This window comes from Lissotriton vulgaris, chromosome 12 (genome assembly GCF_964263255.1).
Source record: "Lissotriton vulgaris chromosome 12, aLisVul1.2, whole genome shotgun sequence".
In the NCBI taxonomy this organism is placed as follows: Eukaryota; Metazoa; Chordata; class Amphibia; order Caudata; family Salamandridae; genus Lissotriton; species Lissotriton vulgaris.
Window position 1 is genome coordinate 716,045,712 of NC_141700.1, and position 288,358 is coordinate 716,334,069.

Below are 288,358 nucleotides of genomic sequence, written 5' to 3' on the forward strand. Positions count from 1 at the left end.
CAGCTGGATGAAAGATAACAAGTTGAAACTCAAACCAGACAAGACTGAGCTGGTGCTCACTGGTCCCCAACATAACCCATGGAATCCCAGCTTCTGGCCGCTCACGCTGGGCGGAGCCCCCTGTCTGGCGAGCTCGGTCAAGAGTCTTGGAGTTACCATCAGTAATGATCTGTCCATGAAACACCAAATTAAATCAGTGATGTCGGCTTGCTTTTTCCACCTGCGCCGCATCAGGAAGATCAGCAGATGTCTTACCCATGATGCCCTGGTCCACATCGTACTGGGCTTAATAGTGTCCCACATTGATTATGCGAATTCCCTCTACATTGTGATCCCCCTCTACCAATCCCACCAACTCCAACTCGCCCAAAACCAGGCCGCCAGACTGATCTTTCGTCAACCTAAGTCCTGCTCTGTGAAACCACTACTGAAAAGCCTGCATTGGCTCCCAGTAGTCCAGCGCAGTCTCTTTAAAGTTGGCTGCACCACGTACCTAGCCCTCGCTAATCAAAGTCCCTCCTTCATAGGTGCTCTGCTCCATCGATATGCCCCCTCTCGAACGCTTCGGTCGGCTGGACTCAATCTTCTCTCCACCTGCACGTTCAAGCGCGAAAGGCTTGGGGGCCTCAGGTTTGCATCACAAGCCCCTCGCCTGTGGAACTAGTTTCCGCCCGACCTACGTCACATTACCTCCTATCTGGTGTTCAGGAGAGCCCTGAAGATGTGACTGTTTGCACAGGCCTTTGATTGAAATCCTCATGCTTTGCTGTTAGTCTCAGTTAGTTCAAAAGCGCCAAGAAACCTCTGGTGTACATGCGCTGTACAAATGCCTTTTTCATTCATTCAACTCTCTATCCTAAGAAGGAATCTAGGACCCAACCCTCGTGGTATGATCACAACTGCTCAATAGCTGCCTCCATATTACAAAAAGCCTTACGAGTAACACCGAGGGATGAGGGCTGTGTACGTTCACTGCGAGCAAGCTATGAGAGAGCCAGAGAGAAAAGAGTAAGATAATTAAATGCCAAGGTGTGGGAAAGTTTGAGATTGGCCCTCCTCAGAAAGGACTAGTATGAGTTCTGGAGAGTTTTGAAGGCCCCCAATTTAAAGCAAGGGGGGGGGCTCCGACCTTAGATTCACACATTGATGAAGAAGGCTGGGTATCCCACTTCTAGAATATATTTAAAAACCATGCTGTAAATAGGAACTCCGGTCCTTTTACAGAGGCTCAACGAGCACCAGATCTAATTTTCCTGGTAAAAAAAATCAATTTAGCTTTGGTCCAAGATGACCTTATTAAAGGCGCCTAGTCCCGATGGCGTCGAGGCTGACATCTTTCTGGAAACCAAAGCGTTCTGGACCCTGTTACTGACCAGTGTTTTTAATGTTGCATCTAAGATTGCCCCCCCACCCCCAGTTCTTGGAAGTAGTTGGTTATTGTCGCTATGTATAAGAAGGGTGACAGGGCATAACTAACACATTTAGACCTATCTCCTTAATTGATAGTACTGCAATATTACTGGGGAGGGTGCTTATAAACAGGATAGAGGACTGGGCTCAAGAGAAAAATATATTAGCCTCGCTGCAGTATGGTTTTAGAAAAGGAAAAGGCACAATTGATCAGTGTCTAAATCGGACCATATTTATTTCTAAATACACCTTAGCTAAGGATGGTCAACTGTATATGACCTTTATGGATTTATCATCCACCTTTGATTGTCTATCGCATAGTAAGTTATGGGCAGTAATGTAAGAAATGGGTGTGGATTCCTCTATTATTGCCCTTATAGGGCAGCTGTACATGAGAGCGACAGCATCTGCCCGGTATGGTAGGAGTGGAGAACAAAGAAGGGCGTTCAACATCGGGAGGGGAGTAAGATTGGGTTGTGTACTGGCTAGAGGAAATTCTGGGCCACTCCACAAAGGATATTTCCTATGAAGAATCATCCCCTTTACTGATACTTCTATATACGAATGATGCCCTGTTACTGGCCAGAACCGACAAGGCGCAACAGAAACTCATACAGGATTATTTGAGTTATATAGCTAGCCTAGACCTGCGTATAAATGTCTTAAAATATTTCGTTTTAATTGCCGGAGCTCGTCCAAAGAATTTATTTAATTTTCATATACAGGACCAGAAGCTGGAGATGGTTGATTAAGTCGCCTGTCTGGGAGTAACACCTCTAATGAGAAAGGTACTTTTAGAAAACATGATTAGAGCTTTGGCTGATCTTTCTACAAAACTAATACACATTTATTCACGAAAAATGCTGTCAAGTGCTACCTATGGGACAGTGGTTTTGGGTACGGAACACCCAGCTCTGCTCCAACTCGTTGAGGACGCCCTTTGTAAAAAATTGCTTATGCTTCCCCAAACTTGTGCAAAATATTTATCACACACAGAACTGGATGAGATTAGACTGGCCCCTCTCCGGCTATGGCTCTCTATTTGACAAGTCAATGCTTACAGCTTAACCAGGTGATCTTCAGGGATTGTTTAAAACTGGATTACATCAAAAGGATCCCGTGATTAAACTATGTTAAGAACAATATGTCTGACTTAGGCTCACCATCTATATGAGTTTCCACAGTGCCCCTCATTACCAAAGGCAAAACTAAAAAAGATCTTCTTGGAAAAAGCTGCAAACGATAGGTGGGAAAGAAACAAACATAAACAAACTATAATTGCATGTAGCCTTCTTCCCACAGCGAAAGTTATATTACATTCACTTCTCTTATTTGTAGGGAACACAATGCATAGATATATTTTAATCAGAATTAGGATGAACTATATTCCATTAATGCTCGGGTTCCCAGCTCACACTTATTCAGTGAACGATTTAGCTCCATGCCCATATAATGAAAATGAAATGAAAACGTTTTATTGTTTCAGTTAATTAAAACCATAACAATACATTTTATAAGATCATCTACTCATTTAAAATTTCCTTTTGTATGGATAAATTCTCTATTAGTTCATTCTAAAACATTCTGAGTCTAGTGCAAGCATTTGTTGTTTAAAAACAATTAAGCAATCCATGTAGTTTATAGTTCCAAGAGTTCTGATATTTATACGTTATTTAGTTCAAAAGAGCCCTCTCACTGCACTACCGCAGTTATGTTGTCCTTGTGTGGGCAGGGTGCCTGGTTGTGTTTTAACACTTCGGCGTGAGCCACAAGGAACTTTAATAATAAACAGTTCAAACGGGTATCTGTTGGGTTCAAAGTTGACATAATCGTCGATCTACACTTTCTTATGCCTCGTTCATTCATTGCCTTTTTTAGGAAGACTAAATGGGAGAGCACCTCAAACAATGCCATATATTCTCTATTCTCTATTTTTGAACACTCTATGGCCCCCAAAAATAATCTCTGTTAGTTCCCATGTTAAGAAATATTATTTCACTCAATATGAGCCTGCACTGCACTTTATACAACAGCTCCCAAATCCCTTTGTATGTTACTCTCTTGCTTCCTATTTGTGGGCAGTGGCTTGCAGAAGAATTGTAACTTTATAATTGCATGTTTAATGGATTCTTTTTTCTGACACTGATGAAGTTATGAATTTATGGACTTATTTTATATTGTTTAAGTTTCATATAGATGTTATTGGAATAATGGCTTTTGAACTTGTTTTATATCTGTGCTTTTTATGCGTTGAACTGATGCAAAATAAACTGACTGACTGAATGGGTAGACACTGAATTATTCCATCCCTCAGTACAAGTAATGCAAAATAAACTGACTGACTGAATGGGTAGACACTGAATTATTCCATCCCCCAGTACAAGTGATTTGTCGTAGAAGAGGCTAAGAATTGAATAGACAATGGCACCCATTTTTCTTCTACCTTAAATTATATTTTTTCGCTGAAGAAATAAGTGAACTTGAACCTGCATGTTGCCTTTCTCCATTCACCACCATCTCCCTATCTTTGCCTATTCTAGACCCATCCTCTCCATTTGATACCTCCTACTCTCTCCAGTCCCCTACTTTCCCACTTTCCTATAGTATTAACTTTCCAAGCAAATATCAAGGTTGGCCAAATACTACTTTTCCATTTTGCGAAAATCATTTCATTCACTAGGCTGCTGTGTTCCTTCCTCTCTAGATACCTCTCCCCCTGCTCTCCTGCCATACATAGCATTTTGAGGCAGCCTTATAGTTGTATGAAAACCTTTGCAAGCAACAACATAACATAACACATGTCTTTGGTGGTTGTCTCCGTGGGTGCTCATCCGTGAGCATGGGTGTCTGCGGTATGCCAGTCTGTTTGGATATGTGCACGTGTGCATCATCTTTGTGAAGGCTTGTTTTATGTAATCTCTCTCAATCAGTTTACTTGTCAGTATGGTGAAATGGGAATGGGGGGCATATTATCAAGGGATTTATCTCCGCTTTTTTGGCTTTAAAAGCCAAGAAAGCGGAGATAAAATTATCTCCCTATCAGCAACAGGGTGCTAACACGCAAAATCGCATGTTAGCACCCTTTTTCTCTACGCTTCCCCTTGCATCTCTAATGAGATGCAAAGGGGGCGTTCCGGAGAAAAATAATAGGGGAAATGTTGTTAAGCGACATTTCTCCTATTATCAAGGATTTCGCTAACCCTGTTAGTGATAAAAAAAGCAGTGCTAACCGCGGTTAGCACTGCTTTTTTTACACCTGGTATTTTCCTGACTTAGCCATGATATCCTATGGAAGGTGGATATCATGGCTAAGTTTGTGAGCCCCTATCATTAAGCTAACGCCAAACTTTGAGAGATTATCGTTGGTTTTTCAGTAATAATCTCTCAATTGGCAGTTAGCGTGAGGATTTTTATCACTTCTGAGATAAACCTTGCTAATAGCAAGTTATCTCTGCGATAATTTCCGGCGATGCTTAGCGTTAAAAAATTTGTTGCTAAGCATCGTTAGCGATAAATATCGCTTAACGTTGGTAATATGCCCCAGTCTCATTTCTGTTGGTGCGTTAGTTCCATCCAAATGAACCTACTCATTGCTCCTATGTCTCTGGCCGCCCCACTCGTTACAGGTCCCAAATAACATTTATTCAAGTGCACATTGCTGCATAGTTGCAAAAAAAGAAAGCACATTTTATGAGAATATCTCTAATCTGCAAATCCTATTTATTAAAGTATTTGACAATCAAAAGCAGATCAACATCAGTGTGCGTGCAGTTTCATACATAACATTGTTTGCTTAGTGATTGGTTGAAAGGGCGCGTGGTCTGCATTCAATTAGAGGCATCACTTTCTCTCAGCGAATCAGTGATGTCCAAGCTTTATTGAGGGACAACAGGGAAAACTCTGGTTTATTCATCTTTTCGGTTCTTCTATGATAGATGTTGAGACAATGTCAATTACAACTCTTTGTTAAATAAAATGCCTGGCTTTCTGTGAGTGCATCATCACGTTGCCTTGGTTCTTTCTCGACGTTTTCGACCTGTTGCAAAAACAATCTTTTTTTTCTTCATTGTTAGCGCATGTAACATTGGTGACCTTTGAACTTCTATTGAAGTGACCCCTGACCAATCTCCAGCTATGGTGCTTCCTGACTGGTCAGATTCTGGAATAGTGTGGGCGTGGCCTCAGAGAGATGCAACTTACTGGCTGGTATTTGGCTGTGGATGGGAGCCTGGAATGATCTTGTGGGTCTCTTAGTTGAAATGTGGGCCAAGTGAGATGCAATTGAGCGGCTAGTTATGTGGCTGTGGATTGAAGTGGTGGAACGTTCATGCTGACTGGCTAGTTACGGTTGGTTATATGGACACGCTGTTCTCAATCTTTTTGGGGTTCAGGTAGACGTACGGGGGAGTAATGGATTGGTTTCTGCTTTCAATCTCGGCTGATATCTGGCTCAGTCGCTCCTGGAAGGCTTTAATGCACCGTCTTGGTTCTTCCTCTGTGAAAAACTCATCCAGAGATGTACCTAAAGGTATCTTTGAAAAAATAAATGAATGAAAATATTAATGTCTCATAATTCAAGAGAGTAGATTGGGGCAAAAACAGACAATTTACAGAGGATTTTGTTTTCCCACAACAAGTCCACATTACCAGTCTTATTATGAAGCCCAAAATGGCAGGGGGAGCATTACACTATCATTTCAGCAAGGTGAGGTCCCTGAAGGCATGACTTGCAGGACACAATAGACAGAATCAGAACTCTCCTGCACCCTCACGAAGTCAGAGATTTGAAGCCCCAACAAGCGGAGGATTGAAGGCGATAAAAAGTGAGTAAAAGTGTTCACTTGCGTGATCTCCTTTGCTTTTGGCTCATAGATGATCCTTGCGCTATCACATTGTTTGAACCTGTTCCCACCTTTGTTTGAGTGGAGCAAATTAACCTTTAAAAATGTCTAAAAGGAGGTGGCAAGGAGGGTGTGTCGGGATCGGAGAAATTACATCCTTTCATTCGAGATGTGAACCCAGTCTAATTCCTGCAGGCCTCACCCATGAGCACTGAGTGTGGACAATGAGTGGATAGATAGAGGTGTGGTGCAGCGGCCAAAGACAAGAGGGAGCCCATATAAATCAGAGATAGCAAGATGTGCTACCATCACCACCAAAAGGGAGCGGTGTGACACAGTGGCCAGAGCGCCTGACTCCGGAGCGCAGGGCTCATGATTCAATCCCTGGCGCCGGGGGCAGCTCAGCATCATGTGACTCTGGGCAATAGCTCACTCAATCTTCCCGACAGCCCCCAGCATCTTGTACACCTTAAGGGGTGACATGTTTGTGCTTTACAAATAGGAATTATTATTATGTGCCATTGAAGGCCTAGACTCAGGTGAGAGCATTAATTGTGGGTTTCTAATGCGCTAGAATCGACTCCCGAAGGAGTATCTCTGTGCAGTAGACCGTTGGGGAACCCATCCTGGCTTTCCCTGTGAGATGGTCCCTACTGGGTATCTCCAAGGTGAAACCAGGCATCCCCGGTGTATGTGGGGGGCCGTTGTGGCGATGAGGCAAGCTAATGCCCAGAGTTGCCGAGTGTGATCCCTGGTTAGAGTAGGCACCGAGGTGAGAATTATCGAGTCCGCTGACCCTGGATCATGCATTTAAATTCAATGGGACGTGAAATCTTTTCAAATTTTACATCCAGAACTATTTAATTCCCAATTTTTTAGTCTTGTCAAGAAAGAAATTCTGACAAGCAGCAGGAAGATTATGTGAAGGGATTACACCAGTAATCCTGAGTCAAATTTCATCTGGCCCATTCTTTTGCTGGTCGTGAATTTGCCTGTAAAGTTTTGATGAAATCCCATAAACTTGTGAGTTGAGTTTGTGTGTATCTACCAGCTTTTGCAAATACACCTGCTGTGGATTGCCCTCAAACCACAACTCTCACTTGAATTACTCACATGGAAATGCTGCCTTGCTGGTGGACATGCTGCATGTTCCATTTACAAATGCTGATTTTACACATTCCTGATTCTGGTAAACAAGGATGGGAATTTACAACTTCAGTATTTGCACAATAAAATGAAAGTTAGTTGTTCACATACTATTGTGAATCTGGCCTTGATAAGCTAAAGAGTACAGTGAAGACTTTCCCCTCTCTCAACTGCTAATGCACAGGGCCTTGCCTACTCAGGCTTCTAAGCCTTTCGCTCAGCGGAAACTGCACTCACCCATTGCCATCTTTATTTACTGTGCTCACCATAATCCTTCGTCTTTTATCCTCATTCTTCTTGATTGCTGGGAACATTTGACACTGTGCATGACCCAGCTTTACTCTCCTCACTCACCAATTGTCCCCTTTATGCCTTTCCAGGTCACTCCTTCTCATTGGTCTGTACTAAGAGAGATCACCACCAATCCCACAACAGCTCTGGGTGTATCAAGATTTCTGCTAAACACACTACTATTGTCTCTATGCTCCAGCTCCCTTTGGAAATCTCTTTTAGCTTCTAAAATCACCAGTCTATTGTGTTACTGTACTGGTGATCATTTTGTTATTGTTTTCTGTCTGTTGGTGCTGTGCATTCTCTTCATTATAAAACAGCTTCTTTGTTCAAAACCCAATCTGGTTTATTTACAGCATCATATGGTATGTTATGTTAATGGGTTTTATAAAGCGCGCAGCTGCCCCAGCAAAGGGGCGTCCCGGCGCTGCAGCGTGAGGGTATTAGCTAAGCACCACAATTTACCACAATTTACCACAATCCACCTTATGTGTGACAGTTCTGGTAAAAATGTCATGCAGCTTATTCCTAAGGAAATATTGCACAAGGAGATTTCTACCAAATGTAGAGGGTCCAGGATTTACTCAGCCGGTCCAAGGGGCATATGTACAAGCCCAAAGCACCAAAATAATGTCACTTTTACGGATGTTGTGGTGGTAATAGGGGCTGCATCTTATGAACAAGGCAGCATTAAGCCACTTAACGTGGCTTAACGCTATCTTGTACATAAGGCTCCCTTTCATGCTAGTTCTAGCGTGAAAGGGGCGTGCAGTGGGTGTTGTGGTGAGCATTCCACCGCAACACCCATTGTATTTGGCGCGGACCCCTATGTACAAGAGTGGCGTACATAGGAGGCAGCACCAAAATTAAGACCAGGAAAAACCTCGTCTTAAGTTGGCGAAACGAGGAGAAATACATTATTTCTCCTCGTGTTGGCTTTTTCCATGTGTGCTGCCTCGTACAGCACATATTGAAAAAGCAAAATGCCATGTTTTTTTATGCACAGGAAGGTGTCCCTTCCTGTACATAAACAAACCTTTAAACAAAATGCAATTCTGTCCCTTTCATGTGTGCTGCATGAAGCAGCACACATGACAGTGAAAGAATGGCATTTTAGGATTGTTTATGTGCATGAAGGGACACCTTCCTACACATTAACAATCCTCTCCTGCAAGCAGACACCCCCTGCGCTGGCGCTAAGTTGCTGAACTTAGCGCCATCGCAGGGGGAAATGCAAGGCTGCACCACATTCTTGTAAATATTGTGCAGCCTTCCATTTCAGCAGTGGCGGAGCGTGTCGCCAAGCCAAGGAGGCAAACAACAAGCTACGCTGCTTCCTTGTACATATACCCCCAGGTTTTTATAGATCCGTTTGAAGACAGACTTGTCTGTGTGGGGATTCAATAATAAACAATGTTATACATTCTCATATTTTAGCCGGTTCTTCCTTGCAGATGCAGAAAGAGTAATTATTATTATTATTGCATTCTTATATAGCGCCCCCCGAAGGGATATCTCCGCGCTTGCCTTGGGAACCCATCCTGGTTTTTCCCTGTGCGATAGCCCCTACAGGGCATCCCCAAGGGGAAAGCCAGGCATCCCACCGCGGGGGGGGGGCGTTGTAGAGATTAAGCAAGCTTAATGCCCAGAGTTGCAGAGTGTGAACCCATGATTAGGTCAGGCACCGAAGCGAGAATTATCGAGTCCATGGACATTTGAGCTCAAGACCCTGCCGCGTCGGGAATTGAACCCTGGTCCCGGGTCTGACCTCTGCTTCAAGGTCTGCCTGCTCTAACCAGTGAGCCACACTTCCCCACAAGACTACCCTGCTGCAGCACAGCAGAATTCTGTAGGGTTCATCAACACTCAAGTATGTCCTCAGTCTAGGTTCAGGTTTGCTGGCCTTCCAGAGCTTTATCAGAGACTGTGGAGGGACGAGAGAATGGCTGATTTCTTGAAAACATTGTTTTAAAGCATTTTTCTCTATTTTCTGTTGTGTTCTGTGTGGGCAGATGCAGATAATTTGCTGCAAATGTTTGCCCTGCTTCTGTTTCTGTACTCGGTGCCCCTTCCCATATAATGAGAGAATAGAACACTTACCCGTTCACCAGGCTCGTCACTCAGGAGCTTGACACTTATCATGGAGAAGGCGGTAACGCCCACATTGGACAGGGTCTCTAGGATGCTCTTCTGCGTTGCTGTGCCTTTGGTCTTGGGGGGAGGTTGGCGCATTGTGGTGGGACTGTTTGGCAACCAGGAGAGAAAATCAAACTACAGTGGCCCAAGCCCGAAAGGAAAGAAAAAGCAACAGGTCAAAGTTGTAATTACTTTTATTATGTAGTTTTATGTATATTGCCAACAGACACAGGCTTGTCAGCGCTTTAAGAAAATCAATTGACTTGAGAAGATAACAGATACTACATCAAGAAATGTTACTGTTAGAAACAAGATACAAAGTGTACAAATATACAAGACCATCTGGGAATCCACTGGAGGGGGAAAACCCTTAGCACCCAAGGTGTTAAGACTGGAAAACCTCCTTTGTAAGGTACCAAGGGCCTCATTTATGAGAAATGACACATCGCTGCGTGAAAGCAGCGATGCGTCAATTCTCAGTGCGCCCTCCTTGCGACATTCCTGATGCGTCATATTTAATGTATGACGCATCATGTCGCAAGGAGTTACAGATACGTCAGTATTTCTGACGGATCTGTAAGCGCAAAAGTGACGCATTGCTGGAGTGTGTCACAAAAGTGACGCAACTCCAGCAATGCGACCTTTCACATGGGGCAAGCCCCATGTGAAAGGGCCTGCGTCAGTCTTACGCCTGCTGTGAGGTAGGCGCAAGATTTTGATGCAACGGCGTCCTAAAAGTGACGCAGTGAAATCTCATAGCTTTCACTGCGTCACTTCTACGACCCTTCCTTGCGTCAATACGCCCCCCTTGCATACATTATACCTGGTGCAGGTGTAATGTGGCGCAGAGGTTTACAAAGTGATGCATCTACTTAGATGCGTAACTTTGTAAATATGGCGCAACAAGGCGCATTTTTCATGCCACTGGTGCGTCACAAAAAGTGACGCACCGGCGGCGTAAAAGTGAAGCACAGCCTCATAAATGAGGCCCCAAGTTCTCATTCGAGATAAGGTTGGAGCAGGGTGCGTTTCAGCTAGGAAGTAGTATGTCAGCTAGACCAAGGTCACATCTAGAATGATAGGAAAGATGAGTGGCTCGCTTGAGGCATCTTATCTCTGCCGATATCACGCTATCTCTCATAGCAGGGTTTAGTTACTGGGGTTCAGTGGAAACATAATCCAGCCCTGTGTCCACCTTGTGTGAAGGCTGCACTGCTTGTCTCCTTTCAGATTTGGGCTCTGACAGTCCGAAGGTGCGTCAGGCTCCTTAGCGAAGATATGTAGTTACATGATAACCTCAAACTCCCACCCAGAGCAGTGCCTTCTGGTGGGAAACATCCTTTACAACGCAATTTTTACCATGCAGTGCCTTTACGACGCAACTTTTACAACGCAAACCATTACAACGCATTGCGCTGGGGGGCGCTCTAGGACAGGGAATAGGTTTAATTTACTGTCCAACACCTTCCCTACTATCCACGGGGACTGGAGTTGGAATAGTAAATTGAACTATTCACTATCCAGCGCCCCAAAGCACTATGCGTTGTAATGGTATGCATTGTCAAACCCACGTTGTAAAAGCATGCGATGTAAAAGCATGCGTTGTAATGTCGTACATCCCTTCTGGTAAGCATCTGGACCTCTTCATGTCATTTCTAAGGTCCCAAATTCACAATGTGACCACCTCACTGACAAATCTAGCCTTCAGGAAGCAGAGAACTGATACCCTGACTTTGTTTATCCTCACTCACACCTTAAGACGTTAAAAGTACAGATGGATTTTCTAGAGCCTTATGTTTCAGTGATTACCATTTGCAGTACTAGAAGCACATTTATAATTACCTGTCCACTGTTAACAGCAGCATGCTGAGCGGAACATGTGAAAATCACCACAGACAAATACTTGACCAGTTCGTCGCGGTTCTGTAGCGAAGATGGCACTCCTGAAAAAAACAACAATATCAGTAACATGTACGACCACTCACAACATGTTTCACTGTGTCAGAACCTGTTTTACATGGGCCATAGATAAGTATCCTTCAGAGGTGTCCCAGGGGAATAATGGTATGCTTGCAAGTGTGTGTTTGCAATGGTGTGCTTGTGGGTTATTTATTTCTGGCAACGTTTCTGAACACACATTTCTCACTAGGGTGCTACAGCCCAATTGCATTCTCGAAGCTGCTGGAAGTGTCTTCCTGAGTTCTAGTGCTCTGAAAAACGGTAGAACGTTATAGGTATGCTAGAGTTCTAAAATATAAATCTTCATGTTATTGCTATGTTTAAACTAACACAGTATACAGGAAAATTATCCTGAATGAGTTTAAATTCCAATGTTATAAAAGTTTAGTTTCTGAACCTTGGATGACACTTCAAGCACAAAAGTTTTTAAAAACTCAGGCTTTCACAATCAAGCTCAATGTCTTGTGGATTGGTGGTCAAGCCACAATCCTTCAGAAGAATGTAAATGGGAATGATGAACAACTGCTTTGCAACAAGCTCTGTCAATCATACCTGAGGATTTCCTCTCCAGGAAGCCTTCTTTGAAGATCTCCGATACCCATGCTTGAAGTTCTGGGTCGGTTTGGATGCTCTCATCACTCTTGTAGTAGTAGTCAACAATATCAGACACATAGCTGAAAGCAAGGGAAAATGGGATAGACTCAATTGATGAAAGGACAAATTAAAACACATCCATGCAAAGGAAAATTAATCTGTCCTCTCTCTACACGAAAAGTAATCATTGTTCATTTATCATTTATAGCTGGAAACTTTCCCTGGTCTATGCATGATAAGCTGCTCCAGTCCACGTCTCTTCTTTGACTTCTGGGACTTGTACTCATGGTTTTATAGTGGATTAAACAAGACTACAAGTTCCAGAATTGAAAATCTGGTCTAGAGCACTTGGTCACGCTTAGACCTGAGAAACCTGGCACAGCTAAACATTAATTTAGCATGGAGATGTAGGGTAGCTGTAGGTTGACTTGGGCTTGAGGCAAGATAGGCCATTATGTTTAATAACATGACCTGTCTCATAGGTCTGGGTAGTCAATGTATTCCTACCTCATACTCCTATGATTCTCCGGGAACGCTGCTTGCCCTTTGCCTTGTGGGGAACCTACCTGATACCAGTCCAGGAGGACGGCAACGCTCATGCTGCCACTGCTGACACAATCCATCGTCCGAGGCCCGGACTATGTTTCCCAGCATCCTTGGCACCTACTACCGGCATCATACCTAAGCGCCAGGAGGCGCTTAAAAACGCTTCGGTCATCCCGCAGCGCGGTACACTCCTGGAACGCTGCTTGCCCTTTGCCTTGTGGGGAACTTACCTGATACCAGTCCGGGAGGACTGCAACGCTCACGCTGCCACTGCTGACACAATCCATTGTCCAAGGCGCTGACTACGTTTCGCAGCATCCTTGGCTAAGGCTTACTACCGGCGTCATACCTAAGCGCCAGGAGGCGCTTAAAAAAGTTTTGGGCATCCCGCAGCGTGGGACGCGCGTGGGTGTGCCCAGGCCAAGCCCGGCCCAAAGGCCGGCTCATCCGCGCCTGTCGAAGCCAGGAGGAGGCAGGGCAGGGCAGGGCAGGGCCATTCCCCTTTCCCTAGTCATCCAGAGTTCCCAAGGACTTTGTCAGTGTTTTTTTTGATCTTTGACATTGATTGTTGACTTTTGTATTGAATTGCTAGCAACTTGTCATGAGTAAGGGCAACCGCAAGGGGGCAGGGGGGTCCAGGGGTCGTGGGAACACTCAACGCATTTCTCCTGCGGGCTGAGTCTGTTCTCATTCACGAAATCAAGCTCACCCAAAGGAGACTCTCTTTTGAACCCCGTCGAGTTTCCATCGCAGTCCGCCTAGTTGGTCCCCTGTTCATCCCAGATCCATCTATTGACTGTACAACGCAAGTAGATCCTATGTCCCCAACACCATTAGATAATGATTCACTGACCTTAGTCAAGGTTCCTAACTTGCCTATCCCCACCCCTTACCCTCCAGGACAGATCCGTACACGTCAGCAACGTATAGTCCAGGCAAAGGAAAGGGAGGGTGCCACTACTTCAAAGAAAAGAAAAGCGGGTGCTTTGCCCCTAGCTCCACACGAGGCCAGTAAAATGGCAAAAACTAGAGGGGTGGCCTGTGGAAACAAAAGCTGTTCCATTTCCATTTCCATTTTATTTCATTTGTATCGCGCATAAATCACCCGAAGGTCTCAGAGCGCTGGCAGGCAGAAAGGATCCTTATGACCAACTGATCCAGGTGGTCGTAGACACAAGCATCTCTAGCTCAACAGGCAATAGTGCACAGGCCCATCCACGTCAGGTGGTTAGTGATTTCGAAGACCGTATACTTGCGAAATTAGAAAAAAGAAGAAAAATTTGCAGCAATGCTTGAGCCTGTACTAACTACGTTGTCAGATATTGACTCAAGACTAAACAAAATTGAGCAACACCTTTTCCTCCAAATATCTAATATATGTAATGAGACCGCTATTGGCTCGAATGAACTTGGGTCGGTAATAGTGCACGCAACACAGACGACCCTTTCTGACGTTGGAGCTAGTACAAATATAGTAGCGCATGCTCCTCTTGTAAATTCCTCTACTTCGCATACCACAACAGTAAAGGCGGGCTCCAAGAGGGAGTTAACCGGGGGTAAAGCTAAAGGAATGACCCGGGGCGGTTTGCTTAGCCCTAAGGATTCCCTTAACTTACCACCCGAAGCCACGCCATACACTATTTTACTTACCAATGTGCCCCCTCTACAACCGGGTTCTGGGGAACACTGGCTATCACTCAGGATTGGAACAAGGCCCTACACTTACTAAACAATAGAACAGGCTGGGTAGCCATTTATTTCAGGAATTTAAAATGATTCGCAGAATTCCATGGATTGGGAAATCTCCAAACTCTAGCAGAAGTGATTGTGTGGTGCTGAACTTTGGGTCTCCCCTAATTGTGAAAACGATCCTAGATAGGGCAGGGGCAAAGTTTTTGAGCAGGGATTGTATTTGTATCTTACCGCTGGGGTTTTTCTATCAAAACACACCTACCCAAACAACCGGAAGGGGCTACTACAGGGACGTGTCTCACGCTCAGAGTCTTTATGACTACAATGTACCTGTTCATAACAGATTTGAGGTCATATCAAATCTGGAAGAAATAGACTGACTGAGTTGTTTACCTGCTCCTGTAAAGATTCTTTCACCAATGGCAGACTTGGGAGAGGGTGATCAAGTAACAGGCCCTACCCCAAGCAATGCTCCACCTTTGCACACTTTTAATGGTTCAACATCGGGCACAAACCTAGGCTCCCCTGGAAGTACTAGGGCATCTAACGGTGGCATGGACCTTTCAGAGAACTGCTTTGGAAAAGAGGTTGATTCCCATGTGCATAGGTGTGGCCTATTCCCCCAGTCAAGCAATAGTGATCCAAATAGTGACATTACCGGCCCAAAACTAGCTTCCTGGAATATCGCTGGGCTTGTAAGCACAACAGCTTCCACCGAATGGTCTACATTCATTGAGGAGCATGATATTGTCTTTTTTCAGGAGACATGGGCCATGGATCAGGTATTTCGCCCAGGATATCTAAAGTTTTCCAAAGCTGCCGAAGAGGGTCAGCGGGGCAGACCCAAAGGGGGCTTGATAACCTGGGTTAGGCAGTGTCATCAATATAAGCTCAAGGAGACCCATATCGACTGTAGGGACATTCCTATCATTTGGTTATATCAGGGAAGTCTTCCAGAAATGCTACTTATCAATGTTTATTCCAAGGGCTTGCAATGAGGCAAAGCCTCAAACACGGTAGCGCTTTTAGATGCCTTTTTAATTAATCAGAGAGGCCAGAATAATATATTAATAGCTGGCAATTTATTTTAATTGCACTTTCGAACCCCTGGATTTACAGGATATGAATATTAGTGTAGAAGAGGATGAGCAGTGGTCTATCCCTCTGCGGGATCTTCCCGTAATAAAGAAGTGGTCCAGTGCAGCACTTCAATTAAAAGTATTATGCCTAGAACATGGGGTGAGAGCAGCCAAAAGGCGTACTAGATCAGACTAACATGGGATGCCAACTTGTATTAGTGGGCAACGTTCTAGTCGTTTGGACTTTTTTATGCTCAGCAAGGAGAAATGGCCCAGCCTACTGGACATGGTGGTCTGTGATCGACCAGAAAGTGACCACAAACCCCTGCTACTCTCCCTACAATACCTGAATCCAAGTTACGGAGAAGGGTCGGCAGTATACTTAGACTTTGTAGAGGCCCAATTAACAAGCAATCTTAAATGGGCTGAAGTGGCCAACAAAGTAGAGCAAGTGAACCAATTGAGAGGGCTGGTAGCCAATGCCATAGACATCTTACAGGAAGATGCTGCACAGGAAGAAAACAGTAATAGAGCTGTTCAAGTCCACGAGCACTTTTTTACTGAACTTAAAAACTTTTTTATTATTATAAACAAAAAACTAATCAAACCCTCATGCCACAAGGCAGCTGTTTGGTATAATTTATCCTGCTGCACTGCATATAGAACCCTTGCAGAAGCAATCAGGACTAATGATAGGGTAACAATAAGTAAGAGCAGGTCTGCATATAAGGCAGCATAATCCCAGGCCAAAAGGGATTGGCATGAAGAACATTGGGCTGATCTTCTGAATGCTTGCTCTAGGAGAAATATGACGGCTTTCTGGCACATGGTGAAGTGGGGGAGTGGATCCCCTAACAAAGTACCCACGAATCATGTGGAGCCAGAACAGTGGGTTTCCCATTATAAAGGCCAATTTGCATGTTGATTAGAAGCTAGTGATATTTTTGTTATGCCGTCTGCCATCCCAATCTTACACATAACAAAGCAAGAAGTGGTAAATGCTCTACTCTTGGTCCCTAAAGGCAGAGCTCCTGGGCCCGATTGCATCCCTGCTGATCTGTTCCTCCAAGATACAGATATCTGGGCTTTATACATCCAGATCCTAGTAAATGCCATCGCCAGAGGAGCATCTATGCCCAGTACTTGGGCAGGAGCAGTAATACTTACCATCTTTAAAAAAGGGGATAGCTCTATACCGGGAAACTACAGGCCCATAAGCCGAATAGACTGCATCCAAAAGGTCACTGCGGTGCTTGGCAGAATCCAGGCTTGGCTGGGGGAATATGACATTCTTTCTGACCTCCAGGTGGGGTTCCAGCCAAGCACCAGTACAGTGGACCAGGTTTTGAGGTTCATGCTCATTTACTGGAGCACTGTAATCCTAGGGAAAGGTACCATCTATGCAGCCTTCGTGGACCTCAAGTCCGCATTTGACTTGGTCCAGCGCATCAAGATGTGGTGTACTCTCTTAAAGCTAGGCATGCTGTTGGATATTCTGGCATTTGCCGTTAAATTATACACTGACAATTATGCTCAGGTTAGTTGGGATGCGGGGGGCAGTACCACAGAAAAGTTTCCGGTTGAGAAGGGGTTGAGACAGGGGTGCGTTCTAGCCCCCACCCTTTTCTCAACATATATCAACGGGGTAGTGCAATAATTCGAGGATTTCCCTACAGACGCTCCATCTTTAGCAGGAATTAAGATCCCACTACTAATGTTTGCGGATGACACTCTTATTCTTTCGAAGACCAGACAGGGCCTCCAACGTGCCCTTACAAGATTTGAGGAATTCTGTATGGACTACGATCTTATTGTCAATGTTGATAAAACAAATGAATGAATGAAGGTGTTTTGGAACAAACAGATATCTTTTCCTACTTGGGTGTAACAATAGATAGCAAACTAAGTTAGAAGCCACAAATAGACTGCCTTGGAGTCAGGCATGCTCAACTTACGGGTGCTTTGCTTAAGTAGCATAGATTTTCATTTACAAAATCCATAGCCCCTACGCTTCAGCTCTACAATGCCAAAATTGGTGCCTCAATATTGCATGGGACAGAGGTATGGGGATATGCGAATTTGGATTCCTTAGTGGTGGCCCAGAACAAATTCCTAAGGTCCATAATCAGTCTCCTCCAGTCTACCCCATCAGTACCTCACTATCTGGATCTGGGGTGTCATTTAATTAGGGATGTGGCACACTATAGGCCAGTAGCTTATAGGAGGAGAATCTGGGTGACTCCTGAACTCACACACTATGCCCTGGCTCTCTTAGAAGTCAGGGATTTAGATGTAAACAGGAAAATTGTGTGGTTCAGGTGTGTCAGAAATATACTTCTGAGATGGGGTTGAGCCGTTTGTGGACCTCCCCAGCCGGAAGTATATTTCCATCTAAAATCGAGTTCAAAGCTGCTTACTGAGACATGGTAAATACGAAGTGTTTTGTGGCTTCCTCTAGCTCCATTCTGTCCAAAGCCTTTCTTGACTTCAAGCAGGAACCCAAATATGAGGGGTACTGGGACATAATTTCATCAACACGAGACAGGAAACTATTTCATCAGTTTAGGGTGGGAACATTACCTACTAATGCTTTCACTGCTAAATGGTGTAACTCAAATACCAGCAACTGCCCCTTCTGTCTGGACATGACTGAAACACTGGGTCATATCTTCTTTGCTTGTCCAGCATATTGTAAACCCAGATGGTTGAAACCCACATGTGCTAACCTGGGCACCAGGTCCAGCAGTGAGGCTCTTAGAATCCTCAAAACAACAGTGGATGGACCAGTTGTGGTTTCTACAGCAAAGTGCATAGGTTGGGTGTGGGTGATCCGATGGAATAAGAAAAGGCATAGGTAATTGTCTATCTTATGTCCGGTTCCCCTGCCTTCTGAAACTAGCATTACGCACTTTCTTGTACTGACATGACGCTTCCATCGTAAACTTAAAGTCCAAAGTAGATCCCCAATTTAGGCTGCCCAGCATGGATATGTTTTAAAGTTTTTTAACGTATTTATTGTTTTACAATGAATATACAGGGTGCTCGCTCTTAAACTGAATTAATTCACAATTGTTCTGTTTTAAAAACACGTTGGATTGTCCCACTCGACCTTTATGTATATGCTGTTTTAACTTTTGTAATTTTCACAAAATCAAAATAAAGTTTATGAACTTGAACTTGAACATACCCCTACTCTGGAATCAATGTTGTTGACTTGTACATCAGAATGGGAAGATCCCTTCCTTCTTGGTCCACACAACCTGCTTTCTCTCTGCTGGACCTGTCAGCCATTTTGCTGTTTTGTTTCACTATTTGCCTATCCGTTTTTGTTGGCCTTAGGACTCTGGGCAATTTACCACTGCCTACCAGTGCAAAGTGCATGTGCCTAGTCCCCTAAACATGGTTGTATTGGTGTATTCACAATTGGCATATTCGATTTACTTATAAGACCCTAATAAAGTGCACTGTATATGACAAGGGACTGAATGCGAGAAAAACAAGGACCCCCTGGGTATCAATACAGACTCCTAGGGCAGGGTAAACACCTATGTGGGTAAAAATCCTAGGACATCAGCAAAGTAAATGACCAATTATTCCAGAACCAGTAGTGTGAAGAAGGAACGAAAATGGACTGTATGCAAATATATATTTAATAAGTATAAATAAAAATCATATAGAAAAACAAGCTATATGATGGGGTAAAAGTATAGTTCATTAAAAACAGACACAAGTGTTATAAATCAGTATATATCCTATAAATCATACACTTTACAGAAAACAATACAATCACATAGGTTAATGGCATATAAAGTACTAGAAATGTAATCATTAAAAAACTCATGATTAAATTTCTAGTACTTTATATGCCATTAACCTATGTGATTGTATTGTTTTCTGTAAGTAAAGTGTATGATTTATAGGATATATACTGATTGTATAGCTTGTTTTTCTATATGATTTTTATTTATACTTATTAAATATATATTTGCATACAGTCCATTTTCGTTCCTTCTTCACACTACTGGTTCTGGAATAATTGGTCATTTACTTTGCTGATGTCCTAGGATTTTTACCCACATATACGACAAGGGACTGTACATTGAATGCAAATAGTAGGGCTGGAGCACTGATTGTGCCACTTACTTAAAGTAGCCCTCTAAACATATCTCAGGCATGCCACTGCAGCTCCTGTATGTGCTGTTTGACTTCCATGTCAACTTGGCATTTAAAACCACTTGCCAAGCCTAAAACTCCCCTTTTATTAGACATGTCACCCCTAAGGTAGGTACTGGGTAGCCTTATGGCAGGGTGCTTTGTAAGGGAAATGCAAGAACCTGTACTTTTTAGTTTTACATGTCCTGGTAGTGAAAAACTCCACAATGAGTTACTCACTACTGTGAGGCTTACCCCTCTCAAAGCTTAACATTGGGGATTCCTTAATGCATTTAGTGTAATTCCTAATTGAGAAGAAGTAGAACATTAATTTTTTGTGCCTATGGACTTTAAAGGTAAAGTTGGATTTATGAGTACAAGTTTGAAAATGCCACTTTTAGAGAGTACAAATGCAAAAAGAACAATTGATGGACAGAATGCAGAACAATGGCATACATTCACCCCAGTACAATCAATCAATCAATCCATCATGACATTTGTATAGCGCGCTACTCACCCGGAAGGGTCTCAAGGCGCTGGGGGGAGAGGGGTCCATTACTGCTCGAAGAGCCAGGTCTTGAGTTGCTTCCTGAAGGAGAGATGGTCCTGGGTTAGCCGAAGGTGGATGGGGAGGGAGTTCCATGCCTTGGCCGCCAGGTAGGAGAAGGATCTTCCTCCGGCGGTGGCTCTGCGGATGCGTGGAACGGCGGCGAGGTCGAGGCTGGTCGACCGCAGCTGGCGGGTGGGTGTCTAAAAGGTCAGGCGGTTGTTGAGGTACTCGGGGCCCAGGTCGTCGAGAGCCTTGTGTGCGTGGGTGAGGAGTCTGAACGTGATCCTCTTACTGAAGGGGAGCCAGTGCAGGTCTCTCAGGTGGCCGGAGCTGTGGCTGTGTCGGGGGATGTCCAGGACGAGTCGTGCGGAGGCGTTCTGGATTGGTTGGAATCTTTTCTGAAGTTTGGCTGTGGTTCCGGCGTAGAGGGTGTTTCCGTAGTCCAGTCGGCTGGTGACGAGTGCCTGGGTGACCGTCTTCCTGGTTTCGGTGGGGATCCATCGGAAGATCTTTCGGAGCATGCGCATGGCGTTGAAGCACGATGATGAGACGGCGTTGACTTGTCTGGTCATCGAGAGGGAGGAGTCCAGGATGAAGCCCAGGTTTCGTGCATGGTCCGTTGGCTTGGGAGTGGTGCCAGGGCAAGGGGCCACCAGGAGTCGGTCCAGGCGGAGTGTGATGACCCCAGGATGAGGACTTCCGTCTTGTCTGAGTTCAGTTTCAGGCGGCTGTTCCTCATCCACTCGGCGATGTCTTTCATTCCTTCGTGTAGACTGGTTCTGGCAGTGGCTGGGTCGTTGGTGAGGGGGAGGATCAGCTGAGTGTCGTCGGCGTAGGAGATGATGTTGAGGTTGTGTTGGCGTGCAATGGCTGCGAGGAGGCTCATGCAGATGTTGAAGAGGGTGGGGCTGAGCGATGATCCTTGTGGTACGCCGCAGATGACTTCGGTGGCCTCGGATCTGAACAGGTGGAGGCGGACTCTCTGGGTTCTTCCGTACAGAGATCCATTGATTTTTTGCTCACCATGCCATTCCAGCTTGGACCCAGCCGTATGCAAATAAGTCTTAACCCTGCACCCAATGGGAACAGTCTAGCCCTAACTGCCAGGCCAGGTCCTCCCTGGACTGGAATCAAGCATCCTAAGACCGGTATCAGGCTTTCAGCCCTCATCAGCCAGGATAGCTTGACTCCAGTGGCATGGAGAGCACGGGACTCACGTCTGAGCATGCCCGTCCCACTCAGGTGACAAAGCAAAAAGAACAATTGAAGGACAGAATGCAGAACAATGTCATACATTCACCCCAGTACAGATATCTGGGCCTAAATCCATCGTTTTTTGCTAACCATGCCATTCTATCTTGGACCCAGTCATATGCAAATCAATCTTGACCCTGCCCCAATGGGAACAGTCCAGCCCGAACTGCCAGGCCAGGTCCTCCCTGGTCTGTAAACAAGCATATAAGGATGGTTTTCAGGTTTCAGCCCTCATCAGCCAGGATAGCTTGACTCCAGTAGCAAGGAGAGCACAGGACTCACGCCTGAGCATACCGTGTCACTCGATGGACAGAATGCAGAACAATGTTATACAATTCACCCCAGTACTGGTTTGCATATGGCCATGTCTGAGCTAGGGTGGCTGAGTGAGCTAAAGAATGATGATGGATTAAACCCAGATCAGTTGACTGGGGGTGAGTGCTTGCATTGGTCAATACTCCATCCATCATCCCCTTTTGTTTTGTTTTATTTGCCCTGGCAGGGTATGCCCAGACATAGGTCCCTTGCTCACTTTGCCACTGGATTCAGGCTAGCCTGGCTGATGATGGCTGATAAGTCAGAAACCGGTCCTAGGATGCTTGTTTACGGTCCAGGGAAGAAATGGCTTGGCAGTTTGGACTGAACTGTTCCTATGAGGCACATGGTCAGACTGATTTGCATATGGCCATGTCTGAACTTGGGTGGCGGAGTGAGATAAAGATTGATGATGGATTAAACCCAGATCAGTTGACTGGGGGTGAGTGCTTGCATTGTTCAACACTCCGTCCATCATCCCCTTTGGGTTTACTTTCAGAAAGTAGGTATTTTTCTGCTCTTAAGCCCTTTGTGCTTCTGCCTGTCACCAATACATGTCTGCGTTGGGTGACAGCAGGGCTTTGTGCAACTTCTACAAACAGGCACACACAAAGGGAACTTAGGTGTGCCTCATGAGACATTAACATCTTGATGGATCATCCTGAGCAGGATGGGAGGGAGGAGCTGGCACCTGAATAGGGCTGTGTCTGTCTCCACACAAAGAGCTGCATATCCCCTGTAGTGTATCTGGAGCCAGGGCAGGAAAGGGAGGAACTGTGTGCACTTCAAATCCCTTATTGGAAGTCTCCCCACTTCAAAGGCACCACTGGGTATACGTACTGGTCTTCTGACCCTACCAAATCAGTTTACCTCTGGACCTGTGGATACCCTGTGAGAAAGACGGCTGTTCTGCTGAAGGACTGCCACACTACTGGACTACTGCTCTGGAGGAACTGCTTTTCTGCTGTATTGACCTGCCTGCTGCCCTCTCTGCCTGGGTGAGAATGACTGGATCTACACCACTTGAAACCGAAGTGATACTAGGGCTTATCTGCTTTTGTCCTGTTCTGTAGTCTCAGGGGCATCATAGACTGCCTGCAACTCTCCAATCAGCAACTGGACTCTTCAATTTGTGAGCCCTACCCTGCCAAATTGTGTCAATCCTATCTTGGGGCTTTGGAAGTGGGTATTATGTGCTGCAGCTTCAAAATCCACACAGTGCCTGCTTTGCGCTGGTTAAAACCGAAGCATTCTTTGTGAAGTTGGCTGATCGGCTCGACAGTGTATTAGCGCCATCTCCAATGGTTCAACGGCAATGCATAACACAACTGTGCGACTCAAAACCAACACATTACCTACAACCCAACAGATTACCAATGCATTGCCTCCGACGGCTCCTCGTAGTTGCTCCTCCACATCGACGCTTCCTTCATGAAAGTACTGTTTTCAGCAGGCACTTTGTGACCCTTGTAGCCACCCTGCCCTCCATCACGATCAACTTGACTTTTCAGATATTGCCTGGTCCAGCATGACCATATAGTCCCTGTTGGTGCTTCAGGCTTTCAAGCACTATATTTGGAAGTATTCTTTAAAAGATATATCACAGTTTAATATTTATTGGATTGTTATTGTTTTGTTCAATAAATAAGCTCTACTTCTGCAAACAGGTTTGGATTATTTTGAGCAGTATTTTCACTGTTGTACTGCAATAAGTGTTGCACAATTACTTTACACATTGCCTCTTAAGTTAAACCTGTTTGTTCTGTGCCACTCTACTAGAGGGTGAGCACAGGTTAACTTAGGGTGTGTACCTGACTTACCAGGACTAGATGTGTGGTCCCTATCTGGGCAGGGTGCATACATCTGCCAATTAGACAATCTCCTAAAGGCTCCCCCTGCATCCAGTGGGATACATCAAACCGTGATCCTCTCAAGAGATCCACCATGTTGAAAGCTAATGCACACTGCAACATGCTTTCCCTTTTTAGGCAACATGATTGAAAATCATTGTTTCAATCTCAGCTCATATGCTTTGTGCCCTTTAATGTTTGCACATAATGCCAGTACAACTAGGGCTGCATTGCACAGATAAATCAGACTGACACACTTTGCTCATGAGAAATGGCTTTTGTTATTCAAGTGCTTGCTGGAACTTTCTGTTCAAGGAGCAGCAATGAAATCAACCACTTCCTGTGCGGCTACTCCCTATATATGTATAGGCATGCAGCTGTGCACCAAGGACCCAACGTAGGAAACACTGCTTGCAAAGAACCGCACTGGTCACAGTTAGTGATCAGGTTTTTTTGTGACCAGTAAACAAAATTTGATTGTTTGGATCAGCAGACCATGATGTCTGTGATTGCCTTTACATAGAGAAAAAATGTTTGTTAAATGCAGCTCATTTTTCTGAAAGGAAAATGGGATACATTTAAATATGACTTTCATACATTTACAATTACTCCATCTGCCCCTCCGGTGGGTAAAAAGACTGAAATAATTAAATGTGCTATGGCGTACAAGCCCTTTCCCAGGGGGACAATCCAATCCTTAGTGCTTAGTGGGTGGTTCCCTCCTTGCTCTCCGGTGGCTATTCCCAGGCAGAGATCCACTGAGCAGATGTAGCATGGATTCTTCCCTTTCTAGGATTACTTTTTTTCAAAAGAACCAGTGCTTATTGGGCAGGGATATGTCCCCAAGCACTGATTTAATGAAAGTAAATAGGCCCATTGGTTCCTTTTACTTTCACTTTGCTGTAATGATATTAGTGCTTCTTGCGTCATTACAGAACAAAAAACCATGTGGCTCGGGAAGCTCTTACCAAGCCGCCATATCTAAGAAAAAAACATTACCTCCCTTTTTTGCAGAGCACCAAAATGACGTTTAAATCTCTCTGAAGTGTTGTATAGCGTTTTAGGACCCTAGTGTAATTTTCCAGATTCATGCCCTTATATAGGTATAAACCACCATATCCTTATATAGGCATAGAAATCATACCCTTATTTAGACATAGCTCATGCAGTCCAAATACGGCATGCCTACTTCCACTAGTTCCGAAAATCCACAACGATTTCTTGGAAAACGGCTTCAGCAGTTAGGGACTTCCCCTTGCTTGAATATTGATTTGTCCAAGAACTCATGAAGTTTTCAAAGAACTGAGACCATTTGATGACGTTATTATGTCCAACTTTACGTCAAACTCGGTACCTTCAAGGTATAAATATGCCCACACTTGCCATAGCAAACACACAGTGGTTTGGAGCAGTTCGACTATCTACTTGCCCGACGCAGATCGCTACAGCAAGTGCCGAAGGAAGCCGAACCTCCAGCAGATGCACTGAGAGAGACACTGTCTTTTCTCTCGCGGAGAAATCCAGCTCCAGTGTTTCCAAGCAACCCTTGCGGGTTGTTGGGAAATCGAGTCCTGAGACAAAGAGATACCAGGCCTCCTTAATTTTAAACCAAGGTACGGAGCTGATTAGAGTGTTGTTTTTTGCAATTTTCACCACGGAGCTGATTAGACCCTAAGAGAAATCTTGGATAGATTCTTGGCAAATAGAATACTAGATTTATGCTACACCTCACTTACTCCTTCCCTCGTACCAGACTTAGGTTAGCCACACCGGGGTAGGCGTATTTTGGAAGCACCAGTTGAGTACTTTTTAACCTTCTGTTATTTATGTATGTATTCTATGGCTTAAAAACCATACCATGCTTTTACAGTATTATTTTATAATACTCTTCTTGCTGTACGCACTATACTTTCCAGCCAGTATATAGATTGTAGCAGTTCATTTCTTCTGCACGAGAAAGAAGACTGTTCAATAAACCCTTTTTATTGAAAACGCCCGTCTGCCTATTTCTCTGCACCTCTGGTGAAACGAAGCATGCCCGAATGACTGAGGAAAATATCTATCTATTTTTTCGACGACTCTGAAGATCAGTCTTATCTTGGGGAAACAAAGTTGTCATGTTTATGCGGTTGTCAGAAACAAATCCCTCTTGTTCTTTCGAGAAAGTTTCTAGTGACCTCTGAGCTAGCTGGCACTCACAATTAAGTCTAGTATATTCGATAGAGACCTAGTAGACCTCAGTCCTACGTCTAATCTATAGGCTATATTATTCCAATGCGCAGAGCCTATTGGGAATATTGGAACTACACTACAGTAGTGTTGGCCATGCACTGGGGAGGTATTGTAGGGTCGCCCATTACCTGGCACCTGCATTTAAACGGTTAAGTCTCAATCCACCACAGGAGTGTGCTTCTAAAGTAACATAGGACCTATGGGGTGGCACTTAGAGACTCAAAAGGGTGTCAGACAGAGGCAGAGTTCACTTTAGGTCCAGATGCCAAAGGTCAGCTAGATACTTCTAGGAAGAGGCCTCTTGCAGCTTGTTGTCTTTTTGTAGCCACAAAGGAGGTCAGCCAACTGGTCCTTGGAGTCCACTTCTTTGTCCTGGGTAGAAAGACCAGCTCCGGTCCTTCAAGGCTCATCTCAGGACACACGCTGCAGGTTCAATCCTCTTCTGTTCTTCCAAAGGTCCAGAAAGCATTCTGAAGAGGGTTAGTGATGTCACATTTATACATGAAATTAGCTACCGGGTGGTGGTGACTATTAGATCCTCCATAACCAATGAGGTAAATGTACCCAGACACTGACCTACCCACTTTTTTGGTATTTCTAGGTTCTCCTACTACAAAAACGCCTAAAATGGTATGTGTCAGGATATTTTCAAGATTTTTAAAATCCTTGGGCACACTAAACTTTGGCTCTAAGGTCTTGGTGTGATCTGTGTGGAGCATGTACTATTGTTCTCCTAGTGCCCTCCCACTTCTAACATTAAAACCTCTTTTGCAGTAGGCATTGTACCCACCACAAGTTAGAAGACAGAAGTCTGGTAGGACAAAGGCAGGGTACTATAATGCATATAATACATAGACAGGGGATATACAGATTTGGCTCAAACGGACCTGGGAGGAAGGATTTCAAATTGTGGTTTCAAAATGATTCCTACAGCCTTATTCTAAAAATTCTGCAGAGCTTAGAGGAATAATTCCCATTCATTTAGTACACCGTATTATATATCCTAAGATGAATTTCACCTTTCCTGCACACCTCATTCAAGGATGAGTACAGGGGGGCAGTTAGCTAAGGTTAAAGATAACTTACATTCTAAAAGAGCAGGTGGGTAAATAATAAATATCTAACATTTACTTTTCCATATTATTTGTTAAGTATCTGACTTCACCATTGAAATTTGCTAGCTGGCCCCTTTCTTGAGTTAGCAGTATCAGTATTTTAATCTGTACACAGGTTTTCTACATTGGAAACATTAGTATTATTTTTCTACACGCCTTATGTTTAAATACCATGCAGCCTGCCTTGTGGGATAGAAGACCTATGTGGGGGCAACATAATTTATTTTAAAAGGGAGGTGTTTACCTGTCAGAAAGGGTTGTGTTAATGGGTTTCACTGCACATATAAGTAGCAGCAGTCAGGATACAATTGTAAGCCTGAAACCTTGCTTTCCTTGTTACTCTAATGGGTGGTACTTTAAGTGCTGAAGTTCAACTTTCCATGTCATGGGTGTAGTTTCTACACCACATACTACAGCCTTCTAAGATAATTAAATAAACTAATCAAGGATTAGCTTATTGAACCTGTTTTAGGGGTTGAAGCAAATACACTGGCCACTGGACAGTTTTGCCCCACTGTGCATAGTTTAAAGTCCTGCAATAAAAATCAGGGGTGAATACATAAAAAGGGCACTTTCTCACAGAGTAATGTGTAAATGCTATTACAATGGCTGATAAATCAGTCAAAGCCAGAGCTCAGCTCTGATTAGAGGTATGCTTGCATGCCGAAATGTTGAATGGTCTTCAGGAAAGCTGCAGTACTGAGACTCCCACAGGGTGGCACGCATTGAATGAGCAGTGGCCTTCTGATAGTGGTAGCAATGCGGCGTGAGCCAACTTGTTGCTCCTGAGTTATTATTCACCAACTCATTACCAGTGTTGGGAAGAAGAAGGCTCCATGTAAAATAATATAAGAACTGTTTATTCTGTAAGTTAATTTTTAATAGCATTAGGAGCAACTGGTACATCACAGGACAGATGATCTGCTACCCCTTAACCACAAGAGCATCCCAGTAGTCTCTATTCAAATCTTTCTCATTTCTCACACAGTATTCCATTTCACTTCCAACACATCACAATATGACCTATTGCCATTCCATATATTACTCCAATTTGAAGCAAAGCTTCCAAGTGCCTTTCTGGAAATTACTCAGCCAAATTTCCACAGTCTGAACACTAGCTGTATATAAACACTGGGTTCAAGACTAGTACTTGGTTAGGAAAACAAGCACCAAAGACCTCACTACAAAACGGAAGGGCGCTTTTGGAAAAGAACTTGACTCCCAATAGTCAGAGCTCCGCTGCCCATTCCGATAGGCAGCCTGCCTTACCTGACAGAAGGACTCAGGTTCGGACTGGGAACCAAAAGCAATCCTAGCTGAAATGTTCAAGTATGTTTTTTTCTTTCTTCTTTCTCTCCCCGTGCTCTCTTCCTTTCTCCCTCCCATTTGTTTCTCAACCGACTGCGCCTGCTGGGACCAGGAGAGTTTTTTCTCAAGGCCCCCAAAAAACAGTTTCTAATGGCCAACAACGTGTGGAAATGGTTGATGGGCTAAGTATTGGGCCCTGTGAACCCTTTGAAGAAGGAAGATCTGAAATGAGTCTGTCTTTTTATTTTTCTTAAGGCTTTGAATTTTGTCAAAACTGTATGTTGACACGTGGGAAGAGGTGAAATACCTGGTCCTCCTCGCTGTCCCGTTCCAGGGTGCTTCTAGTGTTGATCTTAGTGGGTGGGGTGCATTTTATTCAAAGACGAGGTCCCGAGTGACTAACTCAAAGCAGTGATCTGCCTTTGATTATACATTTCCTGCATTTCTCAGTCACATGTGCCACACCCAATCCCCTTTCCATCATGATCTAATTGGAAATGTGATCCAGGAGCAGGCTGAGATGAGTGGGAGAAGGAAAGAGTATGGGGAGAAAGATAAACAGCTGGAAAATGGAGCGTGAAAAATTATGGATAGCCAGAAAGTATCAACATGTGCCAGCAACCTGGAACAAGTAAAATTATTCAAGCAGTTCGCTCTGTGCCCCTCTAAATCCATACGCCTCTTTAGGTTTAAGCACCCCTTACCTGGATCTAGGTCGCCCATGTACAAAACAGGTCCTGGTAATTGTTATCTGTCTACCAACACCCGAAAACACGCTAATCTAATCTGTTTAGGTTCAACAGTACTACATCACCTTCAACAACTCCACAGTTTTGACACATCTTGCGACCTACAGTATTGACTGACCTGGGCAAAGAAAATTATTCATAGCACATGCCTGCTCCAAAGAGAAATTTCTGTTTGAAAACATTTCCATAGCAACAAGTTCTCATGTGGGGAAAGCCAGGTTGTTTTTGGGACGCACTGATATTACTGGGGGACTACAAGCCTCATACGCCTAAGCGCCAGGGAAAGGCCGCTGCATCTGCGTGAAGGGGGTATATCAGAGTGAAAACCCCCAGCGCCGACACATCACCCATTGTACGTGATGTACTGTTGCCTCCAGAGGACTACAAGCCCCATAAACCTAGGCACCAGGGAGGTGCAATCGCATCTGTGAGAAGTGGAGGAAGAGATTGAAAACCCTCTATAAAGCAATGACATATCACCCCCTACCTGAGACACACTGCTTCTACCAGGGGCTCTAAACCCCATAAACCTAAGTGGCAGGGAGGCGCTGTCACACCTGTGAGAAGTGAAAATCACCTGCGCTACAGGGGCGTAACACAGGTCCCTGCTGCCCCAGGCTCCAGGGGCCCCCTCAGCACAGCACTCTGGCTGCAGAGCTCCTGATTGAGCCTGGAGGGGGGCCCTCCACTTGTCTTGCAAGGAGGCCCCCTCAAGTTTTGTTACACCAGTGCTGCGCTATAAAGCATGACATATCACCCGCTGTGCAGGATGTGCTGCTGCTACCAGGGGACTCCAAGCCCCAGAAACCTAAGCACCAGGGCGACGCCACCACACCTGTGAGAAGGGGGAGAAGGAGATTGAAAACTCCCTGTGCACAAAAACGCAGACAGATTACCTGCTGCGGGACACGCCTGGGCAAAGCCTGGGCCATGGACAGGCCCACCCTTGCCTGTCACTGCCCAGCAGAGTTTGCGCTGGGCCACCCCTCCTGTTTCCTATTTTCAGGACTCCTGGTGTTAACCAAGTATTATTTTCTCGGAAAACATTTTTGACTGGTATCTTCATCTTTCTTCTTCGCTATGGCATAGTATACTGTTGCAAACAATGATATGTAATATGCACTCCTTATTTAAACAAGTTTATATCCCTTCCTTTCAATATTTAAAACCGGTGCTTACCCATATCTTGACTAGCCCCAGTCAAGTTGGTACAAAATGGACACAATTCACAGAAAACCTGTGTTATGGGAAGCACTATTCACTAGCTCACTACACGTGATAATTTCTTCTTTCTTCTTCATACATTAATAATCAAATCTCAACATATGAAATCTGTCACAAAGCAAATTCATGCGAATCTTTTGTCCGCAGTCTCAAAAATCAGACTGCTGATGTAACATCATACAAAACATACAAAGCAAAGTATGAAATAAAATGTGAATGACTCTCATCAAACCAATGGTTGTATTTCTTTCCTTCAAGATTGCTTTTATTCTTCTTAATTGTCAGAAGAAATGCTAATCAGAATTCTTCAATCAACTCTCCATCATTACACAAGTGAAGTCATATCCCAATGCATTTCGGTATGCACCTTCATCAGGGGAATGCACTACAAATAACAAAGAATTCATCAAATCATAACCACAAAATACATTTCTATTTACAATCACAATTGTGTTTGATTAAAGTGATAAACAGAAACCAGAAGATCTCCTGGTGTTTAAAACACATTCTGTGCGTGATTGAACCTCATGCTCGCATTAGTTCATCAAATATTCTCCATTAGCCTTGTAATCCAAACAAAAAACCGAGTGAGCAACCCCATGTGACCTGCACCTCTTGCTACGTGCCTGCATGCAAACCCAAACCATCAAAATGTACCTAATCTACCTCATATCAAAGAATGCCATGCCCATGTCCGCTTACCTTCATAAACTACAATAGAGGCAGCATTAGTCAAAGTTCGTGTTCTCCTTTTCTGTAACAACATGTAAACCAAACACTGAACTTGCTGCTATGGTGGAAAAATCAATAGAGCAAGATTTATCTCAACATAACTCCACTTACTTATTTATATCTCCTGGTCCCCCTCTCAACATGAAGCCACTTTTACGCTGTTAATACGTCTGTAAAACGAAAGAGGAAAACCTCCTCAGTATTCTCGTGTTTGAAAATGCCCACATTATTCTAATTACAAGACATTCTTTCCTACCTCGCTCGAACTTGCTAAACGCTTCTTCAACCGTGTCTTGCTCTCCCGCTCTATCGCTAGACCGGCTCGTTTACACGGTGCCGGTATATGGCGTCTGACGTCAGCGTTAGTTGAACATAAAGGACGGACCTCTGACCCGCGCATACCTATCCAAGATGGCGGGCGTAAATGTACCGGTAGATCACCAAATGTGCAAATAAACTCGCGTTAAATAATGCTTGCCCACATTTAAAAAGGAAAATAACATATTTTACCCAATGAGTGTGATTTACACAAAATTACACGTTGAGAATAAACAAAAATTCTTCTAATGTAATATTCAAGATTATTTCATGAGATTTTGGGAGCATGAATATCATTAGCACTTACTTGCTATGTAACCATTAAAATACAATACCAATGCCATTCGTGTCAATTTAACCAAAATTTCTTATAGGAAGCACATCATTTCAATCTTATCATTAAGACCATAGGGGGTCAGTGTCTTGAGGGACTTTATCCAGTAAGTTTCCCTTTGTGCTAGCAATCTAGCTGTGTCAACATGTGATTTTTCCACCAATCTCTCTAGCACAGTGAATTTGAGTTGAGGTATTGTATGCCCTCTTTCATGCCAGTGTACAGCCAAACAAGATTTCATATTCTTAGTTCGAATCATACTCTTATGTTCGGTCATACGAACTTTCACCTTTCTTGTAGTGCGCCCAACATATACAAGTCCACATGGACATTTTATTGCATAGATTAGAAAACTTGAATTACAGTCTGATGTGTGTCTCAAGGTTATGTGTTTACCTGTCTGGGGATGGGCAAATGAATTACCCACTAATACATTGCCACAGTGGCCACAGTTTTGACATTTCATCATTCCTTTCTTGCCCAAATCTATATTCTCATGTCTGCGACCTTTCAATATCTCCTTAATATTTCTTGATCTGGAATGAGCAAATAGAGGTTTGTCTATAAATACCTGTTGAAAATCTGGTTCCTGCTCAATAATTTCCCATCTTTTCTTTATGCATTTTTTTATAGCCGATGCGGCTGTAGAGAATTTTAGTACATAAACCTCCCTCCTGTTTTCACTCCTTGCTCTTTTTTCCAACAAAGATTGTCTGGGCATGACTTTTACTCTGTTCTCAGCTTGGTCTAGAACTGTATCAGGGTACCCCCTCACTTTATATTCTTTTCGCATTCTCTCAATAGTCTCAAACCCTTTTGCTTCATCTGAACATATTCTCCTTGCCCTGATGAATTGTGACAATGGTAGATGTCTTTTTAATGAGTCTGCATGAAAACTATCAAAATGTAAGGCATTATTTCTGTCTGTTTCCTTTTTAAATACACTCGTCACCAGTGTATTCCTGTCTTTAACAATCAAAATGTCAAGGTAGTTTATTTGTTCTGTACTCATAGTGTATGTGAATTTGATGTAAGCATGACAATTATTCAACTCATAAAGTTGCATTCGTAACATTTCTTCTGACCCTCTCCACACCATTAGTATATCATCGATATACCTCAGGTATAGCGCCAAGTGTGTTTGCCATATTTCTTTTTGTAGTATGTGCTGATCTTTGAATCTGGACATGAACATATTAGCATAGGTAGGTGCCCCAGTAAACCCCATAGAGGTGCCCGTCTTTTGAAGGAAAAAACAATCTTGCCACTGAAAATAACCATGATACAGACAAAATTGAAGAAGTTCGAGCAGAAAAATATTATGACTCTCCTCATAATCATGTTTCAGTAACATCCACTCTGCTGCCTCAAGACCTTCCATATGTGGGATCGAGGTGTACAGGGCTGAAACATCAACCGTGCACAACCACAATTCCTCATTCTCATTAATTGGCACATTTAGTAATTTCCTTAAGCAGTCTGTGGTGTCTTGTACAAAAGTCGACCATTGTTGTACCAGGGGTTGCAAAAAATGGTCTAAGTATCTACCTAATGGTTCATGTAACGACCCGCATCCCGCTACAATGGGTCGGAATGGTGGGTCTTTCGGATCTTTATGCATCTTAGGCAACATATATATATATGGCCTACTGGGATGTTCTGTAGTCAAATACCTGCTTGTTTGCTCATCGATCCTGCCTAACTCAATGGCTCTTTTCAAGATGTCAGTCAAAATCCTCTGGAACTCCATAGTGGGATCCATCTCTAACTGTATGTAAGTGTTGGTGTCCTTCACATGCTGATCAACCTTCAGGTGATAATAGGCGGAATTGAGCACCACTAGTGCTCCGCCTTTATCCGCAGAAACTATGGTTATTGATTCATTGGAAGCCAATTCATTAAGTGCCACAGTCTCTTGTCTCGTCAAATTCCTACTCATTTTTCCATGATGTTTTATGTCTGAAAAGTCCTTTTTTACCAGTGTCTCAAACAGATCTAGAGCCTTATGTGTCATTGGTGACATGAATGTGCTTTTAGGTTTAAACACTTTGGTTGTTGTAGTGTCTGCCATGGGTTCCGGATTCTCTGTATTTATTTGATGAAAAAACCATCTCAGTCTCAACTTCCTCATAAATTTAAAGAAAGAGACTTCAGTCTCAAGATCGTTGCTCTGATATGTAGGTACAAACGACATTCCTTTGCTCAAGACTGCTGTTTGTGTGGATGTCAATACAGTATCTGAGATGTTCATGATTAATTCCTCTTTGGGTTGCGTCTTAAGTCTTGCTTTTTTACCTTGTCCCCTCCTTGTTCGTTTGTTTTGCCTAATGTGTGTTGTACCTGTGTGTCCGGAGGATGATTGGAACTGTGGCCCCCTTCTAAAAAAGGCTGTTGGCTCTGATTGCTTGTTACGCTTTCAGCACATGCACCTTGTGCTGTTGTCTCTACAGAAGGACGTGTGGGTAACGTATCTTGATCTGTGGCCAAGCTTTCTTCAGAGGTATTTTCAGTCGGTTTTCTAAAAGCCCTTCTCTGTGCATATTTATCAGCCCAGCTGTATACCTCATCCAGTTTATAATCTAACGTGTCACGCTTAAATTTTCGCAACTTTCTTTCATGGACTTCTTTGGTATGTTCATCTAATTTGTCGTTAATTTCTTGTAAAGTTTTATCCATTTCCTCGGCAGACATGCGGGTGGATAATTCAGTTTTCATGTCAATAATTTCTGCCTCTAGTTCCTTCAAAACGTTCGACAATTCTTCAACTATGAGCAGTACTAGATCAAGCGAACATTTATTCAATATCGCGAACCATCTTGCTAAAAATGGTTTATTAAATTTGAATAGCATTGGTCTTAATGATATTCGCAGTCCCCTAGGAATACGTTTCACCCTATGATACTGTATCAAAGTGGTGGCATGAAGCCTCTGGTTAATTTCCTTGCGCAAAGTGTATTGTAACTGTTTTATTAATTGTGCGGTGTTACCTGGTTTTGTTTTGAGATCTTTGGTTTCCTTGATGAGAGTATAGATATTCTCCGCTTCCTCAGCTGTGTAACCCTTTACCTCTGCTTGGTTTTTTGTCATTTGGGCTATATCATGGAAATCCATCTTAACAGGTGGGTGCAATTTACAAATGGAGCTAAATCAGTACACTATGCAAACAATGATATGTAATATGCACTCCTTATTTAAACAAGTTTATATCCCTTCCTTTCAATATTTAAAACCGGTGCTTACCCATATCTTGACTAGCCCCAGTCAAGTTGGTACAAAATGGACACAATTCACAGAAAACCTGTGTTATGGGAAGCACTATTCACTAGCTCACTACACGTGATAATTTCTTCTTTCTTCTTCATACATTAATAATCAAATCTCAACATATGAAATCTGTCACAAAGCAAATTCATGCGAATCTTTTGTCCGCAGTCTCATAAATCAGACTGCTGATGTAACCATCATACAAAACATACAAAGCAAAGTATGAAATAAAATGTGAATGACTCTCATCAAACCGATGGTTGTATTTCTTTCCTTCAAGATTGCTTTTATTCTTCTTAATTGTCAGAAGAAATGCTAATCAGAATTCTTCAATCAACTCTCCATCATCACACAAGTGAAGTCATATCCCAATGCATTTCGGTATGCACCTTCATCAGGGGAATGCACTACAAATAACAAAGAATTCATCAAATCATAACCACAAAATACATTTCTATTTACAATCACAATTGTGTTTGATTAAAGTGATAAACAGAAACCAGAAGATCTCCTGGTGTTTAAAACACATTCTGTGCGTGATTGAACCTCATGCTCGCAAAAGTTCATCAAATATTCTCCATTAGCCTTGTAATCCAAACAAAAAACCGAGTGAGCAACCCCATGTGACCTGCACCTCTTGCTACGTGCCTGCATGCAAACCCAAACCATCAAAATGTACCTAATCTACCTCATATCAAAGAATGCCATGCCCATGTCCGCTTACCTTCATAAGCTACAATAGAGGCAGCATTAGTCAAAGTTCGTGTTCTCCTTTTCTGTAACAACATGTAAACCAAACACTGAACTTGCTGCTATGGTGGAAAAATCAATAGAGCAAGATTTATCTCAACATAACTCCACTTACTTATTTATATCTCCTGGTCCCCCTCTCAACACGAAGCCACTTTTACGCTGTTAATACGTCTGTAAAACGAAAGAGGAAAACCTCCTCAGTATTCTCGTGTTTGAAAATGCCCACATTATTCTATTTACTAGAGATTCTTTCCTACCTCGCTCGAACTTGCTAAACGCTTCTTCAACCGTGTCTTGCTCTCCCGCTCTATCGCTAGACCGGCTCGTTTACACGGTGCCGGTATATGGCGTCTGACGTCAGCGTTAGTTGAACATAAAGGACGGACGTCTGACCCGCGCATACCTATCCAAGATGGCGGGCGTAAATGTACCGGTAGATCACCAAATGTGCAAATAAACTCGCGTTATTAACAGCGTAAAAGTGGCTTCGTGTTGAGAGGGGGACCAGGAGATATAAATAAGTCTCTTTCTTTAAATTTATGAGGAAGTTGAGACTGAGATGGTTTTTTCATCAAATAAATACAGAGAATCCGGAACCCATGGCAGACACTACAACAACCAAAGTGTTTAAACCTAAAAGGACATTCATGTCACCAATGACACATAAGGCTCTAGATCTGTTTGAGACACTGGTAAAAAAGGACTTTTCAGCCATAAAACATCATGGAAAAATGAGTAGGAATTTGACGAGACAAGAGACTGTGGCACTTACTGAGTTGGCTTCCAATGAATCAATAACCATAGTTTCTGCGGATAAAGGCGGAGCACTAGTGGTGCTCAATTCCGCCTATTATCACCTGAAGGTTGATCAGCATGTGAAGGACACCAACACTTACATACAGTTAGAGATGGATCCCACTATGGAGTTCCAGAGGATTTTGACTGACATCTTGAAAAGAGCCATTGAGTTAGGCAGGATCGATGAGCAAACAAGCAGGTATTTGACTACAGAACATCCCAGTAGGCCATATATATATATGTTGCCTAAGATGAATAAAGATCCGAAAGACCCACCATTCCGACCCATTGTAGCGGGATGCGGGTCGTTACATGAACCATTAGGTAGATACTTAGACCATTTTTTGCAACCCCTGGTACAACAATGGTCGACTTTTGTACAAGACACCACAGACTGCTTAAGGAAATTACTAAATGTGCCAATTAATGAGAATGAGGAATTGTGGTTGTGCACGGTTGATGTTTCAGCCCTGTACACCTCGATCCCACATATGGAAGGTCTTGAGGCAACAGAGTGGATGTTACTGAAACATGATTATGAGGAGAGTCATAATATTTTTCTGCTCGAACTTCTTCAATTTTGTCTGTATCATGGTTATTTTCAGTGGCAAGATTGTTTTTTCCTACAAAAGACGGGCACCTCTATGGGGTTTACTGGGGCACCTACCTATGCTAATATGTTCATGTCCAGATTCAAAGATCAGCACATACTACAAAAAGAAATATGGCAAACACACTTGGCGCTATACCTGAGGTATATCGATGATATACTAATGGTGTGGAGAGGGTCAGAAGAAATGTTACGAATGCAACTTTATGAGTTGAATAATTGTCATGCTTCCATCAAATTCACAAACACTATGAGTACAGAACAAATAAACTACCTTGACATTTTGATTGTTAAAGACAGGAATACACTGGTGACGAGTGTATTTAAAAAGGAAACAGACAGAAATAATGCCTTACATTTTGATAGTTTTCATGCAGACTCATTAAAAAGACATCTACCATTGTCACAATTCATCAGGGCAAGGAGAATATGTTCAGATGAAGCAAAAGGGTTTGAGACTATTGAGAGAATGCGAAAAGAATATAAAGTGAGGGGGTACCCTGATACAGTTCTAGACCAAGCCGAGAACAGAGTAAAAGTCATGCCCAGACAATCTTTGTTGGAAAAAAGAGCAAGGAGTGAAAACAGGAGGGAGGTTTATGTACTAAAATTCTCTACAGCCGCATCGGCTATAAAAAAATGCATAAAGAAAAGATGGGAAATTATTGAGCAGGAACCAGATTTTCAACAGGTATTTTTAGACAAACCTCTATTTGCTCATTCCAGATCAAGAAATATTAAGGAGATATCGAAAGGTCGCAGACATGAGAATATAGATTTGGGCAAGAAAGGAATGATGAAATGTCAAAACTGTGGCCACTGTGGCAATGTATTAGTGGGTAATTCATTTGCCCATCCCCAGACAGGTAAACACATAACCTTGAGACACACATCAGACTGTTATTCAAGTTTTCTAATCTATGCAATAAAATGTCCATGTGGACTTGTATATGTTGGACGCACTACAAGAAAGGTGAAAGTTCGTATGACCGAACATAAGAGTATGATTCGAACTAAGAATATGAAATCTTGTTTGGCTGTACACTGGCATGAAAGAGGGCATACAATACCTCAACTCAAATTCACTGTGCTAGAGAGATTGGTGGAAAAATCACATGTTGACACAGCTAGATTGCTAGCACAAAGTGAAACTTACTGGATAAAGTCCCTCAGGACACTGACCCCCTATGGTCTTAATGATAAGATTGAAATGATGTGCTTCCTATAAGAAATTTTGGTTAAATTGACACGAATGGCATTGGTATTGTATTTTAATGGTTACATAGCATGTAAGTGCTAGTGATATTCATGCTCCCAAAATCTCATGAAATAATCTTGAATATTACATTAGTAGTATTTTTGTTTATTCTCAACGTATAATTTTGTGTAAATCACACTCATTGGGTAAAATATGTTATTTTCCTTTTTAAATGTGGGCAAGCATTATTTAACGCGAGTTTATTTGCACATTTGGTGATCTACCGGTACATTTACGCCCGCCATCTTGGATAGGTATGCGCGGGTCAGAGGTCCGTCCTTTATGTTCAACTAACGCTGACGTCAGATGCCATATACCGGCACCGTGTAAACGAGCCGGTCTAGCGATAGAGCGGGAGAGCAAGACACGGTTGAAGAAGCGTTTAGCAAGTTCGAGCGAGGTAGGAAAGAATCTCTAGTAAATAGAATAATGTGGGCATTTTCAAACACGAGAATACTGAGGAGGTTTTCCTCTTTCGTTTTACAGACGTATTAACAGCGTAAAAGTGGCTTCGTGTTGAGAGGGGGACCAGGAGATATAAATAAGTAAGTGGAGTTATGTTGAGATAAATCTTGCTCTATTGATTTTTCCACCATAGCAGCAAGTTCAGTGTTTGGTTTACATGTTGTTACAGAAAAGGAGAACACGAACTTTGACTAATGCTGCCTCTATTGTAGTTTATGAAGGTAAGCGGACATGGGCATGGCATTTTTGATATGAGGTAGATTAGGTACATTTTGATGGTTTGGGTTTGCATGCAGGCACGTAGCAAGAGGTGCAGGTCACATGGGGTTGCTCACTCGGTTTTTTGTTTGGATTACAAGGCTAATGGAGAATATTTGATGAACTTTTGCGAGCATGAGGTTCAATCACGCACAGAATGTGTTTTAAACACCAGGAGATCTTCTGGTTTCTGTTTATCACTTTAATCAAACACAATTGTGATTGTAAATAGAAATGTATTTTGTGGTTATGATTTGATGAATTCTTTGTTATTTGTAGTGCATTCCCCTGATGAAGGTGCATACCGAAATGCATTGGGATATGACTTCACTTGTGTAATGATGGAGAGTTTATTGAAGAATTCTGATTAGCATTTCTTCTGACAATTAAGAAGAATAAAAGCAATCTTGAAGGAAAGAAATACAACCATCGGTTTGATGAGAGTCATTCACATTTTATTTCATACTTTGCTTTGTATGTTTTGTATGATGTTACATCAGCAGTCTGATTTTTGAGACTGCGGACAAAAGATTCGCATGAATTTGCTTTGTGACAGATTTCATATGTTAAGATTTGATTATTAATGTATGAAGAAGAAAGAAGAAATTATCACGTGTAGTGAGCTAGTGAATAGTGCTTCCCATAACACAGGTTTTCTGTGAATTGTGTCCATAGTATACTGTTGGCAAGAAATATCTAGATCCAGGTAAAATTCTTTTTGAATATCATAGCTTCAATAGCTTTGTTGAGGTCCATTTGAGGGAATTACTGGTAGCAGATTGATAATAATTAAAATGGTGAAGTAGAAGGTGGTAGAGCTACCACCTGGAAGAGGAAACACCCCAAAAACCAGGAAGAGCATTAGGAATAATTGCACTATGTCAGAAACTGCTGACCTAATTGAAGTGGTAGAGACAATACTAGGTGATAATAGAAAAGTAGTTTTGTCGCCTCCAAAATAAAACTTAAAACAAAAAAGTAGTGTTGCCCATCTACCAACTCCTAGTATGGAAGCCATCCGTAGTACCTCTATTGAGGGACAGGGAGATGAACATTGTTTGGATGAGGCCCCTAATATATGAATTTCTGATACTATGCATGGATGTGGGCTGTATTCAGGGACAAGGCATCTTTCAATGGCTCAGTTACTACTGGAGTAGTGGATGTATCCCCAGCAAATGCCTGTACTAAGAGGTTTTTGCCCCTGGCTTCACTTGAATTGCCAGAGGCAATTGAAGTATGTCCCCAAGCTGATAATGTTATGAATTCAATCACCAGCCGTGCCCTTGTGCCATCTGAGGACCCCACGAATAACCACACGAATGACGTTGCTGTAATTCCTAACAAGTCATTGAAAACTCAGTGTGAGGTAGTGATCAAGGAAATTCATTTTAAAATAGATTCTCTTATGAAGAAGTGGTGGACTTAAAAGGACTGGTTGAAATTCTACTGGCAAATAATGAAGCTCAAAGGGAGGGCTTGAGTAGCTATTTACAGGGGAAGAGTGCTATGTTAGAGGAAGCAAATAAAAGAGATAAGCTACAGATGCAAGACATACAAGCACCCACTCCACCTATTCGACAATCTAGACCTCTGTGTCCCCCCCCTAACCCCACGAGAAACCACCCTTTCACATTGGCACCTGGGTTGAAAAAGAGTAGTTCCGCAAGTGCTGTTGGTTTACTTAAAGAACAAATACCTCATCCTAAGGTAGTAGCTTACTTTGGAGGCTTTGGCGTTCCTTCACAAAATATTTCATCCCAATATCCCTTCTATGAAGTACCTAATGAGAGATTACATCGTAAAATGTGCTTTAACAAATGGATACCTCATTTTAGATCCCATCATCATAATGAACCTAGGTTCACAAAGGAATATGGGTTATAGAATATACATGACCAATGTCCCTAAATTTAGAAATCATACCAGAGGACTCATTAAACAACAGGATTACTCATTGGATTAGGCAGGAACGACAATCTGTATCGGTTGTGTGATCAGACATAGTTAGGGTGGAGCACATCATTAGTATTGGAGGCTAGTTTGACAACATTTGCTTTTTTGTCAGTTCTGAAGACATAGTGGATGGTCTGATCTCTAAGGAGCTTAGATCTTTTATACTGATCAGTTCAGCAAAAAGGTTTAAGCTAAACATTAAACAATACCTTTCTTTTGTATACACCATCGTTCAGGTAACATGGTACCTTTATCCAATGTTCCATCTAGAAGACATACCTCAGGAAACCTGGAGGCAGTCAACTTTTCTTTATGGGAAGAGTCATCTTTTTGTTATGACGACCCTCTGCTTCAGGAACCTTTAAATCATTTGATCAAAAATTCAATTTCTCGCAACATAGCAGACCAAAATTAGATAGCACAGAAACAGGAGGAGGATGTTCATCTTCAAGGTTCTAATACAAAGACAGCAGTAGCCTTCTCTGGTTCTTGGCTTAGTGAAAACAAGCGCACTGAGTCTGTTCATTTAGTGTCTTGGAACATAGCTGGGTTCCTAGATTAACTGATAAATTCAGTTTGAGAAGAGCATATTGAGCAGTTCCATTTTTGCCTGTTCCAGGAAACCTAGCTTCTTGATCCACCATACAAGTCAGGGTATAACACATTTTATGTTAATGCTACACCCTTCTCTCGAGGTAAACCAAGGGGACTTGTCCTTTGGACGAAAATGTCACTAAATGTCCACATTGATATCTCAAGGTTTGTTTCTCTAGACATTTTAGGATTAAGAATGAGTAGACAAAAGGTCTCCAACTATACCGCCTTAACATTTATCTTCAACCAAGGAAGAGTAATGTATAGTCCCCTTTTATAGAGTTATTAGTTATCTTTTTTAATTGGCTAAGTCCTAAAGTTATAATTATCCCAAAAGGGGACCTTAACTGCACGTTCAAACCTATTATTAGCCTGAACTTGGTGATGAAGGAGGAGGATATGATCTGCAGTATTACGTGTCTTGATAGTGGTGTCTCAGTTCCATGCAATGTGTCCACCATGCAAATAGTGCACTTTACAAAAGAACACAGATTGTGGGCCTGCAATGGAAGGCCTAATTCTGCTAATCTCATCTCTTTCATATTTAAATGAGAGACTCACTCAAAGATTGATTTTGTACTTATTATTGTTGCCCTTTGGGCTAGAATGCTGGATTTTAAGGTATATGCAAGAGAAGACAGCAATAATTTTCCATTCAATTTAGTAATGTCCAGGGGCAGCTGGTGAACGTTGAAAGTGGTAGGGCATAAGGGCAATCATGAGTTTGTCTGCACATTCAAGCAAGAAGATGAAGCATGGCTATTGCAAAGTAGGTTTGGATGGTCCACCACCTTTGAATTAAAAAACAAAATGTGGTAAAATGGTGAATTTGTCACACCTATTGCCATTCTAAACATAAGTGTTATTGTGAGGGCATTTAAACAATCCAAATAATCATTTTTTTAGTATAGATGTAAAAACATTCTTCACGTGGATAAAAGGTTTTCATATGAAAAAAAATATTTTGTAGTCTTTTTCACTCTAATGGTAAAAAAACAGTTTTTCTGCTCAGTGCACATCCACACTCAGAGTTGGAGCTGAAGAAAGGCACATGCCAAGACACAATGTCTTTCAGGTTTGTGAATCATAAAACAATTAGCAAAGCTGGAAAATGAACTAATGTTTTGTGAATTACCCACTCAGTATTCATTGGTTCTAATCAGTGTGCAGCACTTTGGTCAACATCTTAATCAATATAGTGATGCAAAAATGAACACCTGAATTCAAGGTCCCTTGAAATACAAACTATATAATGTATGCAAAGTTCTAATGTTTGTGAAGCTCAGTAGACCTTAAAGGACACAACATCAAAATTATTATTGTTTGGCATAGTTATAAGTCTACATAACAGCAAAAATGTTCAAATGGGGGAGTATACCACCCCATCCCCTCCAAAGTGCTTGCCTATTAGACCCAGACAGCCATCATACAACTGGCATGGTAGCCCTGTACTTGCAGACACACTCTGGGGCCATTGGCAACAGGAGTGACTGACTTGGTGATGATTAGTTATGTTATTAAATAGTCAATCGCCTGCTATGCTGAATATTATCGATAACTACAGGGAGTTTGCTTCCCACAGCTCAAGGGCCCAAGCGCTGGGGGTAGGATGACAATGGTGACAAGTACCTAGGCCATTCGTAATACTCCACCAGAGGGTTTGATTGGAAAAATGATTAAAGACCCCAGCTTTCATTGACATGGGACCATCCTCTCTGTTTTAATGGAATCATTGGGCTCGCAAATGGATGCTAATGTGGCCTAGAGTAGGAAACTGGATGGCTGTTTTTCAGATTAATAAAGACTGTGCACCTCAGATGGAAACTTTGGGGTTGATTAGGATGGCAGGTGTATTGCCACCGCCGGCCCGATCCTTCATAGGAACAGTTTGTTATGTACGAGGAAGAAATCAACTATAAACAGATATAAAAACTTCACACCGTATCCGTAAAAGCTCCACCGTTTGAGCAAGAAAGGTAAGTGCTCTTATGCCATTGAATTCCTTTTGCACGATATAAATACTGGATATATTTTGCTGACTGATCTTGTGTAAAATTCATTGAAATTTTGGAAAACTTAAAGATAAATTACCTTTGGCATTAATCTCAGTGGGTCAACCAAGTTTTTTATTTACTTATCCTGAAGATGGTCTAGCGGACGACAGCGTGACAGACCAAAAGGTCAACGACGACACCTATCTCCTGCTCAAAGGATAGTTTAGACGATTTTGTTTTGTATAAATTAATCAGATTGCATTCTTTGTATACATTTGAGAAAAAGGTGTTCACAATTGCAACTGAAAAATGTATGAAATGTATATACAACTATAACTTCCTGCTGCATTGTGTATATGATGATTGTGTACCCTTTTTTGGTATCTTTTGAAATGAGATAAATTACATTATTTGAATATATACACCTGTGTCTTTGATATATTTTTATATCTCAAAGTGAATGAAAAAGCAGTTTCCTTGATTATATTCATGCAGAAATTGATGATACTATAACTCATTAGAAGAAATCATTCTGCAAGTAATATACTTAAAAATTGTCTTGAATTTAGAAAAATAACTCAATTCCAAATAGTTTATATCAAATAAAACCCTTTGTATAATTTACTCGATTATATACCATATCGCCCAAGCCTCCAATGGGTATATTGGGTTTCCCATTGTTGCTTAAACAGATCTACACTCTAGTAGAAATTACAAACCTTACCTTTGCCTAAAAGAGGCCATCCTGGCCATTGACACCATAAGTGCTGGAAAGGCCCCAGCCCAGACAAGATTCCTGGTGATTTATTGAGGTAGGATACATCTTTTTGAGCACCTTACTGACTCACGGACGGTCACAAAGCATTAATTTGTTACCATCACTTCAAGGGAGGTGGTAATGATACGCAAATGGGATGGGATCCCCTTTGTAAATGATGAAACAAATATTTTTTAAGATCAGGCCATAGTATAATGAAATGGGATGAATTTAAAAATATATATATTTTTTTATTAATAAGCAATGACAGACATGGTGTTCTGCTGACCTCAGCAGTCCACCATCTATCTGATGGCTGCAATTCCTAATAAGTAGTAAACTGTAACCTTCCTCATTAATATCTATGAGGTAGATCTATTTGTGACCCCATTAGAAATCTCTATCTGAAGTTTGTAAGCTTTATTATATTAGGAATTGCTAATTCCTAATTGAGATTCGATAAAAATCACAATTAGGAAATAACAATACCTATTTTCTGTACATATGACCCTTAATCCCATTTTGCACTGGACCTTGGAAACTTTCAATGCAAAAACTCCAGACTGCCAGTAGAAACAACTTGCTTCTGATATTCAGAATTTGAGTTCATGGCGGGAGCTACAGTTTCAGCAGCGATCAGCACATGGTCTTCCAGCACTGGGGCAACAGTTTCAGGAGAACTTGGTAGAACTCATATGTTGTGCAGCACTGATTGCAAACTCATGAGCTTCTTGCAACCTTGTGGCAAGAGGATTATATCTTCCAAACAATTAGCAGAAGAAATATATGCAACATTGAGTACAAGTCCGTCAGATGCTTCTGTGGACTTCCGCCAGAGAATCAATGTCATCCATGGCACATAGCGGAAGAAATTCCCCTCTTAACAACAACAGCAAGTTATTTTTTCTGTGCTCATTCTTAGCACACTTTCTCACAGAGTCTCTATATTGCTGCAGATAGTGCCCTGCTCGCCATCACCGCAATGTATTGACTAGTAAAAAAATAATGAAAAATGCATATATTGTAGGTCTGTTGAAAGACAGAACCTTTTGTTTTTTCAAAATATATATTCTTCCTATAGTCGATAAACATTTAAGAACAAACATAAATAAAAATTACTATATAAACAAATAAATTCATATGCAAATAATTTAAACTATATATTATACTAAAAAAAGAAAACATAAGTTAGCGTTTACCAAACACGGACTCAATTGATAAAAATACATTTAAACTACACTTAACCAACCAATAAAATAACTATACACAACTTTAACCAATAAAATCAAACAATAAACCAACAATATAAAAAGCATATTAATTAAAAAACGAAATACTCCAAAAATGACAAACACTGCAAGAGGCGGACATTTTGCCAGATTCTCACAACAAACGATTACAAGTGTAATTATATATCCCAAAAACTGCATAATCAATTAAGAAATACGTATATTGAAACTAAATATTTCCTCTGATCAAACTACAAATATAATTTAGGAAATGCATTCTAACATACTCTGTAACTTTGATCTCTTTACATAGACTACTTAAAAAATATAACTTGCAAACCAACAAACTGTCAGGAAATATCAACTATAACAAAGCACCATGAACATATAAAAAGGTATGTATGCATACATAATAAAGTATAAACTCTCCCAAAAAGAGACAAAAAATAAACCTAGAGAAAAGCAATAAAATACCATTTTTAATTATTCTAACTTTTTTCTCTTTAAACAAAAAAAGCACCTGCTCCATGTAAAACAAGCTCAAAAGAGAAGCTGTAAAACAATGTAAAACATCTCAAGAAAACATCCATCCAATAAAACAAATTACGAGTAACTGCATCTTTTAACATATTAATAGCAAAAGTTAAATTGCAATATATATTTGAACTAGCTACTAATTAGAGATACAGTGTCTGAAGCCGCCAAATCAATCACTTCACAGAAAGGAAAGCAATTATTAATTCACATGGGCTACACCTAAAACCAAGAAAGTGCATCCACAGAAACTATAAACTGGAAATGTACTGAATAAAAGAACACAACCACTCCCCAAATTAAACAAAAATAGAAGTTAGGGAAATCTTACAAAATATAAGTGAGGCAAGCACTAGCTCCCATGAACCCACAAATAAAATACTCAAAGCCATACTACCCAAAGTCCCCAAAGACATAACAGGCCGGCAGACGGATCACCAAACTTTGAATCAGGACCTAAGTGTAGAATACTTCACTGACAGCCGATTCACTTTGGAAATTAAAAAAATGAGAGTAATAGCCTATTTTCCTGTCACAGAAGTAGCCAACCACTACTATAAAAAGCTCTTTCTACCTACAAAGCGAAAACAAACTTAGGGCCCGCCATCGTAAGCATGTGTATCGCCCGCTTAAAGAGCCAGTCAACGCGTCGGAAGCAGCCATAATCACTGCCTGCCAAGCATCGCCATAAGGATTATGATGTCCCTCCCTTCAGCCATTTCATGGCGGTTTACCCACCATGAAAAGGCCATTGGAAAGGGACATTGGGGGGTCCCTAGCAGGCCCACCACCCCCTGGCCCTTACTTTTGGGTGTCTACCATATAGTGTAGGTATGTGTAATGGATGCCCTTTTTGCATTGTGCCGGGTGCTGCAGCCAGCAGCACCCAACACAATGCAAAAGATAGGCATTGCGACCGCCGTGGTCACATCACAATGCCTATGTTGGGACTGCTGACAGCCTGTAAGCTTGTCCCGCTTTCAAAATAGGGTGGTGGGCGGACATAATACCATCTGCCATCCTAATCAGCCCCCTAGTCCCCTAATGGATTATCTCGAAGTCACTTGGATTGGCAGACTACATCAATCAGGACACAGACTCCAAGCCACATTTCAGATACCTTACTGGAATGTCTATGACAGCACCTTTGCATAGGAGGCCAAAACAAACAAAGGAGTGGAAGGATGGCACAATACCCTCCAATCCACACTAGACAGAACTCAACCTACATTACACATATTTATTGAAGAATTGCAAAAAGAGAAATGCTACCAAGAACTAAGAATAGAGCAATCTGATATAAAAGAATCTAGAATTTAAAGTCAAACTCTTCCTAAATAACAAAGGACGATATTACTTAGAAAGGATAGCAAAAGCATATTTTACATTAAATATCAATATACCAAGAACCTCAATAACACAACAAACTCTAAACCAACAATCAAACCCTTTTAAAAAATAATAATACAAATATATATATTTAATATTAAATGATTATACCAATAATCAACCTGCCAATTAAAAAACATTCAATAAATCACATCGAATAAATACAACACATATTCCAAACAATTCCACATAATAATAACATACACATAACATAAACAATGTATCACATTTCCCACCCACAAAAAGTAGGAAATAAAACTTACTGTTTTGTAGCTGAAGATCTTTCTCCAATTAACAAAAAAGATGAAGGAAATGAATCTTAAAAGTTCACCCCCCAAAATTAAAAAATATAAACAGGGCAATAAAAATCCCTCAAAGCAATCTAAAGTATGTTGGTTCCATAAAAAAAAAGAGTTTTAAAAAAACACCCGGTCCGGCAAACCCAGAAAAAAAACCTGAGTAAAAACCATTGGTTTCTTATAAACCAAAACTGATTTCCTTTAAAAAGAATCATAAATTCCAAATTCTCATTGAAAGTGTTTGTAAACAAAACCCTGTAATATTAAACACACACCCACACATACATTACCATCCCAAAAATACACATACATAACATTTATTCATCAAAACATAAATAACACCACTTAATTTAACATGAAACATCCATGCATTCATATAACAACGTAAAAAAATGCAAAGCAACAAAATAGTGCAAAACATGTAAATATAACAATAATTCACAAACATCACTATATCAAAGTTTAAAACATCCATCCTATCCTTAAAACCCTTAACAAATCCTAAAAAGAGGACTTGTCTGTGCCGACGAGCAGCATCCTCTAACTGGAGTATGTAAAAATTACCCAAAATAACACCAATAGACTACAAAATAAAAGTTAGCATTAAAAAAAATAGCTGCCACATGAAACTAAAAATAGACTATCCCCATAGAAATGAAAACTTAATAAATGTAAACAAAGATTTAGAAAATTATTCAAAATGTAAAACGTTTTGAAACAATTGTAAAGTATAAATTAAATAATAGTATAACATATTTGCAATCAGTTAACATATAGTAATTGACAATATGTTAAAATAATGTTAAAAGAATTAATTTTAAAAAGATTAAACATATTTAAATATTGTTATCAATGACAAATTGCACTTAAAAATGTACATTATAAAAATATATATAACATCTGATTTATTCTTTGATTTACAAATAAAAAGTAAGATAAACTTGTGTAAGCATGGGCGGATTTCGCGGATCCACGATCCGCGAATTTGCGGATCCACAAAATCCGCAAATTTGCGGATTCGTGGATTTTGCGGATTTTTTTAATGGGGGGGTCTTCTGTGTGAGTTCAAGTGCCTCTTGTGTGTATAAATGGTAAGAGACCGATCAGAGCAGCAGATGAAGAGAAATAAGCTCCTGGTCACAGGAACAGCACGAGGATTGCGCTCGTGAAAGTCAAGGATACAAAGGCCTCTATCCAGCATCACAGCTGATTTTCGATGGTAGATTTGGGAGGAAGGCATACCTGCCCAGCCTCGACGATGCTCAGGATTGTTTTTGGGCTGATTAATGAGTCACTGAATTTGAGCTTCAACTAGTTCCAGCAGCCATGTGTGTGGTACTATGCAATCGCACCGATGTGCGCAGGGGTCCCTTGCATGACCTGTCCATCCATCATCTTCCTGTAACTATTTTAGGATGGCGCCAGCAAGCTGCCAGCGCCATCCTAAAATAGTTACTAAATTAGCTTCACTAATAGATAAAATAAAGCAGGTGCTCGAGCACCTGCTTTATTTGATCTATTAGTGCTTCCTGTGCTTCCTGTTGAAGCTAACTTTGTAACTATTTTAGGATGGCGCTGGCAGTTTGCCGGCGCCATCCTAAAATAGTTACAACAACAACTTCAAGCTTGAAGGCTTGAACTTTTGCCCCCAGAATCCGCCGCTCGCGGATTCGCGGATTTTCAGTAAATTCGCAGGAATTCGCGGATTGCGGATTTACCAAAAATCAGCGAAATCCGCGAGCGGAACAGATTTTGCGCTCACGCTTAAACATGTCTTTAATTCACTTTATAAGTCCTCAAAATATATTTTTGTTAAAATGTAAAACTATACAATACATACAAATTGTAAAAAAATAAAACTTACAAAATATTTCTGATGTCTTTTAATAACAGTAAATTTGGAGATAATCTTGGACACTAAAAGGGTGACATGTACTATTCCCACCCCAAACTAAATGAACTTGGATGAAGGTGTTGGACACTAAAGGGGTGACATTTACTATTCCCATTTCAATCTAAACCAACTTGGGGAAGGTGTTAAGACATTATAGAGGTGACATTTGCTATTCCCACTCCAGGTCTGGCATCTTGATTGTGTCTAACAATTTCCTAAATATAATGTAATATTTTTTATTTTAAAATGATAATACATTCAAGTATGCTACTTTGTGAAAATAAAAAACATACTTTTTTTTGAAAATATTAATTTTTAATTTTTTAGAAAATGTAAAAGTATGTGTAATTTTACATAACATTTAAAACATTCAAAACAATACAAAATAATATAATAAATACATTTGAAAATTCAAAACAATTAATTTACACATCTTCAAAATTATTAACCTAAAATGTAAAATTAAAATACCTAATTTTCAAAAATCTCCCCACTCATACCATAATAACCGTACATCCCGCAACTATAAAAATCAATAATTAATTTAAAACATTAAGAAAAAGGAATAAATAAAAAAGATCAAAATTAAACACAAAATAAAACAGTTATAAACACATAAGATAAAATAATACAATATATTACATACTAATTAACACTAAAAAAATGTTATATGCAACAATATTTGCTACTTCAATATTTTTGACAATGAAATTCAAAACAACACTTGTCCACAATATATTTGTAGTTCCAATATTCTTGACACAATATTTCTGTAGCACAATATTTTGTATTCGATATTTTATCCAAACACTGCACCCTTCAGCATTTTTTATAATGCTTGAGTGACTATTTTAGATCTGGAACGTTCTATCAATGATCCCTTTCTGTATCATTCAATAAGGATACACCAGGCATGCACTTAATTCATAATGCAATCTTTTCTGTATTTTCTGTACTGTAGCACTCTTTTTACTGATGCTTTTGTAGGCGCTCTCAAGAGTGCACCTCAGCAGACCAAGCTCTTATGGAGTCTAAACAGGACAGGTGAATTTTGTGTGTTCACATCTAGTTTGTTGGCTCAATAGGCCCTTTTTGCCTATCGCTGGTAAAGGTGAATGCTCACTTGCCAATCCATCTGGTTTTCTTGTAGCCTAACGTGTATTTGTAAAGCACACGTTCACCGCGAAGGGTATCTTGTAGGACTACCAGGGCCTACCACAGTGAAAATTGATTTGGGAGCTTTTCACTGCTGTAACACGGTAACATTACATTTCTACGTGTCCCATCTTTAAATACCATACACTATACCTTGAATGTTACAAGACCTATACAAGGGTGACTTATTAAAAATTAAATGGAGGGTTTTTCCCCTGTCAAAACAGTTGTTTTGACAGGTGTGGGTGCAGATTTCAAATATAGCAGTCAGGCTACACCAGTAGGCCTGATGCTGTCTTTTCCCTGTTACACTAGTGGATCGCACGATAAGTGCACAGTAAGGGGTCCATTAGGATGGCGGGCGGACAAAGTTGTAAGGGTGGGGGTCCCGTGGGGGGTATTAGGATGCGCCAGCCACTGTGGTGGGCGCATCCTGCATTGTTAGCATTGTGGTGGGCGGTGCTCTCAGCACCGCCCGCCACAATGCTAACAATGCAAGAATGCATTTGCATTAATAATAGACACCGCCACCATGTTAGACCATGTTAGACCTTTCTTGCCACCGGGGCGGAAAAGCGGCGGACGGTCTTTCCGTCCGCCGCAGTCCCCTGGCCATACTAATATGGCGAGGGGGCATTTCTGTGAGGATGGCGGGCGGATTGCTCCCGCCAAACCAGCGTGGGCTACCACCAGCATGGTGGGGGCAATCCGCCCGCCATCCTAATGGGCCCCTAAGTGTCACATTTCACAAGTTACATTTAACTTTCCATGCTATGGGTATAGCTTTACCACCATTTGCTATTACCTTCTAGAAAAGTTAAATATGCCAATAAGGAAATAACCAATGCCCACATGTTTTACAGCTCCAAACAGATAGATTGGCAATTGACAGCAGTGTGCAGAATCTTAAACCCAGCACTACAATGCAGCAAAAATGGGTGTGACCAAATAAAAAAGGGACATTTTCTTACGCAAGTCATCACTGAAAAAACAAACAATCCAAGACCACAGACAAACAAATCATGCCTCACCTTTTGATGGCTGACCAGATCTTCAACCCATCATCTCTGTAGTTAAAGTTGGGCAAGGACTCAACCCCACGAGATTTGAGATCATCAGCAATGCACATGGAAGTGTAATTTATACTCTCCATCTCTCGTGCTATCAGCTCAGCAATGCCAGCTACCCCAATCGCCGTGTTCTGTGGATGGAAATAGAAGTTTCTTGTAAGGTCTTCTTTCTATGCTTCTCCGGTCTGGTTTATTCATAGACCAAATTCACCAATGTATACACTTTGGGCATTGTGTTCCACTCTATATATAGGAAGGATGCCAATGTTTTGCTCCTGTAGCTTATTTGACTGTTTTGGACATGACAGTGGTTCTGTCTAATGTGTACGTTTTGATGCACTATCGCTGAGAGTGTGTCCAAGTTTAAAAGTAACTGATGTGTGAAATGGTGTCTAATGTTTTGTTGAGGTTTTGTGTTATCTGCTAATAGTCGATGCAGTAAGTTTCTACATTGAAACTTTTTTATAATACACTGACTCTGAAAAATGTTGCATCTCCAGTTCATTAAAAGATTAATTTTGTATGTTGTAGTTCAGTGTAGTTGTGCAGCGCAAAATTGCCCACATTTATACATCACTAAAACTAAAATATGACAGATACATGACACACAAAATTAACGTGCACTTTGCATGGGTCTTACGTGTCTTAATGATTCTTGTACATCTTGCAACTGGCACTGCTGATGCAGAGAGCTTTTCCTATAGAATTTACAGTCCTCACATAAAATGTTTTACTAATGTCGAAGGAAATGTATTTGATGTTTAACCTAGAATCAGTCTTCATTAAATAAGAGATGTTTTGACTGATTTAGAAAACAATTTCTTTATGTGGATTGATAAAGTGCCTGACATGTATCAATAAAGTGTATATGCTTCATTACAACTAAAAGGATTTACTAATGCAATGCGTGCAATTTCATTGCTTGTTATATGATTTTTGCAGCATGAACTAAAAGTGCTAAAGAAATATTATATACGTATATGCTTAAATGTGCACAAGTATATTAAATGTGCATTATTCATTTAATATGCCGATATTTGGGGCTATGTCCCAATATCAGGGATCCAAATTATAGAAAATAAGTTTATCCGATCCCTTTTGTCACTCCCACAATCATCCCCTACATATTCAATTCACTGTGAAGTGGGTTTGGGGCATATTTCTGATCACTTAAAAATGGCCACTCTGTTAAGATGGGTTAAAACCTGGCTAAATGAGGAGATCACGTTGAACCACCTGATACTCAAGGACTGTATGGCCTTGGACAGAGCGGATAGAATACCCTGGCTTGTGTATGTTAGAGCGGCATGCGTGAGGCTGGGGCGTCCGGACATGTACCTATCACCACAGGGCCTCAGGAATGAGGACGTAGGGTGGATCAAGCGTAATTTCCTCAAACTGCTGGAGTTAGAAAGGGAGGAGGTTGAACTTAGGAAACTTATGGTGAGATCAATTTATCAACTGGCAATCTCCCCAGCCATGGAACCTTATTTGAAGTACGTGACTAAACCCTATCATCGTTTCCTTTTAGTCAGACTTAGGTTCAACCTCATTCACCTTACGCTTGGTACCTATCCGAAGTGGGGGACCCCAGAAAATACCCCACCCTGTACCTGTGATAGTTTTTTTACACAGGACACGCTTCACTTAGTGATGTTCTGTGAGCACTACTTGGTTGTCCACAAAAAAATGTTATACCCAATCATGAAGGAACTAAAATTTGCCCAGGTGAGGCCTGTCCTCCTACATCTACAAATGCTTGACTCTGTTCAGGTCACATACAGTGTAGCCAGTTTTTTGGTAGCGGCAGCGCGTATAAACAAAATAAGACTCACCCAGATGAACAGATTACCAGGATAATATTGTCCCCCAAATTATTTTTTTTTAGCATTTATTGTATTGAGCATAGTCTGAAATTGGGCTGGGTTCATTGATTTATGACATTGATTTTACTGTATCTTCTCTTTGTATCAAAGATTTTAACTGTTTTAGATAGTCCATAAAGAAACGGTAATCATGTGTATATCTGTATATTTGTATAATTTTAATATGTATAATAATGAATTTTGCATTGCTTTTATGGTTTTTATTAACCGAAATAAAGATATTTGACTGACTGACTGTCTTAAGTTAGCCTGAATTTGTGTCCCATGGGAACCTACTGTGCGTCTGTATTTTTGCTGACTTGCTTTCATTGCAGATGTTCACATGAACTGCTAGCTCAGAATAGATGCATTTCTTGTAACAGCAATTGATACAGGCCTAGGAGCAAATTTCAATGACAAACCCATGAGAGACCCATAGCCAAACAAAGGAGTGTTGTACTAAATCCTGAGCGCGTGACAAAAACGGTGTTTTCATATCCAGTGTGGGATTTTTTCTCCTGGTGCAGTATGTAGCATGTGAATCCATACAGACATTGACACAAATGTAATTGACTTCTATTGATGATGCAACCAAATGGGTGTTGCCCACAGACTCTATTGATTATAACTTATTGTTGCACTAGTTGAGGGAAAGAAGAAAGCAGAACGCAGAATGTAGATGACTTCAGACTTTCTTGCTGAACTCCCATGCGGAACGCCTTTCTGCAGATTCTAGGCAGAACCTTCCTTGGACTCTGAACTGAACGATTTCCCAAATCACATTGCCCCTTGAATGGACATTTAGAGACTCTTACAAATGTTCCATTAATTTTGTCAAGTGTGGCTTAGACCAACCCTTTCTGACCCATTGGAGACTCCTGAAAAATCTTCTCAAATGCTCTTGCTATAACTCATCATACTCTTTTTCTGTAGCATTGCCTGAACATCAGAACTTTGAGCACTCATGTGCCTTAAACTGTATCTTGAAGATTTAGACTGCTAATGCATAGCAAGTTAGATTGTATTGAGAGTATAAGATCCTTATGCTGTTATTTTATATTGCGGCTTCAAAGCTGCATGTATGTCTGATTCTTGTGTGCCTAAACCTTTTCATGAGGCCTGGCCTCCCTTTTGGCATACTGTACTTATATAGTCTGATCTATCTGAATCTGATCACTAACATGTAATGAACACCCTTGAACTTGGCTATCGATTTATGGTCCTCGTTGTGTAGCCAAATTGGTTGCACTGTTAATTGAATTTGATCAGACAAGTAATGCTAACACTCTTTTCCCTCAGTGTGCCATTAGGGTCCATCAGAAGACCAAGTTGACAAGTAAGTAAGTGGTAGTAAATGATCCAGTAAGGAAGTGAATCCTCAGTACCAGTTTGGACTAGTAGCATTACTTTAAGAAAACAATATAGTATTGTAAGTGAAATGTATATCTACAAGAATATATGTACCGTATTTGATGATGCAGTAAATACACCACTCTCCTGTGTATGTAAAGAGACTTTAAGCGTGTACCTGTTTAGGGAAAGCTTGGCTAGATGAAAGTCCTTCTCCAGGGATAAAAATGCCTTCGAATCTGCATGTGGACGAAGTTCACAGAAATTATATTGAACGAACATGGCACACAAACAACATTGATGAAGGAGCAAGGCCAACCCCACTGTCCGTAATCTAGGTTACAGAGGATGTGATGGTGACAATATACGAGCAAGCATAAAACTAGCTTTCACTTACATATTGTGCAGTTCATATGCACGCTCTACAGATCATGGCTTAGCTGGTTCATGCTTGGTTAAGAGATGTCCAGTTAAAGGAAAGGGCAAGATTATTCTCTTTTTTTGGATCTGCAAGCCTTTCTTACAGGTTGGAATAGTTTATTTTCCAGGGGTATGTGTTGTTATTCTGTGCACAAAAGCGTAAGCTGCAAATCCTCCAATCTCCATGTCATGATTCCTGAGAGTCTCTTTTGAGTATTGGCAACCCAAACCTGTAACATCAGCACGCCTTGACAATTTAGGTATTTCTGAATCTCAGTACACTGCAGAGGTATCCTCAAATACTTCATGAGAAGTGAGTGGTGAGATAGGTGTATAGGCAGGGGATATCTAGTAGGATCCTTTTCTTCTTGTACAAACACCTGTCCAAGCGCAGCCTTCGATACTATCAATCACCAGCTCCTGCTACAAAGACTGAGTGATGCTGGAGTGACTGGGCTGGCATTAAAGTGGCTACAGTCCTTTCTTCAAAACAGGGTTTACCCGGTTTTCGAAGGGGGATGCTCTTCAAAACCTATTACGTTGACTTGTGGCGTTCCACAGGGATCTACCCTGAGCCCCACGTTGTTGAACGAGTACATGAGTTCATTGGCTGAATTTGTACTCCATTTGGGGTACAGATTGTTACCAATGCAGACAATACACAACTTATTGTCTCTTTGAAGCAATCTAACCAACTCGACCCTGAATTTGCCACTTGCTTGCAGAAAGTTTCTAACTGGATGAACAGCTCTTTTCAAAAACGTAATGGTTCCAAGACTGAACTTCTGCTCCTGGGGAAGTCTGCTCCATTAAACTTGAACCATTTGTTGCCCAAATGCCTAGGCCCCCCTCCTCCTCCAAAACAACGAGTAAAGAGTCTAGGAGTATGGATTGATTGCAATCTTGATTTTAGGGAGCAATCCTGTATAGTGGTGGCAATTGCTATGGCATACTAAGAAGATTTAGAAAGATACTCCCCATGCTCCTGTTTGGTGCAAGACAGCTACTGGTGCAGGCCCTTGTACTCTCACAGCTTGACTACGCCAATGCTATATACATGGGAGCCCCTCTGGCTACCTTTAAAAGACTACAAACAGTACAGAACTGTGCGGCTGGCATGCTTCTGAACACTCCCAAACGTTCCTCGGCAAGGCCTGCCCTTGCTACACTACATTGGCTGCTTATCCAGGAAAGAATTCAATTTAAGACACTATGTATTATCCATAAGTCATTTTCAGGAAATGGCCCGCCCCGGATTCGTTCCTGGAGCAAGCCTTACGTACCTAACAGAGCCCTTAGGTCTGGCAAAAAAGGATTTATCTGTGTACCGAAGATTAAACATGCACAGAGTGGAGGCCGACTGTTCATATACAATGCTTCAAGACTCTGGAACAGGTTCCCCCTCCACATACGTGCCGAACCGGAATATCTCAAGTTCCGAAGACTTCTGAAAACTTTTCTTTTTCCTTAATCTCATGGCAGCTTAGTTTCCTCATAGTTCACTTGACGTCTTAGCGCTGGTATGCCTCTGGGTAACCTCGCGCTTTATAAATGTTCCTTCATTTATTCATTCTATGAGGCATGCAAAAGGCCAATCAATCATCTTTACATTATATGGAAGTGGACTGGGAAGCTTCCTATTAAGGCTGTCACTCCCATAAAAATGTGGCAACAAAATTACTTTTTAGTATAGAGAATGAAATAACCAGCCAGTGACAATGTGTGTAATGATGTGTGATGTATTGAAGAAAAGAGCATAAGTGAGTGAAAAAACTAATTTCACTCCAAGCAGGTCCTCTTTATTTTTGTTTACCAGAATTTGTGTTCCTCATCATGATGTCATAGCTCTGATTCCATTCACCTCAAGTTGGGTATGGTGGCTCAATAGACGAATCCATCCACACCATGCGTATTTGTGTTTAACCTCATGGCCACAGGTTTGATTTCTAACAATTCCACTTAGCATTTCATCCAACTGAGGTCGACAAAATGAGTACCTCTAAGTTGAGTACTATTAAATATATGTGTTTGCAGCACCAAGAGACCGAAGTGTGAGTGCACATTTTACAAATGTATTTGCTATGTTATGTATGTTTATCATGATCTCTTTTGGATGCCAGCTACAGGGGTGGTCTTCAAAGATGAGTCCCAATCTTACCTTATCGAATGACCCTCCCGGTCCAATAAGGCGATCTCTGGCGAGCACATTAATTTCCAAAGTATAGCGATGGTGAGCGATCAGAAGCTGAAGAAAGACAGGCAAATACTTAGTTACTAGAAGCACAGGTACAGCGTGCGCTTCATACAGATGTTGCATTATCACTACCTCAGCATTTCTCTAACATATAGTTGTATACTCCTATGTTAATTTTGAGTCCTCCAAGAATCTGTCATTCATGATATCCATTATGTTTTTGTCTAACATTGTTTGGGTTGCTCTATAACCTTATTGGTATGCTCCATCTGTATAGTGAATCAATTTACTGACTTTACTGATTTGTCTTTCTTACCTTGTAAACAGGATGAGACATTGGGAGCTGCCTCAATGTAGCAATGCAAAACACCTCTGCAAAGAGGTGTGTCCTCATGAAATGGGACAGAGCCTGGTGGGTTGCAAAATTGGAGCTCCTCACCCACATCTTGGCAAGCAACCAGTCCCACTCATTATCACTGGGCAGGAAGATGGGATTCTCTGGACCAGGAGTCTGTTTTAACTGCGAAGGAAGATGCACAAATAACTAGTTAATAGAAATTAGTATTTACTGAGCAAGCAGCTGCTGTTAGAACACAGCTCAACAGAACAACACATTAGACTTAGATGTTTGCTAAAACAAGATGTCAAGAACAATGTAGCTTTCTACCATTTCTTTTTTGATAGTTCTCAGAATTCCCACTGAACATGACAGAGTTGACAAATAATCAGAGTTGAATGTGAGACATGAATGCTAAACCCACGGCTATATGGGATAAAGGCATTGGAAACGATATCTCTCATCAAGAGCTGCTAAAATTAGGCAACTGCCCACACACATATGGACTGAGTCCATTGGGAACTTTGAACTCCGAAGAGTAAATGGAAGCATCATTGGAACAAGGACGGTACACAAACATCTTGTTGTGCTTGTATAGGAACCAATTCTTAAGGTGTTTTGAAATAAACAGATTGACTTACTCTTTCAAATTGAGTAAGTCAGCTTACTCCCAGAATATTCTTTATGAATCGGGCAGTAAGCAAGAAGATTCTCTGGTAAAATATAACTGTCTTCTTTGAGGTCATTGGTTCTTACATTTTGGGAAAGTACCTTTTCTATTTATGTGTAATGGTTTCTCTGTAGAAGTATTTGTAAAACCCTTTATTTTGGCTACAGGAAAGAAGAGAGGAACAAGGAGCCTGAGAGATAAGCAGGACAGTGGTCACCTACAAAACGAGAAAGAGAAAGAAGACAAGACATTGGCTTCTTGTCAGGAAATCAACAGCCAGATTAGATGAAAACATCATCTTCGATAGGTGCTGCAACATGTTCTGAAACTAAGCACAGATTAAATAAAGAGGTGTGTGCTGATGTGGGCTTTTAGCATTAGAACACATTGTATGCCAGAGAGATTTAGTGCCATACTCAAAACTAGAAGTTTACCTGGTATTTGTATTGCCTAAAAATATTCTGTAACAGTCATTTATATACATCACTGTGCTTATATGTGACAAACACGTGTGTAGTTAAAGACGCAAGTGCCTAGTGGATAATTTAATTATGAGTGAGGATGTTGAATTGCTTTATTTCTTCATCACTCTCCAGTCCCAAACAAGATCTGTCAGGAATAAGGAAGTTGGTGCTCCCCATGATTGTGTCCCGTGGTGCATTGATGCAGTCAAATTTCTCAGACTCCACAATACAACCTCATTATGGTCTGGCTTTTGGGATTGTGGAGTGGTGGCTGGGGTAGGCAAAGAAGGGTGGAATCACAGGGTAACAGGCCCTGGGCAAGCTGAAAAAGCCAGAACTTTCCAGAAGGAGCCAGAGGAACTGGACTTATCTGAGACAGTAACAGCTGCAAAGATTTAGGCACCAGGCACAGCATTACAATTGTTCTGCCAAAAGTAGTTGATGGGTTCTAAATTCCAATCTTGTAGTTTGCACCATTTGCATTCCCTGCAACCTTTTTTTGTTTCACTCCTCTATCGTTCCCTTGGGCAGTTAGATTTAAGCCTTTCCTCTGCAGGTACTCAGCGTTGCTTTATGCCTTTCCAGAATTCTCCAACTTCAATACTCCAAGTCATCCCGGCTCCCATCATCTTGACTATTGGAAGGGGACCTTCCTATTCTGTTTCTGGACTGTATTCTGCATTCCTAGGGGCTAGTCACAGCCTCTCCACTTCCATAGCCTGAAAAAAACATTCTACTGCAACTCTTAAGGCATGGCATGCTATAAAGGTAATTTCAATAATGGTACTCTAACTTATAGGATTAAGGGGGGAGGGGGTTCTTGTCAGTTCATTGCAGACCGTAGGTCCTTGCTTCACACCTTCCACCACCCTTTTCGCCCAAGGTCAGTAATTCAAGACTCATATGGAGCATTTCCTTTCTGTTCATCTCCCTTCCTCTTCCCCAGGTGCAGTCACTTCAGATTCTGCAGTTCTTTATAGATATTATTTGACTGAAAGGTAAAGGAGTGGGTTTTTCGCCAGAGTCTATGGCCTGCATTCCAGCAAGCTTTTGTCAAAATCCCTTTGAAGTTTCTGGGTAAAGAGGTTATAAAACTTTGCATATTAAAAATCCTAAACAGGTAGCTCCATAGTACCAAGCACCTCCCGTTGTCATAAAGGCAAACCTTTTTGATTGTAGATGGATGGGTTGGTCCTTTCCGGTGTTATGCCCAATAAATCTATACCCTTCAAGCAACAGTTTCATCAAATATTGTCTCAGAATAACCAAATGAAGAACACTGATGGCCTACACTTATTTACGTTCACAACAATCAACGAATAACTTGAAATTTGAGTGACAATTCTGGACAAGCTAGATGGCTCATCAAATAAAACACCTTACCTGGATGGCTAGGGGTATCATCTCATCCTGGGGTGTGTGGTAGAAAAGACACAAGGGAGCGGCCATGTACTGCTGATGACCATCCAATATATTTGCCGGAATGCCTTCCAATATCTTGTAATCTGCAATGAAAATCTTTCCACTCTAGAAAGAGACGAGATAGTACAGATGTAATTGAAAGAGGACATGCCAACAAAAAACGCACCCATGATTGCAAGATGGCATGGTTGTGCAGGTGCAGGAGATATCACAACCCTGACCGCTCACTCACTCATGAACACATTGATTCTAAATGCAACTAAATATGTAAGTCATCACTTTGTAAATGTCAGTATTATCTGTACTTGATAAGTATTCAGTTTGATAAATGTGTGAGCTTTTCATAATTGGGAAGTATATGCAAACACATCTAGTAGATATCAATTTTGACACCTTAAATGAAATATTTCTCTAAAATAGCCTGATTAAGAAGAGGACTGTACAATAATTTGTACATTAACAGGCAGATTTCTCATCTGCATTTCTGGCTTTATATCTCCCAGATTTACTGGTGGATATGCCCCTGCCAAAGATAGCCCATATTAGAAAAGATCCATCCGTGCCGGGGAGTTTACCTAAGGCAGTGTATGTTGAGAAAAAGCTGGCACGTTCATTGTCCATTCACAAAATGCATCTCAGGACTCGCGACTCAGCATCTTCACAGTCTTATGCTTGCATTTAAGTAGCTGCAGTCCCTACAAGTATTGCTCTGTGACTTACATGGAGATTTGGAAGGGAAGGTTGGGGTTCTTCATGTGAGTAGATGACACCATGGGTTAAAAGAAAGGAAAGTGGCCAATCCTTATGAACAGCCCTTTCCAAGATAGTGGTCTGTCCAAAGATTTCCGACTGAGGTTTCCTATTCAAGGTGAAGTTGAGTCTTTTCCTGTGATGTAAGAGCAGGTTCCCTTATTTTGTGTTCATTTTCCACTTGCTATTTTTTTTCACCCTGATTTTTGTTTCTCTGCAGTCAGATTTCTCTTTGGATGTTTTTCTTGAAGTTTTTGCTTGACTCTTTTCCTGCCTTGATGCCATGGAAAGTTGGGCACCTTGCTTATCTACATCTGCATATATTTTTATCTTCACTCATGAGGTACAATATTGCCAATGGGGTGTTTTGCCCTTTGGTTTGTTTTTCCCCATAACTGGGAGCCTATTTAAAACACACTTGACAACCTTCATTAATACTAATGAGAGTATAGCTCCATTACTACTGGGAGGAGCCACACTTTCCCCAGGCAAACAGGAAAGAAACCTGACAGACTTTAATTAATTAAATAATTACTTCATTTAAGAGTTTTAGTATAGCGCTGGCAAGACCCAGGGTTATCAGAGCGCTTTACATCAGTACATGTTCATAACACAATAGTAAGTATAATCAGGACGGCCGAGTAGAATCAGATCAGGTTGGTGGTTGAGCATGAGGGAGGACAAGTGACAAGGAGGAGGTGTAGAGAGAGAGGGGGTTAAGAATCTGTAGTGATGGGCAATTGATGATCCACTAGTTAGGATGTTGGATGAGGAGAAGCTCCGTTAGCTGTCTCTTGAAGCAGAAGAAGGGGGGGGGGGGGTGGCCCTGTTATGTACTGGTATGGAGTTGTAAATTTTAGGGGCAATGCTCGAGAAAGACAGAGCCAGTGCTTTTTGTCTGTGGGCTTTGGGTGGAATGAGAAGTAGGGTGCTAGAGCTTCTTATGCTTCTCTTCTTACCTGCGTTTTTGAGTTTTTTGACAAGGTAAGCAGGTTTCCCAGTCTAACATGCTTTGTGTGTAATGCATGCAAATCTGAAGTTGCGGCAGGCTTCAATAGGGAGACTATTCAGTTCTTTCAGGGCAGGGGAGATGTGGTCATATTTTTGTTTTCCCCTGACCATTATGGCTGCTGCATTGAAAGGGGTTCTAAGGGGTGTCACAGTGTCCAGTCCTTAACTCTCTTCCCAACATGGTAGTGGATAAGTCACATAGTCTTTTCATGGGTATTGCATCACTATGTGGTGTGGTTATATTTCACTGAAAGATAATTCAGGCATTACTTCAAACATTCAATAAAGGTTGCCTGGCATCCCTAGCATTCTGGTACCCCATTCCCTATGCTGCTATGGAGCAACTATAAATAAATACTACTGATGTGACCAACTTTTGGATTATAGTTTCCAATGCTTACAAATGAACATAGAAATTAAACGAACATTAATTTGTACTAATAGAATGTGAGTATTTCAACTGAAAGTCACTGCTCCAAAAGCTTGTATGCTCATGGAGAGATCCTGGTCATCCTCCGTTCAAGGATTAAATATTGCAGACTTTGCCCCAACCCCTTTGGTGAGTGTAAAGATTCCACAATAATGGTAGATGGAAATTTTGCTAGCAAAATATTTATCATCCTGACAATGCACAAACAGGAAAAATGAGTTGTGTGGGGTAAATGATTGCCATTTTTAAATGACTGTTCTTTTATTTTCACATAAAATATTTATAAAATATTGCTTCCTGCTCTTGGCTTTTCTCCTTAAATTTGATGTAATACGGGATAGGGAAATGGGATAACCCAGTCACCATCATATCAATGCTTCTAATGCAAGCCTAGTGATGCAGTCACCATCAGTGCCAGTGCTAATATACAAAACTAGCCAACAGTGCTTAGTTCCTACCTATTGGAAACTGGGTTGCTAAACTACGGAAGAGAGAGAGGCCTAAAATCCTTAAACCAAATTATTGAAAAGGAGTAATATATTACAATGAAATACATTAATATGGCACATGGTGTAGGGATCACACAACATTAAGAGGTTTTCATAGAACATCTCTTCCACCCCTTTCTTGAAGCCAAGATAGTCAATTTGATCTCCAACTTCAAGCCTTCCTCTCATGTCTTAGACCCTCTACCTGCGCAACTGACCAAAAAACTGAAATTTGCCTTAGCCCACTCTGGTGAAAGATTATAAACAGCTCCCTAAAAAGTGGAATCATTCCAGACTGCCTCAAAGTGGGACAAGTCACCCCACTGCTGAAAAAACGTGGCCTGGATACAACCGATTTGAACAACTTCAGACCCGTCTCCAACCTTTCTCTTCTATCAAAAATCTTAGAAAGATGCGTACTACAACAATTAACTCAACACATGGACAGTATCAACCTCCTTGACTTCCATCAATCTGGCTTCAGGAAAGGCTGCAGCACAGAATTCGCGATCCTCAACATCGTTGATGACATTCACAAACCACTGGAGTCAGATCAATGCTGTCTCCTCATTCTCCTCAACCTATCGGCAGTATTCGACACAGTAGATCACAAACTTCTCATCAAGGTTCTTCAAGAAAGGGTCAGTCTTGATGAGGTGGTCCTCAAATGGTTCTCCTCCTTCTTACACAATCGCTCCTAGAGAATCAAAATCAAAAACTTTGAGTCTGTGTCTTGACAGGCTTTTTGGCTCTATTTCGGAGTGATAAAGACTTTAAGCTTGCTCACATCTATAGGCTGTATTCTTCCTTTTTAAGCCCTTTCTTCCAGACCTAGAAGAGGATAGCTGCCTTATATGATGATAGATCCCTTACTCTAATCCATCTATTGCCTATTGGCTTTGCCTTTCATTATTTTGCTTATAGTAGAGGTTGGATCCTGTGGTCCTGACTTTATATTATACATTGGTATGGTTTATGTAGGTACTCTGACAGAGCTAAGGGTTATTTCATCCTTCTCAGGCCTACAAGGCCCAGAACTAGAGAGACTCCATTTTTGATAGAGCTGAGATGCTTCAAGGGGAAAGGTAATGTTTATAGTTAAGGCTGTTGACTGCTAGGGGAAAATCGGCCAGGACTGGTTCTTATCGGAAGAATGTGTTCGTCTCTTGGGCCCAGACGTAACAAGCAGATGGTCACTGCGGCTGCGCAAGGGGCCCTGGAGCTGGCACAGGAATTCGGTGGGAGGCAGCCCTCTGTTGGAAATTTCCATGAGGGAAGAGCATTCTATAATAGTGAAGTGCAGAGGCGGAGTCAGGGAGTTGAGCTGGAGTGGTAGAAGCAGTTGAGTTGAATTGGAGGAGCGGAGAATGTTGGTAGAGTTGGAGGAGTGGAATTGCAGGAAGAGAAGAGACAGAAGATGCTTGGAACAGAGAGAAGATAAACAGACAGTCAGTGAGCTGGAACTGAAGGAAGCAGTCAGAAGCAGTTACTTATCAGGAGGAGTTGTGAATAGCTGGAGTCTGAAGTAATGCCTTTTAGAAGAGACTGAAGTTATATCGTGGATTAACCTGTGGGAGCAGCTGGAGTTAATTGGACATTGGCACAGAGACATTTAAACAGAGTGATAAAGCTAGTGGAACAAACGGTTATCAGAGCGGCAGGAACCATTAGATTGAAGTTGGAAGGTGGAGAGAGTCCGTGGGGGAGAGAAATCCAGTGCAAAGTGATCAGCGCAGATGTGTGTCCAAGAGTGCAGGAGAGAATCTAAGACGAGCTAAGGCACAGACGAGAGAGGAGCCCAGATGACAGCTAGAGCAAAACTTCATACTAATCAGGTGCTATCAGTTTTTGTCATATTAGTGCTTTCTATTGTATGTCTAATCCTTTTCCCTTTCAGCGGTGTGTTAAAGTTCCTGTTAGTCACAGAGACCCCACAGATAACCTTGCCCTCATACTGTATGTCTAATCCTTTTTCCTTTCAGCGGTGTGTTAAAGTTCCTGTTAGTCACAGAGACCCCACAGATAACCTTGCCCTCATACTGTATGTCTAATCCTTTTCTTTCAGCGGTGTGTTAAAAGTTCCTGTTAGTTATAGAGACCCCGCAGATTTATGTATGTGTATTCTATTGCCATTTTGTAATAAAGATACCCCAGTTCTTAGTGAACTAGTGTGCATGTGTTGTTCTTATGATAGAGAGCGTTTTTATTCCTGCATACAGTGTGTATATTTTTTGTCCCCACACAGTGGAGGTAACCTTGTCTCCTAGTCAGGTATTACTGTTTGAACAGATGCTACCCCTGATCAGGTAAGTGATAACTGAATAATTAGGGAGAGAGAGGAGCCCTGGAACTGAGGGATAAAGTATATACTAAGTAATTCGGCCACCCCATAATATTATTGTAGTAGCAAACCCTTAGTGAATAGTGAGAGAGACTTCCCAACATAGAGACAGAGAGCTGAAGGTATTCATAGGAAAGTGGTCGTCATTGGTAAGTGGCGTTAGTGAGAGCACTGATTGTGGTCAGTGTGTATACCCGCAAGATTGCGGCTTGAGTGAGCACTGAGGGTAGTCAGTGTGTAGATCCGCCGGATTGTGGATCATGTTGTAAGTGAATGAGAGCACCGGGGGGACACGGTGTGTAGGTCCGCCGGATTGTGGACCGGATAAAAAGAGAGCACTGGGGCTGCAGCCCAGTGTGTATGGCACGCCGGATTGCGTGTCGAGTGAGCACTGATGGTAATCAGTTTGTAATGGTAGATAATCAGAACTGCCCCAGGGTAGATTAGTCTGGAACCATGTGGTCGCGAGACTATGAGGTATGAGTGTGGTGTAGGGCATGGATGTCCTTAGTAATCAGTGAGTATTCTTAGTATCCCTATAGATTTAGCGGTGTTTCTGATGATATGAGCTTGTATATTGCGAGTTCCCCATCCTCAGGCAGGTACCCAGGTGCCTGGATAGATGGTCCTGAGGAGGGAAGTGGTTACGTTCCGGCTGGGTTGGAGGGGCTCTCAGGAGCTGATCCCATTTGGTCTAGAACCCGGTCGTTACAGTCTGACTTTCACCCAGTCAACAGGGGAGTTCCTCAAGGGCAGTGCTCTCCCCTCAACTATTCAACTTCTACATGGAACCCCTCACCACCCTACTCAAAAAAGCTAACGTACCCTTCCACCTGTATGCTGACGATACGCAGATTTACTTGGAAATCTCCTCTGTTAATGACATTCAAAGACTCAACGGCATACTGAAGGAAGTGCAACTCTGGTTGTCAAGCAATCACTTAAAATTGAATCCTGACAAATCTGAATTACTCCTCATATCGAACAAAGTAAAGAACCCCCCAAATGGTGGATTGGCTAAAAGCTATTGATGCGCTCAATGGAAACCTCACCCTGGCTGACTGTTAAATCACTAGGCATCACGCTAAACCCGAAACTTGACATGACCAAACACATTAAGAACTCAGCTAAGAGCGCCTTCCTCTACCTGAAGATACTAAACAAAATAAAACCTTTCATCCCGCCCAAAGATCTCAAACAAGCCACTCAATCATTGGTGCTGTCAAGATTAGATTACAGAAATGCAGTCCTCAGGGGAATTCCAAAATCACATCTTGCTCCTCTTAAAACTACTCTCAACGTGGCTGCCAGAATGGTCACCTGCCTCACACACAAAGCCTTACACACCGGCAAACCCGAATACCTGGCGGCCAAACTCAAAAAAGCAGGCCAGAACAGGAACCTCAGAAGCTCAAACACCCTACTACTCATACCTCTGAAAGCTCAAAAACAAAAAACCATGGCCAGGTTCTTTGCCGGAAATGCGCCCAAAATCTGGAACTCTATTACTCCCCACATCAGAACTATTCCCTCCTTTGCTAAATTCAAAAGCCAGCTCAAGATCCTGTTCCTCGATCAATCCCTAGTAAACCGATAGGAGCAGTTGGAGCACTGAAATCGGCTCCTCACTCCGCCCTGACGCTACACCAGCTAGACCTCGAACTTGATCTCTTTGTCATTGTGACCTATCAGTATTTGTATTACGGGGTTTCTGCATAATTGTATTATGCTTTTACCATGCTCTGTAACTGATGTAAAGCTCTCCGATACCCACCGGTCTGGTCAGCGCTATATAAAACTTCTCAAATAAATAAAAAGAAATAAAATTGTAAAAAGAAAATGCAAGCCTAAGGAGCGGTTGGCTGAGATCTAGGCACAGTCTGCAGCTGGGGCGATTGAGAGAGGTAGCAATATTGTCAAGCAAACTTTGATCGCATTTTTCGGCTCTTGCAGTTTTCCTACGCTGGACCCAGTCTACAAGGAAAACCTTTAGCCATTGTCAGGTTAGGTTTCTCTAGGTAAGATCCTTTGTTCAGTAGATCCCACCGAATCCCTGCTTCATGGAGCAAAGAATAGAGAAGAGCAATCTAAAAAATCCTGACGACCCATGATGTGTCTTGGTCAGAGAGCATCAGCACCTTCTCCTAGTCATTAGAGATGAAAATATCTTCAAGTACTAACTTTTAGGACATGCAGAAAAATGTGCTTATCTTCATTTCAGTTGTTTCTTTTTCTTAAAGGTTCAGGAGATTTTCCTTCAATGCCAGACTGCAAATTTATGTGGGGAAAGTGTTTTCCATAAATGTAATCAGAACTTCAGCCAGAATTCAATTTTCAACTTGTCTGCTCAGTGTGTCGATAAGTGTCTTTAGTGGGGAACTTCAGCACATTAGAGAGTAAATGCTTCTAAATACCACATTTAGAACTTGCAGCCTTTTTTCTGCAGTACTTTACAGATTCTTATACTTTCAGTAGTATTTCCCTAAAACAGCAGACCAAAGGTTTTTTTGTGGGGAAAACTGTATCCATGATAAAAAAGTGAAACTCTATTTCCAGCTGATCTATCTGGTTCTTCTTTCAAAGATGTCTTCGAGCCCAAAGTCATCGGTTGCTTTCCCGAGTTGTACATGTTTAGGGGGTGCAGGAATTGATTGATTTGATTCACTAACAGACAGTCCTGACTCTTCTCTCCTCCAGCAGATCTATTTGAGAGGAGCGGTGTTGTATATTGTCCACCTAGAAGTGATTGGCTGAGTGCTTTAAATGAATAATAGTAAAATGTCCTTCCTTTCCCACAATTACACTGCAGATCCTATGATTAAGAATAAATTATATCCATCAAGACTTTGCTCTACAGATTGGTCTGATGGGAGGAAAGAGCCTTGTCCAAGAGTCTCTCTGCCTGCCTCATATCTTCTTTCAAAGCCCCCCCCCTTTAGCTCCTTTAGCAACAAAGCAGGTAAACAAACCCCCCCCCCCTCATAGTCAGCCCCAGCCCTGTCCTTTATGGAGCAAGTATTCTGGTTTTCCCAATAGTTGCAAATGGGATGCAACCAAGGGGGTAGTTCCCCTTTGACTACAAGTAGCCAAAAGAGAAGACAGGAGGCTCTTTGTGAAGATTATCTACTCCCTATTTTGAGTGGCTGCTGATCTCTCCTTTGTATCACTAGGCATTTGATAAGGAAAAGCTTTCAAGACAGATGTGGAGGGAGCGGGTAAAGCTCAGGATGCATATTGTCCAGATGGAGAATGAAATCTGTGGCCAAATCGCACATTTCCATGGTTGCGGTGAGCTGTGAGAGAAAACTATCACTGATGATCTGCTGACAGCCAAGACAGGGAATGGGATAATAGACACAAGGTTTTGACCTCATTTACCTGAAGGCAGGAATGGTATCAAAAATTAATTCTTATAGTATATCAAATCGAAATCCACCTTAACCAATTATTTACACTGATTAGTTATATGCATGAAGGTGCTCAACTTTTAGACTGCTGTTGAAGTTGAGCAATGTTAGACAAATGATTTTTGTTGTTGTGCCAAGGTTGACCAAGCCAATCCACATAACGAAACGGTTACAAATGTGCCGGTGGATGCAGCCTTGTCACAGTAATTATTGTTGTAGATCTGTCATTATCAGCGCCTAAGCCTTATTGAAGGTCTTGGTAAATTGGTCACTAGGGATGTTCTGCACATCAGTGAAAGATTAAAAACTAAAAAATCATTAGAGCAACCAGTAAATTTGTTAGTAACTCAGTCAACATTGTTGTCAGTACCACCAGTGTAATCTCCAGTAGTCCTATCAATGTCAGTTCTACCAATGTAAGGCTTTCAGGGCAACAGCATCAGTACCAGCACTCCAGGAAATCATTAACACTGGTTGTATGTCGGAAAAACGAGTTATTCTACAACGCCTACCTTTAGAACGCTGTCTCTACAACGAGCACGTCTTAACCACAAATTGCTTTACCATGCATTCCTTTACCATAAATATTCTTGGTAAAGGGACCCCACCCCTAAAAACTACCAAAAAACCCCCACCCCCTTAAAACTACCCCGAATCCCCCACCACCTAAAAACTACCCAAACACCACCACCCCTAAAAAAAACTAAGAAGTACTGTAAACCCCTCTTACCTGTCCTCTTCTCTTTCTGATGCTCCTCTCTCCCCATCCATCCTGAACACTAGAATGACGTTGCCTTAACCACACACATGCATGGTTAAGGCAAAGTCGTTGTTCAGGCAAGTCATTGTTCGGCCTGCGGGCTTCGGGAACGCGTGGCTCTGGCCTCATTGTTCCGGATGTTTCCCATTAACACTGATTCACATTCAACACCAATAACACAGTAGAGCTTTACTCAGCAACTATTAGAATCCTGCGTCTACTCTGCAAGGTCTAGTAATTTTATCTCTTTATCTCTTGAAGTGCTAGCACTATAAGTAACATATAAATAACTAGTGTCACAATAGTACCACCACCTTTTCCTTTTAACTTGCTTTCCTTCAGTCACCATCTTCCTTGATCTCATAAGTTTAAATCCCTTAAACATCTCCTAAACATAGCAAATAATTGAATCAATAAAATGCCAATGTTCAAAATATGACTTTGTATTGCACCTCAAAGCCCGCTAACACGATTACTAAACGTACCACATATGGCAGCATGAGCAAATCCCTTTCCACCTGCTTTCCAAACACCAGTTGCTTTTAATTCCTTTAAGCCAGCTTTCAATAAAGTGATATTCTGCACAACTCCTCGTATTGCCTTGTTCTTATAAGGGAAAAAGGTACAAAATTGTTGAATGTTCAATATCTTACAGGCTCTGACCTTCTTTACCAGCACAATATCTACTGCAAGATGATTCTGCAGCACCATAGACCAAATAGCTGTTAGCTCGGTATCTACTGCCAGCAAAGCACCAGCTGTACTAGTGACAAGTGTATCCACTGTCGTGGAAAGATTTCTAATCATCTAAGCATTCAGAACGACACCTGCTAAAGTAATCTTTGATCTACAAATGTCATCCATTATCTGTGAGGCGCTACTATCAGTACATTAGGATGTACTAAAGGATCCCTATTCAGATATGTCTAGATTCCTTGCAATTTAGATTTTTGGAAAGACTAGAGCAAGGCAACAAGTACCTGCTCAATTTGTAGGCAACTTAAAATAAGCATACTGTCCACATCTAAAATAAACTCCAGGAATCCACAGATGACACCATTCCCAAGAATATCCTGATTTCCTTCTTCATAGTGGGAGAGTTAATTTTCAAAATGGCAGAAGTTCTATCCCGTCACACCTTCCTTGTTCCCTTCCGAATAGGATGTCCTAACTACAAAAATTCTTTCTGACATTACTGCTGTTTAATTTGGGACCCTTTGTATCGATTGTTTGCCAAATGATTTTATAGCAAAAGGAACAATTAATGGGCGGAATGCTGATCAACGCACACATTCACCCCCAGTCACAAATATCTGGGTTTAATCCATCATTCTCATGGGAACCGCCCAGCCCGAACTGCCAAGGCAAGTCCTCCCTAGACCAAGTGTCTCCTGGGACTGATTTTAGGCCATCATCCCTCATCAGCCAATCTAACTTGAATCCAGTGGCTCAGTGAGCACAGGGCCCACATCTGGGCATACCCTTCCCACTTATGGTGACAAAAGCAAAAGGAACAATTGATGGACGGAATGCTGAACAATGCACACATGCATCCCCAGTCAAAAAGATCTGGGTTTATTCCATCATACTTTTGCTCACCACGCCACCCCAATTTATTCAAATCAGTCTTGACCATGTTTCTCATGGGAAAAGTCAAGCCCGAGCTGCAAAGCCAGGTTCTACCTGGATTGAAATCAAGCCTCCTGTACCGGTTTTGGGGTAAAAGCCCTCATCAGCCAGGCTAGCTTGAAACCAGTGTCACAGTGAGCAAGGGACCCACGTCTGGGCATACCCATCCCACTTAGGGCAAAAAGTGCTGAGGTAAGAAATGATGGATGGAATGCTGAATTAATCAAACACTCTCCACCAGTTAAGAGATCTGGCTGGGTTCAGACTGGGGTGCATAGAAAGCAAACGAACAACGGATTTAACCCTGATCTTTTGACTGGGCGAATGTTTGTCCTTGGACCCACACCTGAACACAGCCTAAGTGAGTCCGGACCCTTCAAGTGGTGCCCCACCAGTCCTGAGACCTTGGAAGTGGTGCTGAATGTGACCATATCCAAAAGTTGCAACTTAGAAAAGGTTTTGGCTAAAAAATGCTCTGAGAACCGGAAGGGCCAACTTGCTTGCCTTTCCCCTGAGACACTTCCCTATTTGAATTGTTTTTGTGGCTTCTCCCACTACTTTCTTTTCTGCAGCAGTACATCAGGACTCGTGGAACTGTCTTCGGCTACAGCCCTCTGGCTTGTCCCACAGGAGACTATTGACTTTCATTTCAGAAACTAGGTGCAAGTATAGAAATATTCATCACAGCTTCGATCCAAGACTATCTGACGACAATGCTTCCTCCTCGAACACCTTCTGCAGTCTTGCCCAGCTGCAACTTTACCTTCTCTGAATATTTTTCTTAGAAATTCTTCTTAGTCTGAAGTTAAGCGCTAACCAGGCCCAATCCACTTTGTGTACCCCAATCACACTCTGTCGTGGTCTGCCATACTTTACGCCTTTGACCCAGTCTCGCATAACTAGATGTACTCGTTGGTGCTTTGATCTTTTAGGCCAGTGATACTAAAAGTATGGCCTGGGAGCCTCATGCAGCCCTCCTGATCATTACATCCTGCCCCCTGGCCGACCCCAGCACCGAAAAGGCTGATTACTCGACCCAGAAGTGCCATTCACAGCAATTAAATAGATGGGCCAGCATTTATTAATTAATTAACTGAAGTCAAATAAAAAAAGAAAAGAAAGGAAGATGTCTTGCACCTCTTAACTTTAGGAACACCTTCATCTTTGAAGACATCTTTCAGCAAACATGTAAACATATGAAAAGTGCATTTCATTAACATGGAGAACCTTTCCACATTACATTACATTAGATTATACTTGTCAATTGAGAAGTATATTTTTAAAGTGATAGTTTTAAAACATTATTTTAGATACAGTCATGCTTCCCACGCACCCTGACAACAATACCAATAGTGAACTAAGAGGCGAGCAAATTGTTTTGGGCACCCTTTTGCCCTGGTTTGCTGTTACACATAAATAACATTATAGTTTATTACATTAAAGACAGGGGAACGTTTTGTGCAGGGCACATCCTGAAGTAATGTATTTTGACGTCCTCTTATATGTGATAATGAAAGAAAAGGAGAGAATGTAAAATAAAAGAGCTGCCTAGGATCCCACAATTTGGACAGGTTAGGAAGCTGGGATTTATCCAGGTTTTCCAGTTTCACATCATGCAATTCAGCCATTAGATGTACATGCTTCATGTCCTCATATCAGTGACCAAACCTTTTGGCTCCTGGGAAAATGATTGTGAGTGCCTATGTTTTAGACGCTAGGTTTTACAAAACAAAATTAAAAAATCATAATTCCTGTTCTACAGATTGGATTTTTGTCATTTTGATGTCAAATAATCCATTAAAAGTTACTCTTTTTTTATTGGTGTGGGATTTTTCTTGTGTAGTGTCTTCACTTTATTACTGTTTGAGTACTGTATAAATCCATTACACCCTGCTTCGACATTATCCTTGACTACATTTTGTGTCAACTTACCCATGGTTAAGCACAGATTAATTTAGTGACTTTTAGTGATTCACCCTGCAAGGGATTGTGGCTGTTGCTTGCCCCGAACTCACACCCAGTCAAAAAAAAGACATTTACTCATAGATGGATAGATAGATAGATAGATAGATAGATAGATAGATAGATAGATAGATAGATAGATAGATAGATAGATAGATAGATAGAGATAGATAGATAGATAGATAGATAGATAGATAGATAGATAGATAGATAGATAGATAGATAGATAGATAGATAGATAGATAGATAGATAGATAGATAGATAGAGAGAGAGAGATAGATAGATAGATAGATAGATAGATAGATAGATAGAGAGAGATAGATAGATAGATAGATAGATAGATAGATAGATAGATAGATAGATAGATAGATAGATAGATAGATAGATAGATAGATAGATAGATAGATAGATAGATAGATAGATAGATAGATAGATAGATAGATAGATAGATAGATAGATAGATAGATATGAAAGATAGATCAGGCAAAGTGAAAGAGGGACAGACAAGTAACTTCGGGTTGCATAGATAGATAAATAAAAGGGCAGGAAACTGGAATACGCTGCACATCTTTGAGTAGTAATATAAAAGTTAAATGTCTCTATAAGCATGGCATACAACAACACTGAAAGCAAATTGCTATCACATCAGGCTCTAAATGCAAAGCCAGCACTAATGTATTATTAAAGTAAAAATCTAACACTGGCAGTGTTGGCAACTACCTTTGCACTTGAATGTGCCACTGGCGAAAGAAGCCAGTGGCTTATGTAAGGTGATAATCGAACAGAGGTTGTTTGGGTCACAGGGATAATTTTTTATGACCACTCAGCACTATATTCCCCGAGAGTAACTAAGCAAAATACAAATAATAGTGGAGGGTCAAGATTTGGATTTTTACTGAGCAAACGACTATGTGTAAGAATCAGTGGCAATAGTCCACTAATCTAGGTACATCAGTGGCAATAGTCCACTAATCTGGGTACATCAGTGGCAATAGTCCACTAATCTGGGTACATCATTCATGGTTATTGAAAAAATACCCATCAGTAGCTCATCCTTGGCGCCCTTTTCATCATATGGGTTCCTTCCAACCAAGAAGGATAGTATTTTGGTATGGTCAATTGGAACAGCATGAGAACCAGTGATGATATAACCGGGTCACAGGGAGCTTCTGAACAGCAGTGCGGGGGGGTGTGTGTGTTTTGGCGTGCAAAGAAGTGCAGGGTAGTGACATTAAAATTAGATAACCCTGAGGAAAAATTATTTATTAGAGACCTCAGTGTTTCTAAGATTTTAAAACGTGCGAAATTGGTAGTTTCACCTAATAGCTACCAACAGGTTGGTCGACATGACATGTTTCAGCAGACTTTAGATCACATAGGTATCAACTGCATTCATCAGGACCTGTATCGCTACTGCTAGTAGTGTATTATAAAATCAATAAGAAAAGGAAATCTTTCACCTGGGTATTAATGAAGGATCATTCTCCCAGCTAGGAAGTCCAGTGTGAGAAAAACATAGTCGAAAAAAGAACAGAGAAAAATCAACAATTAGTATGTCTACAATATCCAGAGCAATTCACATGGTATATCATATCAGTAAAGAGAACCACAATGTTATTCTCTCCGTAGTACTTTAATTCCTACTATTAACCACAATATCTCGAAATGATATGTGGTAGGACTCTCACTTACCATATTGTGCAGGAGAGTACTGCCTCACCTCACCTGGCTCACAGCTCAGGTAATTGAAGCACCGCTCTAGAATGAGAAAAAAATGGACAAAGACATGTCAGCATACGCCGACTTCACACTTAATCACAGCTAGTTTCGGCGTGCTTGTGGGTTTCAGAGGCCGATTTTATCAGTTTAGGACCTCGGCAGGCTTAAATATCATTGTAGATGTCAAACCTCTATTTATTGTCTTTTTTTAGTTATTCGAAAACAAAAGACGGGGAAGTTTAAAAGAGGCAACTAAGTATATCTAAAATCACCGCTTAGTCATGACTTATGACGGGTGAGTCAAAGAGGTCATGCGCGATGTGTGTTAGAATCTCCTGTTCGTTGAAGGCTCACCTTGAGTTAAACACGCACTGATTAGGACTGTGTTAGTCGCCGCGTCTATTCCGCCGCTTTTGGAGGAAAGGAAACGCATGCGCCTCCGCTAACTTAGCGTTATTGTGATGCAGATCGAGCGGGTGCAGGCTCTAACCAACGGCGTAGTCCTTCACTCCTACTCTGTGCGGGTGTGCGCATATTGTTATGAAAAGCTCGTGTAGTGGCTAGGAGACAGGCACAGAGCCATCGTCTCTTACCTGTCCGTCGATACTTCCAGCGTCCGTCTGGCTGTAAGGGGAGGTAACGCGCGTTGTTAGGAGCAACAATTATGCTTCCCTCGCTAGGCGTGTACCGTCACGCCCACTGCCCTGAGGATTGTGGGGCATGTAGTTCTAAGACATAAATGTCCGTTAGCTTGCCCAATCCGAGGCGCTAGCAATGCAATAGTTAAATGCGCAAGGGTGCGGACCAATGAACATTACAAAAAAGTGTTGCTATTATAGGGAGTAGTTTGCCTAATCCGAGGCGCTTAGGCATACGGACCAGTGGACACTACAAAATAGTATTACTATTGTGGAGTTGGGAATGTTTAACCGGCTATGCCAATAAGGAGATCTGCACAGTCAATTGTTGTGGAGTATGTAATGTAACTGTTCATAAGGTGGAGGGCAAGATCTTTTGTTGCAATAAGATCTCGCACAATGTGAAAGATCATGACTGATGTAAATAACATCATAAGGAGAGGACAAACGTAGCCCTTTAGTCTGGTCAGAACCAATGCCAAAACCCTGAGTGGTTTAGTGTACTCTGAGAGAACCATCACGTAGGTATAATGGATTGAAAGTTAGAGTGACATCCACGGTATGTCATCATTCAGCCCATCTTTGTCTGAATTCAGGGTATATACCCATTTCTGTTCCTTTCTGAACAAAAACCTGTTGATGTCTGTCACATGATTGGGTATGAGTGGTTGTTCGAGCACAGTCCAGCGAAAATCATTTGGGCCATGTCCCACCTCTAAGAAATGGTTGGTCATTTTGGTAGACTGTTTTCGACACCTAATAGTGCTCCTGTGTTCGGAGATGCGTGTCTTCACTTTCCTTGTCGTCATCCCCACATATTTGTACTCACAGGGGCAAACTATTAGGTAGATGACATTTGGACTGTTACAGTTGGTAAAACGCCTTTGTTCCCACAGGCGCCCACCCCCAATGTCGATGGTTGTCGATTTGGAAGTTAGCGGACATGCAGCACAACTCCCACAGGGATGGTGCCCTGTCACGGCTGGCATATCCCAGAGTGTTCCTATTGCTCTGGGGGTCACTGATCTGGGTCTGGTGTGGACCAGTTGGTCCTTTAGATTTTTACCCCTTTTAAAAGCAAACAAAGGGGGAGGCAGGCTGTCATTCCCCGTATTAAGGATACTCCAATGCTTCTTTATGATCTTTTGAATCTGATTGGAGCGAGTACCAAAGGTATTAACACAGGTGATCCGGGGTTCTGGCATTTTGGGTACCGGTGGCTCCAGAAGACTTTCACGGTTGTTGTTGAAAGCCCGCTTTTTTGATCTTCGTATCAGATGTTTAGGATACTTTTTCTCGAGTAGATTGTTCTCCAATTGACCATACCAAAATACTATCCTTCTTGGTTGGAAGGAACCCATATGATGAAAAGGGCGCCAAGGATGAGCTACTGATGGGTATTTTTTCAATAACCATGAATGATGTACCCAGATTAGTGGACTATTGCCACTGATGTACCCAGATTAGTGGACTATTGCCACTGATGTACCTAGATTAGTGGACTATTGCCACTGATTCTTACACATAGTCGTTTGCTCAGTAAAAATCCAAATCTTGACCCTCCACTATTATTTGTATTTTGCTTAGTTACTCTCGGGGAATATAGTGCTGAGTGGTCATAAAAAATTATCCCTGTGACCCAAACAACCTCTGTTCGATTAATGCTTTTGTGCGGCTAAGGCCGCGGGTCTAATTTTTCATACTTTTTCCTTTACCCCCTCGGTGAGAGTTCGATAGACCCTGAATTCAGACAAAGATGGGCTGAATGATGACATACCGTGGATGTCACTCTAACTTTCAATCCATTATACCTACGTGATGGTTCTCTCAGAGTACACTAAACCACTCAGGGTTTTGGCATTGGTTCTGACCAGACTAAAGGGCTACGTTTGTCCTCTCCTTATGATGTTATTTACATCAGTCATGATCTTTCACATTGTGCGAGATCTTATTGCAACAAAAGATCTTGCCCTCCACCTTATGAACAGTTACATTACATACTCCACAACAATTGACTGTGCAGATCTCCTTATTGGCATAGCCGGTTAAACATTCCCAACTCCACAATAGTAATACTATTTTGTAGTGTCCACTGGTCCGTATGCCTAAGCGCCTCGGATTAGGCAAACTACTCCCTATAATAGCAACACTTTTTTGTAATGTTCATTGGTCCGCACCCTTGCGCATTTAACTATTGCATTGCTAGCGCCTCGGATTGGGCAAGCTAACGGACATTTATGTCTTAGAACTACATGCCCCACAATCCTCAGGGCAGTGGGCGTGACGGTACACGCCTAGCGAGGGAAGCATAATTGTTGCTCCTAACAACGCGCGTTACCTCCCCTTACAGCCAGACGGACGCTGGAAGTATCGACGGACAGGTAAGAGACGATGGCTCTGTGCCTGTCTCCTAGCCACTACACGAGCTTTTCATAACAATATGCGCACACCCGCACAGAGTAGGAGTGAAGGACTACGCCGTTGGTTAGAGCCTGCACCCGCTCGATCTGCATCACAATAACGCTAAGTTAGCGGAGGCGCATGCGTTTCCTTTCCTCCAAAAGCGGCGGAATAGACGCGGCGACTAACACAGTCCTAATCAGTGCGTGTTTAACTCAAGGTGAGCCTTCAACGAACAGGAGATTCTAACACACATCGCGCATGACCTCTTTGACTCACCCGTCATAAGTCATGACTAAGCGGTGATTTTAGATATACTTAGTTGCCTCTTTTAAACTTCCCCGTCTTTTGTTTTCGAATAACTAAAAAAAGACAATAAATAGAGGTTTGACATCTACAATGATATTTAAGCCTGCCGAGGTCCTAAACTGATAAAATCGGCCTCTGAAACCCACAAGCACGCCGAAACTAGCTGTGATTAAGTGTGAAGTCGGCGTATGCTGACATGTCTTTGTCCATTTTTTTCTCATTCTAGAGCGGTGCTTCAATTACCTGAGCTGTGAGCCAGGTGAGGTGAGGCAGTACTCTCCTGCACAATATGGTAAGTGAGAGTCCTACCACATATCATTTCGAGATATTGTGGTTAATAGTAGGAATTAAAGTACTACGGAGAGAATAACATTGTGGTTCTCTTTACTGATATGATATACCATGTGAATTGCTCTGGATATTGTAGACATACTAATTGTTGATTTTTCTCTGTTCTTTTTTCGACTATGTTTTTCTCACACTGGACTTCCTAGCTGGGAGAATGATCCTTCATTAATACCCAGGTGAAAGATTTCCTTTTCTTATTGATTTTATAATACACTACTAGCAGTAGCGATACAGGTCCTGATGAATGCAGTTGATACCTATGTGATCTAAAGTCTGCTGAAACATGTCATGTCGACCAACCTGTTGGTAGCTATTAGGTGAAACTACCAATTTCGCACGTTTTAAAATCTTAGAAACACTGAGGTCTCTAATAAATAATTTTTCCTCAGGGTTATCTAATTTTAATGTCACTACCCTGCACTTCTTTGCACGCCAAAACACACACACCCCCCCGCACTGCTGTTCAGAAGCTCCCTGTGACCCGGTTATATCATCACTGGTTCTCATGCTGTTCCAATTGACCATACCAAAATACTATCCTTCTTGGTTGGAAGGAACCCATATGATGAAAAGGGCGCCAAGGATGAGCTACTGATGGGTATTTTTTCAATAACCATGAATGATGTACCCAGATTAGTGGACTATTGCCACTGATGTACCCAGATTAGTGGACTATTGCCACTGATGTACCTAGATTAGTGGACTATTGCCACTGATTCTTACACATAGTCGTTTGCTCAGTAAAAATCCAAATCTTGACCCTCCACTATTATTTGTATTTTGCTTATGTAAGGTGAGCCATTATCGCAAGCTTTATACTGTAGTGGGTAGTCTTTGAGGGGGGTGATGAGTGCGTTCGACCAGATTGTAAAAATCCTTAGGCTTAATCCTTGAGAAACTGTAGTGGGTAGTATCAACACGTGAATAACACAATAACAGACCAGTGGATGAAGAGACAAAACTGAAAACCCCTTTAAGTAAGTATATTGTGAATGAAATTTTTGTAAAATTAAAAGATCTTGGCTAATGCCAGACCTATAAAATGAAATGAACTTCTTTAGCTTCCAGTTGAACGCATTTTAGACCCACACCAGCTTGCAGGCTTTTGGAAACAAGATCAAATACATACCTGTAGCTCAGTCTCAAGGTTTGTCTTTGGACCTAGGATGCTTGCCACCATGCTGTCTGTCACTGGGAAGTTGTCTGGGATTTTGTTGCACCTCTTAATCAGCATAGGGTCTACGCCATTCAGGAACTGGTACCCAAAAAAGGTGTCTTCTTTCCAGTGTTGACACACATACTCTGTGCGACAGAGAGCACAGGAATTTCAATAAGATTATAATGGCTAGAAAGTAATAATCCTCCCCATTTTGTAAGTGGTGTTCTCATTAACAAGAAGATAGTTTTCTCACTTACATCTCTTCAGAATCTTCTGCCCTACTTTTGCTTTTTGTCCCCTTAGACCTTACTACTTTACAGTGAGTGTATTCAGAATGTAATCATTTGATGTAATTAGGACCAGCAGTCTATTACCATGGGAAATTGTCATTAAAACATTTGTAAGAATTTTGTAGTAATGACATAGTGCAACCAATGGAGCTGACGCTGAACACAAACTAGTGCTAACAGCTTACATTCTTTATACTACAACATGTGCTTAGCAACATGTTCTGGCGAAGCACGTGACAGCCTTGCACTGGGGAAGCAAGTGCCAAGAAAGGTAGGGCAAGGGATAGGATACTAGAGTATTTACCATTAATACAGGATACTACAATTTTATCAGGGATTTTTATGCACAGAGGATCCAAGATGTTTTCTCTACTGAAGCACATGGATTAGTAATAAAATCTTAGAAAATCTTAGAAAATGTACAAAAATGTATAGTTAACAGGCTTCTTTAAAGACTTAATAACCTGAAATCCAGAACCTTCGATGTACACAATAACATTTTAAATTGGCAAACATTTAGGGGCAGATTTACAAGGCCTTTGCGCCACTTTTGCGTCACTTTTACTATGTTAAAAATGACGCAAAAGTGGCGCAAGGGCCTTGTAAATAAGCCCCTTAGTATTTAGCACAGTGCTGCCAGTGCATCACAAAGCTAAGGTCTACAAATAGGTCACAAAACACATGATGGACACTTTTTGGATGCTGTGTTAATAAAGGCATGGATTGGTTTTGCTGTGTGCCTGAATATCCCTATTGGTGGCTAGATGTTTGGTCTACAATCTTTAACAGGGATATAGCTACCAGTGATGCAGCCGGTGCAGTGCACCGAGGCCCAGAGGCAGGGGGTTGGGCCACTACACCAGCTCCATTAGCCCTGAGAAGGCACCTAAATACCCATGCTAATTTCCGATGCTTAAGGAGCATTAAAGATTACTTTATATTTTGATGTGATCTTGTCATATTTGCTGTGTGCTCAAAGACAGAGGTCAAAACACAATCTAACCATCTTTATACATTGCTGCATATTCTTTCAACATGTAGACTTGTGTTTAATTCTCTTTCACTTACAGCAAAGTATAAGAATTTTGTAAAGTGAACTATATGAAAATACTACTGGTCAGAAAGGAAAGGCTTTAGGATGTTGTTTACTTCTAACATACAACAAAATGTAAATACCTCTAAATGCACTGTACAAATATTTCAGATAATAAACAAAGAGCAAAGCACAGCTGATGATCTTTTTTCCTACTTCTGAAGTGTGATGGACACAAAGATTTTAATAAGATTGAAACAAATCAAGATGCAATGTAATGTAATGATGATACTTGTAAAGCGCACTGTTACTCGGGGTGTCCTGGTGCTGAAGACCACTGGGGAACCCGTCTTGGCTTTCCCTGTGAGATGGTCCGAGGCGAGAATTATCGAGTCAGTTGACCCTGGTCCACAACCCTGCGGCGTCGGGAATTGAACCCTGGTCCCGGGCCGTTCTCTGCTTCCGGGTCTACCACCTCTAACCAGTGAGCCACACCACTCCACTTTACTTTACTTGGTGATGCGCAATGACTAATAATTGTTGAATCCGAGTTTCCACACTTTATGATTTACACACTGTTAGACCTGTCAGCCCTTTGGGTGGTCCCTCCTATTTAATTATTCACTATATTTATTACTAGCAGCCCGTCCCAGCGTTGCCTGAGGCAGAAAGGGGCTGGGGGCAGCATTTGGGGCTTGCGTGCACTCCCGCCCCGGCCCCTGCCCGCCACGACATTGTCTGTGTCCCGGAACCTGCGCCTTACCTCAGCCGCCGGTGTTCAGGGCCAACCTCCAGCCCCCCTCCCCCTCCCTCCCCGGCCCGGCCCGGCCCGGTCCCCTCCCGGCCCGGCCTGCTCCCGTCCCGGCCCCCTCTCGCCCATGTACCGGAGAGCCTGATCCTTACCTCAGCCGCCGGTCCCGATCCAGGCGCCCCGCCCGCAAAGGCCGCCATTTCGCCCAGCAGCAAGCAGGGCCGCGGCAGTCCTCCCAGCAGGTTGCGATCTTCGCCGCCATTTCAGGAAGTGTTGAGGAAGTGTTGGGAGCGCAAATTATGTCATCACGCAGACGTCGCGGCCGGCGCTACTTGCAAGGGACTACTTTATTTTTATTTCTAAATTTTTTAAACACCGTATAATTTTTATTTTTAATAGCCTATGTCCTTCTCCTTGCCCTGAGGCTTTCAAAGGTGTCTTGGGTGTTTTGATTGGTGGTGTACTTTTCGAGTTTACCTGGCTCAAAGGACACAGTTCTCTCTTTATAATAGTAGTATAGATTATTATTGTAACACGATTGGCCTCTGAAGTTTAGTCTTACCTACTCTGTGCCAGGCTACCCTATGTGGACTGGTAACCCCAGGTCCAACACACACTATATAGCTTTATCAGTACATCTGAATGTCTGTACACATTTAGTTGTCGTTTTACTAGAAAATGTGCTGGACCTTCTGTGTTTCTGCTCCCTGTGCTCTATTTCTATTTGTTTTGGGTCTGGCAAAAGGCTGTTTTAGCTGTCTCACCAGCCTCACATTTTCTCAAAAATAATACATAATCTTAACTAGAGAAAAGGGGCTTTGGGTAAGCCCACTTCAGTTATCCATTAGAGAGTGTGCCATTAACAAATTGGTTCAGCCCTTCAGAACAGCATACATGTAATTGAGCCTGTGGATCAGGCCTCATGAGCCATTAGCTCTGTTTCCAATGTTTGACTCTGCCTGGTGGACAACTGCTGGGCTTTAGGATGTCAGGTAGCCTGAGTAACAGCATTTTATCTGCTTACTTTGTAGTTCTTCTCATCCAACGGAATCCAACCTCAGGAGACATGTCATTTAGTTCATCCTCCCTGTAGTTCAGCTGCAAATACAGCCTGCTGAAAACTGAGTAATGAGAATACCAGCAGCTCTGCTGCCATTGCAGCTGTATTACAGCTTCCTCATGTAGAACATCAGGCATCACTACTGCAAGCTTCAAAACCATGGTAAATCTTGAAACAATAGTCTGCATAAAGTCATAAACTATCATTATTTACTGTTCCAAGATGGCAAACCAGTGCAAAGCTTTACGTTTTATTGCAGCACATGTCTACCACATTTAGCTGATATATTGTTTCTATCTTTCTGTATTTTTTTAGCATATGCTTGCACTACAAAGAACCTTCATTTTTAGAAGACATATGGGACTTTTTTTAAGATGCCATGACTCTGCCAGGCAGAAATCTACAGAAATTGGACTCACATAGTCTCCAGAGCTGGTCTATGTAAGGCAGATGGGAGATCGGATACCCTCAGTTGACATTCAAGTTTCAGTGTAGCTTACCCCCACAAGTTTGAATTGCATTAGTAGACCAAGGGCCAGATGCATCAAGCTAAAAACCGGTCGCAAAGGGGCAGATTCTCAGAATCTGCCCCTTTGCGATCAGTATTTTAGCATTTGGGATGCATCATCCCAAATGCAAAATTCGCAAATAGAGAATTCACTAAATTGCGATTGTTTGCATATAAGGAATCTCAAATTGAGATTCCTTAAATGCAATGCATGAAAGTTTCAAAAATAGTGAATTCGCTAATAGGGCGAGCAAATTACCACGAAGTACAACTTCATGGTAATTTGCAAAAACTTTGAAAAATGCACTTTTGTGCATTTTTCAAAGTTTCATGTTGCGCACACACATGCCCTAAGGGCATGTGTGTGCGCAACATATGTGCACATATCAAATTCAGGAGTGCAACAGGGTGTTCTTTGGACACCCCTGCACCCTTGAACTCGCAATCTCAATTTACGAATCGCTAATTGCGATTCGCAAATTGAGATTGTCTTCCCATTCATTCCTATAGGCCTCTAGGCCCATAGGAATGAATGGGGAGGTATTCATTAATTGCGACTCGCAATTTGCAAGTCACAATTAAGGAATTTTAAGGAATCGCTATTTTTGTAGTGATTGCTTGATGATTCCATTTTACTATTCCTTATTAGCGATTCCTTATTTTTCGCTAATAAGGAATCGCAAAATGGATGCTTGATGCATCTGGCCCCAAGATCCTGAATAATCATACGCACCTCCCAGGCCACCATCTGTCCTAACTCTGCTCCTTCCTAGTGAGAGGTCTAACTGTATGTGAGCAGTGTGCTTTTGAAATGCGTGCCTGTCTAAATGTAGATTTACCATGGTTTTGTGTGAGTGCAGGGTAAGTGGTCTACATTTTGAAAGTTGTGTCGAGTGAGGCACATGCTTGTGTGAGTTAAGTATGAGGGATGTGCCTTTATGAGAAAAAAGTGTGAATGTGGGGTTCCTGCATGTTATGTCTATTGGCTTTGGTAATGTTTTTAGGTTTATGGCTTTGACATCCAGAAATGCAGTCCAGGAAGTAGAAATACATTACTGTGTGCATGCAAATAGCAATGAGTTTTGATATAGCAGGAGCAGACGCAGATACCGACTCTATCAAAGGAGGTTGGGGAGTGCTTGGGACAGCTGACAGACCGAGATGTCACTCTAGTGAGGGGGGGGTTTTATTTTGCTTGCACAAGGTGCCATGCTAACCTACCTATGCCACTGATCTCTAAAATAAATATTGGTAATGTTCATGTTTGATATTCTGAGGCTAAGATCAGGACTCAGATGCATTTTGTGTATAAGAAATAAGGAACATCTCATCGTCACTCCCAGAGTCAAGAAGGCCCGAACAGGAGGAAGGCGCTTCTCGGTCCACACCGCACGCCTCTGGAACGCCCTACCTCACCACCTGAGAACTGAACTCAACTACCTACGGTTCAGGAAGCAATTGAAAACCCACCTCTTTCCTTAACCTGTCTCCCTCCCTGCCCCTGCTGACCCTCAGTTGTACTGATCTTAGCGCTGGGATACTTACGGGTGACTACGCGCTCTATAAAATTAAATAATAATAATAATAAGAAGAAGAAGAAGAAATACACTGGCTCTGATTTGCTAAGGAATTATTTGAGAAAGTCGAGTAACTCCCTAGTGGGCTGGCTTTTTATGAGACGCAAACCCAATGGTACAACATCTACACTGCCATAGGTACTGGAGGTGGGAGTTCAGGGGGTGCTGCAGCACAATTATATATTTACTATGCTAGAGTTCTAAAGGTGAAGAGTAATTTTGATGCCTTTATATTTTGTGTTTAACCTATCACATTTGTTGTGCGTTCAGGGACAAGGGCCAAATGTCAGGGTATGTCTTCTGACAAACTGCTGCTTATTTGGAAACTAGTGTTTATTTGTATTTCTCTGAATGCAAAGTGACAGCATTTTGTAAAAGTGACCTAGGTGACAATCTTGCTGGGGTGCAGAAAGTGAATGGAAAGGCAGTAGAATTTCAGTCTTTTTCTAACATACAACAACATTTAAATACCTGTAAATTAAAACTAAAAATATTTCAAAATGTAATACAAATATTAATAGCATTTACGAAAAAAGGGAGCATTTTTTTAAAGTAATTCTGAAGTGTGAGATTTTAACACGATTCAAGCCAATCACTTTACTTGGTGAATATATATTCATATAACCCGATGTACACATATTATCGTTTGAGAGACATAGTTTTACCAGTAAAACTGCATGTCTATTCAAATATACTGGCCATTTCAACTGAAACTGTGCTGTTTGAAAATGACAGCACGCTACCACTAGTTCCCCAAAATGCACCACTGCCTACATACCCTACCCATAACACTCTCCTGCTGAGTGGGTGTCCCACATTTGCTACACTTCTTTTGTGTGACTCTTGGATTTTTCAAAATTTGTTGCCTTCAGTGGTGTAACATTAATGGCATGTAACAAAGACTCAATAAGTAATATTTAAAAAAGGTACTAGATAACCATACACATATAGTTGCAAAGAGAAAAGACAAGGAAGACTCCGAGGTTAGAGGATGTGCCAGAGGCACTATGTATTAAAGAGAAAGTGTCGGGAAACAGTAGTATCAGCATTGTTTACAATGAATTTATGTTTGACCTGAAAACACTTTGTTTCACAGACGTGCTTGTGACACACATGCTGGATGGCGCAAGTGACAAGTGACACAGCAACGAACAGCGCAATATGAACAATCTATACTACTATTATAAAGCAAGAACTTTGAAACTTTGAGGCGGGTAAACTCGGGAACCACAGCGCCAATCCACACACCCGATACATCATTGTAATCGTCAGGGTGTGCAGATGGACATAGGCTACATAAAGTATAAAAATATGCGTTATTTAAAAAATGTACCTTAAAGAAAAAGTAGTCCCTTCGAAGTAGCGCCGGCCACGAACTGTGTGCTGACGTCAGGAGCGCGAGGGGAGCGGCGTCCAGGAGCGCGAGGAGGAGCGGCGGACATGGCGTGCGGGACGAGCGGTGACCAGCAGTGGACAGGCGGTGAGGACCGGCGGACAGGTGGGAGGAGCGGTGGCGAGCGGCAAGGAGCGGCGGAGAGGTTAACTGAGGAGCGCGGGGTAGGAGCGTCGGCTGAGGTAGCGGCGGCTGAGGTAAGGCTCCGGGGGACCCACGGACAATGTCGGGGCAGGCGGGGGTCGTGGCAGGCGGGGGGCGGGGCAGGCGGGGGACGGGGCGGACGGGGGCCCGGGCTGCTGGACAATGTCGGGCGGGCGGGGGTCGGGTGGGCGGGGTCCCGGGCTGCTGGACAATGTTGGGGCGGGCGGGAGTCGGGGAAGCCTGATTGCTCCCGGACAAGGTCGGGACGGGCTGCTAGTAGTGAAAATATTTATAAGATACTTTAGGCTCACAAATAATTATTTACAAGATTTTACAGAGGATTTAACAATTTGTGATCCAGTTACGTTGGGAAGTCAACAGCGTTTTGTCCCTTAATAAGTCATGGTCATCTTCAGGACCAGGTTACCATTGTATTGGTGCTGTACAAACGGAAGTAATGAAGAGAGCATGAGACGCAGAATAATAGGAAAAGAAAAAAGCATTTAACAAGATAGTTAAAGAAATTTACTTGAGGGCTCCTGATTGGTGGGGGGGAGTAAAGTACTATGATGGCTAGGTCTCTCTTGTAGGTTCCAAGCACCACCGTAGTTAGGGCGCTAGAAGCCAGAGTCCATATGAGATGTATGCTGGAGAAAGGGGGGAAGAAAGGGAGAGGTGTAATCAGAAACAGGGATTGCCGGGGGAAAGGAAGGGAAGTGAAAAGTACCTGACAGGACCTGGATAATGGAAGGGTAGAGAAGAACTCACCCTCATTAGTCAGTGGTACAAGTCCCAAGGTTTCCTGTGTGTGATGTGAGGAGGTTGGTGGCCACAACCGGTGTCACAGGAGAAAGTCCGGGGGCTGTGGATATTATGGAAAAAACATAAGTGGTGTGTAGGGCAGGAGGGCCGGAGAGTGGTGAGAGGAGGAGCCCTAACCTGAGGGACGGCCTTTTTTTGTGGCAGTCAAGGGCAGGATTGTAGTAGGGTTCCGGCATCAAAGAGTAAGCATCCGGGGGCTGGGTAAATGGAGAGAAAACCGGCATTCAATTGGGGCAATACACAATAGTGTTAGAAGGCCGGGGCGTGATGCGTGAAGGCACTTACCCAGAGAGATGTCCAGCATGGAGACCAGCAGGTCTGCAAGGTCCGAGCTGGATCCAGGCAGGGCTAGAAAAATGCGATCAGCCTGAGTCTGATTCACCAGGGCCAGACTGTAGCTTCAGCAGGCCAAGAGAAGTCCCAGCAAGGGGCATGTACATCAGAAGGGGTGAATATTAAACGGACAGAAAGACTTATCCTGAATCGGACAGTAAAGAGACTGAAAAGATTTATGGGATGGATACAATTTGAAGTAGAATGAAGGCCTCAACGAGAAAGAGAGGTGAATGCATACATTTAGAACAATCATAATAATTCAAAGAACAATTGTCGAGTGATCAATCAGAGTTAAGCTTGCATGACTTGCTTGTGTATATTTATCAAAACGGGAAATTGAAATCCCCAGTGTGTACCGGGGGAGTTGCCACATAATGGAAGCATGCTAAGAAAACAGGGATTATCCAATGGGATATAAAAAGATGGAAATGTCAAGGTGTGTAAATACAGGGTGGGAACCCCAAGGGAAAAGAAGGGGCTCAACCGACACTACCCGCCAGGGTGGCAATCTCCAAGGGTTGGCAATCTACAACAATTCCTCAATAAATGTGAATGTAAATGGATCACAAGGTGCAACTGGTTCTGGCAGTCTTGATGGGAACACCCTGATAAGTAAAACTTGCCCCGCCTCTGTGATAGAGTGCCGCTAGGTTCACATCGTATTGCCCCAGTGGGCGCCACCAAAGTCAGCAAATATTCACAATATAAAACCCCAGTGGGTGAAAGTTAGCTTCTGCGGATGCTGCCTGCATTGTTCCGAATTCACTCAAACGGTCTTTCTGCTCCATAGCGCTCGACATCTGACAAGCGCTGGATCCGTCATAAGAAACAGCGGGCTTCCTCGCGACCGGGACTGGCCGCCATGTATCCACACAAAAGAAAGCTTCCCATTTGAGGCGCCACTGCAGGAAGATGAAAATCCTTTATTGAGGGACTTGCGCAATGCAGCACCCAACATGAAGATTCCTTTCAAAAAATAAAACGCCCAACGCGTTTCGAACAGCGAAGTGTTCTTGTTCACGGGCACTGCAAACTGGTTCTGGCAGTCTTGATGGGAACACCCTGATAAGTAAAACTTGCCCCGCCTCTGTGATAGAGTGCCGCTAGGCATGCTGGAGCTCATGGTTCACATCGTATTGCCCCAGTGGGCGCCACCAAAGTCAGCAAATATTCACAATATAAAACCCCAGTGGATAAAAGTTAGCTTCCGCGGATGCTGCCTGCATTGTCTCGAATTCACTCGAATGGTCTTTCTGCTCCATAGCGCTCGACATCTGACAAGCGCTGGATCTGTCATAAGAAACAGCGGGCTTCCTCGCGACCGGGACCGGCCGCCATATATCCACACAAAAGAAAGCATCCCATTTGAGGAGCCACTGCAGGAAGATGAAAATCCTTTATTGAGGGACTTGCGCAATGCAGCAACCAACATGAAGATTCCTTTCAAAAAATAAAACGCCCAATGCGTTTCGAACAGCGAAGTGTTCTTGTTCACGGGCACTGCAAACTGGTTCTGGCAGTCTTGATGGGAACACCGTGATAAGTAAAACTTGCCCCGCCTCTGTGATAGAGTGCCACTAGGCATGCTGGAGCTGGTGGTTCACATCGTATTGCCCCAGTGGGCGCCACCAAAGTCAGCAAATATTCACAATATAAAACCCCAGTGAGTGAAAGTTAGCTTCCGCGGATGCTGCCTGCATTGTTCCGAATTCACTCAAACGGTCTTTCTGCTCCATAGCGCTGTGAACCACGAGGGCATGAATATATAACAAACACCCCAAGTGACTTTTGGATGCGCTTTTCTTTTCAGTAAACCGCATCGAATACCCTTCGATGCAGGCTCATGGGGCACGCTATGTTTGACATATCAGTATGTATAACTATGTTAATTTTGTGAATGCATGCAACAGGTGGCTCTGTTATTTCTTTATTTAAAAACTACCCAGTCAACAACTATATTTACTTCTCTCTCAAAACACCGACTGTTCTCATTAACGAATTTATTAAGTAGAATGTTGCCCCAACTATAACAACAACCCCGTCATCTTCTCGGGGTCGCAAATACTGTAGCTGGGCGTGTCGAATGAATGTATTGAGGCATGTGTGTTGGTGTGAAAAATTTTGGAGGGTTACCACTTACCCGAGACTGAATAAGCAATGGAGAAAAATATATCACTGTCACATGATGATAAATTAACGAAGATGTTACAAAAGATAACATATGCTTTATCCCAATGTGACCAACGCTAATATGAAAACATTGAGAACTGTGAGCTGAAATACTTGTGCTTTTTCTTTCTCTCCTTTTCTTTTATTTCTTTTCTTACAGAGACCACAATAGGTCCATTATTTTTCCCGCTTCACCGTGGGCCAACTCAAGCCCACAAGCAAAACGAAGTAGCTGATTTTTGCTACTCTGTTTTAGGACTTTAGGCATACCACTTAGTTTTAAAAAAACTGAGTATAATTAGTAGGGACCAGTAGAGGTCCTGAGGAGTAAGCAGGAGGGGACTGCTCACGAAACATGTCCTGTCGACCAAGAAGATAGCGTAATTCGCTCTACTGAACCCTATTTTAATGTTCCCAGCCAGAGAAGTTAATAAATAATTTTTTTCTACTAGCCAGGGAATTTTTAATTTGCTCTCACATATTTAGGTCCCTACACTTTTCAGTGTCCTCACACCACACATAGCCTATCGTCACAATACTAAGTGCTCCCGCGTAGCTCGTAGGTCTCAGCACGCCCTGCCCCATAGAGGGACAAGAAGACCCCTATGATGAAGCATGACACTAAGGGACTCTTAGTGTGTGAGGGGTATTTTAAAAGCACATAGTGCTCCTCGTTTGCAATCAGCAAAGAGAGCCACTCTCACAAACCCTAGATAGATAATCACAACAAAAATTTATGGTTATTCACTTTTTGCACATTGATAGAATCCTACTGTTTGAGCATAGAAATCTCCTCCTACTACTCTAAATGCAGCCCAGGTCTTTTGAGCCCAACCCTGACTCATCCAGGAAAAGTAGGACACACCTCGACCCCCCCAGGTGGCTATCTGAACAGAATACACATCTCCTGCCTCTGTCACTTCAAAATCAGACAGTCAATACACATCTCAGCAGAGGCACAGAGTATGACTAAGCAAGAAAAAACCTGCTTTCTATAAGTGGTATTTTCAAACACAGAACATAAAAATCATCTCTACTAAAAAATGCATTTTTACATTTTGAGTCAAGACATAATAAACTTCATTTCCCTATCTTGGCCCAGTGGGAAGTTATGCTTAAAAGATGTTATAAGTAAACTCCCATTGTATCCTATGGGACAGATAGCCTTTAACACACACAGCACCCTGCCTACAGGGGTATCTTGGGCCTACCTTAGGGGTGACTACCATGTATGAAAAGGGAAGATTACGGCCTGGCAAGTGGTTGTAGTTATCAGGTCGACATGGCAGTTGCAAACTGCGTGCAGACACTGCAGTGGCAGGTCTGAGAACCCTTCACAGGGCTGCTTTTTTGGGTGGTACAATCAGTTCTGCAGGCTCACTAGCAGCATTTGATTTATAGGCCCTGAAACTCTCAGTGCACTTTACTAGGGACTGTCTAGTAAATAAAATATGTCACTCATGGAAACACTAACCCATAGTACAATTTACAACAGGAGCACTTGTACTTTAACACTGAATAGCAGTGGGAAAGTGGGCAGAGACAAAAAACCATCAAAAAAAGAGTCAAAACCGGGAGGTCAGAAAACAAAAAGACAGGGGAAACATGCCAAAAGATGCCAGGTCTAACAGACCCACACATACTCGCGCACCTAGTCAAACACCCAGAACCCCTCTCACAGACCCATTTACACAGTTATATAGCCACTCACACCCAGTCACACACCCACACAACCACTCAAATATCCATACAGCCACTCAAACATCTACTCAGGGACCCATAAAACAACTGGGACACCCATACAATGAGTCACACACCCGGTCAGAGGCCCAGAAACCACTTGCACACCCATTTACACACTCATGTACCCACTTACAAATCCACTTACAGAACCAGAGAACCACTCATATATCCACTGACAGACCCACACAGGAACTCACACACCTATTCAGACACTCACATACCCGTGTACACACTCATACAGCTGCTGACATACCCAGTTACAAACTCACACTGCCTGTTACACAATCACTCACACACCAACTCATGGACTCACAGAACCATTTACACATCTAAACAACCACTCACACACCTTCTCATACAACCCTACAGCCACTTACACATTCTGTCACAGATCCAGAAAACCATTTAAACACACACAGGCACTAGACTACTACTCTCATTGCCACACAGTCGCACTTACACCCAGTTACACACCCACACAGCTAATAACATACCCATTTAATCCCTCATACACCCACACAGTAACCTACGCTGCTACTCACATACCCACACATAGGCAGTGATACAGTTATATAAATTGTAATAGGATATCTTTGTATTAAATGTGCTGCTGTTTTGAATTGAAATTGTGCTTTTTTTTGGGGACAGATCTGCGGATCAATCATGGATCCACCTGCAACATGGCTGGCAGATCCTTTATTTGGCTGAGCAGCTGCGGCGTACCCGAGTGAAAAATGTGAAACAATGATTTGAATACAAAAAGAACCAGTGTTTGGGAAAAAGGATGGCTCAGAAAAGAGCCTTTGTGTTTATGGTGCATAGATGACAATTACACAGAGAATGGAGTGCAGTCTTTTAAGTTGTTGAGGAACACCCTGTTGCCTATGTCTATGAAATGGACTCCATCTCTTTGATAATTTCATCCATATCAAAGTGTAAGTTGTTATGGTATATAGAGCCCATCTTGTGGTCTCTGAGAAATGCAGAAGCAGCTTAATTTACATGTTTCCTGGTTTCCTCTATCTGCGGACAATGTTGGGTTAACCACTGCAACTTCTGTCTTTGGCAAATGTTGGCGAACACAAAGCCAGTATGTGAGAAATGTGACATTAATTTAGCAAAGGTATCATTCATTAAGATGTCCAGTCCTAGCCCAGTAATTGTGCCTTGGCCATTGCCATCACAGTGCACAATCATGAGTTCTGGAGGTTGGCAATCTGTAATGCTTTCAACCAAACTCAGCAACAGATGCCACTTTAACCCTCTCTGGCCAATTCCAGTAATGTCTACATTAAGCAAGCCTAGGTCCCAGTTTATTGCACTCTTTCTAGCACTCTCTCTGGCACAAAACACAAAACTATGGCCCAGAATCCAGACTCTGACTATTTTTGAGACAAGCAGGAGTAGCACACAGGAAAAGGCTGCAGCAGAATGAGGTAGTTTTGAAGATGAAAGTAAGCCTGGGAGGGTAACTCCGCTCAGCCAGCGGAGTTTAGAGAGTTTTGCCTACCCTGCGTTCCGTTGCAAATGCGAAGTTTAGCAAAACTCCGACTCCATGGCGAAGCGGAGTTAGCCGGCCCCTCCCAAAGTAATTATAATGTAAATAAAATGGAACGTACCTGCTGTGGCTGCCTCCTCCTCACCATGCTTGCTCTCCTTCCTCGTCCTCGCTGTACTTCTTCTTTGATAACCCCCATGTTGTATGTCTTATAATTACTTTGGGAGGAGGAAGGGAGTGGAGTGGAGTTCCACAGAGGTTTTTTTTCCAACTCCGTGGAATTCCGCGTAAAGGCACTATGCCTGCTCCGCCCGGGGTTAGATGAAAAGCAGTTATAATGGAGGACAGTTAGTAAAATATAAAAGAGCATATTTGTTTGGATGATGGAGGGGTGCAGGAAACTAAATTAAGATAGCGACTTTAAGAAACAATGCAACAAATTCTATGATTGACTTTGGAAAAATAAAAAAGTTACGTTGCTTGGGATTTGCTTGGAATTGCAAACAGTCAATCACATCTGCTACAGTTAATGTGAAACTAGTATGCTTTTGAGAGATAGGTTTGTGAACTGTTGACCTACTGATAGGCAGAGGCTTTTGGAAAGATGGTTTATATGGAAACAGAGCTTACTGTATCCAATGAGAAGTTGAGGTTTGGATGTTATCCTGGAATCACAGCTGATCCGTGGTGGCATTGCGGCACTTGTGGGGATTCACCAAACTCATAAAATAAATATGTTGTGAAACACAGATAGACTTCAAAATATTTATTTATGGATATGGTTTCTTTGATGTAAATGTTAAAATTTGTAGGCTCTGTATATAGTATTAATATATATTTTTTTCCATTTTATCAAAGCTGCGGATCCACCACATTTTCATCGCAGGAACTAGTAACCATAGAGGACTTGTATAGGCTCCCTTATTGAATTCACAGTGGCTCCGCAGGTCCATAAAATTAATTTAAAAAAAGAGAAAATCTTGGTATATTGCATTTATAGTTAGTAAATAGCATTTGAAAAATGTAAAATGTCTCCAAAAAAACCAAAGTTTACAAGGACATTATAATTAGGAAATAGAATTTTAAAAACCATAGTAATTCACTGAAAAAAACAAAGGTTGTAGGGACGTTATAGTTATGTTCAGATTTTACATCACTCATGACATGGTCAATGACATCACTGATGAAATCTCAAATGACATCACTGAAGGCATCACTGATGACATCATCCAGTAAAGTAAACCTCATTATACTTCATAAAATACCATTTCAGTTTTTTTAAAAGAAGAAGACACAGGTGAGAGATGTACAGCACAGAGCTCACTGTGAACTTATCAACTGCTACACTCACTTATCACCTAAGAGACATATGTCAGCGGATCGTCCTGTCTCTTCTGAAGCACTACTCCAAACACTAATGACAGTAAAATGTCTAACCGTATAGTCTATTCTATTGCAAATCACAACAACACCATTTATAAACCTGGAAAGATATTTTAGGGCAAATTTCAGATTTAGACAAACCACTGCAACATACAACCAGTACAGAGGTCTTAGCAGACAGGCCACTGTTCCACAAACCACTAGTAACATTGGGCTAGATATAGGTAAATCAGATTTACCGATTCATAAATACCGAATTTTACTGATTCGGTATTTATGAATCAGTAAATCTGATGTAGGTAAAAATTCGGTAATTTTTACCGATTCGGTAGGATTCGGTATTTACCGATTCGGTGGTTCCGTAATTACCGAATCGGTATTTGCCATTGATTCCTATGGGCTTTGAAGCCCATTGGAATCAATAGCAAATACCGAATCAGTAATTATCGAATCAGTAAAATTACTGAATTGACAGGGGGAACAGGGTGTCACTTTGACACCCTGTTGCACCCCTGTTTCAGGCTTGTGTGCCATGTGACACACATACATGCCCTTAGGGCTTGTCTGTGTGCCACATGGCACAGGTGTACATGCACAGATGTGCATGTACACAGGGATTCGTTATTTACCATGTATTTGTATTACATGGTAAATACCGAATCCTGAAAGGCCAGTAGCACTGTTAACCCCTTCCATGCTGGTGACGAACCCCAGCCGTCACGCTCTGCGGCGCTCGTGTGCTGGTGACAGTATTTTCGGCCGTTTCCGACCGGTATTGGGCTACCTACATCTGGCCCATTATTCTTCATCCTGGAGATAGGTGTGAACAGAGAAGTCAGTCTGTCATCCTAGACAAAGGTCTTAGTGAAGAGATGCATTTATTGCAATTTAGTACTACAGTTATTCATCACAAAGGAGAGAGGTCTAGGTAAACTGCTCAGTATGCTGTGAAACTGAACTATACTCAGCCATCTGTCTGAAGTGAAGTCTCAATTATAAGCTTAAACAGTAGCAAACCACTATCATGCACACACATCAGCAGGGGGCATGTGTCAGTGTAGAGGCCAGTTCACTGATAAATAGTACACCCGCTTTAGTTGTACAGAAAAAAAGTGTGATTTAATTTATGTAGTAGCTTTGTATATATATATATCTTTAAGTCTCAGAAAAAATGATGGAGGTTGTCATCAGCGATGCTATTTTAGATGTAATCAGTAATGTCATCGTGATGTGATGTCACTGACCATGTCATGATTTATGTTATATGTAAAATCATAAGTAGTACATTAGGGGGGGTGTACGTTATAGTTAGCTCAGGTAACTATAACTGCGGAATTTCTATGGTTTTGTGTGTGTAATATCTGAGCCGAACTGTAACGTCCCGGTAACCTTTCTTTCAGTATATATATATATATATATATATATATATATATATATATATATATATATATATATATATATATATATATATATATATATATATATATCCACGAAACTGCTTCAAAGCTGCTCCCGCATGGTAGTCCTTTAGCAAGCAGACACGGACCCGTTTTTGGTATTCGAATCACAAGTTTATTTGTCGGCCATTACGTGTTTTGCCACCCAAGGTGGCTTGATCACATGACAACACTGAAACGGTACCAGACCAATTATGAAGCTACACCTTCACGCGTGATTGCTGTCGTGAGGTAAACATTAAAAGAAATATTTGATTCTTGTGGCAGTTTTAAATAAAGAGCAAAAAATAATGAGCAAAAAATAAAAAATAAAATATTGATGATAGGTGCAATATTCGCAAAGTTCTAAATACCTCTGTTGCAGTAATGCTTTTTAGGCCAATTATCTAAAAACCATCTGTGGGTTCTTAAAAATTTAACATAAGAATTAAATATGCATTATAAAAATTCTTAAAAACAGTATAAAAGTACAAAAATATATAAGTACAAAAATATATATATATATATTCCATGTTTAAGAAATGTAAAAATTATGCCTAAAAACATTAAAACTTTTAATCATAAAAACATGTTTTTTTGCTGAGGTCCTATACATCGTTTTTGAAATAAGCAAGGGCTCTTAGACATGTGCAAATATTGTCAAAACTGTGAAATCATATCTGTTCACAATCAATTCAAATTTGAAAAAATGCTCACATTTGAAATAGTTGCATAAATGCAATCTATAGTTCTAAAATCTACAAAGAATCTAATAATTAGTGCTTAGTGCTACCTGTATTTCATATAAGACACCCATATATATCTAAAAAAAACACATGTGTGCTGTGAGTATAGTGCATAATGTGAAGAGGTAAAAAACCAAAATGATCATTGGTTGAGAGAAGTGTCAGCAATAAAAATAGCGGTACTTTAATAGCTCCAGAATTTTTTTTTAAATGTTTCAGTTGTGTTTCTAAAAAATGGGGCAAACCTCAATAGGTAAAAGAATGAAGGTGATACCTGAAAAGGATGTACGGGGCAGGACAAAATGGCAGTGGGTACAGAGGCTACAAGAATAGTTACAGACAAGTGTATAAGTCCTCTGTATTATTAAGACCCCCCGGGGTGTTGCTGTTTAGGTAAAGGATATAGAGGGTTTCAGTTTTCGCACCATATGTTCTCTATCACCGCCCTTTTTGGTTTTAGAAATGGCATCTATAACAAAATACGAGAGATCTTGGAGGTTATTGTAGTGTACCTCACGAAAGTGTCACGCAACTGGGTATGTCGGGTCATGGTTATTAATTGCCCGAATATGTTGTAAGATTCTTTTGCTAACAGGTAATTTTGTGCTCCCAACTTATTTTAAAAGGCATGTGCATTCTAATATGTAGATTGCAAATTCCGTCTTGCAGTGAAGAGGCTTGTTGATTTTAATCTCCTTTTTACTGAAGGCCGTGCAATAGCTTTTTTTATTGGTGCCATATTGGCACGCCTTGCAAGATATGCACTTAGTGAATCCGTTAGCAGCCATCATCCAATTTCAGGATGGTGATGTTTCAGTGCTACTGGAAACCAATTTGTTGTGCATGGAGTGCGCCCTTTTGAAGGTAATGCTAGGTCTTATGGGCATTTCAGCACCTATTATTGGATCACTTTTAATTAAAGCCCAGTTTTTGTTTATGATTTTAGTAATGGTTTTTTCCTTGGGCACTGTAAGGAATTATTAACCTTACTGATTCTGAACTAGCCGCCTCTCTCAATGTCCCATCCTTAGTTTTTCTTGAAATGAGGAGATCCTCTCTGTTTAACTTCAGGGTTTTATTTATAGCACTCTGTATGGTTTTAAGAGGATATCCTCTAGCTAGAAATCTGTCCTTGCACTGGAGTGGGGCCTCAACCAGATTCTTTTGATGCGTACCATCTCCCCATAAGGGATGCTGTGCACCAAATGCCTAGGATGAAAACTCGAAAAGTGCTGAACTAACTATAAATCATGTCCCCTCAATGCACTGCTTATGACCTCACATATTATTTTACTCATGACATGGTCAGTGACATCACTGATGACATCTCAAATGACATCACTGATGACATCATCCACTGAGTTGAAGCATTTTTTAAAGAGTTTATGAGAGTTAAATATTGGTAAATTAGTGGGTGTATAAGGGCTTACTTCAGTGGGTTTGTGGGTAACTGTATAAATGAATAATGAAGTATCTCAGTGAATGTATGGGTGAGTAACTTCATGTGTTAATGTCTGTATCTGTCTTTCAGTTGGTGTCTAAGTGGTTATATTGGTTTGTGAGTGGATAAATGAGTTTCTGTATGGGTGAGTGATTGCTTGTCTGAGTATGTGTATAGGTATCTCAATGTCTGTGTGGGTGGGTGAGGAGGTATGGAAGTGCCTGTATGGATGAGTGCGTGGGTGAGTCAGTGGCTTAATGGATTAGTGAGTGTGTGTGTAAGGGGCTGCATGGGTGAGTGAGAGTGTGTATGGCTGTGTTGGAGGGTGAATCGATGTGTCAGTGGTATATGATTGCGTTACTGCATATGTGAAAGGCAGTATAGGTGAATGCTGGAGTATATGAGTGATGGAATGTATGACTGAGTGATTGCAAAAGTGGCCATATGGGTGAGTGTATACTTGTGTCTGACTGTATAGGTGAGTGAGTATGTGTTAGTATATGTATGAATATATGAACTGGTATATGTATAACTGCATCGGTGCGTTAACCGCTGTGTGATTTATTTTATAGGTGAGTGAGTAGATGTGTGAGTAGCTCTATGAGTGACTGATTGTGTGTGAGTGGCTGTATGGGTGTATGAGTGGATATATCAGTGGCTGTATTAGTGAGTGAGTTGGTGTATGAGTGACTGTATGGGTAACTGAGTGGATGTGTGTGTAGACCTATGAATCATTGATTGGGTGTGTAAGTACTGTTATGGGTGTGTCAATGGTTTTAATAATGGTAGTTGGGAAGTTGGTGTGGGTGTATGAAAGGTTATATTGGGGTTTGAATGGGTATGTCAGATATTCTGTGGATGATGCCATCAGTGGTGTCATTTGAGATGTCATCTGTGATGTCACTGACCATGTAATGAGTGAGACAATGTCTGAGGTCATAAGCAGTGCTTTGCAGGAGCACGAGTCATAATTAGCTGACTGCTCTTGTTTTGTACAAGTGAAATATCAGCCTAACTATGTCATCCCTGTAACCTTTGTTTTTTTCAGTGAATTTCTATGGTTTTTAAAGGAATAGTCCCGGTTGCAGAGTAGTGAAGAAAGGGGACGGGTCTCCAACCAGTTCTCAGGAATTCCACTGTCTAGGACCTACAGGAGGTACCAGGAGGGCTTCTTGGCCCCAAGGTCCCCGCAATCCCCTCTTGAGTAAAGGAGACCGCATTCCCTAACCAATAGTGCACCAGGAGGCAAGTTAGCAGAGTGTTGGAGAAAGGTGGCCTGCCTCCGTCAACTTCTCAGGAATCCTGCTGTGTGGGACTTACTGGAGGTAACAGGAGGAGTAGTTGGCCATCAAGGACGTCCTTGGGGGCCAACTACTCCTCCTTTTGGCTAAAGGGGGATGACTTCCGTTGTACATATGCTGTCCTGTGGCTTGGCCAAGTGTGTGGACATAAAGGTAGCAGTACATGAAAGGGACTGACACAAAACCCATTTACTAAATTTCTGTATTATTTTTATTTTTTATTTTCTATTGGAAAGAGATCTAAAGATGTTTTCACCTGGAACTACAACTATAGTGTACATCATTTTATTTTGTAAACAATGATAGCTGAATATCTGTAAATAAAACCATATTTAGGGGAAATGCAACTTCCTTCTCTAGTACCATGTTCTGCAGAGTACAAAACTCCTAACACCTGAGAGGGATTTGTAGTATAATTTAGAAATGATTATGCAATCTTAGTAGCTGACAGTTTCCTCTATTCCTGTAGCTAAACATGTATGATGTAGGTGCAGTTTGAAAAGCAAGCACACAGAAATGTGACATTATTCCACTGAGATACAGACACTTGAAGAGAAGCCACATAATTCATGTTTAGTTGTCTGCATTCCTTGAACGAAGTACCATATCGAAAGAAGTATATATATCCTCTTTTCTACTTGGTTTTGCTTCTCCCTACTCAGAGAAATCCTTCTACAAAACCTGACATCAAAATTAAGATGAAGAGAATACTTTGAGTGATTTTTCACTTCAGGTTTCAAAAAGATGTATTTTTCCTCCTTAAAACGTAACACTAAGGGACTCACTTCCTCCCAACACCGTTGCGGTCTCGGGACAGACCGACCTGCGGTCGGCAGTCCCGACACCGCTATTACAATACGAATGCACATGGTGTGGTCGCATACTCCCATTTCTCTATGAGAGCTTGTGCTGCAGCCATAAACCGGTCGTAACACAAGCTTCCATATAGAACACATCATATGTTTCCTGTCATTACTTTGAGGAGAAGCCACCACAAAACGGGTCTCTAACATGTACTTTGCACAGGCACACATAAAGAATGCTGCCATGTACGTAGACAGGGTGCAGCAGTGAGCGTTCTTAAGGCCAGGTGATATTGTACACTTGCTGTTTAGCCTGACCAAATTATCAAAAACAATACGCCATGTATGTTTTCAAGTCTACCCGGTCACTAGTTAGTCTCTGTGTTAAATTCTTAAAATGCAATCAGTTACTCAGGTGTATAAATCACAGTGCTTAATCTGATTAAGCAGTGACCTGCTTAAGGATTTCGCATGCTAATGTATAATAATAAATAAACATTCAACTATCCTATGGGAAGTAAATGAGTAAACAGCCAAGGGCGCTTGTGAATGGAGACCAGCCTGCCAGCTAGACAAGTATGTATAAATCATTTTGTTTCTAAAGAAAAAACACAAATGGATGGTTGCACTATCACCACGCAGTAACTAGGGCAGGAATAACAGCCAACCCTCAGTAATTAGAATTGTTGGTTGCAATTTGTTGTACCGCTATATCAGGGTGAGCCGGTGTAGGCCGCAAATAAGAGCGGGTCAGCATTTCATTGCCACCTGGTTAGCGGTCAAGTTTCTATCGCTGCTTGATGGAGGAAGCCACTCTACCTATTTAAGCTGACGGGAGCGCGCAGACACTACACTCAGCCCGCTACACTTGTTGAGTGAAATAGTACATTTTTGCACAGTTCGAATGTTAAATTTGAACTATTGCACAGTCTGGTTTTAAACATTTCATTTTAAATACTGCTGATCTGATATATGAATTGTTGGTTGCAATTTGTTGTACCACTATATCAGGGCCAGCCTGTGTACGCCGCAAATAAGAGAGGGTCACCATTTCATTTCCACCTGGTTAGCCGTCTAGTTTCTTTCGCTGCTGGAAGGAGGAGGCCACTCTCTCTATTAAAGCCGAAGCAAACACGAGTGTGCAGACACTACGCTTAGCCCCCTACACTTGTTGAGTGAAATAGCAGATTTTTGAACAGTTCGAACCGCAAAATTTTCAATATTGCACTGTTTGGTTTTAAACATTTTAAATACGACTGATGTGATATATGAATTGTTGGTTGCAATTTGTTGTACCGCTATATCAGGGTGAGCGGGTATATGCCGCAAGTAAGAGCGGGTCACCATTACATTGCCACCTGGTTAGCGGTCTAGTTTCTTTCCCTGCTTGAAGGAGGACGCCACTCTCCCTATTTAAGCTGATGCAAACTCGAGTGCACAGACACTACGCTCAGACCGCTACACTTGTTGAGTGAAATAGCAGATGTTTCACAGTTCGAACCACTAAATTTTAAATATTGCACAGTTTAGTTTTAAACATTTTAAATACTGCTGATGTGATATATGAATTATTGTTTGCAATTTATTGTACCGCTATATCATGGTTAGCCAGTGTACGCCGCAAGTAAGAGCGGGTCACCATCTCATTGCCACCAGGTTAGCAGTCTAGTTTCTTTTGCTGCTTGAAGGAGGAGGCCACTCTCCCTATTCAAGCCGATGCAAACGCGACCGCACAGTGGACACGTGCAGCGGATGCGCAGAAGGTGCGCCAGAGGTGCGTCAAAGGAAAGCCCGTCTGCACCTATTCGTGCACCGGCCACCCACAGCATCAGCCATGCTGCCGGTTTGGGGAAAAAATCGGCGGGGTGCGCGTACCACCGCTACACGGGAGAGCAACTCCAGGCAATAGGGGAGAAGGGGATATTGATAGCGAGTACAAGCCCAAAGGGATTGCAGGGATGGCCTTGGCAGTTGCAGGAAGGGACAACCTTAAATGTGGTTTAATTAATGTTAGATCCCTGGTAAAACATCACATGGAATTCCAACTACTGCTGGAAATACACAACCTGGATGCAATGTTTATCACAGAAACATGGACGGATCCGGGTTCTGATTTTGAACTTGGCATTCCCACCAGGATACAAGGACATCCATAATTCACGGCAAAGCAGCAGAGGAGGAGGAGTTAGGGGTTACTTTTAAGGAGAAATGGAATTTCACCTTAATCGACATTGATGATGCAGAAAGCTTTGAACTCTTGGCATTCTCACTAAAAATTCATAAAGGGCATCTACTGACTGGCATAGTAGGCAGCAGGCCCCCTGCTTCAGCTAGCCCCCAACTACCGGCACTAATCGACGTTATTAGTAACATGGCACTTATTCATACTAGTCTGTTTATTCTAGGGGATTTTAATCTGTGGTCTAATGGGAATTTAGACTCATCTTCTCCAATCTTGTGAAAACCTGAATTTGCAACAATTTTTACCAGAACCAACACACAAGGGATGACATGCATTAGATCTGATTTTTGCTGCAAAAAACTCTATAGGGTTGGAAGGCATCCTACCCTTGGGGTGGTCTGACCACTACCTTATTAGGTTCTTGGAATTTAACCCCAGAATGAATACCCCAATTACCTCTATGAAAAATAATCCTCGAGACAGGGACTCAAACTGACTTTGAAAAAAGCAAAACAATCCCCTGTGTTTTCTGTTAAAAACTTGCTGGAGGTGAAGTAACAGGTGGACAAAAATGATGTGACATTCTGTGAACAGATAGGCCATATGCTAAATCAGATCGCTCCTATAAAAAAGCAAAAAAACATGCAGACTGTCATCTCCTTGGTACAATGATAAGTTAAAAAAAATTAAAAAGGGCTGCAGACAGGCAGAATGAAGGTGGAGAAAAGCATATGCAGATTAGGATAAAACAGCCTTGAAAGCGGCAATAGGTAACTACAAAAAAGAAACCTCAATAGTAAAAGCAGAGTACTATGGAGACATCATCTTGAGAGCGTCAACTAGCACTAGGAGTATCTTTAAAATAGTGAATGACCTCTCCAATCCTGACTGCACAAAAGATAAGATTAATGCCACACAGGACCTTTGTGACAGCCTAGCAGTCTTCTTTGAGGATACGATCAGTAAAATCATTGATGGCCTGAAAATGGCCAAAGTAGATAAGGTAGAGAATCATAGTAGTATGATTAGGAGGCCAACGCTGACTCAAAAGGAGGGATGGGTAGGTAAGGAAAAATTGGACATTTTAGATAATTTTGAAATTCCCTCAGAGGAGGACATTAATAGACTATCTTTAAGTGTCTCCTCTGGCTCCCCAATGGATCCCTTACCACACAGGATATGGAAGGAATTAGGTGCAGAACTCTTCTTGCTGATCTGACAGATCTGCGGCCAATCCCTAAGTAGTGGGGTGGTGCCGGCTTCCTGAAAACAAGAAAAAGTAACGCCACTCCTGAAGAAAGCCACGCTCAATCCTGTGTGCCCAGAAAATTTGACGGCCATCTCTCTTCAACCCTATCATGTGAAGATCATGGAGCGTCTGGTCAGCAAAACACTCTCACAGTTCTTGGAAACTAACAATAAGCTTGAAGATGTGCAATTTGGTTTCCGTCCAGGATATGGAGCAGAGACTGCCCTGATAACAGTACTGGATGAACTTTAAATGAGAGCAGACAAGGGACAACCAGTTATTTTGGTTTTGTTAGACCTGTCTGCCGCATTCTGTACGGTAAACCATACAATCCTCTTGACAAGGCTCATAGAAGTTGGGGTAGAGGGTGTGGTTCTGAAATGGTTTCGATCATACTTGTCGGACAGACGACAGGCACTAACTAGCCTTGCCCCCTATCAATCGGAATTTACCAATATTCAGCATGGCATACCTCAAGGATCAGCAATTAGTCCGATATTGTTTAACCTCTACATGAGCCCTCTGATTTCTATCATTAGGCCCACCATGTCAACCTGGTGAACTATGTAGATGATCAACCTATCCAGTCATTGGAGGGGAGCCAATCTTGACCACAGAAGACTTCCATTCATGTATTCAGGATACTGCATGATGGCTTAGGAATAATTCTCTACAATTTAACGGTGAGAAAACAGAGATCTATTGATGTGCGGCTAAAAAAGTTCCGCTCCCAACTAATTTATGGCCTATCCCCATGGACAGGCCATTGATGCCCTCTGATTCAGTGTGCAATCTAGGGGTGATATTTGATGACAAGTTGAGTTTAGAAACTCAAGTGAATAAAACGGTCGGGACTAGCTTCTCCCTTATCAGAGTGCTACGGAAGATTCTTCCGATGCGACCAATTTCAACTAGAGCACTGATAGTGAGAAGTGTCATTTTGAGCAGGCTGGATTATTGTAATGCCTTGTTGCTGGAGGCCCCAAACTATCTGACCGGGAGATTTCAGAGAATTCAGACAATAGCTACCAAGCTAGCTCTAATGAGATCACGTCGATCATCAGCCTTTTTGGCTCTCGATGAGCTTCACTTGCTCCCAGTGTCACAGAGGATACAATTCAAATCATGCTTCATTGTATTTAAAGCTCTGCATGGTATTGGGCCCAAACCACTGCAGAGCGAATTTGAACAGTATGTTCCTACAAGAAGCCTTCGATCATCCTCAGCTAAGTTGGTAAAAGTGCCTAGGTTTAAAAGAACAAAAATGGGAGGAAGAGCCTTTAGCTCTGCAGCCGCTCAGCTCTAGAATGAACTCTCGACCAGTCTTAGACAGATAGAAGACTTCCTGCAGTTTAGAAAGAAATTAAAGCCCTAGCTCTATCCCAAAAGTGTACCCTAGATCTTCATCCTTCTCAGCAAGTGCTATCCTCACTTCAACCGATGTGTATAGTAGCGCTAGTGTATATCAGTGCCAGGATACCCTTGGGGTGATAGTGTGCTTTATAAGTCTGAATAACATTAACATTAATCATGCATTGCTTAAAGAGAAGTGGACGGACACATGCACACCCTGCTCCACCCGCCAACTCTAGTCAATGGAAAAGTCCTACCTGACATAGTAGATTTATAGGTCAAAAAAATCCTTTTGATGTCCTCAAATGATTCCCATGATTCCTTACATCCAGAAATGCCTTGCAATTTAATTTCCAGTACTCTAGGTGGATGAGAGAAGGATGGAATTAATGATATTCATCATCTTATAACAAATACAGTGCACAATAGAAAGGGCATATGATTCTTTTGCTCAGTGGTTTTTCAACATATGGTTTTTCCCAATTCAAGTGCCCATGCTATTTTCGGAATTTGCGGATTGTGACAAATCAATAAAATACTGAAGAGAATCTTTGAAAGGTAACTATGTTGGTGTAGAGGAGGAATAAAGACTTATGGAATATCTTTCAGTTTAATAATGTTTCTAGGAAAAGGAGTCATGAAAAAATATAATTTTGGAGAGTGCGTTGGGAAATAACATATGAAAAAAAGATTTCATTGAAAGAATTAGTGACAAGTCTGAACCAGTGGACATAAAATGAATTCAGTTAAATCAAATTATGATCCATAAGTAAATGTGTTGGTACTTAGAAAAAAGGGCAAAGTATGTAGACCAGCAGCACAAGTAAGTAAGGCATATGTTATTTATAGTCAAAATTGATCTGGGTGTAGGAGATGTCCCTAGTAGGGTTTCCACATCCATTTTTATACCTAGCTGTTGCCAAGCAAACTTGGTCAATTTGTAATATTTCTGCAGTTCTATTGCCTGAAGTTGATCATTGTCCATAAAGGGTGCTTGGCAACAGCAGGGCGTACCATAGTTTTTTGTCTGTGAGCAAAGTTGTGCACCCCCCCAAGTCTGGTGAAGGACAGTAAGGTCTGATTTTAAGCATAATATGAGAACTATTAAAGACCAAACTGGAGTGCATAGAGCCAATAAAAGTGCCTACTTGATAACTGGCCTTTTGGGTAGTTCTGGAACTTGAAGGAGAAGTATGCGTATAAGGTGAAAACATACAGTTTGCTCACAACATTAACATGTCATAACTATTAAAGCATAGATGGGAGACAATGAAGGCCTTCTTGGAGTTATAATGATAGAACGGGATTCAAAATAAGACCAAATGTTCTTTCCCTCACTTTCCGTATAGAGTGAATAAATGGCATGGTTCATTTTAAAACATTAGCTCAATTGGAAGAGGTCATTCCTACTGTCTTATTAGAAATCCAGTTATTCCATTCAAACACCTGCATTTATTTATCGAATTACAATAACTCCCAATACTTACGAAGTACCCTTGTTCATGGCAAATGTTAAGAATTTGCTGATTGAGTATTGTACATTTGAGTCTAGTTCCTTGACATCATCCGCATCAATGCATTTTGGGAAACCTTTGTGGTACACTTTCCACCTAGGATAGGTCATAGGAGAGAAAAGAGAAAGGAGAAAGATTCAAAGAAAATGTCGCAGTCTTAAAAGAGTTTTAGAAGTCTGCATCTCTGTAGGCCTAACAAAACAACTGCCACTCATGTCAGATTTTGTTATTCACTGAATGATCATAGGCGACCAAGACATTAAAAAAGAAAACATGTGTGCATGTTAATGTGGTATGTCATGGCCACTCCACAGTAACTCTGCTGTCATAACTATACATAGACAAGGCTGCTTTCTTTATTAACTGCTAGCCTTTAAGTCTCTCTTCATGAATTAGAACCGTAAAGAATTTGCTTATGAAAAATGTCCCATTGGTTTTTGATTGTGCTTCGGTAGACACCCTGGAGGGTGATCAGCACTGATCCTGCTTCTGTTGCAGATCTATCACATCATTGGGTTGAGTTAACTTGGGGGGTAAATCGAAGGAGTAAGGTGTCAATACTAGATCTCTAGGGGGTTCCTCCTGGATCTTGTCCCGTCAAGACGCTCCTTGGCAAGGGACTTGTGAATTAGACTGTAGTAGCCATCATAGTGTCTAGAAACTAGAACCACTCCCTTTCCTGCTAGAGTTCAGCGGATGCACTCCCAATTGTTCTTGTTTGACACGATGTTTAGGTTTTTGTAGTACATCCAATGCAGCACATGTTCAGAAGTGGTTAGATTTTAGTAAGTGCTCTGCTTGTGTGATTTATCGTTTCATTTGTATAAGCTTTATTCGAGACAATTCTCATAAAAGCACATAAAATCAAAACAGTTATACAATAATACATTATTACAGAGTAAAAAGTCATTAAACTTGGAGTACAGCTCATACTACATTTGCATATAAAAACCATTTATGGCAAATAATATTACATTAATCATTATTGAAAGGAATACCTGGTTACCTGCTTCCCCCCAGGGACCGTCGTCTAATTGCCCATGCCCAACCCAGGTATTTAGCTACCCCTATGACTATCGAATCCTGAGTTGTTGTACGTAGGATTCTTAGAGCCACTGCGCTGTCTCGTGTCCCCAAGTTTTTACATACCGGCGAGAGCCATTTTCTCCTCGGATTTGCGTAAGCATGACATACGAAAAGAAAATGGCCTATGCTCTCCTCGGCATTTTCGCATGCTGGACATAAGTTATTGGTGGGTCTGTGCCAGCCAGATGTCAGTTTCTTGAGGGGGATAGATCCTGATCTTAACTGAAATACAAGTTTCCTGTCCATTGGTACCGTGATGTTGTCCCAGTAATTTTCCAGGACAGGAAGAATTTTTATCTCCAGGAAGCGACCAGACATAGAGTTGGCCCTGGTGTCATTCAGCATCTTACCACCCACCCAATCCCAGTATTGTTCTTTAAGGGCTTCTTTGCTAGGGAAGATTTCTCCCTCAGGGTTATTCCAAAGATTTGAAAACCCTAAGTTTACTAACATGGACTTCAGATGTTTTAGCCATTTTATCTTATGGAAGATATCTTCCTTGATTATCCATAGAAAACCCTCTGCATATTGTCTTATTTCTAGAGTCGTCCAGAGGCGTCTCCAGTAAAGAACTGGGCGCAATCAGGCTCTATCTACAATGGTGCGTCTACCTAGCTCCAAAAACAGTGGGGTTAGGGGGGTGCTCTGTGGGAGTCCTGTAATCCCTCGCATAAACTTGTTCTCTGAAGTCTGGAGAGCCGCTAGACTATCCCAGGCCCATAGCTCCGCACCATATAATGTGGCACCCAAAACCTTCGTATCATACACTATTAATGCGGGTTTTATAGGTTTTGTTTTGGATTTGCGGTGTTCCCCCCTTAAAGCACCAGAAAGCTGCTGGTGCTTTAAGACCACTTTATCCACATGATGCGTCCAGCCAATGCCCTCTGCGATCTGTACACCCAGGTACGTAAATTCCGTGACAATGTCTAACCTACTGCTGTTTAAGGTTACCTTGGGGTAATTCCTGCGTCCGGGGGAAAAAGCCATTAGTTTTGTTTTTCCCACATTTACCTCTAACCCATGCTCTGTGCAAAAGGCATCGAAAATGTTTAATGCACGTTGCAGCCCCATGGGGGTCTTAGACAAGATAAGAGTGTCGTCAGCGAACATCAGGATCGGAACCCTGGTGTCCGCTAACGATGGGGCGTCAACACTAGCCTTCAACATCCTCTCGACGATTCCGTTAATAAATAACGAGAAAAGTAAAGGGGCCATGGAACAGCCCTGTCGAACACCCCTTTCCACTGGGAAGTCCGCTGTTGTCTCCCCACTTCCACCCCACTGGACTCTAGCGAAGTTGGATTTGTGCAATCGCATGATTAATGTTAGCAGATCAGCAGGAATCCCCAACTTCTGCAAAACCAACCATAGCTTAAACCGGGGGACTAGGTCGAACGCCGCCCGCAGGTCGACAAACGCGACGTACAGGCAGCCCCTTCCCAGTACAACGGTCTTCCACCGTAATATGGTGAAGCGGAAGACCTGGTCGATGGTACTGGTTGCTCGCCTGAATCCCGCTTGGTATGGAGAAAGGGCGTTGTTGTCTTCAACCCAATCCATAAGCTGGTTTGTTACCATTCTCCCAACTACTTTCTGTATGGTGGCTATTAAGCTTATGGGCCTATAATTAGCAGGCAGTGAACGATCACCCTTCTTGTGGATGGGGATAATGGTTGCGCCTTTCCAGAGGTCTGGGACCACTTCCCCCTTAGCTAGGGCATTCGCTACAAGGAGGGTATATCTCGCCCATCTAGTCATATCGTGTTTAAAAATATCAGGTGGAATGCCATCTGGACCTGGCGCCCTCCCACATTTCGCGGAACCAATGGCAATTTCCGCTTCTCTAAGGGAGAACAGATCGTCGGTTGCATAAACCGGTGTTATACTATCAGCTGCCACAGGATGGTTAACTTCCGCATACTGTGGTCTGAAATAATCAACCCAAGCTTCCTCTGCTACATTATTGTCTGGCTTCGCAGGACCGGCTCCACTACCCCACTTGATGATTTTCCAAAATGCCCTGGAGTCTTTACTATCAGAGGCCTCTTTTAGTTCGGCCCAATGGCCTTCATCCCAATTCTTTTTGGCACGATAAATGGCCATTTTGTACAGTTCCCTTTTCTTTATCACAGCGGCGCGGTCCCTATTCCTTATGGCTTGTCCCAGGGCTAATCGTGCTGATCTACAGTGACTATCAAACCACCTTCCCACTTCTTTAGATTTCTTCCCTTTCCTTCTTTTAATAAAGAAACATGGTCTCAGGAGGGAGAATAACTTATTGTGGATTTCGGTGATACCACTATCCCCTGGAACCACTGGAACCGCTGTTTCCATCGCGGAAATTGCACAATCAACAGCTTTATTGATGTAAGTCATAGTGGCCTCGTTTGCCACTACCTTGGGCCATTTTAACCTGCGTTCATCATTACTCATAACAGGGGTTTCATCGTATATCACTAGAGGGTTACCCGCACCAGTATTCCACCACCTATGAGTCACACAGAGGGGGTTGTGGTCACTTTCAACCCGGGGCCTAACTGTCATATCAACAACCCCTTTCCACAGTTGGAGACTGCACAAAATGTAGTCGATTTGGCTCCTGTTGATGCCATTGTCAAAAGTGTAGCTGCCCTCCTTGTCCCCAGGTGTCCTCCCGTTCAGTGCTCTTAAGCCATGTTCCATACAAATTCCATTCAGTAATAAAATCTCTTTTGTCCATCTCTTTACAGGTTTTAGGCATAGAGGTGGTATTCCCCAGAGATTATCCTCTTCGCTCTCCAAGAGGTCATTTGTACAGTCCAGAGGTTCAAAAGTCCTGTTGAGGTCCCCTACAATTATCGTTACACTTTCCTGGGACTTGGTCTCTATGGCAGTAGACAGCAGCTCAATGGTGGGTAAATTGGTTACGTTGTTACCTCTCACGTAGACATTATACAAATCTATTGGTTGACCCTTTGCTACGGAAATTCTTAATACTTGCAAATCACAATTTCCCAGGTCCAGCATTTTGATGTTGATCTGCAGGTCCTGTCTAACCCAAACAGTTAAGCCTCCCTTGGGCCGCCCTCTTCCCCCTTTTGACGCTGGTATACAATAGTTCAAATAACCAAAACAAAAAAGGGGATCACAAGCCCAGGTTTCTTGGAAGCAACAGATGTCATACCCACTTATAAAGTCCACCCAGGATTGGGAATCCAATTTACTAGCCAGCCCAGCAATATTCCAAGATAAAAGCGTACCAATGCTAGCATCTGGCCCATCTCCAGTGTTAGTCAATGGAAACACTTGGGCTAACATAGGGCTTTCAATAGAATAAGTCTGCCTTTCTAAGTCATCTATTGGATCGACTGTCGTATCGACTGTAGCTGGGTATGTTATCTTGGCATTTGTATTTAGGGTTCCCAGTCTAAAACCACCTTCTTTAACCAAACCCCCCGTCTCGATGTTATTGACCAATAGGTTTGTAACAATTGTATTACCATGAACATCACATTGCCCTTTTGGCTCGTTAATATTCCCACCTATACTGTCTGTACTGGTTTGTCAATATCCCCATCCCGGCTCCTGCCATCCTACATGAGAGTTGTAATATGTGTATGTGGTATGGTTATGACCAACAGGAGGAGGTGGTAAGGGATTGACTGGCCATGATACAGTAGGGGGAATAAGGGGTTCATTGAGTAAATTAGTCGTTACACTAGTGGGTCGGGGGTAAAAAAAGGTAAGGTCTACAATTCCGATACCTCCCTTGTTTGTTCCCCATCCCTGCCTTGTTATCCATCCCGCCACCCTTGGGTCTTGAAAATTAACCACTATGCAATCCCCACCCAAGGTTTTCGATGTATATCCCATCCAATCTATTCTCCTTACCCCTATGATTAGCCCGTCGATGTCGCCAGGCAGAGGACGGTTTTCCTTTAACCAGTGCATGATCTTGTTTTTGAGCATCTGGAAAGTTTCTCTCTGTCCTGGGGGTAATGGTGGTACATTTATAAGAACTGCTACGTAGGGAAAGGAGTCTGGGGTGAGATTAATTGGTGGTTTTCTGTGGGGTGGCTTTGCCAAGGGCGGTGGGATAGATTTGGGAACTTGGGGGACATATTGGGGGACAGGCTTCGGCGCCTGTTGTTTGTTATTTATTTGGGACAGTACTGTAGTTTTACCTACCAACAGACCTGCGTTAGCCCTATTCCCTCCCACCGGAATATTCTGAGCTATCTGCGTGCTATTAATTACGTTTGCGGTTGTTGGTACTATTCCCGCTTGGTGACGCACTGTAGCCTCAGCACTCGTTGCGATTGGTGGATTTTGTGTCGGGGGAATTGTGGGCTGTGTAGGGTGTGTTATGGTCGACTGAAGTAAATCAGGACCAACATTTGCTCTCTCAGTTCTATCTGAGGATTTTACAATGGCTTTAGCTGTAGGTTTACTCTGTTTGGGAGGTAAAGGAGAGCTATTTCGGGGGTTTCTTCCCTTATCCTGAATAACAGGGTTGTTTAGGACCTGAAAGTTTGTGCTTGCTTCCACCCTATTCGCTTTAATCAGTGATTTTGTAGAATAGAAATTGTCTAATGTTGTCTGTTCAAAGTGGTTTAGCCTATCTACAAGCTTGGCAATTCTATCCTCAATAGGGGTGAGTAGTGATCTAAACAATTTTTCCAATTCAGGGAGTACATTTACAAGTGATTGCACCTTATCTTTACATGGTACAGTGGAGTCGGTACAAGGATTATCATCTCCGTCCTGGCTATTCAAGGAGACAAGATTAGTAGGTGTAACACTTTCTGTACTTTGAGTTTCGTTAGTAACTACCTCTCCTGTGTTCACGAGTTTATGTAACTTCCTGAGTTTTTGTGGGGGTTTGACCACCCTTTTACATTTTCTTACAGATGTTGGTCGTTTCCGTTTGGACCCGATTTTGGGTTGGGCCAATGTAACCTGAGCACCAGAGTCAGTGAGCGGTGCTGGTAGGGTTTTGCCACCACAAGGATTATTTAATTCTGTCACGACATCCATGTTTGGTTTTTGGGCCTGAACCTCAAAATGTTCATTTGCAACTGGCAGATTCACTGATGACAGGGGAGTTACCAGGGTGGGGTAAGCTAGATTTGAAAACGTATCCGTTGAATTCTTAAGTATTTCGATTGATAGCCTACGCTCTGCTCGCTTCTCTGCCAAGGTCAACTCTTTGTCTATTACAAGTGAGCGATTAAAGAAAAATGTATCTAAGGGGCCAATTGCCAGTGGACCAGACTCTACAGGAGGAGTTATTAGATGGCTATTTGCAGAGTTTGTTGATGTGGACGTTGCCATGTTAATCGCTAATCAAATCCAACTTTTCTAAGCCACTTACTGGAGGAGATGTTATATGTCACTGGTAAGGGGGGTGGCCCAGCCCGGCCTCCTTCGGCCCCGGACGGCCACAGACGGTCCCGCCCTTGTCCCGGGCTTCTCCCGCGCGCTCTCCCGCGCTGCGGGAGTACTAGTGGCTTAATAAGGAGTGTGAACACAATAGGTGGAAGGGGTAGGAGGGGTCGGGGAGAGCGGCCCAGGTGTAGCTGATCAGGGCTGGCGGGCGCTCCTGGGAAATGCAGTCCCAAAGGAGCTCACGCACTCGCTCGCAGCCCCGTGAAAGTACTTCCCTCGGTATCCCCTTCAAGGCGCTGCAGTCAACACTCCTCACGCAGTGTGATTTATGTTGTGGCAGTGAATGGTTCAATGCAAAATTTGTGGTGTGGCTTAGTGTGATGAGGTGTGCTCTAGAGTAATGAGAAACAGTAGTGCAAAATTTGATGTGTATTGTGGACTGTCATGAAGTATTATGGCTGAGATACCCGCCACCCCCTCTCAACACAATCCCCAAAAGGAGGGAAACCGGAAACAGTTCTTAAAGTTTTTGGATGTGGGATGGAGTGACCATCCCGGCCGTATTTATTAAAACAAAAAATTTTAAAACATTAAACGTTTTCATGTTATGTACAATTTCATTATCACATTACGAGTTTGGCTAACCTTAGCATAATCTCTAATACAGAGGTTCTCCTAGCCGAACTAGCATCCTACAAAAAACATTCTCTAAGAACACTGAAATTGTACATCCTAACGTTTAAGGGCCAACGGCAAGGTCATAACCGGTGTCAAGATCCCTAACCAGACTTACCCCTCCCACTTGGGAGGGGCGACAGCACAGAGGCTTACCTCAAGTGCAACTACTAACAATTTCCCTTGTCTTGACGGGGGCACTTAAGACTCGACGCCATTTAAAGGTCGTTCGAACACTTGTGTGTGGTATCTAGAAGGTATCGTTGACCTCTCCCCACCCCACACAACTTACCGCATCTGCCGTCGCAGATGACACTGGCCCCGGGAAATTCCCCAGGAGGGGGCTGTAACCCCTCCTACAAAGGAAGGGGCCTTGACCGCCTTTCCTTTACTTCCGGCGTCCCGCCCTTAGACGGGACCGCCTCCCCACTGAGGGGCCAATGGCCACCTCTCCCGAGCGCTCCCATCCGTGTTGGGTGACGCCCACTCATAGGGATCTACCAATTAGTGCTCACCGATCATGACCTTACCGCCTACCAAAAATAAATACGACAATTCTTACTCAAACCTATGAAAACATTGGTCGCTACGACCGAAAGAACATGCTAGAAATGTAACACTACATCAAATCATTTTAATCGTAACAACCTAGACGAGATTCACCATTCTTTATTATGATTAACCACAAACTGATACTGTCACAGCCTGTAAACGAGATGGAAAAACAAACTTATAAATTCACTTTATTGCACAACAACTTGCTGTCCTCAGGGGCTGGTGGGTGGGTCAAAATTGGCTCTTCGTTCCGTCCCGAGCTCACGTGTAGCGAGGAGGTGCAGCTTCGGAGCACAAGAACAAGAGGACGTCTTCTGGTCTTGTGCCTTCTTTTATCCGTCTTCAGGGCGGGCGAAAACCCGCCCCTGCCTGCCCCGAGGGCGTGGCTGGCTGCGTCGGTGTCTAGGCCAGCCCACTCTAGGGCGGGAAAAAGCGCGCCCCGGCTACGCCGCTTCGGGCATACCAGCCGAGACGCGCCTCCCGCCCAAAAATGGCTTCCCGGGGGGATCGAGGCACTCGTCCATACGTTCGGGGGGACCGAGTGGTCGCCCCTTTCCATATGGCTGAGATACCCGCCACCCCCTCTCAACACAATCCCCAAAAGGAGGGAAACCGGAAACAGTTCTTAAAGTTTTTGGATGTGGGATGGAGTGACCATCCCGGCCGTATTTATTAAAACAAAAAATTTTAAAACATTAAACGTTTTCATGTTATGTACAATTTCATTATCACATTACGAGTTTGGCTAACCTTAGCATAATCTCTAATACAGAGGTTCTCCTAGCCGAACTAGCATCCTACAAAAAACATTCTCTAAGAACACTGAAATTGTACATCCTAACGTTTAAGGGCCAACGGCAAGGTCATAACCGGTGTCAAGATCCCTAACCAGACTTACCCCTCCCACTTGGGAGGGGCGACAGCACAGAGGCTTACCTCAAGTGCAACTACTAACAATTTCCCTTGTCTTGACGGGGGCACTTAAGACTCGACGCCATTTAAAGGTCGTTCGAACACTTGTGTGTGGTATCTAGAAGGTATCGTTGACCTCTCCCCACCCCACACAACTTACCGCATCTGCCGTCGCAGATGACACTGGCCCCGGGAAATTCCCCAGGAGGGGGCTGTAACCCCTCCTACAAAGGAAGGGGCCTTGACCGCCTTTCCTTTACTTCCGGCGTCCCGCCCTTAGACGGGACCGCCTCCCCACTGAGGGGCCAATGGCCACCTCTCCCGAGCGCTCCCATCCGTGTTGGGTGACGCCCACTCATAGGGATCTACCAATTAGTGCTCACCGATCATGACCTTACCGCCACAGGTCCGGATAGTTGACCGGCTATCCGGACCCCCCACAAAACTCCTACCTAAAGGTCATGTTTTAAAGATTTTAACCAGGCTAGGAAGTCTCCTATGAGTAACTCATTCCCCGCCCTTGACAAATGCACACCATCCCCCAGATACATACTGTCATCATTAATACAATTATGCGAGATCGAATGCAATGTCTTGGAACGGAACAACCTACTCACTTTGTTATTCAATTTTTTAACAGAATGATTCAAAGCAGGGATCGAGATAGCCCCCCGCCACACTTTTCGTGGGATCATATGAGACCACGCAATCAGGCACCCCGGAACTCTCCTCGCTAACCAACTTACCGTGGAAAGCATAGCCTCCAGGAGAAGTCGTCTACCGGTGGTGACTAAATCATTGCCCCCTAAATGCACTATGACTATGGACGGCGGTGACCTCATCCGCTCTAACAAGCCCTCAAAAAATTCCTGAAACTGGTCAATACAGAGACCGCCCCTTCCGTAGAAGGACACTCTGTACCCGTATTCCCCAGGTATGTGAAACATGTCACCTGCTTTGAATACGTCTGCGGCCCGTCTCACGTATGAGTGGCCCACGACCCACACCTCCTTCCTCACAGCCGGTGACGTGCGACCGCTGGCCTGGTGTTGGGTCGACTGCTCAGTCTGCCCTGCCGCGTAGGCTTGCGCAACTGAAAACAAACAAAAGACAAGAGGCGTGAGTACATGATTACAGCTTCACAACATGTGCAATCGCACGTACCTCTTATAACAATTGGAGGACCAGCGCCCCACACGTTTCACTTGTTCTACATTAAGACCCCTGGCTGTAGCTTCAGTGGCAGCCCCTATACGAAAGGAGTGGGTCCCAAATTCGCCCGGGTCCAAGCCCGCTGCGGCAATGGCCATTGCAAGCACCCGTTGAAACTGAAACCTCGTCAGCGGGGTGGCGTCTGCATGCCTCAACAATGTCCCCCCCCATGATGCCACTCTCTGTGCTAGGTAATCTTCTAAGCACTGTACCGGACACATGGATGACTCGGGGTCCCTGCGAATGATCGTGCAGTCCCCTCTCCCATCTTGGTCAGTCTTAGACCTGAGAAAGGAGACAATCATCGCATCCCCCCTGATCTGAACATGTTCCCTGCACAAGCCCCCCGTCACATCCTGTTTGTTCCTTGCAACCAGCTCACTAACTCTCATAGCCCCGTGAAACGCCAGCGTAAATGCAGTCCGGAACAAACAGGTCTCAAAAGGGGACGAGCATGTGTTAGGGAGTGTGTCCAGTAACTGGGACAACCTGTCTAGACCTATCGGTCGTCTCACGTCTACTCTGCGACCCTCTAGGCGTTGCCACCCACGCAGCGCTTTCTGTACTGTGAAAGACGCTGTTGGGTCCAGGATGCCATGGGCCCTGGCAACAAAGGAAATGGCGGCACGATGCCTTTGGGCCGTAGCCACCGATCTCCCAGCCCTATGTAAAGACATCAGAAAGAGTACTACCCACTCTTCCTGACCCCACAGACCCCCTCTCTCTGCCCCTAAAAAGGCTAAATAGGCCTGGAACGCCCCTTCATATGCCTTCCTTGTCCTGGGTGCTAGACTCTCTCCCACGAGGTGACGAAGTTCGGGGCACCGAGAGACCAGAGAGCTTCGGGGAAGGGTGCCGGCTCCGGGTCCGCTGAAGGGAGGAAACCCGAGAAAGCCTGCATGTGAAAACGAGACAGTGCGTCAGCAGCCTGATTCATCACCCCTGGAACATGTTTTGCTCTGAATACCACGTTCAGTTGCATACATAGTAGGACAATTTCTTTGAGCAGCCTCAAAATCAACTTACAATGGGCTGACTGACTATTGATGCATTCTACCACGGTCATATTGTCGGACCAAAAAACGACAGAATGATCTCTGAAACCTTCTGGCCAGGTTCTCAGGGCCACGAGAATGGGAAATAATTCAAGGAAAGCAATATTACTCGTTAGCCCATTCTCGTGCCACCATAGGGGCCATCTTTGAGCAGACCAGTTCGTGCCGAAGATGGCGCCAAAACCTATGCTTCCTGCTGAATCTGTCCATAGCCCAAGCTCTTCTGAGGACACGGCTGGCTTGTTCCAGACGACTCGGCCATTGAAGTCCGCCAAGAATGCTAACCATATCCGCATGTCCTGGCGGACCTCAGCCGATAACCTCGTGCAATGATGACCCTCCTTCAGGCCAACCATCGCTTGGGCAATGGAGCGGGAAAAGGGGCGAGCCATTGGGATTACCCTCAAGGCAAAGTTCAACTTTCCCACTAATTGTTGCAACTGATGCAGTGTAACCTTAGGTGTATTCAAACATACTCGGAGGGCTGTCCTGAATTTCAACACTTTGCTAGCTGGTAAACGGAAACACCCCTCCCTTGAGTCCAACTCGATCCCCAAAAACTCGAGGCAAGTCGTGGGACCCATAGTTTTACCCGGTGCCAACGGCACGCCAAATTGACCCATCAACACACAGAATTCATCTAAGGCCTGGGCACATTCGGGATTTCGGGCGGGACCAAGGAACAAAAAGTCGTCAAGGTAGTGCATTACATTTCGAAAACCCGTTTTCTTAGTGAACACCCATTGCAGGAAAGTACTGAATTGCTCAAAATAAGCACATGATATAGAGCATCCCATTGGCATACACCTATCCATGTAAAATGATCCCTGGAACCCGAATCCCAAAAGACGCTGATCGTCTGGGTGTACCGGGAGCAACCGGAACGCTGACTCGATATCAGATTTCGCCATCAACGTCCCGGGCCCCAGGCGATTCAAGATGGCTACTGCCTCATCAAAAGATGCGTATCGCACCGAACAAACTTCTGGATCAATTGCGTCGTTCACCGAAAGACCATGTGGAGCAGACAGATTATGAATCAATCGAAACTCACCTGGGTCCTTCTTGGGGACCACCCCTAACGGAGAACAAACGAAATCCGGTACCGGGGGTACACTAAACGGGCCGGCGACCCGTCCCCGGCTAACCTCTTTCTGAATTTTCTCTTGCACTACAGATGTATGTTGTAAAACGGAAAGCTGATTTTTGCACATCCCTACACCCTGAAAGTCCCCTACCGGGATGCGGAAACCATGTGTAAAACCGTTCCGCAGCACCCCGGCAGAAGTCCGATCCGGGTATTCGCTGAGCCAGGGAATCATTGCCAAGGTATCAATCGGAGTTGGTAAAGGCGCCCCTCGGCCTAGATTAGACCTGTTTGGCGCCTCCCTTACCCCCATTCTCACTCGTTCTGGCTCTGCACGATGACTCAGGATGGGATGACCCACACGTACTACCTTCGTGTCTAAATTTACATGATCCCGGAGGCCTGGTACATTTCCCTCTGTTGAAGTTATAACAGAAACCCTTTCTCCCTGTATTGCCTGCGGGCCTCGACTGGTCGTCGGTGCTCGTACTTGGTCGAAAGGGCGACCCCATATTTTGGCGGGAGTAATCAACAACATTGCTCCCAACCAATGGCATTCTTAACATTCCCGATTCTTTCATTTTATCCCATGTTAAAGAATCGTAACAATCCCAGGTCAAACTCTTGTTATGTTCTTTTTCTTTCCTGAACAGATTATCATAACAAAACCAATGGTTACCTTGATACGCTGTCGAGTAACCCATAATTCTTGATTGGTAAACGGGAAACTCAGGAAGCAACTCGGGCCTACGTTCCCCCAAAATCGATGTAAAAATACCCCACGCATTGCCCCAGTTACCAATATTCTCATTTACCTTAAAGGCGGCCATTTTTGCGCGCCAAACACTCGGATGCATTAGGTCCTTCTGACTTTTTACATGCTCCACATCATAATGATCAACAAGCAAGGAAAAAATATTCACGTATTCCCCTGCCCAGATCTTTTCCTTTATCGCTAAGGGCACATGTTGTCCCAATCTCTCTCTACGAGAGGGTGCTGACTCGTCCCGTGCAATCGGCAATGGCCGCTTACCTGAACCGGACGCAGCTTCTGCCGCTTGCGGCTTGTCTATCCCCGCCAACGGTGCAGCCACTCTAGCTGCCTCTTTCTTGTCACGAAGCCCTTTTATCAGCGCCTGTGCCTCGGCAGCCGTGGCGCCATCACTGCTATCCCCCAACCATGCTGCTAGCTGTGCTGCCAGCTCGGGGGGCATGTCTTCCTTGGGTGTCGGGGTGACGACAACGGGGATTGGATTCCCCTCGACCGGTACTGGGGTCGGCGCCTCGAGCGGGGCAGAGGGAACCGGGGCGTCCCCACCGGCTGGAACCCCTCTCGGCCTCTTAGGTCTCCCTCCAGCCGGCGCAGGGCCCGAACCCTCCTCCCCATCTCGCTCCGCCAACCGTTTCTTTATGTCGGACACCTCTTTGCAAAGGGCCCGCACCATCTGGTCGGTCGTCATTCTCTTTGCGCCTTTCTTGGGCATCTCTCCGAGGAAGTATCTGGAAGACAAAGAAAAGGATCAAAACGCTCAAAATTGGCTCTTCGTTCCGTCCCGAGCTCACGTGTAGCGAGGAGGTGCAGCTTCGGAGCACAAGAACAAGAGGACGTCTTCTGGTCTTGTGCCTTCTTTTATCCGTCTTCAGGGCGGGCGAAAACCCGCCCCTGCCTGCCCCGAGGGCGTGGCTGGCTGCGTCGGTGTCTAGGCCAGCCCACTCTAGGGCGGGAAAAAGCGCGCCCCGGCTACGCCGCTTCGGGCATACCAGCCGAGACGCGCCTCCCGCCCAAAAATGGCTTCCCGGGGGGATCGAGGCACTCGTCCATACGTTCGGGGGGACCGAGTGGTCGCCCCTTTCCATATATTAAGCACAGTCATGTGCCACACTATTGTTGAATGTCAAATGGAATTGTCTAGTGTGATATGATGACGGGGTGCAGTTTGGTAATGAGTAGTCATAAATGATGTGATATGTTGCGTGGTAAGATGAATTATGCATTTGATGTTGTAGTGCATAGTGTGGTATAGTATTTTGTGGTGTGGTAAGATGTGGTACACTTGGTAGCATATGGTGTGATGCAACATTTGGTGACATAGGATGGAGTGTTGCGCTGTGGTTGGATGTATCACAGAGTGATATTGTGTGCCTTCGTATTGGTACAAGAGGTGCTGAACATGGTGTAAGTGATGCAGAGCTGCTTGCTGTGGGTCTGGTTTTGTTCTTCTTGTTTTCTCTAGAAAGGAGGCAAAGTGTGATGGATATTCCCAAAACATACTCTCTAGGTCTATTGCCCTGCAGTGATCCTTCTGTTTTGGCGAGGGTGATCGAGCCATCTTCACTTAGTGAATATATGAAGCAATACGTTTAGCCCCTTTAAAGCTGGCACAAGTTTCAGGGGCTGTCAAGAAAATACTATAAACACCATTGCTCGTACCCCAACATTTATACCTTTGAAGCCACTAGGCTCCGAAGTAGCCAAATATGTATTACATTCTAGCATAAGTATTTGGCAGTTACCAATAAATGTACTATGGCATGAAAGCCTAGCCAAGTCACATATGATGTTGACTAACATGTGTTTGATAACATTAATAACTACCACAAACCATCTTATCATTGTCTCTAATTAAAGGCTGATTAGTTAGATATCAGGTTATAAAATAACTGCCACAAACATTCAAATAACATCTACATTCTATTGTAGTGAGGTGAGGTGACATAGCATTACTGCCATTATAGATGTAGTATGTTAAGGTGCTGTTTGATATGGTTTGTGTTGTGGTGGATGATGTAATGCAGTGATGAATGGGATTATTGTAGAGATGTGGTTTGCGCTATCATGAGTTGTATTGGATGTTATGAGACAATATGATAAAATATTACATAGAATTGTATAGCACAGTATGATTTGGCATTTAATATGTGAGGTAGTGTGGTAAGGTGTGTGTTACAAGGTGTGATCTATTGTAATATAGCATGATCTAGTGCAATGTGATGAGGTATATTAAGGTGTGTGATTGTGGATGGTGTGCTGTGGTATGTTATGTAGTTGCCTTTTCTGGTGATCACTCTGGAATGTTTGATTTTTTGAGACCCTATTGTTGATGACTTTAAAACTCTGTGCCCTTTAGCCCTGCTATCAAAGAGTAAAGTGCCTGTAATCTTCCTTTAAACATGGTTAAATTAGTGTACTCCTGATTAGCATATTTAACATGCTTGTAGCCCCTAGTATACGGGTGTGAGATGTGCACCAAGGACTAGGTTAGTTAAATGACAATTGTGGATTTAAGCAACTATATTGCTATCTGCTACAGTGGCTGTGCAAACATAGCTGCAGGCCTAACATATGTAGCCTCACTGCTGCAGTGTAAAACCTGGAGAGCATTCTGTTAAAATAACCCTTTCAAAAATAAAAAAACCTCCTTTTTAAATATAAATAAGTCAACTCTATAGTATTGTAGCCCACAAGGAATGGTGCATAGTATTAAAAAGTGGGACATGTAGAAGGTTAATATTACTATTAGTCCTACAGTGACAAGACTCAAAAAATCTATTTTCACTGGAGACGGTCTGGCTGTCTCATGTTGAAAAACAGATTGCAGTTTAAAACACTAATATTGCTATCTCCGGAGAGGGGCCAGCTGGAAAATTAAATAAGCCACTATTTTACATAGGTATTAAAAATCCAATTAAATTATGAAATCGGGTTTGTAATAAATATTATGGAAAAGTAACTTTTAGAAAGTTACCTTTTCTATTCTTGAAGTTCCTGGAGGCTAATTTGCATTTGAACTCCTAACCTATTAGCAATGTCATTACTCATTGACGAGGCAAAACAATCAAAACAAATTCTTCATTTGTGCTTTGTGGATTTCAAGGCGGCGTTCGATAATGTCGACCGAGCAATATTGTGGAGGAAATTGGCACTTTGAGGGATCCCCCACCTCTACTGACCCTGCTGATACAACTATACTCAAATACTTGGATACAGTTCAAGCTTGACAATGGCTACCATCTCTTGAGGCGCATACCAATAACTAAAGGCCTCAAACAGAGCTGTGTGCTTGCACCCATTCTTTTGAACCTTTATACCACAGACATGACATCGGCCCTCAGTGCCTCCAACACGCATGCTCATTGATTAGGTGGCAAAGCCATTTCCAGAATGTCATACGCGGATGATGTTATTTTAGCAAGCCATGCTCAAGTCGGCCTACAACGGCTACTCTATAAATTGCACGAATACGCAGACGAAAGCCATCTAGAAGTTAATTTTAATAAAACTAAAACCCTGTCAATTAATGGGAAACAACGGTCTCATTCCTGGTTTTTGGGAAAAACTTCTATTGTGAACTCCTCCAAGTATAAATGTCTCGGGGTAATAATTGACAAGAGTGGCCATATCATCAAACAACTCAGAGTCTATCAAGAGGAAAGGGATGGCGATAGAGTCAACACTAAGCCAACTCAAAACAAGACTGAACGGACCAATTTATTTGCCCTTGCTTCAGCTAGCGCAAGCAAAAATTCCTCCCTCAATCACTTATAGCAGCGAAGTCCTGAGGGGTAGGGACTCAATGCAGCTGGACACTACCCTGGCAATAGCATATAGAGTCATGCTAAACCTCCTGTCTCATACTTCACCTGCACAGATTCGACTCAAGTCTGGGCTAGCCAAACAACTCTTCGCATGGCGAGGTTCTTACGTCAAGTGCTGGCACAAAACTAAGAACCCCCCCAGGAACACACTGAACCACCAGCTCTGGCAAGAATTGTGCAGCACACCCACCTCGCTGGCCAAGAAATACTTGGAGGAATCCTTGGCTATTACTGGATTAGCTGACCTGTGGGAATCTCCAACCACCCATTTGCACTTTAAGCACGTAGTAAATAAGGTCATTAAGAAGCTATCTCTCATAGAAGACAAAGCACCTTTGCACGTAGGAGCTACGCATGGATGACACTGAGTAGTTACAAATCCCTTGGGCTGCAGGCATATTTTAAACTAGGGTATTCAAGGAAAACCAAAGAAACATTTTTTAGAATATACGTTAGGTATCCTCTCAGCCATTCCGCATCTTCCACCCTGGCTGAGAGAGAATTATGGGAACTCATGCAGGCTATGTGGGGCCGGAACTGAGGACATAGAACATCTCATATGCTCTTGTACTAAGTTAAAAGAGGAAAGGGTAGGTCTACTAAAACCCCACTTCAATGAGCGAGGGATACAAACCTGGGCACTGGCGGTACTTGCTTGCTTCGATCCTAAGGACCCGCAACTAAATGGGAAGTTAGTGAAGTTCCTGTCATTAGCAGCAAAAAGCAAGGACCAGCGGTACTCTGAGAAAGCACAAAAACTATACAAGGCCTTGCCTTTAGAACTTTAACACTGTGGCTGCTAAGGCAATTCCCCTCCTGTGCTGGAAATTGCCATTTTGCTGGTGTCATGACGAGCTCAGCTCGTCATGAGCACAGCTCCAGGCTACCTCATGACGAGCTGAGCTCGTCATGAGCATGGAAGGGGTTAAGCTGCGTATAGACCCTAGACTGCTCAAAGCATATTGCGAATAAAAGCCCACTCTTATGCGGGAGATTCCTCAGCTTTTAGAAATTTATTTTTACTTTTTTTTAAATACAAGATCTTTTTAACAATGTGTATTTTTGTAATGGTTGTTAAATAATCAAAAACAATAAAATGTTTACTTACTTACATTCAACGGGGGAACTGCTTAAAAAGACTTTCACATTTTTTATGTCCATCACTCCTTGGTTATAGTACTACAAACACTGGAAATGAACAGAACACGGTTGTCTGACATAATACACTTTGGTTGCCATTCATAAAACACTTTATAAAATCTCAAAATGGTTTGTCACTAGCGGATCTTGTAAATCTGTGGAGAATCCATTTTGAATTATAGTAATTAGGAACTATCAACATCTTTACTGTATTAGGAAGTAGGCAACTGATTTCCTACACCCCATGAAACCATTTTTTTACTTCTCCCATAGAGAAGCTAAAGAATTGACTGGACACAACATAGATTTCCTCAATACAAAAGTCCTATACACAGACTGTAGAGTACTGTAAACGCAATCACCAAATAAATAACACTGTTAAAAGATGGCTACCAATGATGCAACTTCAGTTTTTACTTTTTAGAAGTCAAACCATGTGTTCTAAACTAGCTAAATGAACAAGTCACTCTCTAGCAGCAGCAGGTGGGTTAATCCTACAAACTACTCCTAACTGGAGCACTTTCAACACTCAGTTTCTCCTAAACCCTTTTCCAGCATTGGAATTCATCAGACAAGGCCAAATACTGGACTGCCTAAAAACTGGGTAAGTTAATCCACTTTTTAAAAAAACCAACAGAGAACCCCTCTGATCCCAACAATTTCACACCAGTAACAAACATTCCCATGCTAGCCAAAGTCCTGGAAAAATGTGTGCAACAACATTTGAGCCATCATATTTCGGAATTCAATCTGTTAAATGACTTCCAATAAGGATTCAGACCAAACCATGGTAGCAAAGCAGCAAAGCAGGCCACCGAGTCCGGATTGGAGGCCAAAGGGCGTCCACCAAAATCCCTCATTTCCAATGGCAGGCCACTGTTTAGCGTAAACGGTGACACCAAGCAATGGAAATGAGGGGCAGAGCTTAAAGCCCCCTTCTGAAATCTCCTTCGTCACAAGAGTTCTCGCAGAGCATGCAGCCGGTTGTGCTGCAACGCTACACGCAAGACCTAAAAAGAGGATGTCATTTTGATGTGCAGTTCAGGGTTCAAATAAATTAAATATCAGCTTCTGAAAAACAGAATCTGCTAAGGCAAGCCTAAACAGCATGAGCAAAAAACACTAAACACAGTCACAAAGGTTGTTATAGACTTTGACGCCAGTGAAATTGGTACTGTATGGTAGGCTGACCTTACATCTATTCACAAAACATCCTGCCACCATTCAAATGAGAGAATAGCTCCAAGACGATGGCAGTCAGTTAAGTATTTTTATTCAAAGAATGCAAATCAAGACTAAACAGTTGTCTCCTATATTAGCTTTCATCACAACTATTGTAGGCAGTTAGTACTTTCATGCTCTTAATACTAAGTGAAACATCCCTGATTTTCTGTAGCATAGGTTCTGCGCTTTCTCTTTTAACAAAATCATTTGTTCATAACCGTGTACACGGGTTCAGGTTTCAAGTCTTTATTTCGATTTTTATCAAATCATAAAAGACACATTAAAATACAGAGGAAATTTGACTAGTTCAATAAATTTAAACAAAAACAGCAAGAATGAAGAAAACTGTACAAAAATAGAAAAAATAAGCATCAATCAAAACACAAGCACAAAAGGGCATTTAAGACAATTGGATAAGAGAGAATTAAATATCAAGTAATGAAGAACCTGAATAATTTAAGAAACAATAAAATATGTTAAAAGGAGACGTTACTGTTCGTATTCATCATCAGTGGGCCCTTTCTTGGCCGGATTACAAGGAATGCAGATGGGAAAGCTAATTATAATCACAAATCGTTTAACTGATACATAATCAAACAGGTTATAACAAATTGCGAGCCATTTTTGGTTGGCCTGGGAACTATGGCATGTTTTATTTCTTATTTTTTCAGCCTTAGGAGCCAAGCCCAACCCAGATATTTTGCCAGGCTTACAACAAAAAGTTCGGAGGTATTGGTCCTAAGCACCCAAATTGCTTCCATAGATGTTTTGAATGGTAATTTTTGAAAAAGGGGTTTTAACCATTTTTTCCGGGGTGCAGCATATCTAGGGCAAGCAAAAAGAAAATGTCCTTCAGATTCAATATGACCTGGACAACATGTACAGTTGGGCGATGACCCTGTAGACCATTCGTTTGAGAAAGGGTTCAGAGGCAAAGAACCCACTCTAAACTGATGGTACAGTTTTTTGTCTAGCGGTCTGGTTATTATATCCCAGTAGGGCTCTCGCGATAGGTCAAGTTTAAATGTTAGGAACCTGCCTGTGAGGCTATTTTTATTAGAAAGTAGGACTCTTCACAATCAAACCTCTCTTCCAGCTGTGTTCAGATATGTCTTCAGAATGTCTTGAGCTCTAGCATCAGTCAACTTCATTATCAATATTGATAAAGAAATCTTGGTGTTAAAACCATCCCAGTTTACCTTGTTCTCAACACCCTAAAATGTGGCAGCCTTTTTATCCATGCAAATTGTGACCCTCCTGGTAGAAAATGCAATGGTATCATAAGAAGTTAACTAACCGTTTTATTTTTTCTGCTTGTCATAGGTTGCACAACGGACATATACAAGTTAACATTACATCACTCATTTCTCTATACCTTCTACGTACCTGAGAACTACCTTTCCCAGTTTGTACAGTGACCACCCCCTTATTCCAAATGCAAATCATGAATATTGGATTTCTTTTTCCACAACAGCTTTGAATTTGGACAGTCAAAACTACTTTATATCTCTACCTTCTAAGCTAACTCTTCTATCTGAATGGCATGGACCAATATTTGTTTTCCCCAACACACATTTACAAAACCTTCATATTCTTTTTCGTTGCATGCACTGCTTGCACACAGAAAGTCGCTTTGTTGAAATTAGCAAGATGGAATTTAAAACCAAACATGTGGCATATAGTTTCTGCTCTATTTTTTTTTTATTTTTTGTTAACCACTTTTTGTTACCATTGCTTCTGAATAGTTGACCTCACTGGTATTATTGATTGACTTCACTAATACACTAATAGATCATTCAGTGCTCTTTGCTTTAGGTAATGGAATTGAGAAAGTTGGACTTTTACAACTGAAAACAGGTTCCTGTATCTTTCGACGAAACCTAAAACTAAATAAACTCCAGATCACAACAAAACTGATCTACCAGGCTTTCAAAGGTACATGTGGTAGTTAGCAACATTCTGATCAATTGTCACGTGTGGTAATTGTCTTGTGAAAAATCTAGGACTACTAAGAACTTCTTTTCTGAATTATGAAAGTATCCACATACTCGTCCAATCTCTTAAAGTTACATGGTTCTGACATTATTTGTGGAAGGTGATCACCATGCTTTGCCCATCTGCTGCCACAAGATAATACTCAAGTGTGAGAACCGTTCATTTCCATTACATTGGTGGTTTTCTAGTACTCTGCCAGATATCACTGGTAAGTTCATCACTTTGTACATTTACTTTTATTTTACAATGGCAAAGGAATCATTTAAAATTGTGAATTGTCTATTTCCACATGATTAAGTAATATAAGGTTCAACAGCACATAATCAAATCACCTAAACTGTCAAGGGACCAGCTGCTGTGCATCAACGCCAGAATCAACAATCCTTCTATAACTGTGTTCCAATAGCCAGATTCATGTTGAATATAATGATGAAAGTCTATCTAAAACAAATACATCTCATGCATGTTTGCATTAAAGCTGTAGCATATAGCACCTGTGCAGCTGTATGTTCTTGTGCCTTTTGACAATGCAAATTCTCAAGCAGAGTGAATTGCAACATGTACAACAAAGGATGTGGGTGCACACACAGCTTCAAATAAAACCTTGAGCACAAAGATATTTTGGTGATTTGAACTAATGACTTTAAAGGGCCGATATGCACGATCGGGTCGTGAGAGTCTTAGAAGACCACGGCCCTTAGAATTAGAATAGAAACCTTTGTAGACAAAAGTCAAAGTCAAAACCATAAATCAAATTTTAAGAATTTTGACAGAAGGCAACCAGTATTACATTATTCACATTGATATCCGCACCAGTGATCCATAAAAATAAAACTAGTTTTGAGAGGCCATTACATAATTTACTCAGGTTGTAAGTCAAAAGAGAGTCTAAACATAAATCAGCTTGAAGACTGACATGAGTCTGCCTTGGAGGAATGAGCCAAAAGGTCAAATTATATATCAGCAGGTAGTCTAACATGGAGGCTACACAGTTCAATAGGCAGTGAAAGGTTCATAAGTATACATTTGCAAGCAGACTAAGGTGGAGTCTGCCTTCCAGAAAGTCATCAAGGTGTCATAGTTCAAAGTAGAGAATGCTGATTTGAAAGGCAAAGGAAAGCCTGGCACACATCCAAGAAAGAGCAGAATTGTGAAGGTTCCAGACACTGAAAAACCACACACTCGACCTGGTGTGAAATGAAGCAATAGTGAACACACTAATACATTTTTATAAAAACACGACACATAAAATAAGTAACATTTAAGGATGCCTACATTACATACATAATAAAAAAATAATTGTGTAACACATAACATTAATGCATTTACAAAGTAAGTAAAACATTGAACATCTCTGGGTGAAAGGCCTTGAATATTGCAACATAGACTAACATGCCAACATGGCTTTCTTCTAAAGCACACAAGTAAATGCGTTTTGTTCAGTACAAGACAACAACACTGTACAATGAATCCCATTCTGTATATTTCATGAAAAGGAAAATTACAGAAGTGAAAAATACACATAGGAAATTTGTTGATGCAATTTTAAAAGCAACATTTTCTACAGCAACTTTAAAATGGAGTTCAGTGCAAGCAGGCTCAGCCACAGTAATTTAAACTTGTGGCCTAGTTAGGTTAAAGTAAACACACATAAATAAACATTATTTTCTAGTTTATGAAAGTATATCCACAGCTGTGCTCATCACTCATGATGGTCATTTGCCAGTATACATGTGAAAGAAGCACATGCAACCACAGACATGTGATGCTCTCCAGCCAGTACATCTGTGATGGAAGCTCCCACCCAAATGCAGTGCTCCTATAAACATACTGGCTCAGTCACTGTTTATGGCGATACTTGACAGCTAAACGTCACAAATCAGCAACTACAGCTTCAAAAGGGAGCATTAGATGAGGTTGGGAGCCTCTAACAGGACAACTTACTGGTGTGCCAATTGGAGCAACTCACTTGAAATACCCTGACCCCTAAGCTTTTGCTTGTTTCTCTCCTCTGCCAGTATAATTAACTGAGGGACACCTTACCATAAATATCAGGACCATGCTTCAATGCTGCAATCTGAGGTGTCACCTCAGGGGAGAGGAGGAGGAGCCAGGATCCAACATGGCTGCTCGGAGCCTCTGCTCCACTGGAGCCCCATCTTCAGCAACTAAGTGAGGTGCTTAATCCCCACCTAAACAGCTGTTTCAATCATCTCCGGACATCGGTTGGTCGGGAGCGTCTGACGCTGTGGCCGCTGTACCAACTGGTTGCAACTACACCAGGACACTGGCGAAAATCTTACCCGGCGTTTTAACCTCAAGTTGGCGCCTGAGAATGAACAGACCTGCTTTTAGAATGATCCGAAGCGGAGCCATGGGGACTTTTACCGAACTACATATCCCCTGCCCCTCCCCGCTCTACTCTTTTCCACTGACCTCTGCCTTCACCTGTCCTGGCCCTTAGTCTCCACCCTGTCTATCTGTGAATTTTCCCTCGTCAATTGAGATCTAGCAATTTTGTCTGATGCCAGATGGAGCTACCTGGTTTAGCTATAAGGGAGACAAGTCGGGGATTCACTCCTTGGAAGTCACCTACCCAGTCGGACTTTAGCCAGACTTCCCTTCGTCTCTCCTGTCGTATCTTTCCACATCCTCCCTCTATTTATGTCTCTCCTTCTCTCCTCTCTCAATGTATTGAGACTGAACTATTTTGTCTGATGCCCGATGGAGCTATCTGGTTTAGCTATAGGGGAGATGGGCCGTGGACTTCCTCTTCGGTCGTCACCTACCCAGTCGGTCTTTAGACAGACTTCCTTTCATCTCTCCTTGTTGTCTCTTCCCTCACCCTCCCTTAAACACCTCCCCTGCCCCCTCCACTACTTTTCTCTCTCCTTTCCCTCCCTTCCTAATGTATTGCCTATTTTTTGATGTATTGTGTAATTGATGATCTTTCTTTTGATACATTGTTGATTCTCATGTAAAGCGTTCTGATACCTCCGGGTCTAGCCAGGGCTATATAAAACTCTTTAATTAAATAAATAAGAGACCAGAAAGAAAGCACATCTTTCCACATAAGCAGTGTAAGAATTACATGTTTTATATGCTCCCCCCAGGATCCTAATATTAGTACAAAAGTCCCTTATAGACTGGAGGTGAATGAAACTTCCTTTTTTTCAGTGACAGTGTATTTGGTATTAAAGTTATTAACCCCTTTTTGGCCTTCCTGCAGCTGATGGCGAGGCCATTGTATGAAAGGAACGGTAGCCAATAAAGAAAATAGGGTCCAAGGCCCACGATTCCTGAAAGGAGGTAATGTCACTTACCTGCCCAAAAAATTGCCAATATACTTTGGCCAATTTCTTCATAATACCAGCCACATTCCAAGAGGTTATTTTGAATAGGCTATTTTGTCTTACCTTGGACTCATTATGTTTAAGGGGAACCAGAACAGTGGGGGATAGAGAGCACTCTGAGAGCACTCTGAGACAGACTCCTTGGATGTTAAAGGAGATAGTCAGTTATGATGATCTAAGTCAGAAAGTGGGCCTACCTATTTGCAATACAGACTCCTTCCCCTACATCAACCATGTTCCTCTCAGTTTAGGACCTCACGGGACCACCCATTGGAGTCACTCTGGGACCTTGGAGGCGAAGTTGGGGAGGGTTGTAAAAGTAATCTAAAGAGAAACCCTCAATCTGCGTTTCCCTCGGGGTTGTCTGTGTAGTTGATCTAAAATATATGTCAGTGCAAAGTGGTTATTAACATTTATCACTACACAGTCACCTTCGAACAATTTCCTGGATGAGCCCAGCCAACCAATCCTTCTCACCATGATCATTTAACGGGCCAATGGAGGACCCCCTTTGTCCTTAACATGGTGAGACAACCAGTGCAATGATTTGTTCATTACTTGACCTGTGGACTCATACTGAGATGGGACATTCCCCATAACTAGTACAAGGGGAGAGGACGCTTGAGGCAGGTGAAGCGTCTGATGTGTGATACCCGGGAGACCCTCGCTGGATTTGTGCTGACCTGTGTGATTATTGTTCCCTCTAGCCCCTCTACCCCCTCGTAAATTTGCCTTTGAGTTGGTTGCTGACCTAATCTTATCATTTCTATGCAATGGGTGAAAGGTCTTTTCTACCCCAGGAGTGGTGGGATAAACATTATAAGATGTATTGGGGAATTGTGAGGGCACAACAAAATCCCAAAAGCCCAAATTAGTTCTTAAGTTACTTGAGTTATTCTCTGTAATGTGCTTCTCAGGGGCTGTCAGTGTTCAGTGTTGCGGACCCCCATCCAACCCCCGCGCTCTCAATAATTTTGAGTCTCTCCTCAATTTGTGTTCCAGGAGCGTAACAACCAAAGTCCCCAGTCTTTTCTAAGTGTCGTAATCAAGCATCCCTAGGGACTTTGTTATAGTTGGTATAATACTCCCCTTTGGGGTTTGACCGGGCCCAGTATCTCCAATCCCTCTGGATTTACCTGGACAAGCAGGTTCTAGTGATTTTAGTTTTTGAGATCCTCCAGTTTTCCTCTTTTTAACCAGTGGCTCACTGTTATTAACAGAATTGGATTTGGCAGTCTGTCCCCTAGTGACAATATTGGGGCCCGTTATTACTTCCACTAAAGGGGAGAGTGTAACTACCGGTGCAGGAGACAGAGAAGCGGTGGGCGAGATTTGGGAGCTGTTTAAAATTTCGCCTGCCCAAGCAATACTGCCAGGGGAAGAGTGCTTTCAAGAAATAAGAGATCCCAGTGAAAGACATATTTCCGCTAACTCTATCTCATGTGTAAGGACCGACTCCGCCCTTGTGCAAAAAGCATCCAAAGTCGCTGCAGTTCCTCTCCCAGGTTGATCACTGAAGCCCTTCTGTTTGGCCATTTTGCTAACCCAGCTGGAGGCAAAAAGAGTGGGAAGGGTCCCAAAGAAAGTATGGGCGCAGTACCTTATAGTGGAGTCCGCAGCAGATCTTGAGAGGTCTCAGGGGCCAAATCTTAAGGGGGTGATCCAGCTTCCACCGGGCGCTGATGAGCACAGACAGGCCTGCCCTTGGTGCTGCGGTAGCCCCAAGATGCTTTTATGTGCCTCCGGGGTCTGAGAAGCAATGTTGGTGCCTCCTGGTGCTCGGGTTTGTGGGGATTGAAGTCCCCAGGGTGAAGTGCGGCATGCAGCTGAGAAGAGCTCCTGCGCTGCTGGAGCCCCGAGATATTTTTATGCGCCTTTGGGTGCTGAGAAGCAATGTTCGTGCCTCCTGGCGCTTGGGCTTGTGGGAATTGAAGTCCCCAGGTGAAGTGCAGTGTGCAGCTGAGAAGAGCTCCTAACTTGGTGGCAGTGTGACTGTTGCCGGAGGCTAAATCACATGCTGTCTTTACCTATATAACAGATACCTTTGTAACAAACCGAATTACCTGTGGTGGATATGTACCTGTTACAAAACATTTGCATGTGCGTTCTCTTGTAATCTTGTAATCACCTTGAGACCCACCCTGATTGTAAGTCAAAACTGCAAAGCATGTGTGTAATATATTTGTACATAGCGCAGGATACAGATAATATATGAAATACATATTTTATCTATATCATGCTTTTGAACTGCACCACAACCCTAGAAACGTACACCTGTCTAACTTGTGTTAATGTGAAAGACTGTTAAATCAATGAATGACCATTGGGAGTCCAAGATACACCCCAGGAATCGCCAACAATTGAGTTGCAGTCTTCGACTGCACTTCCTGTGGAGGATCTTTTCTACCTCCTAATGTGCAGTACAGGTTCAACATACAATTACATATGGAAAATGAATTTGAACTGTCTCTCTGTCTTTGATGGCTGCTAACTCTACAGAAAGTGGTGCAACTCTACAAGTTACTGCATGCACTAAAGATAGCATTATTATTTAAATGCTGTGCATGATAATGGTCTGCACAATGCAACATGCAGACATACTGACAACAACTATTGTGCACTCATAATGTAACCTGGTCCCTAGTGTTTATTGTTTGATCCATGTTCACCACCTCCTTTAAGAAACAAATATTACTTAAAAATCCAAAACAAAAGCTAGAAAGCTAAAACAGTCATTTGCAATCTATATACATTTCTGGAATGGCTGACTGGATGGACATTTTTTTACAAATATTGGAATATCAGGATAACTATAAGTAATGACCCACTTGCCTCAAAATTCTGCAATGCTACTAAAACAGATTTGCTTTAAAAATTTATTGGACAGGCTGTAACAGGGGACACCTGGCTTGGCGTTTTAATGTATGTATGTAGTGGTGCTTGTTTAGCACAGACCTCCTGGGGAGACTATTGAACATTGGGGCAAGGGCCCAAAGGTACACATGGAGAACTTTGTCAAAGAAGAAGAAGGATTATGGTCACCTTACGGGTGAAATGGTAATGTGGCATGGTATGTGCAACATCACCCTAGAAAATGAATTATAAGATTGCAGTGCCCCTTATTTTTTCTACTAGGAGTAGCTTTCTTGAAGGTCTATACACATTGATAAGTAGGAGCAATATTGGTGTAAAGAAGGGGAGGGAGAGTTTGATTGTATGAAAATATCTCTCTCTGAAAGGTCACCTCAACCCTTTTGCCTTCCTCTTCCTCTTTTTCTGACCTTCTTTATGTTACCTTTAGGACACTGAGCACTTTACCACTTCTGACCATGGCTAAAGTGCATGTGCTTCTCCCCTAAACATAGTGACATTGGTGTATACTCAATTGGTATATTTAGTTTACTTATAAGCCCCTTACAAAGTGGTATGCCATATACCTCAGGCCTGTAATCTAAATGATACTAGTGGACTGGCAGCACTGATTGTGCCACCTTGATGTGGCATTTATAAACCCTTGGCCAAGCCTTAAACTCACCTTTCATACACATACGTCACCCCTAAGGAAAGTCCTAGGTAGCCCGTAAGGGCTGAGAGCTTTGTAAGTAAAAGATAGGACATGTAATTTTACGTTTTGCATGCCCTGGTAGTGACAAACAGCAAAAGAAATGTTTCATTACTGTGATGCAGACTCCTCACATAAGCTAGCACTCATAATGTAACCTGGTCCCTAATATTTATTGCTTGATCCATTTTCAGCCCACTCTTAAAAAAAACACTATTACTTAAAAATCCCAAACAATAGCAGGAAATAATAAGTAGTCATTTGCAATCTGTATACATTTTTAAAATAGCTGATTGAAGGGATATTTTTACAAATATTGGAATATCAAGTCAGCTATAATTAATGACCCACTTGCCTCAAAATCCTGCAATGCTACTGAAACAGATTTGCTTCAAAACATTTTGTTGAACAGGCTGCAACAGGGGAAAGACGTAGTGGCATTTTAATGTATGTATGTAAAGGTGCTTATTTGCACAGACCTCTTGGGGAGACTGATGAACATTTGGGGTAAGCGCCCAAAGGTACATATTGGAGAATGCTGTCAAAGAAGAAGAAGGAATATGGGCACCTTACGGGTAAAATGGTAATGTAGTCTTGTATGTGCAATGTTACCCTACAAAATTCACTGTAAGACTGCAGTGCCCTTATTTTTTCTTCTAGGAATAACCTTCTTGAACATCTATACACATTGATGAGTAAGTGCAATATTGGTGTCAACAAGGGGCTGGAGAGGCTGAGTGTTGGGAAATGTCTATCTCTGAAGGATCACCCCAACCTTTTTGCTTTCTCCTCCTCTTTTTCTGACTTTATTTTTCTCAACTTTAGGACACTGAGCACTTTACCACTGCTGACCAGTGCTAAAGTGCACGTGTCTCTCCCCAAAACATGGTGACATTGGTGTTAACTCAATAGGCATATTTAGTTCAATTATAAGCCCATTGTAAAGGGGTATACCGTGTACCCAGGCCTGTAATCTAAATGATACTAGTGGGCTGGCAGCACTGATTATGCCAGTAGCCTTTTAAATCTGTCTCAGGCCTGCCATTGCAGGGCCAGTGTGTGCAGTTTACTGCCACTTTGACGTGTCATTTAAAACCCTTGGCCAGACCTTAAACTCCCCTTTTATTACACATATGTGGCCCCAAGGTATGACCTAGGTAGCCCTACGGGCTGGGTGCTGTGTAAATAAAAGGTAGAACCTGTTCTTTTACATATTGCATGTCCTGGCAGTGAAAAACATCCAGAGTAATTGTTCACTACTGTGAGGAATACTCCTCTCACAGGCTAGCATTCAGAATTCTTTAATACACTTTTAAACTGTAATTCCTGATCAGAAAGGAGTTGCTGCATCATGCTTCATAGCATTAGAATGGTAATGATAGATCCTCTTTATGGGTAAAATTGGGTTTAACATTTTAGAAATGCTACTTTTAAAAGTGGACATTTCTATGTTCTTACTGTTCTATGTGCCATACAGCCTGACTCCAATACACGTCTGGGGTGGGTCACACCAACACTTTGTGCATGCCCTCTAGACAGCCACAAACAGAGGAAGGGTGGGTGTGACAGAGAACTCATCTGCATTTTTCTATATTCTGATAGCTCTTCCTGAGTGGGAAGAGTCAGGGGAAATGACACATACACCTGAATAGGCAGTGTCCTGTTTATCACACAAAGGGCTGATTACCCATACTGATAATCTGAAGCCAGGGCAGGGAAGAAAGGGCAACCTGTGCACTTCAAGGGCCTGCTTTGAAGTCAGCCCCATTTCAAAGGCACAAATGGGTATACGTCCGTGGCCTCTGACCCTACAAAGACAGTACACTTCTGGACCTGTGAAGGCCTCTGTCGGTATTGTATTGTATTGTATTTGCATTTATATAGCGTTTTAAGGCCACTGATGAGGTGTCCAAAATTTTTTGGGTGGCAAGCATGCAGCTCTGGGACCCATAAAGGATTAGTGGTGAATTAGTAGAGTAAAAATATGAAAGTATGTTGAGTGGTGGACATGTTAGTCAGTTATTTGGATTGAGAACGATAGCAAAATGTTAGAAGAGGTAAAAAGGTTTGCATTTGTATAGTGCTAGCTACCCCTGATAAGCTGTTGAGGTGCTTTTTCGGAGAGTAGCACACTACTCCGGAACCCAAAAAGATTAGAGGTGAATTAGTATTGTAAAATATGAAATTAATTTTTAATCTGTTATTTGGGTTGAAAAGGATAGTGGAGGGATAGAGGAAGGATTTAGAATTTCTTTTTTTTGTTGTTTGTTTTGGAGCACGTAGCAGCAAGAGGAGGCTTGGGATGAGTAAAAGGGAGGTGGAGGGTGATGAGTAAAAAGGAGGTGGAGGGAAGAGTCAAAGGGAGAGTTTAGAGAGGCTTGTTTTGATGGATCGAAATAGTAAAAAGAGGTATGAGATGATTCAAGGAGGGGTGGAGTAGGGAAGAGTCTTGAAAGGGTTATTTTGGGGGTCATAGTATTGGTATGGGGTTTGGGATGAGTGAGAGAGTGGAGTAATGGATTTATTAGAAGTATAGGGTGAGAAATAGGCTAGTGCATTGGAAATAATAGTAAGAGGTTTTAGATGAGTCAGAGAGTTCAGTTAGAGGATATGTTGAGAGTGGTATAGGGTGAAAAATAGGGATTAAAGACTACTGTGCTACAAGGATTGTAACTCTGCTTGCTGCTCTGGAATAACTGTTTTTCTGCTTTGCTGACTTACTGACTGATGGACTCTGCCTTGTTGAGGACAAGAATGAGACCTATCTCATATGAACCCAGAATGACTCCACAGGCTTGCTGGCTTGCCCCCTGCTCTGAAGTCTCAGGGCCATCAAAGACTTCCTTCAGTCCTGCAACAACACCTGAACTCTGCTATCTGTAAGTCCGGCCGATCAGTGCCAATCCAGCCCTGACACCTTGAATGTGAGCTTCTGCTGTGCAGAATCATCAAAATCTAAGCAGAGACAACTTGTCGCCGACTGTAACCAACACATTGCCTTTCAATGCTGACGCAGGAGCAGATCGACAACATCGATTCGTTGGACTGATTGGCACAATGGTGACAGACAGCATGGTTGAACGACAACGCAGCTCCTGCATCGTAAAGGGGGTTTGTCGACGAATGTTTCATTGTATGCATGGATCGGAACCTATGCATCAAGTCTTTGATGCTTCTTCCATCCAAGGTACTTTTTCAGCGGGACCTGTGTGAGTCCTGTAGCGAGCCTGCCCTCCATCTCTGTCGACCCAAACTTTGGATTCACCCCAAAGCGCTATTTGCTTCCAAGCACCACATGTGACTTATTCTTTAAAAATTCATAAATATGGGTCAACTTAATGGATTTGTATTGTTTTTCATCTTGTTTTACTCATACATTTATCATCTCTTGTTTTAAACCTATGTGGAGTATTTTGGTGGTGTTTTCATTGTGTTACTGTGTGTGTGTGGGCATGCGTGTGTATGTGTTGCAAAAAATATTTACACATTGTGTCTTTATATAAGGTTGACTGTTCTGTACCAAGCTACCAGAGGGTAAGCACAGGTTATCTTTTAGTGTGTATCTAGCTTACCCTGACTATAGTGGTAGTTCCTGCTTGGACATGGTGCCTCCTCTCCCAATCAGAAACCCCAGTTCTAACACTGACTCCCTCACTAAAGGGAAGGTAACAGACTTGGAATCTTGTTGCACAGTGAATCAGATCACCCATGAAGGAAACCACATATTGCCATTGTTGACTTCACTTAAATATTATTTAATATTTAGCTACTTGTTAAATTGTAAATCACAGATGTTAATAGATTTGTCTTTGTAAATTACATATGTTAGTAGATTTGCCTTTGTACATTGCCATCATTTGTAGTGCTGTAATTGTGAAACAGTTATAAGAAGAAAAATAGCAGTTGTAAAATGTAAAGAGTGAGGTTTGTTGTATCTGGGTTGCTGAGGTTTTAGTGCAATATGATTCACATAACTTACTTGTAGATCTCTTGTCTCCGTTTCAGCTCATTCTCTCTCTGCTTTAGGAGGAGGGGGTTGAGAGTTTTTTCAGAGGCCAGGGTAGCTGCTCAAAAAAGAGAGCATTGAAGTTCAATGAAATCTTTCATAGAATAAATGGAAAATATCACATAATAGCGTCATGATGCAAGAAAATATTAACTGATACAAGTGAGGTTAAACTGTGCCAGGCAGAGAAGGATGTGGTTTGAAAACAACACATTTTAGAATGTTTCAAGTCCCTGTTGTGATACAGTTTCATTCAATGAAGTATTCCTTTTTAGTTTTGTAGACCTGTGCAAGAAAGAGGACAGAAAGTGGAACCGGAAGACACTTTTGACTGACAATTTGTTCTTCCTTCTCTCACCCCACGCCCGACTTTTCCTCTCTTCCTATTCAAAACCAACGCATCAGCCATGGGTATCTGTCTTCTTTGCCCACACTTCAAGTACTCCAAAGGGACCATAGAATGGAGTTGACAAGATCCCTTGTCATAGGATGTTTGGACTACTTCAACATTAGCTTTGATAGACACTCTAAGAGTCCTATTGCCAGGCTACAGAAACAGGCAGTCAGATTGTGGATCAACTTCAGTAAATGTGAAAACATCATCATGCCCTCCCTGAATGTTCTTCACTGGCTTCCAGCAGAATTCTGAATTAAATTGAAGGTTCTCTACACAGCCCATGAAGCTAACTGGGCAAATGCCCAGAATACCTGCATAACGTTGTCACACACTACTACACAGCCACAAATCTCTTATCATCGTACATCCATATAATTAATTAATGATCAATGAAGCATTATCATTGTGCCACATCCCTGACTGTGTAGGTCCCCTGACTGCAAAACACCATCATCCCTACTTTGAGATCTGAACGCAATCAATTATAATTCAGGAACCTCCCTCCAGACGGGGAGATGTTGATACAGGCACTTCCTATCTGATTGGATGCTAACCTACCATTTTCCCCATGACAAATCATAGTTCTTTATGAAAGTCAGTGAAATTCATAAGGTGCTACTTTTTTGATTACCAGTATGAAGATGGTATAGATGAACTATGATACAAATACCTACCCATTCTCTGGGCAACCAAGAAGTCTAAAGTGAACATTGACATGTTTTAATAAAGCTCTTTCATAATGGCAGAAGAATATGCACATTCATGAGGTTTTCCCCTTTAGAGGATGTATGTTTCACTGCATTTGTTTATTTATTGTGGTCCAGACCTCTTTATGCCACTTGTTTGTCACATGGCACTGCCATTCACCTCAATAAACTAAAGGGCTGAAAATTCACCCTTCTAACCATGTGCAGGAGGATGGTCCTTATTTGAGTATGGATGAATCTTAGCCAAGAGTTCTTGTTCATCCCCTCCTCACCGCAGAGCTTTGGTGGGGGTAACACTATTTTTGCTTGGCACCTACTTCAATTACAGTACAACTTCAGACCAGTACCAGCCAACCTTCAACCACTCACTAGTCACAGAAAGACCAAGTCATTATCTTCCATATTCTCAAAGTAAATTGTTTAATAACTTTTCAAAACTTAATACTTCAAAAATTGACTAAGTCGTCTTTTGGCTTGTTTGTGAAGAACTTCATATATTTGCACATAAAGTGTTTTTTCCCAAAAGCTTTCTGCCATTCTATTCTATTTGTTTTGCTCAGACACTCATTTACATTTATAAGATTCAGAAAAGTAAATTCCAGTTACATTTTTGGAATGTACTTTTCAGAATTAATGTTCCAGTGAATTATCTAGTTTTACTTGCTCTTCGTGGGAAACGTCCATGTCTCAACCATTCCCAACCACAGAAAAACAAGATGTCTTAGAATTACAGAAGTGAGTAGACAGCTGTAGTCAATTTTACCATGCTCATAGGTGCTTGAAGTCCTTCTGTTTTAGTTTCTGTCTTGATGGCCTTGGCTGTAGGGCATAATGCATAATAACTGCTTAGGGTGTTTCTTTCGAGTTAAAGTGTTTTCTTGATATTTAGGAGAATGTGAACAATGCATACAATTTGATGGGTTTTAAATGTAATGTAGTAAAAGACAAGAAAAATTAATGATTATTATATGCTTAGTGTCCAATAAATCGTACCTTTGGCACTAACTACAGCCTAACAAACCAGTTACCATTAATTACAGTACAGCTGGATCACCGCTATCAATCTATGCAGGAGTTGTAGTGCAATCCAAGATATCTATAAACTATCATTCATTTGCAAGAGATGCTGTTGACGGAATAATGTAAAATATTGATGTGTGCAAAACATCTGCCATTCATAGATGTAAACATTCACTCAATTGGAAATGTTATTATTAAAGGGTTTGGTAATAATTCTAAATTACTTTTGGTATACAACCTAAACAATTACTTTCAGTTTAAACCCAAAACATACCATAAGGGGTCAGAGCAGATGAGAAATTCAATATCTGGGGAATTACCAAAGAATTACCAAAGAAAAAGTAGAAAAAGAATATTTCCTACATAGAAAAAAACATAAATTCCTTATGACAGATCTGTAATGTAGCCAAGCTATGTGATATAAAATTACAATATACATACCTTTAGTCATTTTGATTTGAGCTTGACCTTTATCATTGTTATATTTTTGTGGAACATATATAAAATAGTTGTGGGGAAAAAAGTTTATAAAAACTGCATAAAGCAACTATGCAATATGTATTAGATTTACCTTTAAAATACAAGCAAAGTATTGCATTGCTTACCTCCAAAATAGTTTTAATCAGTAACATAAGAAATAATGAAATACTGTAAAGAGCTACTATTGGCAGCTGAAAGAGAAAGGGACATTTTCTGTACTACTTTGCTTCTACGTCATGGGTGATAGAAAATAAAATTAAGCTCTAATCTGGTCACAACTGTTTTTATCACTTATGATTCAAAAGTGTGTTTGTATCTTAAAATACCTAAATTAGTGCCTCCTGAAATTTTGGTGGAGTGGATAAGAAAGTGTGTTTAATTTTCTATGAGATCCAAGTTGTATTGCATACCGTAGCTGTCTTCTTCTGATTTGCAGCTCTTTCTTTGTCTGTAGATCTAAATTTCAAACCTAAAGACACCTACTGAATATTTGGTAGTAGTTTTTTATTCACAGTAAATACAGTGCACAGTTGTTCCCTATATTTAATAATCTATAGCATTTCCACGTGTGTCATAGTTTATTTTTCAGACTGTCTTTTATGCCAGTCTTGACATTGTAATTAGTTTATATACCTGTTGTGTGTCTGTGGCTTTAATGTAGTTAAACAAGTAGCCACTTTTTATTGGACGAGATCTGAACTTTGTGCAGAGTTCCTATGCTCAAAAGTGAGAGATATCTAAAAAGTTCGCTCCTTTTGATTTGGGCATTTCCATGGACTTTAGGAATGACTCCATAAAATAGTAAATGCATATCATCTGCGTTCTATAACACTCAAAATCTTGCTTCAGAATATGGCCCTGATTACATGCTGGGGGGAAGGGAACATAATGGTCTGTCTGCCTAATGTATTGTCAGGTGGAGACTGCTGTTTCTCTGCTGTGGTCAAACTTCTGCGCCGTCCCTTGGGAGTAAGGGCCATCGGAGAAATAGCTTTTTGTCTGCCACCCAATTTAGATGGGCAGACATGCAGTAATCTTTTAGGTTTCTCCCGCATATTGCTTGTGCTATGCTTGTGAAAGTGATTCTATTTAGTATAAATCTTAAAAGGGGTCTACTACATCCCGGCCTTACTTCTCATTGGTTTATGTGCTTGTCACTTATTTTTCCTCCATTCTACTGTCTGTAGCATACTATTGCCTGCTTACCTCTTATGTTTCGCTTATCAGTCTCCCATGGCCCAAGTACTGTTTTCTTCCACTTTGGTGGAACTTCTCTTAAGCATCTCAGCACCCCTGCTGTCACTACAAGATCTACACCCTTGCTTTGAAGCTACAGCGCTGCCCGAGTGCCATAGGCTCAGTAGGCTGTGCTGGTCTCAGTGCAGACATCATGATCCCAGTTCTGCATGCTGGGTAGCCAATGCTTTGATCGCGAGTTGACTCACCAGTTCCCCCTGGGGCAAAGCGCACTCACGTGCACTCACGGGTCCGAAGAAGGTACTCACTCTAGATCTAAACTCTAGTTTTAAGGCCACATCAAAGGCTGGAGCTTGTTTTAAAATTAAAACATCAGCTTTAAGCCATCAGTGGTAAGTGCCTCATTTGTATGTGTTAGTTGTGCATTTGCCAATGCATGGCACGTGACAGCCTCGTTAGGTTTAATTAAAAGCAGTGTACTCGCAAATGCATTCATCATTCATTTAATCCATTCAACCTTCCGTACATCCATCTAGTCACTCGTCTAATCAACCACCTGTCAATCCTTTCAACCGTGATCCCGAATGCGGTTTTGCTGAATTAAGTTTAATAAACAAGAAAGGAAAGGTCATATTACGCGAGAGCATGTCTTAATCATCGAGGCTTGTCTAGGCTGCTTTGCCCTTTTGTCCCTTGCCCAGCTCTATTGGGTTCTATTGACTTCAAGTAGCTCTAGCTGGTTGAGTATACAGACCATGTGCAACCTTGGTTTCTAAACCCAAGCAACATAAGTTACAGCGAGGCACATGGCAGTCGATATTCTCAGTCGTTTTATCTGTATGAAATTTACAGGAAATTTAGTGATTTAAATAACTGTAGTGCTATAATAATTTTTTTCAGATGTTTGTCATTACATACTGTCCTTACAAAACAGTCATATGTACGTTAACAATTTTACTTAATAGACTATTTTCAAGCAACTAGATTAAATAATCAGTTTGTCCACTTCTCTTGAGAAAATGGTTCGCAACTACCACGATTCAAATATGGCCGCTAAGCACTAAAAAAAGACAACAGTGCCTTTCTAACTTCTCTCAAAACTTTAACTAGACCTAAACTGTGCCCGCTCAACACTTTCTGTTCCTTTTTTGGGCCCTGTTGTTCCACTACAAGGGCAATTTGAAGGTTTGCTGGGGAAACCTTCTTTCATGTTTCAGTGTGCTCAGGTCCCTGGGTTTAGTTTGTATCTCTGTAAGATAAGCTTTTGCTTCAGAAGCATTTTTATTTTTGCATTGGCTGCTTGGGTGCCGTACTTGTCACCTTTACACTGTGGAGCACTTACCTTATGTTTTCGGTGGATGCTTGGGGTACAGCATTCTTGTTTTACTTTCTTTCAATAAAATTATGACTTGGGAATATCTTTGCCCATGGAGACCCCTAGGGTGGCATTATTGTGTCAGTAACTTACTGTTTTTCTGCCTTGTCTTTTATGGTGTCATTACCTCTTCAGTTGCTGCTTTTGGTCTCCGCTATTGTTTACTTTCGATGAGGCTGCTGCATTTGTTTACTTTCGATGCAGCTGCAGGAGGCACTGCCTGCTTTGCTATAAATGCGACTGCAATAGTGCCACACTTGTTTACTATAATTGTGGTTGCTCAGGGTGTTGCACGCTTTGCTCTTAACATGGCAGCTGTAAGTGGTGCATAATTTGTTTACTTTAGATGCACCTGTGGGGGGTGCTGAATGCTGGATGTATGACATTACAACGCATACTTTCACAACGCATACCATTACAACAAAACTTTTACAACGCAGGATCCATTACAACGCATGCCATTACAACGTAGCGGCTATTACAATGCATGCCATTACAACGTAAGTATGGGTAAGTATTTTTTTTTAATTAATGGAATGTAATAGTAGTGTAAGTGTTGGCTAGTGTAGGGGTTAACATTACTATTCCAACTCCAGGGGGGCGTAATAGTAGAGTAAGTGTGGGATAGTGTAGGGGTTAACATTACTATTATAACTCCAGGGGGGCGTAATTGTAGGGTAAGTGTTGGATGGTGCAGAGGTTAAAATTAAATTAAATACTTACCTATACTTATGTTGTAATGGCATGTGTTGTAATAGCAGCTGCGTTGTAATGGCATGCGTTGTAATTGATCCTGTGTTGTAATAGTTTTGTTATAATGGTAGTGCGTTGTTATAGTTGCGTTGTAAAGGATGTTTCCCTGCATGCTTTACTTTTCAATGTTGGCTGTAAATGGCACCGCAATTTGTTTTTACCACAGCATCTGTCATAAATTACGCTATTTACTGTTTTTTTTTACTGCAGCTGGTGCTGCCACGGTGCTGTACGCTTTCCTCTAGTTAAGCAGCTGCAGTTTCCGTTACATTTCCTTTTACAGCAGACATTGCTGTGAGTTTGAGGGCTGCAGTTGGCACACAATTTCATTTTTAGGTCGAGCCTATAGCGGCAGGTCACTTTGCGAGGCATTCAATATTCAGTATGGGGTGGAAGCTCTGTGAAAGCTCCACTCACTCTCACCCATCTTTTTCATTGGTGTGTGTTTTTGTCATTCCTAAATGCTGCCTTTCGATTGATTTTAAGCTTGTAAGTCCTTCCTTATGACAGCCATGTCGTAATTTGTACCCTTCCTTGGCTACTGCCCCCTTTACTTTGAGTGGTGTACAGTATGTTTTATTTAGATTGTGAGCACTATTTTCTTCCCGTGCATCCCCCCTCCCGCAGTATCTGCATTTTAACCCCCCCGCACTCCGTTGTTCACAGAGGTCACTGTGAATTACAAACAAAGCAATACCTTTAAGGGTAATGTAGTGTTCTGACAACACTTCAACATAGGTTTTGGCCATTGTTGATCGTTTGTTATGCCCGTAAAGTGCGATGATGCAGATGTGGGATGAGGGGGTCTAGATACCACAAACCAATAGCAGGCTGTCAGCATGGCAGGTGACCGTCTCATTGCTATCACGAGCCTCCTCCACATCTGATCTATGAGGAGTCGCTTGCATCACCTTGGGTGAAGCGGTCGTACTTTGCAGTACTAGAGATGTTAGGGCTCTCCCCTTTGTAGTTCTCCAGGTTGTAGGGGCGTGGGGTGGGGTGGATATTTGAGTGACCCACGCACCTGTTCCGTCATGGGGGGCAGTTGAGCGGGATTGTCACTCCAGCCCCACTTTGGGTGCTTAAATGACCAAGTGCGCATCTCCTCCTGTTCGTCTGTGATTTTCTCATAACATCTACTTAATCAGCTCGAGGCCTTAAGTTGGTTGGGGGCTGATAACCTTCTTAAACAGCTGAGCAAACCTATAGCTGCCATTCACAGACAACTTTGGCCAGGCTTTACATCTTTAGCCAGTGGCGCTGTGCATTCTGGGTCTTGAAGTTTCACTCTAACCATACATGTTTGCTCCAAGAGCGTTGGGGAAGGCCAACCCTTCAGGGAGGCCCCAGTAAGGCCAATGTACATCTACTATGGGTGTTTCTCCTCCTTTATCACATTCTTCAGGGGTGGGGGGGCATCATTTTGCATTACACCACTGGTTTGTGCATGAACATCTCAGCTTGCAAACTATCAGCTAAAAGTCATGGCTGGTCAAAGAAGGCACCCCTGCAAGAGACCTAGACTGCACCTGTCCGCCTCATCCCCTGCAGCTCCTGCTGAGGAAAGAATCGAGGCCTTGTGCATGATTTAAGCGTGCCTGGAATGCTATGCCCCAAATACAAAAGCTAAAACCGCACAACCCGTCCACTAAACTCCACAGGAGACACAGTACATCAAGAATCAGAAATAACAAGCATGCAATATGTCTCGCATTTACACGAGTTAAAGCTATTGGCATTGTAAATGACAATGCCTTTTATTTATGTTTCAAAAACGAAAAACAAGAATAAAAGGCATTGTTATTTGCAATGTCAATTGCTCAAACGTGCGCAAATGTGAGACCTATTGCATTGCAAATGCTTGTTTAGGTGAGCATTCAAGACCTCTTGTATATACTTTAGTACACTACTTCTATGTGTATGTACTTTGTGGGCTCTGGAGATCAGCCCTAGAACTTGTCTGCTTCTGCTTATGGACTGTTTTCTGTTCAACTGTCTCTATTTAACTGTCATAATAGGAAAGGACCAGTAGAGGTCAGTAAAATACTAGAATTGCTTTCTGCTGAGGGACTTTCTTTTATTTATTTCTCTGACAACTGCCTCTAGCTTACTTGCCTTTGTCGCCCGGTCATGCGTCATCGGTCTGCGTCGTCCTCTCTACTACAGCAAGAAGCAGCCGTAGCCGTATGTTGGGCTGTTGCCAAAACCTTGCACAGAGTTGAACTTTGAGGTTTTTAAAACTAATTTAGTCACAGCCTATGTAATTCAATTTCTTGAGATTTACTGATATTCAACCATGTTTCTCCGACAATACATTTTAAAACAGAAATGTTTACTGATCCAGTGAAATTATGTGCAGCTCTGAAATCCTTACAATTAAAACAAATTGGTGCTTTGCAATAGTTTAGTACAACATTGTTCAAGTAATTCAATTAGGACTATGAAATATGAAACATACTTTAATGCAGGCACATCTACTCTCGAGACATCCCATTAGCAGACTATGTGCTAGAATTGATCTACCTCAAGGAGATGTATCCCAACAAAATGAGGAGACTCCTTAATACCTCGAGCTTGAGGTGAGGGCCATTATTCTGGTGCCAAGAACCCTTTCATGGGATGAATGAACGAATGAATGAAATACAAAATATATAATGCTGCAGCTGCCTTCAAATAGGTGTTCTGGCGCTTTGGTACGATACAACTCATAAAGAGGTTACTTGCTGAAAAAATTGGTATTTATCCTTTTTTTTAAAAGGTCTTTGCTAGCAATTATTCTTAAGGGAAACTGTGAGCGTGTTCCAGAGTCTAGCTACTAACATGGAGAAAGAGCGCCCACCTCTACTGATTTTTTAAACTTTTGGAATGCACAATAGAAGGAGGCTGGGTGAGCGCAAAGCTCTGTTAGTAAGATATTGGGGGCTAGATGTAAGTAATTTGTAATTTACCGATTCGAAAATACCGAATTTTACCGATTCAGTATGTTCGAATCGGTAAATGCAATGTAGAGAAAAAGTCGGTAAAAAATACTGAATCGTTAAGATTCGGTATTTACCGAATCGGTATTTACCGATTCGGTAATTGCCATTCATTCCTATGGGCCTGAAGGCCCATAGGAATGAATGTCAATTACCGAATCGGTAAAACCGATTTGGTAAAATAGGGAAAGAGTCAAGGGTGTCAGGGTGTCACTTTGACACCCTGTTGCACCCATGAATAGTGCTGGTGTGCACATGTGGAATACATCTGTCACATGGCACAGGTGTAAATGCACAGATTTGCATTTACAGAGGAATTCCTTATTTACCATCAACTAATAGTTGGTGGTGAATAACGAATCCTTAAAGCACAAAAGCACTCTTTAAAGTGCTTCCTACATCTCATTTACTGCTTCGGTAAATACCGAATCGGTAAATACCGATTCATTATTTACCGAATCGGTAAATATACCACCTACATATGAAAAGGGTATTACCGGTCAGTAATGGCCGATTTCGGCCGTTACCGACCGGTAATAGCCTTCCTACATCTGGCCCTGAGTCATCACCATTCTCAGATTCAGAGGGCACTTCTGATAAAAAATCCTGTGGGTGATAACCAGAGCTTTTAAATGAATCCTTTTAATTATTGGTACCAAATATAGGACTTTCATATATGAAGAAATGGTGCGTCAAGACAGTATTTTTAGGGTAAAACTGACAGCCGTATTCTGGACTCTGCGTAGTCTGCATTACAAATATGTCAGCAGGCCCAAATAGGGAGTGTTGGCATAATCCAGACTAAGGCATGCACTGTGGTCTTTCTAGTGAAGTCAGGCACCAAGGAAAGGAACTTCCGTACTGACTTCAATAAAAGAAACAACTTTATAAAACCTTGGAGGGTCGTGGAAGGAATGTGAGATTCCTGTCAAATTTAAATTTGGTATTATTTAGTTATCATACAGCTACAACTCTAAAAGATCGACTCATGAACTGACCACCGTTTTGTCTTTTGCTGTCCTAATTATCAGCAGGTGTTCAAGCAGGGTTTATTTTTACTTTTCCATAAAGAAACAAAGAATGCTCCTCAGCAATGCAGTGAATGAAATTAATTTGTTGCAGCTCAAATCTTAGAGAGGACTCAGATTGTATGTAGAAACAGTTGAAGCAAAGTTGAGAACAAACGTATGCAATAATGGCCATTGTATAATTTTGTTGTTACATATACTTTTTGAATAATCTGTTCTCAATATGATTTTTTCTATAATTTTCATAAGGGTGTCTTTGTTGTCCAAATTTTCTTTTAGACAAAGTATCTTTATAAATTTTTTTTATGTGTTACTAATTTTGTGTCTGTATACTTTAACCACATATGTTTATGATGTGATGTTTTTGCTGATAAAAATAACTGGATTTCAATTCCCATGAGTAGATACCATACCCTAGAACATTCAAAAATGAAAAAGTTACAACATGAGGATTATGAACTTTTGGGTACAGTGTTCTAATTCAAACAGTGTTCTACCTCTTCCTTCAGGGAGCTCTACGGTGATGTATCCCTCGATCCAGTGGTAGTATGGAAAGTAGTAGATCTTCCCAGTAGGAGATTCCACAGTGACTTGGTTGCAGAACCAGCTGTTCTCAGGGAAGAAGGAAAAGCGCTCCTTGTGAAGGCGGATCAATATAATATCCCCCAGGTCCTGTTTTTCATGGATGTGGTACTCATCAGTCTGAAGAGCAAGAGAAAAAGCAGCATTATTTTTTCTGCACAAGTTTCTATTTAGATGTACCAGCTCAGTTTCTTGAATTTGACTACTCTTAAATTAAAACAATAATTGAAATCAATTACCAAACCAAGGCCTTGCTTTTTTCATATTGTTGCCAAAGGCAAAGGCGAATAAAGAGGGAGTATTGTTAAATAAACGCCTCACTCAAGTTGAGCAAGAGAAGAGAAGGACGTTTATTGAACATTGATCCTCAAGCACCAGCTGACAAGTGAAGCACACCAACATTCTAAGGGGAGCTTCACATCAAGGTTCTACTGGAAGGAATGTACCACTGGGAGGAGAAGGGAAGGGAGCAATGGGTGAAGAAAAGGGTACAGAAATAGGGATAAGCACTTAATCACAACACATCTCCCTTTGAATAAGGTAAAACTAAAGATAGAACAATAGTAATAGTAAAAACATTTACCTTGGAGAATACATTAATATTTGTCACATGAAATACAAAAGATTCACATTTTGTAATCCGCCTGCCAAGCTGGCAGTCAGCGAAATCTGAACTCTTTTGAACCTTGTGAGATGGAGGATGATTTGTTTCGACTTTCCTTACTGGAATACAACGAGGAGTGTAGCTTGGAACAGCGGGCCACATTGCCCATGCTCCAGGTGCTTCCATCTTCCAACACAACAGAGTTATTATTGACTTGTTTTATTCTCATAGGTTTGGAAAACGAGGAAACTTTGGCTGGAAGAACATTAAGCCGCTTTATGACCCCCATTGACCTTACTGCTAGTCCTTGTTGACGGTACCCCATTTCTGGTCGTATCTGGATTTGTAATCTTGTTTATGGCACCAAACATTTTCCAAAGCAGAATTCCTGTCTACCCAAACATGACACCCCCCCCCATTGAGCCAATTGGGCGTGAGTTTGGAACCAGGATTTCTCCCTTTGAGGGACACAAATGGTGAAACACCAGAAATACCATTAGGGGTGATGTGGTATGACCATAGCATCTGTCATATGTCTTCTTCAACACGTTCGCGAGATGCTAAGGACAATTGAATAGCGCCCTTTATCATCCTGTTGGCTCTTTCTACCAATCCATTGGCTTTAGGACAGTAGAGGGGTGATGTGAGATTGGATATATATAATGTGGTCATAAACTGTTTTATTTAATCGAAAGTGAATTGAACACCATTGCCGGACGATCAATGTGCTAGGTGCACCCTCTTGGAAAAAGTTTCTTTAAAAATTCAATTAATGGAGATGTAGTGATGGTAGTGACAATTGTTATGGAAATCCAGTGAGAATGGTAATCGATAAGTACGAACATGAATCTTTGAGAACAGTTGAGCAAGTTTAATGGTCCTATAATGTCCAGACCTAGTTTGTCCTATGGTTTAGTGGGGATTGGTACAGGAATGACTGGAGCTTTGCAAAGTACTTTTGATTTGTCACTGGATCCACACGCCGGGCAGTCTTTCACAATCCTCTCTACCATGGAATCCATGTTGGGGAACCAATAGTCTTGCCTGATTTTGCTTTAAGTCATGCTTCTGACCGGATAACCTTCGTGAGTTATCTCAATTATGCGTTCATACATTTTTTTTCTGGAGAAACAATCCTAATTCCTCTGTAAATTTGATCATTTAGGACTTGTAACTAGTCCTTCACTACCGAGAAGTGTTTGAGATTTTCTTGTAACTCTTTAAGACTCTTGGACCACCCTTTACAGATAGTGTTCTTCAGATCTGTGAGTATAGTGTAACTTTTCATGTATTCTTCCCATTCATCTTTGCTAATGACAGGGGTATAAACTGAAAGAATGGTCTCTTCAGGGGGGTAAAACTGTGAGTTCTCATTAGTGATGGGGAGTCTGGATAGACAGTCTGAGTCTAGGTTTTCATTGCCAGGTACATAACTCATGGAGTAGTTATACCCTTGTAGGCCTAGAATCCATTTGGCGATATGGGGGTGGTCTTTTCAATGCATTTAGTTGATAACAAAGGAAGCAAAGGTTTATGATCCATTTTTAGGATGAATGGAATTCCCCATAGAAAGAATTTACAATGGTTTGTCGCCCAATAGCAAGCAAGAGCCTCCTTTTCAATTGTGGAATAATTGCATTCTGGTTCTTTTAAAGTTCTTGACGCAAAACTATCATTCTTTCTTGTCCTTTTACATTTTGTGTAAATGAGGCTCCTAATCCGTTCATGCTGACGTTGGTTGTAAAGATGGTTCTAGCATTAGGGTCAATTATACTTAAAATGGGTGCTTCTACTAAGGCTTGTTTAATCTGTGAGAAATCATTCTGAAACTGTGAGTTCTATTCTAACTAGATACCTCTTTTGAGTAATTCTTTGAGGGAGTGCACTTCTTCTGCAAATTTTTTTACAAACTTGGACACGTACTCAACCAGGCCCAGAAAAGATTTTAGTTCTTCTTTATTTGTAGGTGCTAGGAGCTAGCTTGACTGAATCCACTAAACTAAATTTAGGTTTGATTCCTTCGCCTGATATGGTGTGACCCAGATAAACTACAGATTCTACACCTATTTTGCATTTGTATTTTTGTGTAGTGAAACCAGCTTCATTCAGTTTGTTTAGAACTTCTGCTAGAACCTTATTATGTTCTGCCTCTGATTCTCCGTAAATTAGGATGTCGTCTTGAAAGCACAGTACTGAAGAATGTGTTGCATTATGCATTGAAACACTGCCATGGCAGATGTTAGGCCGAACGACATCCTAGAAAATTGATATGCCCCAAACGGAGTTATGAGGGAGGTGAGGGACTTGGAGTCAAGATGGGGGGATACCTGGTGGTAAGCGGAAGAGAGGTCAAGAACACTGAAAAACTTTGCCACTTGTATGACACTGAGCATCTCGCTGATATTTGGGAGGGGATGTCTATCCACTCAAATGTTAGAATTCAGGTCTCTGAGATCGACAAATAAACAAATGTTCTTTCCTCCCTCCTTAGATGCTACCACTATGGGAGCCAACCATTCAGAGCTCTCAATACGTTCTATCACACCGTTGGCTTCCAATCTGTCAAGTTCTTTTTTGAGTGAGTCCCTTATAAGTAAAGGAACAGATCTGGCCTTGTGGATAACCGGTTTAGGCTGAACCTTTAGCTTGATTTTGTGTAGTGAACCTTTCAACAGTCCAAATTTATCGGAAAATACTTCAGGGAATTTCCCGCATATATCTTTACCAACATAAGATCTTTCCGCGAGATAAACTGGTTCAGGAACATTTGGATCAAGCTTGATCCCCAAGTCTTTTTGGTGTTTCCACCCTAATAAATTTGAGCCATTTTTCATGATATACACCTTCCCCAAAGTGGATTTGTCCTTGAAATTGATGTGCATAGAAGTATGCCCACAAGAGGTATGGGATCATGGTTGTATCCTCCCAGTTTGATGTCAGGAGGCAATAGAGTACAGTCTTTGTTCCCTGAGTTTTCTTGAAATGTGGATTTATTGATGAGAGTGTATGGGGAACAGAAGTCAGCAATACTATATAGGAGACAGGATCTAGCATGACCCCATATTTCAGGTAGTTGTTGCAAGAGAGTTCCATATAGTTTTGCTACTTGAAAAACAATCTCCTCACTGAGGACAGGTTCATTGCTGACCAGATGGGTAACATTTCTCCGAATTTCTTTGCAGACCTTAGCAAAGTGTCCTCTTTTATTGTATTTTCTGCATGTAACACTTCTGGCAGGGCATTTAATGTTATTGGCCAATTGGTTGGGATTACAACATCTGTAGCACTTAAATTGGCTACCTTCAAATTTTTGTTTCACTACTTCAGTAGAAAATGATCTGTTCTTATGATCTTTTGTAGATGTTTTATTTACCCCTTGGTCCATCACTTGCTTGACATCAACTACGTCTCTCATCTCACTCATGCAAAATGAAGTATGCTCTATACTTTTCGCAATATCAATAGCATGATTTAAATCTGGGTCATCAGCCAACAGTTTCTCTTGTATCTTTTTATCACTGGTACATCTAACCAGTTGGTCCCTGATAAGAGATTTGGTCAAAGTTCCAAAGTCACAAGTTGATGCTAACCTCCTCAATACTGCAATATAATTACACACTTTTTCATTTCTTCTAGAAATACATTAATCTTCTACCCAAATTGTGCTTCTAATTTCTTGAGTGTTTTGATGCACATCATGCTGTACATCACCATGCACATCCTCATTAAGATCTTAATTTTCAATTATAGAATCTGGAAGAACTCTCTAGCATGTTTTCCTATATTATGCAGCAGGATATGTTGTCTACGTAAGGATGAAAACCTCTCACCCCCTTTGGCAATTAAATAAGACTCAAAAAGGTTTACCCATTTTTTCCATGGTATAAGAGGTTCACCTGCTTCATTAAGAAATGAAGGAGATTGAGACATTGTAAATGCTGCCACAGGGAAAGGAGATAAACGGATGAGAAAAGTAAGGAAGGAAAAGAGAAAGTATAACAATGCAAGGAATTGTGAAAAAGGAAGAATTCAGAGGAAAAAACAGAATATAAAAAAAGCAGGACAAAATATACCTGCAGCTTGAAATCCTGATAGCAATACTAGTATAACTATAAATAACCAAATTACATTAGTATCAAAATCTTCTGGAAGTTGTGCCAGAAGGCATAGTAAAGGCAGTTTACAGGAATAATAGGACCTTAGACAAGAGAAATTCTCAGAACTAATAAATGCGCTATATCAATGAATCAACGCACTTTGCAGGAAGGTAGCACATAAATTATGAGTTCAGCAACAGCCTCCTTGGAAAGAATGTATCATAACAGGACAGGAAACCTTCACATGTGAAGGCAATTGAACAGAAAATTGCACTCTGGTGTATTAATGACGAGCTGTGCCTGTCAGCGATGTAAGTGCAGGAAGGCTGTGGAGATTAATGGTAGCCCGAGCTTGGTAAATGTGCCAAATAGCTGTAAAATATTTGTATTGCATGTAGGGTGAACACTTAGCATGCACTCTGGTGTACCAATAACGTGCTGTGCCTGTCAGTGATGTAAATACTGGCAGGCTGTGGAGAATAAAGGTTGCACTATCTTGATAACGTGCCAAACACCTGTAATATATTTGTAGTGCACATAGGGTGAAAACTAAGCAAGCTGTGCCTGTCAGTGATGAAAATTGCTGGCAGGCTGAGGTGATTGATGGCAGCCTTTTTTTCTGTGGATATGAACGTAGCACCCAGGCTCTAAGGGAAAGAGTGGAGTGGCGTAATTGGAGAGAGTTAGCAGGTTCCACCCAAAGGACCACTCATAGGCAGATAGGTAGGTAAACTTTCTTTTATTAATCTATACTACTATAATAAAGCAAGAACTTTTAGGCTTTGAGGGGGGTAAACTCGGGAACCACAGCGCCAATCTACACACCCGATACACCGTTGAAATCAGCAGGGTGTGTAGATGGTTATAGGCTATATACATTTTAAACATAAACATTATTTATAAAATTTATTTTAAAAAAAAAGTAGTCCCCCCAAAGTAGCGCCGGCCGCGACGTGTGTCCTGACATCAGGAGGAGCGGCGTACAGCGTGGGGAAGAGCAGTGACATGAGCGGCGATCAGAGGGCAGGCAGTGAGGAGCGGCACAATGAATGCTATTTAGCAAGGACAATAGGCTCTCAACAGCACAAGATGACGAAAAGGTACCCCCAGAGGCTCCTTCCGGAAAAAAAAATCAGTAGATTGTTTTAATTCTGAATGAAGCGTTTTGTGTATAGTCACTCCTTAATAAAAACTAAACACTCTTCGCATACCACTGTTTATCACTGCATTGAAGGGGTGCCCTGCGCAATGTTTAGTTGCACATGCAGTACTCTACTGTTCGGAACAGCAGGCTCGAACCTATCACATTCAACGTGTGAGATACCGCACCTCAAAAGCCTGCTTTCCATTCCACACCCGGGGTGTTAGATCAGATGCCGTCTGGCACTGCAGCCCGGCCACATGTGTCCTGAACCGGGACACATGCGGCATGAAGTTGCTTGAACCGGAGTTGTAAGCTGTCATTGGCCTCTATAGTACGGAGATCACTTACATCCCATAAACGCAAGTCCACTTGCAGCTAGATTATGTGATTTCCACTAGGGGGAAAGGTGGCATAGCATGCAAACTAGGTCTGAACGTGTTCATGGCTTGATAAAATGGATGGCGGGTAAATGCAATCACAGTCTTGAAGCATGCATAGTATTCCTTCTGACATGGCATGAAGCATTGTCTTTCAGTGTGACGTGATGTCTCGCCAGGTTTAGTTAGGTTTTGACGAAGTTCTTGGTTAGCTAGTATTTTAGTCGAAGTTCACACTTTGCGAAAAATTGGAGGAGTTTGTGGAAATCTTCTCCTGTGAGCTTGCTGCCTCTTAATATCTAGCATCTGTATGGGAGCCAAGCGGAGCTGCATGTCTAGAAAGGGTAGCTCTTTTAGCAGGCTGCCTGGATTGCCCTGATCCATACTGAGCAGGATCTGCTGAGTGGGATTGCTAGCATATGTCCTCTATCCAGCCTTGCAAGTGTGAACACGTCTTTGTTTGCAGGCTGGAAATTATCATGAGCTTTTTGTAATATTACAGTTGTTTCCATTTTGAAGAAGCGTCCCAGTTATTTTAGAGTAATCACACATTTGCACAGGCTTTTCTTTACGTATATTGCTGATTTATGTTCAATAAATAACCCTAATGGTTGTTTCAGCTTCAACGTGGAGATGTTCTTTTCAGTCTAAATCGCATTTTGGATGTTTGTTTCAGGAAGGGTTGGTCCCTGGTGGCACAATTTGATTTTTTTGCAGTGTTAGTGCCTGTCTTCAATTGTTTCTTATTTGATCAAGTGCCCTATTTACCTGAAAAAGTGGCTATAGGTATGCAAATGCATTGATAATTACCACACTCTGCCTCTCGCCCCCTTTTTAAGCAAAGCAGGCCGGGTATGGGAAGCCGGGACCCTATGTTTGTTTAATGCCATGTTTTTTTTCTATTAACAATGTTGCCCCCTCACCCCACTCCCAGCAATTCTTAGCTGTATTTTGCTGCAGTTACAGCTTTCTTCACTCAAAACTTTGGTTTTACTATACATGTAGGCGGAGCGGCGGGTCAGGTAAGGAAAGTAAAAAGTCGGGCGGGAGGGAGTCAGGGCGGATGGCGGGCGGTTTGATTACGAGTGGCATTCACGAGTGGGGCGGGAGGGAGTCGTGGCGGGAGGGAGTCGGGCGGGGGGTACATCACAACTACCTCTGCTCGCTCGACCACATGCTGCCCCCAGCACCCTTCTGCCCCGGGCAAAAAATGCAGCCCCCAGCCCCCTTCTGCCCCAGGCAACGCTGAGGCGGGCTGCTAGTTATATAATATAAGGGAACGAGCGCCGGATGTCTTGTCTAGATCGCGCTCTGCTGGGCTCTGACTCGCGCGAACCGCCATTCGTGCATGCGCAGACCCCACGTACGCTGCCGGCGTGTGTTACGTCACAAGCAGGCCGGTAGCGTCTAGAGCGCTAACACCACATATCTCCTCCTTTTACACAACGGATTTTTAAGCAGTTCAATGTTCATCATTCTCTCACTCAAAGTCTCTGAGGTGTGACGGTCTGACTATCATTCTCCCAGCGCTCGTGCGTCTTACCGGAGTGGAGGCTCCGTGGACAACCTCAGGAGCAGGGCTCTCTACTTTTTCTCTTCCTTGACCATGTCCCAATCTCCCGGGTGTCGACGCTTCTTTTGCTGGTGTTTCCTTCACACTTGTCTCAACTAGATCTTCACTTTCTATGCACGTATCTCCACCTCTTAGACTTTCATCCACTGACTCTCTATCTTCAGGTTCTCATTCCTGTCTTTGAACAGGAGTGCAGTTGCCTTTCTCCTCCGGCCATTTCACAATCTTATTTATCTTAGCCATGCGATCCTGAGACCACACCTTTCCGTCGCTAAGGAGAGCTGCTCTGCTGTACACTTCCTCTACTTGTAGGGGTGGGCTGTACTTACTTTCTCCCTTCTTCCTTAGTACGTCTTGCTTAACTCTCACCCATTCCCCTTTTTCCAACGTCGAGTCCTTCACTCTCTTTCTTTGATTGTAGTGGTCTGTGTACACTCTTTGGGCCTTCTGCAAGTTGTGCTGGATAACGGCAGGCGACCGCTTACTGGTGACCATTTTTTCTCTCCATACTACATTGTCTTTCGTGAACGGGTGTCTGCCCCTAAGGATTTGGAAGGGACTGTCCCCCGTTGCAGTGGGGGTAATTCTGTACACCCACAGCATTCTTTGGATTTCTGCCTCCCAGTCTTTTCCTTGCATTATGGCAGCTTGAATTGACCCCATCAGAACCCGGTTAAACCTTTCCATCTGTCCATTGCTAGCTGGATGGTACACTGAGGTGTGCTTGGACCTGATTCCGTTCCTCACTGTGTATCTGTGCCATTTATCGGATGTGAATTGTGGGCCATTGTCTGTTAAAATAGTCCTCCGGACGCCTTTCCTTAGGAACACCGAAGTGAGGAATTTTATGACTACCTCCGAGTCCATCTCTTCCTGCACATGCACCTCTGGCCATTTAGAATACTTGTCCACTAGTACACACAAGTACTTGGGCGTTCCTTGCCCATCTAGTATCGGCCCTAGGATGTCGACAGCTAAATCCTCCCATGGATCACGGGGATGTTTGAAACTGCCCAGCGCCGGCCTCAATGGTTTTAGCACCTTGTCTGACTCCTGGCATTGGTTGCACTCCCTGACATGTCTCTCGATCATGATGTCCATTCCCGGCCACCAGTACATCTGCTTCACCCTCGACTTGGTCTTCACAATGCCGAGGTGCCCTTCATGCAGTTGGTTCAGCAATGTGGGGATCAGCTCTTCTGGGGGTACCACCTTGTCCCCGCGATACAGACATGTTCCTGAGTCACTCAAGGATAAATCTTCTGTCACTTCGTACAGTTTCCTGGACACCTCCTTTAACCTTGTCTTCCCTTGCCACCCTTCGACCAGGTACCTCTTGATCTCTTCTAAGGTCTCATCTTTTCCATATGCGTGTGCCCATTCCTGTATGCTGATCGCTTTCTCCATATCTTCCATTACTTCTACCATTTCTTCATTCTCCTCTGCAGGCGTGGGTGCATCCTCCATGGCTGAGGCCCTGCTCCGATAGTCTGCCACTTTGTTGCGTGTCCCCGGGATGTATTCTACATCGTACATGTACTCTAATAGTTTGAGAGTCATCTTGGTAATCCGTGGGGTGGCCGTGGCATGCCCACTGAAGGTAAGTACTTTAACTAGTGGCTTGTGGTCGGTTTGTAGGCGAAACCTCGTGCCCCACAGGAACTGCCGGAACTTCCCCATGGCCCACACAACAGCTAGCATCCCTTTCTCAATTACGCTGAACTTCTGTTCAGTGTGCGACAGCGCTCTGGACGCAAAGCTGAGTGTTTCAACAGTGCTGTTGTCTCTCTGTTGGGCGAGGACTGCACCCAGACCTTTTTCGCTGGCGTCAGTGGTGAGGATGGTGACTCCTGCTGGGTCATGCCCCTGTAATGGTATGGCTTGGCTGATGTTATCCTTCAGCTCTTTGAACTCCCTCTGCGCCTCGTCATCCCACAGGAATGATGCTTTGTCCCTTATCAATTGACGTAATCTGTGCGTTTTCGTGCCAAAATGTTGGACAAATTTGCTGTAGTACTCGGCCATTCCTAGGAATGACCGTACTTCATCCTTGGTGTTAGGGGCTCTGGCCTCACAGATTGCCCTCACATTGTCTTTCTTGGGCGTGATCCCTTGTCCGCTTATTTAGTGCCCCAGGTAGGTGACGGACGTCATTCCGAATCTGCACTTCTCCCATTCCGCCGTGAGCCCTCTTTCCTGTAAGACGCTCAGCACCTTGTCCAGTTTGGTATTATGGTCTTTGCAATCCATCCCCATTACCAGGATGTCGTCCTGGAAGTACTGGATGCCTTTGACATCTTTGAACAGGCGATGCATGAGCTTTTGGAACACCGCCGCGGCGGATGCTAGACCAAAGGGCATCCTGCGGAACTGATAACAACCATATGGGGTGATGAAAGGCGTCAGTTTCCTGCTGGACGGGTGTAGGTCGATCTGGTGGTATGCAGACGTGAGGTCAACTGTGGAGAACCATTTCACTCCCCTGGTTCCCGCCAACATTTCTTCTATCCTCGGAAGGGGAAACTTCTCCACCACCAAGCATTTATTCAGCTTGCGCAAGTCCAGGCATAGGCGCACCTTGCCATTGGGTTTCCTGGCGACCACCAAGGGAACCAAACACTCTGAGCTGTCGATCGGCTCGATGATCCCTTGCTCTACCAGTCGAGACAGTTCTTGCTGACCGCCTCTCTCACTGCAATAGGCACGTTGCGGACCTTGTGGGACACTGGCCGGGAGTCTTCTCTGAGCACGATTTTTTGCATGAATTTCTCCAGTTTGCCCACTTTGCCACCGAAGACGTTGGGATATTCTCTTCTCACCCTTTCCAGGTCCGGCCATTGCTCACTATCAGTTAGCAGCACCTGTTCTTTGCCTTCTGGGTCCAGCTTGATCCCCAAGTCTCCCTGGTCTCTCCATACCAGGACGGAGGGCCCCTTCTCAGCTACGTATAGCTTACATGTGGCTGTTCTCCCCCTGAATTCGAACATCAGGCTCCAGTATCCGACTTTGGGGATCGGGTTGCTCGTGTACGACACTGGTCTGATGTCTGGAGGGTTCAACTGTGGGCCCAGGCCTGGTCTGAATTCCTCTTCCCACACCGATCTCTACACAATGGTGTACGGGAATCCAGAATCAATCTCTATTCTGATTTTTACTCCTCCTTTACCATGTCTGCCCTCGGTTTGTCCGATCGCTGAGTGTCTATGCCCAGTACTTGCTCCTCGATGCACAACACTCTGTCGTCTTCATCTGACTCCTCCTCCGTGCCTTCGTCCTGCTGTTGGTGCGCTATGTATTTCACCATCGTTTTCTTCTCTTTCCTCCGACACACTTTCCCGTAGTGGCCTATCAGGCCACAGAACATGCACTTCGCACGAAAGGCTGGGCACCGTTTGTCATGGGCTGCGTGGTTCGCACTTCCACACCTATAGCACGTTGATTTGGTGAATGAGGACTGATTTCCTGCTTGTCCCGGTTTTCCCGCCCATTTACTGGTTCCGCGGTTGTCTCCCGGCGCCATTTTGTATCTACTCGATGGTTCCGCGTCATCAATCTTGTTAACCATGACTCTTTGCGCACTCTCTTTTTTCGCGGCTTCTGCGCATCGCTTGGAGAGTTTGGCTTTTTTCACCATGGCAATTACTTCTTTTAATGTTGCCTCGCCGTGAGCCCATAGTTTGTCCTGCACATTCCTGCTGGTGGTGTGCATTACTATCCGGTCCTTGATAAAGTCTTCTTCCAGTGCCCTGTTCTTGCACGTGACTGCTAGTCTCCTCAGGGCTGCCACATAGTCATCAACTGACTCTCCGTCGCCTTGTTTCCTTTGCTGAAAATTAAACCTATCCAAGGAGACGCAAACAGCCGGGCGGTAATGGGTGTCTAAGTCATCCGGGGCTTCTTTGAAGACCTCTGCGTCAACTGCTTGTAGCGGCCTCGTCGCAATGTTTGTGAACACCCTTATGCCCTCCGGGCCCAGGTTGTGCAGCAATATCCATCTCCGTCTTGCGGGGGTGAATTCGTCAGTCGATTCATCCTCTAGGGCTTCCAAGTAGTTCTTGAAGTACTCCCTCCAGTCCTCCCACTTCATCTGTGGTTCTCCTGGCCTGGGTAGAAACGGGATCGGCGCTGTGAGTGATGACGCCTGATTGCTCATCTTGACCTGTCTCTCTGGCCCTTCTTCCTGATTTCTGGGGCTGCCTGGCGCACTATTGTTCCCGCCCTGACTTCTGGGGCTGCCAGGTGCGTTGACGCCTTCTGCTTGCAACGTGGTGGAGCTGGGCACGCTTCTTCCCGCTCCCTTGTGGACACCCTTCTCAGCCAGGGCCCTTGGTGGGGTGGTTGCGTGCTCCTACCGTGCTTCTGCGTAGGTACGTTGATTCTTGGCTCTCCGACTCTCAGTGCGCCTGATTTATCACTGTGCCTCTGCCACGCTCTTCCCTTGCTTGTGTAACGCCTACACGCTTCCCTCCTTTCATCTGCAGGTTGGTGGCATGGGTGATCTTGTTCTGGGGTTCCCTGTGCATCTATTTCCTTGACCTTGCCAGGTACTATTCCTTTTTTTCCGTGGTGGGTGGACATATCCTACCCTCGTCGCCACTGTAAAGAGTTAGCAGGTTCCACCCAAAGGACCACTCATAGACAGATAGGTAGGTAAACGTTCTTTTATTAATTATATAATATAAGGGGGAGAGCGCCGGACGTCTTGTCTAGATCGCGCTCTGCCGGGCTCTGACTCGCGTGAACCGCCGTTCGCGCATGTGCAGACCCCACGTACGCTGCCGGCGCGTGTTACGTCACACGCAGGCCGGTAGCGTCTAGAGCGCTAACACCACAGTAATGTACAAAGAATAGGCTGTGCCTATCAGCAACAAAAATTGCTGGCAGGCTTAAGAAAACTACATTGGCCCCTCCCTCTGTGAACTCCAGGCAGCGCCCGAGGCACTGAAGGAGAGAGCAGTATGATATGCCGTGTGACTGAGAGAAAGCTGAGGCAATCGGACTGGCAAACCAATGCTCACCGCCCCTCCCTGGGTGAAATTGACACAGCGCTCGACGCTCTGAGGAAATAGAGCTGAGCAGCGTGATGTGTCATCCGAAACAGCTGAGGGTAAAGGGGTGGGAACCATGAAGTAAGCAGTGTCAGGAGCTATAGCAGCGGGGTCAGCCGGCCGACTGAAAAATGAGACACAAAGGCAGACGATACCCTCCAACTGCAAAGTCATCACAGCGCTAAAGGAATCCAAAGAAGTGAGAACACAGGTTGTGTTGCCTATGCAGCCACCAGCTGAGAGGAATAAACATTGTCTGAGTACAGCTGAGGGAGATTTGAAAGTGCAAAATGTAGCACAGCAGACAGCCTTGAGAGTGCGTAACACTCACCACAGCAGTAAAAGCTTTAGGAAGGCAAACTGCTCAGGGAAGAAGAATTCTTCTGCAAGTAGTCACACAATACGACAGCTGAAGCTAGCAGGCAATAAAGCTGCACACTGAGGAAGAATTCTTCTGTCAGCAGGCTCGTAGGAACAGCACTCTCCACCTTGCAGAAGACCACACAGAGGAGTATGTGAGGTGGAGGACACGCTGCAGCTGGTGGAAGAAACTGGGGAGAGGTTCTAGGGCTGACCGCAGCACAGCATAAAGCATTGCCAAAATGTTAAATAACCGCCTCACACAATTTGAGGAAGAGAAGGACTTTTATTGGACTTAGATCCTTAAGCACAGCTGACAAGTGAAGCACACCAACATTCTAAAGTGAACTTCACATCAAGGTTCTACTGAAAGGAATGTACCACTGGGATGAGAAAGGAAGGGGGAACGGTGAGGGAAAGAAGGGATGAGCCATGTGAAGGAAAGGGTACAGAAATCAGGATAAGCACTTAATTACAACAAATATATTTAGAAGATTAGGAGTTATTTGAACATCTCCTCGAAAACAAATGCTGTCAAACTACCTAACCATAGAGAAGTGTCATTTATGTCTCAGAATTGGGTTTCAAATTCATTGTTTTTGCTGTCTAATGGCAGAGCTTTGTTCCAGTTGCTAATGTTATGTAATGAGTCTAATTTCCAGTAGGGCCAGTTGCCCTACAGAGTCCAATGTCCAAAGCAAAATATGCCGCTCCAGTACCACTCATTAGATAACGGGACAGTAGGGATTGTCCTTAAAGAGAAATTGAAGTCTGTATAAAGTGTAAACCCAACAATCCCTAAAATATTTTGCAGAAAATGTGGTCACCCTCAGGACTCAGTGCAACAATGGAGACATTGGTTACTTAAGAGCAGAACCATCAACTTTTCCGAGCAAAAATGTCTCCATAATATTAATACTAGCCACATGTACCACCAGCAACATTTAAATGGCTAAGACCAAGATTTAAGTAACCACAGCAGAAATTAATACATTTTAAAAAGGAAAACCGACAAGCATTAAAAAAGTTAAAAACAATATAAAAGAGAGAGAATATTGTGGCTGGAAACTAATGTCTTCAAATCTATCTGATTTTCTGTACCACCATTTGGCACTGGCCAGTCACTTAATCTGTACAAATATTGTGGTTTATTTGTGGGATTACCGTAATGCATCATCGTAATAAACTTGGGTGCGGTGCTAGTGTTTTCCTTATAAATTTGAGGAGCAAATAGTGAACGTAATCCGCTACCTGTTACATATATTTAAATTCACTGAAAAAAGAAAAGGTTTACGTTTCGGTATAGTTAGGTGAACATTTCAGTGACAATGTAACATTTTAAACAAAAAAAACACTGAAATTCTCTAGTTATCACTATCTCTAGTAACTTTAACTTGTACCTAAAAGAAGCTATAATTCGCGCCCACACCGTGCACAATCTTTTCATCAATGATGTAATTTCAGATATTCCAGTGATATTATCAATAGCGTCATAGATAATGTCATGTATGATGTAATATATGAGGTATTTAGCAGTGCATGGCAAAACCTTTGTTTCTTTCCGTAAATATTTTTTAACGTAAAGTAATATTTTAACACCATAAGTACAGCCACCCTTCCCCCACACTGCATGGGGGTTAGCTATATGGCCAGGCAGCCAGGCCCTGCATCCAGTCCCTCACAGCAAGGAATGCCACACCAAATGCTGTCTTCCCGCATGGGCAGCATGTGGGTGGACTTGTAAATTCTGGCCACACTCAGGTACACTTATTGATTTTGTCAAAAAAATCACAAAACCAAAATATAAAAAGTGAATCTATTGACTCGCTTAATCAAGGGGACAGCATATCAATTTATATAAAGCAGATCCATCATTTTTCTCCATAAATTACCAATATTTTTAATCTAATGTATATTTACAGTAATTCACACAATGCAATGTTTTACAATAGTGATTATTACCAATCAATCAATCAATCAAGGGATTGTAAAGCACACTACTCACCCGTGAGGGTCTCAAGGTGCTGGGGGGTGTAAGCAGCTCGGTTCACTTATAATAATGTTAAATAAAGATTTAATTAGAAAACATATGGTTTTCTATTAACATAGTTTTTTGTATTTCATTTTGTGTGCTGAAAAATGTTAAAAGAAAGACTATATACATTTTTTTTTAAATAAAACTTGCATGTCACTGACTCTTCCTTTTAACATTTTCCGTCCACAAAATGCAATCATAAAAACAACCAGAAGAGGGCCTTGCACTCCATGCACTGCTAATTACCCCACATAAAACATCACTCATGCCTTGATCTACAACATTACTGATAACATTATCGCAATATCTGAAATTGCATCATTGATGGCATGACTGTGCATGGTGGGATGTGAGTTATAGTTACTTTAGTGCACAACTTATATTTACTTGAGATAACTATAGCTTGTGAATTTCAGTTGTTTTGTTCATTTAATATTGTATGCTTTCATTGACATTTTCAACTAATAATAATGTTCCATTAACCCTTGGTTTTTCAGTGATATACATATATAATGAAGTATCTGACACAACACAAGAAGAAATGACCAGTAGATTAAGAGCAAGAGGGTACTCTGAATGCACGCCAACATTAGTAAAGAAACACATTTCAAAATGTACAAAAAAACAGCTTTGTTCAACAGACAAAACCAGGAAGACAGAGGCTCACAAGCATGCAAGTTTAAAACCACATACAATAATCATCAAGATCAATTCATAAGAGGTCTACAAAAGTATTGGTATCTGATTCGCAATTATTTCATTATTGGCACAGAAGTATGGAGAAAACCTCAGATAATGTACAGAAGGGCACCCTCTATGGGGGATATCCTAGTAAGCAATGTGGTTAAAAAGAAAGACCATAGGTTGAAACCAAAGAAAGACTTTACCAAATGCAACAACAACAAAACCTGCCAACAAGGTATCGATATCACCAAGATGACCACAAATCCCAATGACAGAGTGCAGATAAAACTCACATTGAACTGCACAACAGACTATGCAGTCTATGGTCTTTTTTACCACTGTCCAAAAAACGTACACTGGCAGAACCAAATTACCAGTGCACAAGAGCATACTGCAACACTTAAGGGCATCAAGGACCTAGATGAACATTACCCCACAGTACTCTATTTTAAAAGAGTCCATATGGGAGAACCTAACCAACTTACATATAGTGCTATAGATTGCATACTCGAGACAGTGAGGAGGGAGACAGGAAAAAACAACGAGAAGGCTAAAAATTAGATATATCCTAATAATCGATACCGTCCAATGTACTCAACATTGATGAATAAATGTACACTCATCTCTGATGCTCCTAGTTTTAACCATTCCAATGCTTTAGTTTTGTTCAGTATTCCATTACTGTAGAAAAAGTTACTTTAGTTTTATAACTGTAGGAATGCAGTTCGAGTAGTTGGTGGATAACACCATAAACAGATTAGATTGTAGCAACTTGCAATGAAGATAGTTTGGCAAAGCCACCACTGAAGGGAAGCTTGCCCACTTGAGCAATCAGCTGTTATGTAACAATTTTTGTATAATGGATGAGATCAAGCTGTGCACGGTCTTATCAGGTTGCTAGTATGTGAATATTGAGTATTTTTAGAAAATTGCTGCAAAATGTGAACCATTCCAAAATGGTGCTTTATTTTCCAATTGTGTTTTGTCCTTTTTCTATCTGACTCAATGAAGTTGGCATAATGAACAAGGCTATGACAGCCACAATGTGTTGATCTTGTTTGTTTCCTGCTGAGTTGATGGTGATTAAAACAATAAAACAATCTGTACTGCCTGGAGTGCCATTCTCGTTATTGTATATTGTATGAGGACAGGAGTTGGTCACAAGTACAAGCTCGAGCCCTTTCACGAGCACCCCCAGCATTCAGGAAGCCGTCCGGAAAACGCAAATGCAGCAAAGGATATATATATTATATACATATTACCTACTGACAGTCCCCAGTAGGTAGTTATAGTTAGGACCAAGTTTCCATAGGAAGAGCATTTTTTGTTTTGCTTATAACTTTGGCATCATTTGATGAATCTTCATGAAATGGGAGATGAAAAGCATTGGTTTTTAAAAGTAGGGTGCACAATCGTTTTGTGGAAAAGCATCTTTGTGATTGGTTAAGAAAAAGCAGTTTCAACGTTGAGAACCATTTGCTCAACTTAACCACACCTGCTATTTGCATTTGGAAGACACTGTTCGAACTTAAATGAATTGTGAACTTTTAACCTGCACGTGGTGTTAAATGTTCCAGAAAATGTTGCAAAAAAATATTGTTAGATTTAGAAACATTGATGAACTTTTAACCTGCGCGTGTTGTAGAATGTTCTAGAAAGTGTGTTGCTAGAATATGTTGCACGTCTGACTTTTATGTGTCGTTGAATATTAAAAAAACTATTTATATGTAAATTAAAAAGAAACCAATAGAGAGAAGTTTTGAAACCCAAAAGAATCAAGGAACTATTCTAATTTGTTCTTTACATGTATTTATGTGTGGAGCAACAAAATTATAGACACAACAGCACCAGGAAGAGGAAGAAGCAGGGAGTGGGGTGACGAGGGGAGATGGGCACAATGGCACACATGCATAATTAAGTACAGCACAAGTATAGACAAACAATGGCCAAAACGAAACACAGCAACAAGGAACACAAGTTAAACAACCCGCCAACATCACACCACTGAACGAGCATAGAAGTGAAAACCACGTTGCATTCATACAGGATGTGTACAAAGGCCATTCCTGGGTGTTGTGGGATGTCTGCAACCATGGTCATCATGGATGAGATGTCCAGCATGTGGCACATAAGCTGCTTCACTATTTGTTACGTGGCCAAACAGCTGCTCCTCCCTCCCACGAGCCCCGACTCTTTTGTACGGTGCGCTGTTGTATCTCGTGCACTCATACGGCACACCATTGTAATGCCTATTCGCGCATAACCTGCTGCATTCCAACTACACCATTACAGTGCTGTTTGGAGGTGGTGCATGCCACTTTACAACATCCACTGCTGTGGCCCTTGTGGCAGGCCACACCAGAACACAGAGACACACTTCCCGCACTTCCTGTACATGGACATGTCCAAGACACCCCGTTCCCCTTACCGGATAGGCACACCCCTGCGCTGACCTGTGTACGCCAGTTGTGCATGCAAGAGGATGCATGCGTAGCTACATGTCCAGGGTCACCTCAGTGACCCTGGACACCCTGGTCGCTGAGGTGACAGCACACTGTGATGTTGCAGGGCCCGTGCCTATCATGCTAACACAATGACCACAGGGACACACTTGCTCAGATGCGGGTTTGGGGGGCGTTGGCAGTCCTGGGGTTGTTGCGATGAGTCTTGTGGCCCTCATGCATATCCCTCTATCATGCTCATTGACTCTATGGCACCTGTGGGTGTTCTGGTGTGGCTGTTGGCTGTGTTCCCTTTCATGGTGCATGTAGTCATTCTGCTTAACACCAGCAGAAAGCAGGTGTAAAATCCCTGGTGCTAACGTGGCTTATCAACGGAATTTGTTTTGCATTGCAGTTGTTGTGAAAGTTGTGATGTGATTTTTTCGTGTGCAGAACAATACACAAACTGGGCAGTGTATCCCGCCAAGATCCAGCACCTGACGCACTATTCCCAATCAATATAAATACAATGAGATTTCTTAATTGATTTTGTGTGTACACTCTAAGTGCAGCCACTACCTCAGTGCAATTCAAATCAGGATTTTAGTATTTAGAATAAATAGCAAAGGTGCACCTTGTATCTTTTTGTACGGGAAAGGCTAGTCTGCATTTCATTATCCTGAGCTCAAATTCCAAGTACAAAAGTTCATGGAGACAGGATGATCTTCACAACTTTCTTCTTCATTTCAACGATTTTTTTCTCTTCAGAAAAACAGATCTAGCCGCCAACACGTGTTTCGTCCTATGTGATATCAACTTCCTAAGGGCAATTCATCATAAATACCATATCCATATGAGGTTAAAACTGTTGAGTATCCAATCCTTCGAATATTATTCTGAAAAGCGAACGTGGATATTATATCTTCTTCCAGCGATCCGTTCCAATTGTCAGTTCAGTGTTAATATGCCGATATTTTCAGTGCTTCTCGTACCGGCATTTTCAGTAGATTGGAGTCATCAATGGCGGAGACCACATCGCTTTTGGTGCCACTAACCCTGTGGAACTCAAGTCCGTGCCACGTGGTGGTAGGCCCCTGACGGCCACATGAGCTTCGGGTGGTACTTTATCTCTGCATCTCAAGTCCGTGCCACATGGTGGTAGGCCCCTGATGGCCATATGAGCTTCAGGTGACACTAACTCTGTGCATCTGAAGTCCGCGCCAAGAGGATGGTAGACCCCTGACGGCCATACAGATCAGGGTGTGACTAACCTTCTGCACAACTTTTTAAAGACTCTTTATGGTTAAGACCCGTGGAGCGTCCGCAATCCAGTCAGCACTGGCAATAAAGGATGTGACATTGTCAATCTATTATATTTGCGTGGTCAAATAGCTTGTGACGCATGTGCCGGATGGGTGTGGTGTATGTGCAAACCTTCCCTCAGGGAATGGCCGTGAGATGTTGAGAACTAGACCACTGACCTGCACACCGACAGTGAGTATGCCTGCGACAGGTAGCTATGTGGGGCCGTGTCGGAACGTAATCGGAGTGGCATGGCGTGGCATACGACGGAACAGGACAGGGATAGCTCCAATAATGCGGACGGCTCGTAGTATTGCATCTGTGAGTCGAGCGGACAGGCCACAGGTGTTTTCTGCAAGCTGGGGTGCGAACTGTTCATAACTCACATTACATAAGTATTGAAAAATGATTTTGTGATTCAGACCATCAGCTGGCATCTGTCTGAGGCATTTGTGAAAACATATTGGAGTTCTTTCTGTGATAGATACCCCTTTGACGCTGCCTCTCTCGACATCAGCAAGTAACGCACCCTCTTCCCACATTACCATCATACCCCCACCAACCTTTTTGGGCCCGGAAGTGTCCCTGTGCGGTTGGACAAAGAAGAACTTTAGTCATTGATAGATTTACATATTAAAAAAATTATTTAAAGAAAAGAACAAAAAATAAGACTGAAGGGAGTCTGGTGCTGTGGTCCCTGCCATGAAGTTGGGGTGACTGCCATTCAGGACTCAGGACACAGTTACACATCTGAGATTGACTTGTGTTAAAGAGGGTTAGTGGGACTACATGTCGCCGGCCTTGCATATCGAAATATGCCTCACTGATCGAAGGGAGTGTGGTGCTGTGGTCAGTGCCATGGACTTGGGGTCATTGCCATTCAGAACTCAGGACATAGTTACACATGTGGGATCGGCCTGTGTTAAAGAGGGTTAGTGACACCAGAAGCATTGAGACTGTATGAGCCTGTGATGATGCTTGGTGTGGACGGGCCGCACTGGGAGCAATGTGTCTTGCCTACTGGAATGCGTCATGCGGAATCAGGACTCTATCTGAATTGTGAGGCATGCTGACCGTAGTGTGGGCCAGAGGTAGCAATGAGCAAGGGCTCACAGCCACGTGCATACATTGGAGGCCCCACCGGCCTGCAAAGTGCAGGTTCAGTGGCACATGTGTCGCCAGCCTTCCATATGCAAGTACCCTCACTAATCGAAGGGAGTTAGGTGCTGTGGTCGCTCTCACAAAGTTTGGGTTACTGACATTCAGGACTCAGGACACAGTTACACATGTGGGATCGGCTTGTATTAAAGAGAGTTAGTGGGACTATGTGTCGCCGGCCTTGCATATCGAAATATGCCTCACTGATCGAAGGGAGTGTGTTGCTGTGGTCAGTGCTACGGGCTTGGGGTCACTGCCATTCAGGACTCAGGACACAGTTACACATGTAGAATCGGCTTGTGTTAAAGAGGGTTAGTGGGAGTACGTATCGCCGGCCTTGCATATGGAAATATTTCTCACTGATCAGAGGGAGTCTGGTGCTGTGGTCGCTGCCATGGACTTGGGGTGACTGCCATTCAGGACTCAGGACACAGTTACACATGTGGGATCGGCTTGTGTTAAAGAGGGTTAGTGGGACTATGTGTCGCGGGCCTTGCATATGGAAATCTGCCTCACTGATCAGAGGGAGTCTGGTGCTGTGGTTGCTGCCGTGGATTTGGGGTCACTGCCATTCAGGCCTCAGGACACAGTTACACATGTGGGATCGGCTTGTGTTGAACAGGGTTAGTTGGCACCACATGTCCAAAATTGCGAGCTCTGCTGCCCGCAGTGTAGACTGCTAATGAGTGTTTGTTTGTACTTGAAAATGAATTTGGTGATTGTACTAAAGCTATAACTGATATAAAACATGTTCAAGAAGAAGGAATACTAAAAGGATATTATGTAGATTTGAGGCCTGTACTAGTTACTTGCCTACTGGACTCTGTAGTTAATGAATGAAGAAATAATTGTAATTGTGAGCCCTACTTAGTGTAGTGTAGGCATATGATGAAAAGATGAAATAAGTATAGAATACAGTGACGAAGTGTTGCATTTTCTGAGTACAATCTTGCTGTACTGCCCGCAGTGTAGACTGCTATTCCATGTTAGTTTGCATTTGAAGATTAATTTGGTCATTATATTAAAGCTATAACTGATATAAAAAAGTTCTTGAAGCAAGGATACTAAAAGGATAATATATAGGGTGTAGGACTGTGATAGTTACTTGCGTACTTGAGTCTGTAGTTGCATATGGAAATACCCCTCACTGATCGAAGGGAGTGGTGCTGTGGTCACAGTTACACATGTGGGATCGTCTTGTGTTAAAGATGGTTAGTGAGCTTACGTGTCGCCGGCCTTGCATATCGAAATATGCCTTACTGATCGAAGGCAGTGTGGTGCTGTGGTCGCTGCCACGGACTAGGGTCAGCGCGAGTCCGGTCTCAGGACACAGTTACACATGTGGGATCGGCTTGTGTTGAAGACGGTTCGTGGCACCATTTGTCGCCGGTCTTCCACAGTGTAGGCCGGAGGCAGCGGTGAGCAAGGGCCCACAGCCACGTGCATACGTTGGTGATCCCACCACCCTGCGTAGTTCAGGTTCAGGGGCACCAGGTGTCGCTGGCCTTCTATATGCACATATCCCTCACTGATTGAAGCGAGTCTGGCGCTATGGTCGCTGCCACGAAGTTGGGGTCACTGCCATTCAGGACTCAGGACACAGTTACACATGTGGGATCGGCTTGTGTTGAACAGGGCTAGTTGTACCACGTATCGCCGGTCTTCCACAGTGTAGCCGGAGGCAGCGGTCAGCAAAGGCCCACAGGCACGTGACGTTGACTTGAGCTGCATAGATTGGGAGCATTTGGTCTTCTTAACCCATTATAGTCACTTACACAATTTGCGTCGCTGCTAATGTTGAATTGTGAACCGCGTAACTCCAGTGTAGGGCGGAGGCAGAGGTCAAGCTGGGCGCACCGCCACGTGACATTGAGTCCCGCCAACACAACCTCAGCATCATCTCTTACGCGGATGACACTCAACTGATCCTATCTCTCACCAAGGACCCCAGCACCGCCAAAACCAACCTACACGAAGGAATGAAAGAAGTCGCCGAATGGATGAAACAAAGCCGTCTGAAACTGAACTCAGACAAAACAGAAGTCCTCATCTTAGGTAAATCCCCCTCTGCATGGGACGACTCCTGGTGGCCGGAAGCCCTCGGAAATGCACCCATCCCGACAGACCACGCACGGAACCTTGGCGTCATCCTGGATTCTTCACTCTCAATGAACAAACAAGTCAGCGCCGTATCCTCTTCCTGCTTTAACATTCTTCGCATGCTCAGAAAAACATTTCGCTGGATCCCCTCCGAAACAAGGAAAACAGTCACCCACGCTCTAGTCACGAGCCGACTGGACTACGGAAACACCCTCTACGCAGGTACCACCGCTAAACTCCAGAAGAAACTACAACAAATCCAAAACGCCTCAGCCAGGCTCATATTAGACATCCCACGCAACGAACACATCTCTGGTCACCTTAAAGACCTCCACTGGCTACCCGTCAATAAGAGGATTACCTTCCGACTGCTTACCCACGCACACAAATCACTCTACGACATCGGACCAGATTGCCTCAACTCTCGACTGTCCTTTTACACCCCCTCCCGACAACTTCGCTCTTCCAGCCAAGCCTTCGCCACTGTACCTCGCATCAACAAGACCACCATGGGAGGCAGATCCTTCTCATACCTGGCTGCCAAAACATGGAACTCACTCCCCGCTTACCTTCGCCTCACCCAGAATCACCTAGCGTTCAGAAAGCAGCTTAAAACGTGGATATTTGACAAATAATCCTCCTCCCCTCCTAAGCGCCTTGAAACCCTCTGGGTACGTAGTGCGCTATATAAATGCTATGACTTGACTTGACTTGACTTAGCTGCACAATTAGTGGCACCTGGAGTACTCAGCGTCTGCGCACCCTGGATGATACGTGGTCCCGGCGGGCCGCACTGAGAGCAATGTCTTTTGTCTAATGAATTCTGCCTTGATAAGGCCAAGTGGCAATGACTTATGGTGCAGTGAGTTAGTAGCACCTGAAGCATACAGCATGTGCGCACCCTGAGATGATGCGTAGTCTTGGCGGGCCGCACTGGGAGCAACGTGTCTTGCGAAATGGAGTGCGTCATCTGCAATCGCCACTGTATCTGAATTGTGAGCCCTGCTGTCTGCAGTGTAGATCAAAGGCAGTAGTCGGTACAGACATAAGTCTGCGATACTGTGCCACTGTGGTTGCAGGGGGCTTGTGTGGAGGAGGCCCAAGGTCATGGAGGTAGCCACGTGCCAGGGTGAGGGCTGCCGGTCTGGCAGACTCGTTGGTCTTCCCACAAGTGAACCACGCCTAGGGCCTGGCCTATTTATTCATACTCCTACACTGGAGTGGCGTACGTTGGACCAGCCCACTCTGTGTCTGCTTCCAGGGGGGGACAACAAAGCTACATGACCGAGATCTTTCCCACTGCCTGATGTAACATGGCTGGGTCCACAGTGCACTACACTATAAGTATCAATAGTATATCTCCACATGGAGAGGTTTTTGCTTTGCATAGTGAGGTCTGTGCAGCACATCAGCTTTACACTTGGCATTGTGTGCATTATTATTGATGGGCGACTTGCCTCCTTCACACATACTTGGTTCCCACATCTCCCAACATTCAGCTATTGTGCGGCTGAGGGGCATGGCGTTTTGGGAAGGTCAGTTGCCCTGTTTTGCGCTGCCTCAGTGGTAGTAGGGGGGTGGTCCAAGGAGGAGGTTGTGGTGGTGGTGGCGCTGGGTGTTGTGGCCTTGTAAGGGTGTCGGAGCTGCATGATCAGCAGCTCTATCACCTGTTGGGCTTTAGATTTGGCTTTAAGTTGGGTCCAATTCACGCAGTAGATAGTCGACCTCCTTACTCCAGTTAAAGGTTGATGTTATTTTGTTACTGTTAACTCGGCTTATCGCCTTCTTTTTGGATCTCATTGCAGATTTGGCTTGGACTTGAAAAAATAAATTTGGCAACGAAACCCCTACTTTGCATATCATTAGCGTTAGTTGTGGCTCTCGTTTGTAGCGATTTTGTTGGCGGAAGGTATCGATGGAAGAGTGGTGAGATTTGCAGTTTTCACCAGGTTGAGAAGGGCATGTTAATTAAAAACCACAGTAAAAAAGATAGGTTTAATAAACATCATAATTAGTATTTAAAAAACCTTTGAAATTCACTGAAAAAAACATAGGTTTCTGGCACGTTATAGTTAGAAATTAGCATCTAAAAAACCTTTGAACTTCACTGAAAAAGACATAGGTTTCAGGCACGTTATAGTTAGAAATTAACATTTAAAAACCTTTGAAATTCACTGAAAAAAACATAGGTTTCAGGGACGCTATAGTTAGTTGGACATTTCACTAATAGAAAACCATAGAAATTCCCCTGTTATAGTTAATTGAGCTAACTATAACTTACGCCCCCGCAATGCACTGCTGATGATATCAAATATTACATTATTCATGGCATGGTCAGTGACATCACTGATGACATCACTGATGACATCTCAAATGACATCACTGATGACATCATCCACATGAAAATCTGATGCACCTCATCAGACCCTAATATAACACTTGAAACACCCACTCTAAAATACAGACTATAATTTTCGAAACCATGAGCACACCAATACCAGTTAGTACATATCCACTCACTAATTCCTAGGTCTACACACACATCCATTCATTCACCCATACAGTCACTCATACATACAGTCAGCCATCAATACAGCATTATTATATCCTATCACATATCTATATAGACACTCATATGTGAGTTATTCACACACCTATCCTATTCAGTGATGGAAATAAGGAATCACACTTTTATTTACTCACCTGTACAGTTTTATAGATATCACGTCAATTATTTAAACATATACTAACACAAACTTACACTCTAATACAATACCTATTACAAGCACACACTGATCCATACAGGCACTCTCACAATCACTCACTCTCACATATAGTCATTTATACAGCCCAACACTCATATATACTGCCTTTCACATATGCAGTTACTCACACATGTACCACTGAGGCATCCATTTACTCACCAAGACACTCATACACATACTCACTCATCCATAAATCCCTTCACAGATACAGACTTGAACACATATACCCAGTGAATTATCCACTCACACATATATGCACAGAGTCACACCCCCACCTATCCACACAGGCACTCAGGCACCTATAGGGATACTCAGACAACCAATCAATAGCTCATATAGATCCTCATGTAGCTGCTAACCAAACCATGCAACTTCTTACACACCAACTGACAACCAAAACTTTGTGAATGTCTGTATCAGTCACTAACACATGCATTAAGCAAGACACAATTAATCACTCACTTATACAGTCAGTCACACACCTACTCAATCATCCATCCTGACTCTTATACATCCATTTATTCTTCAATACACCTTGGTATATGTATATATATACATATATATATATATATATATATATATATATATATATATATATATATATATATATATATATATATATATATATATATATATATATATATATATATATATATATATATATATATATATATATATATATATATATATATATTACCTACTGGCGGTCGCCAGTAGGTATATATAGTTAGGATTTTTTCCCTATGGGATTTCTGAAAATTCTATGTCTAATAACTTTGGCGTTTGTGGACGGAATCGGCTGAAATTTTCAGGAAAATGGCACATTTTGTTTCTGAGCAGCTCCTGGAAATTTGGGGGGGGGGTCGTCAAGGGGGGGCCGAGAAAAAAGGGGGGTTCCAAAACGCGTTTTTCCCATGTTAATTTCCATAGGGCGGTTGGCCTCACTTTTAGCTCGAACGGCTGAATGGATTTCCACGAAACTTGGCAAAATTGTAGGGACTGTTAGCCCGATGTGCCTTTGCTAGGTCTCAATATATGTGCTTTAGTGGATTTTGAGAAATTAACGTTTAAATCAAGATATATATCTGTAACAGCGCTCCGGGCAGCGATCCGGTTAGCGAACTTTTCGCGTATCGGAACTTTGCGATGCAAAGCTGATTGGCCCTCCGGTGTCTGTCAACATTCTAAACAGTCCGGAGCGGCCGCCATCTTGTCTCTCGGTAGGATCGAGAGACAAGAGGAGGCCAAAACAAAGGGGGAAATTACCATAAGGGGGCATAGTAGATCCTCGTTGACCCTCTAGGTTTTATGTGGAGGTTTTAAAAGGGCCCAGGAGGGTCAAAAAAAATTTTTTTTTTTTTTTTTTGCGTGATAAGCGCCAAGTTCGCGAACCGGAAAGCGTTCTGGGCAGCGTACTATAAGGATAAAAGAATGATAGACTTTTCTAATACTGTATGTTAATTATATGTTGTTTTTGTTCGTTTTTTTTATTTATTTATTTATTTTGATTATAAAAAAATGTATGGGTCAGAATTTTCATAGTTCATTAAAACTTCCAGCATTACATCATCTGGAATCTCCTCAAACATGCATGTTTCTATGTCTTGTAAGCTTTCAATAAATTGTTCATCAAAAGATTCATCCATAAAATCTTCATCCATATTTTCTTCAGGTAAAATCTCTTCTGTTGTAATGTCGAAGGAAACATTGATTTTTTCGTGCTCCCCTTCCATTTTTTTGCTGTAAATTGCATTAAAAAAATAATTATATTAGAAGAGTTAGGGCACTGTTGGGTTTAAGTTCAGACATGTAGTTCTGTTTTTTTAACAGTGAAGTTAAAGTAAGTAAATTCATAATTATAGCAGAGAAGTGTAAGTCAATCAATAAATATAACAGAGGAGCTTATCTGTATCTATAACTATAGCAGGGGGACAGTAAATAATTATCAAAAAACGTTTTTATAAATTAATTTAAAGTGCCACTTACAAATTATCAATTTACTTTAAAGGGAGGTGAAAAGGCTCTTGAAATGTAGTTCAGGAAGTAGGAGTGAAAATGGCTGTGTTTCCTTCTCTTCCTTTATATATATTCAGGTATATAACCAATCAAATGTCAGGTAATAAAAATTGAAAATGAAAGTAAAATTTTCATTGGTTGTCAATTCCAATACTTTAGATGTGTTTTGTGAAGTAATTTACCTCAGGGTATTTAGATAGGTCTACAGGCTAAATGGCTAAATGAAATTTCAATTAAATTTGTGAGAATGAAAGGGATTGTTATGTAGTATGAGCTAATCTATATTTGGTGAGAGTGTCTCTAGTCGTTTTTCTGTAAATTACTTTCCCACCTTTTTTTAGGACCGCTTTCTGCAAAGCGGCCCGGTTAGCAAACCTTAGGCGTCACGGGAGTCCACCATTTTGTGTTTCGGTCGGTTTAAGATACAAGATGGAGGGCAAATAATGTTTAGAATGGGTAGAAGGGGTCATGGTAGACTTATCTTGACCCCCTAGGTTTTCCGAGGGTGGCTGAGGAGGCTTATATGTGCGGAAAAAAAACATTTTTTTAAAAAATTCCGCGAGGTTAGCTTTCGGTTAGCGAACCGGGTAGCACCCCGGGGAGCGTATTTTGTGGAAAATTAGTGAAAAAAGTTAGAAAAAAATAATAATTGTGAGTGATCAGATGAAGGGTAGCTCTGAGAAGAGCTTTTGGGTTTATGGTACATTTAGGTACTTATAAGTAGGTACCAATGCACAGTCTTAAATTCAGAATGAAAATTCTGTTGCCCTCATCTGAGAAGTGAACTCCATCTCCTCTGTAGATATCTTGCATGTAGTAACGCAAGTGATTGTTGTATAGGGAGCCCATTCCATGGTCTCTCATGAAAGCTGAAACGGATTTGTTTACATGCTTCCTCGCTTTCTCAATTTGTGGAGAAAATTGGTTGGACCACCTCCATTTCTGTCTTTGGCATATATTGGAATATACCAAGGCAGTTTGAGGAAAAAGTGCCATTAATTGCTCAAAGGTGTCCTTTAAAAGCATTTCCAGACCTACCCCTGTCAAAGTGCCCAAATCATTACCTCCACAGTGCACTATTAACAGGTCAGGTTTTGGCAAATGCATAAAGGTTTTCACCAATGGTATCAATTGGTGACATTTTAATCCTCTTTGGCCCAACCACTTAATTTCCACATCTTGTAAATTGAGGTTGTGTAAATTTCTGTTCTCAGCATACCTTTGAGCCCAGTGGATGTAACTATGTCCAACAATCCAGACGTTAAACATGGTGGGAGAAGGTTGGGCTGCAGTCAGATGAAGTGTGGTAATGAAAGGGCAGTTGAAACAGTAGGAGTTTGTAAAGAAAAAAAACTGTGGATTTCCAATGCTAATGATTCATTAGCAGTGATTGGTGCATTTCCATTTCTGAAAACAGAAGGTTAGGGTGCATGGATGTGTTCTTCGAAAGATGTAATTTGAATGGTCAAGGAAGAAACTTTTAATGAAAGATTGCACTGGATACGCAGGTGCACTGAGAGTTCAGAGTTCAATTGAAACATTGTTGTGTGAACTTGCAAACATGAGAGGTCTTCCAGGAGGTGGTTGCTATGGAAAAAAGGCAGAGAGGGCAGAGGGGGGAAGGGTTTTGATTTGAAAAAAGTGAGGGAAGAGTTATGATTGGCTAATATGAGAGATATGTGAAATGAATATCTGTATTTCTGTGCTTTCAATAGCTGCAGCCTCTGGAGTGCATCCTTTTTCTTCTGCAGAAGACAATTTGGTGTATTTGAGACTGTTTTCAAAACTCAAAAAGTATTTGCTAAGGTGAGAAAAGATTTATTTATTTCAGATAGAGAATAGTATGAATTAAGGAGAAAATGATGAAGAAAGCTGTGTTTTTAAACTGTGGCTTTGTCTGTAGTGATATAGAAATAGATTTTGTTACTTTGAGAAATTGTAATTGCATATTCGGTGTAGCATTCTGGAATACAGTAATACAATTTATTGTTGTATATGAAGCCCATTCCATGGTCTTTTATGTAAGCTGAAACAGATATGTTGTTTTTAAAAACTATTTTTGAAATCAATTACATTTCTGGATATGTACTGCTAGAGCTTCATAGGTTGTTTTGGGTGATATTTATAAGGCATTTGAGTGTCTTTGATGTTATTTTTTCCTTTTTAAATGGAAAGCATTCCTCATGGGGCAAGTGTCTTGTAAATACGCTCCCACCTGCGCTTGGCAAATTTAGATTTTGATTATGGGAGTTACATAGCCATGTTAATAATGTCGAAAAAATGGTGCTAGGGCATTCCAGAAAACGCTTTCATGTGTCTCAAGGACATTTTCAGTCATTTCCTCTTGAATGCAGGTATACAATTGATTTATATGCTGTGTTTAAAAACGATTCTTTTCTATGATGTTCTTTTTTCCTTTTTAAATGGAAAGCGTTCCTCATGGGGCCCTGAGCACTTCTTAGTCATGTTATTTAATGGGAGGTGGATAACATGGCTAAGAGCATTTGCAGGATAATGCATGAATATCGCTGACTTTTCAGCGATATTCATGCATTGCGGCCGTTTTTTTTCGCATTTGCGAGCAGTTCTTAGCCATGTTATCCAATGGGAGGTGGATAATATGGCTAAGAGCATTTGCTGGATAATGCATGAATATCGCTGACTTTTCAGCGATAGATATTCATGCATTGCGGCCGTTTTTTATGGCATTTGCGATAAACCTTGCTGAGGAGAAAATGATGAAGAAAGCTGTGTTTTTAAACTGTGGCTTTGTCTGTAGTGATATAGAAATAAATGTTGTTACTTTGAAAAATTGTAATTGCATATTCGGTGTAGCATTCTGGCATGCAGTAACACAAGTTATTGTTGTATATGAAGCCCATTCCATGGTCTCTTATGTAAGCTGAAACAGATATGTTGTTTTTAAAAACCATTTTTGAAATCAATTACATTTCTGGATATGTACTGGTAGAGCTTCATAGGTTGTTTTGGGTCATATTTATAAGGCATTTGAGTGTCTTTGATGTTATTTTTTCCTTTTTAAATGGAAAGCATTCCTCATGGGGCAAGTGTCTTGTAAATACGCTCCCACCTGCGCTTGGCAAATTTAGATTTTGATTATGGGAGTTACATAGCCATGTTAATAATGTCCAAAAAATGGTGCTAGGGCATTCCAGAAAACGCTTTCATGTGTCTCAAGGACATTTTCAGTCATTTCCTCTTGAATGCAGGTATACAATTGATTTATATGTTGTGTTTAAAAACGATTCTTTTCTATGATGTTATTTTTTCCTTCTTAAATGGAAAGCGTTCCTCATGGGGCCCTGAGCAGTTCTTAGCCATGTTATCCAATGGGAGGTGGATAACATGGCTAAGAGCATTTGCTGGATAATGCATGAATATCGCTGACTTTTCAGCGATATTCATGCATTGCGGCTGTTTTTTATCGCATTTGCGATAAACCTTGCTAATAGCAAGGTTTATCTGCGATAAAAATCGCCGATGTTCGGCGATAATTTTTGTCTCTAAACAAGTTATCGCTAGTTGTTGGTAATATGCCCCCGGGTTTTTGTTTGCAGGAATCGGGAGGCGGGAGAGTAGCACTGAAATCAGTAGTCTCACGCCTGAATCGGGTGGGTTGGCATGTCTGGATTCTCTACAGCTGGGGCCATAAACTACATCCGCAGGGCTAGGTGATAGCCTGGGACCGGCCTGGCATGTAAAATGGCTGCCGTGCACAACAAAATTGTGGCATTGTAAAAAAGGCAAGATGGCGCAGACAATGTTTATCAATAAGGATTCATTTATAACAAAATATTTTATCGCACTGACAAATTGGTGGTCAACACTTCCTGATTTCCTTCGAATCGAACGTTAACAGACGTCACGCAGCAAAAAAAAAAAAAAAGCTCACGCACAGCCGCTGGAACACATGTATCAACATATATGAGCCTCCTCAGCCACCCTCAGAAAATATAAGGGATTAGGATACGTCTCCCGCACCCGCTTATACCTAGTAATTTAATTAAAACGAAGCACAAAATGGCGAATTCCCGTTTCGCCAGCAGTTTGCGGCCCAGTTCGGTGTTTGGGAAGCGCTTCTACCGTGAAAAATATATTTTTTTTATTTTCCCCACGGGACCCTTTAAAAACCCCAACATTCCTAGGGGGTCAACAGGGGTATACCTTGCCCCCTTTCATTAAATTCCCCCTTCGTTTTTCACCTCTTCTTCTCTCTCGATCCTACCGAGAGATAAGATGGCGGCCGCTCCGGACTGTTTACAATGTTGACAGACACCGGGGAGCCAATCAGCTTCGCATCGCAAAGTTCCGTTTCGCAGGTGGGAGCGTATTTACAAGAAACTTGCACCATGAAGAACGCTTTCCATTTAAAAAGGAAAACTAACATCATACACACTCATATGCCTTATAAATATGACCCAAAACAACCTAAGAAGCTTTAGCAGTACATATCCAGAAATGTAATTGATTTCAAATAATGACTTACTTCATTGGTAGGCCTTCACATGTATTATCTCCTTTGTTTTGTTAAGTGAAAATCTTATCTGCAACCATGTGTTGGCCTCACCTTAAATAAACAAAACAGGCGATGGACTGAATGAGGATCAATGACACATTCACCCCAGTCCAAAGATCTGGGCCTAAACAAACCTTTAGATAGGCCACACCTTATCGTCATCCTGAATTTATCATTTAAAATATTAGGGAGAGATTTATGATTGTGTTATGCATGTTTTGTAGCACTGTGTGTCATTTTTGTGATGCAATGCTGGTGCAAAAGATTTGCTATGTTAAATAATAAGTAGGGCATTAAGTTTTTGATGACTGTTATTCATTTACTGTTTGGTAATAGTGGTTATTAACATTTTTTATTATATTTTTCCACAGATTCAACTGCAGATTTTTTCCTATTTTGAAAAATGCCTACGAAAAATAGAATTAGAAAGGCTGGAAAACGTCAAAGACAGCAGGATGATGTTTCATTGCAGCAGTCCTCTTCCCCAAATACTTATCAAAACACCAAGAAAGCATTCTTAAAAAATATTTTTAGTAAAAAAAGTATTTATCGCAACAATGTTTCAGTTCAGAAAAAGAAGAGTAATTTAAATGGAAAGGAAAGACCCATCAAAAATGTTACTGGTAGAGGAAGAGATTACTCTGTGCATGATAGTAGAAGGAAAGAACAGTTTAGGGACATTCGAAAACGAATGTTCCGTAACAGGATAATAGTTAATTTATTAAAAAATATTAAGAAATGCAAACAGAAAGTGGCATTTTATAAGAAGAAGAAAAATGTAGAGAAAATTATTGATCATGCTTTCGAAATTAAGCGAAAGTTGTTTATTTTGGTAATCAATAGAATTAGGAAACTAAGCAAGGTCATTTCTGATTTCAAAACAAACAGTAGATGGAAGAGAGTAGTAAATCGTAGTAACTTTTGTGAAGTTTTTTCCGGAGAATGGATGCATAGTTCAAGTTGTGAGGCATTTTTTAATGAGGAGAGTTATTTTCAGGATAATGATTTGGTGTTTGCAGTTGACACCAGTGGTCGAGCTTATGAAGTGAAGGATGGTTGTCCTGTTGAAAAAGAAAAACTTGTGACAACAGAGACAGAAGAGGCGGTAAGTGATGAGGTTTTAGGAAGACGTCCTAAGGGTCCTGTGTACATTTGGAAGTGTAGTTCTATTTGCAGTGTGCGACAGGCTTCCATCAATTTGCTTTGTGATTTTATACGGACATTTAATACGAAAAGTTTGAAGCAGAAAATGAAGTTGTTGCAAGATTTAGATCCTTGCAGAGTGAGACAAATGACAGGTTTGCGTGGTCATTCACTGGCTTGTCTTTCCAGGAGAGTATGCCAGAGTGTTTTTCATCATTTCAGGATGCTAGCAGTGCATCATAATAAAGTGAGAAAATTAGTGAGGATGTTGTATTTTGCTAAGAGTCCAGCAATTATGCTTAAACAATTATGTGCTGCTCTTTTGCATGGTTCTGAAATAGATGTGAAGAATATTTGTGAAGAAATTGAGTTTTGTTACTTTAGTAGTAAAGATGAGAATGTTCAAATTGACCCTGAAGTAGAGGGTAATGTTGAAGATAATGTACAGGTTTCCAGTACAGATAATTTTCAGAAGGAAATTGCCACGTTTCAGATCAAATCAAGTGAGAGGCCTAATTTCACTTGTGTATGTTGTCGACGCACTTATTATAAGAATCAGACTAAGGTAGTGGATTTATATGCAAAAAGTGAAAGGGAAAATAATAGTGAATGGAAGGATTTTGCCACATACTTGATGGTAGAAAATTATTTTGATTTGGGATCGGATCAACGTGTGTGTACTTATTGTTGTAATAAATTAAACCAAAACCAGATGCCTGCTAGGGCAGTTCATAATAGTCTGGAATTGGTTGAGATTCCTTCTGAATTGAAGGATTTAAATACTTATGAATCTATTTTGATTCAAAGTATCCATCCCTTTCAGGCTATTGTAAGAATGGAGCCAAAGACAGGGAAGTTGCCTCCAGCAGATTTACAGAGAGGATTAAAGGGAAGAGTTGTTTATTTGCCTCTAGATTTGAACAAAAACATTAACACAATTGGAGTAGAAAAAGTGGAAGAGGAACCTCTGGTTATCTTGGTTAATGGTGTTCCGACAAAGAATAAGAAAATATGGCAAGATTTAGTGGATGTTAGAAAAGTCAAAAAGGCAACAGTGTATTTGAAGAAAAATAATAAGTACTATAAGAATGTATATGTTGCAGAAGAGGAAGTAAGTGAAGAAGAGGACAGCGATTTGTGTGCTGGCCAAATTGAGAAAGTAGAGGCCTCTAAAAGTGAAGAAATATATGAACATTATAGTGTTCATCCTTTGCATTCCAAGGAAGTCATGGGGAATGCTATTGAGGTGTTTCAGATGAAACAAGCCAAAGGGAGTCCCATTAGTGTTTGGGAGGAAAGTTTGGAAGCTCGGTGTTTCCCACAGCTATTTCCTACAGGTCGAGGAGGACGATATGATGAGCGACCTGTTCAAATTCCTGCTTCAGAATACCGGACTTTACGATTGTATGCAGAAGATGCTAGGTTTCGACAATGCATTCCCTATTTGTTTCATCTCCTGTTTGAAAGCGATCTGTCTGGACTGTCATATGCAGTGAACCACATCTTAAAAAGTGGTATACAGATGCGAAATATCTCGGCAAGGGACTTTATGCATAAAGTCAATGTCCAAGACAGTATTTTGGATTCTCACTTAATTAATCTCATGGCGTGTCAGCGTGGTACTAATGAGTACTGGTACCGTCGTCATGGTGATTTAAAATGTATGCTGAGGAACTTAGGAACTCCGACATGGTTCCTCACTCTGAGCTGTGCCGAGTATGGCTGGGAAGACTTACTTGAATTTCTACGAGAGGCAAATGGAAATATTGAAAACATTGAATTCAAGACACCTGGAGAACTGTGTTCTTTGGATCCTGTGAATGTATGCAGGTACTTCAATCATAGATTTGAAGCTATGATGTCTTTCATCACAAATAAGAAGAATCCACCTCTTGGAGAGGTGTTGGATTTCTTCTGGAGAAAGGAGTACCAAGCAAGAGGTGCTCCTCATATACATATGTTGTTGTGGATCAAGGATGCACCTAAATTTGGAACAGATCCGGATGACTTAGTGATGAATTTCATAGAACAGTATTCTACGTGTGCTGTTCCAAACGCAACGGAGAAGAAAAGCCTAAGAGAACAAGTTCTACGTTTCCAAAGCCATCGTTGTGGAAAGTACTGTCGTCGTAAATTCAGAAACAAGGACAAGTTCTACACCAAATGTCGTTTCAACTTTCCACGACCGGTGATTTCTAAAAGAAAAGTGAACAGTTTGATGTCTTCACTGCGACATAATGTGACAAGGAAATCACCCAAAAATACATACAATTTGAAAAGGAACGAAGAGTCCAAGTACATCAACGACTACAACCCAGTGATTTTGTCCATGTGGAATGCTAACATGGATATACAGTTTGTGGGTGACAACTGTATGGCTGTGGCTCGGTATGTGACATCTTACATCACCAAAAAAGAAAAGACAGAACTGAAGGATATGTGGGAGGACATTTCCCATGAAAAGAGCCTCAGCAAGAAGTTGTACAGTTTTAGTCTGAAGATGTTGTCGCATCGAGAAATCGGAGCTTACGAATGTTCAGATCGATTGTCTTCAGCAAGTCTCTATGCCAAATCCAGGAGTATTGTTTGGGCGAGTCTTGGTCTTGCTGCAACGCGAAATCGGGTTCTAAAACCTGTCCGGGAAATTGAATATTTGGCAGAAAAGGAACCAAACAGTACCGACATTTTGAAGACCAACATGTTGGATACATATTATCCAAATCGAAGCAGTCACCTTGAGAATGTTTGTCTATATGAGGTTTTACAAAATTATATATTCAAGAGGAACATCAAAAAGATATTGAGAAAGGAGTGTATGCTGTAATTGGAAGTGAGGGATGCCTGGTCAAGCAAAGAAAATGCCAAATAGTAAACCATCGAAAATTGAGTGGCGAATCTCCAGAAAAAAAGGAGTTTTTCTATTTAGCACTTTTGCAACTTTTCAAGCCTTGGCGTGCAGAAGAGGAACTGCTTGGAGATTTCCTCTGTTACGAAGACTCTTTCACTGCTGCTAAGGAGACCATAGAATGTCCTGCTTTTCCCAAATATCAAGAAATGCTAACTTTGGAAATTGAGCAGGAAGCAACGATTGCAGCCGAGATTGCCAGAGACAGTTCTCAGGACAGTCAGAGTTCTGTTTCATTGAGTCAAGATCCACTTGGAGGACCTATTATCGAAAATGAAGCTGCCACTGCTATGAATGAAGTGGAAAGAGCCATGGCACATGCTCATGAGGATTCAGTTAACTTAGAAGACTTGGAAAAACAACTCAACGTTGAGCAGAGGAAAATATATGATGAAGTTACCAAGCAAATTGAGCATGGATTAAGTCATGAGAAGAAAGAGTGCTCATGTACATCGTTGAAGCCTGTCCGACTGTATGTGAGTGGAGAAGCGGGAACTGGAAAAGTTTCCTCATTAAAGCAATTTCATGCTATCTGCAGGAAAGGACTGAGTCATCGCTGTCTTGTGTTGTCACCGCTCCTACTGGACTTGCAGCACATAACATTAAAGGTATTACTTTGCATCGTCTACTGATGCTGCCGGTGGAGCATGACAACAAATTACAATATTATTATTATTATTATAGGAGTTTATAAAGCGCCTGGTGACGCCTCCCGGCGTGTCCCCGCGCTTAGGAGAGAGTATTACTTGGGCAGAAGAAGAAACAGGCAGCAACCAGTGAAATTAGCTGATGAAAAGATGTGTTTTTAGAAGTTTCCTAAAAGATGTTTCGCTTTTTTCCTGTCTAATATTCATGGGGAGGGTGTTATCTGGGGATGCTTGCTGTGAAGTTTCAAGAGTCTTGAGGAAAATGAAACTACTTATCATTGACGAAGTAAGCATGGTTTCCAATGTCATGCTTGCCTTTGTGCATTTGAGAATGCAAGAAGTACTTAAAACTGAATATGATGTGTTATTTGGTGGCAAACACATCATTGTTTTCGGAGATCTTCTGCAGCTGACACCAGTAAAAGGACAACCTGTGTTCAAAATACTCACGCATGAAGATACCAGGAAGTGCCTAGGGAGCATTGGCAACGTCAATATATGGTTAAACTTCAATTATGCTGAACTGCATGAAAATATGCGTCAGGCAAAAGATGAAGATTACAAGAATATTCTACAAGATATTAGAATTGGAAAAGTGACCGAGCATGGAAAAGAAGCTTTAAATGCACGATTACTTTCAAATTTATATCCCGAACAAGAGATTGTGGCTGAGAATATTTTTCAGAAAATTACTGAGAAGAAATCCGGAATATGTTTGATGCCAACTCTTGCAGAATGTGCCATCTTCAACAACAAAATGTTGAATTTAGAAAAGCAAGAGATTGTGAAACTTGAAGCTATTGACAAAATAGAGCATATGGGATCAACAATTATTTTGTCTGAGAATTTGAAATCAAAATTGGATTCATTAGAGAAGACTATATCTAAAACAGCGGGTTTTGAAAAGACTTTGAATGTGTGTTTAAATTGCAGAATCATTTTGAGAAGGAATTTACATGTTGAAAGAGGTCTGGTAAATGGATCAATGGGTAATGTTGTTGATTTTGAGAAGTACAGAAATAGAGATGGAATAGAATTTTTAAAAATTAAATTTGATGGCATTGAGGAAGTACAGCTAATTGGTCGTTGTTCTGCTAGGTTTTTGCTTGTTAAAGACTTATATGTTCGCCGTAAACAGTTTCCTGTTTGCTTGGCATATGCGGTAACAATCCATAAATCGCAAGGTTTAAGTGTAGATAGTGCATTGGTGAATATTGGCAGTTCTGTGTTCAAGGAGGGTATGGCATATGTGGCATTGTCACGAGTTAGAACTTTATCAGGATTGTACTTGATTGACTGTGATGTCACAAACATTTGTGCTGATCTAGATTGTGTTAAGGAATACAATAGGTTAAGAAGAGAGTATGCGCCACATTTGCCTCAATATCCTTTGTTTGAGAAACGTGTGGTAGGCCGGAAACGTAGAAATATCAGTAATAGTAGGGAGGTTGTTGCAAAAAGACTAAAAGTCAATGAACCGAAAATTGTTAGCAGAAAGAAAGTGGATTCTGTTGAAGATGTTGTCGGTTTTCAATTTGAAAACAGTTCTGGTGTCAACTGCTATGCAAATGTAGTGGTTAATGTTCTCTTTTCACTAGAGAGTTTAAAAGAACAGATTCTGTTGAATTCAGAACAAATTTTATGCTGTTTGTTGAATTCTGTTTTCGAGAAATGTAGCACTGACCGAACAAAAGTAGAAAGTGTGTCTGAAGTTCGTTATCTGTTAGATGAATGTTCAGGTCAAACAGACTTCTCTGAAAATAATCAGCAAGATTGTCAGGAGTTTTTAATGTATATGCTTGATGTATTGCAAGATGAGGGTGTAGATGTAGATCACTTGTTTGGGCTTTCTTATCAATGGCAGCATGACTGCGAGAATTGTAGTGTATCAAGTACTACTAGTGTAGACTCAGAAAGATTTATATATTTAACTTTGCCAGACAGTAAATCAGTCTCCTTTAATAAGCTAGTAAATGCAGCGGATCACAACATGGAGTGTAGCCAATGTAAATCTGAAATGATGTCAACATTACTTATACGTAGATATGGACAGTATGTCATTTTAATGATCCAACGATGTAGGCCTGATGGATCAAAATTGTCAACTTTAATAAAAAAAATTGTGGCTTCTCAGCTTTCAATATCAGGAAGGACTTTTGTAACTGTAGCAATTATCTATCACGATGGTCCTTCAACAACATCAGGACATTATACAGCTTATTTAAAGTCTCGAAACGGCTGGTCATTCTGCAATGATTCCGTTGTAACTTTCAAAAAAAAATTGCCGTTTGACCTTAAAAATTCTTACCTGGTGTTTTTAAAACCAAAATTTTAATGAAAGAATCTCGGGATTTCCTGTGAAGAATTGCAAAAGGTTCATGAAGTAGAGGGAATGTAAGTCTGCAATGCTGTCTAGATTATTGGTCCAAAACTTTTAATTACAATGTCATTTTAAAAATCCAACTATATAAACCTGATGCAAGTAAGTCTGCTTCATAGTAAGCAGTATCAGTGTCATAGGAAAAGGAGAACATGAGTGACAAAGAAGGGTAAGATATTAGTAGTCCAGGATTGTGAAAATAATCTTAAATGTATTCTTTTTGAAAGTTGCGAAAATAGAAAATGTCGGGATTTGATTGGAAGAATTACAAGAGTTGCGAATCGCGGCAACATGATTTGGCCTAGTGGAAACATGTGATAGAATGAGAGAAGTCTTTTCTTGTATGTAACATATTTTTCGAATCGATGGAGGTTTTCTTTCAGAAAGTGGCGGGCTGAAAATATTTATAGCACAACAGAGTGGACGCTGTTCATAGGAGATCCTTCGACGTCATTGAAAGTAAGTTAATTTTAAGGAGTTTTGAATTCAGATTTCTTAGGTTGTATGGTGTTTATAAACACAATCATTTTGATTGTGTTTTTTTTTCCCCGCTGTTACATGATGAATACCTTCAAGTCACTGATTTAAGTGAAATTTGATACATTCTGAGAACAGCAAAAATAAACCATTTAACATGTATAATTAATGTTCTGCTTTTTGTACTTATGATATACATTTAGAAATATGAGGTAGATATGGAGAAACTGAGTCTTCTGTAAGTGTCAATTTTAATGCTAACAGTGCTGTACTTCTGGGTACTGTTTTTTTAAAAAAAAGGAATAGGCCTCACCTCAAAGAAAGCTCTTGAAAGCACACATCTTATTTGCATCCTGAAACACTCATTTAAAATATTAGACACAATTTTATGATGGCTTTACATCTTTTTTGCGCTGCTATTGCATCACTATTGTGAGACATCAGCAGTGCAAAAGTAGTACCATGTTCCAAAATAGGTCTCAGTTCATCAGCATGAAGATACTGTTTGTTTAAAATATATATCTTTAGGATTGTGTAGGGGACGTAGAGAAGCAGAGGCTTCTGTAAATGTCAAAGTTGTTGCAAAACTGTTTCTTCTTGAACCTTTTCCCTTTTCTTTTCTAATTTTTAAATACATGTTGTAATATTTTTGGAAATGTTTGTTCTCTCTTTTACAGATTGAAAGTATGAAAAAATATTTTAAAAAGGTAACAAGAATTATAAGGTAAATGTTTTCTACTCTTTTTACCCGCAATGCACTGCTGATGATGTCACTGACCATGTCATGAATGATGTAATAAGAGGACATGACTTACTTCATTGGTAGGCCTTCACATGCTTTATCTGCTCTGTATTCTTCAACAAGTGTAAAATTGATCTGTAACCCTGAGTAGGTCTCACCTTAAACAAACCTCAGGAGACATCACACCTTATCGTCATCCTGAATTAATAAATAGATCTATTAAACAGTATCTCTGGTTTACTCCCTATAGCTGTCTTTCTTTTTACATTACTCTCTGTTTACTTCCCTTATACTAACTCTTCTTTTTTTTTTAAAAATATTTTTTTGGTTCGCTTCAAGTTCGCGAACCGGGCAGCGAACTGGAAAGCGAACCAAAAGAAATAGAGCGTACCAGAGTGCTAAAGATTCTAGCAATTTTATTTGAAAGGGGAGGTAGTTCTGAAAAGAACTTTTTTTAATGTTTTTGTTGTTTTATTTTTTTTTTGTTTTTCTGAACATTTTTTGTTTTTTTTGTATTTTTGCACAGTTTTATATATTTTTTTGTTTTTGATGGAGGGGAAACAACAAAAAACAGGCATTGAAAAAAGCCCAACAGGAGCAAAAAAAAAATTACTGTTTGGGTGGGTTAGGGCAATTGTGATTCTCGTAAGCAATGTTCATTAAGTTTACAACAACAACAACAACAAAGGAGCTTATAAAGCGCCTGGTGACGCCATCACGGCGTGTCCCCGCGCTGTACGCTCATGTTCCCACATGAAAGCAATGCCCCACAATACAAGCAGGTTAGCTTCATGTGTTTGAAGTTCTTTTGAATATTTGGCACGGTTTCCTGTGCCTCTCCTCCAGTCAGAGAGATATGCAAGGTTGACCTGGCCACAGGAGTTGTTGAGGGATTATCCTGCAGGTCACGCAACTCTGCACGGCTGTAGTTGAGAGGATGCCACCTGGTCATATGGCGATGCATGGTATAGTTTCCCATGCTATATTTTTTTTCAGTGCCTCTTGATAGCCTTTTTTTACAGATAAGACAGGTGGCATATTTTGCGTTGACTTTCTTCTCCCCTCGAGGGATTGAAAAAAACTGCCAGATAAAACTAGTTTTCCGATGGGAAACACGGGGCAACTCCTGTATGAACTCTAGTTCTTCTCTCTCCTCTTCTTCAAGTTCATCCTCTTCCTCCTCCTCTGTGTTGGCAATGAACCGAGATGATGGTCCTCTCTTCTCATGAGGAGGTGAAGGTGGTGGTGGGGGTGCACCAGCTGAAGCAAGTACAGAAGCCATTGCTCAATTATAGTTAATTGGTCTTTCTCTCACCAAGATGAAAGTCAGAGTGAGGAAAGAAGGAGGGGTTTTCATCATTTGGAAAAAGCAAAAGTTCTGAACCAATGAAAAGTGTTATTTTTAGGTCACATGACCTAGTCATACATCATTTGGAAACCAAAAGTGAAATGAACCAATGAAAAGTTTCATAAACAAGTCACATGACCTGTTCCGCTTACGTTACGCGGTGCGCGCCGCGTCCCGCATCGTTTCCGGTTCGCAGTCCGGAGCACTTTCTGGAGCGCTAACGCGGCGCGTCATAAGACGCATTACGCGTCAACGTGATGTCACTAACCATGTCATGAATGATGTAATATGTGACATCATCAGCAGTGGATTGCGGGTGCGCGATATATAGTTAGCACATCTAACTATATATGGAGTTTCAATGGTTTTATGCGAGTAAAATAAGGTTTTGTAAATGCAAATTCCTAACTATATATGTTCTATAACCAATGGTTTTTTCATTTAATATATATATATATATATATATATATATATATATATATATATAGATATAGATAGATATATATATATATAAAACATATTTACATTTTATAGAAACACACATTCACTGGATGATGTCATCAGTGATGTCATTTGAGATGTCATCAGTGATGTCACTGACCATTTCATGAATGACGTAATATGTGTCATCATCAGCAGTGCACTGCGGGGCGTGAGTTATAGGTAGCTCAACTAACTATAACAGGGGATTTTCTATGGTATTCTATGAGTGAAATGTCCAAGTAACTATAACGTTCCTGAAACCTATGACAGCGTGAACAAGGGCGTGTAGCCTGAAACGCATAGCTGTTCTCTGTGGTGTTGCTGTAAATAAACTACCTTTTGCTGATTCCTGTGGTCCGTCTCCCTCATTTGCCGGCGCGCGCTGTGGTCGTGGCGCTGTGAGATCTGAGGAGGAGCCTGTATTCTATATATATATATATATATATATATATATATATATATATATTTTTTTTTTTTGCCACAAAGTGATCCTGCAGACAGTCGATGCGCTCAACAGCGTGTGCTCGGCTCAGGGGTCGGATCCAGACCGAGTTTAGAGTTTATGTCACAAAGGGCCTTTTAATCAGCGCTTCACCCCACCAACGCGTTTCAGCCTCACAGGGCTTTGTTCACGGTTAGTAAGTCCTTCTACTATTTTCTTTTTTATACTAGCCCATGTTAGCCTTAGGTGGCATTATGGGAGTTGTAGTTTGAAAACAGTATATATACATTTCAGAATTTTAAAAAAAAACAGAAAGACCGGTGTGTCATTAATTTCATACACTTATCTTACCATGTTAAATCACATGAGCTAAATTAATTTTATGTTTGTAATTGGAATAGTTCCTGTAATTACAGTTAGTTCGTAATTGGGTATAGTACCCTATCAAAATGAGAGTCTCTTAAACTGGTACTATCAAGGTCACTCCAGATGTATATGAAGGTCTTCCCCAAAGTTCATGCCTCTCGGTGTTTTTGTCCGTAATCGAATGATTAGGCGAGATTCCATTTGTCGCAATTTACGAACGGTGGCGCCTCCTCTTTCAATTTTCGTGAGCATTTTCACCCCATAAAATCTCATAGTTCTCCAGTCTCCTTCTTGGCAGGCATTGATGTGCTTGGCGGTTGCGTAGAGCATATTTTTGTTTTTGACCGCCCTAATGTGTTCCTCTTTTTCAGCATGCAGGTGGTACTACCCACATATTTGCTGCCACATTTGCATTCAATGATATATACCACATTTTTAGACATGCATGTTATTTGTTGATCAATGTGCATAATTTTGCCATTAGGTTCCTCATAGCTTTTTTTGCTGGTTCCTATTTTACATGCCTTGCATGATGAACATGGTTGGAAGCCATTCCTTTGAGTTTGCAGCCAATTCTTTTTTTTTCAAAATAGCTTTTCACCAGGAGATCATGAAGTGAGATGTTTTTTTTGTAGGTGATTGCTGGTTGTTTACCCACTAGTTCTCCAATATCCGGATCTCCTGATATGAGATGCCAGTACTTTTTCATTTTGTTGGCGATGATTCCGCTTTCTTTACTGTACGTGGTCACAAATCTTGGTGGATCCTTTTCTGTTGATTTTTTTGTTTTTTCAATCAGGATTTCTGCTCGTGTCTTTTGATCAGCCTTTTATTTGCAGTTCTTTAGAGTGTGTTCATCATATCCTCTTGATTTAAATCTTGATTTACTCTCTTGGATTTTGATTTCAGCATCTTCAGGTTCGGAACAGTTTCTTTCTAACCTTATGTATTCACCATATGGAATGCTTTTCAATAGTGACTTGGGATGAAAACTTGTCCCGTGTAGCACACTATTAGTGGCTGTTTTTTTACGAAACAGTGTTGATTTTAGTTTTCCATCAGATATATAGATTTTGGTGTTGAGAAATTCGATTTGTTTGTTACTTGTCGTGCAGGTGAATTGTAATCCCACATCATTTGTATTCAGTTTTGAAAAATAATCTGAAATTCCATGTCAGATCCATGCCAAAATAAAAACAAATTGTCTATATATCGCACCCATAAAATAATGCGATCTACATCTCTCTGATTGGTCCTATTCCACCCAATGGACTTTTCCCACCATCCCATGGTGGTATTTGCATAGTTCGGTGAAGATGAGATGCCCATGGCGGTGCCACATTCCTGTTTATACAGTTCTTTGTTGAATAGAAATACATTATTTGTTAAACACATCTTGATCATTTGTAAAAGCATGTTGGTGTGTTCCAATGTGGTGATGCTGCGTTGTTTTAGAAAGTACTGGCATGCCTCAATCCCCACATCATGTCTGATCGATGTGTAGAGAGATACCACATCGATAGGGCCTAGTAGGTATTACTCATTCCAAGTTACATTAAGGAGTGTTCTTAAAAATTCTCTGGTGTCTTTGATGTAGGAGGGCATGCTTTGAGCAATAGGTGCAAGAAACGTGTCCACATATTTAGAAATGTTCTCATATAAGGAGCTGCATGAAGAGACAATGGGTCTCCCCGGTGGATTTTTCAAAGAAATTTGGTGTGCCGCTCCCTTTGTGACATAATATATATATATATATATATATATATATATATATATATATATATATATACACACACACACACACACACACACACACACACACACACACACACACACACACACACACACACAGTGCAATATACTATTATTAACAATTTTGAGTGTGGTTCAAGGCCACAACTATCAAATGGTGAAGCTCCAATAGAGCCATGATGCCTCTTCAATCCCTCAACAATGTTGTTCGTATTACATAGCTTATAATGTTCTGAAAATCTGCATATATGTTGTTCAATGCCATTTGATTTGATTGATTTGATTTGATTTGATTTATCTATTTGTAGTGCGCGCGAATGCCCAAGGGCGTCTTGGCGCTGAGATATACTACTGCCTCTTGAAGATGTTGATTAGAGCTATGCTGAAAAAAGCCAGGTTTTAACTTCCTTTCTGAAGGATTTCAAAGATGGGCTGTTTTTTATGTCTAGCGGTAGTTGGTTCCAAATTCTTGATAAGTCAGAGAGATGAGATCAGGACTTCCATGCGGACACACTTACGCGCGACGCTGAAGATCCTGCATGCACATACTCTAGCTTGCAGTGGTCTGGCATCCATTGCGGGGTGTTCAAACCAAGACCAGGACGAGGTCCCACAGTTTCTCACTTCAGGTAAGGAGGTGGACTTTAACCTAGAGGGATTCTTGGCTTAACACCTATATCATGCTAGGTACACTTAGGTACGTCCAGTTAGGGTAGCATCATAGGAGTACACACTTTATTCTCATGTATTTTATCTACTTGCCTATATTCATGGTTATAGCAAAATGGCAGAGATCTACCATCCTTTTACTTTCCTAGTGCTACTAAAAATCTATATCTGTTACTGTCTAATGATTGTTTCAGGACATCTATTTTACACTAGAATAATGACTGCTCAATAAATACTTATTGAAAACGTCCCTATTGTTTATTCTGTGTATATCATTGAGATAATGGGCCATATGTATCAAGCAAATTCACATTCGCAAACGCCGAAATTCGCAGAATTTCAGCGTTTGCGAATGCAAATTTGCCAAATGGTATGTATTAAGGAAAATCTGGTGCAAAACAAGGAATCGCAAAATTTGTGATTCCTTATTTTGCAATTGTATTTAAGGAATGGCACATTTTGCGATTCCTTAAATGCAATGTATGAAGCAAAAAAAAATGCAAATTGTCCTAAGGAATCGCAAATTACCACCAACTTCAAGTTGGTGGTAATTTGCGAATTCCTTGAAAAATTCACATTTTTGCTTTTTTCAAAGTGCCATGTGACACACATACATGCCCGTAGGGCATGTATGTGCGCCACATGGCACCCATGCTTATTTCAGGGGTGCAACAGGGTATCCTTTGGACACCCCTGCACCCTTGAAATGATTCTCAATTTGCGATTCCCAAATTGTGAATCGCAAATTGAGAATAACTTCCCATTCATTTCTATGGGCCTCCTGGCCCATGGAAATGAATGGGAAAGTATTCCTTAATTGCGATTCACAATTTGCTAATCGCAATTAAGGAATACTAAGAATTCGCAAAAAAATGGTGAATTTGTACATACAACCCTATTTGCGATTCTGAAATAGCGATTTCTAAAAAATCGCTATTTCAGAATCGCAAATCAGGTTGATGATACATATGGCCCTAAGTGAGTACGAGTGACTGGACAAAAAGTAGCTTGCTGTTTCCACGGTCCTGAGGGATCAGGGTTGGCATGTTCAATAATTGCCAAGAACTATTCTCTCCTTGGTAAGAAGGGGTTCTAGTGGCACTGTGAGCTAGTTGGTACACAGGCCAACATACCAGGTGGGGGTGTCTAGAATCAGTCGGACACCAATCCTGCTGTGTATGCTGTCCAAACATTTAGATCCTGTATAAGTTTTATAGGTACTATATGACAGTAGTATAGAGTGTAGGAGAGTGTTATAGAGTGAAGTTGCATTAAGTGGAGTAGAGTGTCATACAGTGGAGCAGCATAGAGTTGAGTATCATACAGTGATGTAGAGTCAGATAAAGTGTCATAGAGTGGAGAAGAGTGGAGTAGAGGGGAATAGAGTAGAGTAGAGTAAAGTGTCAGAGTAGAATGGAGTGGAATGGCGTGTCGTACAGTAGAGTGGAGTGTCATACAGTGTTGGAAAGTGTTGTAGAGGAGAGTGGAGTGTCATACAGTGAAGTAGAGTGTTGTAGAGTGGAGTTGGGTACAGCAGAGTCAACTGTGGTAGAGTGTTGTAGAGTGGAATGGCATAGATGGTCATAGAGTTGAGGGCCATGGAGTGGTACAGAGTGGAATGGCATACAGTGGAGTAATGGAGTACAGTGGGGTAGTATGTCATATAGTAGAGTGTAGTAAAGTGGTGTGGAGTGGACTGGCCTACAGAGAGTTGCGTTGAGTGTCAGAGTGGAGTAGAGTCTTGAAGAGTGAAGATGTATAGATTGGAGTGGCATAGAATGTAGTGTTGTACAGTGGTGTAGAGTGCGGTAAAGTGTAGAACAGTGGAATAGAGTCAAGTGGAGTAGTATCGCAGAGTGGAGTAAATTTTTAGAGTGGATTTGTGTGCTGCAGAGTAGAGTGGCATGGAGATCAGTGGAGTACTGTATCATACTGTGGAGTAAGGTGTCATGGAGTGGAATGGTTTGTCATGCAGTGGACTGGTGTGGTGTGTTGTTAAGTGTCTGCAAAATGTCATAGACTGAAGTAGAGTGACATATAGTATAGTACCATGTTGTAGAGTGCAGTGGCATGGAGTAGAGTGTGGTTGAGTGGAGTAGCATGGAGTGTCAAAGAGTTGAGTGGCATGAAGTAGCATTGAGTGGAGTGGCATAGAGTGGAGCAGTGTATCATAGAATAGAGTAACATAGAGGGAGTTGTGTGGAGTGTTGTAGACTGAAGTAGAGTGCCATACAGTGGCATGGAGTAGAGTGAATTACACCGGCACAGACTGGAGTATACTGTTGTACAGTGGAATGCTATACAGTGGAGTGGAGTGTGGCAGACTGGAGGAACAGAGTGTCATAGAGTGGAGCAGAGTGTCATACAGTAGAGAAGAATGGAGTGGCATACAGTGGAGTGATGTATATTGAAGTGGCATAGAGTTGAATGGGATAGAGTGGAATGGTGTGGATTGGGGTTGGGTAGAGTGGAGTGGAGTGGTGTAAAGTATAGTGGTTTACTGTAGAGTGGTGTAGAGTGTAGTGTCATACAGTGGAGTGGCATACAGAGGAACAGCAAAGAGTGGAGTGGTGTAGAGTGGATTGGCATAGAGTGGAGTGCCATATAGTAAAATAGCATATAGTAGAGTAGGGTAGACTGGAGTGACGTAGAGAGGAGTAGCATGTCACAGTGTAAAGGGGATTGGTGTGTCATGGGGTAGGGTGCAGTGCTGTAAAGTGGAGTGGAGTGGCGTAAAGTGGAGCAGTGCATTGTAGATTAGAGTGGAGTGGCAAAGATTGGAATAGCATAAAGGGGAGTGGCGTAAAGTGGAGTGGCATAGAGTGGAGTGGGGTAGAGTGGAGTTGTGTACAGTGGGATGAAGTGGTGTAGAGTTGAGTGGAGTAGAGTGGAGTTGAGTGGCATATAGTGGACCAGCACAGACTGAAGTGGCACGTCGCAAAAAAGAGTTAGAGTGGAGTCACATAGAGTAGAATAGTGTAGAGTGAAGTTGTGTGCAGTAGAGTGGGGAACAGCCTTTACCATGAAGTTTGTACCATGAAATGCAAGTACAATGCATTTTTTACATCAGAATTACGTTTACCATGCTTGTCTTTCCCACGAAAGTCTTTACAAAGCATATATGTTTGTATTGATGACCATGCAGTATTTAGGTTAAATATATATTTTTTAAGGATAATTAAAAAAGGGTGTTTGGGGGGTCTCCGCCCAAAAGGTAAACCTGTAATTGAAATAAATGTAATTTTTAAAAATATATATATTTTTTGTGCTCGCTTCGGCGGCACATATACTAAAATGGTATATATTTTGTTTACAATATAGTTTTAAGATTTCTTGTATCATTTTTTAACAGTAGGTGGCAGTGTTACATTGTGACTGGATTTTTCTGTAACTGTATTCATGGTAAAAGTGTGCATGGTAGTGGATTGCATAGTATAGGTATGTCAGATGTGAGTGAATTTAAATAAATGGTAGTGGTATGAATTAGAAAATCCTGTCGAGGCTAGAGTGGATGTGGCAGAGAGCACATTGGCATAGAGTGGAGTGGCATGTCATGAGCTGGAGTGACGTGGAATGCTGGAGCGTCATCCTGTAGAGTTGAGTGATGTGTCATAAAATGGAATAGTGTGGAGTGTCACACTGTGAAGTGGACTGTCGTAGAGTGGAGTGGCGTTTTGAACATTGAAGTGGCATACAACTGAGTGGCATCTTGTAGAGTAGAGTGGAGTGGCATGTCAGAGTGGCATGTGGTACAGTGTCTTAAATTGGAGGGGTGTAAAGTGGAGTGGCGTAGAATGAACTGGGATGAAGTGGAATGTCACAAAGTGGAATGACATGTGGCACAGTAGAGTGTTGTATCGTACAGTTGAGTGGTGTGTAGCTGTGTAGCTGAGTGCAGTGGCGTCAAGTGTGATATAGTGGATTGGCATGTCGTTAATGAAGTGGGGTCTGGTAGACTGGAGCGACATGTTGTAGAATGAAGTGGCATGTAGTGTCATAGAGGGGAGTTGACTGTCGTAGAATGGATTGTATTGTCGAAGAATGGAGTGATATGTGAAAGAGTGGAGTGGTGTGTCGTACAGTGGAGTTGCGTGTTGTGTCATACAGTGTTGGTGAAACAGAGTTAGAGTGAAAATGGCTGAAGGAGTTTAGATCATATGTTTATTTTGAAGGTTTTATATAGCACGAACAAGACCCTTATGGGTTTCAGAGCATTTTACAAGGGGAAATATTTGAAATAGAGAAAGCCTTGCGAAATGTAGCTTTGCACTATACAAGACAACAGTCATATTATTAGTTATATACAAGGTTCATGTGAATTTGGACATGAGAAGAGATTTCACTTCTTCTTTGAAAGATGCAGTAGAGGTATTCAGTCTGGTTACTGGGGGCAGTGCATTCCAAATCCGGGAGAAATCCCCGAGAAGGCACGGTTGTATGTTTTCTTCTTGGCAAATCATTGTGGTTTCAGTAGAAGGTTACTGGTGCTCCTGGAGGATCTGTTACCACAGGAAAGCACCAATTTCTGAACCAGGTAGCTCAGATTGGTGTGATGTATGGCCTTGTGAGTCATGCATGCGATTTTTCGATGAATTCTGGCTTTGAAAGGTAGCCAGTTGAGAGCTGTAAACTCAGGGGAGATGTGACAGTTTATTTTAGAGCCTGTGATGAGTCTGGCTGCTACATTGATTGATGCTCTTAGAGGAGCTGTTGCCGATCTGGGAAAGCCGCAGAGAGAAACACTTCCATATTTCACTCTAGTGCTTGAACTGCCATTTTGAAGTCATTTGCGGAAGGGTTTTAATTTTCTCAAGGTGTTCATCTGAAAATGTGCTCCTTTTGTTGCGGCTCTAATGTGTTTCTGCATGTTTAGATTTCGGTCAAGAGTTATTCCCAGCGATTTCGCGAGTCGAAGATAGGAGGTTGGCAGTTGACTGCTGTTAGATGTTTCATCCATCATTGAATTATGATAGATTGGTTGGGAGGTGCGATTAGGAGGAATTCAGTTTTGGGGTGTTTAGTTTCAGATGGTTTTTGGCCAGCCAGGTTTGAGTTTTTTGTAGTATTATGTTGAGAGATTTGATTTCCTCTAGAGAGCAGGTCTTTAAATATAGTAAATAAATGTGACAATGGACATTTGAAGAGCTGAGAATTTTGGTGAGAGGCTCCATGAATAGTTTGAAAAGTGTAGGCGAGAGGGATGATCCTTGCGGGACTCCTAAAGTGACTAGTACGGACTTGGACAAGGATTGATTAGACTTGAATCTTTGTGATATGTTTTGCAGGAAAGCGGTGAACCAATTGCGAACTGATCCAGATAATCCCATTCTGTGTTTCAGGAGATCTAGCAAGTTGTCGTGTTTGACGGTATCAAAGGCCAAAGATAGGATGAGTAAGATTATCAAACAGGCTTTGTTTTGGTCCAGGATTTTAGTATGTCATATGCAATATGGGTCATGGCTGATTCAGTACTGTGTCCTGCATGAAAACGGGATTGGTATTGGCTGAGCAGGTTGAAATGGTCTATGTGGTTGCTAAGTTGTATGTGAACACATTTTTCCAAGAGTTTGGCCAGAGTTGAGATGTTGGATATTGGGCGGTAGTTATTTACGTCTGAGAGGTCTGCCGTTGGCTTTTTTGGGATGGGGGATACCTGCCCAGATTCAAAGATTTCTGGGATGATTCCTTGAAGTAGAGAGGTCTTTATAATCTTGGTCCATAGTGGAAGTAACATTGGTATGAAGTCTTTAAGGTATTTTGCGGGAAGAGGAAGCCCTTACCTTGCCTAATGCAATTCATACCCTCTCACCTCAAAAACCTCCGGTTTGCCTGTCTCAGATGCTTGACCTTAAGATGGCGGACCTTCCTGCAATCAAAGCGCGATCAACACTAACACCCAGATGAGCACGCATTTCCCAGTCAGGATGGGGGCTGGGGCCAGTCTTAATCACCGCCCTGGGGGACCCCTGTGGCTCCCGGGCACTCCCAAACTGAGCCGTTGGCGCACTCCAACTAATATCCAAGTCAGCGCACCGCATTTCCCCCTCTACAGTGAGTTCCTCTCTCTACCAGCCCGACTCCCTAAAATGACCCCCCATAAGTATACCCTTGTTCCAAAGCACTCCCATTCCCCTTGTTGGGTATGGATCCAGCAGTTTTGCCCTGGATTCTAAGAGACCCCTCTGAGAGAGTCCACAGTGACTAGGAAGTGACACATAGTGGAGGACTGAGATCGACCCTTTTACTACTGGAAACCGTCACCTACCCCGCCGGATGTCAGACACTGTGTTCACGGTGAGTATTCTACCCCCTCCCTGCCTCTTCCTTCCTTAATTCTTCTAAGTGAAGGATCTCTTTACCGCAGGGAGCCGTCTCCCACCCAGCCGGACTTCAGACACAGTTACTTCCTCGTCTCCTGCTGTGTCTCTTACCCCTTCCCCCACCTCTTCCCTCCTACACTATTTGCCTGCCTCCCCTATTCCTTTACGCTCTCCCCTGAATCTCATTCCCCCTGCCTGCATTTCTTAGCCTTGTGCCTATGCCCCACTTAAATCTCCCTGTCCATCACACGTTTACATTACCCCTTACCCTTTTACACTCATGAATCAACAGATGTAACTTGTAATTGATGTACCTGTAATATATTGAAAAATCTACAAAAGAAAAATCTCAAACCAAAATGACAACAATCCAAAAAGTAGAATGAGAGATTGAATTTTTAAAGTTTTAATTAAAAATTGTCCAAAAAGCACAAAGCGCCATGCTGTGGATGTCTAGTTGTGATGGACTGGGTGAAAGTAAAACGTTAAGGACTACACAGATCCTGCGTGGGTTGAATATAGGGACCAAGTTTGTCCTAGTGGAAAGTTTACCTTCTGAAGGTTGGAGCAAGCCACAAGTTGGATCCAAAGCAGGGCTCAGTGATGCTGGGTTGATGAAGAGGGGGGTCCCTATGTAATCATCAACCACACTGGGAAAGCTCCAAGCAGGCGAAGTCTGAGGTCTATGCCCGGGAAGGGTTGCTGCTTGGAGTAGGTCCTGATGGAGCCCTTCACATTCAGACTTTGAAACTTTTCTTGAAGTCACATCTCCTTCAGCAGGGCAAGCCAGCAAGCTGAGGCCAATTGACAATCCAACATTGATAGCTGCCGCTCCAAGGGCTATTCTGTCTCTACTGGTTCCCCAGACTGAAATTAGGCAAAAGGTTTCCAAGTCCCAGCTTTTGCAGTTAGGACAGAAGGAGAGCACTCTAACACCAGACAAGTGTGCAGGCCAGGCACGCTCTGGGGTTATGATTTACTTTAAGTCACTTCTGGGGTCCTGAATTCAGGACAAGAAGGGTTTGGATTCAAGCTAACTATCAAGACAAAGGGGAGGCAGGCCCAGGTGTGAGCTGCATCTGCCTGTGACAGGGTAGGCATACTTGAAACTCAGTAAGGGGTTGTGCAATGCCCCAGGCCCTCCTGCTCAAGGAAAAAAATCATCTCTCCACATGCAAGTCCGTTGTCTGCTGTCTGGGAGCAATCTACATTCCTCCATAGGGGAGCCATCAGCAGTCAGATTTCACTGGACACTGGCAGCAAAAGGCCCATTTTGCTTAGAGAGGAACATTAAAACTTTCTAAAAATGTAATTCCCAAAATAGTCATGTAAAATCTGATCTGGCCATTAGGTTGGATTTTAAATTAATGATACAACGAGTCTTTAAATCACCTTTCTAGCAGCTCCCAAAATGAAACTAAGCAATATAAATTATTCTAATGTAATCCACTGTTTCCTGTTGAGGTTTTCTTAACTGCCAGGACATATAAAAAATTACATACACAGGTCCAGCTTTTTATAATATCAAGCACCTGCCTATTGCTATTTAGGGCCTACCTCGGGAGTGTCTTATAAGTATCAACAATAAAGGTTTAGGCTTGTAAAATGGTTTATTTTACAAATCAAAATGGCAGTTTCATACTTACCACCCAGGCTGCAGGAGCAGGCATGGAGACATGTTTTATAGTGCTGCGTTAGTAGGTAGCCCAGTGAGTGCTCCAGCCCACTAATAGCATTTAATTAATGAACAGGCCCTGGGTACATGTGGTACTATAAACTAGGGACTTACAATTACATTAAGTTTGCCAATTAGGCTCAAGCCAATTTAACCATGTTTAAAAGGTAGAGCCCAATCACTTTACAATTGGTTAAGAGGAGTAAAGTGTGCAGAATCCTGTAGTCAACAAAAACAGGTTCAGCAAAGGAATGCAAAAAATCTGAAGTGACCCTGCTGGAAGGTCAAATAAAAAAAAGGCATTGATAGATGCCAAGTTTTCAGTTTCTTTATGGTGACATTTCCTTGTTGCTAGTGTTTATGATTGACATTTCAATGCCTTATCTGTGACACTTTAAGTGACAATTTATTATGAGTGTTTGAATAAAGCATGATGTCCCATTTCCCTTTTATAACACACCCACAGTGTAAACATTACAACTAGGACAGATGACAGTGAGAGTCCCAGCTGCCTCTTAACAGCACTGCAGTGGTCTAAGCACTGCCTTTTTAGGAAAGATGACAGTCCTTTGGTGCTACCTCTGCATCACTCCTGGTGATGCAGAGCTATAACATGCGGTTCAACTAACGGTCACCTATCTGTTATATAGTTGTAGGGTAGGGCAGTTTTCCTCATCAGGAAAGGACCCAATACACCTTCCTACCTGTCCATTGGTCACTACCAACCCACCTTTGAGAGCTACCTCCTCTCTGTAGGAATACAGATTTGGAAAGTTACTTGGATGAGCATTGTCTTAATATTCCTGAGACAAGAGGGATCCCATATCAATCAGAGATAGCCAGATGTGCTACAACCCACAAGTGACACATCAAACAAGAAACCCCAAAGCTCCAATGGCGGCAGAATAGATAACCTATGACAATGCACTGACTTGACCACATTGCTGCTAAGGGGACCTATGTCATGCATAGCATTATCATCTAGTTCTGCACTTATTACCAATTGTTATGGGACTTTAGTCCATTCATATAAAAAATAAAACCACTACATGAACTAAAATGCGAAACACTCTTTTTTAGAAGGCCAATACCTCATGCGTATCCGGGGACCTATTCGAATGAAAGGCAGATGACTGTGACAGTGGATGACTGTCACAGGCCAGTCAAAACAAACAGAGTGCCAGCTGACACACACAGGACCTTTTAGCTGGCTCTGCTCACTAGCTCAGCAGAATAGAGGGATGCAGGGCACATAGAAGTGCAGCGCCACAGGAGAGCCCAGAGTAAAGGTTACATTGGCCACTGCTGTGCAGACATAGTACAACTCAAATGAACTCAGAGATCCCCATACTATTGATTCCCTGAAGATAAATAGCCATACCCATGCAGCTGCAAGTTTGAATTTTAAAGTGCCTACCCTGCCCCTCCAGACAGCAGCACAATGCCAATGTATCCACTGTTCCCTCACTGTGTTCCTCATACTTAGACACTCCCAGGAAAAGTAGCCAAGAAGATGTAGCAACTCCCACATAGATGGTGATTCACTTGTACCTTGTGTAGAGTAAAAAAGAACAAAGCAACAGATCATCTATGTGAGGGAATCCATGGATTGGCTGTCGATTTCAGGGCCACTAGAATTATGTGATTCTGCTGAGTTTTCCACATAATTATGCATAAGTTCAAATGTCAAAAGACTTTATTAGATTAAGCAACTTAATCATAAATCACAAGATTTCATTACGAAAACAAATGCATAGAACATGCTAAATAATACTGATATAAAAATGATTCCTACATTGATTTACAGCAACAAACAGCCCTTTTTAAAAAAGCTAAAAATAGAAAAGCCATGTTTTTTGGTCAAAAAAGAGTATGTAAGAAAATAAGATCCCGTGCCCGAGCAAATGTCTTCCTGTCTCCTCCGATGTGTGTCCATGTAACGATATGGCATGAGTAAGTACTCATGCCATATCGTTACATGGACACACATCAATGGAGAAAAAATACAATTCTAAATGAAAAATGATAACAAAGGACCATTAACCTCGATCTGGAGAATCATACGGTGATTATATTGATATCACGCACAAAACCTTCCTTTTTATCATTGGATTCATTATACTGCACGACCTAACTAGCACGTGGATAAATTCAGGAAATTATATGAATTCTACTTATATTCTAAAGCCTTGAAAAAGCCCTGCGGGCGAAACGCGCGTCGGCTGCTGTTGTTTCAACAATTTTCTGACTGGAAAATAAAAACATACAGGTCTGATTGAAGAGTGTGACCAGATCCTTTCCTTTTGATTGACAACTTGGGAATTTGAACCACATTGTTGAAAGGACTTATGAATACACAGACCGATTTACATGTTATATACTAGTTGGATTACAGATATAGTGATTGGGTGTGCTCTGGTGCATAGTGAGAATTATGGAAGTTGCAGTTTCATTTTAACAGTGGCTTAAGATGATGAAGTCTAAAGTGTCATGCATAACATGGAGTCCTCCTGAGCAGCTATGCCCAAGGCTTATGCGCTTGACTTGTGTTATTTTTGAGGCACTTTCTCCACAAACGCCGAGTGACGGAGAGCTGTGCGCAAAATTCTGCCCACCACGAAGTTGCGGTATGAATGGCATGGGAGCCTATAACACCCTGCGTAGTAAGGAAACACCTCTAAGTTTTTAAAATGGACTTCAGGTACAGAATTGATAACAAGTACATTCTTCACTTCTATGACCCGTTTTTGAGGACATGCAGAGGTAAAGTCAAGATAGTCCACTGAGCAAATGCGCCTTTTGTAAACATTGGTGCGTAACTTGTGAGTCGCGTTCATGAATGTCTTAAGGGCTTCATTGTTATTCTGAAGGCAAATGACAGCGTGACTTTTTGCAGTCAGTGAAAAACACTTCTTAAATAAGCACTATAAATGCATGTTTACACTGTGCTGCGAACATATTCAAATGCCTATTAATAAATGTGCATCCGGAAAACTTGAATAAATCGGGCTAGTAAATACAAAGAGGGCAAAGACAAAATGTACTGCAAAAAAATGGGAATGGGTAGAGTTGGAGAACATTTTATGGTTTAAAATCCTTTATTAGTGGCGGCGCCTGTCGCACTGCGTACGTTGGCTGTGTATTGCATTGTAAATAGATGCAGTGTAAGTTTGTTAACTCGTTACATGTCAGGTTCCATTCTGTTTATGTATGGTACTGCATAATGTCTGAAGCATATGTTTAATAAAAAGGAAAGTAAAAAATAAAATTATTAGTGTGTATAACTAGTAGCTTCACCTACATCCATCGGCCGACAAATGATTTGTGGGGCTCCCCTCCTTTGTATTAGATGCCAAGAACCACCACCCCAAGGTCCCCTTGAATCTTCATCTGTCCGCCTCCATAAGCACCTCTTTCCACTACAAATGAAGCTTGGAGAATGACCATAAACTTTGTAGCAAAGTTCCCGCAGCTCTACAGCCTCTCCAACATATCTCTGCCTTACGCTTCCCCATCACCATCTTAACTGGGGTTCTCGACTCATGTTATAAGTGGTTTTTATCACGCTTCTTTATTGATGTGTGGCTCACTGGTTAGAGGCGGCAGACCCGAGAGCAGAGGACGGCCCGGGACCAGGGTTCGATTCCCGGCGCGGCAGGTTTCTGGACCAGGGTCAGCGGACTCGATAATTCTCTCGCCTCGGTGCCCACTCTGATCAGCGATCACACTCGGCAACTCTGGGCATTAGCTGCCTCATCTTCACTAACGGCCCCACCAGACCGCCGGGGATGCCTGGTCTCACCCTGGAGATACCCATTAAGGGACCATCTCTCAGGGAAGCCAGGAAGGGTTTCGCAGCGGTCGAAGCGCCTTGGGACCCTACGGGTAAGTAGTGCGCTATATAAATGCCAATACATACAATACATGTTGCACCATCTTCCTGGCTCCATTGTAAATGCGTTCCCATTGGTTCACGGTTATCTGCACCAACACTCCTGGCCTGTTGTATTCCCCTTTTGTGAAGGTCATGCTGCATTTATAGACTGCTGATGTTAGGTGCCTACAGTGTCAACCATCCTTCGTCCACTTTTCAACAGGCCAGAGTGGTCTTCTGGCCCCGTTTGATGTCTGGATGTAAAATCCAATGGCACACTTGCATATAAGCAAATTGTTCAGATTTAGATAGATTATACTGTCTCTTTTTTTTATCTGAAGGGTCTTTATCTGATCCATATTGAGCAGGGACAGGACTTTGAGGGGCATATTTACAAGCCCCTAACACCACCGGAGTGTCACTTTTTCTGAAGCTCAAGTGGCGTTGCTCTCTACCCCATGTTTATAAGGTGGCGTTAAGCCCCTTAACGTGGCCTACCGCCATCTTATGAATATGCCCCTTACCGCAGCAGTCTGCTGCGGCAAAAGGGCAGGAACTGGGTGTTGCTGCAGGTGTTTCACCGCAACACCCCTTGCTTTTTGACGCTGTCCCATATTTACAAGGATGGGGCAGCTCCAAAAGCTAAGGCCAGGTAAAACCTGGTTTTAGGATTATGATATGAGAAGACATTATTAATTTCTCCTCCTATTGTGCTCTTTCTGCGTGTGCTGCATTCTGCAGCACACACAGAAACAGCAAATCCCCTTTAAAGATTGTTTATGTGCAGGAAGGTGTCCCTTCCTGCACATAAGCGATTACCCCTGCAGGGCAGGCACCCTTTCAACATGGGGCGAGGGTGCCTGCGCTGGCTCCAGGCAGCATTTTTAGCGCCGGCGCTATGAGAAATGTAAGGGGTGCGCAGTATTTTGGTCAGTACGGCGAATCCCTGTGTTCAAACACCAGTCGTGGGTACAAGACAAAACAGTTTTTGCAAAAAGAACGCATGCTTGGATGATTTTGAATTCTTACTCGGCAAACGCTCCTCAGAACTATTTGGGCTTGGGCTATGCAAAAAAGACAAAAATGAGCTTCTTAAAATACAGATTTGGGCTGCTGCCCTGCATCCAGCATTTCCCGCACTGGTTAAAAAAGAAAGCAGGTTTGTCATGCCGGCTATGCGGTCATAGAGAAGAAGACATGATTCACTTACTATGCTCTTGCGAGAAATTGTTGGATGAGAGGAAATCCCTTTTAAAACAACACTTTATTCGGCTTGGGATACGTACACGAAGGAGCGCAGTACTAACATGCTTTTCATCTCAGGACCCTCAATTGAGCTGCAGCCTGGTAAAATTTTTGAAGGCTGTGGGGGACAAAATGCCAGGTCCAGAATATTGAATTGACTTGGTTCCAACTTGTCTTGTAACACAAATCATACTTAATATCAAATACTGAGAGATAACTGAATGGCTGATATGATTTTAAAATTACTAAGAAAAGAACATAAATGTTCATACAATGATGGTTTTAAACACATGTGATTTTACATTGTGCTTCAATTTTTATGTTTTGTATTGCATTGCATTGGTTTTAATTCACTGTGTAAATAAATTACTTACTTACTTACTTACTTACTGTGTTCAAACAATGTGAGAGCATGGCATTACCAATTGTGGAGTAACACCGCACTACGACATTTTATTATAACTATCCCTCTAAGTGCAATGAAAAAGTGGGGGTCTTTATAGGGTGTGTCCGGTGTAATTATGGGCGTGGCTGAAATGTACAAGCTAAACATCTGTGATTCTCATAGAGAGCCACTCGATCAGTGTTTTGGTTCCTCTCTGGCTACCTGTTATTGCATCCTGGTATCTAACACAAAAACTGACATACACCTAAAGCTAGCCAGGACTATTGGTTTTGTCAATGGGTGTTAGCTGCTCAACATAAATGAGCACCAATGATTTTTTTGTAACTAATTAATACTGAAAATGTTTCAATTCTGAGACTGTGACCTAAACATTATTGAGGCCTGTGGAAGGGGTAGTGATCTTCAGAGTGTCTCAAGCACTCCTGTTATCTTCACTCTCCATTAGACGTGTGCTCCATTTTTCTCTGCACATCACCTCCATATTCATAACTTACATCTCACCTCTTTCCTAATCAGCACTCCCTTTTCACTCTTTACAGAATGCACTTATTTTTATCGTCTTCAATTTAATACCCTCAACACATAGGGGCCAATTGCGATTCGGGAAAAACCGCTCCGAATAGCCGTTCGGAGCGTTTTTCCCGTACGAATCGTACCCTGCAACGTCCCCGTCCGTACGATGAAGTACGATTCGTACCAGGAGCCGTACTCCGTACGAGTCGTACAGAGACCGTACGACTCTAATCTCCATACGATTCTCCCTCGGAACCCGCTCTACGCGACATCTGTACGGTTTGCGGCTGGTTTGTACGACCCAGCAAGTACGATACGTGTCGGGTACGCACCGTACGACCCTTTTTCAACCGGAGCTGAAAACAGCCGTAAAAGCAGAGTTTGCGCCGAAACAGGTATGGAACGGCCCCCCCGGGTACGGTGCGTACCCCCCATGATCGCAGGGGTACGCACCGTACGGTGCACAGACAAAATATAGACTCCAAAATATCGAATGGACAAAATATCGAGTTAAAAATATCGATAATAATAAAATATGGATTACAAAAATATCGTTGGTCAAAATATCGATTAAAATAATGTTAAAAAAATATCGAGTACAAAAATATTGACAAGATAGATATATAAATAGTCAAAGTAAAAAAATTCAATAATATGTAGAAAAAAGGTTAAAAAAATTAAAAAAAATTATTAATAGTAATATAAATTGTAGTTAATGTTTAGGAGCGGGATGTTGGGTTAATAGGGGATAAGGGTGGGGAGTAATTTAATAATAATTAATTAATTAATATATGTTTGTAAATATTTTTAATTAATAATTAATTGGTAATTAATTAATATTAATTAGTTAATTAATTAATATAATTTTTTACATATTTTTAATTAGTAATTAATTGGTAATTAAATAATATTAATTAGTTAATTACATTATTAGAGTAATTTATTTATATGTATAATTTTTAGTTATTGTAAATTAATTATTTGGGAAAAAATAATATTAATTATTAAATTAAATTAATTACAGCTAATGTGCTAATATATTTACCATATTTTTATTGTTAATTAATAATTAATTGGTAATTAAATAATATTAATTAATTTTGGGTAAAGGAGTATTTTTAGGGTTCAGGGTCAGTTTTCAGTTTTTGGGTAAAGGGGTATTTTTAGGGTTCAGGGTCAGTTTTCAGTTTTTGGGTAAAGGGGTATTTTTGGGGTTCAGGGTCAGTTTTCAGTTTTTGGGTAAAGGGGTATTTTTAGGGTTCAGGGTCAGTTTTCAGTTTTTTGGTAAAGGGGTATTTTTAGGGTTCAGCGTCAGTTTTCAGTTTTTGGGTAAAGGTGTATTTTTAGGGTTCAGGGTCAGTTTTCAGTTTTTGGGTAAAGGGGTATTTTTAGGGTTCTGGGTCAGTTTTGGGTTTTTGGGGTACAGGGATATTTTTAGGGTTCAGGGTCAGTTTTGGGTTTTTGGGGTACAGGCGTACAGGGTAAAAACAAAAAAATATTACATTAAATCAAATAAATTAGATGAGAAAAACTTAAAATTACTTTCAATTATTAAGTGTTTTATTTATATTAAATGTATATGTATTAGTTTTAATTTTGTTTTAATATTTTTATTTAATAGTTGTAAAATTATATGTATTTTAAAATTATTTTTACATTATTATTAATACATTTAAAAAACGATATTTTTGATTCCGATATTTTTGTACTACGATATTATTTTTTCGATATTTTTGTACTTACCTTAATGAAGATAGGATTCCGATATTTTTGCTGTCGATATTTTTGCTCCGATATTTTTGCATGTCGATATTCTGTCTGTCGATATTATGTCAGACATTCAACCCATACGTAGGCAATGATATGTGTACTAAGGGGTGCCATATTTCTGTTACTATTCCTTAAGCGACGGAATATTGCCGTGAATGTTCTGCTGTTGTTCCTTCTGTTAGCTATCATAATATGCTCTAGATTCTCTTTCTTTATTTCTTTCTTCATTTGTGTTGTTATATTATTATGCATAGTTATGGATGTGTTGCTAGCAACATAATCCATCATCTGCTGCATAAATTGACAATTTTAACATAAAACATTGTTTCTAGCTCTCTCCGATCAAAAGTTACTACAAACACGGTGGCAAGTGTTGCTACGCAGTGTAAAGCCCTTCAGAAAGATGGACTCATAACCTGTCAGTTGTTTAAAATGGTACTAGTAAGTTGAAACCTATACCCATACTATGTTAGTATGAGTAAAAAATTACAAATTAATGAAGTAACACTATGAGAGAATGTGCGGCATTACACCACATATTTTCCTTTTTCTTTCTGCATATTTTAGTCAAACGCATAATTTCGACCACACCTGTAGCATAATCCCACTGCCCCAAACATTATCCACTGCTGGTGCACACGTACCTGTGTTACATTAATAAGAGCTACACTAAGATTGGCAAATTCCCTCTGGCTTTGCAAAACATATGACCTGCAAGCGATAAGTATCGTCAGAAGCACCGAATAAGCAAATAGTAATAATCTAAGAAGAAGGACTTTTTATCAACTGCACTTTAATTTATATGCAGTTTGTAAGGGAGTACACATTAAACTACACGTTTATAGTTTATGTAAATTGTGTATCTCTCCTGTCTGTCACAAAAAGAATGAATAATGTTTTCTATTTGGAGAGAATTCAACACCTTTGTAGTAAAACCTTGCAGGTGGCTCTTTATAATGGTCAATGCTGACAGGTGTGGCACAGCCAGTCCTGGCTTCCTAGTAACAGCATGTTGCATTATGGAAGTGGTACAAAAGGGGGTGGTGATGGACGGAGCATCTGAATCAATCAAACACTCACACCGAGTCAAAAGATCTGGGTTTAATCCATCACCGTTCTTTAGCCCACTCTGCCACCCCAGTTCGGACATGGCCTTATGCAAATCAGTCTGACCCTGTGCCTCATGGGAACAGTCCAGCCCGAACTGCCAATCCATGTCTTCCCTGGACCGGAAACAAGCTTCCGAGGACCGGTTTCTGGCATTCCAGCCCTCTTCAGCCCGGCTTGCTTGAATCCTGTAGCAAAGTGAGCAAGGGACTCACGTCTGAGCATACCCTGCCACACTTATGGCGGCCAAAAGCGGTACAAAAGGGGGTGGTGATGGACGTTGCAGTTTCATTTTAACAGTGGCTTAAGATGATGAAGTCTAAAGTGTAATGCATAACATGGAGTCTATGCCCAAGGCTTATGCGCATGACTTGTGTTATTTTTGAGGCACTTTCTCCACAAACGCCGAGTGACGGAGAGCTGTGCGCAAAATTCTGCCCACCACGAAGTTGCTGTATGAATGGCATGGGAGCCTAAAATACCCTGCGTAGTAAGGAAACACCTCTACGTTTTTAAAATGAACTTCAGGTACAGAATTGATAACAAGTACATTCTTCACTTCTATTACCCGTTTTTAAGGACATGCAGAGGTAAAGTCAAGATAGTCCACTGAGCAAGTGCGCCTTTTGTAAACATTGGTGCGTAACTTGTGAGTCGCGTTCATGAATGTCTTAAGGGCTTCATTGTTATTCTGAAGGCAAATGACAGCGTGACTTTTTGCAGTCAGTGAAAAACACTTCTTAAATAAGCACTATAAATGCATGTTTACACTGTGCTGCGAACATATTCAAATGCCTATTATTAAATGTGCATCCGGAAGACTTGAATAAATCGGGCTAGTAAATACAAAGAGAGCAAAGACAAAATGTACTGCAAAAAAATGGGAATGGGTAGAGTTGGAGAACATTTTATGCTTTAAAATCCTTTATTAGTGGCGGCGCCTGTCGCACTGCGTACGTTGGCTGTGTATTGCATTGTAAATAGATGTAGCGTGACTTTGTTAACTCGTTACATGTCAAGTTCCATTCTGTTTATGTATTGTACTGCATAATGTCTGAAGCATATGTTTAATAAAAAGGAAAGTAAAAAATAAAATTATTAGTGTGTATAACTAGTAGCTTCACCTACATCCATCGGCCGACAAATGATTTGTGGGGCTCCCCTCCTTTGTATTAGATACCAAGAACCACACACACCCCCAAGGTCCCCTTGAATCTTCATCTGTCAGCCTCCTTAAGCACCTCTTTCCACTACAAATGAATTTTGGAGAATGACCATAAACTTTGTAGCAAAGTTCCCGCAGCTCTACAGCCTCTCCAACATATCTCTGCCTTACGCTTCCCCATCACCATCTTAACCTCATGCGCGCTAGCGGAAGTCCGCTCGTACGCTGAGATTTTTAAAAGCGCATGTTACGTGACGAGCTGGGCTCGTCATCGGCGTGCGAGGAGGCTACGCCATGACGAGCCCAGGGTGGAAGGGGGGGGGTTCTCGACTCATGTTATAAGCGGGTTTTTATCATGCCTCTTTATTGATTTTGCACCATCCTTCTGGCTCCATTGTAAATGCGTTCCCATTGGTTCACGGTTATCTGCACCAACACTCCTGGCCTGTTGTATTCCCCTTTTGTGAAGGTCACGCTGCATTTATAGACTGCTGATGTTAGGTGCCTACAGTGTCAACCATCCTTCGTCCACTTTTCAACAGGCCAGAGTGGTCTTCTGGCCCCGTTTGATGTGTGGATGAAAAACCCAATGACACACTTGCATATAAGCAAATTGTTCAGATTTAGATAGATTATACTGTCTCTTTTTTTATCTGAAGGGTCTTTGTCTGATCTTTATTGAACAGGGACAGGACTTTGAGGGGCATATTTACAAGCCCCTAACACCACCGGAGTGTCACTTTTTCTGAAGCTCATGTGGCGTTGCTCTCTACCCCATGTTTATAAGGTGCCGTTAAGCCCCTTAACGTGGCCTACCGCCATCTTGTGAATATGCCCCTTACCGCAGCAGTCTGCTGCGGCAAAAGGGCAGGAACTGGGTGTTGCTGCAGGCGTTTCACTGCAACACCCCTTGCTTTTTGACGCTGTCCCATATTTACAAGGATGGGGCAGCGCCAAAAGCTAAGGCCAGGTAAAACCTGGTTTTAGGATTATGATATGAGAAGACATTATTAATTTCTCCTCCTATTGTGCTCTTTCTGCGTGTGCTGCATTCTGCAGCACACACAGAAACAGCAAATCCCCTTTAAAGATTGTTTATGTGCAGGAAGGTGTCCCTTCCTGCACATAAGCGATTACCCCTGCAGGGCAGGCACCCTTTCAACATGGGGCGAGGGTGCCTGCGCTGGCTCCAGGCAGCATTTTTAGCACCGGCGCTATGAGAAATGTAAGGGGTGCGCAGTATTTTGGTCAGTACGGCGAATCCCTGTGTTCAAACAATGTGAGAGCATGGCATTACCAATTGTGGAGTAACACCGCACTACGACATTTTATTATAACTATCCCTCTAAGTGCGATGAAAAAGTGGGGGTCTTTATAGGGTGTGTCCGGTGTAATTATGGGCGTGGCTGAAATGTACAAGCTAAACATCTGTGATTCTCATAGAGAGCCACTCGATCAGTGTTTTGGTTCCTCCCTGGCTACCTGTTAATGCATCCTGGTATCTAACACAAAAACTGACATACACCTAAAGCTAGCCAACATAAATGAGCACCAATGATTTTCTTGTAACTAATTAATACTGAAAATGTTTCAATTCTGAGACTGTGACCTAAACATTATTGAGGCCTGTGGAAGGGGTAGTGATCTTCAGAGTGTCTCAATCACTCCTGTTATCTTCACTCTCCATTAGACGTGTGCTCCATTTTTCTCTGCACATCACCTCCATATTCATAACTTACATCTCACCTCTTTCCTAATCAGCACTCCCTTTTCACTCTTTACAGAATGCACTTCTTCTTATCTTCTTCAATTTAATACCCTCAACACATAGGGGCCAATTGCGATTCGGGAAAAACCGCTCCGAATAGCCGTTCGGAGCGTTTTTCCCGTACGAATCGTACCCTGCAACGTCCCCGTCCGTACGACGAAGTACCATTCGTACCAGGAGCCGTACTCCGTACGAGTCGTACAGAGACCGTACGACTCTAATCTCCATACGATTCTCCCTCGGAACCCGCTCTACGCGACATCTGTACGGTTTGCGGCTGGTTTGTACGACCCAGCAAGTACGATACGTGTCGGGTACGCACCGTACGACCCTTTTTCAACCTGAGCTGAAAACAGCCGTAAAAGCAGAGTTTGCGCCGAAACAGGTATGGAACGGCCCCCCGGGTACGGTGCGTACCCCCCATGATCGCAGGGGTACGCACCGTACGGTGCACAGACAAAATATCGACTCCAAAATATCGAATGGACAAAATATCGAGTTAAAAATATCGATAATAATAAAATATCGATTACAAAAATATCGTTGGTCAAAATATCGATTAAAATAATGTTAAAAAAATATCGAGTACAAAAATATCGACAAAATATATATAAATAGTCAAAGTAAAAAATGTCAATAATATGTAGAAAAAAGGTTAAAAAAATTAAAAAAAATTATTAATAGTAATATAAATTGTAGTTAATGTTTAGGAGCGGGATGTTGGGTTAATAGGGGATAAGGGTGGGGAGTAATTTAATAATAATTAATTAATTAATATATGTTTGTAAATGTTTTTAATTAATAATTAATTGGTAATTAATTAATATTAATTAGTTAATTAATTAATATAATTTTTTACATATTTTTAATTAGTAATTAATTGGTAATTAAATAATATTAATTAGTTAATTACATTAATTAGAGTAATTTATTTATATATATAATTTTTAGTTATTGTAAATTAATTATTTGGGAAAAAAAGATATTAATTATTAAATTAAATTAATTACAGCTAATGTGCTAATATATTTACTTTATTGTTATTGTTAATTAATAATTAATTGGTAATTAAATAATATTAATAAATTTTGGGTAAAGGAGTATTTTTAGGGTTCAGGGTCAGTTTTCAGTTTTTGGGTAAAGGGGTATTTTTAGGGTTCAGGGTCAGTTTTCAGTTTTTGGGTAAAGGGGTATTTTTGGGGTTCAGGGTCAGTTTTCAGTTTTTGGGTAAAGGGGTATTTTTAGGGTTCAGGGTCAGTTTTCAGTTTTTGGGTAAAGGGGTATTTTTAGGGTTCAGGGTCAGTTTTCAGTTTTTGGGTAAAGGGGTATTTTTAGGGTTCAGGGTCAGTTTTCAGTTTTTGGGTAAAGGGGTATTTTTAGGGTTCAGGGTCAGTTTGGGGTTTTTGGGTAAAGGGGTATTTTTAGGGTTCAGGGTCAGTTTTCCCTACTGTTGCACCCACTGGAGTGGGAATAGTAATTTTAACCCCTACGCTATCCAACGCTTTCCCTACGCTTGCACTCTTTGGAGTGGGAATAGTATTTTTTACACTTCTGGTATCGTACGGTAATATAATAGTATCTTATTTAATTATAGTATGTTACTATATATATATGTTTTAACAAATAAGATTGTAAAAAAATGTTTTTATTATTTTCATTTATTATTTTATTATTATAAGTTAATGTAAGTATTTTTAAGTATATTTTAGTAATTAAATTTTCATATTAATTTAATTTAACACTGTTTTTAATAAAGTCGATATTTTTTACAACTATATTATTGTAAATGATATTTTGTACTCGATATTTTTGTACTTACCTGTTTGTAGATACAAACTCGATATTTTGACTGTCGATATTTTGTCCACGATATTTTTGCAAGTCGATATTTTGACCCTCGATATTATTTCAGTGATCCGCACCGTACCCCTGCGATAATGGGATGTACAAGCCGTACCCCATCGTACATGGGGTACGGCTCGTACACCCATTGTACATGGGGTGCGGCTCGTACACCCATCGTACATGGGGTACGGCTCGTACACCCATCGTACATGGGGTACGGCTCGTACACCCCATGATCGCAGGGGTACGCACCGTACCCCTGCGATCATGGGGTGTACGGACCGTACGGTGTGTATGTGTTTGTGAGCTTTTCCGTACGATTCGCCCTTACCTGACGGGGACCGTACAAATCGCGTCCTCATACCCAGGTCTGGATGGTACTCGTCGGGTCGTACGGCATGTGTACGAGTCGTACGGCATGTGTACGAGTCGTAAGGTTCACGGTTTCAGGCTTGCAATACGTACGGAACGAGACGATTCGGACGGATTCACGGAATACGGATCGTACTACGCGACTCGGACGGATGGGTACGATTCGTACGCAGAGGGCTCCGGATACAAATCGTACGGACAGTTTTTTTCCCGATAGGAATCGACCCCATAGTGTACCCACTCACCTATTAACACAGTATTTTCTTTTACTTTCGCCTTGTCAATATTTGGCACCTGTGTACCTCATCAATGCACATTTGCATACAATCACAATTGCAAAAGTAAAATTCACATTTGCATAGAATCACAAATGCAACAGGATTTTGTAACTGTTGTTATGTGCGCTCTTTAGAGAGGCCAAGGATAGGATGGCTATCTATTCTGAAAACCTTTTTGACCTACTTTCAAGCACTGTAGCAAATTTGCACTCTCTTTATTTAGAACTCCAGAGCTCTTAATCAAGGTCTGGAGGTGGCTCAGTTCAAAGTATACACCATACAAGAGTAATATGCTGCATGAGAAAAGTACAGAAACACAAGATCAAGGAAATAGCTAACACTCTTAGGGAATGCAAGAATAGGTAACACATGTGAAATGTAAATCGTAACTAATTTGTTGATATGGGTTACCTATATGTTTTTTTAAATTCATTGTTCAGAAATAGATCAGAGTTTTTTTGTTAGTAACGTGAACAACATGAACAAAGAGCAGCACAGGGACCAGATTCAATAGCGGTTTTAAATTACTGCCGGATCTGAGACCCAGAAGGACCCGGCCCACTTAACACCCTGAACAAGGACTTGATCATAATTGAGGCTCCCTGTTTTCCGATTTTACTGATTTTTTACAGATAAATACAGACAGAAAACATTTATTTTCTTGTTTGTATTTATTTTTAAATGTGGATAAAAACGGAAATTGGGTTACTTTTTGAGTATTTCTAAATAATGGCTGCTAGGCCAATAGCTGTGTGGATTAATAGGTAAGGGGGCTAAAAAAAAGAAAGGAATTTTAGTAAAGAGGGTTTAACAGCAGTAGATATGCACAAGGTTGATACTGGAGTGTGCATATTTTCTTAAAAGTGCTTTCATTTATCTTCTGCGGGTGTTTACAGCATTGAAACCTAATAGGCATTCAAGCATGAGTGCATATTTGCCAGTTAAATAAATGTGGAAATATACTAATTTCAGCTTCATTTTTCCACAAAATCCAAAATAAATATGGATAAATACAGATAAACTTAGCAAAAATTACACATGGATAAATGCAGACAGAAATGTCAAAAAAATAAATACCATAAAACTGGGAGCCCTAATCATAATGAATATATTGGTGTGCTAGTAATGTATGCGTGTTTGTCAGTGGCTAGTATGAAGTTTCTGTTGAAGCAAATGAGTGTTAAAGGGGTGTGTAGATCACAATCCCATCACTCCCAGAATCCTTCCCCAAATTCCTAGTGTGACTCAGTAGCGGGGGATGAATATAGTCCCCAATGTCTTTGTGATTTGCGTAACCAGAGGGCCTGCCACGAGGTGTAGCAGCTATGACATAATCAATGCAGAACTATTGTTTTCCAGTGTCCAATCTACCCCATTCTACCATGTGTCTCAGGTGGGATGCGTGGTAGTATGAGAGAATGTGAGGTATTGGCAATTCACCTTGCTGGGTTTGACAAGCCAGTTTTTTATCGCTATCATTGGGTCTTGTACCTGCCAGATAGATTGGTTGATGACAGGTTGCATCTGCTTCAGGTCAGTGAAGGGGACTGCTAACAGTATAATTGGAAACACATATGATATTCTAGGGGGGGTTTATTCATTTTAATAACTGCCACCTTGCCTAGCCGTGAGAAATGCTCCAGTCTCCAGGAAGGCAGATCTTTTTTAATTTAGGACAGTAGCTGCATGTAGAACAAATTTACTATTAGGGACATGGTACGAGCTAACTTAATGTCTAGCAACTTTACCAATTGGGCTGACAAGTTAAGTGGAATCAGTTTACTCAGGAGGGTCTGTTGATGAGGTAATGGGTGTAGGATGAGGCCATCCTACTTGAAGATATTTATTTTGAGCCATGAGCCCTTACTTTGAGCCATGAGCCCACCATATATGTTCATGCTGTCTGATGGCGTTGGCAAAGTGTTCTAAAGTCTTAGAGAAGTGACAATCAAGGACAGCCCTGCCAGGTGCCTCCTTCCAATCTCCACTGGTGTAGATCTGACTCCATTCTTCCCAATATAGGCTCTTGGGCAGGGATAGCTCATTAATATTCATTGCTGAAATCTCTAACCAAAGGCTGTCCTTGTCATAACCTGCTGCATTAGTGTCCAAATCACCCTATTAAATGATTTTCTGAGGGGCGAGCCACAGCAAGATGGTGTTGCCTCCTGTTCTATGAACTTCTTCGATAATTTGAACAATCTTTTTGGCTGTGTCCACATTGCTGAGCCACTACAAGCCTGATTATTCGTGTCCATCATTCAGGACGTGAGATGGTTCAAGCATGTTGCTAACATGCTCGTAAAGATTTTAGCGTGCAGATTCAAGAGTGATACAGGTCTATAGGATTAACATAACCTCAGGTCTTTACAATGCACGGGTAATAGCACCATTGGCACCTCCCTCTTAGTGACTGGTATTTACTCCATCTCGTCAAAGCTTTTAAAGAACCTGCCAAGAATAGGACCTAGTTTTGGACAGAACATTCCATGGAATGTAGCTGTGTACTTATCTGGCCCCAGAGCTTTGCCAAGTTTGAGCTTAGCAATCCCTAACATGAACACTTCCACCAAGATGGGTTTATCTAGTTGGTCTAGCCAGACGCAGGGCGTTGTTGGATGGAGAGTTGATTCCACAGATGACTGTGCAAGTGACCGCGACTTTGCCTCACCTGTGTTGAGAAACTGGTTAAGTAGATCAAATGTTATGGCATCATCCCTAGCTTCAATAACATGTCTGCCCTCTGGAGTGCGAATTACTGATACCCTTACTCTATTTTAAGGTGCGAGCTGGGAAGCTAGGAGTTTGCTTGTTTTATTGCTCATGGAAAAGTATTTCTGTTTTGTAATGCAGCAAGATATGTTTAGCTTTGTCCATGTCAAGTGCTTTAGTTGGGCGGAGGAAGCCAGGATCTTCCAACATAGAATCTGTGAGGAGGTGCACTTGTGTTCCTGTTCTAAGATGCTAAACTGAAATTCTATGTGTTCTGTCTTTTCTTTACTGAGTCTTGTCTTCTCTGCTGCTACAGAGATAAAGATACCCATGAGAACTGCTTTGAGAGTATCTCAAATCATAGCCGTGGAGCTTTTGGGAGTGTCACTATTTGCTTGATAGTCTGTAATTGCCATCTTCCCTTTGACTTTAAATATTGAGTCATGTAACAGAAAGTTGTTAAGGGCCCACTAAGGATCCCTGAGCGATAAGGGTGGCAGTTGTAGTGTATGGGTCAATGGTGCATGGTCCGAAGAGAGGGATGAGACCAATAGTAATATCTCTCATCTGATCTAGTATTTCAGGGTCAACTGAAAAAGTTGTATAAGTGGACCTATATCTTGTGGGCATGGGAGTAGTATGAGTAGACTCTTTCTATGCCATGGTTCTCTCTCCAGGCATTCATGAGGCACACCTATGTTAGCCAATCTTGTTATTTCCCCACTGGCTGCTCTTTCCAAGTCATATGTTTGATGTGACCAATCCACCCGACTCCCCATCATCATATTCACAATTCCCTCTACTATTACCTCCCCCACAATGAACTCAAAGATCGCAGACAGTGAGGACTTAAGGAAAGGTTACTGTCCCATGTTAAGGATGTAAATTGTACCTATAGCCTTTATGTTGTAGCCCATTTGTAAGGCCACACATAGGTATATCTCTTTGTATCGTTTTAATGTTTCCCTCAAAGGGGCACTGCATGAGATTGCAACTTCTGCAGATTTAGAGGAATGTGAGGAGAACATTTGTGAGTGCCAAAGAAGGTTGGTGATTGCTCTTTGTTTGGCTCGCACATTTTGCCCGTTCACATTGAAATTAATTATTCTTCCAATTTTAATTCCAGAAAGGGTGGGAAGACCTTGCACAATAACCTCAGGGACTCTTCTCTGTGTTCTTCACTCCCTACGTGCCTGGGATCCCTGTTTCCTGCTGTGTGTGTCTACATCTGGTGCCAGAACCTCTGTATTCTGTATGTGCAAAAAATGATTTACTGCCTCGATCATGTCAGCCCCTGTTTTGTGCATAGTGTAGCTTCTAATAATATTTACTACTTCCCTTTTGTCAAAAGATCCCCTTACTCTCATCTCTTCCCTTCCCTCCTTCCCAGCCCCAACACCACAAGCCTTTAAACTTGGCTTAGTCCATGGTTTTTGGTGGCATTGATTGACCCTAATGGCCTCCTAGCACTCTCTATGCTCACAGCATCAGTCATCCAGGGTTATCTTCATCAAATTCTTGCCACACTCCGACTTGCCACCGTCCATTTCTGTGGGCCCCTTAACGTCCATTGTCTTTGTAGTGTGTCATGTAGGGTGTCAGTTTTCTGGATTCATTCAATGATTCCTTTCTTGTTTTTTAATTTCTTTGTGCTAGTGGAACCTATTTGGGGTTGCGTATAGTTTGCAACTGTTGAGCCTGTGAGGGTCTCGCTCGGTTTATTTTACTGCCGGACTCTGGCGTTGAGTCCGACTGTATGCCTAGAATTTGTAGACCATCCTCTGTTACTTTCATGACATATTTATCATCATTGTATGTAAATGTGAGATGAAATGAGTGCCCATTTAGGTAGCGAACATCCTGTTTGCATAGATGATCTGTCACTTGGTAGAATTCTCTCCATTTCATAAGGTTTATGTTGCATACTATGAAATAAGCTTAATATATGGCCATCATATTCCACTATGTTCTGGATCCTAATCGTTATCATGATATCCTCCTTCCCTTCAAAGAGTGAACTCTTGTTAAGATGTCTGGAGTGACCTCCCATCTTGGGCCTTGGGGGTACCTTCCAAATACAGACAAGGCATATTTGAGGCACTCGGCCCTGCCCAGATATGGTGCAACAGCTTTTAATTGTATGGCTAAATATCGCCTTACAGAAGCCTATGATCCGGATGTTATTACATCAGGTTCAGTACTCCAGGTCTTCTTGTTTCAGTATGATGTCTGTGTGTTGTTTCTCTGGGTGCACCAAGTCACTGCTAATCTTTTGTATTTCCTCCTTTCTTTTTATTAAGGCAGAATTCCATGTCGTCAACCAGGTGGCCCAGGTCCCTCACATCCTATCTACTCTTAAAAGTCATCTTTAATCATGATCATTTCCACTTGTATTTCTTTTAAGAAGTGTTGCAAATAGTCCTGAGATATGGTGATTGCCACCTCTTCATCTCCGTCTCCCTCAGACGAGGACAGGGCAGGGCTCTCTGGGGTCTGTCTATGGTCTCTGGTACATTCTCTTGCCTATGTTTCCCCAAAAGTTACAGGCACTTTACCATTGTTCCGCCCTGGGACAAAGAGACCGTTCATGATCATTCTGGGGATGCTGTGGCTAGTGAAATGCTTTTTGTAAGGAACCCCCTCAACCGCATCCAGCACCTTCCCATGTGCCAACTGTTGAAGCTTTGTTTTTAAATATGTTGCAGAGGCAAACCTCAATAGCTTCTTGGGTTTTTCCTCAAATGATGACAAGTTGCTTTTGTTAAATTTATTAACTATTAACGTTCTGTGTGATTCTCCATGCATATATGTGGCCTATATGTACAGACCTGGGCTCCCTAGGCAACTGTCCTGAAGCTCTGTGTCACATTCAGCCACTGGGCCAGGGATTTGACTCACCAGTATTCCTTCTGCCGCACAGTATCTCATTCTTCTTTGGGTAGAGTGAGCGTTAAACAGTGGCTGAGCTTTGCTGAATGATCAATTTGACTCTAGTGGCTCAAGAGAAAGGTCCGCCACCTTTAGTAGGCTGTTGCTATCAATGCTCTTCTGATAATTCTAATCAAGATGTCACCCATGCTTGTGGTGGTCTTAAGCTCCTCAGGTGGTGTGCAGAATTTCCCTCTCTTCTACCAATATCTGAACAACATCCCAGACTGGATCACGAATGCACGAATCACAAAGCTTTAATCCAGGGGCTTCCCTGCTTGAAAGATGGTCCTCTGCGTTGGGTGCTTCTTTATGATTATGATATATTCCATGCCATCTGTCTCTATGTATGCTCCACCACCTTATTTTTCCAGGGTTTCCCCTTAGATTAGCTGCAGAGAGCCAAGTGATGAGAAATGTAGTGCTGGTCTGTGCAGCCACAAGGAAAGAGAGATGTACCAAGAATATTTGTAATGCTGAATTTGTAATAATCCTTCTGATGATGTGGGGACTTGCAGAAGTGTGACACTTAGCAATGCTAACATACTGGCACCTGAGAATTGACTGTGCCACACAACTGACCTACAACTGACCGTGTAAAAGAGCAGCTGCTTTCAACAAGAACTAAGGCTCCCAGAACAGAGAAGGCACAGGATCCATGTTAGGCTTAAGCCAGTACCTGTTTATTTGTTATTTAGAGTGTGATGCATTAGATCCACATAGCACAGCAAATGTTGTACTTAATTTGTATGTGTAAGCAAACTAACAACTAAGACAGCTGGGCCCAGGCCACCACCTACCAAAAAGTCCCCATCTTCTAAACCCAGCAGTTTATCAGTCACATTGCTTGGGGCATTAGTATGTGGTAAGTGGTAAACAGTAAGCGGGCTGGCAGCCTTAACTACCACAGAGCTGCCTCTGGTGTCTTGTCATACTGCTAGGAGCTCCTAATGCGTGACTAATGCAGTTTATTGAAGTTATGCGTACATTAGCACTACAATGCATCAATCTAAATACTGATGTGTAGTACTTGGCAGGGCTAGTCATATAGACAGCTGTGCTTTCCACCAAAAATTGCTTCCCACAAAATGCATACTTTATTGTATGCAGATGACGTTATTATTTTAGATCTAACCCCATTTGGTTTACAAAGAAGCCTTCAGGCACTCCACAATTATACAGAGAAAAATTACCTAATACCGAACATCTCAAAAACAAAAATAGTACCGTTCTCAGGAAGAAGAAGGAGCACTAAATTCATCTGGTCCCTAAGGGGACAATTGGTGGAAGTGGTAGATGAATATACCTACCTAGGAAGAATCTTCACCAAGTCTTTACAAAATAGGCCCCATACTTTGAATTTGACCCGGAAATCTGATGTCCATGTGGGAGCACTTTCACGGTTATACGCTGCATCTGGACAAAGACATTTTTCTGCTATGCTTAAGGTATATAGTGCCAAGGTTCCACCAGTACTGTCATACGCGCTTGAATACATACCCATAAGTCAATGGAGTTTTTTAGACTTAAAAGAAGGAAAGATCCTACGGAAACTAATGAAGTTGTCCCAGGCGGTACCAGTGCAAGCTCTCCGCCTTGAGTTTTCATTAACCAGCTCCTATGCCCGAGGAATCGCCAATATCATCAGGTGGGCGTATAAACTCCTCCATGCTGAAGAAGGAACGCTCCGATCCCTGCTAAAAATAGAAACATTTGAACGTGAATCATCGAAGCATGTATTTTCAAGAAATGTCCTATCTGCTTTCAAGCTATCAGAGGTTAACATCAAGCTGTTACTATCTTGGACTCCTGCCCAGCTGAAACTTTTCTTAAAGCACTTTACTCCAAGACTAAGTTTTGACCTATATTCACAGCATTGTCTTAAATTGTCTTTATATAAAAATGTTAATGAATCTATAGAGTATAAGAAACCTCAACAGTATATTAATTTTAACCTAACCCATGGGTCCAGCAGATCGATTGTTCTGCTCCGATTCGGAATACTTACAGTAAAAACCATTACAGTTAGGGGGTACTTAAAAGAAAATCTTATTTGTAATCTGTGTAATGGTGGAGAGCAGGACTTGGAGCATCTATTGTTTACCTGCCCAAACACGATAGTGGTAAAGGCAAGGAAAAGATTTTTACAACCAGTTTATTCCAAATGTAGAATTAACTCAGTACAGGAACTGATTATTTTATGTAAAGCTCCGCCAAACGAATTTCTATGTTACAATTTTTAAAACCATTTTTAACTTTGTATTAGAAAGAAACTTTTTTAACAAAACTGTTTTAAATTGTATATTTTATATGTAATATTTGTGGTTCTCAGTGGAGAATCAAATCAAATACACCAATAAACTTGAAACTTGAAACTTGACAGCTGTGCTGCATGGATGTCATTTAGGGATTACCAGAAGTTGCAGCTGTAGCACCTGGCATGAGCCTGGTGACCCTTCCTATCAAAGGATCTTAAAGATAGTGCAGTTATTGAAACAGATTGTTATACTTTTCCACATTGGTGGTTGTTATATTTTTCCACATTGGTGGTTTAAATACAGCAGTTGCTGAGCAGGCTGGGTGTGCTGGACAGTCTGCATCTTAACAAGTTAAAACTGCTGCCGTTTGCATAGCTCGACCAAGGTGCAACCTGTCGCTGAGCCTAAAGGGTCCTCTGACCCCTGAACTATGCTCATCGTTTGGTTACAGCGCCAAAAAGTCTGGGGCTAGAGGCAGATATGTGTGTTATTTATTTACTAATAATGTGTCAGGACCGGGTCCCCTTGTAAATGCATTACATGTCAGGGTGCAGCCTGGGGTGTGATGTCCAATCTTCTCAGCCAAAAGCACAACTGAATTTCTTGAGGGGCAATGGGAACAGGACACAGAAAGCTATGGTCCTGTGAAGAAACAAGTTAAGAAGATTGACTTATCATCAGTGCATGATAAGAAAGCGGGAAGTGGGTGGCGAGTAGCACCTTGAAGTGGTATTTATGTTATTTCTTGTTAGGTGAGTTATGCAGCAAAGCAGTTGCATTGTTGATATGTACTTAGACTAAAGCTTCTCCTATCTGTGCATTTTAAAAAAAACATCCATCTACCAAGTGGCCTCTTCCTATGTGTGAGATTTTCAGTCAGGTCTGTCTTTTTATCCAATTGCACTTTGAAAGCTGCTATTTTGAATCCACACTTACAATGTCCAAAGCTAATCTACAGGCCCCAGAATCCAATGTGCTAAAAAGCCATAGGTGTTGGAAGCTGTCACACATTATGTGCGCATCTGGTAGCTATGCCCTGGTCCCACCACTTTTGAACTCTGTTTCAAAATGGAAATAATATTTTGAATGAGAAAATTGATTCAAAAGTATTTATTAGCGTTGCTAAACTGCTAGTTAAGCGGTATTGCCAATGTTACTCTTCAGCCACAATCTAAGGGCGTCAGCCCCTGTGATTGTGCCGGCTATGGATTACATCTATACCACTATAATAAAGTAAGAACTTTCAGGCTTTGAGGCGGGTAAACTCGGGAACGACAGCACCAATCTACACACCCAACACACTGTTGAAATCGTCAGGGTGTATAGATGGTTATAGGCTATATAAATGACAAAATAAAACGTTATTAACAATATTTATATATTTTTTAAAAGTAGTCCCCCCCAAAGTAGCGCCGGCCGCGACGTGCGTGCTCACGTCAGCACGGCGAGGAGAGGCGTCCGAGGAGCGGCGGACATGGCGTGGGGGGGAGGAGCATGGCGGACAGGCGGTAAGGAGCAGAGCGGCGAAGCGGAGAAATGAGGACCGGTGGCTGAGGCGCGAGGAGCGGTGAAATGAGGACCTGCAGCTCAGGTAATGCTCCGAGGACAATGTCGGGGCAGGCGGGTGTCAGGAAACACCCGTTGCAATGAAAGTATTGCATCGCGCTTCCATTGCAACGTTCAGAATGCATGCAATTACGACGCATGCTATAACATCACATGGACCTTTAAGTCGCTAGCGATTGCATAGCATCTACATCGGGTGGCTGTTTGGAGGCTGATTTGGATGGCGGTGTTGAAATAAATACCGGCAAATACCACGCTGAGGCACATGATTTGGATGGCGCTGTTGAAATAAATACCGGCCAATACCACGCTGAGGCACATGATTTGGATGTCGCTGTTGAAATAAATACCGGCAAATACCACGCTGAGGCACATGAAGCTAAACATTATAAATACCCAGATGTTAAAATATGAGGCACTTGATCCAAACAGTACGATGTTGAAATAAATACCGGCTAATACCATGCTGAGGCACCTGAAGATAAACACGCTGAGGCACATGAAGCTAAACATTATAAATACCCAGATGTTAAAATATGAGGCACTTGATCCAAACAGTACGATGTTGAAATAAATACCGGCTAATACCATGCTGAGGCACCTGAAGATAAACACATGAAGGCACATAAATAATTTATGATAGCGTAAAGAGATAGAAGATTCGTTTATGAAGGGGAAAGTCGTGAGTTCGAATCCCCTACTTGCAACAAATGCTACAAATAATTTATGCAAAATGTACATTTTTGAGAATGTTGTATGCTTTGACCTGAAAATAAACATTACGAGCTTACATTAAATTCCTCCCTGAGGCACATGAAGATACAAATGTTGGGGAAAAAAAATACCACGCTGACTGACTAGATTTTCTTAATTAATTTATGATAGCGTAAAAGAGATAAAAGAAACGTTTATGAAGGGGAAGGTCGTGAGTTCGAATCCCCAATTTGCAACAAATGTTACAAATAATTTATGCAAAATGTACATTTTTGAGAATGTTGTATGCTGTATAATTTTTCTGTTACGTGTACATAAAAAGCTGTTTCGTCATGTACATCGATGGATGGACGGATGGATGAAGGGTGTATGGTTGGACGGGTGAAATGCTGGGAGGTTGAATGGACGTGAGAAAGGCTGGGTGGATGAATGGATGGATGAAAGTTTCGATGGTTGGACAGGTGAACGGCTGGGAGGATAAATGAATGGATGAAAGGGTGGATGCAAGATGGTTGCATGATGAATGATGTATGGATGATGAGCTGGTGGATGAATGATGGGTGGATGGATGGGTGAGAGGGTGAGTGACTGTCGTTTGTAATGCACAAAAATGAATATTTGGCCGAACCATGTATTATGGTTGCATGATGAATGATGTATGGATGATGAGCTGGTGGATGAATGATAGGTGGATGGATGGGTGAGAGGGTGAGTGACTGTCGTTTGTAATGCACAAAAATGAATATTTGCCCAAACAATATAATACAGCGCTGACTGTCCAAATAACCATTCACAGAAGACAAGTTGGGTCTCTAAATACCAGCTTCCCATTCAAAATGTATGATAGCGTAAAGAGCTAAACGGACGTTTATGAAGGGGAATGTCGACAGTTCGAATCCCGAACTTGCATCAACTGCTACAAAGAATTAATTCCACTTGAACATTTTTGAGAAATAACGTAAAGAAAAAAAATGATGCGATGTTCAGGATGTTAGGGCATTAATACTGCCAATATTGTATGCTGTATCATTATTCATGTACGTGTACATTCAAAGCTGTTTTGTCATGTACATCAATGGATGAAGGGTGTATTTTTGGACGGGTGAAACGCTGGGTGGTTGGAAGGACGGGAGAAAGGCTGGGTGGATGAATGGATGGATGAAAGGGTGGATTGAAGATGGTTGCATGGATGAATGATGTATGGATGATGGGCTGGTGGATGGATGGGTAAGAGGCAGGGTCGGATTGGGATCACACAGCTTTCTGGGTCATCCAAGGTAGCCAAGTAGCCAGGGGGGAGGCTGAGGTGAAGCTGGTGCATGGGAAGTGCCTTCCCAGTGTGTTCTGGCAGTTTGAGTGTTTACCATTTTCTGTAGTATTACCCTTGTACTTGTGTATGGTACCCTTTTGTAACTTGCACAAGTCACTTTTCTATGTAACACACTGTTTGCTACCTCTCATTTTTGTTTGCTTTAGATACTTGCGCAAGTGCCACCATTGCCTACGTAACGTTTGTTCTTGTGCTGGAGTGTCTGCCATTAATTGCAGTATTATACCTCTACTTGTATTTTGTACGCTTTTGTAACCTGCACACTTATCTCTTTTTCCTCCTGTAATGTATCGTTTGCTCCTCTTGTGTTTTGGTTGCTCACTATTTTCACTTTTGATTCATGTAACTTAACGTTTGCTTTTGTAATTTGTCCACTTGTAATTTTCTCCTCATGTATTATTGCTGTTCCTAGTGTGAAGCGCTCTGACACCTTCGGGTAAAGTCTGCGCTACATAAAATCGCATAAATAAATAAAAAAAAAAAAAAAAATTCCAAACATCACCAGGCCCCCACAGCGAGACCCATTCTTCCTCGCCCACTATGCCCTGAATGTGAAGGGCTGTGGGCGAGGTGTTAAGAATAACACCGTTTCCCAGTTCTGGAACAGTCGGCAGTCCCTTGAAGGTCTCTCTGCGCGCTCTGTTATTTTTGGGGGTTTTCAGTCACTTGTGGTCCTTCTTTACATCATGGACAATGAGACCAACTTTGTTGTCCAGGTCAGCGTTTTCATAGGTTTGCTCATTGACTTCTGGAAGATCACCAAAGTTATGGATGTCAAGCTGGAAAGAGAAAATAAGGTGGCTGGCATCTTCCCCCGACTGACCTGTAAAGACAAATCTACCTACATTCAGTCTTCCACCAAAATATATGACGATATGGCATTTCGCTACCTTTCCTGGATTCTCTATCCACTACTTGGCTGCTATGCAGTGTACAGCCTGCTTTACAAGGAGCACAAGAGCTGGTATTCGTGGGTTCTGAGCATGCTCTATGGCTTTCTACTTACATTTGGGTTTATCACAATGACTCCACAGCTATTTATTAATTACAAAATGAAATCTGTAGCCCACCTTCCCTGGAGAATGTTGACATACAAAGCCCTAAACACTTTCATTGACGACCTCTTCGCTTTTGTCATCCGGATGCCAATGATGTACCGGATAGGCTGCCTGCGAGATGATGTTGTCTTCTTCATTTACTTGTACCAGCGCTGGATTTACCAGGTAGACCCAACGCGAGTAAACGAGTTTGGCACAAGCGGTGAAGTGCCAACACCACAAATAGCTCCCCCTGCAGCAGGAGATGGTGCCCCTGCACTGAGCATCACAGACAAGCCAGCAGAGGAGAAGAAGAAGGACTGACTTCCTTTCATTTTTATTACAAAAAGAAAAAAACAGAAGGAAAAAAAAGTCAAACAAACTTTCACTGTTGGATAAACAGACAAGAGAGCAAATGAGTTTCAGAAAGCTGCTGAGATCCCTCGGGTTGTTAGCTTTTTATTTTATATTCCAGTGATGATGATTAATATTATGTTCTTTTGACTGGTGACGTTCGTAAAGTGCTATGTCCGTTGGAGAGAGCAAACTGATGACAAAACGGAGAGGATGCCGTCATTCCCAATTGTTTCAAGTAAAGAAGCAAAGACCTGCCTCATTCGTCAAATCATCGTAACCTTCATTCTATTGCAAGATTCCGGCAAGCGATGGTCATGTGTTTTTCCTAGGAAGAGGAAGTCTGCAGATTTTATATTCCCTCATGTGCTCCACGTATGAGGGCTGTTGTCTGCCTTTCCCTTTCACTCTGGTTTGTCATTTCATTTGAATCTACTCTGGAGATCCCAGATTTAATAAATTCCTGTGGGTGTTTAACTTAAAAAAAAAAAGACTAACACCGTTTCTGGGCTGCATGGGCGCCAGGGGGCCGAGGTGCAAATGGCTCAAAGGCCTGAGAAACACCTGGCCCCCAGGGAGGCCGATTATTGCAAACAATCACCCCTCCCCAGCCCAGCCTCAGCTTGATTGCTTGGCAGGGTAGGGGTGAAGGAGAGGCCACAGCTGACAATCGCTGTCCGGCCGCACAGCGAGGCTGCTTTCATTTTCTCTGTCTGTCTCCGTGCACTCTGTGGGCCGTTTTTTTTTCTCCCCTTTCCTAGTCCACTCTCTGTGGACTGGGACAGGGGAGAAAAAAAACGGCCCACAGAGGGCACTGAGGCACCGGCCCTTCGGCCCATTCCCGAATGCCCGCCTTGCCAATCCGCCCCTGGTGAGAGGGTGGGTGAACGGACGAAGGGTGTGTGGCTGGACGGGAGAAAGGTGGAAGGCAAGATGGATGCATGGATGGATGGATTGATGGATGGATGGGCGGATGAAGAATGGGTGGGTGTATGGATGGATGGATGTGGGGCTGGTAGGATGCAGATGGATGAAGGATGGGTCAATGGATGGATGAATGGATGGATGGATGGAAGGGTGGATGGCCCAGTGGGGTGTCATAGGTAATTTGTATTATGCTGATGTTCCCAAAATTACAATTATTGTTATTTGAACTCCAGTGGGCCTCTGAATGTCAATGCCAGTTTTTAGAATTATCTGCTGCCATCCGCTGCACCAAAGAGAGGCTCGGAAAGAATTGGATGGTGCTGTCTTCACAGCAGGACGGCCGCATTAATATATTCAAACCCCAATGCCCATACAGATCCCCTTTCGAGTGAACCTCCTTTTCACGCTTTCCCTCACCCCGCATGGTCTAACCCCATATGCGTGATGCTTGGCAAAGCTGATGGTCCAACTGTTTCACAGCTTTTCTCACAAATGCCAACATTTCAGGAAAATTGGTAAACTCCTTATCACTTGAAAACTAATGTGATGCAGAGATTACCCGAATCGTCCCAACAATTTAACAAGGACTTAAAAATTTTAATTGCCACTTACTGAGAATTGTAGAGATTCTTTGACAAATGTAGAGAGATAATGTGCAAAGTCTAATACCCCCATTACATACGTCTGGTAAATGGTATGGCATTTATCACACTTTATAACGTCTGCAGAGTCAACGTTTATTGAGGTCAATAAATAACACCCAATTAATTTTTGGGAGGGCGTAACATGTACGTTTTCTTTGATTTCCGCACCAAAATTGTTTGCATGTCTTACTAAATACTGAGCGTTTTCCCCCTAATAATTATCGACACGTTGGAGCTGACGATATTTATTACAAAACAAATAATTGTGATACTTGCTGTAAGAGGAGTTGCCACATATATGGCAAATAAACGTGCTGCTCGTAATGAGGCAAATCAGCTCAGCATCATGTGACTCAGGGCAATAGCTCACGTAATCTCCCCCACGGCCCCCAAAGTCTAGAGACCCTTAAGGGTGATTAGGTGGCACTGTACAAATACCGGGTTTTTGCAAAATGTGTATTAACAGGAAGTCACAAAAACTCCTTCATCAGTAAAGACAAGAGGTATTTTGTGAGCCATTAAGACTAACTGCAAATGCATGGATTGGGCCTGCAAGGGAGGACGCATCTCCTGACCTGCATGTACTTTCCTTACACGAAACAGGCTAAAATTAAAATAAGAGTTTAAAAAAAATAGGGTTACATTACTTGCAATTTACAAATTAGTAATATACCATACTAACAAAGTAATAAAAGTAGAAGATTTGGGGTCGAGGGGGACAGGAGGGGGGCAGGGGTAGATTTGGGTTCATGCGGCAAACACAAGAAACCGCGTTGTTTTGCCCTGCGACGTAATGTACTGCGGGGTGATGTTCGGTCCAATGGGAAGCAATGCAATCGCATTGCAAAGGGATGCGATGTCATTGGTCACAATGTAATGGAGGAAGTGATGTAATAGACGCAATGTTAGAGCATGCAATGTAGCTGACCCCATTGTAGCATCATACATCCGTGGGTGTCGGGCCAGGCAGGGGACGGAAAATTACTAAAACAATGATCGGGGTAGGCGGGGGACGGGGCGGGCGGGGGCACGAGCTGCTGACAGGGCCATGGGCTGCTGCGCAATGTCGGGGCAGACGGGGGTAGGGGAAGCCTAAATGCTCCCGGACAAGGTTGGGACGGGCTGCTAGTTATATATAAACATAAACGTGACAAGTACAAAACATACACAAAGACATTTCAGGCAAGTCGAGTATAGCTTGTCAAATTGCAAATTCTATCAAGCTCATTAAAGACAGTCGGTGCACTTGTTTTACCCAGTGGAGTAATGCGCAAAGCTGCCTAACAAGAGTCGACAATGTTTCGATCCTTTCAGCAAGATAATAGGATCATCTTCAGGACATTGATAAGTACATGCCTGATAAGTTTAAGAAATTGCCCGTGGAAAAGGAAGAGGGGTAGGGAAAAGGAATTTGCAATTTGACAAGCTATACCCGACTTGCCTGAAATGTCTTTGTGTATGTTTTGTACTTGTCATGTTCTAGAGAGGATTCAGGACTGTGTCCCACTAGATTGATGTTCTCAACTACGGTTGTCCAATTGTTCGCATTATTAAAATTGCTGTCCGGCTGGACATGTGTTATATAGCTCTGATTTCAGTCTATATTTATCGTGCTAGAGATCTGATTATTTAAGGACCACTGTTTATGTTTATAAATTGATACCCAAGGTCCTTAATTACCTTGAGGGTTCCCTTGTTATTTTTGACAGGCTATGAATTACATTTCACACCTGTTTAAAAATATTTGTGAAATTCTTAGCTTTCCCTCAAAGATTCCACCACTAGTGTTGGAATTCCCAATGAACCGCCTTGCCTACTTTGTAGAAAGCAGGATTTTGTTTTTGAAAAAAGGAACCTTAATGACCCCCACACCATGGGAGCTTTCTTCCATGGTGTGTGAGCCAGGTAAACCTTTTTACTGTCCCTTATTGGCACTTTTTTCACAGCAGTAAGAGAGATTAACAACTGCCCATTTGACCACCTATTCTAAATCAGACGGTCAGTCGAATGGCCAAACCTCAGACAACCCTGTAGGAAGAGTATGTTGGTGACGGAGAGAGAGCAGTCTCTGCCGCTGACATACTAAAGGTATGCCCAGCTTTAAGTCGGGAGGGTAGACCTTCAGGTTGGTGTTGCTGCGACAGATTTCCCTCTTTGCCAAACTCTAAATCAGCCCCTAAGTGTCAGAAATGGATTGTGATAGAGCCAATCAAGTAAAATATTGAATTGAGTTTCAGAAGCTATGTAGTCATTATCCGCCTCTGCATAAATGTGAACAACATCCACATTGTGTTAACAGACTGGCACTTTGTCAGAAATAACAATCTTATGCAAATTAATAGAAGTCAGGTGCATTGGAGCTTGTCTCTATTCATTTTAGCACAGAGGCAAATGCAAGGATTTTGCCCCCTTATACCTTATGTTTTAATGCAGGACATGGGTTGAGTCCCTCAGTCCTGCAATGGCGGCTGCAACATTGTTGTTCAGGCTATGAACAGTTAATCGCAGTGCAAGTGCCTGCGCGACCATTTCATAGCACAAACTCCCACAGCAGCAAGTGGCAGACAGGGAAAAATGCTCTTTTGGCCAATTGGAATGCGTAGATTTAGAATTTGCTGTCCCGCAGAAACAGGATGCTGTACTGCGTTTACCTGGCTGGACATGTCCAGCTTGTTGTCCATGATGATCCCTAGGTTCCTGGCATGTGACCTGCAGTGGGGGTTGGTCCTAGGTCAGCAGACAGTCAGGTGGAGTCCCAGGGAGAGGTGTTTTTACCAGGACTTTAAGTGTAACTGGTCCTGCCCAGCACTAGCAGCTCTAAAAAAACAGATGCTAACACAGGTCCGTTTCGAGCCCTTTGATCATAATCTGGCGATTGCGACTCTCAAAGTAGGTGGTGGCAACAGTCCTCCCACTGGACCAATCGCAGGGCATGCAAGGTGGTGTAGGGTGCACACAGTGAGCCATGGGATGGCAGAAAAGCATACAAAAAGTGTACACTCAGACCGATATTGACGTGAGAGAAAAGAATCCCGCCTGATGGATAGAGCGCCTTACCTCTTTCACATACACTGTGCAAACTTCTTTTTAATTTCCAGCTTTGCATGAAATTCAGTGGACATATAAAAGGAATGGGGACAGATAACAAAACATGTTTTCATGGCGCCAATACTTGTCTTAGGGCCAGACCCCCCCCCCCCCCCCCTCCGCGACCCCTCCCGCGCGCGACCCCCCCTCCTCCCGCGTGATGCCCCCCCCCCGATTGCGACTGGACATTAGGTGTCTGACGGTAGGCGTATGTCAAAAAGGTTTTAGATGTACCCCTTTTGTGTTACCTGAGATCCAGGTTGTTTACATCAGACCTTGACCAAGTATGATCTGTTTACATTAAACCACGTATGAATACATTTTAAAATACGTTTTAAGTTCCCTAATGTACCCATGAAAGACTTGTCTGCTTGTACTATGTTCCCCAGTGTCTGCAGCACTGCTCACGGCATACCTGCCCAGATCATGACAGGGAACTACCTACAGGGCACTGCTGCTGGGCTATCACGGCACATATCGCAACGCACTTCATTTCCCTTTTGAAAGTTCTTCACACGCTCACACCACTCCCTCTTCTAACTGCACGCACACTCATTAATTGTAAATCCCTATCCTGGCTCAATGGTTAGAGCGGCAGACCCTGATGCAAAGGTCTAGCCCGGGACCAGGGTTTAATTCCCTGCCTCGGTGGGTCTTGGGCTCAAAATTCTACGGACCTGATAATTCTCACAATAGCTTGCTTAATCTCCACAACGGCCCCCACACGCTAAGGATGCCTGGCCTTCACCCTGGGGGTGTCCAGGAGTGGACCCCTCACAGGGAAAGCAAGGACGGGTTCCACAGCGGTATTCGTACAAGCGCCTTGAGACCCTTGCGGGTAAGTAGTGCGGTATACAAGTATCAATTTACATTTTATCCTTGCGCCACCCACACAGTGCTTTTCTAGATTTTAGAGACCCCGCCCGCAGCACATGAGATACCCGTGAAAAGGAAGCGATTACCCTGCAGAGTGATGGTTCACACATGGAAGCAGCCAGAACATGTACCTGGGTAGATGAGATTACCAGTGCACGAGCACTAACAGGCTGGGTTGGACCGAGGTGTTTAAAAATATTCCCACACCATAACCCCTGCATGTGCCCATTCCGTGGGTACCCAACAGCAACTCCCCGGCCTCTCCCTCCCTGAATGCCCGCATGCCATTCTTAAAATAATGTCAGCCAACAATACCGGTTATTAGTGATGGTCGTTGTTGGCCGCAGTTTTATTAATATTAAAACACATACTGGTTATGCAATTTTCCATTTGCGAACTGTACCCATCAATCATACATGTCATATACAATCCATGATACCATCTTGTGAGAACAGGTGTCAGTCTTTTGTGTACTCCTCAGTTCGTAAATGGCACTGTACAAAACCAGTTCCTTGTCAGTCCTTGGTGTTCCCGTGGTTGGTCGCCCACGCCTTCTGCGTGTCATGGAGGGGAGCTTTTCTCTCTGGAGTTAGGTCCCCAGCTCGCCATCATTTGCACCCAGCCATCAGGCCGGGTCTGGGCCACGAGTGGCGTCTCCTCCTGCTACTCCCCTCCTTGGTGCGGCCACGCCACCCTGCCGTGCGGCATTCAAAAGTGAGTGGCCCTCCTCCTACACACCGCCCGCCGGTGTGTTTCCTTAGCCAACCATTGTAGGATTTCTGCAAACGCCCCTGCCATTGTCCAGCACTGCGACTTTGCTGTTCCTTAGGTGTGGGTGGGTGGGGCTGCAATTGTTGTTGTTGTTGCACCGCTCTCCCAGCTCCTCGAAGAAGTTATGTCCTTGCTGGGAGAGGCGGCGAATTAAATCCCCTTGACCCCTCCATAGGGGCCTCAGGTGGACCCCCCTGATTGGGGGTTTTCAAAACAAGCCAGGGTGACCATTGGCCGCCCTTTAGGCGCGCCCAGGTCACGGGTCACTTCGGGTCGGAGTGGGCTGGGGTGCACTCCGCTTCCTCTGGTTCCTGGGCGCTTTAAGGCGCCCAGAACCAGTTTCCCCACCAGTGGGCACCGCGTGGGTTATGGCGCCGGCCTCTAAGACTCCCCCCCTGCGGAGGGGTGCAGCGGCCTCTGCAAGTACAGTTACCGAGATCCCCCGGTCTGTTCTAGAGCAGCACGCGTGGCACATGTGGTCGCTGTGACCCTGTGACACGTACATCCCTGTGATGCTGTATTATATTCACACCCGCCAAAAAGAGTCTGCTTATGTGTACTTTCAATTTAATTTCTTAAACATAACCCCTCGGATTTCAATGAGGCAACAAAAGAACAAAGCTGCTGTGCTTGGCGCCAGCTGTTTCTAAAACGTTTATGTGCTCAGCCCTCCATCTTGGAGTATTCAGATCTCTGCAAATGTTTACACATATGCATGGTTAATAAACCTACTAGTTTGATAAATATTTAATTTCAGTCACACTGCAGCTTGCTCTGCATTCGGTAATAATATTTCAGTACCAAGATTATGATTTACTGTGGATAAGGGTTATAAAGCTGCAGACGGTGATGTATGCCTTACATTAAAAAAAATCACTTGATAGCGCAAAAGGGTTCTATCCTTTTACACAAGGTTTCAAACAGTTCTCCTTTCCCGCCTGCTCAGGGAAGGAATGTGGAATCACATTGCGGACCTTATCTGAAAATACTAATTCCCATTGTCTTTTGGGCCTATTGATCTGGGATTGGGATCTGAGGGACACCTAATACTGTTGTCGAACTCTCACTTAGTGAAAGCGCACATGCAGCCTCCCAATTGTCATGCTCCTCTCTTCAAGAGGCTGGACCCACAAAGGGGAACTTGCGGGGGTCACTTTCCCAATTGACTAATCCCAGCAGGTTTCTGATTTATGAGGGAATGTCCCTTGTTAAGGAGTTTCTGCACATTAGTATGTAAATTTATTGTCTCAGGTTAATAAAAACCATTACAAAAGTACATTAAAACCAATATCATCAGATAAAAGATTATAAGAGCAAAAAAAAATTATAAAAACCAGAAAGACATTAGTTAGTAATAATAGTAATGCTAAAAAGGGTATGATGTGGGAAGTGAGCGTTGGTCATTAACTGTTAAGGAGTTACTGAACCTCCTTATGGTGATTCTGAACGCTTGTTATTAACCTTCCTGCTTCCTCAAATTTGTTTGAAAATGCGCCGTGTGTCCATTCTTTTTTCAAAATGTCCCCCCCCCCCCCCCAAACTCTCAATAGTTGAATTGGTCTCGGTCACTACGCTCCAGGGCACAAGTCCTAAAAAAAGAAGTGGGGGGACGCTGACGTCACAACAGGAAGTGACGCCACAAAAGGTGGCTTGCACTCAGTTGCAGTTTATAGTTATCGAGCTCCTGGTAAAATAAGTGGGGGGACTCCGTCCACCTGCGTGGTACCCCGACTCGAGCCCTGCTACGCTCACTTGCTGCAGTGTAGCACGGCAATAATTTTACGCCTCACCACTTTCAGATGTCACCAGCCACCACTGCATGTATACAATGATTATTTGCTAGGAAGCATTTTTTTTAAACCCTCCCCTACACACCTTTTTCGTCTCACTTGAAGAACTTTTTTTGTTAAGCAAAAGATCAGTACTTCTGTTTTGTCCTATCCGTGTTGAGTTTTGACAGTTTAACTATATCCAGGTGGAGCGGGGGGGGGGGGAGGGGGGGAGCATGTTGGGGGGAGAGAGAGATTGGATGTTCCTTCGTTCAGGAAGAACAGAAGAGAAGAAAATGAAGCAGGGAGAGTGCGATGACGGGTGAGATAAAGGGGAAGAGTAGGGGTGAGAAAAAGGCGATGGAAGCGCGCAGGACCTGGACATAAGAGAAAGAAGTCAGGGCTACAGGAACAGCTCACTGGAAAGAAATCGGGGAAAATGCGAGAGGGGGCGATGAGTGATAGTGAAAGAAAATAGGGTAGGATTGAGCGTGAAGAGGAGGGAAAATGCGACTAGTACGAGACAGCAAGTAAACACTGAAACTAACGGACAGCGCCTAACCGCAGGCGCTTGACGAGCTGTGGGCACGCTGCGCTGAGCCCGTGGTCCTTCGCATTGATACCTCCGGCTTTTAGCTCCGGTCCCAAAAGCTCTCAATTAGCACGTGATGCTTTCTAATTATTGAAAAAAACAATCGATCGAGCATTCGTCACACACCTTACTGTCTCCACTCTACCCAGCACGTGCGTTCAACCTGTCAGCCCGCGCCTCTACTTACAGCGCCTGCCAGGAAATCACCGCCAAAGTGATCGAGTTTCCGCTTTTCACCCTCGGCCAGGGACCCCACCAGGGTGATGGAGATGGAGTCCATGGTGCCGGCTTGGAAGGCCGTGCCGGTCTCCACCAGTATTTTGTACTCCGTCATGTCCTCGAGATCAGCTCTGCGGTCCTGGGTGACACGGGCGGAATCCCTTCTTTAAGAAAGGCACACAGCAGCGCCTTTATAAACACCAAACTCCAGTTTTACCCCCAAGGAGGCCGGCCCAGATCCGTGCCAGGTGCGCACGTCAGATGACTGACTGGAATTCACCTCAGAGGCTCCTGGCACCTACCACCTTTTCCTCAGAAAGACGAGTTCAAGTCAAATTTCCATACTTAGAACGTTTTGTGAACAATATTTTTGCCCGAACGATTTTCCAGCCGTACGGAGCCCGACACCCTTAGTTCATTAGTTTACTAAAACCACACCGATGAAATAAAGCTCAAACAGTAAACACAAATTACAGAATTAAATCCATGGCCTACAACAATAGGTAGATAAAACTATTACAATAAGTAGATAATACAGACACTTTTTTGTTTAAAAACGCACTAATAATTCTGCAATAATCATTCTGCAATACATATTTAATTAATTGAAGTAAATGTTATGTATATCATTATTTTCAATCAATATAATTATTTTGAAAAATGATTGCATTCATTTCTAACACTGAAAAGTTATTATAAATGTTGATAATAAAATAATATTTATTTGTATTTGTCTTTTTTACGTATTCAATTAAATGTATATCTTTTTTAAAAGGTCTAAGTAAATGTATTTATTTTAACATTATTTGCCATGGGGTTTTATTTTAAGTCCTTTCCTCCCTTGTGTGTGGGAGGGTGCTGCAGCACCAGAGGCTGGTCATGTGTGGAGCTGGGCTGACTACAGGTCTATGCTAGAGTAACTTTTTATTGTTTGGTTACTCAAAACCATTAAAATAAAACAAACGTATAAAAATGGAATTACAAAAGTTAAAACAGGAAATGTGTTAGCGAAATAGTCTATGCATTTACGGAGTCTCTATTCATTTAAGCCCCGAGTGGCCATCAACTTAGACCCTGTCTCTTGGATGAACTTCCCAAATGAAGCCTTGTCTTTTACTGTAGACAGTGTATATAATTGATGGACCGCCTCCTTTACAGTGCGGGTCCCCGCTTGTCTTAGAATGGGCCTAAGGTAGAGACTGCGTGCTGCACGCAGTGCCGGGCAGCAAAATAGCAGATGAGCGTGGGACTCACGTTTGTAATTGCAGAGCCTTCATACCAGTGCACCCAGCTCTGCCCGTTCAACAGCATATAGTTCTTTAAGGGGCAGAGGGTGTAGTCTGTAGGCTAGAATCTTATGGAGAGCTATGCGGCCCACAGCCTGCGTGAGATGGTGCTTGGGATTGTTCACAATATGCGGCAGGCATAGAGTCTCGTGTAGGTCTCTTATCGCTAGTGACTCCAAGTCCAATTCGCGGGAGCAAACCTGAACTTGTTTCTTGATTGCGTTTTTGATCGCCATGTAGTTGACTAGTTCGGGGTCCCAAAGCTCAGTGGCCAGATTGAGGCGTACTTTTGCCACGGTGAGGGTAGCTGACCAAGGATTCCCGGGTTCCATAAAGATACATTTCAAAACTGCCTTAAGTATCATCATTTGCAGTTGAAGCAAGGTAGTAGTATTTACTTAAGGCCGCCATCTCTTCCAGAATTTGTTGGTTGAGCGAGAATTCTAAGCGGATAAGGGTGTTTCTAGTGCACTTCGGTGGGTGAAATATTCTCTGGTATGCTCTGCAATGAATTTTTTCAAGTTCCTTGTTGAGTTTGCCCGGGTACACTTGCTGAGCGTAGTTGAGGGCCGGCATTAGTTTAGCCTTTAATACTCTTCGAATGGCCGTTGTAGTTGGGCTATGTAAGGAAGCTTGTAATTTGCAGAGTGCATATGTGATGGTTTTCCCTTTGCCTTGGATTTTCTTTAACTGGGCGCCGGAGAGACCTGACTCGTGGTAGCAGACTCCCAAGTAGGTATATCGTTGTGTGCTTTCCAAGGAGAGATGACCAAGATTCCATTTTACTCTTTTTTTTGTGGGTAGTGCCCAAAAATAACTATTTTTGATTTGGAGGGATTTACCACCAGCCTGTTTTCGTTGTTAAATGTTGCCAGGGCAGTTAGCATCTTTTGTAGTCCTATTTTAGCACCACTACATTCCCTGTGATGAAGAACACCTCCCTACTGTTGCTCTTTTACTTTTCATATTTGTTGTCAGAGTACAATTTTATTGTGAAAAGACGAGAGGCATTTGGCAAAACAGAAACAAGTTGGTTTAATGAAATGCAGCAGCTGGGAGAGTATCAACAGAGGCACTTCTGAAGATAATCTCAAAGTACAGAAGTTTTATACATTTTGTGGGTACAATAAAACACTCTGACATTTTTAAATAGCACCAAAGTCATAAATAACAAGAAAACATATCTGATAGGGTGGACGCAGATGGCTCTTGACCTCGAGGAAAGTTAGTGTGGGCCGGTGTGTGCTTGTCTAGATGTCTGGTGAGCGCATCATTACCTTGTGCGATGTGCATGTTGTGTCCTGCTTGGCTGAGTGTTCCTAACTACATGTAGCATCTAACTTTGTTGTATTTTGGGAACTTGCACCTTTGGCCAAGTGTGTTTTGTTGGGGTGATTCTCCTGGGGCCTGTTTGTGGTGTGACTACCTATCTGTGGGATCGATCATGGTTTTCCCAGGGTGCGCGTTTGTCTTTGAACTAAGTGTAACCCCACCAGTGACCGGTCAATTGGTAGGCTTGGGTTTGGGTCGCAGGGTCTATCTGACCACGTATCTCTGACTTTGGGTTGATGCGGATGTCATCTCAGATAAATCTGACAGCAATGATACAAGCTTTGTGAATGTGAGCATGGCGGTCATGGATATCATATTTACCGATATTCTCATTATTACATTGTAACGGGGTCGGGCCGGGTGGCCGGGAAGACTGGTGGACCCCTGATGATACCTCCCCTTCTGCCCTACAGTCGGACACATCGCGGGATGAGTGGAACCTGCAACAGGAATCGGATGAGGAAGCGCTCCCTGGTTCCTTTAACTGGGTGTACGACAACTATGGTGAGGCCCCGCCTACTACTGACGTAAACACCCCTGGATGGTTGAAAACGGGGGAAGCCCTATACGCGGCGTGTGACGTCACCGACGGATCGAGGATAGGAGATTGCGAGGAGAACCGGACGGAGGAGCCACGAGAGGAAGGAGGAAACGGAGCAGCTGAGAGCGGAGGAGAGCCAGGAGGCCAACGACCCTGTGTTCCGCCGTGCCACACTCCCGAGGGAGGAGTGTGGCTTGCTCAGGTACGGCGGCGTTGGGCGGCCTGGGTGGGGAGAAAGAGTGCCCCGTGTAAATAGTGTGAATATTCCCCGTACGTAACTTTCCTCTGTGTTCACTCCGACCCGCTTCCCGTTTCCCGTGACCCTTTCCTTCCCTCTCCCCCCCTCCTCTATTCCTCACCTCGTTCCTTCCTCCCCAGAGCACCAGAAAAACGAGTGTGCCTGCAATACTACACCGGTGTTCCTGCACAATCACTGGGTCCCCTTGGGTGCAGATTAGTATCAGACTAGCGTCTAACGGCCTTCCTCTGTCCGTCTTCTTTTGTTCCCTTGGGTACAGCATCGCTGTAATCGGGAAGACGACACCTTGATGACAACCAGCGCCCAGAGCCTCCCGGGTAGAGCACACCATCACCACGGACAACCTGGAGTTTGCGAGGGAGAGACTTACTTACCGGACAAGGCGTACTTTAAAAATAAAACCTAGCCTAAAGAAGCATACTGGTCAGCCTCTTACTGTTGCGGCACCTGTTCCCAGCATAGAGAGTGTCCCCAGCCTCCCTCCCACGTCTACAGTGGTGTCAGAAGTGGGATCTTTTCCCTCCCTGCAAGATACAACAATGGAACAAGTGGTGCAGCAGTTAATAGAAGGACAGCAGAAATTAGAATGGGCTATCAGCCAACAGATGTCGACTGCGGATGCTGACCGCGACATGTTTAAAAATACCATTACAGCCCAAATTGAGGGTCTGCAAAAAGTAGTTCAGGGCACCAACATCCCTATTCCAACGGAGAGACGGGCTTTTGGACCCCATCCCTCGGGAATGCAACTACAGAAATACGTACCAGGGGAAGATCCCGATGCCTTTCTCCTTAATTTTGAGCGGGCAGCAAGAGCCTGTGGGTGGCCGGAGGACAAATGGCCATTCTTTCTAGTGCCCCTGTTATCCTGAGAGGCACAAGCAGCCTACCAAGTGGCCAACCATGCAGGACTAACTCTGTATGTAACAATCAAGGCGGTGATCTTAGACCACCTCGGGCTAGATGCAGAAGCCTACAGACTAAGGTTTCGAAAAGAAAAAGGGGTTGCTGGGGAACACCCCAAGACTTTATACCTGCGACTGAAGATGGCCGCCGACAAATGGCTGAAACCCGAAAGCAGGAGTAAAGAGGAAGTGATGTCCAGCATATATCTGGAACAATTTATGGAGGCCTTGCCATACGGCACTCAGCGGTGGCTCAGACAGCATTCGGGCATTACTGCTGAACAGGCCATTGAGATGGCGTCAAATTACAACAGAGCAATGCCCCGTACTTTTCCTTGGGAAACAGACAAAGGTCCCAAAGGAACCCCAGGAATGACGAAGCAGGAAAAAAAAACGAAACAGGCTCCAGAGATGATGAAAACCCGCCCCCTGCGCCCTGAGTTACCTCCCATAAGGGGTCCGCAGTGTTTCGAATGCGGGGAGTGGGGACACATCGCCAGAATGTGTCCTCGGAAAAGACCAACAGAAGAACCCATGGAGATTGGCTATGTCCCAAAGGCCGTGATGTACACAGCGGAGATGGGCACTTTTATCAAACAAGGGCTCCCTGTATACGCAAAATAGAAACATGCACCCCTAGGTCAGGGAAAACACATAGTGGAAAAAACAACCTAGGCGGAAGTCTTAGATTGCCTACACAATGGTCACAGGACAAAAAATTAGAAAAGGACAGTTTCCAAACAAAAATTTAAACTTTTTTTATACTAAATACATTTATTAATAAGTGAGACAATATAAAAGTACATATGTCAGAGAACAGAATAAAAATACATTTCGAAAGTATAAATCACAATAAAAAACACAATTAAATTATTGTTAAGATTAGGTATGTTATTTTCCAGACACAGTGTCGTAATTTAATTACTACTAAATAAATATAGAGATTTACATGAATCATTTTGTTTTAACAATAAACATTGCAGAAATTCCGTCGCCAATGCCACGTCAATCCTCTAATCGCCCAATGATCTGAATAGAGTGTATACATATCGGTTCTACAAGCCGTTTTAAACCGTAGGTAAGCAAAACAAGTTCTAAATGACCTTGACTTTAGTTTTCAGGTGATAATGAATCATGCAGACCGTATATAAATAGAACCATGATAACCTCTTTTTTGAATTAATAAGATCTGACTCTTCATATATAATTAACAACCTACAATGAAAGAATACGATTTTAAGGACATAAATATCACTCCATCACATTTTATACCTCTATTTTCGTCTTTTCTATCAAACTTCTATATTCTCTTCATTTCTTCTAGCTATTGAGAATATAATCCCCTCTAGCATGATTTTCAAATTATATACGTTTCATGTCATAAGGTAGAAAGCAGAAGATGCATGTCCAATGCCTGTTCAACTATATACAATGTAGTGTCTTTGTTATCTTTGATTAGTAGGGCATAATTATCACTGTACCCTTGTTTATAATTAATGTTTTGGTTGGAAATATGCATTTACCGATCTGTAATATCAGCTCTTTAAGGATGTGATAACTCCGGTTCTCATTAATAGTGTAGTCGGATCATCTTCAAGGTCAAGCAGAATTGTGTGAACTGTAATAATGTATTTATGCAGTAATTATATTACTTTATCATTGGATAACACTGACAATATGTATCATGTGAGCTACAGTAGAGGCTACTATTGATCCCTGCTCTTATCCTCTGAGCATACATATTGCCTTAAATAACAGGACAAAAATCTGTTCATGTGCAGTTTCCTTTGTTTAAACCACAATTTTGTATAATACAGTAAATAGTTGTATGTGAACTTTTAAAGATTTAAATGTAGTTATAAATGGGTTTAATGTTGTACTAAAATATCTTTTTATTTTTAGATAGTTGTCTTCTGTCTTGAGAAAGGCGCTGGCCGCCGAAACGCGTCGACACACAACTTGATACACCACCTTTTTTCAATTTTGTGAAAGGGATCAATATGTGTTTTTTATTGTGATTTATACTTTCGAAATTTATTTTTATTCTGTTCTCTGACATATGTACTTTTATATTGTCTCACTTAATAATACATTTATTTAGTATAAAAAAAGTTTAAATTTTTGTTTGGAAACTGTCCTTTTCTAATTTTTTGTCCTGTGACCATTGTGTAGGCAATCTAAGACTTCCGCCTAGGTTGTTTTTTCCACTACACAGCGGAGATAGGCCCATCTTTCTATGTAAGGGTACAAGTGAACAGTAAATGTGTGAAAGCCCTTTTAGACTCTGGCTGCAAACAGTCGGTTATAAAGAAACAATTAGACCGACCCTCCCAGTTAGGCCCCAACTTGGTGGTACATATCAGATGTGTACACGGGGACGTAAAACCATACCCTGTGGCTCACCTGACCCTTAGGCCCCTGGGGGAGACCCTTGTGTAGTGAAGGTAGGAGTAGTGGAATCTTTACCAGAGGACCTGATCTTAGGGGTAGATAACCCGGACTTTTTGAATCTCTTCAGGAAAAAAATAGAACAACCACAGGGAGCATACTTAACCACTGACCCTTGGGAATTAGACCGGGGTTTCAAGTTCGCTCAGGTAAACGACCCATCTCTTCTGAACGCATGGGAGGCAGCACATATAGCCGAGACAACACCGACCCAAGGGTATCCCAGATTCAGGATCATAAACGACCTCTTGTACAGGGAAGGGAAGGCAGGCGACCCTCCACAATTAGTCGTCCCAAAAGATTTCAGGGACCAAATATTGTTCTATGCCCACACACATCTAACGGCAGGACATAGCGGGGCAGAGAAAACCCTACAGAACATCACAAGACTCTTCTTCTGGCCTGGTATTTACATAACAGCAGAGCTGTACTGTCGCCAATGCGAGGTGTGCCAGAAAAAGAACATGAACAGACCACCTGCGGTGCCCCTCCAACCGCTACCCATCATAGGCAACCCATTCGAGAGGGTGGGAATGGACCTGATTGGTCCCCTTCCTCGTACAACAAGGGGGCACACTTACGCATTAGTCATTGTCGACTATAATACCAGGTTCCCAGAAGCCTTTGCCATCAGTGCGCCTACTACGAGAAATGTGGCAGACAAACTAATCAAGTTATTCTCCAGGGTGGGGTTCCCCAGGGAAATACTCACAGATCAGGTGACCCCTTTTGTTTCCAAAATGATGAAGGAAGTATGCCAAACCTTAGAGCTAAGACACATACGTACCTCGGCCTACCACCCACAAACGGATGGCTTGGTTGAGCGGTACCACCGCACCCTCAAGACCACATTAAAAAAAATGCTATCCGCCGAGAACAGAGACTGGGACAAGTTATTGCCCTTAGCTCTCTACGTATTAAGGGCCCAAGTACAGAGTAGTCTAGGGTACTCCCCGTTCGAACTGCTCTACGGCCGTCAGCCCAGATCTCTCTTGGAAATAACAAAAGATGCGTGGGAGAAGGAGGAGGCGGCTGAACAAAGATCCCTTTTAGAGTACACCAAACAATTAAAGTCTAGGTTGGGTAAATTAAGGGATCTGGCATACTCCAACCTGGAGAAATCCCAAGAGAACCAGAGACACCATTATGACAAGGGCAAGAAATGGAGGATCATGAACGAGGGGGATTGGGCCTTAGTGCTTCTCCCGTCTTCCACCCAAAAATTTAGAAGCGAATGGAAGGGGCCTTACAAGGTAACAGAGACCATAGGCAAAACAACCTATCGGTTACAAATCACCCCGGGAAGGCAACAAACCTTCCACATTAATATGTTGAAGAAGTGGATAGGTCCCCCGCCCAAAAAAGCTAACCTGACGTTGCCATCAGGGGACGATGGCACAACTCTAGACATGTTACCCATCAACCCCGAGTTGACAGGGTCCGAAAAGGAAGAACTCCTGCAAAGGCTGCAACGGTTTTCACCAATGTTTTCAGACATTCCCGGTCGCACACATCTCGCAGAGCACTGCATAGATACGGAACCAGGCAAGGTGGTCAAACAGAGGGCCTACCGTATTCCGGCTGCCAGGAGAGCTGATGTAAAAAGAGAAGTTAGGGACATGCTTCAGCTAGGGGTTATCCGACCATCAAGAAGTAACTGGGCCTCGCCCATAGTGATGGTACCCAAACCGGACGGGACCACCCGGTTCTATATGGACTTTCGCGCTTTAAATGCTATATCCTCATTCGACGCGTTTCCAATACCCAGAGTAGACGAGTTGATCGAAAGGATAGGAGAAGCGAGGTACATCACTACCCTTGACCTGACCAAGGACTACTGGCAGGTCCCGTTACATGAAAAAGACAGGCACAAAACAGCATTTGCCACCGATGATGGGTTATTTGAGTTCACGGTGCTGCCATTTGGGCTCCACGGGGCCCCTGCTACATTCCAGAGGCTAATGAATACGGTGTTGGCCCCTCATACCGAGTGCAGCTCGGTGTACTTGGATTTATTTTATTTATTTTATATTCTTATAAAGCGCCAGACTAGACCCCCGGAGGGGTATCTCTGCGCTGTTGCTGCGACAAAAATGTTCTAATTTTAAATTGTGTGTCCAAACAGAGGATAAAAAAAGCTGCAGGACATTATTTACTAGGATACAGATAGGTTTTTAAATTTTTCCGGAAAGTCAAGTGACTAGAGAGAGATCTTAGTTCTGGGGGCAGAGAGTTCCACAGTATTGGCCCGGCAATATGACATCGTCATATTTAGCAGGACATGGGGGGACCACCTAGAACACATAGATCACATTTTAAAGGCCTTACAAAATGCAGGCCTACACATAAACTCGAAGAAATCAAGGGCGGCCTTTCCCAAAGTGAAATATCTGGGGTTCATGCTAGGGGAGGGGGTTATTGCACCTCAGGAAGAGAAAATAAGAGCCATCACTAGCACACCCTTTCCCTCTTCCAAGAAAGAACTTCGGGCTTTCCTAGGACTAATAGGGTATTACAGGAGGTTCATCATGAATTTTGCGGAAATGGCCGCTCCTATGACAGACCTCCTCAAAAACAACACCAAAAATAGTCTAGGGAAATGTCCCTCCGCAGAAGCCAATAGGGCCTTCGAAGATCTAAAGAGGTCTATTACCTCAAGCCCAGTGCTGATACCACCAGACTTTGGAAAACCCTTCTCCCTAGCAACAGACGCCTCTGATACTGGGATTGGAGCTGTATTGTCTCAATTAGGAGAAGATGGGCTTGAACACCCTATCCTCTTTATAAGCCGCAAACTCCATCCTAGGGAATGTAAATACCCTACAGTCGAGAAGGAATGTCTGGCGATCCGCTGGGCTGTGGACAAATTGAGATATTATCTGGAAGGAAGATCATTCACTCTATACTCAGACCACGCTCCTCTGCAATGGATGCAGAGAAACATGACTCAGAACTCCAGGATACTCAGGTGGTTTCTATTTCTCCAGCCCTTTGCGTTCCAGATAGTGCACAAAAAAGGGGTCGACAACGGCAACGCTGATTATCTGTCGAGGGCACCCATTCTCCCCGACCGGGAGAATCCAAGGGGGGAAGAGTGTAACGGGGTCGGGACGGGTGGCCGGGAAGACTGGTGGACCCCTGATGATACCTCCCCTTCTGCCCTACAGTCGGACACATCGCGGGATGAGTGGAACCTGCAACAGGAATCGGATGAGGAAGCGCTCCCTGGTTCCTTTAACTAGGCGTACGACAACTACGGTGAGGCCCCGCCTACTACTGACGTAAACACCCCTGGATGGTTGAAAACGGGGAAAGCCCTATACGCGGCGTGTGACGTCACCGACGGATCGAGGGAAGGAGATTGCGAGGAGAACCGGACGGAGGAGCCACGAGAGGAAGGAGGAAACGGAGCAGCCGAGAGCGGAGGAGAGCCAGGAGGCCAACGACCCTGTGTTCCGCCATGCCACACTCCCGAGGGAGGAGTGTGGCTTGCTCAGGTACGGCGGCGTTGGGCGGCCTGGGTGGGGAGAAAGAGTGCCCCGTGTAAATAGTGTGAATATTCCCCGTACGTAACTTTCCTCTGTGTTCACTCCGACCCGCTTCCCGTTTCCCGTGACCCTTTCCTTCCCTCCCCCCCCCTCCTCTATTCCTCACCTCGTTCCTTCCTCCCCTGAGCACCAGAAAAACGAGTGTGCCTGCAATACTACACCGGTGTTCCAGCATAATCACTGGGTCCCCTTGGGTGCAGATTAGTATCAGACTAGCGTCTAACGGCCTTCCTCTGTCCGTCTTCTTTTGTTCCCTTGGGTACACCATCACTGTAATCGGGAAGACGACACCTTGACGACAACCAGCGCCCAGAGCCTCCCGGGTAGAGCACACCATCACCACGGACAACCTGGAGTTTGCGAGGGAGAGACTTACTTACCGGACAAGGCGTACTTTAAAAATAAAACCTAGTCTAAAGAAGCATACTGGTCAGCCTCTTACTGTTGCGGCACCTGTTCCCAGCATAGAGAGTGTCCCCAGCCCCCCTCCCACGTCTACATACATGTACAGTTGTTACATCGTACATCAACATTGCGTTAACTAATATTGACGTCATTATGCAGGCATAAGATAAGTTGTTCATCGACACTGAATTTACAGGTATTGACAACACTGTGCGTGCATAGATTACAGAATACATTGGTATTGCATTTACTGGTATTCGCATAATTGTCAGTGCAGAGATTCCAGGGTACATCGATATTCATTTATTGGTACTGCCATGTACGCATACATCAGGGTGTACATTGCTATTGTATTTATCAATCTTAACACATTCATGACTGCCTCACTCTGGGCACCACAGTTCTCAATGTCAGCAGCTTGTCGATCAGCACGCTGTTCAGCTCTGACAGCCATGAGAACTCGTTCCAGACTAATAGTTTCTCTCAGCATGCGTAGCCAGAATGAATGTGACAAGCATCCGTCAATCACTCTGAGGCATATAGATTTCTCAACATTAAATTAATGAAACTTACAATGTTTGAAGAGAGCATCCAGTCTTTCAACAATTTTGTCGATGGTCTCACTGGGTTTATGTCTTTCTTGACTGAAGATGAACCTTTCTTAATCTACCTCTGGCATTGGATTGAACTTGAGATTTACGGCTCCTTTGATTTTGATTTATGCAATTGTGTCAGTTTGTCACATTTTCCTAATGAATTATTTTACACCTTCACCAGCAAGTTTCTTAAGATCCTTGATAATCTCTTATCTGCTTCTTCAATCACATCAATGAAATCATCAGATGTCTCTATCCAGGTAGTCCACCTGTCACTAATATTTAGCTTTTTGGTGATTACAAAGGGCGGTGGTGGTTTAAAAAATGTGGCGGCATTTTAACCATTGGTGGAACTTACTGATGTAGAGAGTAGAGGTATTTCTGATGCTGCTTGGTGATCTTGTTTATGCAGACTATCTCTCAGGCCTTGCGACGTGCTGGCCTCTTGATCATCTTCAATAATGAAAGCAAATGTGACTTCTCTCTTGGTCTCGTTTGGAAAAGCAAACTTTCATGATTCTGATCACCACTCTCTGCTTTCTGAACTTCGGAGACCTTTTGAGTTATTATGAGTCCTACTAGGGAGCTTTGGTGGGGTGCCACTGGAGGTATGGACGGCTCTGCAAGCACAACCCTGGGTTCTTCCTCTGGGGTCACTCCCTCAGGCACTCTGGCATGATGGCTCTCTTTAATCAGTACTGGGAAGCAGATGAACCTTTCTTGTATTACTTTACTTTTAGGCATCTCTTGGTGCTGTCTGACACCTGGTTGATCTCTGCCTCACATCAGTCCTGTTCGCAGTATTATCTTGCAATTTGCTGCTTTTTCAAAACCGGTTTGCATCTGCCTGTAGCTTTATCACTCCATATGAATGTACAGCCTTGAGTTGCGTAGTAGCACAGTACTGCTCTTTGTGCCCTTTCCAGCAGGTTCCTGGCCCCAGTGTGTAGACTTTTCAGTGAACCTTTTGTTAACTGCTTTTTATGGAACTGAGTCTGCACTTTGACTCCACATATGGTAAACATTGATTTTGCGATTCGACCAAGGCACACTACACTCTCTGGGAGAGAACTGTTGATCTTCATGTTACTTATCCCCTATCTCGTCGCCAGTTGTAGCTTCCTACCCGCCAGGGTACTCAACAATGACTACACCACACATGGAGCTTAGTATAACACGTCTTTATTCTTATCTGGGTAACTGTGAAATTAACATTATAAACTGGCATTCACTTCACTACACCCTGATGCTTATGTCCCAGTTTTATGGAGTCTATCAGGAGCCACAACAGTTCCATCATTACATACTCACATGACACTACACAGGCCAACCGCGATGGAGCGCAGACTGGGAACAGGACTGAGTTTGCACCACTGGGAGTTATATCTTATTTCCTTGATGTGACATGCGTGGGGCATTGCTTTGTTTCCTCCGCTTTGCTCAGCATTGGTTCCAGTGACATTTTCAGCTGCGTGGTGAGGCTTTGTGGGGTTTCACATTGCTCAGGGATGGTTCCAATTAAGTGTCCAGCTGTGCGGTGAGGATTTTTAGGGATTTGCATTGCTCGGCGTCAGTTCTAATGAATCTTTCAGCTGTGCAGTGAGGCTCAGCATCGCTCTGCATTGGGTCTAGTCAAGCTTTCAGATGTACTCTGCGTGGCTTTGCATGGCTTTATGCCACCTCCTTTGGAACCTTCAGTTAGGCAAGGAGCATTGCTCTCTGATGTCAGCCAATCGTCTGGGACCTAGAGGGCACCTCTTGGGGATCAGGACATATTCCAGCAAAGGCCATCTGTAAGATTCAGGCAGGTCCAGAGGGGGCTAGTCAGCTTCGCACTTGCAGGGCAGGACTGTGGAAGCTTGTTGTGTTCCTTTAGCTAAAACAGGAGATTAGCCAGATGACCATTGGAGCCATTCTGTGTAGAATGAGTCTGCAGGTCCAGGAATGGTTTGTTCTGGGGTCTGAGAGTGCCACATTTTGTCTCCAGTGTCAGCCATCAATCAATCAGAAGATTTAAAGAGTGCTACTTGTCATCCTTGAGGGTACGCAGGCACTGGAAGGGTCCAGTTCATTAGCCAGTTAGCCAGGCCTTCAGGGACTTTTAAGACGCTGGAAGAGAAGGGGAGGTCTGTATATGAAAGGCAAACCTGTTGTTAGGTAGAAGAAGGAGCAACCTAAGCATGTACTACAGCGGATTAGAGAAAGGGATGCAGAGCAGAGGTGCAGGGTGGTGTCTGGTGGGCTGTTTCTACTTTAGTCCTTGTCTTAGAGGCAATCCCTAGCCCACTCCCAAACTACCTCTGAGCAGTCCCCCTGTTCTTTCTGCATATGGCTCCCAGCTGTACAGGGGGACAAAGTGTACAAAAAGAAGCGGGGCACATAACCCTCTATAGCCTTGGCTACACACATTACGTACGAAAAACAAAAGGAGCTCTATTGTGATAGATATATACAGAATTCAACCTCAGGTTGACTTATTAATTGTAACCACTGGCAGGTTAAGTTGCCTCATAAGATTAAATCATTTTTGTTCAAATAATGTGAGTCACTGTAGTTTTTCACGTAAACGTTTACTTATTTTAAAGTTACTTATCAGCTTTACACAATAAATACAGACTGACAACAGATCGAGAGACAATAAGACATGTCAACTGTTCTTGCAAACTTCTGGCAATATCAAAAAGTGCAACAAATAAACAAATCAATGCTTGAAGTGTAAGTGCACAAAGTAAACACAATGACGGATAATGTGCCGTTGTTAAGGCAACAACAAGAAAGAACCATCTCCAGGTAACAATGTCTACTTGCACTAGACCAACTTATGCTTAACTTCACATTAATTGGATCCACCAGCAGTTTCCGTATTGGTCTGTAGCCCAATAGGTTTTATATATTTTTTCTTTTTTGTATAATGTTGGTCCTGGATGGTAAGAACAGACACGTTTCAGCCTTCTGTTTTATGGCCTCCTCAGGACAGTGCAGGTCCCGAGTCACCCAAGCTTTCAGAGGAAATAAATCAATCAGTTTAATGCGCAATCCAGTAGTACTAAAAAGAAGACTGAAGTGTGCACCTTGCATATATTATTCTGAAATACTTGACCCCCTGCATAATATGTGGACTTATTTTTTAAACTTGCAATTCGAGAGACAAATTCATACATTAGGGACTCAATGGACTTTATTGCCAAGCATGAAAGACTAGATTTTCATTACAACTCTGATATACTGGTTACATTGGACATTGAGCCCTTGTATACCAATATACCACAAGACGAAGCCTTAGCAATCATGGAACATTCTTTGGATAACTATGGCCATCATAGACCTGTCACCATACATTTTCTAGTCAACCTAGCCGCCATCTGCTTAAAGAAGATTTTTTGATTGCATTTCAAGATCAGTTATATCTACATATCAAATGAGTGGGCATGGGATGTTCTTTTGCCTCAGAAATAGTGAATATCTATCTGTCTGATTTTGAGGAAAAGTGAACATATGGGTCCAACTAAACACAGGTATATTTCCAATATTTTTCTGTGTAACAAGGGTCTACCAATAGCCTGACAGAGTTTCAAAGGTGGCAAAATCATCGATCTACGGACTTTTCTTTCCACAATGGTGTACAGGAAGGAAAGATTGAACTTCCTTGCCAAGTGGGTATCTATTGATGAAGGTTGCATTTATACCAATCCATACAGTAAGATAACTGACCGCAATACCCTGCTCCTTTGGAATAGCAGACACTCGAAGTCTCCAAAAGACAATTTACCTAATGGGCAATTTCTGCACACTCTTAGAAATTTCAGCCATAAGGAAGACTATTTCTACAATGGCAAGATCCTTTGTAACAAATTGATTAAATGAGGGTATCGTAGGAAACTTGTCAACCACTCTCTAAGGAGAGCGTGGTGTACACCATGAGAACCTCGTCTCCAAGAGCTGAAGACACCTGCATTCCTTTAACCTGTGTTCTTACTTTTTCTAATATACTTATAAGATCAAAAAGATCAATGCAGACAACATGAAGATATTAACTTCTTTTCAGATCCTGAAACCATTATTTTCTTTTAAATGATTTAAAAACTTGAGAGAGCATCTGTTAAGGGCACTCAGAGAAACTGAACTAAAAAATCTCACTGGATCCTGGAATTTTTCTCCTGTAACTGGGCATACATATGTAGCCAAAGCTGAGCATGCAATTTCACTTCAAATTCTATGTCAGGACCGGATGCTTCAGATTATGCTTTTCTCTCTTCGCTGTTTATTTAATAGTAACCGCATAGCAGCCAGAAAAGCAATAAACGTGGGAAAAATATGACATATACCCAACATCGGGCTAGTAAGAACATCAGAAGAAAACAGAACACATTAGGGAACTACACATCCCATCAGTCCATGCTCATAGTCCTTCTATAGTGTCCACAATCCTTACGGTAGGGCATCCATCTTGTGGTCTCTTCCTCTTTCTTCGCTGCTTCGCAGCCAGTTAAGTGCTTTGTTCCAATGCTCTCACTCGTTTTTGTAACTGTGGGGGTGTTTGGGTTCTAGCCACTGTGTGTGTTTGTAGATTGGCTCAGGGCTCTTTGTTGATATTTACGTGCACGTTTTTATCTTACAGAGCCCTTATTTGTTGTTGCGGGGACGTTTCGCCCCTGACGCTACTTTCCCCTAGAGGTGCGGCGCTGCCTCCTCGCCGCTAGAGGGAGCCGTCGGGTCTCGTTCTCCTCGGCGCGGTTCCCTGTCATATGGGAGCCGCGCTGAGGAGAGGAGCCACGCCGGCGCCTTCGTCTGCCACCTCACCTTGACGCCCTGTTGGGTTGTATTACCCCATTTTGATGTACGCCCTTGACGGGTCTGTACTAGCGGATTACCGCAATTTACGCCTTCGGGCTGTACTTTTCCAGCACTATTTGCGGTTAATCCGCAGGCCAGCGTGTACCTTAATGAAGCGCGCAGGGGGGCGGCATCGACCCGGTCTTTACTAAGAGGGTATGCGCGCTGTGGGAGGAGTGCTACCTCTATACTCCCTGGTTTCGCCAGTGACAAAAAACCTTTGCTAGCCTTCGGTTAGCCCATACCCCTGGTCCCTAGTGGCAGTCGTGAACTTCTGCCTTTTCCGCAGCATAGCAGAATGGCAAGCATGGCGGAAGGGTATTATGTGGAGGAGGAGGAGACCCATCAGTATTTGGGGGATGATGAATTTTATGATGCGGTGGATCAATCCATCTATAGGTCTGTACAGGAGATAGTGGGGCCTATGGAGGATAGGCTCTAGGCCCGGATAGCAGAGGAGTACGCGAAGTTAGCTCCTGCACCACTGGGTTCCCCTGTGGTTTCCCAGACCCCCTTGGAGGGGAACCCGCCAGCGCCCAAGAAGGTCTGTAGGGACGGTGGCTCGGGGGGTGCGCCGGGTGTGGATAAGGAAGCCTTTGAACGCCTAAGGGATGCATTCCTGGCTAAGGCGACTGACCCTGCCCCGCCGTCGCTCCTGGCCCCGGGCCCTTCGGTGCACACGGGGACAGCCCCTTCCTCCCCGGGAGGGTTCTCCCATGCGGGCACCGACGACAACGAGGTGGGCTCGTTGGTGTCTTCGACGGGACCTGGATCCCCTAGTCGCAGGTGTCGTTCCCATCCTAAATTTCCTAGCGGAGTTGACGGCGAATGGGCTGGCTTATAGGACCATTAACGCAATGCGTTCGGCGATCTCGGCAGCGCACGAACCGTTGGATGGGGCCCCCGTCGGGGAACATCCCTTGGTTTGCAGGCTTCTTCGGGGTGTACGCCTTTCCTTACCCCCGGAGCCGAGGTATTCAGTCTTGTGGGACGTAAATGTGGTCCTAAACCTTTTTCTTTCCTGGCAGCACAACCAATATCTTTCACTGAAAGAGTTATCGGCTAAATTAGCTATGCTTTGTGTTTGGTGTCCTGTCGTAGGGTTTCTGATGTGCGTGCCTTGGATATTTCTGCACAGATGTTTTCCCCGGAGGGGGTTACCTTTACTGTTGGGCACCGTACAAAGTCCGCTACAAGTTCTATCTCGTTTCCAGCCTTTGTGGACGTCCCCAAGCTTTGTGTCGTGCAGTGTTTGAAGACATACGAAGACGTTACAGTGGAATTTCGCCCTCCGGGCGAGAGGCAACTCTTAATTGCGCTACGGAAACCGCACAAGTCGGTGTCTTCCCCCACCATTGCCCGTTGGGTGCGGTGGGTGCTTCAAGAGGCTGGCATTGATACTAAACAATTTGGAGCTCATTCAGCTAGAGGCGCTATGGCCTCGAAAGCTTTCTCCTTGGGAGCACGTTTAGAGGACCTGATGCGTGCAGCGGATTGGTCCTCGGATTGCACTTTCAAGCGGTTTTACTTTAAGCCGGTGGTGGATATTGCAAGTTTGGTGGGTAATAATCTTTGAACAAGCATAATCTGAAGCCTCCGGTCCTGACATAGAATCAAAATTTGCCTAGCATAGTAACAGTAAGTTTCAATTCTATTAAGGACACTGAGGCGAGGATTATCCCACCCACACTTCCTGCGGAGATCCCTCCCCGTATTGGTGTAAGTAATCAGTTTATTTTTACATGCGATCTTTAAGACTTGTTCTTGTGACGAGTGTTGTTCTTAAGGTTTGGTCTTATTTTTCTAGCGGAATGGCAACGCTCACGCTGTTGTGTTTTTCCTGCTAGGTAATGATGGCGCAAAGCAGGACCGTTGATGATGTGGCGTGTCTCGCGCGAAGAAAGAGGAATAGACCACAAGATGGATGCCCTACCTTAAGGATTGTGGACACTATAGAAGGACTATGAGCATGGACTGATGGGATGTGTAGTTCCCTAATGTGTTCTGTTTTTTTCTGATGTTCTTACTATCCCGATGTTGGGTATATGTCATATTTCTTCCACGTTTATTGCTTTTCTGGCTGCTATGCGGTTACTATTAAATAAACAGCGAAGAGAGAAAAGCATAATCCTCGCCTCCGTGTCCTTAATAGAATTGAAACTTACTGTTACTATGCTAGGCAAATTTCAATTCTAAAGAAGACATAGTACATGGAGTTAGAGACAAACAACATAAATTCTCCAATTTCAACACCATAAATGTGGTCTACTGCATTTGGTGCCCTTGCGATAAATGCTACATATGCCATACTACTCAGCCTATCAAACAATTTTATCCTGCAACATATATCAAGGATTCAGTGCAAAACAGTGGGGGCACCTCTAGTTGAGCATTTCTCTGTGAATCAACACGCTGAAAACAACCTCAAATGGTGCATCCTTTTTGTAGCTCTACCAGACAAACATGGTGGAATGATAGAATCATTGCTGCTCCAACCTGAGGCCAAATTAATTACCAAATACCACACTTATGAACAGGGCCTCAATAAACAGGTAGAACTATGGGTGCTGATTAGGCCCTAGAAGGTCATTTTCTTTCCCTCTGCCAGAGTAGTAGCCTGTATAGCTCCCATTACACAATTCAGGGGAGCTTATCATATCAGAATGTTATGCTCAAAAGTACTTTTGGACTCCATACTACTAGACTTGTTTATAAACAAAGTGAAAGGGCATATATTTTTCCATCTTTGATTATAAATTTATTTTTTCATGTCTGCTATTTTTGCATCCATATTGACATCCAGACTATAACATATGCCTGAAGAAAATAATCAGTGATTGCGTTTTTTATGATTTGTTCTTGTCTTTGCTTCAGTGTACTCTATTGTAATAGCTTTTTTTTTCTTTTCAAAAAAGAGAGTTTCCCTTGTACCAGAAAGGACTGGGAAGTACAAACAGTGTAAACAAAAGAGTTTTCCTTTCTGTGTCATTCACTATACATAGACTCTAGACCTTATTATACAGTTTTGAATAAACCCTGAAGCATATATCTCCACACACAAATTTTAAGATGTTACCTCGATTTTATTTTCTAAAAAACTGGCATTTGATGCCAAAGTACCATACTTTTTCATACATTTAATACAATATTCATAATATATCCCAAAATTGTCAGATTTTAACAAAATACGCAATGTACATATTAAAAACAAATTACAATTAAAAAGAGAGCCGGTGGGGCCGGTGGAGCTGGCGCTGGCGTTCTCAACGTGGATGCAGGCTCCTTGCTCAACACTGGGGTTGCTAGGCAACCAGTAAGACCGGCAGCAACAGCAGGTAAGCCGGCCACTGCAGTGCCTGTGCCCTCCTTGGGAGAGGAAAACGCTGCAGGAGTGGTGATCATCGAGGGCAAGACAAGTGAAGGTATTGCGGCCGGCCTGAACCAGGGGCTAGAGGCGCAGGAACGGAGCCGGACAAAAACAAGCATAAGCTTAGGCAAAGGTATAACTCTGTCGGCGTTGAGTGACTGCCGTGCTTTGCACACTCAGCTTCCTGGGGATATTTCGGATGTAAATTCTTCTGCTCAGGTATTAGAGCATGCAGAGCAGGGGGCTGAGCTACATGAGTCAAAGGTAATTGTGGGGAAGGAGGGGAAGGAGACCGCTGCTACTGTTGGCATTAACGCAGCTAGCCTACCGCACAATAAACCCCTAACATGGGCAGAAACTATGGATCTAAATGCAGAGAGTGGGGGGTTTAAATCAGGTGGTGATTCCTCCACCTCAGCAGAAATTGGTATTGCCAGTGGCTCTGCCTCGGCAGAAAGATTTTATTCCGTGGAGGAAGACACACAGTCACAATCTCTGCCTTCTGAAGATGTGGGCTCCGATGAGTCCACAGGTATTGATTCACTTAGCAGCTCCCCGGCAAGGAAAACCTCACAAAAAAAACGCCTGTTCAAAAGGAAACCTTCCACTGCAAGCAGTACCACTGATCCTACTAAAAAACTGGAATGGGACTATTCAACTACCACCTTTTCTTTCATGGAGCAGGACAGCCCAGCAACTTTGACTGGGGATCACGGCTCTGCTCAATCCTCCCAGCCTCCTGTTACGCTTGATCTGCTGTTTAACACCCTGAAATTAATGCAGACTGAGGCTAGAGGAGAGAGTAGGAGGGCAAGACAGGAATCTAGGAAGATTCAAAATAAACTCAGAAGTATAAGTAAAAGACAAGACGAGATGGTTGAGAGAGTGGTACAAGTGGAGGAAAGGACTAGTAAGGTGGAGGATGATCTGAGAGGCCTGAAATCATATAAGGAAGAGCATCAAAAAGTGGCAGAGGACGTAAACTGGAAGCTTGAAGCTTTCGAGAACAGGCAGCGTTGGAATAACATAAGGCTGCTGGGCGTGGAGGAAGGACTGGAAGGGGAGGACCCCAGGCTGTTTGTTGTGAATTTGTTAAAGGGGGCTTTCCCGGAGTTAGCTAGTTGGCAGTGGGAAATAGAAATTCAAAGAGCCCACCGTTTCCCTTTTTTTCTTAAAAGGGGTCAGGCTGGGGGTCAGAAGGGGCAACCAAGGGCTTTGCTAATATATGTAGGGAATTTCCTCCTCAGACAGCTGATACTGGACAAAGCAAAGCCAGAGTCAAGACGTACCTACAACAACATTACGTTCTTTGCAAGACCAGACTTTTGCCACGCCACAGTTGAACGTAGATGGAGGCTGAGGCAATTGATTCCGCATATTCAGGCTTTGGGTTCTGAAGCCTATTTGCTTTACCCTGCAAAACTGAAAATTGTGACCAAGGGCCAGTTTAAAATTTTCTTTTCAGAGATTAAGGCAAAGGCTTACATGATAGAAGTTTTGGGACATAAGGAGAAAATGTAATGGACTCAGTTTTGATATGTTTGCAATATCGGCTGGCAGTGGGGAGGTGTGGCGGCTGCTGCGTCCCCGGCGTCCACATATAGGTCATGCGTGACCTATTTGCCTGTAGGGGGGGAGGGGGGAGGGGCACTCGGGGAGGGTCCAGGGAGGTGGGAGGGGTAAGGGACGGGAGGAAAAGGCACACACTATACACAACGAAATACAGGTTGCAGCAGTTTCAGGTTTTGTTTAAATGGAGGACAAAGGAAGCCCTGGGCTTGATTAAGAGATGGAATTCGAAGTTGGAGCTAACTTTTGAAGTTTTCTGATGTCTTGTCGAATTTTGTCGTTTAATGTTTGTGGTCTTAATGATCTCCAAAAGAGGCTGCGGGTCTCAGCTTTTTGTAAATCAATATCTCCTGATCTGATCTGTTTACAGGAAACTCATGTGGAGGGAGGTAAGAGTTTTCTGTTGGATCAAACTGGATTTAAAGTTCTAGCCTATACGAAACAAGCCTCCAAAACTCGAGGGGTGGCGATTCTGGGAAAAAGCGCAGATTGTACGGTGCATAGGAGTAAAGAAGACACTTGGGGTAGATGGGTTATTATAGAGATCAGTTTCAGAGGGTTTAGTTTCACTTTGGTTTCTGTGTATGGCTCAACGTGCGATGACCCAGATATTTTTCAATTTCTAGATGATGAACTCCCAACGTGGGCAGAACCGATTGTTTGTTGTGGTGATTTCAACATTAGCCGACCGGCGAACATTGAGTTACAATCAGGTTATTCTTATACAGGGAGGAAGAAAAGGGTACACAGAGCGATCGCGAATTTGGCCTCGAACAATGCTCTCTCAGACGTCTGGGCCAATCTGCACCCGCAATTAGATGGAGACACATATTTTTCTGCCCCCCCATAATATAACAGTAAGACTGGACTACTTTTTAATATCTAATGTTTTGCTAGGTAATACACAGATCCAAAAGCTCCCTCGGTTAGTTTCAGACCATAATCCATTATTATTGTCACTGAGATTATCTGGTGTAGGCAGGAAAATATATAAATGGACTTTCGAACGAGCTCTGTTACAAGACGAGTGTTACCGTAAGCATATGGGAAAATGGATCAGGGAGTTTTGGTTAAACAACAGGGGTAGCACTAGCAGTGGTTTTATTTGGGATGCATTCAAAGCAGGTGTTAGAGGAGAGACAATAAGCTTCTCAACTAATAAGCGAGAAAAGGAAAGAGAGCTGTTTGATCAACAAGTCAATTCCCTTCTGAATGCTGAGTCCGAACTAAGCAGGTTAATATTGGGGGGGCTCCCTCTGGAACATCAATTACTGGAGATTATGATTTTAAAGGCAGAAATAGCGGACTGTATTACTAAAAAGACCGTAGCTAGTTACTTAACGAAGAAAGAGCAGGCGTGCGAGTTTAGTGAACGGATTGGTCACATTCTTGCTGTCAGAGCTAGGCAGAAAGCTAATGCAGGGGACATTAAAAATATAGTTGATAGTTCGGGCAATTTAATCTCGGACCCTGAGGGAATAAGAAAAGAATTTTGGAAGTTTTATTCGGAATTATATGATAGGGAGACAGAGCCAGAAGTTGAGAATATCAGGAATGTTTTAGGAAATATTCAACTTAAAAAATTAGAGACAGAGGAAAAAACTTCACTTGATGCCAACATAACACTAGAAGAAATGACGTTAGCTTTAGCAGTTCTCCCTTCATCGAAGGCTGCAGGACCAGATTTGATACCAATTGAATTTTATAAAACTTTTATATCAGACTTTAGGGTAGATCTGCTGGATATACTTATTCAAGCCCAGAGAGGTATTTCAATCCCTAATTCTTGGGGCGAGACGGAGGTTATTGTTATTTTGAAAAAAGGGAAGCCCGCTACAGCTCCTGGGTCATATAGACCTATTGCCTTAATGAATTCCGATGTAAAGCTATACTCGAAAATCTTGGCCACAAGGATGTCCGTTGTAATAGAAAAGTTAGTTACCCCTGTCCAACATGGCTTTATCCCGGGGAAAGGGACTACTGAACATATTAGGACTGTGATTACCTGCTTTGATGTTATGGAGGTTACAGGCGGCCCTGTCGCGGCTCTATTTCTAGATGCCGAAAAAGCTTTCGACAGGGTAGCTTGGGAATATCTATGGGAGCTAATGAGAACTTTTGGGTTTGGGGATAATTTTATAAAAGCAATCCAGGTTCTTTATAGAGATCCTACGGCTAGAATTAAAATTAATCGGGAGCTATCAGCGGCGGTGCAGATTAAGAGAGGAACTAGGCAAGGCTGTCCTAGCTCCCCTCTTTTATTTGCACTATATATGGATCCATATTTACGTAGGCTCGAACTTAATCCCAGCATCTCCCCATTGCGTGTAAACGAGTTAGTAGTGAAAGTGCTGGCATATGCAGATGATGTGGCGATAATTACCTCTGACCCTGGTATGGCAATAGGAGTAATAGAACAGGAGGCCCAAGATTTTGGTAACATTTCTGGTTATAAGCTTAATAGAGCTAAAACACAGATTATCAAAAACCAAGCATCTCAATGTAATGATCCTCGAGTGATTTCCTCTGCAGTATACCTAGGTGTTGAAATTTCACCTGATTTAGGGACAGTAGTTGAGCGGAATATCTCGCCTTTACTGTCAAAAGTCAACTCGGACTTGCTAAGAATAAATAACCTCAGATTGTCGTTAGTGGGTCGCACTAATATCATTAAGATGATTATACTTCCTAAATTTCTTTATTTTTTTCGTACAATACCGTTATTGTTTGAGTCATTGTGGTTTAATAAACTGGAGTCGATTTTAAATAAATTCATTTGGTCCTATGGGAAGACGAGACGGGCATATAAGTTCATGACTTTACCAAGGGAGAGGGGAGGCTGGGGGGTTCCTGATTTTAGGTTTTAATATTGGGCATCAGTCTTGCAATACATTCAAGGCTTAATTGGCGCTAATGAAGGGAACTCGAAAGTAAAAGCTGTTTCAACTATGATTTATGCAATTGTATTGGGCGAAGATACTGCAAATGCTTTTTTAAAATGTATTGATTCATCTTATTTCAAACGAACTCGCTTCAAGACAGTCGCTGCTGCTCATATTGTATGGTCTGCTGTTGCAAAAAACTGTGGTCTAGGGAGATTTAACAGATATATCAGATTGTATAGGAATAAGTCCTTACCCCCTGAAGTCTTTTCGGATGCTATTATGGCGGACTGGGATAGAAAAGGTATTAAGAAATTTGGTGATATCTTAGATCCTGATGGAAATATTCTTTTATTTTCAGATCTGCTAGATAAATTTAATATAGCAAGATATAGTTTTTTCAAGTATTTGCAGATCAGGAGTTTTTTTCTTAAGAAAAAAGGAGGGCCAGGTGGATTCGGCATAAGCAATATCATGGAGACAATTGAGCAAAGCGGGGTGTGCTCCATTCGATATTTCTATGCCCAGCTGGCTGATTCAAAGAAGGATGACATTGATAGATTTGGTATTAAGTGGGCTGGGAAATTAGGGATATCAGGGGAGGCCTTTCAGTCGTCCTTGGAGTTAGGTTGCTCAATTTTCTATTCTGCCCCACTACAATCACAACATTTTAAAACGTTATACCAACTATATCATACGCCTGACCGTATAGCACAGTGGGGTGCAACTTCAGGAATTAGCTGTTGGCGATGCAACGCCATGGCTGCAGATAGCATCCATATATTTGCGCTCTGTCCCAAATTAAAATCCTTATTAAAGGATATTGAGGATTTTATGGCCCGTACACTTGCTTTAAATGTAACCCTAACACCAACTGTAATTATGTTGGGAGTTAGGGATTGTGAAGGCGCTCATAGCGAATTTTTATTTGTAGCGATGGCAGTTTACAGGTTGCTGATTGCTTGAGTTTGGCTCGATCCCCTCCCCCCGGGTTTGCAACAGTGGATTGCCTTATTACTGGGGACGTTTAACCTTGAAAAGGGTATATTCGAGAAAAAAGGTAAAAGGAAAAAAAGGTGGGGGAGGAAAATTTGGGAACCGATACATCGCTGGAAAGAAAGATCAATTGCGAACGTAGACTGATGTATTAATTCTATCTTTATTGGGTTTCTGTTTGTATTAATATGTGTTTTTTCTTGATAGTAATTTTGATTTAGTACATGATTTATTACATGCATTAAGTTATCTGTACCTTGTGTTATGTGTGTGCCAGAAAAATTACAATAAAAAATATTTAAAAATAAATAAATAAAAAGAAGTCCTTTTGTCGACGCGTTTCGGTGTCTTGTTCTTATTTTGTAAACACCTTCCTCAGGACAGGTAAATATTTAAAAAAACATCAAATTTAAAAAACATGTATCTCAGATTTTTCAAGTTATCCTTCGAAGTTGACCAGTAATAAACTTTTGGTCCTTCTTCCAGGGGTTCAACGGGACATCCTCATTTATATCAGAATTTTAATCACATGATATTTTTCAAAATGCAGGGGCATCGTCTTGGGTGCTGTTGTTCCTGAGGGGAATTGGTTCCTCCTTGACCATTTATATTGAGTACGCCTTTATCTTGATAGTGCCATCTTTCAATTCTCTGTGTACATAGAAATGCACTTGGCGTAAAAACGAGTGATCGTCCGCGTCGGCCACCTTCAGGGTTCCTTAATGGCACTCTATTGTAATAGAACACATGGCCCACTCCCTTTCATATCTACCATCTTTTAATCCTATTTCATACAGCAGACTGGCATATATTACCCTGTTTGACTAAAAATTCTTTCCCTTTCTCTAATGTATGTTCGTCACATTTCTGTGTGCAAATTTATTTCATTAAAGCATGCTGGCAGAGTTACATCATAGACACATTTGGAACTTTTCCAATCTCAACTGCAGGATTGGTATAGTTTTTATTTAAATTAGGTCACACCAACAAAGCGCCTCTGATGCATCTTTCCTCACTTTTCTGTGGGGTGGAGATATTATTATGGACCCAGTGTGCCGCCACTTTGATGGCGGTAGCAGTGAGACCTTTGCAAACTAGGGATGCATTTCCGCTCCCGAATTCATCATGCCGCTGACGACAGATCCGCCCTATAGCCAATGCATCTGACGCTATAATACAAATAGTGACTACCTGACTAACCCTTGAGCCAGGCATTGTAAGAGAGCATTTTCACATGCCTGATGTTTGCAGATCGTGGACACAAACCAAACCAGCCTTAGGCATGTGCAAGCTGTGCACCTGCACAGGGCCATCAAACCCCAGGGGCCACCACCCATATATATATCCTTAATATAATAATCCTCTAAGGATGGATACATATTTGTGTGGCAGCCCCTGGCAGGGATTTGGCGCCCCCAGGCTCTGTTCCACTTCCAAACACCCTGACCCCCCCTCTCTTCACTGGCCTCTGCGCTCCGCCCGCCTCTTCCGGGGCCCCCTACCTACACTCCCTGCCCAGGGCCGCCATGAGCCTAGAGCCGCCCCTGAATGAAGTCGTAGTTCAAGCGCAGTTTTCGATTCATTTGTTAGCATGCTGAACACAGAGTTTCACTTTCATTAGGCATCAGACTTTTAACACGTTACCAGTGATGCTACGTTTGGAGGTCACATTTCCATTTATGCCGAGTCAGGTTACTCTTTATGAATGGGGAGCCCTTTGAAAGGTATCCCTGTTTTTTTAGCATTAGACATCTGATAAGCATTTCCTAAGAGGCGTCCTTGTAAATTTGATTTAGACTATCTGAGTGTGCTTATGGGCTTTATTAGGGCGACGAGCCCTGAAGATTTCCTTTTTTTTTCAAGATTCATCTAGAGGACTGTGGAAACGGTGTGGAATTGGCTAAAATCTTTTCTGGCCGACCGCCGACAAACGATCTGGGCGCCTCCCTTTTCCGCTGATATGGCTCCGCTAGAGGTGGGAGTCCCGCAGGGCTCCATTCTCAGCCCTATGCTGTTTAACATCTTTATGGCCCCTCTGGCGGAAGTCGCGGAATCATTTGGCCCCCAGATCGTGTCATATGCTGATGACACCCAACTCCTGTTCACATGTGATAGGGGTGGGTTTTTCAATGGCAGACAGATCAGGGACTGCCTTGGTGCGGTGTTTGAGTGGTTTAGATGTCATGGCTTAAAATGCAACTCAGACAAGTCAGAGCTTCTCTTTTTCGGTTGCGCCCCTGAACCCGATTGGAAATCTTGGTGGCCACAAGATATGTTTCTTCCTGATAAGGTCTCTTTTAAGGCCAAGAATTTGGGAGTGATAGTAGATTGTGAACTATCCTTTAGAACTCACATCCTGTCTCTTGTTGGGAAATGCTTCGGCATTTTACGGATGTTGAGGAAATTTCTTCCTCTACTTTCACTTAACCACAGGAAAACAGTTGTTCAGGCATTGATCGGTTCACGACTGGACTACGCTAACGCTCTCTTTTTGGGTCTTCCGAAATATCTTATGACCCGTTTGCAAGTTGTCCAGAATTCGGCAGCCCGTACCATCTTTGGACTCCCGAGGAGAGCTAGTGCCACTGCCTTATTGAACACTCTACATTGGCTACCCATCTCCAAGCGAATTACTTTCAAATGCCTGACTGTGGCCTTTAAGGCCCTTCATGGTATTGGCCCCAAGTATATTGGGAAACGTCTTTCCCGGTATGCACCGAGCAGGACTCTCAGGTCATCTGGTCTGTCTATGATGACTGTTCCTGTAATTCGTCGCGCACGATTGGGAGGTCGGTCTTTCCGCTATTTAACACCTAAAGTTTGGAACAACCTACCACTGTCCTTGAGACAGGCTCCCTGTCTTCTTGCCTTTAGAAAGGACCTGAAAACATGGCTTTTTATGAAATAGACCCTTTTCATTCTCTGCTTTTTTCTGTTGTGTGATTGCCGTTTTTATGCTGTTATTCTTTGCTAAAGCGCCGGGATGCTCCCCGGAGTAGCCGTGCGCTATAAAAGAAATAAAGTAACATAACATAACATAACAGGACTGTCTGACTCAGCCATGGGTAGTCACAAGTGGGTTTTTTTCATTCACGTGGAAGACCCAAGTTTTTTTAGTCACAAATACCACACTGATAATTCCCTGCACGTTTTGACTTATTTTCTGATGTGTTCCATTGGATGATTTTAGACACCAGTAAACACCGGCACAGGCTCCGAGAGTCTCTGAACAAAATCCATCACTGTAGCATGGGGCGAAGCATTTGTTGCTATTTCTGGCTCTATAATTCATCAATTTCTGTTCTTGTCCCTAGAGCGATTCGAGTATCACCACCTTGGTATGGGGTTTCTCATACTCTGCCTATGTACTATTCCACAATTCAACTCTTTTCTCTATTGATTCACAAAAAGTTAATGGTGCACCTTATCATTTGCTCCTAAAAGCATGCAGCAAATATTTCTAGGTTATATATGCAAGATGCACACTTCAGTCATTTTTTTAGTACTATTTAATTATGCATTACACCAATTGAGTTACTTTCTCTGGAAGCTTGGGTGATTCTGGTCTCACACTGCCCGTAGGAGGCCATAGAACAGAAGGCTGAAACGTGTCGGCCCTGACTATCAAGGACCATAGCTGTTCAATTAAGAAAAACTAGATACAACTTATTGGACTATAGACTAAAGAAAGAAAGTGCTGTTGAATGCAATTCATCATAAGTTGGTCTAGTACAAGTAGACATTGTAACCTGGAGATGGTTCGTTCTTGTTGTTGCCTTCACAAAGGCACATTATCCATCATTGCAGTTACTTTGTTCACCTACACTTTAAGCATTGATTTGTTTATTTGTTGCCCTTTTTATTATTGCCAGATATTTGCAAGACCAGTTGACATGTTGTATTATCTCTCAATCTGTTGTCACTCTGCATTTATTTTGTAAAGCAGCTGTTACTTTAAAATAAGTAAACGTGTGTATGTAGTTGGTGCCTTTTTTGACTGTGGTGCAGCAATACCTCCATAACTACAGTGACTCACATTATTTGAACAAAAATGATTTAATCTTATTAGGTGAGTTAACCCACCAGAGGTTACAAATAATAAGTCAATGTCCGATTTGAATCCGGTATATATCTATCCCACTAGAGCTTCCTTTTTGTTTTCCCTATGTAGAGGGGGGAAAAAGCAAGGACAGGCCCAGTGCCAGATACATTTGTGTGTGCCATAGGCAAAGCAATTTAAAGTAAGCCCCACCCCTGCCATACTGTCAGGATGGCAAATCTTGCCCAAGCCCCCTTTGTCTCATTTCTTGATAGAATCAACAACCCACTGCTTGAAAGTCTCAGTCATGTTTGCTGGCAGAAAGGCACAATGGTTTGGGGGCATAAAAATTGCAACTTACTTAAAGTGAAATTTTCAGAATTGCAACTTAAAATCCGACTGTCCCATTAAAGAGGGTTTTTTATTACAATTGATTTGAGTGTTAACATAATTGCTCTATCTGTTCCCAATATTAAGTCAGCACATATCAAATGTAATAAGGTAATCCTGGGTTAGCCAATGGGAGAGATAGGCCTTACAACAGTGAAAAATGTCTTTAGGAGCTTTCCACTGCCAGAGCATGTAAAATGTAAATACAATGTCCTCCCTATTAGCCCTTCGGCCTACCTTAGAGGTGATTTATTGGTATTAAAAAGGATGTAATCATTCCTTTCGGAAAAGTTTTATTTTGCTAGGTTAAAAGATTTACACACAGGCTGCAACTGCAGGCCTGAGACATGTTTTACAGTGCTACTTTAGTGGATGGCACAATGAGCGCTGCTGTCCACTAGTAGCATTTAATTTGCAAACCCTGGGTACAAGAAGTATCATTTATTAAGGACGTACAAGTAAATTAATTGTGCCAATTAGGTGTAGTTCAATTTTACCATGTTAAAAGGAACGAGCGCAAGCACTTTAGCACAGAGTCCTAAGGTCAACAAAAAGGAGTTCTACAAAAATCAGATAATTAAGGCAACAGGTTTGGGGAATACCACACCAAAGTTGCCAGGTCAAACACTCCATATGTGACCATGGCCCTGTGTGCTCAGCAGATAGATAGGTGAAGGATTGGATGTGTATGTAATCTGTACATTTTTATAACCCACTGACAGGCACTCTGGTAAACTGAGGGCTAGATGTAGGTAATTTTGATTTACCGATTCGAAAATACCGAATTATACCGATTCTGTATTTTCGAATCGGTAAATGCAATGTAGGTAATTATTCGGTAAACAATACAGAATCGGTAAGATTCTGTATTTACCGAATCGGTAGTTACTAATTCGGTATTTGCCATTCATTCCTATGGGCCTGGAGGCCCATAGGAATGAATGTCAATTACCGAATCGGTAATTACCGATTCAGTGAATACCGAAAAATTCAAGGGTGGCAGCGTGTCACTTTGACTCCCTGTTGCACCTCTGATTAGTGCTGGTGTGCACATGTGTCATACATACATGCCTAAGGGCATATATGTCTGTCACATGGCACAGGTGTAAATGCACATTTATGCATTTACATAAGAATTCCTTATTTACCACAACTAATTCCTAAAGCCCAGAAGCACCTTTTTCAGTGCTTCCTACATCTCATTTACCGATTCGGTAAATACTGAATCGGTAAATGATGATTCGGTAAATACCGAATCGGTAATTGATGATTTGGTAAATACCGAATTGGTAAATACCGATTCGTTATTTACTGAATCAGTAAAATAGCCTCCTACGTAGGAAAAGGCTTTAGCCGGTCGGTAACGGCCGATTTCGGCCGTTACCGACCGGTAAAAGCCTACCTACATCTAGCCCTGAGTGTTGTAATTTGGCTCCACCCATGCAGTATGTAGGGGTCTTATGCTTTTAGATCACCCGGTTTTGTACTTTTTACTGTGGATGGGTCCCACTACGTGTCTCATCCATGGTAAGCACATGTTAAATGGATTATGCATCTTTACTGCCAGTGCCCGCCTTTTAATATAAGTCCACTGAGATGCAGCTAGGGTAAGGGACACTTGGCTGGCTATATATATGAACCTGTGCAAAGTTGTGTGCACACATGTGGTAGTGAGACTACTGTAGTGCGCAGCCTGGTAACTGCGCACAGGTAGCCTGGTGCAAAGGGGACTTGGCAGAATTAGAAATTGACCTGGGTAGGCCTTATAGTGTTAGTGTGCAGTCTTAGGGAAAGTCAGTGTGGTTTACTGTTTTGTCTGCAGTGAGACTTTAATACTTTATTATACATATTGGGAGAAAACTGCTTAGAGTGCAGTTTTGCTTCCCTTTGGCCTACAAAGTCCAGAGACATATCAAAATGGGATGGAACATGTGCACCAAAACAAAATCTGAGAGTTCCAAGAAGATATCTCGACAATTTATAGCTCATCCAATACAGTCATATTTCTCTGGCTCAGCTCAGGAACAGAGTCAAGATCTTTTGTCACCCTGATGGGCTATGGTATTTGTAGTTCTCTCCAGCTGCAGGAACAAAGTCCATCACCCACAAAAGGAGTGATTAACAGTGCTTTCCTCAGCTCCTGAAGAGGAAATGGTGGGGATACAAAATCTCTATCTGTTAATTACCTGTCACACTGCACCAGGACTGGGGACAGCCCAGGCCCAGTGAACAAAGGATAACTGTAGCCAACACAAGAGGTGCTCCTTTTTGAACTTTTGGTGGCAATGACCCTGGCAGCGATGTCAGTGAGGGGCGGAGCTGAGACCCGAGGAGCAGAAGTGACCAGTGACTCCTGGATGATGTCAACTGGAGCTGTCGCAGCATGGAAGGAGGTTTGGGACAGTAGTGGAAAAGTAAAGTGGCACCCCATGATTGGCCAGGAGATTTGGCTTCTAGAGCCTTCAATCCCTCAGGCAAAGGAGAAAAGAGTTGCTGACTCCCTCTCTAGCTGGAGAGAGGCTGAGGCGCTAGAGCCAGCAGGACAGCCAGGGGTTAGCTCCTTGAGCTGCCTCAACGTTGAAATCATGTGGGGAGCCTGAGTCAGATTAGGCACCCCCAAGACTAAAAAGGGACAAAAAAGGAAAATGAGGCATGCAGCCACAAAATGGAAAAGTTACTCTTCTTGAAGCGGGGGGGGGGCAGCTGCTTACTTGATAGTCACTGCTTCCTGGCAGGGGTGACCCAAACTGCCTGCAGGACTAATTTCCATATGTTTTTCCCATTCTTGTGGTGGCCCCAAGAGGATGGGGGCACCTCCAATGAATCCAGAAAGTGTTGTGGGGGGGGTGTAGAAGTTACAGCTGCCCCCCTGCAGCAATATTTGAAAACTGACCCTAATTTTGTGGGGTCCACGAATCCATGACCCTCTGGGATTTTTACTTAATTTTTAAAAGTATATCATAGGTTGGAGTTTTTGCTGTATAGCGGGTAGTGCACCGCCCGCCAGCACCTCATTCTATGGTTGTATTTAATGTAGCCTGAAGGTGTACATGGAAGATACATGTAATTAAATGCCCGCAAGGGGCTGGATCTATGTTTGCATTTCATGTGATCAAAAAGTGGTGCTCTCTAGAGGTTGTTTTCATAATTGCATTTTCCATGGCTTGAAAGTATATAAAAAACACACAGACATGTTACTTTCATTGTAAAATGCTTTATTGACATAATAATGTTGAAAATGATTGCTGATCAAGGTGAATATGCTTTATTAACATTATTAAGTGCATTTACACATGATTATTATTGATTTTTGCACTTACGCAGGTAATGATGGCGATTTTTGGCTTGTTGAACCCCCGATAAAGCCAATAGGCTGGTTTTAGTTAAAGTGATACCCCCTTGAATTTGATGCGCCATTTGTTACAGGTGGGGCTGTACTGTGATTTTGGGGATCATGATCCTTTAGGGGTCAAATGAGATCTGGGGTATTTTCAATCTGCCTAATGTATATATTTGTAAATGAATTAATAGTATTTAGTTGTGTGTGTGTAATAAATGTGCTTTTCCTTCTTCTAAAGAAAAAGCACTGGCTGGAAAATAATTTATAGAGTGTTACTTATGCGTGCCAGCAAATAGTGATTAGTAGCCTACACGACCTCCCCTGAATATGCCTTGAAATGCTCTTCATCTCTACCCTGAGAGAGTCAAGCACTACAATCGGGTACTTGCAGCCTGATTCATCATACTCCCGTTTTTCGAGCCCCTAATAGCGAATCATAGCGAATCGCTATTAAGGACTCGCAAAACGGGATTCATGTAGGAATATGCAAAAAAAATGCGATTCCTACTAATTCCTTATTTGCGATTAGCAAATTGCTAATCGCAAATAAGGAATAACTCCCCATTCATTCCTATGGGCCAAAAGGCCCATAGGAATGAATGGGGAGTATTCCTTATTTGCGATTAGCAATTAGCTAATCGCAAATAAGATAGCGATTGAAAGGGTGCCAGGGGTGTCCAAAGGACACCCTGTAGCACCCCTTAAATGCCAATATGAACAGGGGTTGCGCACACACATGTCCAGAGGACATGTGTGTGTGCAACATGCAACTCAGAAAAATTATTTTAAAAGCATTTTTCTGAGTTATCGCTATTTACCACGAGGTTTGACCTCGCGGTAAATAGCGGCCCGAAATTGCGATTTCGCAATTTTTAAATGGATGATGAATTGCATTTAAGGAATCTCAAATAGAGATTCCTTAAATGTAATCCATCGCAAATTTGCGAAAACGCAATTACCGATTTTTGCATTTGGGATGATGAATCCCAAATGCAAAAATCTCACTCGCAAAGGGCCAGTATCTCAGAATCTGGCCCTTTGCGAGCCGAATCAGGCTTCATGAATTAGGCTGTTGGTTCCCAGTAAGAGAAAATTCTGGACCTATGACATGCACAGGCTTCACACTCTGCTCAACTAATAGCTCAATTTTCTACACTGCGGAAATCACACAGGCTTGAGCCTAAACGCGAAGGTCACAACCCTACCCAATTGCAAACACACACATAACCTGAACTAATTCAGACACAACAAGGTGACTCATTTCACAGAGTGCACTACACTAGAGTCAGGTGGTGCATAAATAAAATTATAGAAACACAAGGTCTGGGAAAAGCAACTACTTAGAGGATGTTGAAATGAGTAAACATGCAAAACGTAAACAGGGGCGGAATTTATTTAATGAATTACCTTCAGGGTTTTCACAGTCATTGTTGAGAAATCACTCTTATTTTTGCCTACACAGTTAAGGACATGAAGATAGAGCCAGCAGAAACCTACTTTTAAGCACTAAACCCCAGGCAGAGTCTCACAATAATTGTTTTCTGCTCCCCCTGCGGCCCCTACTTCGCTGGTAATGGGAGGCGGGAGTGCAATCTTGCACTTCCTTTGCCTCAATGCCCACCTACAACCCCCCTAATGTGGACAGGGCTGTGTTAATTGAGCTGCAGAGTAGCAGCTCCAAGAGGCTTCAGTATTTTGGAAAGGACCTGGGTGCGATGCTGTGCCCTCCCAGCAGAAGCTTAACTAAATCTGAGGGGTACCCCCTGAAAAGTACAAGGAGGGGGGACCCCATGCTCCTTATTCAGGCAGAAACTCTCAGGCCAGGGGTCCACCTCCCATACACAGTACTGGGTGGGGGCTGCCTGGAGCCTGCGGACCCCCACACTGTGGGGGCGGGAGGGGGTAGTTTTACACCACTGCCTCCCAGGGAGGCTAAATTTCATTATTCTGTTCATTAGAAAGAATCTGCCTAATTTTCAGTGTTGTCCAGCGCTTTAAGTAGGCCGGGTCTCAAGGGGTCTGAGCACCGGCAGTTTTTTAAAGGGGCCCTCGAAACGGGTCTCTATCGGGCTCTGTTTTGAGCCCTGGCACAGGCGGTCCGTTTTTTTCCGGACTGCAGTGACAGCAGTTTGCTGTCACTGCAGTCCGGAAAAAAGTGCCAGGGTGCAAAACAGCCCGATAGAGACCCATTTCGAGACAGCAAGCACATCGATGTGCACTGCCCACACTGCTCACTTCCCACTAGTGGAGAAGTTACGGCATGACGTCATGCCAGGTGAGCGTTGTGGGGGAAGGGAAATCCTTTAAAGAGTAATTTTCTTTCTGGATTTCCGTTCTATTTCGGAAACGCAAGAGCAGCAACATTGTGATAGGGTCACCAGGGCTTTAATTGGAAGCTTTTATTATATTATATGTAACAAGCCATAGTTGCTGCTTATTTATTTTATGCAACTAATAACCATTGACAAAGCCAATAGTCCTTACTTGTTATAGGTATGATGTTACTTGTTGTCTCCCAAAATACCAATCGAACGAGGTGTGCTCCAGGGGTGTGTACTGGCCCCCACACTGTTCTCACTATTCGTGAATGACATTCCTTCATACTTGGAAGGATGTAACAACGACTCTCCCAAGTTGAATGGTGAAAAAGTTACTTCCCTATTGTTTGCGGACGATACCATTCTAATTTCCCAGACAAAAAAAGGTCTCCAGTCTCTCTTAAATTCCTTTAATGATTACTGTAACAAGAAAGGACTGGAGATAAATGGGAAAAAGACAAAGTGTATGGTCCTAAATCCAACTAAAAGTGACAAGGGCTGTCTAACTTTAAATGGATCAAAACTGGAATCAGTCCCGCATTTTGGATATCTGGGGATAACATTAGACTCCAATTTTACATGGAAAGCCCAATTGGAAAAATGTAAGATGCTGTTTAGCCAGAACACAAAACCCATTCTCAGAGAGCAAGGCCAAAGCACTAGTAAGGCCCTGTCCCCTGCTGTTGAACTTTTCAAATTCAAGGTTCAACCTGCTGTATTATACGGTTCAGAAATTTGGGGCCCAGGGTCCAAAGATGCTTTTAGGGTCTTGGACAACAACTTCCTGAGAAGTCTGGTTAGAGTTCCTAGAAGTACTCCTCTGGTTCCGCTCCAGCTTGATCTAAACTTTCGTAGAACGGACCATCATATTATTCTACGTCCCTTACTGTTATGGATCAGGCTGTGGCGTGTACCCGAGTTGCAAGTATATAAAAATGGGTTAATAGAAATCATGGAACTTGACAGCTTCAATGTGATATCCTGGTTTAAACATGTTAAATTCTGGCTTACCTTTTTAGGTCTGTCGCACTACTGGGAACAACCAGATCTACTTCCACCACATTCAAAAACCATGGTAAAAAAGTGCTTTTGGTCACATATTACGGGTATGATCAAAAACGCTTCATCTAATGGGTCACTTGTAACAAGATTTCTTAACTTTAAAGATGATCCATTCTTCGAGTCATTTTTGGATGAAATAGAACCACCGTTAGCAAAGACCTTATTTCTGAAATTCAGATATGGTAATCTTCAAATCGGTTCTACACTGGCTCGTTGGTCTGGTGGTGTAAACTCGGAGAATCATGTAGAGAGTGAATTATGTACCATGTGTGGATGTAACCAAAAAGAAAACGAGTTACACATCCTCTTCTTCTGCCCAACATATGCCCAGGCTAGAAGAAGATGGATCAAACCCATATGTTTAACATTAGGTGTAAGATCATGTTCTCAGGCCCTAAGGATTTTCTTGTCTAATACTAGCCAACCTATCGTATTTAGCGTTAGCAGATTCTTGCATAGTATCTTTTTTCAAAGAAAAAAATTGGGTTATAAACTGTAAAATGTTGATATACCAAAAGTGTTGTCGATATGCCAAAATTGTTTCCTTGTAACAACTGAGGGACAACTGATGAAATTCTATTCCTGTCGCACGTATTGTTGATGAAATTTTATTCCTGTCGCCCATAACTGTTCCCATTGAGTTTGAATAATTATTATGAATGTTTAGACATCCTGACCCTTGATTTTAGAATCGACATGAAAATTGAATGAATTCTATAGTATGCTGTGCATTTTAAAAGAATGTTTTATTATTGCAATGTATTGTTCTTTTATGGTATTCATGCCGAAATAAAGATTGAATTGAATACTTGTTGTCTCACATATCTGGATGCGATGACAGGAACAGCAAAATACAAGTCGGGCGGTACACTGTGCTAAGCACAGATTTTTTAGCGTAAGTGTGTTAAAGCCACGCCCCTAATTACACTGGCCACGCCCCTTTGAGAGACCCCCCAGTTTTTTCATCCCACTTAAAGCCCTGGTGTTGTCACAAGCACAAAAAAATTGCTTTTCTTTGTGCATCCGCATCCAGACGCAGCTGCTGCAGGTAAGAGCATTGGGGCTGGCTGGGGGGATTTCGAGAAACGACCATGAGGGAAACTTAAATAAATAAATGATTTTCCCTCTTGGTAATCTCTCGAAAAACCCCCTCAGCTGGTCCCACCGCTCCTATCTGCAGCGGCCGCAGCTGTCAGCATCTCCCAAATCACCCCAGATATGTGGGGCTGCACTTAGTTAATAATTTCAAAAATAGGTGGCCCACAGCTGGCCCCACACTGTAGCCTTTTGACCCTCCATCAAATGTGGCCTAACAGCCAGAGCTGCCGACTTTGGCACTGGGGAACCATGTTCGAGTCTATACGTTGGCTCAACATCCTGTGATTCTGTGTAATAACCAAGCACGGCTCCGTGCAGGGCGTTATACCAGGGCGGTGACGTCAGGCGGGGGGAGGGTCAGGGTGGGGGGTTGTAAAATGCGGGATATGGACCATTATAGGTAAGTACGGAAAAAAAAGAAAAAAAAGAATGTTGTTGCCCGCGCTGCATCACATTTGCCGATGCAGCGCAGGTAACAATTTTTTTTTTTCGGTACTTACCTGTAATGGTCCATATCCAGCATTTTACAACCCCCCACCCTGACCCTCCCCCGCCTGACGTTACCGCCCCGGTATAACGCCCTGCACCGGCCGGGCCTGGTAATAACTTAATCTCCCTGTGCCTACCGAAAATAAATGTGGCCTTGTGTAATGTAACTGGTGCTCATGTAAAGCGCTCCAATACCTTTGAGTCAAGTTTGCGCTATATAAAACTACAAAACAAATGGTTGTTTCATATTTATTTTTTCCATTTAGGCTACTCGAGATAACATGCAATCCGCTTTAGCGATCACAACAGGGTAGACAACCACCCATTTTCAATGTACATGGGGATATTTTTTTTATATGGATTGATTTAGTTTACGAGGTTGGCCCGAAATGCATTGGGTTTAGAGGAAGTGATTGAATATAATTGATTTACCAAATTCATGGAGTTATGACTTAAAAATAAATAACGAGAACTGATGAACATTGGATCAATTTTCTTGTGAATGATTTAAGAAAGAAAAAATTGCGGAGGACCTAACGGTCTAAGTTAAAGAGTGCACACGACCACCAAAGGTGGTCCTCTCCACCTTTCCTAACAAATCATCAAGTTTATAAAGGGTCAGAGGCCGATCAGCGCAGCAAATGAGGAGAAAGCAGTAAGTGCTACCTCGTTGGGTAAATGTATTGTGCTTTTCCTGTACTGCAGCAGCGTAAAGGCCCGGAAGAGTTGTCTTAGGTGACCTCGTGTGTCTGTAACTTTGCCACCGCGCCCATAGGCGTCGAGGTCCCTCGAGTAAGCTGTCCATCACAGTGGGGGAAAGGGCAGGGAGAGGTTGCATAGCCTAGTGTGTGTGGGCTGGGGCCTAGACCTCCATCATGGATTAAAGCTAATTGTAGATGGTAGATCTGGGGAGAAAGCACACCTGCCTAGCTTCGACCGTGCTCACTAGATTCTTGGGCTGATTATAATGTGTGACTGAATTTGAGCTTCCTCGGGCACCTGCTTTTTTTTATCAGTAAGTGCTTTCTACTGAAGTTTAATTGTTGGGACAGGTGCCTCGTTGCCTAATTGTAACCATTCTCTGACCCTGCTTCGAGGGTCAGAGCAGGGTCAGAGAATAGTTGCAAGTAGGCAACGAGGCGCCGCTCAGGAAGCACTTACAAGGTTACAGCAGGTGCCCAAGTTGAAGTTAATTTCTTTGTAACCATTTTACAAAGAAATTAGCTTCAATTTGGGCACCTGCTTTAACCCTGTAAGTGCTTCCTGAGCAAAATTCGTCCCGCTCGCCGATTCGTGGATTTTGCCACGATTTTGCACGATTCGCGGACCACAAAATCACGGAAAATCTGAAAATTCCGCGAGCGGAACACATTTTCTGCCCATACCTGCAGTATTATCCCCAGTTGCTGTATCTCAGAAATCATGGAGTAAGCTTGCCATGGATATAATTGGACAGATTGATAATTTAGGAATGTACAAGAAATATATGCTAATCTTGACTGATTACACATTGCACTGGGCATGCATAGATTTGTTCAAAGCACTAGTACTAGAATTGTCTTAGAATTTCTCAGGGATGCATTTTGCAAAGTAGGCATACCATCCACCATTGTCACAGTTCACGTCACAACAGATGAAAGAATTTTTGCAAAACATTAACATCAAACATGAAAGAACTAAGTTGTATTGCCCCAAGGCAAATGGTCTAGTTGAGAGGACCAATAGGTTGATTAAAGAACATATTCAATTAGCTGTTGTAAATGGTCACAATGTGAAATCATCTCTACGTGATTGTCTTTGGGCAACCATACCTCACCCAATCTCATCACAGGTGTGTCACTGTTTGTTTCCCTCAGAGGAAGAGAAGCTTGTACTAAGATGACCCTCATATGGTTGGGTGGAGGTATGGAGATTTGTTCTGATAAAACTAAAATCAGTGAGAAGGTGGAACAACATCAGAGCAAGTACAAAAAATTGTATGATGGGAAGAACAGTGTGAAAAATCCCACATGGAAGGAAGGTGATTGGGTACAGATTAGAAGGAACGCCAAGGATCATCAAAGTCATAGTAAGTTCTACTCTCCATGCTGGGTGAACAAAGCCTACAACAATGTGGTTTTGCTAGAGAATTGGCAGTTATGGAGTTCTCATAAAATTGTCAAAAGCAGAAATGTTTGAATTGTTTCTCAATATATATGTAAGGAAGTTTGTTGTAATTTCCTCCACTGCATTAGTGCCTTTTTTTCTTCCTTGTGGTATGGTCTTTATTCCTCCCCTGTAACATTCCCCAGTGGTACATTCCAAAGGAGCTTGCCTTGGAATGTTCGTACTTTGTCAGTTGACAGCGGAGTCGGCGAGTGGATGGCTGAATACATGTAAGCTGAAGACATGGTTTAAACATACAAGTTTCACTAGAAAAAATAAAGTAATAAATGGAAAAGAGCATTATGAAAGGAAAATATTGGAAAAGTAAACTATCTGTGTACCTGCCCTGAAGTGCACTTCTTTTTAGGCAGATGTGTGCATCAGATCATGCCAATTGTCATCCGTCATAGTGCAAGAGAGTCAGTGGCTGAAATGGGCTAATTTATTCCACCATATTGTAGTGGTAAATTGTGTATGAATGTTGAACAGGTCAATAAATGGAGAGGGTAGACAAAAAGCTGTTGTATTTGTGTGTGTATATATGATTGTGTTCGTGTCGGCTGGTGAAACAGTGAAAGGGGCCTCTCAGTCAGACCTTAAAAGGATTGCTGTGGAACTACTGAGTCAGGAGAGGTAAAAGTGCAGGACCTGGTGGAGAGGGTGACATCTGGGATTAATTTGTGGCAGCAAGTGCAGATGAAAGACACAAGAGCACATTTTTGGTGAATGGAATATATTATTCATCATTAGAATGTAAGCCAAAGCAAGAGTTATTAAGAAAGAAAAGACCAAAGGAGGGGAGAGATAGTAAAACAGTTGTAAAGGGAAAAAGCATGAATAAAAAGCATCTGGAACAGGGAAATACAGGGGTTGGGTGGGTACGGTGGCGGATGAATGATACTTGAGGTAGAATATAGACTAGACAGCTGTGGTATTCTGCAGCACTGAAGTCTCCTAAAAAAATCATTGGGCACTACACTTCTTTTAAAGGATTTTGAGCAGTGGCCTCAGCAGAAACAGGTGAGAGAGAAGCAAGGCACAAGGAATGAACAAACTGCTGATGAAAGAGCCAGCAACATTGCAAGTGTTCCTGGGGCTCTAAAGCAAATATACAATATTGGCCCTTTACTACCTGCATCAAAGCTAGTCATGTATAACTGGGGTGCAGAGGGCCCGTTACAGCTATGGGCCCTGGTGCCACTGCACCTGCTGTGCCATTGATAGATACATCGATGGGAAGAGTAAAATTGTTGAAAGAAAAGGAAGGGAGCAATGAGTTTCTAATGCGAAAGAGGCACAAGGAAATAAACTCTGACAGCAAAGTGTGAGGAAGAGACAATAACACAATGGTCTCATGGCAAATCCTCTGGGCTTTAGTCTGGGTCACAGGAATTATACAATTCTTTGGGCGCTGCTGTTATCACATGAATCAGGTTTGCTACATTTGCCACATACTCCATCATCTGCCTCATAATCAGCAGATTTCACCCCCCCCCCCCCAAAAAAATAGGTCTTGGTCAAATAGATGTACGGTTACTAAGAATGTGGTGATATATGTTGGAAGATACTTTGCAAAGTTAACTGGCCATCTTTCAGTTGCTTATTTGTTAAATTGCCTGTTACATTGGTACTAATGAGATTACATTTTTGCCCAGACAGTATTATGTGCAGAGATTATAAAATCATGAAGTGATACTATCACACAATGTGCAGCATTATGCAGCATAATTCGGTTTTTCTTGATGAATAATTACATTGTCCCTGGCTACAGTACTGGAGCATGGCCTGCCTTACATGGATGGCTGCAACATGTCACATTCTCTTTGAATAAAAAAAGTCACTTATGGCCTTCCATTTAACCTCTATCTGCATGCCCAAGTAGGCAGCCCCTTCTGCTCTTCACTGATCTAGGAAGGCAGTCCTTGCCGCAGTTGTCTTGCATACTCTTGGCCCCCTCCTGCAGAGTCACCAGGGTGATCAAAATGTATTTATTTATTAATTTGAAACTTTTATAGAGCACAAAGCAACAGCAAGGGGTTAGTGTGCGCTATAATATACAATGTTGCATAAACAGAGGTTCAACAAGATAATACCCACAAAACTGAAGGATAAGTCAGGTAATCATCCCTTACATTACAGAGCAATGAGGTACACAGGTACAAACAACAATATTATACTCCTGTGAGTCCTACCTGAGGTACAAAACACAAATAGCCCTAGACTTTAGGGGCTACCGGCTTCCTAGTCAGAGAGAGGGACAATGTCATTTGTAATCACCCATTCGTCAAAAGGTGCATCGTGACTTTGCACCTTCATACAGACCCCCCTCTTGGTCTGTATGAAGGTACAAAGGCACGATGTACCTTTTGATGAATGCTGGTATTACCTCAAGACTAGGGCTATTTGCATTTTGAACCTCTGGTAGGACTCACCTGAGTATACTATTGTTGTTTTGTAAAGTTTCCTCCTTTCTTTTTCACCTCACACACAACCTAGGCATAGAGGCCTTTAGGGGGTAGTTAGGGATCCCATGCCCTGAAGAAGGCCCCAGACCCATTTGGGCTTCTAATGTGGGCAGAAACATGTTGGCCTAGCAATTGTGTGACGCTGGGCAATTGTTTTATTTCAATTTCCCTCCTTTTTCTTCATTATCACATATAAGAGGAACTCGAAATGCATGACTTCAGGATGCTTGGCGTTCAAAACCATCTCATGTGCTTGGATGTAACCACTAATAGCATTTTTGTCTGGGTGAGGGGGTAAGCCTGAATGTTTGTAAAGTCATGTTTGAAAAACATCACTTGATTTACTAAGGTGAAATAGTTCTACACGTCAGTGACTTTTGAATTTTGAAAAGACTATTGAATTTGTACAAATTTGCTGTCTTTAAAAATGAAGGTGATCCTAAAGTTAATGGCCAGGTCACTGCCTTTCCCTAACTGCAATTAACCTTCAAAGGAGGGCTTGCTGTATATTCAAAACATGTTTTCATGTTAGTGCTGAGTAGAGTAAACAGCAGCCCAGGGGGCCGCATTTTAAGGTCAAGAGGGCTGCATGCGGCCCCGGGGCTGTATTTTGAGTATCACTGTTCTTTGGGACCTCTGGATTTCAGGGAAGGAGTATTGTAATTTGTATTCTATCTATACCTGCTGTACCTTTTTGTGGGGATTGTGTCTTCATAGGAAGGCATACGGTGGCTTACCTTCTTCTCTCCCTTATATGTTAAGAATACATTTAGGAAGCACTTAGCCTCTATCAGGAGCCACTTGAGAGTGAGGAAAATAAGGGTCATATTGTAGAATAGCCTTGCTCCAAGTACTAGCCTAACTGCTGCATTTGCGGTGGCCTTCATTGGCACTAAGTGTGATTTCTATGTACCGGTTAGGGTTGCATGGTCATAGTCAAGCCTAGATTTTGACCTTTTAATAGAAAATCTGCTTTGGTATAGAGGATTTTCCAATGTGTACTTGATGTGCACTCAAAGGTTCATATTTCAATCCAGTGTGACCTTCGGAGACTTGGTGCTGTTGATAATTTCTGCTCTGCAATCTAGTGAGTGGAGCAAAATTTCAACTGGACAGATTCGCCCCGCTGAAAGTAATAAGAGTAAAAGAATTACTTATCATACCTGCAGGTTGCCTGGAGGCGACCGCTGCTCCACAGCTCACAGAGACTGCCTGAAAGCTGACCAAGGGTGCTGTTCTGTTGGACCTCGCCGCCGCCGCAAACCACGCCACCAGCGGCCGCGGAGTGGGAGGACCACAGCCCCCAGAATCACTGGCGTGTTAGCCACGCCCACCAAAACGCGATCTTTGGCGCCCGGAGGCGCATTTAACACCGGCGCTTTCCCCGACAGAGCGGGGGAATTACTTATCATACCTGCAGGTTGCCTGGAGGCGATCGCTGCTCCACAGCTCACAGAGACTGCCTGAAAGCTGACCAAGGGTGCTGTTCTGTTGGACCTCGCCGCCGCCGCAAACCACGCCACCAGCGGCCGCGGAGTGGGAGAACCACAGCCCCCAGAATCACTGGCGTGTTAGCCACGCCCACCAAAACGCGTTCTTTGGCGCCCGGAGGCGCATTTAACACCGGCGCTTTCCCCGCGACGCGGGACGCGCGCGGGTGCAGCCGGGCTAAGCCCGGGCAAAGGGCGGGCCGTCTGAGGCCGTCCGAGGTCGGAGGAGGCCGGGCTGGGCCCAAAACTTTGGTCTATTTGCTGTCCCCCACGTGGTCTTACGGACTGGTAGGGACCCTGCTTTTTTCTACTACCTTTGACTGTTAAGCAAGTGCCTGAATATTGGATTATTGCTTCCGGTCTGTCACAATCATGCCTAGTGAAACTAGAAGTAAGGCAGCTGCGGGCGGGGCCAAGTTGATTGGCACACTTGACGATTTCATTGTCCGTACACATACGTTGATAGACCAGGGAATAGTCCTAATGGAGAGGAGGGTGTCCCAGGATCTGGCGTTAGCAAAGAGGTCCTCTATGGGCCACATTGCACAGGCACGTACTCCAGGACGTCCCGCGGCCCAGACTACTTCTGAGCTGACTCTTGTTGAGGTTCACAATAATATGATCACTCAACCCGAGCTTCGGGACTCTGTTCAAACTGATTCTCAGAAATTGGCACCTTCTGGTAATACTTTGATTTCCCCACAAATAGATACCCAGGCAGAAAATTCGATTGTTGACTCACAAGGGGCAAGGGAGGGAGCAATCCCAAAAAAAAGGCATACTCAACAAATTCCTAATCAAAATAAGACAACTATGACATCTGTACATAGAATAGGACCTGTACAAAGTACAGAACGATTAAGTGGTATTTCTGGAGAGGTCGCTGGGGAAGGAGCAGTTGGCCCATTAATAATGCCTATGACCATCATGGACTCTACCCTAGATGACACACTGGCAGATATATTTAATAACAGTTCGTCTTCTAATGGCACTGTTGCAAATCTAGACAGGGAAGATCCCAACAAAGAGAGGGAGGACCCCTTCATAATAACACTAAAAAACTTAATTAAAGCCCTGTTGTGCCCTTTGGAAATTAAGCTCCAGGCTATGGAATTACAATTAAAAGCAATGCACACGGATATAACAGCCCTGTGCTCGACTACAACCAAAAATCCCATACAGCCAACCCTTCTTCAAAATAATTTACCATTAACAACAATAACTATAGCAGAAGTAACTAATCCTGCTGTAAAAGCACCTGCACCAAAACCGTGTACTCCAGTGATTAGTAAAAAATTAATTAAACCTACTCCAGCTGTAGAGGTAAATAAATCAACTATTCCAACTAGTTCTGTCGAAAAACCCATCCAAGAAAGACAGGAGAAACGTAGAGTGATTGATTTACCACCAGAGGCCTGCCCATATGTAGTCATTCTAACGGGTGTCCCTGAACTAGCTACTCAAATGAAAGAATCATTCTGGGCACTCAAAAATAAAGTGTTTTATTGGTTGAACTCAAACCACCCCCTCCCACCTAACTTGCATAGTAACTTAAAGATGGTGGAGCGTGTCCCCTGGGTGGGGAAAAGTACAAAAAGACTACAAGGGGACTGTGTGGTGATAACTTTTGATAACCCGAGATCAGTGGAATATATTTGTGAAAGGTCTAAGGGTCAAAATGGGGCAACAATTGTGGCAAGGCCGCTTTCTTTCTTTTACATGCCTGTGCAGCATGTGGATAATAGATGGAGCTGGATGAGGGGCTCAAACTCTGCACATGGAGGATGGGGAAACAAAACACAACATGACTCAGTTCGTAATGCTTGGGGAGAAGAGGTAAATGATGGTTGGTCTATAGTTAAACGAAGGAGAGGGGGAATAAACTATTCAGACCAATACCGACATAATGAATGGAGGGACTTCCAACAAGCTCCGTTCCCAACTCCTTGTTTCAATCGATTCAGCAACTTGGAGGCTGTAGATTGACAGTTTGATATCCAGGTAGTAAAATCCCCTGTGTTTTTACCCACCCAAAGTAACCCATTGGATAGTCCCGGGCTGACTCTTCCGCGTGCTGTGACCCCAAGGCAGGAATCTGGAAAGAACTTAATACCTGCAATTGATGTATTAAATGTGGCCAATATCTTGGGAAATGAGGTTGAAAATTCCAAAGAAATGGACACCAGAAGTGTTGAAAGTACGCATCGGAAAAAAGATACATGTTCCTTAATGTTCTGGAATGTGGCAGGACTTAAAACAAAAATCACCAATCCGGATTGGGAGGGAGTGATAAAAGACATAGAAATCATGGCCCTCCAGGAAACATGGGCCACTGACCAGATACATTTGAATGGTTATAGAACGTTTTGTACACCAGCGATTGGGGCTAGACATGGGAGACCAAAAGGTGGCTTGATAACGTACTTGTCGAATAGCTTAGTATATGAGAGGGTACGCTTTTATTCTAAGTGTGAATTCTACCACAAATTAGCAATAGACACCAAAACTGGATTGCGTTTTGTAATTATAAATTTTTATAATAATATTCCAGTTAATATTTCACGTGATATTTTGAAAATGTTAGCGATCGACCTACAGTGTGAGTCTGATAGCAATGGAAAGGAGGTAATGATTTTGTGGGGGGGGGTGATTTTAATTGTCCATTATGCACAAAAGGCTCTAAAGGAATTTGTGGTATAATGTTGGAGCAGGATGTTAATTTACCACATTTTAAGCACACAGAGACCGGGGATCTGTTGAACGAATTATTATTTGATCATGATCTGGGATTTGCTAATGAATTAACTGAGCAGTCAATACCATTTCACCCAACTTTTATTGGGAGGGGAGCTTCCACCACGATAGACTTTAGCCTCTGGTCTAATGGTTATGGTCATAAATTAGTTAGTTATAAAATAATGGATGCACCACTCAGTGACCACCTACCGCAAAAAATTGAGATGGAGAACCTTTTCTTGGCCTCCTATAATGAGCAAATACAGGTTGTCCCAAACATTACATTAGGTAGACAGAATGGGTACACCCTCAAGTGGAGTAAGGTGGTACCTGAAGACTTTCTTAAAAAATTGTTAATTAGCTGCCCAGAAAATTTTGAGATCTGTTTAGATGAGGATTCCGATAGTGAAAGTATATTAGTTAATTTTAATATTATTGCTTCCACTATCAAAGAGAACCTACTTTTAGTATCAAAAAATGGTTTTACGAAGGGTACAAGATGGTTTGATAAAACCTGTACTAAGGCTCTAACAGAGCTTAAACATGCATTACATAAGGATCCGCGTGATGCTGTAGAGATAAGAACCTTAAGGAAGGCTTATAATGAGGCCCTAAAAAACAGAAGAGAAGCAATTAAAAAAGGAGTATGAGAAGAACTTTGCACAGCCTCACAAACAAGGGATGCATCCGCCTTCTGGAAGGTGGTAAACGCCCCCCTACCATACGAAAATACCAAAGCACGGCTGGAAATTGCGATTAATGAGGATAGTTGGGTCACGCATTTTTCCACCTTGTATACGTCAGTAGATGAGTTAAGAAATACTGGGGTAAACACAGAAGGCGAATCAGTTGAGGAGGAAAGTGAACTTAAAGTAACACTACCAGAGATTGTTGAAAGCCTGGGAGCTACCAAGGGCGGAAAAGCGGCGGGCCCAGATGGAATCCCAGCGGATTTGTACAAGTCAAATATCGAACTATGGGGCCCGATACTTGTACAACTCTTCAATGCAGCTCTTGTTTGGGGATTGAACCCTTCCTGGTTCACATCAATTATTGTACCCATTTACAAGAAGGGAAACAGACAAGATTGTGCCTGCTATAGGCCAATTTCCCTTCTGGATTCGTCAATAAAGATCCTTGGTAGAGTGATCTTAGTTAGATTGCAAAACTGGGCGGAGGAGGCGGGGGTAATTAGTGATTTACAATTTGGATTTCAAAAAGGCATAGGAACAATAGAGCAGGGATTAAATTTGTTCCTGATTCAACAGAAACATACTGTGATAAAAAGGGAGCGCCTATATTGTGCATTTGTTGATCTTACATCAGCTTTCGATTGTGTATCCCATAGTAAATTATGGGACGTGATGTCACAATTGGGCGTGGAAAAGCCGATAATCCAATTCTTAAGGGACCTATATGCAGGAGCATCAGCTGTTGTACGTTTTGGCAAGAAGGGGGAATGTACCAGATCTTTCGGAATAGGCCGTGGAGTGCGCCAGGGGTGCGTACTGGCGCCCTTCCTATTTCTTATTTATATAAATGGTCTGGAAAAGTGCCTGCTGCAAGAGTGTGTGGATATGCCTAAGATCGGAAAGAGATTTATTCCCACACTCCTGTATGCAGATGATGCCGTTTTGATGGCGCGCACCCCCATTGCCCTACAAAAAATGTTAACATCTTTTAACCAGTTTATGCTCGATCTTAATTTAAAAATAAACTGTAGTAAGACTTTTTCAATGAATTGTGGCACGCGCACCAAAAAACAAATGAAAACAATGTACATAAATAATGCCCCCTTAGAAAGAACATCTACCTTCCCATATCTTGGAATTTTGTTTCACGAAACTGGTACTTGGTCAAGTGCGGTGAAGGTACGAACGCTCTTGTTCTCTAAGACAATCATGGCATTAAAAAGTTTTACACGTAAATTGGGAATGAAACCAATCAGGGAAATTTTAACTGTGTACAATGCGACGTGTGTATCTGTGGCACTGTATGGAGCTGGCCTCTGGGGTTATACCAATATAAAGTCACTTCAGATAGTCGAAAATAAATTTTTAAAGAACATCCTATCACTTCCAGAGAGTGCAGCGAACTCTATATGCCATGATGAGTTGGGGATTCCCTATATAACGGACACAATTAGAGTACAACCCATCTTACTATGGCACAGAGTATGGACAGTGAACGAATGTGTATTAAATCGAGCCATAATACAGGATGTCTTAAAAATGGGGAGAGCAAAAGTTGTTGAATGGCTAAATTACATTAAAACGTTCCTTAGTGAAATAGACCGTTCACTCTATTACAATGATCCGCCTTCCATGGCAAATATTCCTAGAAAAGACCTGAAGACACTATGTATGGAATTCCTCAGAAATAGAAGACAGCTTGATGAATCGAATAAAAATACTGTCACTTCTCATCAATTAATTTTAATAAGTGACAAATTACAGCCATACTTAAGTTTATATATGTGTAATTTTGATAGACTACTTTTAACACGTTTTAGAGCTAACATTGTTTTTAGATTATTTACTTTCCCTGTAATGAATTCATGGTCCAAAGAACTCCCTTTATGTCCCTGTGATGAAATATCTATGCAATCGAAAATACATGTTCTATTTTTTTGTAAATTCTATACGCTGCCTCGCAGAAAACTGATTGTTCCCATTTTAAAGGAAATGAATGTGAACAGATGTCGCCTAGCATATTTAGTACTGCAAAAAATGGACAATGTTTTTACTGTGGCTTCATTAATTGAGTATTTTAAACTGGTTTTTAAATTTAGGAAGTCGCTTCGTTTGAATGAACTGTAATAGTGTAAACACTATGTATTGTTTTTAA

At 42.4% G+C, this 288,358-nt stretch overlaps 1 protein-coding gene across 1 annotated transcript; it reads right to left on the reverse strand.

Annotated features, from left to right (window-relative positions):
* Positions 1-5,118: 5,118 nt before the first annotated feature.
* On the reverse strand, positions 5,119-239,131 carry LOC147678099 (hydroperoxide isomerase ALOXE3-like). The gene is made up of 14 exons (XM_086945961.1): positions 238,941-239,131; positions 149,171-149,375; positions 138,712-138,796; positions 106,884-107,006; positions 105,654-105,757; positions 80,149-80,321; positions 60,788-60,931; positions 58,250-58,453; positions 57,898-57,984; positions 52,066-52,235; positions 12,336-12,457; positions 11,667-11,767; positions 9,789-9,959; positions 5,119-5,942 (listed from the first exon to the last, which is right to left on the reverse strand). Exons 1-14 carry the CDS (start codon positions 239,085-239,087, stop codon positions 5,763-5,765), a joined length of 2,016 nt encoding a protein of 671 aa, XP_086802087.1. The 5' UTR covers positions 239,088-239,131; the 3' UTR covers positions 5,119-5,762.
* Between the last annotated feature and the right edge of the window lie 49,227 nt (positions 239,132-288,358).

Coding starts and splice junctions, on each gene's coding strand:
- LOC147678099 (XM_086945961.1), bottom strand. CDS start 239,087: ATGACGGAGTACAAAATACTGGTGGAGACCGGCACGGCCTTCCAAGCC. Junction 105,758..106,883: donor GCCATGAACAAGGGTACTTC/GTAAGTATTGGG, acceptor TCATCCACCTAG/AGTACTGGAAATTAAATTGC. Junction 12,458..52,065: donor ATCTGGTCAGCCATCAAAAG/GTGAGGCATGAT, acceptor CCTTGCTTTCAG/CTATGTGTCTGATATTGTTG.